General features: G+C 38.4%; 7 protein-coding genes, 2 long non-coding RNA genes and 3 other non-coding genes across 18 annotated transcripts; 6 read left to right on the top strand and 6 right to left on the bottom strand.

The window, feature by feature from the left end:
- The first annotated feature begins 17,940 nt into the window (after window positions 1–17,940).
- Window positions 17,941–26,469, top strand: LOC134802800 (uncharacterized). The gene is made up of 4 exons (XM_063775517.1): window positions 17,941–18,027; window positions 18,633–18,999; window positions 22,399–22,577; window positions 25,867–26,469. The coding sequence occupies exons 1-4, from the start codon at window positions 17,991–17,993 to the stop codon at window positions 26,028–26,030; spliced, it is 747 nt and encodes a 248-aa protein (XP_063631587.1). The 5' UTR covers window positions 17,941–17,990; the 3' UTR covers window positions 26,031–26,469.
- Window positions 26,470–32,231: 5,762 nt separating this feature from the next.
- On the top strand, window positions 32,232–61,718 carry LOC134802747 (uncharacterized). Its single transcript, XM_063775431.1, has 10 exons — window positions 32,232–32,378; window positions 40,524–40,731; window positions 48,712–48,875; window positions 49,960–50,111; window positions 51,803–51,968; window positions 56,623–56,762; window positions 57,458–57,587; window positions 57,839–58,060; window positions 59,467–59,637; window positions 61,127–61,718. The coding sequence occupies exons 1-10, from the start codon at window positions 32,265–32,267 to the stop codon at window positions 61,250–61,252; spliced, it is 1,593 nt and encodes a 530-aa protein (XP_063631501.1). The 5' UTR covers window positions 32,232–32,264; the 3' UTR covers window positions 61,253–61,718.
- A 22,283-nt stretch (window positions 61,719–84,001) lies between these two features.
- On the bottom strand, window positions 84,002–104,606 carry LOC134802749 (uncharacterized). The gene is made up of 9 exons (XM_063775432.1): window positions 104,446–104,606; window positions 99,146–99,353; window positions 98,317–98,626; window positions 95,888–96,053; window positions 94,395–94,534; window positions 92,903–93,035; window positions 87,148–87,369; window positions 85,077–85,247; window positions 84,002–84,189 (listed from the first exon to the last, which is right to left on the bottom strand). Exons 1-9 carry the CDS (start codon window positions 104,557–104,559, stop codon window positions 84,067–84,069), a joined length of 1,587 nt encoding a protein of 528 aa, XP_063631502.1. The 5' UTR covers window positions 104,560–104,606; the 3' UTR covers window positions 84,002–84,066.
- LOC134802884 (uncharacterized) lies at window positions 88,562–217,456 on the top strand. 2 transcript variants are annotated; one of them, XR_010145887.1, is made up of 3 exons: window positions 88,562–88,574; window positions 127,781–127,910; window positions 217,173–217,456. It is a non-coding gene; the product is annotated as an uncharacterized LOC134802884 (long non-coding RNA). The 2 variants fall into 2 exon arrangements; XR_010145888.1 differs by having other exon boundaries at window positions 127,781–127,919; window positions 217,181–217,456.
- On the top strand, window positions 108,702–124,680 carry LOC134802808 (uncharacterized). 5 transcript variants are annotated; one of them, XM_063775528.1, is made up of 5 exons: window positions 108,702–108,791; window positions 109,983–110,035; window positions 110,776–110,931; window positions 118,826–119,047; window positions 124,474–124,680. In XM_063775528.1, the coding sequence occupies exons 1-5, from the start codon at window positions 108,775–108,777 to the stop codon at window positions 124,626–124,628; spliced, it is 603 nt and encodes a 200-aa protein (XP_063631598.1). In that variant the 5' UTR covers window positions 108,702–108,774; the 3' UTR covers window positions 124,629–124,680. The 5 variants fall into 5 exon arrangements, with proteins under 5 accessions (XP_063631598.1, XP_063631599.1, XP_063631601.1 ...); XM_063775529.1 differs by lacking the exon at window positions 108,702–108,791 and adding an exon at window positions 108,832–108,967 and having other exon boundaries at window positions 109,945–110,035; XM_063775531.1 differs by lacking the exon at window positions 108,702–108,791 and adding an exon at window positions 108,836–108,967.
- LOC134802881 (uncharacterized) lies at window positions 131,471–209,377 on the bottom strand. The gene is made up of 3 exons (XR_010145885.1): window positions 209,358–209,377; window positions 150,388–150,498; window positions 131,471–131,515 (listed from the first exon to the last, which is right to left on the bottom strand). It is a non-coding gene; the product is annotated as an uncharacterized LOC134802881 (long non-coding RNA).
- LOC134802699 (LHFPL tetraspan subfamily member 2a protein) lies at window positions 134,147–143,758 on the bottom strand. Its single transcript, XM_063775343.1, has 5 exons — window positions 143,443–143,758; window positions 142,309–142,427; window positions 136,831–136,941; window positions 135,044–135,157; window positions 134,147–134,509 (listed from the first exon to the last, which is right to left on the bottom strand). The coding sequence occupies exons 1-5, from the start codon at window positions 143,616–143,618 to the stop codon at window positions 134,367–134,369; spliced, it is 663 nt and encodes a 220-aa protein (XP_063631413.1). The 5' UTR covers window positions 143,619–143,758; the 3' UTR covers window positions 134,147–134,366.
- Window positions 144,063–181,599, top strand: LOC134802725 (cullin-1). 2 transcript variants are annotated; one of them, XM_063775376.1, is made up of 21 exons: window positions 144,063–144,280; window positions 155,487–155,686; window positions 159,439–159,521; window positions 160,172–160,298; window positions 161,350–161,445; window positions 161,857–162,003; window positions 162,378–162,524; window positions 163,671–163,850; window positions 165,343–165,477; window positions 169,497–169,655; window positions 170,386–170,515; window positions 171,587–171,720; window positions 172,944–173,051; window positions 174,628–174,699; window positions 174,852–175,004; window positions 175,757–175,875; window positions 176,835–176,955; window positions 177,161–177,261; window positions 177,991–178,096; window positions 180,073–180,186; window positions 181,470–181,599. In XM_063775376.1, the coding sequence occupies exons 2-21, from the start codon at window positions 155,630–155,632 to the stop codon at window positions 181,548–181,550; spliced, it is 2,370 nt and encodes a 789-aa protein (XP_063631446.1). In that variant the 5' UTR covers window positions 144,063–144,280; window positions 155,487–155,629; the 3' UTR covers window positions 181,551–181,599. The 2 variants fall into 2 exon arrangements, with proteins under 2 accessions (XP_063631446.1, XP_063631445.1); XM_063775375.1 differs by lacking the exon at window positions 144,063–144,280 and adding an exon at window positions 144,353–144,531.
- Window positions 191,476–192,494, bottom strand: LOC134802589 (activity-regulated cytoskeleton associated protein 2-like). Its single transcript, XM_063775225.1, has one exon. The coding sequence runs from the start codon at window positions 192,349–192,351 to the stop codon at window positions 191,476–191,478; it is 876 nt and encodes a 291-aa protein (XP_063631295.1). The 5' UTR covers window positions 192,352–192,494.
- Window positions 217,457–238,518: 21,062 nt separating the features above from the next.
- Trnad-auc (transfer RNA aspartic acid (anticodon AUC)) lies at window positions 238,519–238,591 on the bottom strand. The gene has a single exon. It is a non-coding gene; the product is annotated as a tRNA-Asp (tRNA).
- A 227-nt stretch (window positions 238,592–238,818) lies between these two features.
- Window positions 238,819–238,891, bottom strand: Trnad-auc (transfer RNA aspartic acid (anticodon AUC)). The gene has a single exon. It is a non-coding gene; the product is annotated as a tRNA-Asp (tRNA).
- A 370-nt stretch (window positions 238,892–239,261) lies between these two features.
- Window positions 239,262–239,334, top strand: Trnad-auc (transfer RNA aspartic acid (anticodon AUC)). Its single transcript has one exon. It is a non-coding gene; the product is annotated as a tRNA-Asp (tRNA).
- Window positions 239,335–257,690: the final 18,356 nt, after the last annotated feature.

Below are 257,690 nucleotides of genomic sequence, written 5' to 3'. Positions count from 1 at the left end.
ATGGTAGTATAATAGGCTGCTTAGCGGTAAACATGTTCAGCGCTAAGCCGTATTATGCGCCACATGTGTTCGATTATACGTCTATTGGTTTCATAATAGTTCACTCGTTCTCCCTTATAATAAGTCAGCGAAACAAAAGCTGCTTTAGCGGTAAACATGTTCAGCGATAAGCTGTATTATGCGCCCCATGTGTTCCATTATACGTCTATTGGCTTCATAATAGTTCATTCGTGCTTCCTTAAAAAGTCAGAATAATAAAAGCTGCTTAGCGGTAAACATGTTCAGCTATAAGCTGTATTATGCCCATGCCCCATGTGTTCCATTTATACGTCTATTAGCTTCATATTAGTTCACTCGTGCTCCCTTAAAAGTCAGCGTAATAAAAGCTGCTTAGCGGTAAACATGTTCAGCGATAAGCTGTATTATGCGCCACGTGTGTTCCATTATACGTCTATTGGCTTCATAATAGTTCATTCGTGCTTCCTTAAAAAGTCAGCGCAATAAAAGCTGCTTAGCGGTAAACACGTTCAGCGATGAGCTGTATTATGCGCCACTTGTGTTCCATTATACGTCTATTGGCTTCATATTAGTTCACTCATGGTCCCTTAAAAGTCAGTGTAATAAAAGCTGCTTAGCGGTAATCATGTTAAGCGACAAGCTGTATTATGTGCCACATGTGTTCCATTATACGTCTATTAGCTTCATAATAGTTCACTTGTGCTCCCTTAATAAGTCAACGTAATAAAAGTCCACAATTACCTCCTTATACAGCACATGGCGTAATTTTATCCACTAAACAGACCTTATAACGGTTAAAGCATTTGATAACCCTTAAAGCTGTATAGGGTCGTAGCAAATATACCTTTATATCACTCTTTGCATATTAATGGTAGTTTTCAGAGCCGTAATGCAGCTTTTAATCAGCCCTAAGCTATATAAATATCACTGAGATCTATTATACAGCTGTAGGACCACGAGTGTGCTCTTATAAGTGTCTTAATACGCACAGAGCGTTAGATAGAACTAAAAGTGAGTAGTTATAGAGCTATCTGTGCTACTTGGGTGTGGTTTTATCGGTTTATTGGTTTTTTTCTGTCACTTTTTGTCTCATCTTTAGCGAGTCTGAGATTATATAATGCTTTTCTTTGTCAGATGGGAAGGTAATGGTTATCAATGTATGTATGTAACATTGCTTTGTCACAGTCAATAACTTCAACGTTTTGACAGATTCCTTCTAACATACTGAAATGTCTTGCAATTCGATTCGATTGTTGAAATTAAGACAATTGGGGTTTATCATGCCCGAAATTTTACTCATATTATGCACCTTTGTAGTATATGTATGTATAATATTTATATATTATAAATCTCTCTCTCTCTCTCTAGACTCGTAGACAACCACAAAACCTCCGTGCTTAAAATAAATTAGGTTAAATTTTCAGTTCTAAGTTAAAAAACCACTTGCAATGTACGTATATAATGTAGTTAAATTTATCCATATTTATTTTAATATAAACCTAGTGGGATTCACGAAGGTATTACTCACATCATATGAATATTTTAAATAGGCATACATCTAAAAGTATGAGTTAAAGTTTTGCGTCTTTTAGTTAACACCATAAAATAAACGGTTTTATCTACACACATATCATAAACTCTCTATGACGCCTTCAAAATCCGTAAATAATGGCCCACATTACGATAAACTGTTTTGTTACAGCAAATTTATTATCTGTGAAAATGTGGTAATAGCTTCATTACTAAGTATATCAAAATCGATTTGGTAATGCATTCAAATTTTGAACATCTCTGAAAAAAAAAGCAATTTGATTTGACCCCTATTCTAATATCAGTCGAGATGACGTTTTATTCGAAATCAAATGACAATTGCATACAATATTGACAAATCCTGCATGTAAGTTGGTATCGGACGATATGGTAATCGACCCCGACTCTAGTTTGTCTCTGAATTAAAAAAAAACTACGGATGCGTGACATGCGTGAAAAAAGTTTTCTTTTGCCGCCATTTGACGTACAGTTTATATTTTAATTAATTTGTAAGTAAAAAATAATTTGTTTTGTTGTTTTTAAAGTAACTATAACAAAAGTTTCGTGTAAAATGTGCGATAAAGATATTTCGGAGACGCCACCTCATATCCGCGAGTTCCGCCAGCGATGAAAGTGCCCCAATGTCGGCTGTAATATGAGGTTAGTGAATATATCATAGAAAGTTTATAATATGTGTGTAGATAAAGCAGTGTATGTAACTGTACATAATTAGGCATTAAAACACTCGTGTGATACTATTATGAAACTCATTTCATTCGTTTCATAAACCCACACTCGTATTTTAATGCCTTTCATTATGTAGCAGTCACATAAACTACTATTATAGTCAAATTTTCTTACTTGACCCTTGTAACCTTGTTCAAACCTTCCATTTCTAAAAGCCTGAATATTGAAAGCCTGCACACAAATCGTTAACTATTGAATTGTCCATAGGAAAGGCCGCCCATTTCCCTGAACGTTTTTAAAAGGCCCAAAAATTAATGAAATTTGATATTTTTTACTGTGTAATGTATTAAATATTAATAAATAAAAGCATAAAGTAGCGCGCCCCTGGCGACTGGCGAGAGCGATGGAAAGCTGTCTCCGGTTTTACTTTTTAATTTTTATATTTAGATCGATCGACAGTTGGCCACTTCTGGATTCGAGGATTAGAAATATTAGAATACACTTATAAGCAATGAAACCAGATTAAATTTTATCGAAGTTGTATACTAAGTGAGTTTTTTTAATTGTTTGGTAGGGTTGGTAGTATTTGGCCCTCGATAGAATTAAATAATAAACTATTTAGTATATTCGTTATAGTCGTTTTCAAAAGGTCTTATCTTATTAATTACAAAAAAAGTTACAGTTAGTAAAAATCTAAACAAACTATAGTAGACTCAAACCAAACAGACGACCGGGTTATTATCACTATCTCTCTCACTCTACCCACGACCACGCGAGTGTGAATTAGAAGTTTAACGACCCCGGTCGTCAGTTTGGTTTGCGTCTATTATAGTTAATGTGTCTTTATTAACTATACCTATCCTGTAATACGACCAAATTAAACTGTAGGCTGTACCTACTCCTCAAACTGACCAACATAATATCTTCATCTTCCTCGCGTTGTCCCGGCATTTTGCCACGGCTCATGGGAGCCTGGGGTCCGCTTGGCAACTAATCCCGAGAATAGGCGTAGTACTAGTTTTTACGAAAGCGACTGCCATCTGACCTTCCAACCCAGAGGGTAAACTAGGCCTTATTGGGATTAGGCCGGTTTCCTCACGATGTTTTCCTTCACCGAAAAGCGTCTAGTAAATATCAATTGATCTACACACGTTCCTACATAAGTTCCGAAAAACTCATTGGTACGAGCCGGGGTTCGAACCCGCAACCTCCGGATTGAAAGTCGCACGCGCTTACCGCTAGACAGGGGCGTTTTTACCCTAGGCACAGATTAAATAATAGTACTAGGTGCAGAAGACTCACTCTCTAACAAAACGCGTCTGTTACGATCAGGAAAGATATGGCCGCTAGGTGGCGACAGCGCGGCTTATGGCTAACCACCAAAATTGGTGTGGAACGGATGTACTTTTAGCTACCTGTAGCAAAGCGACGAAATCGCGGAGTGAGCCACGGCTGCCCTAGGGCCATCCGGGCCATGGCCCGGGGCGCCAATCAGCTATGCTACCAGCGCTTTGCTTGGCCACCAGCGCTTATCAACTCAAACTGGCCAATATATATAGTATCTAAAATAAGAAAGTAAAATAACCGGCCTAAAGACACGTGACCTTAGTCTACTTGTCTCAAACCGGACACCGCTTTCTCGATTATGAAACAACTTATGGGGAACACAACATAATAGTTACGATAAACGATTATTATGATATGATTTTGTAATAGGTACAAGGCAGTGGAACCTCGATAGTACGAACACAGAATAAATAATAGTACTACCGTACAGAAAGGAAACTTCCCACAAAACCGAAGTTTGACAGCGGTTCAGGGTCGAAAGCGTGCTGGCCCTTTCTAATATATGACACTATGCCTTTCGGCTATTTAGGGTTGTCAAAATTCAGGTCATTATCTTATCTGTGGTCGTGCACGCAAAGGGACGTCAAGTTGTGTCAACCCTAATAATTGCTCGGGGCAATGCTGAGCCGAACGGAGCCGAGTTTGCCCGAAGGGAGGAGTTTCGCACCCCTGGCACGAATCCGAAGGGAAACGCTAAAAACTTCGTGTTAACGAGGTTTCGTCTTATAGAGGGTGTCGATTTAGGGAGGTTCTCATAGATTTTTGTGATGTTTTGTGTCTCGTCTTAAAGAGGTTTCGAGCTACAGAGGTCAAACGTATGAAACATTCGTATTAGAGAAGTAATTATAAATTTACAGAGGTTTGTCAGTAAATAAATTCGAGATATATAATACGCCTATTTTGTTCAAGTTGTAGAGGTAACATTTCATTTTTCGAGTTAGGTATTGAGCTCAAAATTGTACTGGATAGTCGTGAAGAACAGATGGTTACTTCTTCTTAATGAGGTTAAATATTACGAGAGGATGACTCACGTTAGACCGGGCCGGGGCCGGGCCGGAGTTTCCGGCGCTTCGTTTTCTATGAAAAGCATCACGCGATCACCCGTCATGTGTCATAGAAGAGTAAGCGCCGGAAGCTCCGGTCCGGACCCGGCCCGGTCTAACGTGAGTCATCATTTATGGAGCTTTTGGGCTTTGAAGGGAAGGGAATGGCATTTTATTTTACGAGTATTTCGTGTTATGGACGTTTGAGTTATCGAGGTTCCACTGTGTAAGTTTAGTGGTCAATCCACATTCGGTGAGAGTAACAAAGTTGGGTATTTATGAAACAACTTATGAGCAATATAAGACCATACCAACCATAGAGAAATATAGTAAGCATAGAGTGCTCACTCCATACATCAGTTTTGGTACCAAAACGATTATTATAAGTATTCGTAGTCGACATCTAGCATCGAGTATCGGAATTATCAGTACCGCTACTTGATACTAGATGTCTCAAGTGGTGCGACTCACGAAAATTGTATTTAACAACAGTTTACAACTAATATTAGAAGCAGAAGGAGTTAAAAATAGAGTACCGGTTATCCGGTTATAATATTACCTGAAAATTGTTAAGCATTAGACTTTTCGGTCGTAGCGACATCTATTCTCAAGTAACAGTACTGATAATTCCGCTACTCGATGCTACATGTCGACTATGAAAATAGTAGTCGTTTTGGTACTAAAACCTATGTATGGAGTGAGCACTCTATGTATTTTTTTCTCTATGAAACATAAGGACGATAAATGATTATTATGATACGGTTTCGTAATATAAGTGGTCGGGGAGAATGCGGTGAGAGTAAGTTATTTTTAGTGCCCGAGTTTTAAGCTCGTCACAGACGGAGCGATAAAATATACAGGGTGGCCAAAATATAACTGCATTGTCCTTTCCAGGGAGGTTTTGGGATTATACTGAGCAACTTTTACTATGGGACCAACCCGAAATCGCGAAAAAAAACTTGGGATGTTTCATACATTTTGGCCGGTCCATTTTTCTATGGGATCGTAATTTTTTTTCACGATTTCGGGGTTGGTCCCATAGTAAAAGTTGCTCAGTATAATCCCAAAATATCCCTGGCAACGGGAATGCAGTTGTTTTTTGGCCACCCTGTATACTGTGTTATGCAAAGAGTTACATAACGTAGGGCAAGTTCAAGTTAACATTCGATATGATAATTGTTTATTTGTTAACATATTTACGATAAAACTTATAAAAAGGGTTTTTTTTAGTCTTGTCTGTTAGGTACTAGCGACCCCCCGGCTTCGTACGGGTTACAAAAAACCGCAACAAACTATACACCTAAACCTTCCTTAAATATCACTCTATTAATTGGTGAAAACCGCATGAAAATCCGTTCAGCAGTTTTTAGGGTTCCGTAGACAAATGGCAAAAAACGGAACCCTTATGGATTCGTCATGTCTGTCTGTCTGCCTGTCTGTCTGTCTGTCTGTCTGTCTGTCTGTCTGTTCGTCCGTATGTCACAGCCACTTTTTTCCGAAACTATAAGAACTATACTGTTGAAACTTGGTAAGTAGATGTATTCTGTGAACCGCGTTAAGATTTTCACACAAAAATAGAGAAAAAAAAACAACAAATTTTGGGGGTTCCCCATACTTAGAACTTAGAACTGAAACTCAAAATTTATTATATTGAGGTTTCTAATATAATTTTTATCTAAACTGAATAGTTTGCGCGAGAGACACTTCCAAAGTGGTAAAATGTGTCTCCCCCCCCCCTCGTAACTTCTAAAATAAGAGAATGATAAAACTAAAAAAAATATATGATGTACATTACCATGCAAACTTCCACCGAAAATTGGTTTGAACAAGATTTGGTAAGTAGTTTTTTTTAATACGTCATAAATCGTAAATCGCAATTTTATTATGTTACTTGCTGCTACGGAACCCTTCATGGGCGAGTCCGACTTGCACTTGGCCGCTTTTGAGTTTATCGCGAACATACATACACACACACCTGCAGACAGACGCGGCGGGGGCTTTGTTTTATAAGGTGTAGTGATAATAACAAGTGTAACGGCCCGATTCGAACAAATGCTTATAAGAAGTCACAGCGGTACGATTCCGATCAGTCAGTGTCAAAAGTGACATTTATTCACCCAAAAATCATTACATACACGCATAAATCGGTATCAAATTCAAATTCAAAAATATACTTTATTCATGTAGGCCTAGCAACAAGCTCTTATGAATCGTAATTAATCTTAATCTAATTATCAGAGCAATTTATTGATGTTAATATTATTCCAGCTATTATTTAAGCTAGTTATTAATTTCGTTTAGTAGTACCACTGTATATATATTGTATGTAAATAAATGTTTTTTAATATTCAGAGTTAAAAAAAAAAAAAAAAATTGGATTATTATACATATCAAATTTAACACTAAGAATTTCACAAAAGGATCGTCAAACATTGAAAAGATTGTATAAAAAAATACTAGTCTAGAATTTCTAGAATAAAATCTAAATGTCAAAAAAAAAGCATAAGTAACAAAAGAAGTAGATAGTATTACATCGGAATATCCATTTCCTCATCAATAATCAAATATACCTAATAAATAAATAATCATTTCGAATAACAATTAATCCCACGTTGTAATATCATTCATGTAGTCTTGTGTGGTATAATAAGCTTTAGAAATAAGTTTACGCTTTACATAATTCTTAAATTTATTAATAGATAATTCAGTAATATGGTTTGGAAGTTTATTATAAAATCTTACACAATTACCCATGAATATTTAGGATAGCGAATTTATAATGTATTATTGTATCCAATAAATAAACCCCATGAATGATTTTTTAATTTTATGGAGCCGAGTGAAGGGCACTGCGAGCTTATGTTTATTTCTAGTATTAATATTATGAATTTCACAATTTTTCCTAAAATTTACAATATTTTTATGTACATTCAGAATATTCTCATAAATGTATTGACAGTGCACTGTCATTATGTCAATTTCCTTAAATTTATCTCTAAGTGAATCTCTATGGTTCATTTTGTATATTGCTCGAATAGCCCTCTTCTGCAGAACAAAAATGGTATTTATCTCTACCGCCCCACAGTAAAATACCATATGCCATAATGCTATGGAAGTAACTAAAATATACTAATCGAGCTGTTTTCACATCAGTTAACTGACGGATTTTGCTCACTGCAAAAGCTGCAGAGCTCAGTCTATTCGAAAGAGTAGCAATATGGGGACCCCACTGGAGTTTAGAATCTAAAGTTATACCAAGAAAAACTGTACTATCAACTAATTCCAATTCCTCATCCTTCACAATGACACTTGTTTGCACATGCCTTACGTTACTACTAGTGACAAACTTAATACATTTAGTCTTTTTCACATTTAACAATAAATTATTAACATTGAACCAATTTACTACTTTTGAAATGGCATTGTTTACATCATTGTAAGCTTGTTGCTGGCGTTTGACTTTGAAAATAAGTGAGGTGTCGTCTGCAAACAATACTATATCATGGTGGGTCTTAACAAGGAATGGCAAGTCATTTATGTAGATAAGGAACAGGAAAGGCCCCAATATTGACCCCTGTGGTACACCCATAGACACCAATGACCCAGGTGATCGCTGTCCATTCACATCGACCCTTTGTATTCTACCATTTAAGTAGGACTTAAGTAAATTCAGTGCCGATCCTCTAACTCCGTAATAATGAAGTTTCCTGATTAATGTTTCATGACAAACACAGTCGAAGGCCTTAGATAAATCACAGAAGACACCTAAAGCATCTCGTGACTCCTCCCAGGCATCGAAAATATGCTTAATTAGCTCAACACCGGCATCGGTTGTTGAGCGACCCCGTGTAAAACCAAACTGCTTATTATGCATCAAATTATTAACGTTAAAATGTCGTACTAATTGAGAAAGAACTAATTTTTCAAAAATCTTGCTAAATGTTGGTAGCAAAGATATCGGTCTAAAGTTAGTGGGGTCAGATCTGCTACCAGATTTAAATAAAGGAATTACTTTACTATGTTTCATTAGATCAGGAAACTCGCCGCAATCAACACTGTTGTTAAATATAACTACCAAGTCAGGCGCTACAATTTCTACTAAGGATTTGACAGCATGGACAGAGACTCCCCAGAGGTCATTAGTTTTTTTGACATTAATTGATTTAAACGCCTTTATTACATCTGAGGTACAAACATGTTCAAAATGAAGGTCTCCACAACACTCTGGAGCGTTATGTTTTAATAATGTAACAGCAGATGAGGGTGATGAATTTAAATCCTTAGTTGTGGATACTGGTACCTCGGTGAATTTTTTTTCAAATTCTGTAGCTACTTCTAAATTGGAATCTATAATAATTTTGTTATCAATGTTTAGTTTAAGCTCTTTAATTGTGTGTTTCGAGCGACCAGTCTCCACATTTATAACTTTCCAGGTTGCTTTAACAATGTCGGAACTACTTTTAATTTTCTGGCTTAGATAATTTCGCTTAGCTATATGACAATCTACTTTAAACTTCTTCGAATACTCCTTCACATGTTCTTTAAATTCATCACTCTGATTAAACCGCCGTTCCTCATATAAGGCATACAGTTCACGTCTTCTTTGATGTAAGTCCGCAGTAGCCCACTCACTGAAAACTGATGCACCACTAACTACGACCGATTTTGAGGTGAATATCGCATTATAATGATCCATAAAATTGTGAAAGAATGAATTATACATACTATTAGGACTCATATCGGAAGACAAAAAGGGTAGCGCCTGAACTAAACTTAGCTTCATTCTTTCCACGCGGTCCGAAGTTACTGGTACAAAAGTTATTTGTTTTCTCATGGTATTTTTCCTTAATGCCTCAAATACCATTAATTGACCTAAGTGGTCTGATTCTAAATTGCTGATAACTTTTTTAGCAATAGGAAAAATATCTGTGAAAATATTATCTATACAGGTTGCACTAGTAGCAGTCACTCTAGTGGGCTCCATAAACATGTGGTTGAGATTACAAGATTTAAAAAGATTCAATAATCTACAAGACATTGTTGAATTTTCCATAATATTTACATTAAAGTCGCCGCATATAAGCAATTTCTTACTAGAAGATGATATTTTAAGTAGGGCAGATTCCATTATGTGTTCAAATAATTCAAAATTACTTAATGGCGGCCTATACACACAGACAACAATAAATTGCTCTAATTCTACTGCACTTAGTTCTATAGTCCGTTCAACAGACATGGATACAATGTCCTTACGTTCCTTAAATTTTAACTGACTATTTAATATAATTAATGACCCACCATGTATGGAACTAAGTCTGGTGAAGGAACTTCCCGCCTGGTGATTATTAAATTGGGGCATTAATTCATTATTATTTAACCAATGTTCAGTATAGGGAATGCAAATCGGTTATTTTTTGTATGGAAATAACCGCGGTTTCGGTTAATAACCGATAATTTCCATACAAAAAATAACCGAAAATAACCGATTTGCATTCCCTAGTTCAGTAAGACATAAAATATCAATATTAAAATCATTCAAAAAAAGTTATATCTGTAAATTTTTTCCTCTAATACATTGAATATTTTGATGCACCAGGTGGATATACTTTCCATGTTTGCAGTATTTTTCATTATATTTATTTAAAACTAAATTGCCAGAGACAGAATCTTTTGTCTTAACAGCTAGTTTAAATCTATTAAATCATTGGTTATGACTGGAACCAATTCCATGTTCATACTGGGCTGCTCAATAGGAGCAGAATTGTCTGCCAAATTCTTGGCAGAAATGTCAAGTAAATATGATAGCGATAAAGCTATTTGTCTTTTGTAATAATTTGAAAGGCAACACTTGCCTTTAGTCAAAAACACCATAGGCATATGGTATTTACTAGCAAAATTGTTAGTGCCAATTATGCTAAACTTACTACTATATGTACAAAGATTATATAGAGATATATTTAACTTATGTCTAGTGGTATTTTCTGCCTCTGTGACATTTGCTCACAATAGGGGAATGTGAAAAAAATAATTTCATGCACTGCAAGCGAGTTTAACTGTTCAAAGTATTTAATTAAATTATTTTTTACCCCTATTCCCCATAAGAATAAGCAGTGTTGTCTTAGAATTAATATTACTGTCATTTAAAATATACATATCGTACCGCTGTGACTTCTTATAAGCATATAGTTCGAATAGGGCAGTAAGTTTTTCGTATTTCATTAAGAACGCCTTTCGTATTTCGTACAAACGTTTTTCGCGGAGTCGATCTGTCGACAATAGTTATTTACGATACAAGTGCGAAAAAGAGGAAATTCGTTATTCGCACGTGTGTCGTACAACGTTTTACAGTACATATGGCCCTTTAAAATTTCACATTCGCACGAAAAGTGCTATTTTACGCACTAGTGCGGGAAAATAGGACCATATGTACTGTAAATGTAATTTGTAGTTCAAAGACGTACAGTCAGCAGCAATAGTTGCTAAGCGGGCGAGGTGTTCAAAATGATCTTGACGCGATTTTATTGTTAAGAGAATAAGAGCGTGTCAAGGTAATTTTGAACACCTCGCCCGCTTAGGAACTTCTGCTGCTAACTGTACACAGGGGGCCTGGGTGCGTAGCTAAGGCATAGACAAATTCTCTTTGACTATACTCTGTATCTTTAGGTATATATAAAAGTAAACAAGCAATTCGGGTAGTTATAAAATGTATTGGTTAACTAACCAAATACAAAACCACCTGGATCAGTCACTGAACGACCTGACCATGGTCTAATAAAACATGGTCTTCCATTCCCAGAGTGACACGGGCCTACGTCACAATAACATTGCCACTTTATTTCAACATAACATGTTACATGGGTACATTATACCTATGGTTAATAAGTTAAAATATTTCTTTATAATTTTATAATTTTCATTTATATGTATTTTAGCTTAAATTTTACAATAACACGTCATTTTTAATTACTCGTTAGCAATATCTTCCGATTCACGAAAGAAATTTCAGACTTTCGGGTAATTCTGTTTATACTACTGGCAACACAGGATAGCGCTGTGGACATTTGACAATTCGGATCTAGATAACTTCATGCCCTGACCGTCATCCTTGTCGAACGCGTGTTAATTGTTATTTCCTTCTCGCTCAGTGTCAGCAGTCGCAGTGTTTTCCAAACTTTTCACGTCGTAAGCTTGGTAATTAATGTGTAACTGTGAATTAGTTTTTTAAACGTTTGTCTTGTATAGATAAATAAAGTTTAATTTAATACATTAGATTAGGGTATGTTTTTACGGAGATTTGTTTTATTTTACTATGTTTCTACATGAATAACTTAAAATTAATGCCGTTAAAATAATTTTCACCGTTGGTTAAAATTCTCCCACATTTCAAAGTTTGAGAACCTGTAAACAGCATGATGACGTAGGCGCGTGTCAGTTAGGTCATACGCGAATCTCGGAATGGAGTACCAGGCGGAGTATATTATTATACCATGGACCTGACTTTACGAGTAACCTACATTATTTGATCATGTAATGTTTTCATCTACCCTCAAATGGCTTAAGGAGCCATTTGAGGGTAGATTTTGTTTACTTTTATTTAAATACCTAAAGATACAGACTATAAAGTGTCATTCTATGGAACTTGCTAACTATGTAAACAAACCGCCATATTGAAATTGTCTCTGAATGATGAATTTACTACTGACTTTTGTTTACATAGTTAGCAAGTTCCATAGAATGACATTTTAGAGGTAAGTACCGATTAAATAAATAAATAAATATTATAGGACATTTTTACGCAAATTGACTAAGCCCCACGGTAAGCTCAAGAAAGCTTGTATTGTGCTATGATATTTTATATGTAGATAAGCCATACACTAACATATCAAGCGAAAAAAATGATGCCAACCAATGCTGCCAACGACACGGCAGCATTAGTTACAATTTGTTTACAACTTCATACGCAAATGCGTAAAAGAGACGGCACAATTAAAAGAATACCTAACCAAAAAAGAGACGGCTAGTGTTTGTCACTTGCGCGTGAATTTGGTAAATCAGTGATACCAACATAACACGACGGCAAACAGTGAATAAGGCGCGAAGCGTAAAACTTATTAAGAAAAAAAAAATATCAAAGACTAAGATGTTTGACAGAAGGTGCAAATCATTTTAATGCAGTTGTATGTAGTAATGTACTCGCTACCGAAGTAAAAAGTTTTCATATTTAGTTATGTAAATAAAAGATAGTATATTATACTCTTTATTCATCATTTTTCTTATACTATAGAAACATTTTGACAAAAAGCAAACTCAATAACAACAAAATCCTTTATTTTACTAACAATTTTATGTTATTAATAATTGTTACTGTGTGAGAAAATGAAATGCCTGACAATAAATACTAATTTTGTAGTAATCTTTGTATAAACAGCAATATACCTATTTACTTAATTGACGCGACCCGGACAATAATATGGCAGTAAAAAACTTCAATATTAAAATTGAAATTTAAGTATATTTCTTTTATTTGTACGACAAGCACCAAACAACGAATGCAACTTACCATGACGCGTCTGCTATGATAATCTATGTACGCAGTTGGTGCGTCCTTGTCATTCTCGCTGATGAGAATATAAACTTATCTCGTTCTGTCAGCCGGCGAAAATGGCGGCTGGGTTTATTTAATTCAAGATTAAACCGAAGAAAAACGGGTTATTTCAGCTTTTACTTACCAATGATATGTGACGCCGTCAATTTTTTTGCGCTTCCGCGGATAATTTGAGCATTTCAACATAACGCAGGTCAGCATTTTGTTGCTTAATACACGTTATTTGTGGAAAAGTATTAACCGGTGTACACCTTTGCGCTTGCGTCAGGCAGACTGAGACAAACTCGTACACATGACACGAGGTGAGTGCTTCAATTTTGGAACGTGTATAACACATCTACATATAAAATATCATAGGTATTGTGGGTACTCGGACAACGATATATATAATATATAAATACTTAAATACATAGAAAACAACCATGTCTCAGGAACAAATATCTGTATCATCATACAAATAAATGCCCTTATCAGGATTCGAACCCGGGACCATTTTACCACAGGTAAGTACCGATTTTCTGTAAAACTATATTTTTCACTTACGTCCAATTTCATCGAAGAACTTCGACTTATGCCCGCTGAGTTCGTATTTCGTTTCGTCTATTTCACTTAAAGTCACTGGGGTTTCCACTTGATTGCCACTAACATTCACTTTATCATCAGTCTTAATTTCATCACTTGGAATGTTAATTTTATTAGCTGATTTGTATTTTAAGTTTCTCAACTGTCCATTTTCGTCCAAAATCGTAATGTCTTCATAGTGATTCACACTGTCACTATCTTTGCCCATATTTTTAATTATTTCCGAATTAAATCTACTTTCACTAATAAGTCTCGAAATAACATTATTCCCATTCGGATTTATGAAGTTTTTAGAGTCATACATATTTTCATTCACTATATCATCAGTATATTCACTGTTGACATTTGCTATTATTATAAAAATTATCACTTTATTCAAATTAATCATAGTTCGTTTTTTAAATCATCCGTAACGAACTAAACGCACTTTTTGATTTAACAAAAACGTTAGCAACAAATAATACACACATCTATTGGACTAATTAAAAAAACATTCGTATAGATTAAAGCATACATTACAGTTGATCATTCGTAATCACAAAACACTTATTGGTCTACTTAAAAAAGAAACAAACAGTCTATTAATCTACTTAAAAAACACTTGAATGGATTAAGGCACACTTTCAAACATAAACAAAACGCGACTATCATTTATTTAAAAACAAAACGCACAAGCGAGTTTGTGCGCGGAAAAACGCGCTATCATCGAACACTTGAAACGTTCTATTTTCGAAATGCGAGTTCGATTTTTAAAAAGCGAAAGTGCGGCCAGTTCGGCGTTCAAGTGACGAATATCGGTGTAAAGACACGAGATTCGGAGAAATGACCGTTTACATAATGACTTATTGTAAGTATGTGTTGGTACTTGCGTCCGGTACGGTTACCATCAGTTTGTCACTGACATAAACGCCGTCGAGAACGTAATTTACTTTCTATACATCCCGTTTGCACTAATATGCGAGTGCGAGCGAGATGTATAGAAAGTAAATTACGTTCTCGACGGCGTTTATGTCAGTGACAAACTGATGGTAACCGTACGGGTGGTGACTCAAGTCACTCGATAGGCTACCTATGTACAGATGTAGTGCATAATCGTTTTCCAGCGTATTTTCTCGGAAACGTTCGTATTTGTCATGCTACTTCAGTCAACCTCAGTACTTTTTGTACCGAGACTGACTGAAATAGCAAGACACGTTCGTACGTTTCCGTGAAAATACGGTGGAAAATAATTATGCACTACATCTGTAATCCTAATCAATGTATTTTTTTGATACGGCTATACATTCCTTGGGTATACCTAGTTATATATAGTGTACTTTTCAAATAGCATAGGTACGGTGACACATGCCATTTCCATACGATTTATAACCTTAAAACTCAAAATCTTGCGAAATTGTATTGAGATGACATTTGACACCGTACCCATGAGTATAGACTTTAAATGAAATAACTCACCTAATATTTAAGTTTTATAAAAAAACGACTTTTATTTTATTAGAAGTATTATAACAAATTAAGAATTCAGAAAATATTTTAATTTGTTTTTATTTCAAGTAGAAACATTAATATATAAATTATAAACTGAAATAAATGTCATATTCTAAGAAAAAGTGACCAAGGCCTCCAGTGCCCCAGGCTGGAATCGAACCAGCGTCCTATGCTATCGCGGCGGGTGCCTGTTATGTTGTTTTACATAATTCAGCACGCAATGTATCAGCGTAGGGGGCGCCACTAGCTCAAACTGTAAAAAATAATAGCCTGTATAAGTTACTCTATGGTTTACAGTTTGTGCTAGCTGGCGGCAGAACATTGCTGTATTACTCCGTAACTCCCTATATGTAGAGTGAAATTTTGTGAGAGACCCGTTTTTATTGTGTTTGAGTATCAAACATATTAAATATATGAAAAACGGGCCACTCACGTATTTTAAGTCGAAAAACCAGGGCTCGGAACCGGTTTTTTTTTTAAACCCGATATATTATTTATTATTATATGTGATTGCACAGGCAGCTTAAAGCTGATACGTGCACATCAATGTCCACTTGTGTTTTGTATATAGCCCAATATTTTTCCTTATTTTATACTCTTTACGTAGGACTGAATCATGTATTTAGGTAACAACGTCGTATTATTAGATTGTCCCATTAATAATGAAATAATAAACCAAAGTACGAAAAAGAACGTAATAATACCGGTATTTTTAGGGTTCCGTACCCAAAGGGTAAAACGGGATCCTATTACTAAGACTCCGCTGTCCGTCCGTCCGTCTGTCACCAGGCTGTATCTCACGAACCGTGATAGCTAGACAGTTGAAATTTTCACAGATGATGTATTCCTGTTGCCGCTATAACAACAAATACTAAAAACAGAATAAAATAAAGATTTAAGTGGGGCTCCCATACCGAAGTTAAGCAACGTCGGGCGGGGTCAGTGCTTGGATGGGTGACCGTTTTTATAGATAATGGTACGGAACTCGTCGTTTGTGAGTCCGTCTCGCACTTGGCCGGTTTTTTGTATGAACAGAAAACCGGTTCCGAGCCTTGAGAAAAACGCTCGATATGTTTCACTTCGTACCGAAGAATTCGGCGCGATTCGGGAAATGAATTAGAGATTCACTAGATATGAAATAGTAAAGATATGTGACGTTCCACGAAAAAGGTTCCTTATGGCGGCCGCAATAATATTGGACCGGCGTATGGTACGGAGTGAAACATGTCGAGCGTTTTTCGACTGAAAATACGTGAGTGACCCGTTTTTTTAATATTTAATGTCTGTGTCCCACGGAAGTTTTGAGTATCAAGTTGGTTATCTCAGTCAAAATTGCAATTCCTAAGTACAGTCAACATAACTTACCTATTCAAAAATATGTCTCATAGTTCTTAATTCGCTGACATAAAAGCTATGGGACATATTTTTGAGTATGATGTAAGCACCCATATTTTTAGACTTGACTGTACATTTTCAATTAGTTTCCTTGAAGTAATAAACTATAATAAAACATACTTTATAGGCTATATAAGTCTGATTATAATTGTGTATTATATAAGGTAATAAAATACAGGATGGCCAAATAACAGGTTCCTATACACTTTAATTTTTGTAATTTTATTCCTTGAAATATAAAAAATATTAAGTATTTCTTGTTAAATATAGTACCTATTTAGGGCCGGCAATAGGGGATATTACTGCAATGTTCTGCCGCCAGAGTGCAGCACTACCGACTCAGTAAATTCATAGACTAACTTATACATACTGTGCTTAAACTGTTTTATGACAAGTTTTCACAGACAATAAAATATGACATTGATGCATCAAGGCCGTTTGTTAACAAGGGCCGGTAAACACGAAAATAGAAATTTAGTTATCTGCCTCTTTATCGCTCGAATATGCAAGAGTGATAGAGAGATTAGATAACGAAATTTCGGTTTTCTTGTTTCGCGGTAGGCCATGTGATTGACGTGACGTGTGATGTGTCAATGTGGTTTGTTTACTGTATGTGCCACAAAGGTGCCACCTACGCGGAGCTTTGCCTAATATTCCCTATTAAATATGGAAAATAATGTCAGACAAATGTTCACCTCTAGCAGCATGGCAGATGTGAACCCTTTTCATCGCGTTTTTCATCACATTTTCACACATTTTCTTTTTTTTTTCCTCACATCACACACGCACATCACACATCACATTTCCTGCGTTATCTCATTGACTGTGTCTCGAATATTTTGTTTTAATTGCTGAAGGTTCATTTGACTGTTAGCATAGACACGTCCCTTTAGATAGCCCCACAGAAAAAAGTCAGGAGCTACTGTTACCCGCGAACATAAGTGATTTGTACCAAAAATTGGTCGCAATTTTCTTAGAGTTTCCGCAATACATAATTGGGTTGAGTAGAACATTTTATTAATTAAAACACACGTTGTTCAATCGTAAACCGCTCCATAACAAATTTGCCGTATCTACACAAAGTAATTTTCATACAACAACTGTCATAATTGCCGTTGCCGCCATAATTAAAAAAGTTGCATAAGTACCTCCCAAGTTGGCCACCCTGTATTATACCTAGGCTATATAATTCTGATCTGTAATTGGAAATTATATTGTTTGTGTTTAATGTTAATATTTCTATGAATATTGGACATTAAAATACATTATTAGTGGAAAAAGAAGCAGGAACCGCCATGATTTTTGTATCTGCTATTTCCTTGTTTTTACTTAGTAAGTAATATCACCAATTATAGGTATCTCTGTTTGGCCCTATAGTTGACGGTAGAGGATGCCATTCGGCATTAAGGCCACCGTTTGTACACTTTCATGCTATTTCAGTCAAAAATAATTATGCACTACCATCTGTACACACACACACACACGCACAAACACTCAAACACACGCACCCACACACACACACACACACACACACACACACACACATGCTCGCTCGCACGCACGCACGCACGCACGCACGCACGCACGCACGCACGCACGCTCGCACGCACGCACGCACACACACACACACACACACACACACACGCACATGCACACAGGCACACACGCATCACTCATTCTCTCATTAATTTAAGCTTAAAGTTAAATTATCTCTTACCACTTTTGTTATTAACTGAAATGTTAATATTATTTCTTTTAATTTTATTCATGTAATAATTTGTTGTTGTTCAGTTCACTTAGCAACTAAGGAAGAGCGGTGCCTGTTTACTAAAAAAGAGGCACCGACCCTGTACAGTGTAACCTAACACATACAATGAATAAAAAAAATATTATTTCATTTTATTACTTTATTTTTTATCTGTAATCTGTATTTTCAGTGTCCCCGTTCATCTCTGCCCTCGTAAACTATACTTTCAACAAAAACTTAATTCCTCACAATATGAAAGAATTCCAAGAGCAGACAAGGGATTTTAAGTTCACGAACCCCCTCACCGCGGGGGAATTAGAAATTATGATCGCCAATACAGAGAGCGTCATACCAAATTTTGAAATGGACTTAATCAACGATACTTCACGTCGTTTTGAAAACTTAAAAGCTATTTATGAGAAGAAAAATTATGAGAAAAGGAAGAAAGGAAAGCCCGTGAAAAATATATTAAGCAGCAGGAGCAGAGGGAATTTAAGTGACGACGCCGCCGTGAAGAGGGCCTTCGATTTGATGTCCCAGTTTGTTTACGGTGCAAGGTAGTTTTCTGTCATATATATATACAGGGTGATTCAGGAGACGTGGGCAGGACTAACACTGCGCATATGTTTAATTATAAGCAACTGTTTCGTATCAGTATTAGTGAGGTTAACGTAAATTTCCTAGTCGTGTTGAAAAAAAAAGTTATGAATTTTTTTACGACATGCATGGTCACCCTAAAATTAGAATACTAAACTACCGATATTCTGTGTCAAATTGAATGTCATTACTGTCATCACTGTCTGGTTACTTTTGAAAACTCGTATCTCACTCAAGTTTGACAGTTTATTTTCTTCGTAATCAAAATGCCATTAGGTTTTATGTTTATTAAGTAGGTCCTGTAGGGTGACCATGATTGTTGAGAATTAAATTTGCCCTCACCAAAAAGTTAAAAAATAGGAAACAGTGTTGTTGTTTCTCCTAAATACGACGGTGATCGATCAATTATCAGTTACTGAGTGTGCAGGATTAGTCCTGCTCACGTCTCATGAATCATCCTGTATATATATATAACACATATTTATATACACGATGATTTTTAATCGGTGATCAGGAACCAATTTTTCTAATTCAGTCAGCGATGGCGATCACATTTAACTATGAAACCAACCGCGAAATCGCGAAAAAAAATTAACTCTCTCATAGAACATATCAACATCGGACCAACCCAAATGTATGAAACAGGCAAAATTTTTTTTGTGATTTCAAGGTTGGTTCCATAGTTAAATGTGATCGCCATCGATGACTGAATTAGAAAAATCGGTTCCTGATCACCGATGACATTTCTTGGTGTATATATATATATACAGTGTGGGAAGATATGTCGGGCCCTGGAGGGAAACTATCTTAAATCCGTAAGTTGGCTCATTTTACTTAAAGGAGACATTCATTTATTTTTAAAAACAAACAAAGCTGCATTCAAAGATTTTTTTAAATTCGCTTGTCTCGACGGGGAATTGAACCGAGTAAAACTTCCAAAAAATAAACACTCACTATTTTTTTCTACTAGTCGATACATCTAATGTTAATGATAGCATTTCTCCAAGAAACATTAGGTCTTACACTCGTCTGTCGTACAAAATATCCATGAAATCGAATATTTAGTACTCAAGAATATTTTTAGACAAGCAAAATTGAAGAAAAAAAATATTTTTGAATGCAGTTTTATTTCTTTAAAAAAATAAAGGAATGTCTCCTTTAAGTAAAATGAACCAACTTAAGGATTTAAGGTAGTTTCCCTCCAGGGCCCGACTTATTTTTCCACCCTGTGTATATATAAATAACACGTACTTGCACAGTCTATGCTATCAAAATCGTTGCAGAGTTATCTTGGTCTAACTCTATTATTATATCTTGGTCTAATTTATTATCTACTAAAATACTTTTACAGACGCTGTGAAATCTTAAAAGCTTGTTTATAGTTATTCAAATGTTCATAGTTTGAAAATAAGGTTTTTACAGACATTTATGACAGGGGTGCGAAACTCCTCCCTTCGGGCAAACTCGGCTCCGCTCGGCTCAGCATTGCTCCGAGCATTAGGGTTGACACAACTTGACGTTTGCGTGCACACACGAACACTTTGCGTGCACGATCACAGATAAGATAATGGCTTGAATTTTGACAACCCTAAAATAGCCGAAAGGGTAGTGCCAGTACCGCGCGTCTTTACCATAAGGGCACACGTAATAGACAGTAACAGTATACATATTTAATTAATGGGCCCCTGGGCACATTCTTATTTGCCCAGGGGCCCCAGCATAGTTTAAGACGGCCCTGGATAGTGCCATATATTAGAAAGGGACAGCATGATTCGACCCTGAACCGCTGTCAAACTTCGGTTTTGTAGGAAGTTTCCTTTCTGTACGGTAGTACTATTATTTATTCTGTGCCTCCGGCTGAAAAGCGTAAACTAAGAAAAATAGTATACAAGAGCGCTTTCAAAAAAAAAAAACCGGACAAGTGCGAGTCGGACTCGCCCGCCGAGGATTCCGTACTTTTTAGTATTTGTTGTTATAGCGGTTCATGAGATAGAGCCTGGTGACAGACGTGGACAGTGGAGTCTTAGTAATAGGGTCCCGTTTTTACCCTTTGAGTACGGAACCCTAACTCGTGAAACTCTGATTCTTAAAAATATCGATATAGGTCGAGGATAAAATGGATCACTTTTATGCCCTGGCCTAGTTATATAATTTACTAGAGAGACCAAGAAAAGTCTGCAGTGATTTTGATAGCTCACGCAGTGCAAGTGTTATTTTAAACGTCAAATTCGATGAAATTATTTTAATAGCACACGCAGTGCAAGTGTTATTTTAAACGTCATACTTCTATGAAATTATGACGTATAAAATAACACTTGCACTGCGCAACCTAACTAAACCTAACCCTAACCTAACTAACCTAACTGGGCTATTAAAATCACTGCAGACTTTTCATTTCATTTATTTAATATTGTATTGTCATGTACCTACATTAGACGTTATATAAGGTCAAATTATGACACCCTGTAAGGGCACACAATAGTCCTATTATTCTATTCTATAAGGTAAAATAATAACATTTACGAGCGTTTCTTTTATTTTTTGCCATTTTTATATATCGTGGCGTTTTTTGCCACTTTTGTGTTATTCTAGTCAGGATCGAGAGCCCTTTTCATCCTTATAGGAGAAAAAAAGTGTCCTAAAATTTCCATGCATTTTTCAAACTTTCCTTTTTGCTACCGCCATACAAAGTAGGTATATAGGGAAATGGTAACACAATAGGAAAAAAACTCTGGGACATTTTTTTATCCCATTAGGATTGAAAGAGCTCGTGATTCTGAGTATAAATAACACAAAAGTGGCAAAAAAGGTCGGAATATATAAAAATGGCAAAATGTAAAATAAATGCTCTTACTTATTAGTACCGTAAAATGGGGTGAGTAGGTGCAAAACTGACATTCAAACTTCGATAACATTTTATTTTTACATATGCAAACTTAATGGTGTATATAATAAGTGTTCCGGACGTTTGTATTTCAGTTTTAATTTTATTTTGGGTTCATAACTTTGACGATAAACAGGAAATCCCACCTAACCCCGTAGTCCCTCGTATTTGGGGTGAGGTGGGTTTTGATACAAAGGTGATTTTGGAAGATTGTTGGATATATTTTTTTTTATTATGAGTATTACTATAGCTCCATTTTAAATTGAAATACATAATTTTTGTAGCAGTAGCTTTAAAATCCTATCTCACCCTCCTTTCATCCCTTCTCTCCCCGTTCATAACCCAACTCTCCCCGCGAACCCTACTCACCCCATTTTACGGTAATAATTTAAATTAAAATAAATGACGGCAAAGCTTAAATCTAAGTCTAGGAAGTCTAGGACTTTTCTTGGTCTAACTCTATTTTTTTATACAGGTATAAATTGGCATACGGACAAGCATTGAGAATGCAATACAGTTCAACCATTGAATATAAGATCGGTTACTGCTTCGCCCTTATGAGGGACATCAGGCAACAGCAGTTATCACTATATTCGACCATGTATTATGGTTACAAGCAACATGTTGAAACCTTATACAATAAAGAAAGTTCAAGTAAGTTAATTATAAACTGAAATAAATCACCTTATACAAAAAGAATAGTCAAAGTAAGTTAATTATAAACTGAAATAAATCACCTTATACAAAAAGAATAGTCAAAGTAAGTTAATTATAAACTGAAATAAATGTCATATACAGTTAAATCTCGATAATCCGGCACTTCGGTGGTCCGGTATACGGTGTAATCCGGCACTAAAATTGGGGTACAAATGATCATTCTATCGGCTCGATTCGGAAAATGAATTAGATTTCTACTAGACTTCAACAAGTTACGATACGGATAATTTAAAGATATTTGTAAGATAGATATGTCAAATTTGCCGTTTCCGCGATTCTGGAGGTCCTCTTGAACGATTTCGACAAGTTATGACTTAGATATCCAAGTCACATCTAGTCGATATCTAATGTAGATCTAGTTGATCTCAAAATGGCCTCAAGATCTTGTGAATATCTCGAAATCCGAATAGGCCTGTATGTCTTAATTTAGTATGTGCGCTTACATTATCAGTATCACACTTCAATCTCTTTATAAATGGCTAAGTTCCAGATAACAGTAGAATTTTATATTAATTTAGTAGGTATTTTAGTTCAATCAACACCTCTGGAGTTGCAGGCGTCCATAGGCTACGGTAACTGCATACCATCACGCGGGCCGTATGCTTGTTTGCCACCGACGTGGTATTAAAAAAAATCTATTTCTACGACATACTAAAAAACACATCAAAATAATATGCAGATTTGCTCTATCTTCCAGTTATCCGCATTTCCCAGTATTTTTTTATTTAGTTATTTATTATACTAGAAGTTACAACTTTTTTGTTACATACAATGCTCCACAAAACTACATTTTGTTTGACTGTGGAGTCTCAGTATACTATACTTAATTAAATTTAAAAATTAGAATAGGTTTACGTTTTTAGTTAAAATAGGTAGGTACTGTCGCCATCAGATATATCGGAGCGGCCAAGGTGTTCACAATATCTGAACACGCGCTCTAACGCCCTGACAATAGAGGCGTGTTCCGATATTTGTGAGCACCTTGGCCGCTCCGATATATCTGATGGCGACTGTATATCATGAATACACTATAGGGTAACACATAATGACCTTTTATTTATGTAGACGTGTGACGTTCATAGTTGACGAAACTAAAATTTGATCCAACGATTTTGACAACTTGACAGGTGGCGTCACCCATACGACTAACTAAATATAGGTTCCGGAACCTATATTTAATGGCTCACGATCGTGCGCCTGGTACCATATCTACTTACCTCAATTTACTTACATCTATGGTAACACATCCCCTATATATATACATAGAGTATTCCGGAGATACCTTTTTATAGACTGATTTTAAATCTATTTTTAATAAGTAATCCGGCTCTATTATGTCAGCATTATAGTTCGTTTTTTTTTAGCATTAGAAATAAGGTCAAACAATCTTGATGTGTCTTTTAATTGAATAATACATTTTAAAAATAACTTATGGCAAATATGTAACAAATATGAATCTAATACGATCATTTATATTGTTCTGTTTTCTGTAATAGTTACTGATATTTAAAAAGCGTTTTTCTATTAAAAGACATGTCAAGATCGCTTACCTTCTTTCTAATGCTAAAAAAACGAACTATAAGAAAAAGAGTGACCAAGGCCTCCAGTGCCCCAGGCTGGAATCAAACCAGCGTCCTCTGCTATCGCGGCAGGTGCCTGTGTCATTAGGCCACCGGGCCACAGCGGCAGGGCTCGGAACCGGTATTCAATACCTGTTAATACCGTTCCAACACAGTTAATTTATTTTATTAATTAATAAACACGTTAATTGACGGAACGCAAACTAAAAAATTACGTTCTCTCTCCTAACCGGTAAGAAGAGGGAACGGAACTTTATGGTTCGCAGGGAACGATATAATACCGGTTACACTTGGCTTTCGGAGACTCTCGGTTAAACTCGTTGTCATACGTGAAAGAGATAGCAATACTTACTCGTTCTATCTCGCTTTGATATTTTTAATTTAACCGGTTAATTTCGTTCCACAAAGACGGAAAGCGAACGCATAAATCAGTATCTTAATAGAACAGTTCTTTATCCGGTAACCGCAAATGGAAACGAAATCGTTTTAGTTCCCGGGTGAATGAACGAAACTGGTTTGAAAAATAAAACGGTTTCCTAGCCCTGCACTGCGGCATAGGTCGAATTTTTCCAAGTATATTATGCACCCATTCTTACTGAAGGCTTATGGCGCCCCCTTTTAGTTTATACCTAATTTATATAGTAGTGTTTCTACTCGTACTTGAAATAAAAACAACTTAAAATATTTTCTGAAAATTATTTAATTTGTTCTTATACTTCTAATAGTAAAGTAAGTTAGAGTCAGACCGGGAAAAGTCCGCATCGATTTTGATAGCCAACGCAGTGTGTTATTTTAAACGTCAAACTTGACGTATAAATAACACTTGCACTGCGTGGGCTATCAAAATCGCTGCAGACTCTTCTTGGCCTACATCTACGGGCGCATGCAGCAATGCAGCACAATCGCCCTGCCTTCGATACGCGCCAGTGTGACGGGCGAGTGACCGCGACCGCTCGGCCTCGGCTCAGGGCTATAACCGCGAAAATCGAAGTTCGCAAATTGCGGGGATTCTTCTCTGTCACTCTAATTACGCCTTCATTGGAGTAAAAGAGAAAGATCCCCGCAATTTGAGAATTTCTATTTTCGCGGTAGCCGCTCTGCATTCGGTCGGTGTATCGAGAGCGGATTGAATGCGGTGCCGCTACGGCAATGTGACGTAGTTCATAACGTTCTGTGCATTCCCAGTTGCTTGCAGGGGTCGGAAACCGGTATTTGCTCCATACAAAAATACCGGTATTATTACGTTCTTTTTCGTTCTTTGGTTTATTATTTCATTTTTAATGGGACAATCTAATAATACAAAGTTGTTACCTAAATATATGATTCAGTCCTATGTAAAGAGCATAAAATAATTCAATATTTTGGGCTATTACGGGGTTTTAAAAAAATACCGGTTCCGAGCCCTGGTTGTGCGCGCGCGCGCAATCCGCACGGTTGCGCTACCGCGTCAATGTGACGGAGCCTTAAAGGTATTTAAACTTGGTCAAGCAAATCTTGTCAGTAGAAAAAGGCGGCAAATTTAAAAATTGTAGGCGCGAATGGTTATCGTCCTATAGAAAATTTTAATTTCACGCCTTTTTCTACTGACAAGATTTGCTTGACCAAGTATATAAGATAATTTCTCAAACGTTTTCTTGTCACAACAGGGTCTCACGAGCCGGACTTGCCGCTCGAGTCATATTTTGCAATGTACCATAAGGTTATGAAACTAGAGTTGGACATGAAAGACGTCGTTAATTTGGCGCAAAAACTAATGGATATGAGATGGCAAAACCCGAATACTACTAGTAAGGAAGGAATTTTCAAATGAGCTGTTTAACTGTATATTTAACAGCGCCATCTATCTGACCTTTTTATACACTAATCGAACCGTAAAGTGCATATTCTTAACGATGAATATTGAATAGTGTGATAATGTCTTCGAGAAGTCATTTTTCTCTGGAATTACACAGTTATCATCACTTAAAATACTGCATACTTAAAGAAACTCACAAAGTATTGAATTCAACCAAATAACAATTGAAAAATATAATTTCTTATTAGAATGATATATAGAAATATCTTATTTTATCATAAGTCCTTACTTGTTTTATCATGTAAACAAACACTTCTCGAAGACACTATTCATCCTTATGAATATACACTTTAGGGTTCGATTAATGTATAAAAAGGTATCGCGCCGTCACTTTCACTTCGTATTGATAGACTGTATGTGTTATAAATTGAAAATGTGTGTGAAGTGAAATGTATACATCAAAATCATGTATACATTTCACTTCACACACATTTTCAATTTATAACACATACAGTGAAATGTATACATTAAAATCCGCTAGCCTAAATTTATTATTATTAATTACAGCGCCACCTATGGAACTGTATAGGAAACTATGTACCTTACTGGAGGCGTATCGATGATCAATACGCCTCCATTACGGTACATAGTTTCCTATACAGTTTCATAGGTGGCGCTGTAATAAATAATAATTAATTTAGGCTAGCGGATTTTGATGTATACAGTTCACTTTTCAAATATAATATACTTCATAGATAGCACACGCTTGTTTCTCTCAAACTCCCTCAAGATCCTCAGACCTCCGCTCACGTGCCATCATGGATATTTTTAGGGTAAAAACGGGACCCTATTACAAGACTTCGCTGTCCGCCTGTCCGTCTGTCTGTCACCAGACTGTAACTCATGAACCGTGATAGCTAGACAATTAAAATTTTCTGAGATGATGTATTTCTGTTGCCGCTATAACAACTAATACTAAATCCAGAATAAAATAAATATTTAAGTGGGGCTCCCATAAAACAAACGTGATTTTTAGGGTTCCGTACCTCAAAAGGAAAAAAGGGAACCCTTATAGGATCACTCGTGCGTCTGTCTGTCTGTCTGTCTGTCTGTCTGTCTGTCTGTCTGTCTGTCCGTCTGTCACAGCCGATTTTCTCCGGAACTACTGGACCAATCAAGTTGAAATTTGGTACACATATGTAAGTTTGTGACCCGAATACGGACATGTAACGTAAACAAATGAATTTTAAACATGGGGGCCACTTTTGGGGGGTAAATGAAAAAATGAAAAAAAAACATTTTTCAAACTATATCATGTTACATATCAAATGAAAGAGCTTATTGTAAGGATTTCAAATAAATTTTTTTTATAATTTTCGAATCAACAGTTTAGAAGTTATTCAAGAAAATAGGCAAAAAATGACCATCCCCCCCCCTTATCTCCGAAACTACTAGGTCTAAAATTTTGAAAAAAATACATAAAATAGGTCTATACCTATAGATGACAGGAAAACCTATTAGAAATGTACAGTCAAGCGTGAGTCGGACTTAATTACAGTTTTTAATCCGACCCCTACGGATTTTTTAAAGAGATTTCACTCACGTTTCACATAAAAAATACATTGTTAACAGTGCCGGATTACTTAGAGTAGTAGTTTTCTTAGAGTAATTGGTGATAATTTTCTGATAAGATAATCATTTTAAATATTTAACGGTCTTACCTACTTACGAGTAATTGTAAGGTCAAATTAAAAATAATGTTTTAAAAAAATGTTAAATTGAGAGCTAGCTTAAAGTTTTTTGTACTCGTCGACTTTAATGGTTGAATTAATAAAGACTTTGTAACCAATAAGCAAAACAAGCACGTGCTTACGGCACCACGTTCAGGGAGGGCACCAAAATGGCAGGTTGAAAAAGGTGAACAAATTTTAAAATTAGGGACAGACACATCGTTTTTACCACACGATTTTTTTAGCTGTCCAAAAGCTAATTTGCAAAAATAATGGCGCGTAATTCTTTGGGAAACAATCGGTAGCAGTAGAAGAGTCGTGATTACATGCATTGATTCGATTTCAACCCACTCTTTTGCGGTTCGGCGTTAGGTCTTATGCGAGGCCTTCTGCCTTACGGCAAAGTTGATCTTCTGCCTTAATTACACTTGGGCGTGGATCCAAATCCAAGCTTTCCTCTTTCGCAGCTGGGCCTACTGCCTTTCTCACACTTCGCCAATTCAATTCCAAGCTCTCTGCTTTCTTGCATATTTTATGCATGAAAACAACCTCGCTGAGACCCTTAAATATCGAGCCCTATGCGAAGCTAGGCTGATAGAAAACTGTCCCATCCCTTCTCTGTATGAAATCCTGGTTTTGCGCCTGGTTGGGACTAAAACTAAAATTGCGTTTTTATATCGAAAAATTTTCGCGCTCGCTTCGCTCGCGTTTTCAATTACTTTATAAGGTATGATAAAGGTGACATTCGGGTGGCGACTGCAGCAACATTACTCTGTTGCAACGTTACTGCTGCAGTACTGTCAACTTCCGTGATAAAATGATGTGACTGATTTCCATACTAAAAGTAAAAATGTACAACTGTCTATCATATTGCGTTTTTATATCGAAACATTTCCGCGCTCGCTTCGCTCGCGTTTCTATTACTTTCTACGCTATGATAAAGGTGACATTCGGGTGGCGACTGCAACAGCATTAGGTACTCTGTTGCAACATTACTGCTGCGGCACTGTCAATTTTCGTGATAAAATGATGTGACTGATTTCCATTCTCAGCTGTAATGCGGCAATGAACTTCTCTCAATTTACCAAAAAATCAATGTAATCTTGATGACCCGAGGGAGAGGGGGCACCTAGAAATCCTTAGGGCATCAACATATCTTAATCCGGCACTGATTGTTAAAAATTGTGTAATATACGGAACCCTTGGAACGCGAGTCCGACTCGCACTTGGCCGGTTTTTTTTGCTGTTTTTTGTGTAATGGTACGGAACCCTTCGTGCGCGAGTCCGACTCGCACTTGGCCATTAGATAGATACAATTGAAATAAAACATGTGTTTACTTATAATAACTATTGGCAATATAGTGTTAAGAATAGAATTAGATACAAAAATATAATGGGAGAAATTATTGGATACTCATAAAATAAAACAACTAAAACTAAACGTACCGTAAAATGGGGTGAGTTGGGTGAAATTTGACTTTCAAACCTCGATAAAATTTTATTTTTACATGTGAAAACTGAATGGTGTATATAATAAGTGGTTCGGACGTTTGTATTTTATTTTGGGTAGTTCCATTTCATAACTTGGACGATAAAGAGGAAAACCCACCTCACCCCGTAGTGCCTCGTATTTGGGGTGAGAGGGTTTTTCATACAAAGGTGATTTTGGAAGATTGTTGGATCGTTTTTTTTTTATTATGAATATTACTATAGCTCCATTTTAAATTGGAATACATTATTTTTGTAGCAGTAGCCTTAAAAACCCACCTCACCCCCCTCTCAATCCTTCTCTCCCCTTTCATAAACCATAGCTCCCCGGGAAACGTACTCACCCCGTTTTACGGTATAAACTAAAAAATTTAAATCCCCAAAACCTACCTTCTAAGCCTTGGCCCCTCGGCAAGGTGCCCATCATGCAGGCAGCATTCCCGCGCTATATATTGCCTCGCCCGTTGCCTCCCTCCTCCTTGCTCCTTGAGGGGCCTGCGTGCACCCCTGCCCCATGGCACAGAACAAGTAATAGTACTACAGTACCTACAGAAAGGACACTTCCTACAAAACCGAAGTTTGACAGCGATTCAGGGTCGAATATTGATATAACTTTCTAACTAATGGCACTATCCCTTTCGTCTATTTAGGGTTGTCAAAGTTCAAGTCATCATCTTAGTCTGTGGGCGAGCACTCAAAGGGACGTCAAGTTGTGTCAACCCTAATAATTGCTCGGAGCAATGCTGAGCCGAACGGACCCGAGTTTGCCCGAAGTTAGGAGTGTCTCCCCACCGCTCATGGACTGTGTGTCGACACCAAAAGCTACGAATTCGTAGAGCAGGCAAATCCGTGGTGGCCTAGGCAATCAACGATGGCCCCACAAGAGGCGCAACTGGCCCATAGAGAAAAAAATACATAGAGTGCTCACTCCATACATCAGTTTTACGTAGTGGACATCTAGCATCGAGTAGCGGAATTATCAGTTACTGCTACTTGACATTAGATGTTCCGACGACCGAATAGTCTAATGCTCAACAATTTTCAGCTAATATTATGTATAACCGGTTTAATCGGAACTCTATTTTCAACTCCTGCTTTTAATATTAGTTGTTAGTTAGTTGTAAATTGTTGTTCAATACAATTTTCGTGAGTCGCGACACTAGAGAATTCTAATATCAAGTAGCGGTACTGATAATTCCGCTACTCGATGCTAGATGTCGACTGGGAAATAGTCGTTTTGGTATCAAAACTGATGTATAGAGTGAGCACTCTATTCTCTATATTTCTCTAAGGCTGACCACACATACTGCCCCAGACCTACGGCTATTCGGAGGGTTCCTGGATCCATGAGTACCCGTGTTTGGTGACGGGTAAGCTCCCACCCAGTGTCCACAATCAAGTCGGGAGACAGCAAGGAGCCTTGCGCGGTCCTTACCCGAGAGTAACAACTACACCTACAAATGTGTAACAACTACAAATGTGTTAAATGTGTAAATATTAAAATGAATGTACCTACCTACCAATTCATCATCATCATCATAACTCAAGAGCTTTGCTCTTCTCAGTGGAGTAATCGCCACTCATTTCTTTCTTGTGCCAGTCTTTTAATTTCGTCATAGGAGGCATTATTTTTTATTTGTCTGATGATTCGGTTAAGTTGTGTTCTAATGTATGGGGAAGACAAACAAATTATAGCCAGCCTTTTATGAACGTAGTATGATACCTTTGGGTATGGTGCTTTACCCACGCTAGCGGACGCTTCCCTTCCCTCCCCCTGCCGCAACCCCCCCTTTTTGCATGAAATATGTCCCGGTTGACGGTTTTTATTAATTTTTGAGAAAAGTATTAGAATTAGGAATAAAGTGTCAAGGTAACAAAATAATCCTTAATAAATTCTAAACAAAAAAGGTTATATGCAACTTTTTGGTAAGACTCACCATATTCATGTATTAACTTGTTGAAGTTCAATATAACATAGTACGTGATAGTACTAAAAGAAATCTTATACGGAGAATAAGCTTGCAAGGTTATTCTCCGTGTAGGATTTCTTTCAGTACTATTACTCGTACGTACTATGTTATATTGAACTTCAACAAGTTTTTCAATGGTTAAATTTTGTCGAAGTTCATCTAGCCATAACATGAATTTGGTGTGTCATATCAAAAAAAATAATATAAGCTTTTTTGTTAAGAATTTAATAGGGATTATTTCTTTTATTGACACTTTTTTCCTATATTGTATACTTTCCCCAAAAAATGAAAATATCTGTGAACCGGGACATATTTCATGCAAAAAGGGGTGGTTGCCGCAGGGGGAGGGAAGGGGACGCTAGCGTGCGTAAAGCACCATACCCAAAGGTATCATACTACATTCATAAAAGGCTGGCTATAATTAGTTTTTTCAAAAAACACAATTTGACCGAATCATGAGATAAGTAATTCTAGGTCTCCCTCCTTCTCTTGTTTTTTCAATCGTACCAAGAAAATGTGTAATAATTAAATTGAATATGTACCTACCTAAATAATGATATGAAAACCATCACATACTTGGCGTAATAAAGAAAGTATTTGTATTTGTACAAATTGTACACCTTAAAACAAAGTCCCCCGCCGCGTCTGTCTATTTGTATGTATGTTTGTTCGCGATAAACTCAAAAACTACTGAACGGATTTTCATGCGGTTTTCACCAATAGAGTGATTTTTGAGGAAGGTTTAGGTAGGTATATAATTTGACAACCCGTGCGAAGCTGGGGCGGGTCGCTAGTAAAGAATAAATTGGCTAGATTGTAGCTTTGACCCAAACATACAAACATTGCAATGCAAGTAAAATAAAAATTTTGCACTTCGACTCTCTGTCTTTTTCCCGTAGTTAACAGTCCAAAGTCCACATTCATACAATATCTAATATTACATTACACTTAGATAATACAATGTTGTTTACACGCAATATCTCTGTTATATCATAATTATCAACCACAGTACTCTCCGCGGTCTCGCTAAGAACATACGTATTACACGAAATTGTGTTAAAATGATAAGACACCCTTTTTACCAATACGGCGCTTCGGATTTGGAGTTACCAGTGAATCTAAACTTTAGTGAGTTTATATTGGACAAGCTTGTCGAAAATAAAGAGAAAACTATTGTAAGTACCGAGTATTTTGAGTATTTTGCCTACGCATAATCTAAAGGAGTAAGGTGTAAAAGTGTAAACATTATCTTTGACGTCGAATTGTACAAAGCTGCTGTTATTCACATTAAAAGTGTAGGTACCATTTACTTTTTTTCGAAAATCCATCAACTTTTTTTGGTTATTTCTACTCAGAATCACGAGGACTATCGATTTAAAAAGAAAAAAATGTCAGTTTTGAGACCCATTTTCACATACATTTTGTATGGACCGTCACAAAACTGACACCTAAAATTTGTATGAAAAACTGGGGACACTTTTTTTCTTTGTCTCACTCAATAGTATTCGTGATTGTGAGTCGAAATAACCCAAAAGTTGATGGTTTTTCGAAAAAAAAGTAAATGGTAATTTTTTTCTAACCCCCCATTCTTTGAAATGTTAAAATACAAGTTATTTGTGCTTGACAGTCCAAAAAATCTCTGTCAATTTTTCTTTTAATAAAGTATGTACTTCTTTCAACTTGCTTGATGCTTTTTGCAATCTTGCTTTTTAAAAAATAGTACTGGGCAAAAACATATTTTTTATCAACTTTAAGAAGAAATGGACAATAAAGTACCGTTGTTTTCAGGAAATTTATTAAGTACGCGGTACGAGTACGCCTTTAAAAAAGTTATAGCAAAAGCTATGATGAGAATGAATGTACAATCTTGTATGTATGTATGTATAAACTCTTTATTGTACAAAACACAAATTTATGGCACAGGATAGGCAGTACAAAGGCGAACTTATCCATTTAAGGGATTTCTTCTAGTTAACCTTTGAGTAGATACGTAAGAATTGATGAAGAACGGTAGACAAATATCTAGCACTGAGTAGTTGAGTACTAGAGATGGGTAGTGAGTAAATACTCACGGGTAAATACCGAGTAAATACTCAGTATTTACTCAATATACCCGTATTTACTCGTTTATACCCAAATTGGTGGGTATAAACTATTTAGAGTGCTAAAAGGGGCATATAAATCTGAAATATTTTGTAAGCCGCTACTGGATTAAGTACTCAACATTGTAAGAAATGTATTTTTAAGAGGGGCACACTCCATACATGTAACTAATTGTCACAAAAAAAAATCAGAAACCACCAACGTGTTGCACATCATTAAATGAGTCTTTAAAAATAACTGGAATGTTTCTAAGAATATTTTTGGACAAAAAGAATATTTTAGGAAAAAAAACCGTTTTGAAAGGCCAAAATAATGTTTATCTCTCTATAACTTTAGAACCAAAGTTCAGAAAAAATATGAAAACATATCGGGAGATTAGCCGTATAATAGAGTAAAAAACAATATTTTGAACATCATCGGTTGAGCCATTTTTGAGTTTTCTTTAAAAAACCCTTAATAAAAGGTCGTAAGTGCCGCGTAAACACGCAATTTTGCGCGATATGCAGTTATCTAGAACATCGATAAAATTTAAGTGCCATATTTTAAAAGTAAATACCTTCTTATTTAAAACAAAATTGTTAACTATGCATTATCACAATTTGCCACTCACTAATAATTACCTTTTTTTTTCCTAAATAAAGCGTCCTTTATTCTTTTTATTTTATAGATATTGTGAATACACGTTAGCACTCTTCAATAAAAGACAATTTTGTTCTTAAATCTCACTTTTTGAATATTTTATAAGCAATCGTTTTTACCCACCTAAATGAGTAAATACGGGTATTTATCGGGTGCTTTGAGTAAATACCGAGTAAATACTTAGTATTAGTCACCGCTACCCATCTCTACTAAATACAAAAGACTAGAGCAGCGGTCGGCAACCTTTTAGCAACCAAGGGCCAAATAGTAGTTACCGAAGTTGACGCGGGCCGCACTTTGTTAATATTTATGACTTTATCAGACATTGTCGTTTGTCAATATTACATACAAAATAGACAGGGAGGCTCGCGGGCCGCAAGTGAGAGGTCGCTTGTTGCCGACCGCTGGACTAGAGGAAAGTCAATAAAATTATAAAAGAGGCCGAAAATAAATAATAAAAGATAAAAATTTGAAGTTACAATATAACAAATATATAGCTCTTATCTCTCAATCTTTAACAGTGTTATTATGAAATTGATAGCGGTATAATGTTGAAATGAATTAAGGGACATTAAGGTTTGACAAAAGTATAGCTAGGAACCCTAACTTCGCCGTCGGTGCCTAACTTCGCCGTCGGTGCCCAAATTCGGCTAAGTAAAACATTAACCTTTCAAGCGGCATACGTCATTTTTGATTCGTTGGAATTTCGATTTTATTTTAATTAATCTTTCAAATTTAAATTACTTAAGTCCGGGAGCCGATTCATTCAGCCACGTATGTTACGAGTACCTATCCATTGAAATCACCATTTAAAGATCTGCTTATACATAGTTTAAAAATAATGAAATTAATTTTCTAAAATATTTTTTTTTTTGCCACAAAGGATGCCACTTCGCTCATCTTAGCCTTATTTTATGGAAATTACTCTAAGTTTAGTGCAGTGGTGTGCAAAGTACGGCCCGCGGGCCAAGTGCGGCCCGCGAAAGGATTTATCTGGCCCGCCGCCGGTCATTAAAAAAAATGTATAATATGGCCAGCAATATAAAAATACATTTTTGCTGTAAATCTGGCTCTCCTCTGAAATTCCTTCAAGTTTAGGCCCCTCATGGAGAAAGTTTGCCCCCCACTGGTTTAGTGTATTAAAGGCGAATTTAGGGTAGGTACGTACCTACGCTACGTAACGTATTTACCTTTTTTTTTTTTAAGAGGGGAAATGCTTTACGCATACCACCCGGCGCGGGGACGGACCGGGATGGTTATGTGGGACTCCCTGTTGTGGGCTAATGAGACCCCAGGTTTACCCACTAAAACCCCTCTGTTGCCGCCTCGCTGCTATATGGTGAGGTCCCAGAAACGCCGAAGTACTCTTCCGCAACCTCGCCAGACGTAACGTATTTACCTACGCCAACCCATTTTTTCAATTAACTAAGTAAGTAAGTAAGTAAATACACTTTATTGCACCACAAAGAAAAATACAATAACAGATTTATTAGGGCGAGCGAAGCGAGCCCTATCACTAATCGACGAACTATGCATTCTTGTGGTACACTTTACGGAAAAACTACTGCACTGTTAGGTTTGAAATTTAACATAGTAATTTAAATTCATGTCTAGATGTGTTATCAAATATAAAAATATCATTTTATAAACCTAAAAAAATAAAATAAAGTAATAACACTTTGTATTACTACTAGCGCCATCTGTTGGCAAAATGATGAATTAACATTCGTGCTAATGTTAATTATTTCTTTCTTTAACGGATGGCGTTAGTAATAAATAAATAAATAAATATTGGACATTCTTATACAAATTGACTAAGTAAGAAGGCTTGTGTTGTGGGTATTCAGACAATACGATACCTATGTGGTGTTTTCAAGTTCAATAATGTCGATGGCGCTTACGCCATTAACAACGATGAATACCAAAGTGGGTACAATTTTGGATTCAACCCACCTCGCTTCACTTGGTTTGATTCCCATTTTAGCAATTAAGTTTTTGTGAATACCTACTAGAACAATCAATCTTGCTGTATACTTACTGCGGAGGTCAATTTACTCGTATGTTTTGTGACGCTGACGATGTGATGATCAGTCATGTTGTGTTAGCAAACTTAAATCGGGTATTTTCAGTTCGAGATACAGTTTTGGCGCCATTAATTTATTACGTAAGACGATTTTGGGGTGGAGGGGGGTCGAACATATCTTATTTTTTCTTACAAGGAGGTGGGAGGGGGTTTTCATAGTTCTTAAGTAAGATCACAAAGATGCGATTTTTTTTAATTTCTATGAAATTATGACCTTTAAAATAATACTTCCACACTCTATGCTATCAAACACGGTGTAGAGTTAGCTCAAACGAGCTCAAGTACCTTTGTACAGGTACAAATAAACAATCATAAAAATATTTTTTTTGATAATAAATTATATTGGTGGGACGGGGACGGGGTCAGCCTATTCTTATTATTTCTTACATAGGGGAGGGAGGGGGTCAAAAGCTGGCAAAAATTGTCTTACGTAATTAATGAATGGCGCCTTTAGTGTTACTATTGCTTGGAACTGCTAAAATTATAAATAAAGATAAGAATAATTAATACAAACTTCAGTGACTTAGGGCCGATACAGACGGACTACAACCCGACTGCAACTTGTATGATGGGAACTTCACGCCAATCGAAACGTCGGCGTGCAGTTCAGCAAAATGACCCAGTACCTAGTGGAACTCAGGTTTGGTGTAACAAAGGCACATTATGGTTTGGTCATCCGACTCATCTTGATGAGCACTTAGGAGAGTAGTACCCAAGATAGAGCCGATGCCGAACCCTGGCAGTACCTAGTGGAGCTCGTGTTTGATGCAACATAGGCACACGCTGTTTTGGTCATCTAACACGTCTTAATGAGAACTTGGAAGAGCAGTACCCAAGATAGAGCTGATGCTGGACCCTGGCTGTACCTAGTGGAACTGTGTGCGTTAGTTTATGTGCGGAGCAGCGTGATTACCGCCAGTAGGTGTCCAGACGGGATAGTTTTTCAATCAATTGTGTGGAGTGGACGCAAAAAATTATTCAAGAACATTGGCTCGCTAACCCAACATTATGTAGGAAAGCCAGTTGGGTTCCTTACAAAAAGTACTGGGCGGCCGTGTAGGATGTAATAAGCACTTATGAAATTGTATATTACGTGTGGATGATATTGGCAATTTGATTTTGTCGTCTGGACACGTTTTTAAAGGACAAAGTAAAAGCTGTAACAGACAGGCGTACCGGACAGCAACCGGTTCGGTACGTTAAGGTAGAAAACCTCCGCGAGCCCTTACAAAGCGCTGCTTTTTGCTAGTAGTGTAAATAATGATAGCAACAGGCGGTCTTAACTACTACATTGATAACGGGGTTTGCTTATCAGCAGGTGCAGCAGAGTGGTGTTAACGGAATTGGTATAGATAATTTCAACTGAAATGGTAAATTAAGGTTAATATTAACGTAATTAACGCTAATTAATCATTAGGGTTGAAATTATTTAATTAATTACTGCTTAACAGTGTAAGTGTGGTGTTAAGGGGCCCACTGATTAACAGTCCGCCGGACGGTAACGGCCTGTCAGTTGTTCGGAACTGTCAAAATTTCGTTCTAACTGATAGGCCGATACCGTCCGGCGGACTGCAGTTAATCAGTGGGCCCCTTTAGGTACTATGAGGCATTTTTTAATGAGGGATTATCAAAATTGTTATGCCTGATATAATTAATCAACAATACGTTTACGTCACTTATGACTTTTGACGTGAAACGTAGGTAAACGTCTTTAAAAACCCGTAGTAGAGGTGCCGGATCAAAAACCGATGTAACGAAAAAGTGTTATGGCGCGGCGGCTTATATCTCCGAAACTATAATACCTATAAACATAGTTTTAATATAGATATATAGAAGAAAGTAGCCATTACTCGGAACAGCACGTGCCGCTGACATAGATGGCGCTGATTCTGCGCTAGACACGACGTATTCGGAGCAAAAATGACCCCTATTTTCAGTGTTCATTTAGTAATGACTCATCAGCCCATTAACCGATTTCAGTAAAATTGATGTCATTTGATAGATCTTATTTTATTTTAATGAAACATGATTAAAATAAAGCACGCGGAATTATAATAAGCTGTTAAAAAATAAAAATGTGACATTTTTTACAGAATTTTTATCACTTGTTTGAGGCCACCGTGTGCGAAAAAAAGGGCACAAAACTGACGCAAAATACCTGAAATAGTAAGATAAAGCAAAAACGGTTCTTTACATACCACTTTTACCCTAGTAAAACATGCTAATCTCCTCAAATAATGCATTAGAATCTACGGCGGCGCGGCGGCGCGAGTTACTTTGATAAAACACATAGAACGTATGAAGCTGCTTGACAATCTCGAGTTCCTATTGCTAATTACTATCTTAGTTGGGTACTTTCTTATATACCTATGGGTAAAAAAACATATTTTAGAAAAGGTCACTTCTGTGGACAATACTATAAAAGGTAACGACTCTGGTACATAATATATATCCCGTTATTCTCATTTGAGTCTCAAGTATACTGAAAAAATTGATTCCGCCTGTAAAGGTGCTGCGTAAAAAATTGGCCTTCGGCTTTCGCATTAGCTGTCCACACCACGTTTCACGTCAACCATAGCGGCTGTGTCCCTGATACAGCCTACCTCCATGTTTTAGATGTAGGCAGAAATTAAAAGTGGAACTAAGAGGCACCCCACACTAGCGTCTCCCGAGCGTCGGTGGCGCTGTCTAGTCAACTCTACAGTATGTAAACTAACGAAAAACATTTACTCAAACCCGTTAATGTGTACGTCACACTGAGTAACTTTTACTATGGCACCGACCCCGAAATCGCGAAAAAAAATTGCTTGTTTCATACATTTTGCTGGTCTAGCATTGAAATTTTTCGGGGTCACACTGAGCAACTTTATCTTTGGCACCAGCCAAAATAAAAGTTGCTCAGTGTGACCCGTTCATTAACGGGCTGAGTAAATGTTTTTCGTTAATTTAAACACTGTATAGGGACCAGAGAACCAAAGTAATCGACATACCTCAAAGAATTAGCAAGCTGAAGTGGCAGTGGGCTGGCCATATCGCACGAAAAACCGACAACCGCTGGGGTAAACGCGTTCTTGAGTGGAGACCGCGACTCGGCAAACGTAGTGTAGGACGCCCTCCAACCAGGTGGGATGACGATCTGCGAAAGACTGCAGGCAGATGCTGGATGCGACAAGCTGAAGAGAGGGCGCTATGGCGCTCTTTAGGGGAGGGCTATGTCCAGCAGTGGACTACTATAGCCTGATGATGATGATGATGATAGGGTCCGTGCGCGTTGAAGGGTCTATCATCTTGTGGCCTGAATCGGAAACATATGTGCACATGTACATTGCCAAAGCAAGTGCTAACATCTACCGTTCCCGTCGGTACGTTTCCTTGTGCATAGTAGGTTCTGCCATCTAGTGGGCTACATCGGAAGCATAAACGACACCTCCTATGCTGCCCCCTATAGTTCATGTATGGGCCTATGGCTGCTACTCGACGCAACGTTGGTGTAACTGCGCAGCGACGCTATTTACGATAGCGCCGACTAGACGCCGACGCTTAAAAGACGCTAGTGTGGAGTGGCCCTTATTGCCTGAAAATAAATGTGACGTCCCACGGATAAAGGTACCTTATGGCGGTTGGCGCTTACGCTATTATTAACGCCGCTCCAATATTATTGTGGTGCCATGCGACGTAAGCGCCAGACGCCATAAGGTACCTTTTTCCGTGGAACGTCACAAATGTTTTTTTTTTCATATATGTGACGTTATCAAACTGCACAACGGGACTTAATCGCGTATTTAAGTTTTAAGATTTACCTCCGACGTTTCGAGGACGGCGTTGTCCCCGTGGTCTCGGAGAAGACTGGCTCAAGTTGACATCAACATCTTCTAGCCGCGCGAGTTTTTCGAACTACCCGCACTTGGTCTTGTTTATCAGTTTGAACGTTTTGCGCACTAGGGATGTCACTCTGTCGACACACAACACTAACGATATTCGATTTATCGACTGTCGATATTCGTTTCCGCTTACATTTACTAATGACTGGATTCCATGTGGATGAGATCTTAAAACCCTCGTCCCGATTAAAATTGCAATGTTTTTTGATTTCAATGGCTTCCCGCACTTTTCTACTGTAGAAATGGCGATCCGTGGAGAGGATTTTAGGGTTATGCAGCTCAATCCAGTGGTTTGGTCCTGACTCCAGCAAATGCTCAGCCACCGCGAGACCACGGGGACAACGCCGTCCTCGAAACGTCGGAGGTAAATCTTAAAACTTAAATACGCGATTAAGTCCCGTTGTGCAGTTTGATAATGTTTAATAATCGTGAAAGTTTAAATCAGTGTTATGTGACGTTATCTATGAAAAGGGACCTTATTGTCTATGGCGCTTACGCCATTATTAACGATGCTCCGATATAAATACAATGCCGCGCGACGCTGTGCGGCGTATGCGCCAAGACAATAAGGTCCCTTTTCATAGATAATGCCCCATATCTCTTATTATTTCCAGATCAATGGAACCACAGAAGAAACCATCACCTACGGCGAAATCGCCCAAAAGGCGATGAATCTCGCCATCTCTCTGTCTCGCCTAGGCGTCAGAAAGGGACAGGTAGTGGGAATATGCTCTGAGAACAGAACAGAGTTCTGGAGCGCCGTTGTGGGGTCTATATGTACCGGGGCCTCGTTTACCACCTTCAACATGATGTACACGAAACGTAAGTGTATTTCTTATAACACTCGCTTAATACGATTTTTATACTACCCGCTTAATACGATTATTAGTACCCGCTTAATATGGGGGCAAAGGAGTGCCCCCGCCAAGTCGAGTAAACCAAAGAGGTATGGCGGTTTGACGGTGCCCTACTTATCTTGAAGCCATTCAGACTATTTTCAACGTCCTAGCTTATACCTTTAAGTGAGCAATATGTACTTGTATTCAATTGTATATGGAACTCAATCGGCGGGGTCCCCGGTAGCCCTCGGAGTGCCTCAAGGTTCAATTCTTGGTCCCTTCCTGTTTTTGGTATACATTAATGACTTACCAAAAGTTGTGCAAGATAGACATGATATAGTGTTATTTGCAGATGACACTTCCCTTATATTTAAAGTGGACAGAAAGGAAAATAGCTTCGAGAGCATTAATGACGCGCTATCAACCATAGTAAACTGGTTTACGGCAAACAATTTGCTTTTGAACGCCAAGAAAACCAAATGCATCAAGTTTACGCTACCTAACGTCAAGCAGGTAAATAACAGCAAGATTAAAATAAAAGGTGATACGCTGGAATTTGAGGATCGAACTGTTTTCCTGGGAGTCACTCTAGACTCCAAACTGCAATGGCATGCACATATAGGCACTCTAGCCGGAAAACTTAGTTCAGCAGCCTATGCAGTGAGGAGAATCAAACAGCTAACAAACGTAGAGACGGCCAGGCTGGTATACTTTAGTTACTTCCATAGTGTTATGTCTTATGGAATTCTGTTGTGGGGAAAAGCGGCAGATATTCAGACAATATTTGTGCTGCAAAAACGAGCTGTACGTTCCATCTATGGACTGGGCGCTCGAGTATCCCTAAGAGAGAAATTCAAAGAAGTTAACATTCTTACCGTTGCATCTCAATACATACTAGAGAATATTATGTATGTTCGGAAAAACATCCACGAATTCAAGGTTAACAGTGATATCCATAACTATAACACTAGAAACAAACATAAGCTTGCTGTGCCCGCCCACCGCCTCCGTAAGGTTAGTACGTCTTTCGTCGGGAACTGTACACGTTTTTATAACAAAGTCCCCACTGATGTAGTGAATTTACCACTTCACAAATTTAAGTCGCACATTAAGCGCTCCTTGTTAAGTAAGGCGTACTACACTGTAAATGATTTTATAAACGATAGAGATGCCTTTAAGCAGGTAGCTTAATTTCATTAGTATAATAAGAGCTAAATAAATATTGTTTTTTTTTACATTGTGAATTAAATATGCTAGTGTCCAGTAGAATTGACACATGAGACAATGATGTTCTCGCTTGATTAAATTGTTTAATTTAATTTTAGTTTTGGACACTTGGAGACATTATACATCTCTAAGTATTTATTTATTTATTTTATTTTTATTTTTGATTGTACATACCTATATTTTTAATGTTTCTGACACTTAGAGACCTTTACATCTCTAAGTCAACTTAGGCTAGTAATTATGTGAAGCTATACTGTCTTTTTATGTAACATACGAGCACAAAATGCCGTGTCTTACTGTTACATGTTATTACTATTTTGTAGGGGAGTTTTCTCCGAGAGGTGGGGCGTGCGGGATGAAGCGAAGAGAAACACGGAGTGATGGCAGATAGCCGTATATTAATTTTCAACAGTCGGCGCTAATACTATACAGATATATATACAATTGACTAATCTAACGAATCTCCTACGGCCGAGCAGCGTCCAAGACGTACAGCTGTCGTGCGCAAGGGGAACCGGGAAAACTCCTAATTTCTGATAAGATAGTCCGTCAAGGTCCCAGGGGGTACACAGGCCGTACAAATCTATCGCCTAGCTAATTCTCGACATTTACAATATTCGGTGCATCGGGTCCTTATTCTAGGAAAAATCTTAACACCGCCATGTAGGGTTAGTATGCGCGCTGTACAGTGACATCTAGTGACAAATTGGGTAACAGTTAAATTGTACGAACATGCGCGTTGTTTTTATGCATGTTAAACTATTTAGATACATTCGATATATTTTTAGGAACATGTTACATGATGTTCTGTATTTTTACAGGTTTCAGAAACGAGTTATGATAGGCTTACTAACCATCTCTGTGCATATAAATGAACTATATATGTATGAGTGTTCAAGATTACGTTAATCTAAATCTATACATTTGCTATGTTTTACTAAAAATACAAGTGTTATGAAATGCTTGAAGTCATAATTTTAAGGTTCCAGGAACATTGGGTTTAAGAACAAAACATTGGGTACTAGTAGAGCCATCTTGTGAGGCGTAAGGAACTAAAAGTTGCCTAGGAACTGGAAGCTATCCAATTTACATTAATCTTAGTTTGCACATTCGTTATGTTTACATAAAAATCTAGGCAACACATAACACAAGTTACGCAAGGTTTTGGATTTTTAAAACTACGGGAAAGATAAAATATTGCTAATGTTTACGTCGAAATCGAGGACTACTAGCGCCATCTAGTAGGCTCCATGAGAACTAAACATAGTTTATTGATATATTTGGGAAAGTTCGCGTTACAGTCTCCCCCTCTGGAACTGCAGACGACCCGGCGCGGTGACAGGAAAGTCTTCGTTGCGTTGAGGCCGTTGGGTGGACGTCCACTCGTGACTGCTGGTTCAGGGGTAGTCTTTAGGGGAACCCTCCCCCTCTTCGGTAAGACTGCACGTATTTATAGTCTGTTACCGGGTGAAACTTTGGGAGGCACCCATGCTTTACAAAGTACGGCTGGGTTCCGGGAACAACTCCCGTGAGTGTGGGGATAACTCGATCTCCGTCGTGGTGAGAGCCTTTTGTGCGTCTTTGTACATATCGTCCACAAACCTCGGTGAGTAGCCGTCAAATAGGGGGGCCACTATGTCTAGAGTGTCTAGTGGTTTCGCTCTCTTGCGCGTATGAGATACCACCGGCAGGTCATCAATGGCCAATGGGATCAGCCTGTATGGGACTGCAGCAGACTCCGAAGGTAGTTCGGCGTCGAATGGTAGGGCTCGTTGTAGCGCTGATCTATATTTCGGCACAGACGCGCTCGTCGACACTGCTGATGCCGCTATGCCGTAACTCAGACCAGGTTGTGCCACGTACGTCAATGATTGTTCCCTGTCATCTTCTTCTCCCAACTCATATATTTTCGTGGGGTTGTCGATGAAGTGCCACGTCATCTGTGGCACATTCACGATGATGCCGGCATCTTGGAGGAAGGGTACTCCCAAGAGGGTTCTCGTGTTCCGTTTGCCAGGGAACACAATGAATTTGGTGGGGACTGCGCGGTCGCACACGTTTACCACGCATTTTAGGTTCAGGACTTCCTGCAATCTCTCATCGCCGCCAGCTAGCTTTACCCTCGCAGACTCCACGCTGATTCTGTAACCACGCCTCTTTAGGCAGGTGTACAACTCATACGATGCCACGTTACTCTTGGCACACGTGTCTACGTAAGCTGTCCCTGACATTGCGTCTATCCCGATTCCAATTATGGGTCTCCTCCGGATATCCATGGAGAAGTCTTCAGCGATCCCAGTGGCACAGAAATCGACACGTTCCACCTTAGTCGAACCTTTAGCTGCCGCACACTTCGGGCATTTGCTCCTGACTACGCCTGGCGTACCACACCCGTAGCACGCGAAGATGGGCTGTGACGGAGATGGTGCCTGCGTCGCCGTTGCTGCGGAGGTACTAGCTGTGGCTGGTGGCAGCGCTTCAACTTTCACCGCATCTCGGGCTGCAGCTTCTCTCGCTTTCTTTCGGCACACATCTTCAGTGTGACCCACCACTCGGCAGTAGTTACACCTGATACGCTCCTTCTTTGCTGGTAGCGGTGGCTGTAGAGGGGGTTCGTCATCCAACAGCATCTCGACCGATTGTGCTGCTTCTAGGAGGGCATCGAAGCTCAGGACAGATTCCCTAGGTACCTTCTCCTTTATCTTTCTGTGTAGGGTCCCGTACACCAAGTCGAGTTGCTGTGTCTCCAGGAGTTGCGGCTCCGGCATCTGAGCAAGTAAGTCTCTCTGCTTGGCGACAAAGGTCTCAGTAAGCTCCCGAGGACCCTGATCGTTTAGGACAATCTCCCTGTACAGCATATGCGCGGGTTTCTTTGGTGCAAACGCCCTACGCAATCTGCTGTCAAAGTCGTTCCAGGTCTTTACCGACTCACTTATGCCGTTCCACCAAATGGCTGCAGTGTCTTTTAGTATTAGAGGTAAACTCTGCAGTGCGTCGCTGTCGTTAATGTTCCCGACGCGTTTGAAACACGTAGCCGCCGTCAGGAAAGTTTGCACGCAGGCTGGATCCCGTTTGCCGTCGTAGGAGAAAGTGGCCTTCGCGAAGGAACTATGTTTCACCGGAGACGGAGCAGGTCGTGCAGCACTGGTGATCGCCCCTAACAGCTGCTGGAACTGGCTGTCTGTCATACTGACCGCCATGCTATCTCTTTCCTGCAATAATTTCGCTCTTCGACGTGTTTCGACAGGCATAAACTCGTTGCGACGTCACGGCACGGCCCTCACGTTGTGCGCCAGATGTAGGGGAGTTTTCTCCGAGAGGTGGGGCGTGCGGGATGAAGCGAAGAGAAACACGGAGTGATGGCAGATAGCCGTATATTAATTTTCAACAGTCGGCGCTAATACTATACAGATATATATACAATTGACTAATCTAACGAATCTCCTACGGCCGAGCAGCGTCCAAGACGTACAGCTGTCGTGCGCAAGGGGAACCGGGAAAACTCCTAATTTCTGAAAAGATAGTCCGTCAAGGTCCCAGGGGGTACACAGGCCGTACAAATCTATCGCCTAGCTAATTCTCGACATTTACAATATTCGGTGCATCGGGTCCTTATTCTAGGAAAAATCTTAACACCGCCATGTAGGGTTAGTATGCGCGCTGTACAGTGACATCTAGTGACAAATTGGGTAACAGTTAAATTGTACGAACATGCGCGTTGTTTTTATGCATGTTAAACTATTTAGATACATTCGATATATTTTTAGGAACATGTTACATGATGTTCTGTATTTTTACAGGTTTCAGAAACGAGTTATGATAGGCTTACTAACCATCTCTGTGCATATAGATGAACTATATATGTATGAGTGTTCAAGATTACGTTAATCTAAATCTATACATTTGCTATGTTTTACTAAAAATACAAGTGTTATGAAATGCTTGAAGTCATAATTTTAAGGTTCCAGGAACATTGGGTTTAAGAACAAAACATTGGGTACTAGTAGAGCCATCTTGTGAGGCGTAAGGAACTAAAAGTTGCCTAGGAACTGGAAGCTATCCAATTTACATTAATCTTAGTTTGCACATTCGTTATGTTTACATAAAAATCTAGGCAACACATAACACAAGTTACGCAAGGTTTTGGATTTTTAAAACTACGGGAAAGATAAAATATTGCTAATGTTTACGTCGAAATCGAGGACTACTAGCGCCATCTAGTAGGCTCCATGAGAACTAAACATAGTTTATTGATATATTTGGGAAAGTTCGCGTTACAATTTTAATTGACCGGAGCGTAGCGAAGGTCTACGTTTCGACTGGAGCATTTTGCTTTTGTATGTCCGGATGTTCTCCTCTACAGGTCGCAATTCTTAACCGAATCTCGTGAAATTTTGTGACTGGATTCTATGTCTAAATAATTTTTTTTTGTCCGTCCGGTTTTTTGAATTTTTTTAAAATGGCGGAGTCGTGATAGCTCGCGCCTAAACAAATAGTGGTATCGGTACCATACGAGTGTTTTCTTTTTGAGATATGTTTATAGATTAAATGGCCAAAAATTCAGAAAATTTATTTCGCTGGTTTCGGAGGTATTGAGATATTTAATTTTAACTAATTTTAATTTGAGAAGGAGTAGCTAAATTTCGTCAACCCATCTAAGAACTATTTGGCTCAGTTTGTAAACGTTCGCTTTTCTGTTTGCACAGAGGGTCTGGGTTCGATCCCCAGTAATTGTATGCTGGGATATTATAACCTTTTGTATTTTTTTACACATAAATTTCGTATTGTTTTTTTTTTATTTACTATATTTAAGCTCTTAGCACCATGTTATTTAAAGCTCTGTTCGCGAGGTCTACAGCTCACAGAGCCACTAGTATTATTATAGGCCGGAAGCTTGAACATGTCATGCTCGCTTAAAAGTCTTTACTTACGGTGGCGTCGTTGATCGGGTCGCCACTTTCCCGAATGAAGGTTGAGGGAGGCGATGGCTGAGATACGCGTCATACTCGTGAACGGGTGCTGTTTGTGGAGACTGGTCTGTTTAAGCTAACACAAGCTATTATACTTAGTAACTTTATTTTTATTAATTAATTACAGTGAGACACCTCATTCTGCTCTCGTATGTTTCTTTTCTCTTAATGAATGTATTAATTATACAGGATATTGACTCTTGGAGACCCTATACATCTCTAAGGATAACTTGATAAACTATATAATCTTATAGTTCTGACACCTAGAGACATTTACACCTCTAAATATTATAGATTTTTTTTTTGTGTTTTGTATCTGTATTTTTTATGTAATTCGACATTAAGAGACCATATACATCTCTTAGTAATTGTAATACGTTAGATTGAATTGTTAGTTTTATTTTATAAAATTGTTGATGTTATTATTTTTGCTTATATGTAAATTCAATGATGACGTGTAAAAGTGCCCTTGTGGCCTATTTGCTGAATAAATGTTGATGTTTGATGTTTGATGTTTGATGTATATTTATTTATTTATACTTACATATATATATTTCGGGGATCTCGGAAATGGCTCTAACGATTTCGATGAAATTTGCTATATGGCGGTTTTTGGGGGTGAAAAATGGATCTCTGGGAAAACGCGCATTATTGAGTTTTTATATGTTTTCCGAGCAAAGCTCGGTCTCCCTGATATTAATTTTGACATTCGCGGCAATAATGCAGTCGGCAGTATTTACTGCTATAAATCTAAAAATCTAAGTTGCTGCCCGGATCTTTGACATTTGTAGCAGCAATGCAGTCATCAGCACTGCAATACTGCTGCAGGAATGCAGTAGGCAGAAAGGGACAGGCCGGAAGTCCCGTGCCGTGATTGGTCCGTTCAAACGACGAACGAGTTCACGGACGTCACACAAAGACACTTTCGACTCGAACATGGAGTAAAATTACCGTATGCGTGGCAGAGGGGGTAGCGGTATGCTAAGTCTGGAGGATGTTTTGTCTGTGGGGACAGGTTATGGGAACCCATATGGCTATACAGATGTTGTGTATTACTTTCCATCGTATTTTCACGGAAACGTACGAACGTGTCTGGTTAAGTCAGTCTTCTTCCTCGCGTTGTCCCAGAATTTTGCCACGGCTCATAGCCTGGGTCCGCTTGACAACTAATCCCATGATTTGACGTAGGCACTAGTTTTTACGAAAACGACTGCCATCTGACCTTCCAACCCAGAGGGGAAACAGGCCTTATCGGGATTGGTCCGGTTTTCTCACGATGTTTTCCTTCACCGAAAAGCGACTGGTAAATATCAAATGATATTTCGTACACGTTCCGAAACTCATTGGTACGAGCTGGGGTTTGAACCCGCGACTCCCGGATTGAAAGTTGCATGCTCTTACTGCTAGGCCACCAGCACCAGCCGCTTTTTTCTGGCTAAGTCAGTCTCGGTACAAAAAGTACTGAGGTTGATTGAAGTGTGATAGTGTGATTGAAGTAGCATGACAAATACGAACGTTTCCTAGAAAATACGATGGAAGACAATGCACTACATAGCTGTACTATGATACGGGCAAGGGCAACATTTGTTCCATATAAGGGCCTCTGGGACTCAGGTGGCTAAAATAAAATACCCCAAATAAGGTGGTGGTACTGGTGCTCTTGAAACTTAAGTCATTGTCAATAGAGGTGACAGCAAGGTGTCATTTATTGGGCATTAGCATGTCGAGCACTAGTACGTTTACCTTACCATATTTCTCGTTTTTAGATGAGCTAACCCATGTTGCTGGGATATCGAAGCCGAAATGCGTCTTCTTATCGCCGCTGGCTTACAAAATGCACGAAAAGACCTTGAAATCATTGAAATATGTTGAGAAAATCATCGTTTTTGGTGACGAAAAACCCGCGGGAACTATTTCGTACAACGACTTGGTAAGTTAATGGCTTTCCAACTTTCCGTGCCTGATGTGGCGAAAATTTAAAGGGCCATATGTTCTGTAAAACGTTGCACGATACACGTGCGAATAGGTAATTCGCAAATCGTGTCGATATTTTAACACTCCCTTCGATCGTGTTTTAATTTATCACCACTCGTTGCGAATTTCCTACTTTCTGCACTTTATTGTGTCGTAAATAACTAGTACAACTCATAGTCTAATAAAACATGGTCTTCCATTCCCAGAGTGACACGGGGCTACGTCACAACAACATGGCCGCTATATATAGCGCTATCGCATATTATCATATAGCGCTGTCGCATGATGACGTAAGCCCGTGTCAGTTAGGTGACCTAGAAAAGACGGGAATGGAGTACCAGGCGGAGTATATTATTATACCATGGTACAACTGTAGTTTTGTGTAAAATATATTTTTTTTTACAAAACCTTATGTACTTACCTATTGCACCAGATACTATCGTGTGGTATTAGTTTTTTCACCTCAGCAGCTCGAACAAGGGTACTTTGCTTCTTAAAAACAGTGAGCAAAATCGCATTTTGCTCACTGAGTCATTTTGTCTCACTCAGTGAGCAAAATCGTATTTTTCTCACTGAGAGTGTCTCACTCAGTGAGCAAAATTCGATTTTGCTCACTGAGTGACACAAAATGACATTCAAGTGACCTTTATAGTCAAATGTCATTTCAACATGCGGGGTCTAATACAAGTTCGATATACTTGGGTTCTATTATCTCTGTCCCTCTAGGTATGTTCTCACTGCTTAGGGTGAAAAATTTTGTGTACTACACGATATCAAAGTTATTTACATCTCGTGCGCTTTTGAATCCCTTACTACGCTCAAGATTCTAAATTAGATTCACTCGCTACGCTCGTGAATCTATCATAGAATCTTTCGCTTGCACGGGACTCAAAATAAGCACTCGAAGAAATATCAAACTTTGATCACTTGTTGTACAAATAACTATTAGTTTTATTTTATAGATAAGTTAGTTTTTTATGTACCTACCTGAAACAGAAAATAAATCATTCTTGCTTCTTGATTAATTCCTTAATTTCTAGGTGTCAGCTCAAAACGTGAAATACGAGGAATTCAGAGCAGTTGACGTGGACACGCCGGATGATACGCTGTTTATACTGTACTCCTCAGGCACCACTGGTCTTCCAAAAGGAGTTGCTTTGACACATCGCAACGCGCTCACCTCTAGCAATTCGTAAGACCTTTTTCTTTTATACTTTCAGGGCTACCTAGCGTCTTTTGAGCGTCGGCGTCTAGTCAGCGCTGTGGAAAATGGCGTCGCTGCGCAGTTGCGCCAACGTTGCGTCGAGCAGCAGCCATCGAGTTGACTAGACGCCGACGCTTGGGAGGCGCTAGTGGAGGCCTCTCTTACTACTACTGCTTCTTTTCGTGTCGAGGTTCCTTTATACGATGGATGCCTAGTAGGCAGCGGTGTTGACAGCCCTGGCTATCGCGTCCCTCAGATCCACCTCCGAGCCATTGATGTGCCTTACGGGCACTAAAAATGGTTCTAGTTCAGCGGTGTCATTCACGAATTCGAGCCAATCGTGCAGTCTACCGCAACTAATTGCGACCAATCGCGCGCGTGATGCGAACTCAAGGGATTGTTTGAACTCAACAACTAATCGCGTTGTAGCGGTGTCACACCGCTGTACTGGCCCCATTCATGCCCCATTCTTATTGCCCGTAAGGCCAGTCCTGAGATATGCGTCAATGGCCCGCACGCGGGCATGCGGGGCACGCCAGTGCCATGTGACATGGTTTGCCAAAACCTTTATGCAGGGAATAGAGTTGGTTTTGATTGAAAATTGAACAAAACAAAACAAATGCGACTCTGTTCCAATTAAATATGTTTTAAATTTCATCGAACTGAATAAGTAGTTTAGGTAGGATCTTGGGCCTTAGATAGCATCGTTCGCAGACGTTTCTGCTTGATATAAAATTAATTTAGTACCGTAAAATGGGGTGAGAGGAATTGCGTGGAGAGTTGGGTTATGAATGGGGAGAGAAGGGATGCCAGGGGGGTGAGATGGTTTTTAAAGGCTACTGCTACCTAAATAATGTATTTGTATTACAAATGGAGCTATAGTGATAATCATAAGAAAAAAAATCGATACAACAATGTTCCAAAATCACCTTAGTATGAAATCCCATCTCACCCCAACTACGAGGTACTACGGGGTGAGGAGGGATTTTGTTTTTATCGATAAAGTTATGAAATGGAACTACCCAAATTCATAAAAAATCTATAATTCAAACGTCCGGAACATTTATTATACAGGGTGTCTCTAGCCATTGGACAAAGCCGAAATCACAGATTAGGGTACATATTTAGAACCAGTATACAAAGTATCATAACAATCGGTGTAGCGGTTACGAAGAAATTAACAAATTACGTTTTTTTTACTTTATTGGAGCAACCTGTATGTGTTAGTAGCTCGTGAGGTAATAAATAGTATGAAACCTTCTTCGACCGTTTTGATTATCTTTTTTATTTATGACATTCTGAGACATTCATAAGATTCTGACTTTTGACAAATGTCATCATTGCCGCACATTTTCAAACAAATTGTCAAAAGCACTGCCAATGATTAATACAGTATGTTTCTTTTTGTTGTCGATTATTGGAAATAACTTTTGTTTGATAATTTATCTATTTATCTTTTGTTCTAATTTAAAAAATATTACCGTTAGAGCATTTCTGATAAGTAACCCTACGTGGGATTTCAGGGTTTGTCCAATGGCTAAGGTCACCCTGTATAATAATATACCATTCAGTTTACATATGTAAAAATAAAATGTTATCGAGGTTTGCATGTCAGTTTTCTCCCTACTCACCCCATTTTACGCTATAGTTTTCATAAGACTGTCCAATTTGTGTTACAGAAAAAGCATAGAAACTCCTCAACCACCCATATACCTGATGATAACCCCCTGGTTCCACACCATGGGTCTGATGGGGTCGCTCCTGTACCTGGCCAGTGGGAGGAACATGGTGTATCTGCCAAAGTTCGAGATTGAAATGTACTTGAAATGCATTGAAAAGTATAAGGTTAGAAATAAATTTTGGATAATATAGTTATAGCTAATGAACTTACATAGTATACTTTATTAATGATCTTAATTAATTGGGTCAATTTCTGAACACGATTTTTTTCTGTCCGTGATGAAAATCGCGGGTTAGCATCAGATAATACTTACCATTTTTTTTTTACATAAAGAAGTCACACTTTCACACCGAGTTCCATATGAATTCACTGATTAATTGGTTTTTAGAGTACACTTAAAAATACCTAAAGGCTCAAATTACTACTCCCGTGCCCTGTCCGGAATCTACTTTTGAGCATAATGAAAAATCCTACGAAAAATTCTACATTAGTATCACTAATTTAGTGTCAAATACTTAAACTAGATGATATTTACTATCACTGAGCACATACACTATTAACTTCATTGTGGTAAATAACTCGTGATCGATGTTTAAATTTTGTCCGAGCGCGCGAGTACAATTTCGTCGGCAAAACTCAAAGGGCTCTGACAGCCGACGTCTGTATTTGAACCGCCTCGTGTCCCGCCTCACCTGTACTGGCAGTATTCGGCTGTCTCTTAAAGCAAGCGGATGTATGTCAAGCCGCGGCGTGTTCGAGCAAATCGCGTAAATATTTCGGAATCCGGGTGGGCGACAATTTTTTTCTAATTTCGATGCCCCTTATAAATTTTATTTCCCACATAGCTTTTCAATAACAATTGGCATATTTAGGAGCCCTTTATGTATCTTTATGTTAGCGATAACATAACAGTTTGGTCAAACACGATTTAAATTTTTGGCGAATTTTTTTATTACGAATTCTAATTTCCGTGCCCTAATTCCCATGGAATATTTACCTAAAACAGCTGATTAAGTGGCACGGGAATTAGAAAGTATTACATATATTGTTAACAAATCTTTTATTGGGGGCACTGTGAGTTAATTGGCAATGTTTACGTCATATTATTATTATATATATATATATATATATATATATATATATATATATATATATATATATATATATTGGCATTGAATATATATTATATGTAATAATAATATGACGTATATCTTTCTATTTTACATTTAAGGAAATCTTAAAGAATGCACAAAAATCTGTGAACGATTTTTTAGTATAAGTAGGTACTATAGTACTTACATACAGGGTGGACCCGAATAACCCGGGCAATTTTAATACGTAAGGTAAGGTGGGCTAAGACGACACCGGGGTAAGACTATCACTTGTATGGAATCCTCGTACTGTTAGTCTTGTCCCACCTTACCTTATTCATTGATCATATTATAACATTAAAATATTATATAAACATAAAACTATTTTTGGAATTATTACATATTATAATAACTGTACCTAAGGTTACATGAAACAAAATGAATCAAATTTGCAATGTTCTTTTTTGTAAATTTGACAGCTGACAGCGTATGCCGTATAAAGTTTAAATATCTGGGAGACCGAGCTTTGCTCGGAAAACATATACCTACCTAAAATATATTATATGTATGTATGTTAGTTTATAAGGTATGTATCTATGGGCCTTAGTTGCCTGATAATAAATGATATTTGATTTTGATTTGATTTGATTTAAAAACCCAAAAATGCGCGTTTTCCCAGAGATAACACCTGGCTAGATCGATTTATCACCCCAGAAAACCCTCATATATGATCAAATTTCATCGAAATCGTTAGAGCCGTTTCCGAGATCCCCGAAATATATACAAGAATTGCTCGTTTAATAGATTAGTTGTTATAAATTAGCTTTTCTAATACAAGAATAATTAAATATATCCTATTCTTAATATATTATAAATGCGAAAGTATCTCTGTCTGTCTGTCTGTCTGTTATCTCGTAACGCTTAAACCGCTGAACCAATATCATATTGATGATATTTGGCATGGAGATAGTTTACCCCACCTTACCTCATATGTGGTCAAACAATTTTTTGCGTTATGAATTTATGAAGGCATTTCTTCAGATTAACTAACACAATTACTTCTTCTCACTGTGCCACTATTTATTTCTTAGTATCATTTCCTATAAGGCCATATACTAGATTATACACCTTGTACCTATCTACATGCAGATACATAATGACACTTTTTAATGAAAAGTTTTGTATGTAAGGCGGACAAGTTTACGCAACTACTCAATGTATTGTTTTGAAATTATGTACATTTTACTAAGAAAGAGAGATTAGTTAAAATAAAGGAAACGATTAGTCAAATACGTAGTTTTTAGTGTATCATACTTTCGTAGATTTGTCGTCCGAAACTAAAATTAAAGAAGGTAATATATATGTTCGATGCCGCTTCAGTATGGTTGCAGTATATTATTGTAGATTAAAATATACATAAATAATAGTTTTAACTACCAAAATAAGTTAAGAAAACAATTCCTATGCCATGTTCTAATTTCCGTGCTAGTAAAATCTAATTTCCATAGACACACTAATTCCCGTGCCCTGACCAAAATTTTATATTGAAATAACTTTTATAGTTTTATGAATATTTTTACCCCACAAGAAAATTTATGTTTATTATATTTTTTATCAAATTATCAGAATATTTTGTTTTGTGTAATGTTGGTATTTCAAAATTCCATGGGAATTAGACAAAAATGCTCGTTTGGTGAAATTGACCCAATTATACATTAATTTCACTTAAGAACTAAGAAATAACTATGGAATGAATGTAATTAAGCGCTGGTGGCCTAGCGGTAAGAGCATGCGACTTTCAATCCGGAGGTCGCGGGTTCAAACCCCGGCTCGTACCAATGAGTTTTTCGGAACTTATGTACGAAATATCATTTGATATTTGCCAGTTGCTTTTCGGTGAAAGAAAACATCGCGAGGAAACCAGACTAATCCCAATAAGGCCTAGTTTCCCCTCTGGGTTGGAAGGTTAGATGGCATTCGCCGGATTCGGAAAGCAACTGGCAAATATCAAATGATATTTCGTACATAAGTTCCGAAAAACTCATTGGTACGAGCCGGGGTTCGAACCCGCAACCTCCGGATTGAAAGTCGCACGCTCTTACCGCTAGGCCACCAGCGCTTTTTCAGCGATTTTGAGGTGCGGAACCCTATATGTGACGTCCCACGGTCAAAGGTACCTTATGGCGGGTATGGAGTTATGCATACCCCAGTAATCTACAATAAATAAGCTATCGATAACACAAAAGATCAACCTTCTAGGTTGCGTAGTTACAGAGATATGATTTTTTGAAAATAATGTTGTGAAATTAGCAACTTTACGATAGAGAAGTTTTAAGTTTAGCCGCCTAAAAAACTATGTTCCTGAAGTAAGTTACATAGTTGACTACAAATAATAATACCTTATATATGTGAGATTAAAAAAATATTGCGACTTGTTCTGTAATGCAAATAGAAACTTTTGATATCGACTGATTTATGTGTATACTAGCCAATCTCTTGAAAATAAAGTTTTATTTCATTTTCACGATTGATTGCAATGAGCTCTCAAGATTTAAATTCTATCTATTAGAAAACGACACTGACAGACAGTTTAAGCAAAAAACAATACCGATTTAGAGGTGAAAATGTATTTTCTGACTTTTTCATATAAAATCACAAAATTGAATATTTTTACTTTTAATGTGACACACAATCAATTTTTCTGAGCACATATGAAAGAAATTCTGTCATTCAAATGAAATAAATCCTAAAACCCCAACTAAATACTATATTTAACCCCTTATGCCACTTTAAACTTACATAACAATAACAGTATTTGCTCCATACATTTACGAAAAGGTACCTTATGGAAATAAATCTAATAATACATCACTACAAAATATCAATCATATTACAGTTTATCTTTTATGAATAGAAAATATTAATTTACATTAAACTGCCCCAAATTTAATTAGTTCTTCGTCATAATAATCTTAAAAAAGACCAATAATTTGTATGTAATGAAAAGGTACCTTGTGATTAAGTTACATGATGAGGCATGATGATGATGGAACAGTTAGGATAAACTAATAATATTTTGGGGTTAAGATGGTATAAATCGTCTATTTCTTATCAATAATATATTTCGGTTGCTATTGAAGATAAGCGGCATTGAGGTTCAATGACCTCAGATATTCCATAAGGTAATGCGTCGGGTATTGGCATTTTTCAGCAAACCAATGGCTGATTTACTGCATGCGACCAAACCAAATGAAGATTATTCTAGTTAAGAAAGACTTGACGAGAGTAACTTTGGTATAATAGCAGTCTACTTGGATTTGTGATGTCGGTCTATGTACGGTTATAATATTTGCGAGGCGCCCCAACCAGAACTGAAATTATCAAATTAGTTTTGCAGAATGCTAATACAGTTCTCTACCAAACTTCTTTTCCCGTATTGACTAGTTTTTTTGGAAATTTTCAATCTTTTTTCCATAAGGTACCTTTTCTACTAAACTCTGAGACGACATTACTAGGCTTATAACTAACTTATAACAAAAATAAAAACAGGTAAACAAACGTTACGCATTAAGGTTTCAGATCACACAATAAAAAAAAATTGAGCATTTTTTCACCTCTTTACAAAACATTTCATATCTCCGAAACTAGAAACCCTCATAAGGTACCTTTTCCCGTGGAACGTCACATATAGGACATTATGTCTTACATATGACGTTACTTATTACAGGTGACTCGTCTCTACGTCGTGCCACCAGTACTGGTGGCAATAGTGAAATATCCGAACAAGTATGACTTAAGTACAATCGACCTGATATACAGTGGAGCAGCGCCGCTCACGAAAGAAACAGCTGATGCAGTTAAGGATAAGTATGTTCTGTCTCGTTCAAGTGTTGTCACAGAACAGAGGGTTTACCGCGAACAAAATTCGCAAATTGCGGGGATCTTTCTCTTTTACTCCAAAGGCGTATAATTATAGTGACAGAGAAAGAAGCCCGCAATTTACGAACATCGATTTTAGCGGTATAGCGTATAGCCCAGTGCGCGCGGCACAAGGTCCGGCAAATCATTTAGGGTGAACCAACTTTTTCTTGTCACTCGTTGCCATGGTTACGGTCGCCTGGGTCACTCTTAAAATACTAGTTATTTCGTATTTAAGTGAACCAAACTTGAAGTTATTGGTAGTTATAAGGCCTTTCCGTAAATCGACATCTACTAAGCACGTTTGTAGAACATAGTACACCAGAACCGCTACCACCAGTTTTGACATTGACAGATACGCTCGCGTCTAAGTAACTTACTTTCTATGCATCTCGCTCCTACTCGCATATTAGTGCAAGCGAGATGTATAGAAAGTAATTTACGTAGACGCGAGCGTATCTGTCAATGTCAAAACTGGTGGTAGCAGTACAGCTCTTCTAAGAAACTTACTCCTGGCTGATGGGACAGAATAACAACAAGAAATAGTTGATCGACCCTTGTATACAATACATGGAAGAGAAAAGGTCCCAAAATGGAACCCTGTGTGGAACCACAAATTAATGTTAGTATTTAATTCTCCACAGATTTCCAAACGTGAAATCGGTTCTCCAAGGCTACGGTATGACAGAGACGGCGTTAGCTGTCACTCGGTGCACTGATGCGGAGTCAAAGTCTGGGACAGTGGGGACGGTCGTGCCTGGAGCCATTATAAAAGTATACCTCATAGTATTCTTGGTTGATTTTGGAGTAAAATACTCTATACCTACCTTTAAAAATCCCAAATTCGGTGCAAACCCCGGCTCGTTCCAATGAGTTGGAGTTATAATCCACAATGTCAGGAATGTGTTCAGACATGGTCATGCTAAACAAATTATCCCATGGGACTAATGTTATATGTGTTGTAAAGGGGCATGCAGTTTTAAAATGGTTTACCTTATACTCAGTTTATTGCAACTTTCCAACAGGTCATTGACTTGAAAACTCGGGAGCCTGTCGGAGCCAACCAGACTGGAGAAATCTGCGTCAAAGGCGGCATTGTCATGAAAGGCTACATCGGCAAGGACCGCAGAGAGGACTTCGATGATGAAGGGTTCTTCAGAACTGGAGACGTGGGCTATTATGATGAGGATGGGGACTTCTTCATCGTGGATCGGCTGAAGGAGCTTATCAAGTATAAGGGCTATCAGGTTAGAAAGACATGGAATTTGGTCGGTTAGTTCCCGATTCGCCGGATTCTCGTATTTTCGGATGGTGACGTACTAAAGTAAATCCGGCGAAACAGGGATCCGGCGAAACAGGGATCCGGCGAAACAAGAATCCGGCGGATCAGGAACTAACGACTTAGTCAGGATTCGTAGCCAAGATGAGAAGGAGGAGGAAGGAGGAGGATGGTAAGGATCTTATGACGAAGGTGGAGGATCCGCGCGAAATCGCCGCTACTTGAAGCACTTGCACTTGTATAAGTTTCTACTTGTGTATATTCAGCATAAGGGCCCTTCTGTGATGGAAAGATACATATTAGGTTTCTCCGTGTTCGCTGTCCCTTGGATTGCACATAGTTATTATGCCATTGAGTAGACATAACGCCAAAAAGAATGTTCTCTTAGAATACGGTACTAATTACTGACGTTTATTAAGTACGGTTGGTACTTAAGCTGTGTGGTGGCCGGCTTTAGAATAGCGCCAACCCTCACATTGGATAAGGGTGTCGTACGAGGCGCCTCTCACAAACGAAGCAAGAAGCTATTTCGTCTCCGGAGAGATGGTCCTCTTAGCATTGGCTTGCAATCCATCTAGGAGAAGTACATTCCAAAATAAAACCAGGAATGGAGTTACCGTGAGGTAGCGAGTAGGGTCCAACCTGAAATAAGCGGCAGATTCCTGCAGCCGACCTGCCTCCACACGTATTGGCTCGCCTTTCCTGTGGGATAAGACAGTGAAGCCGAGGTGTTAGGCATCACTCCCATTTCCTTAACTCACGTTAGACCGGGCCGTGTCAGGGCCGGAGCTTCCGGCGCTTACTTTTCTATGACATGACAGGCGATCACGTGACACGGATACGGCCCGGTCTAACGAGAGTCATCCTTAATTCCGTCCCAGGCGGTTTAATGTCTACACCATAAATCGTCTGCAATGGACACAAAGGCCAGTGAGGTGTCTACTAAAGGGAGGATACCGAATTTGAAAAGCGCTCAAAAATCGACATTTATCTGTTAGTAGCTTGTGTTTATAACCTTTTTAGGGTTCCGTACTTCAGAAGGAAAAAACGGAACCCTTATAGGATCACTCGTGCGTCTGTCTGTCTGTCCGTCTGTCACAGCCTATTTTCTCGGAAACTACTGGACCAATTAAGTTGAATTTTTGATTACTCCAGGTGGCTCCAGCAGAGCTGGAAGCAGTTCTGCTCCAGCATCCAAATCGCCATTTATCTGTTAGTAGCTTGTGTTTATAACCTTTTTAGGGTTCCGTACCTCAGAAGGAAAAAACGGAACCCTTATAGGATCACTCGTGTGTCTGTCTGTCTCTCCGTCTGTCACAGCCTATTTTCTCGGAAACTACTGGACCAATTAAGTTGAATTTTTGATTACTCCAGGTGGCTCCAGCAGAGCTGGAAGCAGTTCTGCTCCAGCATCCAGCAGTTCGCGACGCAGGTGTAGTCGGTATACCCGACAGTAGCGCTGGAGAGGTGCCTCGCGCCTTTGTGACGCTTCAACCTGGTGCCACGGCGACTGTTGAAGAGTTACAGCAGTTTGTTGCTGAGAAGGTGAGAAAGAATAAGTTCTTTAACCCTTTTCCAGGCCGCAAGGCTTTCCCAAAAAATCCAAATATATTCCAATTAAGCCAGCTTAACACATTCACTGCCCCCGACACACATGTGCGTTCACCGTCATACAAGTTTGTTCCTATGCCACGCCCCCTGGCAGTGAATGCGTTACATGATGAATTTGAAGGCAAGTCACATTTCCCGAAAGTGCAATCTAATTTGAACCTTAAATCGGAATGCTAAAGTTGAAATTCGTTGAATTGAATTGAAGCCCGAAGTCGAAGGAGTTCGTAATTGGCACACACAAAAGAGAAAAAAAAAATCTGCCTAATTTCGTAGTTCGTACGTACATTGCAGCTCTAGGTCAAACTTTAGGATTTAGGGGCCGCATCGCCTACGTGCAGCCTTTTAGGAGCAAGTGTGATGAAAGTGCCTATTAAAGCACGCCTTTAATGGGTCATTCTCAAAAAATATGTCTGCTGTCTAATTGCCGTATCGTTCGTAAAGAGTCGTGGCAATTAGGCCGCTGACATATTTTAATAGACTCATCATAAGACCTCATGCTTCGGTCAAATTGTGTTTTTTGAAAAACTAATTATAGCCAGCCTTTTATGAATGTAGTATGATACCTTTGGGTATGGTGCTTTACGCACGCTAGCTAGCTAATATAACATAGTACCTCTGATAGTACGTAATAGTACTGAAAGAAATCTTGCAAGCTTATTCTCCGTGTAGGATTTCTTTTAGTACTATCACGTACTATGTTATATTGAACTTCAACAAGTTAATACATGAATATGGTGAGTCTTACCAAAAAGTTGCATATAACCTTTTTTGTTTATAATTTATTATGGATTATTTCTTACCTTGACACTTTATTCCTTATTATAATACTTTTCTCAAAAATTAATAAAAACCGTCAACCGGGACATATTTCATGCAAAAAGGGGGGGTTGCGGCAGGGGGAGGGAAGGGAAGCGTCCGCTAGCGTGGGTAAAGCACCATACCCAAAGGTATCATACTACGTTCATAAAAGGCTGGCTATAATTTGTTTGTCTTCCCCATACATTAGAACACAACCGAATTTGTCCCGGCATTTGCCACGGCTTATAGGAGCCTGGGGTCCGCTTGACAGCGAATCCCAAGAATTGGCGTAGGCACTAGTTATTACGCAAGCGACTGCCATCTGACCTTCCAACCCAGAGGGTAAACTAGGCTTTATTGAGATTAGTCCGGTTTCCTCACGATGTTTTCCTTCACTGAAAAGCGACTGGTAAATATCAAATGATATTTCATACATAAGTTCCGAAATCTCATTGGTACGAGCCGGGATTATTATGATTAAAAAGTCTGCAGCGATTTTCATAGCCCACGCAGTGCAAATGTTGTTTTGAACGTCAAACTTCTATGAAATTATGACTGCAGACTTTTCTAGGTCTAACTCTAGACATATTCTTAAAGACTGACCCTAACAAATGTTTGTTCTCAGCTCTCCAACCCGAAGCATCTACGTGGTGGTGTGCGGTTTGTTCCAGAAATACCAAAAAACCCCAGCGGGAAGATCCTGCGCAGAGAGCTACGAAAACTTGCGCTTACGCAACAGAGCAAACTATAAAACGAGTTACAAACACTGACGTATACAGCGTGGCTAAAAAATAAGAATAAGAATAAGAAATGCTTATTAGCACAAATAATAACACAAAATAAAATAACACAAAACTAAAATTCAATCACATAAATATTTGTGCAAAAAGGTCCTCACTCAGCTTCTTGTCACGTTGTGTATCCTAGGACACACAACGTGACGCTGATTTTCAGTGAGGCCTGGTAAAAGACTATAAGTAGCTAAAACTAGAACTAAAACTAAAACTATATGGTGGCAGAACCAAAACATAAGAATTCAACAGTGAATAAATAATAATTATAAGGCTTTTGATTTTATATAATAATATATGTATCTTCTATTGTCGCGCGCGTATGTGTATGTGTGTGTGTGCATAATAAGTGTATCCCCGTTGCCAGGAAGGTTTTGGGATTATACTGAGCAACTTTTACTATGGGACCAACCTCGAAATCGAATCGAATGTACTTATTTTTTAGCCACCCTATAAATATATATGAGAGTTGATTAGAATACCTGTTTCTTTGAGAAAGTTATTTTTCACCTCAGCAGGTCGAACAAGGGTACTTTGCTTCTTAAAAACAGTGAGCAAAATGCGATTTTGCTCACTGAGTGAGAGACACCCAGTGAGCAAAATGCGATTTTGCTCACTGAGTGAGACAAAATGACATTCAAATGACCTTTATAGTCAAATGTCATTTCAACATGCGGGGTCTAATACAATTTCGATATACTTGGGTTCTATTATCTCTGTCCCTCTAGGTATGTTCTCACTGCTTAGGGTGAAAAATGTTGTGTACTACACGAGATCAAAGTTATTTACATCTCGTGCGCTTTTGAATCCCTTACTACGCTCAAGATTCTAAATTAGATTCACTCGCTACGCTCGTGAATCTATTATACAGGGTGGAAAGGCACGACGATCCTTCCCGGAAGTATTAGGTCGTTTAAGTGATACAGAGACTATTGGTAATGGTAAGAATCGTTAATTGAGTAAAAAATAAAAATTGCAAAAATACTACTTTTTAACTGTGGTGATAACCCTATAGCATGTGCACATGACGGCTAGATTAAGGATCTCCGTCGGGAAAGCTCGGGACTTTACACTTTTTTCCGATCGTTGACAGTATCGCAATGATGTATGAATGACGCATAAATGTCAAATAAATCAAATGCATGCAAAAATATTACAAACAATTTTATTACTTTCTTAGATAATTACTTTTTTCCAATATTTAATACTATCTTCTTTTCACATACGGTGTTCAAATGTACCTCCGTGTATTACAACGCCGCCGCAGCCCGTACCCGAGTATGTCGATGCACATGCGATATAGTGTATGCTCTTCGTCATTTATCCTCCGCAGAAAAGACCAATTAGCCTTTGTCTCATTTCGTCCGCAGTTTCACATTCCGTTTGGTTTGGTACACCATATCTTTTACACAGCCCCACAAATTTAAATAGCCACGAGCATCTAACATTTTTATTTGAAGAATATGACATTCAATAAGTATAGTTCAATGAAAATTTAATTTCAAACATCAGACGTCTTGTCTATTTCCTACCACGCAAGAAGGTTTGTTAGTTTGGTATTGAAGAAGTATTTATTCTTGATTTATTCTTAGTATTTCATTTTTGCAAGTTCATTTGGTGCAACTAACACAACCTACATGTAATTTTTTATTATTTTAAATAGTTTCCAATTATTCGAAAATAATTTTGTGAAACGTGTTAAGAAACTAAAACCTTTTTATCAGTCAAGGAAACCAGAGATATTTATTATGAAAGAGGTTGTTGTTGTTGTTATTATCATAACTACTTTATTTACAACTGAATAAATTCACATTCTATGTTCAAAGTGGCCTCCGTGCATAATAATGCAGGCTGCAGCCCGTGCGCGAGTATGTCGGTGTACCTTTGCTAATATTCGCTCTCGAACGTTTCTACGGCGCAGGCTGGCGAAAGCAATGGTTAACCTTTGCCTCATTTCTTCGGCGTTGTCACACTACGTTTTGTACACTATATCCTTGATAGTCCCCCAAAGAAAAAAGTCTAGAGGCGTCAGATCCGGAGATCGTGGTGGCCAACGATGCGGTCCGAACCGGCCGATCCATCTATCTCCGAATTCGTCGTTCAGGGCTAGCCGCACTTCGTTAACAGAATGGGCCGGTGCACCATCTTGCTGGAACCATACTTCTCTACGCTCGGCCACTGGTAAATCGTCAAGGTAATTCTGCAACTCCGTATTCAACAGTTCCAAGTATCCAGCTCTGTTCAAAGTTGGAGGCAAAAAAACAGGTCCAATCAGTGTATCCCCGTGTATTGCAGCCCAGACGTTAACGGACCACCGATATTGGTGACCCGAATGTCGGTATTCGAACGGATTTTCTACTGCATACATATGTTCATTTCGCCTATTCCACATGCCGTTACGGGAAAACAAACTTTCATCGCTCCAAATAATGCGGCGGATGAACAGGCGATCTTCCTCCAGTTTATTTAAAAGCCAACGGCAGTATGCTGCTCGTACAGGGCAGTCCCTGGGCAGCAGAGCTTGAACTCGCTGAATGCTGTAAGGGTGAAGACGTGCACGTTTCAAGATTTTGAGTACTGCGGTATGAGTTAGGCGGAAATGTCGGGCTGCCTGCCTCGAACTAGCCCTTGGATTTTGCTCGAAATACCGCAGCACTCGCTCTTCAAGTCTTGGTGCAATGTGAACTACACCTCCTCCCCGTTGGTCGTTTTGGCCCGTTCGTGGTACTATGGGCTCATTATTTGCCACGCGATCAATGGCCCGTAAAATTGACATACGGCTAGTTGGGTGTGGTGGAGGATATCTTTGTCTGTAGCGTCGTAACGTCTCGGCGGCATTATAATTACACTCCCCGTATAACATAAGCAAATTTAGGTAATCGCGGGCTCCCAAGGGCATTTTGGAACTAGGTTTTATCGCGTAATTTGCAATTTGTGGCACATTTAATTTCAAACATCAGACGGTCTGTCTATTTCCTACCACGCAAGAAGGTTTGTTAGTTAGGTATTTAAGAAGTATTTATTCTTGATTTATTCTTAGTATTTAATTTTTGCAAGTTCATTTGGTGCAACTAACACAACCTACTTGTTATTTTTAATTATTTTAGATAGTTTCCAATTATTCGAAAATAATTTTGTGAAACGTGTTAAGAAACTAAAACCTTTTTATCAGTCAAGGAAACCAGAGATATTTATAAGACGATTGCGTACTTTTGAGTGGTTGTCAATGTCACCATTTGAACTGTCGTTGTAAACAATGTTGTGGCTAGTATTATTAATATTAAGGAATAACATAACTATTTCATTCAAGTATTGAACAAGTGGAACCACTAAGAAAGCGAAAATCCTGCAATGATTCTTACTGTGCTGTAAGCAGACCTAAAAATGGTTAGATGGCAACAAATTAGCATAATTTCCTGTCGAATACTGATTGTTTACAAGTAAGTTCATTGACCCTGTCACCTGTTAGGGTTAGAACAAAGTAGTTTTTTGCGTGGATGTTTAAAAGGTCATAATTTAGAAACGGTTGCCCATATTAACATAGTTTCTATGGAGAAAATATAGAGCTTAGGCTAAACTATCTCCCATTTCCGGAAAGGATCGTCGTGCCTTTCCACCCTGTAGAATCTTTCGCTTGCACGGGACTCAAAATAAGCACTCGAAGAAATATCAAACTTTGATCTCTTGTTGTACAAATAACTATTTCTCAAAAATGGACGGCAAAGTCGACTTTGCCGTTTAAAAAATAGGTCTGGGCCCAGTTTTATAAAGTTACAAGTTACAGGTTACAAGAGTACAGGCTACAGGCACCTGTAATGCACTGTGAACGGCTACAGGTGTTTTATAAATACACATAGATAATTACAGTTGTAAAGAACCACGGTCAATCTCGATTACATGTGAAATCTACAGGTGTGAAGGACATCACTATTTTAAAAAAAACGTCTGTCATAGATACTCTGTGCTCTACTCACGCTCTACTAAATGCTGTGTTATTGTTTGTTGTAAAATATTAATTATTGGAAAAATGCCCAGAAATGAAGGAAAAATCGAGTGGTTGAGAGCGGTGTTCGATGCCAAGGATATACTTTTCGGGCCGTTTTCAGATTCAGATTAAGTTAGATTTCATGAAATATTTACCTAATAAGTAAATAAATACTGTTTCACATTACATTATAAAATGTATCGTTTCGGTAGCGGCTCAAAGATAAGTACGCTGTGTATCGAAAATGATGAATAGTACACTTTACCATAATGTGAATTGTGAATGCACTATACTTAAATAAAGAGACGAATGCTAATAAATCAACGACAAATATCGGCACCAATCCCTTTCCGTTTCCTAGTAGATAAAATAAAACGATATCATCAATAAAATCAATATCAAACATATTGTCACTTTATTTCCTATTTACACATAGGTAATTACATTAACAAAAACTGATAAGGTCAGTGCATGGAAAAGTATGCATGCCCTGGCAAAATCGTTCGCGTTGGTGCCTAACAATAAAGAGTAAAGTTTAAAATCGCTCAGAAAACGAATAATTTTAATTAAAACTTAAGAATTACAGGACTCAAGACGTATGTCAGTTTTTGTTACAAGTGTATCAATCTACACTTGTAATTTACAATATTTTTATAAAACGCTTGTTCGATTATGAGTTTAAAACTATTAAACTCCCATATTTTCGTCTATGGTTGAGCTACAGGCACTTGTACCTGTAACCTGTAAAATTGTAACACAGTACTTTTATAAAACGCAAATTGTAAAAAACGGAGCAAGTGTTGCCAGTAAACGCCTGTACACTTGTAACTTGTAACTTTATAAAACTGGGCCCTGATTGTAAAAATCGAAGAGATTAGGTAGAGTATAATTTATAATTATCTTTGTATAAAAATAAACGAATACGCTTAGCCCACACTAAATCCCCATAATAAAAAAAAAACAATACGAAATTTTAGGTGTAAAAAAAATACAAAAAGTTATGTCCCAGCATGCAATGACTGGGGATCGAACCGGGAACCTTCCGTTTATAAGCAAAAAAGCGACTGTTTACAAAACACACCATGATAGTTCTTAGCTAAGCTGACGAACTTCGGGTACTTATTCTCGCTTCGGTCAATTAAGTACCGTTTAAGTGTCAGTGTCAACAAAATTGCACTAAACATGACGGCACTCCAAATGCGCGCCGTGGTCAGCCCGGCAACGTCGGAAATGGTATGGCAACGTCGCAAATGTATCTGTACACGACATTTGTGACACACACATACGTAAAATTGATGAAAAGTTAACTATGATTTTTTCACCTCAGCAGCTCGAACAGGGTACTTTGCTTCTTAAAAACAGTGAGCAAAATGACATTCAAGTGACCTTTATAGTCAAATGTCATTTCAACATGCGGGGTCTAATACAAGTTCGATATTATACTTGGGTTCTATTATCTCTGTCCCTCTAGGTATGTTCTCACTGCTTAGGGTGAAAAATTTTGTGTACTACACGAGATCAAAGTTATTTACATCTCGTGCGCTTTTGAATCCCTTACTACGCTCAAGATCTCTCTACGCTCAATCTATTATAGAAATTTTCGCTTGCACGGGACCCAAAATAAGCACTCGAAGAAATATCAAACTTTGATCTCTTGTTGTACAAATAACTATTGCATGATTTCTGTATGAAACATTGTTTTCCTATTAATTTCGCGCCAACAAATATTCGAAAGTAGATAAATGCGGAAATATTTATGTACTAATAGTGTGTAGTTACTTAATGAACACGGATTGAATTCTGTATGAAAATCGAACCACCTTAAGCGTGAACCGAATGGATAATTGTTAAAAAATATGAACTGAATGGTTTTGACATTTCTTTTTTTTAAACTAGAAATTGGTCCTATAAATAACCTAATATTATTTTTGAAGGAAAAAGTTGCGCCAAAAAATACCTTTTATTGATTTTTATCTTTTAAATGATACTCATTGCTGTAGCGAACCGTCACCAATGACAGATGATGATAACAATGAAACATTGTAGTAGTGGTGGTTCAGGTGCTACAGCTATTGCCTACTTTCCAGCTTGGTCTTTAGACCATCTATTGCCACATTTCCGAACAGTGGCGTGAAAATGTAAATGTAATGCACCCTTGAAATATAAAAAAACATACCTATACTTTTTTTGCTTTAATAAAACTAAATAGGTAGTGTTTCTTAAAATACTACTTTAGTAACATCAATTTCAAGGACATTGGGTGCTGACAGCCCCTAAAAGTGTGCCCAAAAACGTTCCCATCCCATCAAGAAAAACTACAATAAACCTGTATATGCATTTATTATTGAATATATATGAATCATAAATTATATTATATAATTTATATAAGAATAGTTACAGGCCGGATACCATTGTTGGTATTATATAATTTATAACATATTACATCAATAAATTATATACACCAACAATGGTATCCGGCCTGTAACTATTCTTATTAATCAATCAATCAATCAATCAATCAATCATTCGTCCTCTAAGTTAAGGCAGACGCACAGTTGCGCATTGTAGCAGTACCCGCTGGTTCGGTACATTTTTTTCCAACACTGGTCAACGCATAGATTCAGTACGCATGGATCGCCTGGGAAGTCCGATTCTGTTTCTGTGTAATTAAATAGTTCTTTCGAATCACCCGCTGGAAAGAGAAACGATAATATTTAAGCCGAGATTTTTTTAAATATACAGGATGTCCCATAAGTGACACGTCACAGTGACACTGGAGGTAGACCAGGCCAAGAGGACCCAAACCAACTTAACATGACCCCAGTAAAAGCGGCACGGTTTTCGAGTTATTGCCAAATTAAGGTTTTTCGTGAATTTTGACTGTATTTAACATTGTTAGTGCCAGTGTGCACTCGGAAAGGTCTCGATGTATTTTTTTTAATGTGCACGGCATCATGAATACTTAATTAAGATAACAGAATAGGTATTTTATCTATAAATAATGTAAAATGCAAAAAGTACTGGTTTAATATTGAATTAAATTCACAGCGAAACATTAATTTCGACTTTGACCACCTGTCGTGAAAAAAAAAAATACTAGAAAAGTAATGAGCAAATAACGTCAAGCTATTGAGCATGTTATGCAGATTCAAAAATGGTATGACACATGTACCTTTCTGCAATAAAATAGGAATTATTATCATCTTTCGAAACCCTCATAAAAAATAAGTTAAAACTAGGAAATCTGCAATCCGTTGCTACTTAGTAAAAAAAACGAACGACGAAAAAAAAATTTACTCCGAGACCTTTCCGAGTGCACACTGGCAATAACAATGTAAAAAACGGTCAAAATTCATGAAATACGTTAATTTGGCAATAACTCGAAAACCGTGCCACTTTTACTGGGGTCATGTTAAGTTGGTTTGGGTCCTCTTGGCCGCCTACCTCCAGTGTCTCTGTGTCACGGACGGAACGGGGGTAAGTAATATAATATATACCAATTATTAATATAAAATTCACAAGATATAATCACTTTGTACATATAATCTTGAATAATATAAAGTTTGCATTGTATAAAACCCGAATCGTATAATTTTAAAATGGCTAATTTGTTTTTAAATAACATTCAATGTAGATAATTTCATGTTGTATAAAACTTAAAATTCATAAAAATTATATAGTCGAACGATCAAACACAGTTATCAGTTACTAGATCTAAGAACGTAAATGAATAATAAAGTCCGTTATATTATTAAAAAATGGACCAATTTCGTTCTGGCGCTTCGCAGCCCGCTGCCGCGGCACGCTCGCTTCGCTCGCTCGGCTCGCGCGCTGTTTGTTCGCAGTTCAACCTAAAACTCCTCCTCGCTTCGCTCGTCGTCGTACCTAACGGAGACCTGCTTTAGTAAAGAACAACCGGCTGAAGATACTAATTACTTTGTTACATGTATGATCATATATTTTGGAAGGTATTTCTCTCATGTAATTATTATGTTATAATATAGGTATATAAGATATTTAAATATCTTTATTTGTAATAATTACTATAAGTTATGAATGTTATATAAAAAATAATTAGCCAATACAAACTTTATCGAACGAGCGAGCGAAGCGAAGCGAAGTTCTTACATTCGACTTGGATCACGCGGCTGGCTAGCGGCACGTCCCGGCATTTCGATGTTTTTAAGCTGAACTGTCAGAAGATAGTTTGATACAATTGATACTCAAGAACTTAAGTAAATTTGTTCTAATTTAAATGTAATTGGGTAAACGTGTAGTTGGGGGCATTATATTTTAGTCATTAAATTATGAGCAGGCTCGATCAAGGGATTAATGAGGTAGAAGAGCTTAGAAGGCCAAAAAGCTGTTTGTGAGAGGTCTTGCTATTCTGGTCATTTTATTTGCAAAAAACATGGTCGAATTTAGTATCAAATGAAAGTGCTCGGTTTGCACTTTTATAATATCGATTTTAAATTTACCATTTTGAAATAATTAGCAACATAAAAATAAAATAATATAAACATAATATATGACATTTGACAGGAAATATTTCGGCTTAGCACAGAGGATACAGTTTATTTTAATCTCTATGATTTCTATGATGACTTAAATCCAGGGGAGGGACAGTCGTATATAAAGCACTTTATTCGAAAAAATAGCGACACCTATATTACTTAACGCTAAACTTTTTTTTAATATGGCTTCACTTAATTTCGTCAGAACGTCTTAAAAGTCTTGTATCCAGGGCATGGATCAAACAAAAATATCTGTTGTACAGATTATTTATGGCCATCGTTGCCATGTAGGCGATTGTCACAAAAAAACAACGTTGTCAAATAAAACTCAAAATATTATAACACCACATTTATTGTCTGTACTACGACATAATTCAGATAAATAAAAATACTTTCAGTTTTACAATGTAAAAAGAAACAAAGTTTTCATACGCCATCACAGTTGCTGAGAACTTTATTACCAAAACATTTAGAAAAATATTTGGCGGGTAGATTCACAACCTGCTGCGTGTAATTGTGTTTCGTGGTCAATTGTGTGATATTCCAGCCGTGTATGATAGGTAATTTATTTACATCTACAGTCAAGTTAAAAGTACCTTATCTGTTTTCGTGTATTAGTAAATATCCTGAAGCCTTTCTTCAAAGTCAAAGTTTTTTACGTTCGCAACATACTTCACACGCTTTTTATGCCCCTCCCCCCCTGATATTGACGTTGATATTTCTGGTTAAGAATTACAGATGGCACTTCAAAATGGATGCAAAAAAGTTCCACGAGAGGGCTCTCTTTATCCTATATGTATATTATACATACTACTCTTTGCTTAAATCAGTCAAGGGCTCCACAGACCTTGCAATAAATCCAGGCGATTTTTGATCCATTCAATCCATTGCCGCCTATAGTGCGACATAATAAAATAGTAGTGTCCGACCGAAACATGTTTTTTTGCCGAAACCGAAACCGAAACCGAATGTTCGGCTTCGGGTCTAGTTTCGGCCGAAACCGAAACCGAAACTTTTGTAGACTTGTTAACATCGTTGAAAAATGTCATAATACCGCTTTTACACACATATTATGGGGCTGTCAACACCCAATGTCCTTGAAATAGATGTTACTTAAGCAGTTTTTTAAGAAAATTACTAGAGTTAGACCAAGATAATTCTGCAACGATTTTGATACCACACGCAGTGCAAGTATTATTTTAAACATCAAAACTTCTATGAAATTATTAAATAACATTTGCACTAGTTGCACTGCGTATGCTATCAAAATTATTGCAGAATTTTCTTAGTCTAACTCTATTCATTCACCAGTCAAGCCACGCCGTCCTGTTGATCATCCTAAATACCGTTGGGCAGATACAGTGGAGGCAGATCTCCGAAAGCTGGCGGCATTCCGCTCTGGACCGATCAAAGTGGCGTGCTCTTGTGTTGGAGGCCAAGACTCATTTTGGGTCATCGCGTCAACCAAGTAAGGGGTTGTGCACAAATCACGCGAGGTGTTTTCGGCTACTTTTTGACCCCCCCGTCCTCCTTGGTGATATTTGGTGAGGGTTTTGGCTACCCCCCTCCCCCACATAGCCTCACGTGTATTTATTTGAAATTTTTCTATTCGACTGGTCAAGGCCACGCGCTCCAAAATTTCGTAAAATAGACTCTCTGTTTTGAAGTGCGGAGTGAAGATTTATGTTTAACGAAACCGATAAAAAGTATCTACTCATGTGGTAGATATTTTTTCTTAGTTTCGTTCACTGTAGAAAAATACACGTGAGGTATTGAACCTCGCGTGATTTGTGCACAAGCCCTAAGTAAGTAAGAAAGTTAATAAATGATTATACCACCAATCGTCTCGTTTCCTTCTGGATAATCGTCGTTTGGGTCGTCCTCCCGTTTATTCTCCTGTGACTGTGGCATGGTAGCCGCAAATAAAAGCACAAAAATGACAAGTAATTTCATCGTGGCTGTATACTCTAATGAAATAAGATTTGATTATGTTTCTTGATGTATGTATGGAAAATTGATTTTATACCATTTGAGATTTTAATTGCAAATCGTTATCTCTTGTGTCGTTAAATTGTACCCTTGTTTTGCCGACAAACTTTTCATCGAATATTATTTCATCGACAACGATTCATCGAAACTATTATTTGGCGATTTCATTTATACTATTTATTTCAATTTTTCTTACTGCGTAGAAATACTATTCCACGAATATTATTGATCGCTAATTCACTTCTAATTATTTTAATTAGCACAACTACTAAACATTGCAATTAATTTGTTCGACGTATTACTTTAATACATTTTTATACGTACTACACATTTATACATTTTTCTGTTGTAAGAATTTTAGATTTAGGTTAGGTCAGAACTGCAACCCCACACAGAAACGAACGGCTATTAAAGTCGGTTTAGGTTAGGTTAGAACTGCGACCCCACACAGAAACGAACGGCTTTCAAAGTAGGTTTAGGTTAGGTTCGAACTGCGACCCCACACAGAAGTAAACGGCTTTTAAAGTAGGTTTAGGTTAGGTTAGATCTGCAACCCCACACAGAAACAAACGGCTTTCATAGACATAGACATAGACATAGAAAAACTTTATTTAACATCACAAACATCACATTAATGGTACATTTGAACATAGATCTAATGTATTTAGTCTAAGCATTTAAACATAAAACCTTAAAAACTTTTAAAACAAATTAAATTTATGTTTACATATAAACAAAACAGCGTGATGTTAAAAAGGGGCTCGACTCAGCATGATGTTACAGTAAAATTAACTGCAACGCTGGTTTTCAGTCGGACCCTAATAAAATAATAAAGAACCTAAAGTAGGTAAAAGAGGAAAATAAAATATGTGACGGAACGGAGCGCGGAGTGCAAGTTATAAAAAAAATATATGTGTACCTACTGTGTATGTGTGTTCGTTAGTTTGTGTAATACAGTATCATATTAAAATATATATATTAAAAAATGAACGTTTTGTGTATATAGATTGGGATATATATTGAGTGTGAAGTGCATACGTATTTGTTAAGAATATAGTCTAAGAATGTATTGTTTGGCTGGGCTATTATCAGAGATAAGAAGGTAGGTAAGAGGGTATTGCTCTACCGCCAAGAGGTAGTTCTTTTTGAATCTGAAGAAGGTGTCGCTTAAGTCGGGTTTTGAAACTATGAAGACCATTTAATATCTGTAGTGGTGGAGGTATATTATTCCAGCACTTAGTTGCTGTGTATTTAAAACTATCTCGAAAAGCGGTGGTGCAGTGATGTGAAGCTACTAATTTGCTGCTGACCGATCTAAGGCCATATTTCATTGAAGTGTTTGAGCGCCAGGTGAACTTTTCAAAGAGGTACTCCGGTTTTGCAAACTTTACTACGCCGAACAATAAGGAAGAAAGATGGAGTTCTCTTCTGTAAGCCATTTTGAGAATGCCTGATGAATTTAAATAAGGAGTCACATGAGCTCGCGGGGAAATTTTAAAACAATAACGCGCACATGCATTTTGGACTCTTTGTATGATGCGGTCTGTCCGTGCTAATAAGCGTGGACCATATACTACATCCGCGTAATCAAATCTTGAGAGTATAAGCGTATCACAAAGTTTGATTCGAAGGTCTTCGCTAAGAAAATCACGGATTCTATAGAGGATTTTTAGTCTATAAAACGAGTTTCTGGCAATATTTGCTATGTGACTTTCAAACCGAAGAGTCTCGTCCATTATAAGACCTAAATTACGCGACTCGAAAACACGATCTATTTGTTCGCCTGAAATGAAAATTATTGGTTTATGACTATCTATTTGTATTAATTGGTGTTTGGAACCGAAAAACATAACTTTTGATTTGCTGGGATTTAGAACTAAAGAATTTGAGGAGGACCAAGTTGTTATATTGTTCAAGTCTTCATTTATTTTGGCAACTGCTACAGCAACATTAGTAGGATCACATGGGATGTAGATTTGGATATCATCAGCGTATAAGTGGAAGTTACTATGTTTTATTACATCACCGACATCACCTCTGTATATAAAATAAATAATAGCGGGCCTAGGATCGATCCCTGTGGCACTCCTCTAGATAATATAGATGGTTTAGACTTCAAAATCATACCGCTACTATCTTGAAGTTTGACCATTTGTGTTCGATCAGTAAGATAACTCGAAAACCATTTAATTGTGTCCGGTTCAAAACCATAATATTTCATTTTGGATAACAATAAGTTTGTATTTATGGCATCAAAGGCACGAGAGAAATCAAGAAGTGCCATTATAGTTCCCCTGCCCATATCTTGTGCAGATAGTATATTGTCTACTACATCAAGAAGTGCAGTTGCCGTGCTATGCGATTTACGAAACCCAGATTGTAGAACAGGAAGAACCAAGGACCGGAAAACCCCTCTTTACGCTTAATCCTTTCAATTCGGTAACCCAATCGATTCGGTTACCGTATCATTCGGTAACCCTATCATGCTGTTACCTGATTGTAATGGTAACCTTATTGAAACGGTAACCCTAACCTTTAACCGAGTTAATCTCAAAACCCCATCGCGATAGGGTTTTTGTTAAGGGTTTTTAACAGGTTTTCATTCAGTTATGGTAACCTTTATTATCGGTTGCTTACTGGTTTGCTACATTAAAGTAGTTTTAGTGATGTGCCGTCAGAACTAAAAAAAATACTAAAAAAATTGTTTATTTTATTTACTTTATTTATATTTTGTTGATTTTATTGACTTTATTTTTTAATTTATTTATTGAATTTATTTAATTTATTGAATATATTTATTATTTTAAAATTTATTTACTTTATTTTATTTAATTAATTTATTTCATTTATTTCATTTATTTTATTTATTTTATTTATTTTATTTATTTTATTTATTTTATTTATTTTATTTATTTTATTTATTTTATTTATTTTATTTATTTTATTTATTTTATTTATTTTATTTATTTTATTTATTTTATTTATTTTATTTATTTTATTTATTTTATTTATTTTATTTATTTTATTTATTTTATTTATTTTATTTATTTTATTTATTTTATTTATTTTATTTATTTTATTTATTTTATTTATTTTATTTATTTTATTTATTTTATTTATTTTATTTATTTTATTTATTTTATTTATTTTATTTATTTTATTTATTTTATTTATTTTATTTATTTTATTTATTTTATTTATTTTATTTATTTTATTTATTTTATTTATTTTATTTATTTTATTTATTTTATTTATTTTATTTATTTTATTTATTTTATTTATTTTATTTATTTTATTTATTTTATTTATTTTATTTATTTTATTTATTTTATTTATTTTATTTATTTTATTTATTTTATTTATTTTATTTATTTTATTTATTTAATTTATTTAATTTATTTAATTTATTTAATTTATTTAATTTATTTAATTTATTTAATTTATTTAATTTATTTAATTTATTTAATTTATTTAATTTATTTAATTTATTTAATTTATTTAATTTATTTAATTTATTTAATTTATTTAATTTATTTAATTTATTTAATTTATTTAATTTATTTAATTTATTTAATTTATTTAATTTATTTAATTTATTTAATTTATTTAATTTATTTAATTTATTTAATTTATTTAATTTATTTAATTTATTTAATTTATTTAATTTATTTAATTTATTTAATTTATTTAATTTATTTAATTTATTTAATTTATTTAATTTATTTAATTTATTTAATTTATTTAATTTATTTAATTTATATTTAATTTATTTAATTTATTTATTTTAGTTATAATATAATAATATTTATAATAAGGCGTAGGGATGTGACGACCCCATCGCCCGCTGGTTTTACCAGTGCAATCAGTCAACGCAGGGCAGCTTGTGGCGAGCTGTTGGGGATTAGCGACCTCACGTACCCGAGTGTTAACAGCCACTGGGTAGAAAGCGGCGCACACCTCTCGACACCCCTGAGCCACTCACACCGGTGTTGCCCTTGAGCCATCCTAGATGTCGCTTTTTGTGGGGGCCCATCTTGTGAGGGCGAGTCACCGTCTGCCGGAAATAAAATTGCATACCGTTTTATTAGGCAGGCGTCCGGTTTTTTACCCCATAGCTCAGTTCTTAGTCCATCGCTTTCACCCAATAACCTAGTTCATTTTAGATTCCATCAACTCTCAATAGTCCTTACACCCTGGCGGGTGCTGCCTCTGCGTGCGTCCCATGACACGGGCAAGGGCAGCCTCCGCTCGGTGTACCCCTTACATTTCATTAAAGTGTCAAAAGGGCCTCTACGTGTTGGCTTCGGCTCCGCGCACGCCTCCCAAAGGTCCGGAACACCATTGTTCCGTGATGGGAAAGACATTTATAATAAGAACACACCACACAGGTAGGTATAAAGATAAACAAAGGAAAGGCAAAAAAACTTGTTTGTGCTGGAGGCTTCATAGACCGCCCATGCCAACCTCGGTTATTCAATAATAAGTTGAATTTAAGTGTGCGTAAAGATTACAATCGTTTGAACTGGTCCAAAACCTCATAATGAGGTAACTGAATAGACTGGGTTTTTATTTCGGTTACCGGTAACAGAGGTTAACTCGATCTGTTACGGTTACCGAATCAAAGTGTTACCTTATTAAGCGGTTACCGTTATGGTAGGGGTTTTTATAAACACCTCTAAAATAACCCTATGAAAAACCCCGGTTAAGGTAACCGGTTCCTGTCCCTGGGAAGAACTTGATTTTTTTCAAGAAAAGCAGATAACTGAGTATATACAAGTCGTTCGATTATTTTAGATATACAAGGAAGAATGCTTATTGGTTATGCTTATCTTTAAAACTACTGACGTTACTTTTTTTGCGAAGAGGCGTTACTAATGCTATTTTCCAGGCATCAGGAAAGACTGAGGATATTATAGATTTATTTATTATTGCAGTGATAGTACCTAGTGAATGAGGAAGAGTTAAAAGTAGCATATCTAATGAAATACCGTCATCGCCCAGAGCAGAGGATTTAAGTGATCTAATTATTTTTAGTACTGAGATTTCATCTACTGGCTCTAAGCTAAATGATAAGGCATGGTAGCGATTGGATTCAAAGTAAGATTGATATGGCTGTAGAGCTACAGGATTACCTGCAACTTCGAGAAAATGCGAGTTAAAAAGATCTGGGTCACGTAAATGAGTAGGAATATCATGGTTTTGAGATTTCTGAGTTACTTTCACGGTGCGTTTAAGATTGTTCCACAGAGATCGAGAATTACTAGCATTACGGTTAATATGTTGATTGAAATATGCCCGTGTTTCATTAAATATAGCTTTGTTAACGCAGCTTTTTAAATCAGTGTAGTATTTTTTATGCTCATCTAGTCCAGATGCCCTAAACCTATTATGAGCCTGATCACGCAGACGCATCATTTCCCTGATCGTATATGTTATCCAAGGATAGCTTCTTTCTCTGATAATAACCTGTTTTTGAGGTGCATATAAGTCAAACAATGATAAAACTATGCTATTAAAAGAATTTACCATATCATTTACAGTTGATAGTGAAATAATGTTGTCCCATGGAATTCATTCTTCAAGAGTTTGATTGAATATTAGTGAGTCAATATCTTTTAGTGGTCTTAAAATAATTTTCTGTGGTACATGTTTACTTTTCTTTATATTTAGTTCACAAGTCAAGAATGCATGATGACTAAGGGTAGGTATATATTCTACTTGAGTATTTAAAACGGCAATGTTGCTACTAATCAAATCTATTAATGTACTGCTATGACTTGTAAAGTGAGTGGGCTCATTTACATGTTGTGTAAGATTGAAATAGGTAAAAAATTGGATGAGTTTAATGCGATTCCTGTCGTTACTTAACAAATTTACATTCATCATTCAGGCCTTTAACATCTTGACAGATGATTTATGCAGCGTCTGTAAGCGAGGAACAACGTCTCTCGTGGCTGTATAAGCCAATGCGGGACCGGCATTTGCGACCGCATTTATGGCAGCTGAAGCAGGGAGCCATGTCGGCACCATCAGGTGGATTGTGCCTCTTTGCGCGTTTTCGGGCAAGGTCTTGGAACCATGCGTTGTCGTGAATTTCGCGACCTTTCGCGATGGTACCCCTCCATCCATCGCGATCTGACGCGAGCTCCTCCCAAGTGTCCCTATCGATATCAAAAGCGACCATGTCGCGTTTCGCGCAGTCCTTAAAACGCAGCAAGGGACGTCCAATGCGGCGCTTTTTAAATGCTATCTGGCTCAACATAATCTGCCTAGGCAAACGAGTGCTATCCATACGCTGCACATGCCCAAGCCACCGCAAGCGCCTCTGTTTCAGCAGGGCGGTGATGCTAGGAAGCTGTGCAATTTCCAGGACTCTCTCGTTAGTGACCCTGTCCTTCCAAGTGATGTTGAGGATACTCCGAAGACAGCGCATGTGAAAGGTGTTTAGTCGACGTTCCTGATTAGCGTACGACGTCCAGGTTTCGGCTCCGTACAAGAGCGTGCTCAGGACGCAAGTTTGATAAACAATCATCTTGGTCCTGATAGTAAGATGTTTGTTATTCCACACTCTTGTACGCAGCCTGCCGAACGTCGTGGCCGCCCTGCCGATGCGAAGGTCGACCTCACTGTCGATGGAGAGGTTGCTCGAAATTTACATTAAAATCTCCCATTAACATAATATAGTCGTAACTGGAGAACGAGGAAATAGTTTCAGTTAGTGAATCTATAAAAGTATCAATATCAAACCACGGTGGCCGGTAAGCTTAGTGAGTATTATATTCTTTGGGTAAGCTATTCCTATGAGTAAAACTACGCCTTTAATAGATAATTTAAGCCACATTTGTTCAACTGCGGAGCCGGAGGGATGGGCACAGCGCCGCGCAGTAATACCTTTTCTGATGTAGAAGCCGACGCCGCCGCCGCGCTCGCGCACCGATCGCGGCCGGGGGACGTGGCGCAGACTATAGTACGGCACGACCGGTGCCCGTCCCTCCTCCCCCTCCCTAAGCCAAGATTCATTTATAGCCATTATGTCTACATTACGCTCTTGAACTGCAACTATAAATTCGTTATGATTAGTCCCTAGAGAGCCTGCATTGAGAAGTCCTAATCTTAAATTTATTTTCTTAGCCATTTATGAATAATATAAAACCGCGATTGTTGGGAATTAAATAAATAAGAGGAGACAGAAGCAGACTCTGTAAGGCAATCATACTACCTTTTTTGGTTGAATAGCAAGGCAAGGGAACATAAATATGGCATTATAGTTACATGTAAAATATGACATAAGATATATTTGTATAATACTATAGAACTAAGTAGGTACTTCCCAGTTAAGTTGCAATAAGGCTATTGAGTAGTGTCAATAGGTACAAGTATTATACGGTGTAACATGGAGTGGTCGCAGTACATATTTTTAGTGTCATTATTATTATTACAAGGCACGCGTAAATTAGAATCAGGAATATGATATCTTAACAAATGAATAACAGTATGTATCTCTAAAAGTGCATGACCAAGCACAATCATTACGTTTGGGACAAAGTTAACACTGCTATTAAAGTTTTTTGTGACTAAAATTACGATCACAGACAATATTAGGTATATTAAGACGGATAAACAAATTAAAGTTTTGTATTGCACATTAATGTCAAACCGGCTCAAACAGAAGCAATGCCAAAAATCTTTGTTAGGTCTTCATCACTGCGAATCCTTTGAGCTTGAGTATTCGGTTGTTGCCTGGCGTAGATGCGACCGTCACGGGTCCAAATATACCGCCAGTTAGCGCGTGCCCCTTCGTGTCGTGCTTTATAAAACAACTGGCGGTTTGCACGCGTAAGCCGCTCATTCAAGTAGAACTTGCGAGGTGGTCCGGGTAGGTCGAAGCCCGCAGTGTCCGCGCCGCGCGCACGCCGCGCCGCGCGCAGGAGCTCGTCCCGCAGCGCACGCCGTGCCAGCCGCACCGCCAGCGTCCGCGGTCTGCCGTCACCGCCCCCGTCGCCGTCGCCCGCTACACGCCGCAACCCGACACGCTCTGCACTTACTTATATCTCACACCTCTATCTCTACATTCAACTTTTGTGCTACTAAAACCGCTAGGTGTATCGGATTCTCATTATTTTGTTCTGCGATGCCACTTATTTCTATATCAGTGGACAGCAATTCCTGGTCTCGTTCGTTAAGTTCACTGGAACTTTAGACGTCCCACAGTGTCCGTCAATTCTTTGAGATCGCTCGGCTCGCTTGTCAGTGGATCGGGGCGCTCCTCCAAAATCTGAACTCTCTGTTCTAGGGTGCCGATGCGATTTTCTAGCGTATTAACTGCGAGGGAGAGTTTTTCAAAATTTGAGTTAATATTAGTTAGCTCTAAGCGCAGCGCTGCAAATTCCGCCCTAAATAACTGCATCTCTTTAACGAGGCTGCTCTCGTCGTTATTTTTTGTAGGCGAAGGTGTGTTGGAATGAACATCGTTCGCGGGCTTGCTTGTCCTTGCACGTGTACTTACGCTACTGCTATCATGTTGTGCAGCCCGCAGGGCTTGCTCGCAGCATGTGCACTTCCAGCTGGTTCTTTGCTTCGGGTTCATAAGACTCCATCGTGCGTAGGTCACGCTTGCGCATTCAATGTCATACGTGAGTTTACAAGCGCAGCAGACTAAGATTTCCTTGCTGGTAGGTGCTTTGTCGCAACGAGCGCACTTCACTGGAGCCATAATGATCTATAATATCAATTAAGTATTCACAAAAGTCCCACTTTTACTCAAAATTTCGAGCGAGGTCACCCAAAATTCTCGGAAATGGCAGCGGCGAAGTTAACGACCAGAACGGCACAAGCGCCGCGCGATTCAGTAGATCTTTACTTGTTTTCTTCAAAACGATCGCTATATTCACGCGCACTTTTGCTGTTAAATGTTTTATATGATTTGTCCTTAATTTTGACACAAACTCTAACAAACTACAAGCACTATACGATCACTGATTAATTACGATTATTTTGATGTAAGTTCCATGGCAAATAACTAATTTTAAACCGGTTAAATTTATTTTTAAATGGGAGCGTTTCAAAAACACTGTTTGCGCACTGAGCCCCCCCCCCCTTCCGCCACTCAAAGTAGGTTTAGGTTAGGTTAGAACTGCGACCCCACACAGAAACGAACGGCTATCAAAGTAGGTTTAGGTTAGGGTGTACCCTTGTTTTGACGACAAACTTTTCATCGAATATTATTTCATCGACAACGATTCATCAAAACGTTAGTACTAGTAATATTGTTTGGCGTTATTTTGTTTCATATACTATTTATATCAATTTGTCTTACTGCATAGAAATACTATTCAACGAATATTACTTGATCGCTAATTCGTTTGAAATTATTTTAATTGGCACAACTACTAAACATTGCAATTAATTTGTTCGGCGTATTACTTTAATACATTTTTTTATGTCGTACTACAAATTTATACATTTTTCTGTTGTAAGAATTTTAGATTTAGGTTAGGTTAGAACTTAGAACTGCAACCCCATACAGAAACGAACGGCTATCAAAGTCGGTTTAGGTTAGGTGAGAACTGCGACCCCACACAGAAACAAACGGCTTTCAAAGTAGGTTTAGGTTAGGTTAGAACTGCGATCCCACACAGAAACGAACGGCTTTCAAAGTATGTTAAGGTTAGGTTAGAACTGCGACCCTACACAGAAATGAACGGCTTAGTAAGTAAAATTATTGTTACCAACCTATTTATAATTTGCCCAAAATGAAAATGGCAGCCTTGTAAAATTATATCTTCAAAATTAGAGCACATAGCTATAATCGCGCAGAGTGAGCCAACTGCACGCCAGTCGGCTCACTCTGCGTTTAGTTTCGATAACGAAATATTACAAATTGAAATACTTTTACGCGTAATAAATTTTATTAAATACAATCCAAAATGAAATAAGAAAACCCGTAAAGAAATACCACGATATAGACTATATACAAAATAACTCAAGTACCAATTAAAAGTCCCCGATTTAAATTTACTAGTATCGATTCTTCGACGCAATAACTTGTCGATGAAATGAAAATACTTGAAACGTTGTCTTCGAAATAACATTCGATGAAATGTCTGTCGGCAATTCAAGGGTAAACCATTGGGTGAAGTAAAGGGTAAATCGGCGCTCACTTTGATTGGTGTCTGAGTCGAGTGTATAGATTTTTTTCCCCAAAATCGTTAATTCCGCGTAGCAAATTTTCCATTCGCATTTTTTCGCACCCGAATTTCTACCCAAACACACTCTTTATCACAACATTTTTATTTCTTAGGTTAAAATTTTCTCATAATTAATACTTTCCAAGTCGTCTTATTCGCATTCTTTTTATTTATTAGGCGATAATATTATAATGGTCCCACCGCACTGTTTCTTTTAAAAAAAACATTTAGTTTATAACTTAGCTAGACGGAGCCCCGCTTCGCGGGGCTCCTATTTCTGGGCGGTTTGCCCTTCGGGCATCTGAAGCTACCTAACGAACCTAACCTACTTACACTTTTTTCCCCAAAGTGTAATGTTTTCATGGACGTCACACTAAATTAATAGGTTAGGTAAGCTAAGTTGTAACTAAATATTCATTGAAAGGAAACGGTGCGGTGGGACCACATGGTAATATTATCGCCTAAGAAATAAAAATAATGCAAAAAAAACGACTTGGAAAGTATTAATTATAAGAAAATGATAGCGTAAGAAATAAAAATGTTGGGATAATTTGAGAATAGAGAAACAAGCGAATGACAAAAAAACGGTATGGGTAGAAATTCGGGTGGGAAAAAATGCGAATGGAAAATTTGCTACGCGGAATTAACGATTTTGGGGAAAAGATCTATACACTCTCTGAGTCAAGGTCGCATCAAAACAAAAGATACAATATCAAATCGTAAAATGAGAATCGGAAACGAGATTCTCAGTAATTGAGAATTAATATGAAGCATGAACTTCATATTAATGCGTGTGATGTTCTTACACGCATTTATTTTGGTCTGCGTATATGATTTAATTTAATTTCATTTCATTTATTCATAATTATAAATTACAGTATAAATTATGCTATGTCACTCTACACGAATTTATCTTATGATCAGTACCTACCGACAGTACCTATATAATTACAATTTAAATGTCAAAAATAGAAATAATACAAACTAATAAATAAGTAGACAATGTACAATTATGTCAACTTAAAAATTAGGCATATATCTCATAATGACCGTCATCTTAAAAATTAAGAGCAATAAGTATATCAAATAATAATTCATACAAAATTGTACAATAAAGTCAAATTAAAATTAAAGTTAAACAAACGCTTGACAAGTCCATATACCTATTTGTTCACTGAATATACTTAGTATATTTATATAAATAGCTCTTAAAGTTTGCTCTTTTCCTGTGCTAGTTTGCGCAGCTCCCCGCGCAGGATCCGATATTGGACAATGTGAACGCGCTAAAGTTTGCTCTTTTCCTGTGGTAGTTAGCGCAGCTCCCCGCGCAGGATCCGATATTGGACAATGTGAACGCGCTAAAGTTTGCTCTTTTCCTGTGCTAGTTAGCGCAGCTCCCCGCGCAGGATCCGATATTGTATCGAACAGTGTGAACGCGCTCTTAAAGTTTGCTCTTTTCCTGTGCTAGTTTGCGTAGCTCGCCGCGCAGGATCCGATATAATATCGAACAATGTGAACGCGCTCTTAAAGCTTGCTCTTTTCCTGTGCTAGTTTGCGCAACTCGCCGCGCAGGATCCGATATTGGAACGGACAACATGAACGCGCTAAAGTTTGCTCTTTTCCTGTGCTAGTTTGCGCACCTCTCTGCGCAGGATCCGATATAGTATCGAACAATGTGAACGCGCTAAAGTTTGCTCTTTTCCTGTGCTAGTTTGCGCAGCTCTCGGCGCAGGATCCAATATTGGATCGGACAATGTGAACGCGCTCTTAAAGTTTGCTTTTTTCCTGTGCTAGTTTGCGTAGCTCGCTGCGCAGGATCCGATATTATATCGAACAATGTGAACGCGCTCTTAAAGTTTGCTCTTTTCCTGTGCTAGTTAGCGCAGCTCCCCGCGCAGGATCCGATATTGGATCGGACAATGTGAACGCGCTCTTAAAGTTTGCTCTTTTCCTGTGCTAGTTAGCGCAGCTCCCCGCGCAGGATCCGATATTGTATCGAACAATGTGAACGCGCTCTTAAAGTTTGCTCTTTTCCTGTGCTAGTTTGCGTAGCTCGCCGCGCAGGATCCGATATAATATCGAACAATGTGAACGCGCTCTTAAAGCTTGCTCTTTTCCTGTGCTAGTTTGCGCAGCTCTCTGCGCATGATCTTGCCGCTCGGGTTCTTGGGGATGTCTGGCACAAATCGTACCCCGCCTCGCAGGTGTTTCGGCTTCGACAGCTGGAAATAAATTAACAATATTAACAACTACCTTCTGCCCATGACTTTATCTATGTACGTTGAATTATAAGTTGCGACCACACCGCTGCTTAAAAAACGGTGACGGTACGGAATCGCAGTGACGCATCGTAAGCGTACCGTTTTTTGCGCGCCATTCACACCGCTGCTCAAAATACGCTGACGGTGCGAAATCGCAGTGACGTGCCGTAAATTTTTTACGATTTTACTAGGAGGGCATGTGATAAAATTGTGACATTTGCATGTTTTAAACAGCGGTGTGGTCACACCTCCACAGACCACCTAAACTACTAGACGAATAACATTAGACAATCGGCGTTACCACACATAAACGCTCCCTTACAAAATTAGTATGGGAGCGCGACTGCTTATTTCAGTTGTGCTTACAAGTATGACCAGTACAATACAATACAACACTTTACTCGCGTTTTGTACACATATTTAACTACACAAACGTCAGTCTTTCCGTGACCACAGCTGGTGCAACTCAGCTGAAACGTCGGAATTTATGGTAAAAACAATGAAATTATATCGCGGTAGACCCGTTTATGTAGTTAAATTAAATATGAATACAATACAATACAAACAGTCTTTATTGCACACGTCATTACAGAAAACAATACAAAGAATACAGAAAAGAGGAGGTTAAACACGGGCGGTCTCACAGGCGGTCTTATCTCTGAAAACAATTTTTTGCGCCAACGTTGCGCCGAGCAGCAGCAGCTATAGATTTGAGCAAACGCTCGGGAGACGCTAGTCTGGGGTGGCCCTTAGTAAAATTGCACCTATGTGTAACCTCGAGCTCGAGATTCATTCTGTATCTGTGTAGTTTGTGCCCATTCAGTTCACAAGGACGTAGTTATACTAACCCTCTCGGCGACGAAGGCCTGCAGCTCTTCAGTTGTAGCTTTACCCGTCGGCTGCAGCGCTACGAACGCCCGCGGAACCTCCCCCGCCTGAGCGTCAGGCACACCCACTACACCTGCATCTCGAACTGCTGGATGCTGCAGCAGAACTGCTTCGATTTCTGCTGGAGCCACCTGCAGTAATGAATAAAGTTGGATTACATACTACCAAAGAGAATAGAGTGCATAGAGACGGATTGTCAAAGTAAATTATGTAGCTACTGTAAATTTACTGCCGTCTTTCGACAGATGATAAAACTGTTAGAACGCTATTTGACTTTGATCCTTATTCTTTCACTGATATGTGTTAACTTATTAAATATTAATATTAACGCCATCTACTCGACTATAGGCCTAAGGTATGGTGCAATATTTTCGAGCGATGGCGCCATTGCCGCCATAATCTTCAGCCTACTCTCGAGTAGATGGCGTTAATATTAATATTTAACAAGTTAACACATATCAGTAAAAGCATTATTCTTTATATCAAAGTCAAATGGCGTTCTAACAGTTTTAATCGTCTATCGAAAGATGGCAGTAAATACATAATAAACTGTAGCTACATAATTTAACATGACTCTATTTCAAATTCTCTTTGACACTACATAATGACTCAAATCGAGCTCTACACCAACTAGCGATAGATTTTTGTGCCGATCCACTAGGAGTTATCATATGCTACGTCCCCAGTCCTGAAGAAGCCTTCATCATCAAAGTTTTCCTTGCGGTCTTTTCCGATGTAACCTTTCATAACCATGCCGCCTTTAAGAAGCCTTATAAGATACCCTCCATAATGACTCCATAAAATATTTCCCTATAACCTTATAGGGGACCTACTGTAATATTGGATATGGGTATAGACCATACTATTCCAAGACGAGAAGCAAATAATGTAAACAGTGTAACCATCGCTTTCGCTTTTCGCCGGATGGAAATCGTGGCTCCGGGCGTCATGTACACTGGATCGCCACAGATTTCCACGACCAATTGCCTCCCGGGCGATAACTCGTATATTGGTTAACGGCTATGTATGATGCTCATGGACGTCAGCTGGCGCTGAGGTTGGTGTGTTGAGGAATGGCAGCCACCAAAGCATGTAAAAAATAATAATTAATTTGTCATCGCCTCCCGTTTGATACTTTGTCAGAAGATAGTTTAGATGTTATTATAAATATAATCAACCGTCAGCCGGTTGTATAGCGGTGGAAAGACCGTCAGCTACTTGCATAAACATGTAAAAAATAAGCGCTGTACCTTTTTATTATAGTAATAACTAAATCATGAAACTTTGCATGTAGGATTTCATCAGGCATTTCAATAAACGCCTTATGGATTTGCGGACATGATCAACTGACGGTCTTTCCACCGCGATACAACCGGATGACTATTTTTTTTATTCATGATAGCCTCTAAACTATTATCTGACAAATTATCAAGCGGGAGGCGATGACTGACGATATTTGCTCCTGGCCCGCGGTCTACACTCTTGGCGACGGTCCGTCGAGAGTGAGCTACGAGCGGTCGGGCTGAACTGAGAGCCTACCGCGAACCACATTCGACGTGTTGACTCCCTGTCACACTTACGTACGAATTTACAAGTGCGACAGAGAGGCAACACGTCGAACGTGGTTCTCGGTAGGCCCTCTGGAGCGAGGCCAGAAGGGTCGCTGAAGATAGGAAGGCGTCGCGCGGGCTTGTGAAGGCTCTCTCTACCTAGGGTTGCCATATGGAAGAATTAAATGTCCCGATAAAAATCCTGACATCACCCTAAAAATACTGACATTTCTTGTAACAGAGATTTGGCTTAACTTGAACGACGCCCCGGCGGCGCGCTGTGCTCTGCGGTGTACTGTATCACGTAAACATTTTTTTTATGAGGTCATTCCTAAAAATCCTGACACTTGCCAAGTCCGGCCGCAATCCGGACAAAGGGTCAAAAATCCTGACATGTCCGGACAAATCCTGACGTATGGCAACCCTATCTCTATCCCATTGGTGTGTCATACATGACATGACATGTGTAATGTATACTGACCTGAAATCCTTTATATTTAATAAGTTCCTTGAGTCGGTCCACGATATAGAAATTCCCATCTTCATCATAATACGCCACGTCTCCAGTCCTGAAGAAACCTTCATCATCAAAATCTTCCTTCCGATCTTTGCCAACGTATCCTTTCATGACCATGCCGCCTTTTACGCAGACCTCCCCTGGCTTGTTAGGTCCTAGGGGCTCCTTGGTTTCTAGGTCTATGACCTGGAGATGTTATTAAAAGATTGTTTAAGATAAAGGTACAAAGTACCTAAAGGTAGTACTTTATTCGTAAACACAAGGAAAAAATAATAATAAAATCATAGAAAGGAGAAAGTGCCACGAAATGGTCTCATCCATGCTATCCATACTATATACTATAATAGCCCTTCAAGTGGCGCCACCGAAAACGCGAAAATTAGTCAAGTGGCGGGGCCCCGGTGGGTGGTCAGCGCAGATTAAGAAAATTTGACAAAATCGTCGATTTAAGCATTTCTATGTTTGAAAGTATATTAAATCACATATTGTTAGAATCAGCGTTATAATTATAGGCTATTTGAATATAGCAATTAAATTATTCTAATGTTTATACATTTGGCGAGACGTAATCAAACTCCGGAAGAATGACAGTTTTCCAGCTTCCTTGTTAAAAATGACTACCACCATAAAACTAATTAGGGCTTGCAATATCCGCCCATTTTTTGTATCCGGATATTTCGAATTTTTATTATTTTACTATCCGGATATCCGGATAAAACGGATAATTCGAATTCTTGCTTTTTATTTAACAAAACTCACATGATCTTTACAAAAAGTTTAATAGAATCAAATTTTACGTATAAAAGGTTGCGTAACAGCAAGTGTTAAGGTATTTTTAGGAGTTCTACCCTTTCGTCGAAATTTTACTGTCCGAATTTTACTGTCCGAATTTCACTTGGAAAAATATTTCACTGAAGCTTTACTGTGACAATCAACCTTCGGCAAATTTTATTTATGAGAACGGTATTATTTGCTTCAGTTTTGTAATCGGAATCGGCTGAGTCAAACTATATTTGTAACAATTTATAGTTTATGGAGATACTTCAACCCTCCGCTTAATATTGGCAGCCTGCATTTGATAAGTGACTTCAGATGATCACAAGAAATTTGGCGTTATTTCATGTAAAATTTATAACCATGAGTTATAATTCTAGTCAAACTTTTCTTCAGTTAAGAAATTGGCGTCTTATTGACATATGGTACTGACCGTGGTTTTGATGATATTTCGAGACTCGAATACGTCTTCTAACTGTTGAGACAGTCTCTTCTTGTTGAGATATTACATTTCATTTAAGGTCAACCAAGGTTTTAATTACAGATTTATTCAAATGCAGAATGCTAACTAACTTTCTTATCATATTTGCTAAACAGCTACTACATCTTGTTCGGCAGTTCAATATCAACCGAAGTCCTCCGTTGGACCTATTGTAGGTGTTTTGCACGTTATTAATCATTATTATGTATTCAGACGCTAACAATAATGCACTTCAGCTCTTTTGACAGGAACACGGTACAAGTACATTCAAAGTTACTTTGTACGTTTTATGGAGCTAGGTCGATCTGCATAAAAATGTTCCCAAATATTAAAAAAAATAAAGGAGTAGTCGGCAATCAAGGAGAAACACTTAAATAAACAGTTTTTATACCGTATAAATGTATCCAATTAAGCCTATAAATCAACCGACGTCGTTTACGTTATGATTTTCAACGTTTTTAAAATAGTTTTCTTAAAAATTGGAATGATATTTTTGTCATAAATGGTATTCGAATTATTCGTTTTATCCGGATATCAACCTCATCTAAATCCGGATAGTAAATTGGACGGATATCCAGATAAAACGGTTATCCGGATATCCGGATTGCAAGCCCTAAAACTAATTGATTATTGGAGGTAATTGCTATTTAATTATCAAAGGAAGACTTTTACCTTTAAAATTAAATCAATAAAAGGGACCTAAGATACAATTTCTTTTACAAAACAACCTCTTAAAAAACGAGACTGACCTCGGACTAGGCGGTCGCTCCCGAATCAATGGTCCTCACCAAGAAATTTTATACCAAGTGTTTTGTGTTTCTTATGGTATGCTATCCTTCTCTAACTCTTTTGGGCGCTAGAAGAGCGTAACTATACTTAAATACGTTCAATTTCACCTCTAAATACGTCAACACCTCATCAACCACTCACTGGTGGATGACAGTTTACTGGTTTTCGCATTGCCCATTCACGGGTTGACCGCCACTTGAAGGGCTATACTTACTGTACTATACTAAACTAGTACTTTATACTATACTACTATATACACCATATAATATACCTACTATATTATAAATGCGAAAGTGTGTCTGTCAGTCTGTTACCTCTTCACGCTTAAACCGCTAAACGGAATTAGTTTAAATTTGGCATAGATTAGAGATAGTTTGAGTCCCGGGTCCCGGGGAAGGACATCGGATAGTAATTATGTCGGAAGTCATCCCTAAAGAGGGTGAAAAGGGAGGTGGAAATGAGAAAATTAAGGAATAGGGAGTTAGGTATTACTGCAATGTTCTACCGCCAGAGTGCAGCACTAGCTCCTCTAGTAAACCATAGAGTAACTTATACATACTGTGCCTTAAACTGTTTTTTGACAAGTTTTCACAGACAATAAAATATGACCTTGATGCATCAAGGCGGTTTGTTAACAAGGGCCAACCGGGAAACGCGAAAATCGACATTTAGTTATCTGCCTCTTTATCGCTCGAATAAGCAAGAGTGATAGAGAGGTTAGATAACGAAATTTAGATTTTCTTGTTTCGCGGTAGACCCCCAGATTGTGACGGATAGTGGTAGTGGCGCCTCCTACGCGGAGTTTCGCGTAATATTCCCTGAGGGCCTACCGCGAACCACGTTCGACGTGTTGCCCCTCTGTCGCACTTGTAAATTTGTACGTAAGTGCGACAGGGAGGCAACACGTCGAACGTGGTTCGCAGTAGGCCCTCTGTCGTCTGGTAATTGGTGTTGCTTACATTACAAAGCACAAAAATATTGCCATTAGATGTTAACCAGGCGCTATTCTTACTCTAACTGCTGGATTTAATTCCACGTAGACGAAGTCGCGGGCAAAAGCTAGTTTCAGATAATGGCAACTTCCAGCGCTTCCAATGAGACCATCATGTAAAAAGATTACACAAAAAATATTGAAAGTCAACAAAATGACGAAATACGAAACAAAGGTAATTAAAACGATAAAGATATAACAATTAGCTGATAATAATGACGTTGACGTTATCATAATATACTATATATATATATAACTAGATATACATATAAGTATTACTGTATATAAGAGCCTCGATAGACCATTGTATAGTATAGTACCATTTTGTACCATTTGGAGTCGAAACTCTAGGTCCGTGGGGTCCCAGCGCGCGTAAGTTGTTCGCAGAAATCGCGAAGCGTCTGGTTGACGTAACTGGTGACCGAAGAGCTGGCGGCTACCTCGCACAACGTATCAGCATTGCGATACAGCGAGGAAATGCCGCCAGCATCCTTGGTACAATGCCTCAGGGGCCTATTTTAGATTTAAGCTAGTTATTAATTTCGTTTAGTAGTACCACTGTATATTATATCTATATTTACTTTTACTTATATGTTGTATGTAAATAAATGATTTAAAAAAAGTATTACTTGTTTTTATCAGTTTATGCTGTAATTCTTATCAGATAATCATTGCACAAACAAAGCACATAAATTGTCGCTTCACGTTTAAAATTTAGGTTCCAAAGGTTATCTCGAAGATATCGCTCTTTAACGATAATACCCGTTGTTTATCCCCTACTCAAAGGGTAGGTATTATATTATAATGAAATAAAACTATTGAAACGGATTATATCGCCTAAGTATACTGAATTCATACTACATCCCGACGTTTCGAACCCTTTACAGCGTTCGTGGTCAACGGGTGAGAAAAACTACACTGGTGCAAAAACTACCCACATACAATACGCACTTACACTGTAGTATGAATTCAATATACGCGATATAATCCTTTTCAATAATTTTATTTCATGAGTAACTATCGCGGTAACCGAAGACGGTAGGTGGGCCATTTTATTTAAAGATGTCCCCTCTACTTTTTTTTCAAAATTGGTATTTTTTATGTTATTTCTACTCAGAATCACGAGCTCTTTCTATCCTAATAGGAGAAAAAAAGTGTTCCAAGGTTTTTTTCCCATTCCGTTACCATTTTTTCATAGACTTTGTATGGCGGTTTCGGAATAGAAAGATCGAAAAATGTATGGAAATCTTGGGACACTTTTTTTCTCCTATTAGGATCAAAAGAGCTCACGATTCTGAGTAGAAATAACATAAAAAATCCCAATTTTGAAAAAAAAGTTTAGGGGACAACTTTAAATAAAATGGCCCAGGTAGGTAAGTATAAAAATTTATCTTCTCTATAATGCTGGCGCGGGTTTTATGTATTTTTGACAGTTTAATACAAATCTTGTGCCAGCTCTGCCTAAGATTCTCAAAACAGTCCTTGTCATGTTTGTCTATACACGCTTTAAGGTCTCGACGCCACTCAGGTCTCATCACAGCCTGACTCCCAACCCCACAATTGCTATTAGTAAACCTACCTTAATGACAGCAGTATAAAGTGTCATTCTATGGAACTTGCTAACTATGTAAACAAACGGCCATATTAAAATTGTCTCTGAATGATGAATTTACTAGTCACTTTTGTTTACATTTGGTTTACATAGTTAGCAAGTTCCATAGAATCACACTTTAAGTAGCTTCACGTTACTGGTGATGCCCAGGTTTCACCACATACCACAGCACTTAATGTTTGGTAAGTAGACCTACCTTAATGTTAATGACAGCAGTATAGGTAGCTTCACCCACACCCCGCGGCATTTCTGGTGATTGCCAGGGTTCACCACATACCTCAGCACTTAATGTTCTGTGAGTAGACCTACCTTGATAACAGCAGTATAGGTAGCTTCACCACCACACCCCGGCATGGCTTGGAAGATGTTCACGTTTCTGGTGATGGCCAATGTTCATAACATACCTCAGCACTTAATGTTCTGTAAGTAGACCTACCTTAATGACAGCAGTGTAGGTAGCTTCACCAACACACCCCAGCATGGCTTGGAAGATGTTCAAGTTTCTGGTGATGGCCAGGGTTCACAACATACCTCAGCACTTAATATTCTGTAAGTAGACCTACCTTGATAACAGCATAGGTAGCTTCACCCCGGCATGGCTTGGAAGATGTTCACGTTTCTGGTGATGGCCAGGGTTCGCCACACACCTCAACACTTCCATAATGATCTATTAGTAGATCTACCTTAATCACAGCAGTGTAGGTAGCTTCACCAACACACCCCGGCATGGCTTGGAAGATGTTCAAGTTTCTGGTGATGGCCAGGGTTCATAACATACCTCAGCACTTAATGTTCTGTAAGTAGACCTACCTTGATAACAGCAGTGTAGGTAGCTTCACCAACACACCCCGGCATGGCTTGGAAGATGTTCACGTTTCTGGTGATGGCCAGGGTTCACCACACACCTCAACACTTCCATAATGTTCTATTAGTAGACCTACCTTGATAACAGCAGTGTAGGTAGCTTCACCAACACACCCCGGCATGGCTTGGAAGATGTTCACGTTTCTGGTGATGGCCAGGGTTCACCACACACCTCAACACTTCCATAATGTTCTATTAGTAGACCTACCTTGATAACAGCAGTGTAGGTAGCTTCACCAACACACCCCGGCATGGCTTGAAAGATGTTCATGTTTCTGGTGATGGCCAAAGTGGCCTCCGTCATACCGTAGCCTTGGAGAACTGGCATTGCGTTTGGGAAACTGAAATTTGTGAAATTATTGTTTTGTTTATGATATTTTTTAGGTATTTATATTTTTTTCACAGTTAATACCTACGTACAACTCTATGTTTGTTATTAGTTATTTACGATACAAGTGCGGAGAATAGGATTCGCAACGACCGAAGGGAGTGTTTTAAAATTCGCCACTCGTTGCGAATTTCTTATTTTCGCACTTGTGTCGTACAACGTTTACAGTACATAATGGCCCTTAAAATTTTCGACGTAGTCACGTAATGTGCTTATTATAGCACCAGGTGTCGTAATGAGGCACCAGATGTGCTGTTCCTTTTCGCACTTGTATCGTACAACGTTTACAGTACATATGGCCCTTTTTTTCGACGTAGTTACGTAATGTGCTTATTATACCTGGTGTCGTAATGTAGCACCTGATGTACTGTAGCTTTTCGCACGTGTATTGCACGTTTTACAGTACATATGGCCCTTTAAATTTTCGATAAAGGCATTAGGCAGGCATTCTTCTTCTTCTTAGTCGTTATACTCTTTGCAGAGTGTCGTGGTCAACTGCTGACATCAGGCACATATGTTGCTTGCCGTACGATTTCTCGCCATTTTCCGCGGTTGGATGTCATTCTGGCAAATGCGTTCAGGGGTCTTTCCATGGCAGATTTAATTTGATCAGTCCATCGCATAGGTGGCCTTTTACGCGGTCTTGTTCCGTTGGCTCTACCCTGCACCACTAGACGCTCTATGGAGTCATTGTTTCGTCTCGAGACGTGACCGAAGAAACTGAGTATGCGGGTCTTTACGAGTGTCGAGAGGCGTTGTTTGATACGGAGTTCTTTAAGGATGGAGACATTAGTCCGAAAGTCGGTCCAGGATATCCCCAGCATTTTCCTCCAGCACCACATCTCTAGGGCATCTATCTTTTTCTCCTCAGGCAGGCATTAGGTATTGTGCTAATTACCGCTCTAGGGCAGTAAACTAGCACGATATGTAATGGAATTGGTTTGCAGACGGGCGAACCCTTCACGTCAATAAATATTGTGATAATTATCATGATATTTACTTATGTATCTTGGGCCGGATCACAGCACACCCTACACCATCAATACGGATCGCGTCAGTACGAAGAGTTCTTTGTACGAGGCAGACGTGATGGACTCTAGACAGAGACGCGATAAATATCAAACGCGACACTACACGCAAGATAAATCAAAAAGATCGGATCACAAGCATTTCCAGAAATCCAGCGAAATATTGTGATCCGTCAATACACTACCCTACACGTCAATAAATATCGTAATCCGACACTTTATATTGACGGATCCCAATTTGGATCTTGCGTGTAGGGTTCGCCATGTATAGAATAGAAACCTACATTTTCTGTATAGCGTTGCTAACTTCACTGCTCAATGGCGCTGCTCCGCAGAAAACCATCATGATTGAGCTGACGTCGTATTTTATATCAGTCTTCGTTAACGCCACTAATATAGGGGGCACCACTTGCGCTACTGTCACCTGGAATATACAAAGTTATAAAAAAAACAACGGGTTGCACTCCGGGAGTGCCGACAGAAGTGAAAACTCAATAACTAGTCCAAAATGTTTGCAGCACTATGTATAATTGACCCATCCTCCTTTCTATTGAAAAACTTTAGTTCCGAAATTGCTGGCCAGTGAACTTAAATTTGTAGCGTTAATTGTTTAAAATTCGAATAGAAATTGTAAAGTTACCTTGCAAACCTCGCATCTAAATATATTTGGTCATGATATTTTGAGTTTTATTTACCAGTACTAGAGTTCACTTTTATTAGCGATTTCATCAAGATGAGACTTTATTGAATTATTGAATTATATTGGAGTGATATAAAGTTAGAATGTAACTGTGAGATCCTCGTATTTCAGCCCGTACAAGATTAGAACATTGAGTGTTATTGCTTAATATTAAAGTCCAGTTTTAAATAATTGACCTGATTATGATACGTTATGACTAAAGTTCTTTGGTGAATAACATTGTCCGTCACACATGACATAAGTCACGCAAGCGCCCTGCGCCGCCTACATGAAACAGCCGGCTCAGGCATACATTTTCGCCGTGCGGTAGAAAGAGAGGAGAGACGCCTTCGCGTTACGCGTTACGCTGTCCCGAGTTTATCATTTTTTCCCCACCTCAAAAAGTGCTCAGCGCCGCTAAAGAAGTTTTCACTTCAAAAAATAAGTACTCTTATTTCAAATTTTACATTGACGCTCTCGGGTAAGTTTCGGTGGCTTATTTGTTAGAGAAGTGTGTTGTGGTACAACACTGACAGAAAAAATCCGCTTGACCTTCCGAATTCTTCCTTCAAAATGGCTTAACTACCAAAAAAATTCAACTTTCCCTCCGAATGCTACCGACCAAACCGGATGGTTATTAATTACCCCCCCAAATTTGGTAGGATCACGAAAATTTCCTTCCAAGTTAGAAGGAAATTTTAGAAGGTAACATTTTAGGAGGTAACTTTCAGAAGGAAATTGTTTTTACCGACCCAGGTAATGCCGGAAGGAAACTTAAAAAATTAGAAGGAATTTTCAGATACCGTCTAGCTAGAAGATAGAATTACAAGATAGTGTGGATGTGGACTGAACGAAGATGTAGTGAATTGAGAAAGGTATGTTGAGATTGTTTAGGATACGTGGAAAGAATGAGTGAAAGAAGGCTACCAAAGTGAGTGTATAAGGGAGAAGTAGAAGTGGGAGTTGGAAGGGGTAGACCTCGGCGGATTTTCTCTGATGAGATTGGGGAAATCCTGAAGAAAGGCCAGGTCAAGTGCACCCTAAACCGGCGAGCGTGTATTTTTAAATTTTTTTACAAAACATTTTTATTTTACTGACCTTATACTTCTCAATGGTTCTCAAATACAGGTCCATCTCGAACCTCGGCAGGAACACTGTGGTCCTGCCCTGTGAGAAGCCCAGGAGCCCAGCCATGAGGCCCATGGCGTGGAACCATGGGTTCACGGTTAGGACTATAGGTTCGAATGGCGATTCCACTCTGGGACTGAAAAGGTATTGATATATATAATTACCTGGGGTGAGTAGGGAGAAATTGACATTCAAACCTCGATAACATTTTATTTTTACATAATATATGTACCTAAACTGAATTGTATAATAAATGTTCCGGACGTTTGTAATTTAGTTTATTTATGATTTTGAGTAGTTCCATTTCATAACTTTACAGATAAACACAAAATCCCTCCTCACCCCGTAGTACCTCGTAGTTGGGGTGAGATGGGATTTTATACAAAGGTGCTTTTGCTAGATAGCTCCATTTGTAATACTCTCTCTCTCTTCTTCTTGTCAGTGATCAGTGCACCTACGATAAACTCTTTTAAAAACAAACTCGATGAACACTTTCGGAGACTACGAAACACAAGTGGACATTGATATGTGCACTTATCAGCTTTAAGCTGCCTGTGCATTCACATATGGGGCTATTCATAAATTACGTCATTTCAAATTAGGGGGGGGGGGGGGTCTGGACATCGGATGACGGTAGCATGAAGTAGGAGGAAATGGGGTCATTTGAAGCATGATTTTTGGATGATTATAGGGGGGGGGGTCAAAAATCGTCAAAAATCGATGACGTAATTTATGGACAGCCCCTATAATAATATACGATTACATTATTTAGGTAACAGTAGCCTTTAAAAACTATCTCACCCCCCTGGCATCCCTACTCACCCCATTTTATGTTACTTTATGGTTTAATACAGGGGTAAACAGTAAAGCTTAAGAAGAAATGAGAGATAGTAACATCGTCAAGCACATTTCATGGAAACATTGAGATATTATTACTATAGAAAAGCCATACGAAATAGGGAATATTAGGCAAAGCTCTGCGTAGGTGGCACCACTAGCACATACAGTAAACAAACCTCATTGACATCATCAATGACACATCATGCGTCACTAGGTCAATCACATGGCCTACCGTGAAACACGACAATCGAAAGTTCGGTTTCTGCCTCTCTATCACTCTTACTTATTCGATCGATAGAAAGGCAGATAAACAAATTTCGATTCTCGCGTTTCGCCGTAGGCCACCTCTGTAAACAAACTGCCTTGGTGCATCAATGTCATAGTGAAAACTTGTCAAAAAACTGTTTAAGGCCTAGTATGTATAAGTTACTCTATGGTTTACTAAACAAATTAGTGCTGCACTCTGGCGGCAGAACATTGCAGTAATACTCCCTATTGTCGTAATCGCAACCTGTACCACGCGAACCAAAACGTCGTAAGCGCCGTAAAATACATGGCGCTTACGCGTTAAGGTCGCGAGATTCACGCTCCGCTTCTATCGTTTGTTGTCAAAACAACATCAATTCATGGCGAAAAATGGTTCTGTGTGCCGGTTCTATACATTAGTAATAATAGTTCAATGCATGCAGTTTTAGGGTTCCGTACCCAAAGGGTAAAACGGGACCCTATTACTAAGACTCCGCCGTCCGTCCGTCCGTCCGTCCGTCCGTCCGTCCGTCCGTCCGTCCGTCCGTCCGTCTGTCACCAGGCTGTATCTCGTGATCTGTGATAGCTAGACTGCTGAAATTTTCACAGATGATGTATTGTTGGCGCTATAACAACAAATACTAAAAACGGAATAAATAAAGATTTAAGTGGGGCTCCCATACAATAAACGTGATTTTTGACCGAAGTTAAGCAACGTCCGGCGGGGTCAGTACTTGGATGGATGACCGTTTTTATAGATAATGGTACGGAACCCTTCGTGTGCGAGTCCGACTCTCACTTGCCCGGTTTTTAAATTTTTTGGGTAGGTATTGAGAGATTGCTATCTGGAAAATGAAAAGATGAAAATACACAATTAAAGGATGCCTCACGTTAGACCGGGCCGTATCTGGGCCGGAGCTTCCGGCGCTCACTTTTCTATGACATGACAGGCGATCACGTGATGCTTTCCATAGAAAACGATGGCCCGGACACGGCCCGGTCTAACGTGAGTCCATTGACGTATATATTTCCGGACTGGCATTACGGGCAATAAGAATGGGGCCAGTACAGCGGTGTGACACCGCTACAACGCGATTGGTTGATGAGTTCGCATCACGCACACGATTGGTAAATGAGTTCGCATCACGCGCGCGATTGATCGCAACTAGTTGCGTTAGACTGCACGATTGGCTCGAATTCGTGAGTCACACCGCTGAACTAGTACCATTTTTAGTGCCCGTAAGGCCAGTCCATAGATATAATACGTCAATGCGTGAGTCATACTTTATGCTACGACAATGATACCTACTTACTGGCAAAAAGTATTCAAGCAGTTCAAATGTGTCAACATAACTCCTTTAGGTAATCCAGTCGTGCCTGAGGAGTATAAAATAAACGCCAAATCTTCTTGTCCGTTCACATCAGTGGCCACAAAATCATCAAAAATCACATTGTTCTTGTAAATCAAGTCGTTATAAGATACCTCTTTAGGGTTGTCACCGTAGACTATGATTTTTTTAATGTGTCGAAGTGATTTGAATGTTTTTTCGTGAGTTTTGAAGGCGGCTTCGGAGCAGATGATGTATTTTGGCTTCGATATGCCTAATACGTGGGTTATTTCACCTGAAATTAAAGGAAAAGGCTAAGGTAAGAAATTGATTGCAAGGAAGACCGCCATAGGGCAAGAACTCTCGTATTTGGTATACCACGTCAGGCGTGGCTCACTCCGCGATCTCGTCTCGTCGCTATGAGTACATGCGGTCCACACCAATGTTGGTGTCTAGCAGTAGTAGTTGCCGCGCACTGCTACGGAACGGACGCCTGCTCATGCTTGCGCTTCTAATAGCCCTCTCGTAATGGACGCGTTTTGTTAAAGAGTGAACCTTCTGTACCTAACACTGTTAGGTATTTATTCTGTCTTCTCCTCCACCACTAGTCAGACCGAGCTAAGTCTGCACCGATTTGACTAAAGCTCTATCTCTGTCACACCTGCGGCGGGCGGCGTCCTGTCTCTTTTTTCTTGCTCCGCGTGCAGCTTTTAACTCAACTATAGCGACAGAGTGGAAGAGCGTCGAATTCCATGATATAGTGGCACGTCCACAATTTGCCGCTGCCGTTAAAATAGAGTAAATAGTAAATAACCTTTTGTATAATTCATATTGATAGTAGTCAAAACAGCTCCTGACAAAATAGTTCCTATAACAGAACTCCAAAACTCGACGCGATTCTCTGAGCACAGCCCTATCACGTCTCCTTTTCTAATCCCCATGTGTGTGAGGGAGACAGCTAGATTCATGGACTGCTGGGCTATCTGTCCTAGGGTTGTGAGTTCGTGGGTTTGGCCATTTATCTGAAAATATAATAACATTTTTATTGAAGTGAAAACTTCTTTAGCGGCGCTGTGCACTTTTTGTGATGGGGAAAAAATGTTAAACTCGCGTCAGGTAAGATTCGTAAGACGTAAGACGGACACGTGACCTGATCGAAAAGCTGTTACAATGTCATTGAGTTTTTCTTTAGTGATTTAAATGCCATCTAGTGAGTTTCCCTCTAACTGGTAACTGGTACTAACAGTGATGTGCTTAGGGGTTTCAAGTAATAATGCGACGAAATAACGCTAGATGGCGTTAACCTCGATTATACATAGTGCTGCAGACATTTTGCACTAGATCGCGCTGTTATTAATATTATACATAGTGCAGCAGACATTTTGCACTAGTCATTGAGTTTTCACTTCTGCCGGCAATCCCGGAGTGCAACCCGTTGTTTTTTTATCACAATTACAGTAATATTGTGACTGTTGTGAGGTCCGAGTAATATTTATAACATTATAACCTGATTTAATCTTTCACTATTTTACAAGCTTTTATCGTTGTCTGTCTGTAATCAAATCTTGCAAGTTAAATTTGATCCACTTCCCGGTTTCCGATTGAGCTGAAATTTTGCATGCATGTATAAATCGGATGACAATGCAATATTATGGTACTATCGAGCTGATCCGATGATGGAGACAGGAGGTGGCCATAGGAACTCTGTGATGAAACAACGCAACCTAATTGTGTTAGGGATTTTTAGAATTGTCTCCATGAGTATTACTTAGTTGTTTGTCGTAAGAAAAGTACAGTCAGCGATAAAAGCTTGTACCAAAAATGAAATTTTTGCCAAAAACTTTTACTTGTGTGTTCTCTCATGTGGGCAATAGTTAACAGCTCTCCGCACAGACTCTATGCCCCTCAGTGTTGGCCGAAAGTTAATCCAAATTGAAAATGTTGGCCATTAACCATTATAAATTGAACCTTAAACCCTAACGGACGCTTACAGTTTACGATTCAATTTATGATGGTTAATGGCCAACATTTTCAATTTGCATTAACTTTCGGCCAACACTGATGCCCCTACGTTTAATTATTTCCGATTTTTTTATTATTACAAGAGTTAGGGGCGTTTAAGTATGAAATCTGTATAATTTTTACCATAATCAAAAAATCGAAGTCAAACGTAGGGTAATATACATCAAATTATGTAAAAATATGATCCATAATGATAATATCCAGAGAGGAAAATGGGGACTACGTTTGTATGGAGAAACGACCGTCCCCTTTCCTTTTAAATAAAGTTATAAAGTATAATCCAGGCCCATAATTATTAATTATAATTTGTAATTTATTTTTTGTCAAATGTATGAATCTTGTATATTTACCTGTTATCAATAAAATATGAGTATGAGAGTGTGTGAGTAATACCAAAAAGAATAGATAGTATAGAGGGGTCCTATCATTGTAAATTTTGTAGTCACTGTAAATTTACTGCCATCTATCGACACATGACTAAAACTCAAAATGAAAATGTATAAAGTTATCAAAACATGTATATATATGGATAAATGATTTTATTATTTTTATATCATTTTGATCCATGTTCATTCACTGATATCTATGTGTTAAAATTGTTAAATATGAAACGGTGTCGTCGCGCCATCTAGCCGAGGATAGGCTAAAAGTGTGTGCGGCATCTATGCGAGAATGACTTTACTTGAATTCCGAGGCACGTTTTTTCCTTAGACTTTATTCGTCTTATACGAAGTTACATATGTCTTTGGTAATACCTATTCGTCTTCGCTATTTCCATCTTATCGCGATTATTTATGTAAACACTCTTAAGACTGATAAAACATATATTCCATAAACATGCGAATGTAGTCTTTGTTGCGTTGAATGAAGGAACATATTCCATTGTGATAATTTTAGAGTAGTCATCTTAGTACTAAGTTCTTTGCTCTCTGTTGATACACCTTTTGTAGGTCCCTACCTTGTACAGTCGCCATCAGATATATGGGAGCGGCCGAGGTGTTCACAAATATCGGAACACGCCTCTATTGTCAGGGCGTTAGAGCGCGTGTTCAGATATTGTGAACACCTTGGCCGCTCCGATATATCTGATGGCGACTGTACATATTCGAACGAATAAGTAAGTACAATCAGCGTCATATAGTAGGTAGCATCCAAAGTATTCAAATATGTAGTTCGGCACACCATATTATTTGTATGGCGTACCGAACTATTTGAATACTTTGGGTGCTACGACGATGACTATGATGTAGGTACCGTACCCTCCCTATATAGATACCAAAGAGAATAGAGTGTATAGAGGGTTAGAGGGGGAGGCAGAGCTGAGGTAGGGTTGGAGCCGTAGCTTTATTTGTGACGTTCATAAGAATCATAAGCGCATCGTAATATTCCTACTTGGATAATAAATAGAGATGCACCGGATATTCGGTTACTATCCGGTATCTGGCCTATCCGGCCATTAATGAACTATCCGGCCGGATACCGGATAGTGACCTACTATCCGGCCGGTTACCGGATAGTAACATTGCTTGATTTTGGAGTAAACAAATTGGATTTAAGAAACAAACACGGTCATAGTCGTACTTGTTTAATATTTTTAAACAATTTAAACATTCCACTGACTTGCACGCGCACTCATTTCGAACCTAGAAATGTGTCCGCGCGAACGTTCACTAGGAAACAGGTCAAACCTGCAGAATGCGCACCTGAAAAACCGAAATGTAGGTATAGTTCCGCTGGCCGAATATTCGGCGGCCGGATACCGGATATTCGGCCGATGGTCAGGCCGAATATCCGGTATCCGGTATCCGGCCAAACAACTATCCGTTGCATCTCTAATAATAAACTATCTTTATCTTTATAGTCACAGTAAATTGACTGCCATTTATCGACACAGAATTAAAACTAAAAATGAAAATGTATAAAAATACTTTAAAAAAATTATAAATGTTTTTTTAGAACGGCAAATGATTTTGACCCTGTTCTTACACTGATATGTGTTAAAATTGTTAAATATCAAACGGTGTCGTCTACACGAGTATAGGCCAAAGGTATGGCGCCATCGCTCGAACAGATGGCACCATACCTTTGGGCTATGCTCGTGTAGGCTACAAAAATTACTTTGACAATCCGCCTCTATACTAAATTCTCGTCTTAATACAGGATGATTCATGAGACGTGAGCAGTACGGTTACCATCAGTTTGTCACTGACATAAACGCCGTCGAGAACGTAATTTACTTTCTATACATCTCGCTCGCACTCGCATATTAGTGCAAACGGGATGTATAGAAAGTAAATTACGTTCTCGACGGCGTTTATGTCAGTGACAAACTGATGGTAACCGTACTGGACTAATCCTGCACACTCAGTAACTGATAATTGATCGATAACCGATCGATATTTAGGTGAAACAACCCTTTTTCTTATTTTTGTAACTTTTTGGTGACGGCAAATTTAATTATCTACTTGCAATCACCCTGTATAGTGAGCCAATCTTGATCAAACTTGTTCCAGAGATCGGCTCACTTTATATTTCGTCAACATTAATCTTTGGGCAGCTCCTCTAAAGCCTCCTCCACACTCGTGCGCGAATCGCGGCGCGAAGCCCCCAACGCGAGTGTGGAGTCGATTTTCGCAGACAGCGAACTCGACTCCACACTCGCGTTCGCGGCTTCGCCCGTGATTCACGCGCATAGTCTGGAGGTTCTAGGGTTCTACTTAGGGCATACTGAAAATTCCTGGACTGGCCACTTAGAAAAAGTATGTCGTCTCATATATCAAAATCCAGAAACTTTCAGTATGGCCCACGTATTTGTATTTTTAGTGTATTTTGCCCTATAAATGACATTCAGCGACATTCCGAGCCAGTTTTAAATAGGTAATAAACCTGAAAACAATCGTGGACCTTTGGCCGCATATCTTTGCATAAATATAGGAATTTACAATTCACGCATAATTTTATTTTAGCGACGAGCTATAAACAAAAACAATTTTTACTACATTAACGTTTTATTTTTATGCATGAGTTATCTATTATTTTCATAAATGGCAATAAATTAAACCAAATATATAATTTATGCGTATAATCATTAATTTTGAGGTTTTTTTAGGGTTCCGTACCCAAAAGGTAAAACGGGACCCTATTACTAAGACTTCTCTGTCCGTCCGTCCGTCCGTCTGTCTGTCACCAGGCTGTATCTCACGAACCGTGATAGCTAGACAGTTGAAATTTTCACAGATGATGTATTTCTGTTGCCGCTATAACAACAAATACTAAAAACAGAATAAAATAAAGATTTAAATGGGGCTCCCATACAACAAACGTGATTTTTGACCAAAGTTAAGCAACGTCGGGCGTGGTCAGTACTTGGATGGGTGACCGTTTTTTTTTTTGCATTTTTTCCGTTTTTTTTTTCATTATGGTACGGAACTCTTCGTGCGCGAGTCTGACTCGCACTTGCCCGGTTTTTTTAAGTTGTGTCACACTTAAATACCTAGTATCCCGTAATTAATTTATGTTTACCGAGCAGCAATGTACTGCAAACATCACAAAACATAATATGACATGACATTACGAGATACAAGCTTTTTATTTTCGTACTTCTTTCTAAAAAACGAAAAACTAATGTACCTATATAAAAATCACTGTAAACACATTTGAAGCTTCTTCTTCTTCCTCGCGTTATCCCGGCATTTTGCCACGGCTCATGGGAGCCTGGGGTCCGCTTGACAACTAATCCCATGATTTGACGTGGGCACTAGCTTTTACGAAAGCGCCTGCCATCTGACCTTCCAACCCAGAGGGGAAACTAGGCCTTATTGGGATTAGTCCGGTTTCCTCGCGATGTTTTCCTTCACCGAAAAGCGACTGGCAAATATCAAATGACATTTCGTACATAAGTTCCGAAAAACTCATTGGTACGAGCCGGGGTTCGAACCCGCGACCTCCGGATTGAAAGTCGCACGCTCTTACCGCTAGGCCACCAGCGCTTCTGTGTAAACACATTTGAAGCTGATTGTATGTATCATGTAACATCAGAATGATACACAAACATAATAACAGGAAAAACTAGTATTTAACATAAAAACTTACGATTTTTCCATCCTTGAATTCCATTAATCTATCCAACATATAGTGTCCTACATGTAAGTGTGAAGGCACTTCTATATCTGTCGGTCCGTATATGTAGTTTTTGTTTTTTAACATTTTGATTGATAAAATACTGATATATATGGTTATATTTAGCACGTGTTGTCTGTGTCGCGGTTGAGATAGTACTGATGACGGATGTTGTTTATGTAGGTATGTCGTTTTAGCCGGAGAGCTAGCTACGGAAATAGGTATGCAATTTATAGAGCAACAAATTTCATCATCATCATCATCATTATTCTTAAGAGCCTAGCTCTAGTCGGTGGAGTAATCGCCATTCCGTCTCTCTGCCACTGTTTTGAGCTCCTGATACGTCACTACGTTGATTTTCTCATTGGCCTGGTCAATATATGCACGTCTCAGTCTTCCTCTGCCTCTCTGTTTTTCTATTGTGCCTTCAATTATAGACTTTATGTAAGTATCGTGACGTATCAGGTGCCCCAACATGTTTCCCCTTCTGTCTTCAATTGTTCTTAGCAGAGATCTCTTCTCACCTACCAAATTTAATACTTCCGTATTTGTTTTCCTCTCTTTCCAGCTTATACATTTCAAAAGCGCTCAATCTGTCTCTATCACGCTGGGTTAATGTCCACGTCTCGCTTCCATATAATGCCATACTATCATTATTAATTAATCCGGGCGCCTGGCAGCTGTTCAGAGGTGGGTGTTACAGTGGTTGGACAACAAAGGGGTTGTAAAATCAATTGAAGGTGTGCAATTTATAGAGCTCTGTGTTTGGTGTGATATCATAGCTAATTATGTATTTAATTCAAATATAACAATGCCATACGTTTTAATTAGCTATTATATCACAACAAAATCAGAGCTCTATAAATTGCACCTTCAATTGATTTTACAACCCCTTTGTTGCCCATCCACGCTCACACCCACCGCTGAACAGCTGCCAGGGAGCCGGATTAATTAATAATGATAGTATGGCACACTAACTAGAGGGATTTCGTTGCTCTATTTATTTATTTAAAAATTTAAGTCCCACAAGGCCCATATTACAAATACTAACATACATATATGTTTTATAAACTTAAAAACTAAACACTATTTATGCGACAAAACGTCGTGGCTCCGTTGAATCGGCTGTTCTTGTGTCGGATTCGGCAGTTTGCCCCGGAACCTCCGAAACACGACACCCTTCGGCCAGAAGTCGGCGCACTCGATGGTCTCCTGCAGCGGTCGCGGCACGCGCACCACAAAAGAGTTGAAGTGCACGTAGTGGCGCGATCGAAGCTGGAACACCCTCAGCGAGTAACCGGTCTTCTGGTGTACGTACTCCACCACTTCAGCAGCCGTGGCGGTGTAATGCAGGCGCGACACATATAGCGCCTTACTCGGTGTAGCAACCCGCAAGCCAGAGTTAGCTCTATAAATTGCATACCTACCTATTTCCGTAGTTAGCTCGTAGACTATTTGTTGTATGGCTGGTTCGCGCAATAACACTAATTAATAACATTGCTACTGCTAAATTATACACCGTGAGCCCATTATAACTCGACCGATTGTAAAGGTGTATTCTTCGTTTGGAGACTAAAATGTCATAGAGTTAGACCAAGGAAAGTCTGCAGCGATCTTGATATTATACGCCATACGCAGTGCAAGTGTCACAGTTGAGATTGATGGTACTGAAGACGGATGTTATGTTTCTGTATATGTTGCTATGTTGGTTCGTGTAATAACCAGACATATAAAGGATGACTCACGTTAGACCGGGCCGTGTCCGGCCCGGAGCTTCCGGCGCATCGTTTTCTATGGAAAGCATCACGTGATCACCTGTCATGTCATAGAAAAGTAAGCGCTGGAAGCTCCGGCCCGGACACGGCCCGGTCTAACGTGAGTCATCCTTTAGTTTCTGTGGCAAAAACGATTGTTTGAGAAAACGAAACATCGATAATTCTCGGCCCCATTCGAACTTTAAGATAATAAGTAATAAGTAGATCTAGAAACGATATGGATTAGATATGTCAGTGTCAAATGTGACGTTTCTTCAAACAAAAACCTCACTTTTGACATTGAGACATCTAATCCATATCGTATCTAGATCTATTAATTGATGTATCTTAAAGTTCGAATCGGGCAGTCGTCATCGATAAGTCATAGGTAGATTAATATTTAAAATATGTAACTTTTACTTGCTGCAGTATGTAAGTTACCTAAAAATTTCAATAATGCAAAGCAATCACAAAGCGGTACATAATTTCTTTATTACATTACTTTCTTTAGTACTTAAAAATTAAAACGTAAACTGTAATATACATATACAGTGCCAAAAGAATAGAAAACTACCAATAAGTATATCAAGAGAGAAGAAAATATCGAACGTGTTGTGTATTTCGCGGTAGCTATCTTCTTATAAAATGTAATAAATATCAAAGTAAGAGCCAACGGCAGTGGTCATTTCTCCATACAAACGTACTCCTCGTTTTCCTCCGTGGTTTTTGAAGCTAGAGCAATGTTTTTTTCATTAATATTGTCAATATCTGTGTCGGACCGTTTTGCTTTTTTTGATATTTTTGTTTTTTAAGGCGCTAGAGCCCTTCAAAAATGGCCAAAATGGCCTAATTGACTATGCCGCAATGAGAGGCGTGGCATTCAAAACTGATATCAATTAGCCAAAAAAGCAAAACGGTCCGATACAGATAATTTCATAATCATTTAGATTTCCAAATTTGGTTACGATTGGTTAAGTTTTGGAGGAGGAAACAGAGGAGTACGAAACCTCGATTTTTGAGATTTTTACGCAGGATTTTTCGACTTGTCCTTATCGCACTACTTTTAGGTGCCGCTTCCGTTAGCGAGACGGGTATATTTACCTAAAATATTTAAAACTCAGCTCCTGTTTCGTCTTAAGGTAACATATAAGTATATAACAGACATGACGATATTTCATTTTGTCAATCACTTTATTTTGCCACAAAAACTTATATGTCTGGTTAAGTATAACATAGTGCTAAATTATACTGGCACCCGGCAGTCTAATAGCCTAGTCGGTAGTGACCGTGCCTACAAAACTAAAAGGTCCCGGGTTCGAATATACCCATAAGTTTTTATGTAGGTACATATATGTATTTGTGTATTTAATATACACGTATTAAATAAGACCGACAACATTTATTTCAGTACAGTCGCCATCAGATATATCGGAGCGGCCAAGGTGCTCACAAATATCGGAACACGCCTCTATTGTCAGGGCGTTAGAGCGCGTGTTCAGATATTGTGAACACCTTGGCCGCTCCGATATATCTGATGGCGACTGTACAACGTAAGGTTAATTGGTATATACTAATATATACAATCATACAAAATTAACTTAAATATATCTAAAATTAATAAAAAAAACTACAAAGCTAAATAAAATATTTTAATCTAAAAGATCTCCTTCCTTATTTGTATTTAACCCAAATTTTAACATCTCTCGGCGCTATTATCTACTTCAAATAATCGCAGCCCCAATGGGGCTATTCATAAATTACGTCATTTCAAATTAGGGGGAGGGGGGGTCTGGACATCGTATGACGGTAGCATGAAGTAGGAGGAAATGGGGTCATTTGAAGCATGATTTTTGGATGATTATAGGGGGGGGGGTCCAAAATCGTCAAAAATCGATGACGTAATTTATGGACAGCCCCAATGTACCTAATAGGTACTTAAATACCTACTTACTACTTATTTACTACTAGCTTTTGCCCGCGACTTCGTCTGCGTGGAATCAGTAACAGCAGCTAGTGTAAGCATAGCGCCTGAATAAAGTGTAATAGCAATCATTCAATTTGAGCATAAGTTTCAATCAGTGATCAGGCAATTAATTAACTCTCTCAATTCCACCCCCCTTTTCGCTCTCTTTAGGGATAATTCCCGACATCAAAACTATCCTATGTCCTTTCCCGTGACTCAAAATATCTCTATGCCAAATTTCAACTAAATCTGTTCAGCGGTTTAAGCGTGAAGAGGTAACAGACAGACAGACAGACAGACACACTTTCACATTTATAGAATTAATAATAAAATAAAATACAAAATAATAAAGTATGGATTTATGTCATATTTATGTACCTACTTACATTGTGATTCGCTTACTTCACATTACTTTAAAACAATTATTATTTATGGCCATATATGCAATAAACATAACACAATTATAGATATAGCCCTGTTTATGATTATTATAATAATAGATTGTTCATGTTATCTTAATTAACTATTTTAATTATAATATTAATTTATACGTACTGTGATATAATGAAACTGTGAAATTAGGAAATGGGCAATAAATTTAGGTACTTACCTAATAATAAATTTAAAATTACCTATTTAAATTTGTAAATTGGTAAGTTTACATTGTGATTGTGGGGCCAATTTTTTATTTACTGTCTATATTTTTTCCTTTTTTTGATACAATTTGGTGGATATATACAGGGTGGTCAGAACTACCACGTCAACACTGACACCGGAGGTAGGTCAACTCAAGCCTAACCAGCCTAACATGACCCCAGTAAAAGTTGCATGGTTTTCGAGTTATTAGAGAATTTTCCCCTTTGTTTTAACATTTTTAGTACAAAGGGGAAAGCTCAAAACTTTTTTTAGTAATAACTCGAAAACCCACCACTACCACCACTACCACCACTAGCTTTTCGACCCACCACTACCACCACTAGCATTTCGGTGAAGGAAAACATCGTGAGGAAACCTGCATATACATATCTGCGAATAAATTCAAAGTATGTGAAGTCCCCAATCCGCATTGGGCTAGCGTGGGGACTATAGCCCAAGTCCTCTCACGCATGAGAGGAGGCCTGTGCCCAGCAGTGGGACGTATATAGGCTGAATTATTATTATTAATTATTAATTGATACAATTTGGTGGATAAATACAGGTTGTCCCAGAACTACCACGTCACAGTGACACCGGAGGTAGGTCAACTCAAGCCTAACCAGCCTAACATGACCCCAGTAAAAGTTGCATGGTTTTCGAGTTATTAGAGAAATTTTTAACATTTTTAACAATCGTCGGATCGCTGCGAGCCGCTCGTGTAGCGTTCGTTGCAGGCTCGCGAACCACGTACACACTATGTTTTTGGTAACAGTAACAGTTACAGTTACGTGTAACGTTACGGGTTCAGAAATGAGTACGTTATCAACGTCGGCTCGCTGCGAGCCGCTCGCGTACCGCTCGCAGCAGGTTTGCGAACCACGTACACACTATGTTTTTTGGTTACAGTACCTACATTTGCATGTAGGTTACGGTTACAGCTCGCTAATGAGTACCCGGCTTAAGTCCTTGCGTACAATTTATTGTACATATTCCAAAATCTATTTTGAACTTTTATTGTGTAAATAAGGGTTCCAATTTCAAAAACAAAACAATTGCTTCTGGGTCTCAGGAGCTTAAATAAATTTAATTTAATTGGGCCCACAATCACTTTTTTTTTAGCCTATTTTGGTGTCCCAATAAATTATAAATTTGAATAGGGTAGAAAGAAACAATATGAAGAAGTTTTCATTGGGAATACTATTATTTTTACGTGAGTACCCTTTTTCTTGTCATGTCAACGTGTAATAAAATGTGTGTATTTAAATTTAATTTTATTAAATGTATGTATTTGGGGCATTATCTACGAAAAGGGACCTTATTGTCGATGGCGCTTACGCCGCGCATCGTCGCGCGGCATTGTATTTATAACGGAGCGTTAATAATGGCGTAAGCGCCATCGACAATAAGGTCCCTTTTCATAGATAACGTCACATTTATCTAGTTACTAGAATTTGTCAAAGGACTGTCTCATTTCAATCATAGACAGAGAGAATCATACTATCTTTGCTTTAGACTAGTACTAGCACCCAAAAGAAAAGGATGAGTAGAGTTTTCCTGGTTCTTACTGACTGACAAATTAGTTTGACCAACTATAATAGTATATAAGTACAGTAACAGAATTGCTTTACGCGATCCCGTTGTGCTTTTGCTTTAACGCGAATTTTAAATTTCGCGCTAAAATGCCTCACAAATATTAATTTAACCGCCACCGCCACCTTTGTTTTATTGTTTTTGACGTGATAACGTCTTATAAAATCGATGAACACCGGTAGCATGCACGAAAAAGTGTCACGTTGTGGACAGAACTCCATGGTAACATTGTGGACAGATCTCCATGGTAACGTTACGTAATGTAAATTGATAATGTTTTCTTATGACGTTATCACGCAAAATTATCGTCCGTAAACCGACTTTACAGACAACCATATTTTTTTAATCTGTGTTCTTCAGTGCTCTGGATAATCCAAGTGTCAGGCAGCAATAACCAAACATGGCAGGAAATATTGGAGATGGAAAAAACAATATCCAGAAGACAAGAAGATCCCACCTCGATGAGACAAAAGACGGCGGGCGCCATTTTAAAGATGACGGTTGAATTTTTAAAAGGTATATAAAGTATTTTTTCATCACACTTGCTCGAAATAGTTATTTGTTTTACAAGGGGGCAAAGTTGTTGTTTAACCGCTCGTGCTAATATTGATATTGATACCCGAGCAAGCGAAAGATTCAAAAATTGAGCCACGAGCGTAGCGAGTGGTTCGAAATATGGAATCTTGAGCGTTGCGAGGGTTTCAAAGCACGAGGGTTAAACAAAATTTGCCCCCGAGTGAAACACAAAATTTTTCACCATACCAACCCGAAGCAAATATTAAATGTAAAATATCAAACACAATCAAATCAAATGAATGTTATTAAATATTTATCATCCAAAATCATCATTTAAAAGTCAATTCTACCAGCAAACATAAGAAAACAACTCAAAATTTGCATTTGGTTACTTTGCCTCACATGTGAATAAAATGCAACTTTGCTATCAGTTTTTGAAGTGCAAAGTAAGCCTTTCCGAGCTGGTGTGGTGAAAAATATCTTATTTCATGCAGGTGTAATGAGGTAAAGGCCTATATTGTTCCAGCGGGAGTTATGGATTGTGAACAAAAGGAGTATATAGGGAGTTATAGCTTTCTTTTTTAATTGTGTCACTAATTCATACGAACCAACTGAACCAAGTAGGTTATAAGTAAAACACTTTGTTTAAACTCAAGGTATAGGGGTTGTGCACAAATCACGCGAGGTGTTTTCGGCTACTTTTTGACCCCCCCTCCCCCTTGGTGATATTTGGTGAGGTTTTTGGCTACCCCCAGAACAACCTCACGTGTATTTTTTTGAAATTTTTTCATTCGACGTAATTTTATAATATTTAGTATTGTATATAGAAAATCTTGTTTATTTTTCTATTTTCGTTAAATAGTCTCGCTATTTTGAAGTGCCGAGTGAAGATTTATGTTTAACGAAACATAATCTAAAGTCTTAAAAAGTATCTACTCATGTGGTAGGTTTTTTTTTCTTAGTTTCGGTCACTGTAGAAAAATACACGTGAGGTCACAGAATAAATAATACTACTACCGTACAGAAAGGAAACTTCCTACAAAACCGAAGTTTGACAGCGGTTCAGGGTCGAATCATGCTATCTCTTTCTAATATATGGCACTATCCCTTTCGGCTATTTAGGGTTGTCAAAATTCAAGTGATTATCCTATCTGTGGTCGTGCACGCAAAAGGAAGTCAAGTGGTGCCAACCCTAATAATTGCTCGGAGCAATGCTGAGCAGAGCGGGGCCGAGTTTGGCCGATCTCAGGAGTTTCGCACCCCTGGTGAGGTTTCCTTATACCCCTCCTCCCCCAACGTGATCTATCGTGATTTTTACGTGACCCCCCTCCCCCTATCGAACCTCGCGTGATTTGTGCACAAGCCCATAAGGGCCGAGTATAAGGGAGTGTTACTTTTAAAATACTGACGTTTTTAATTTAACATATTTGTTTATGTTTAAAAATATTTAAATTCATTAATTTAATTGTCTTTTAAAATAATTTTTACACAATTTTTAATTGTGGCTGTAGGTATGCCGAAGGTCTGCCGTCGATGCCTAACCTGTCAAGAAATGACAATATGGCGGACGAATGTTTGAAATGTCACCGTATTTATTAATTACTCCGCTTAAAAAATTGTTTTTTCTTAGCAAGTGTGATGAAAAACATTGTGTGTAACTCCGGGGGTAAGAATATTGCAAACTCGAGTCTTTAATTCCAACCGAATTATCGACCTCGTTTACAAAATCTCGCTTAAGTGGTATCCAGACGGGACTGATCAAATCGGTCGATTTGATCAGAAATGAAATTGGAGTCAATCTCCAATTTTAGATTTATGGTGATATTAGAGCCCTCTAAATTGAAAAAATGCCGCAGAACGAAAATACTGGCCTCACAAATTGGTATTCTTGCGTCCGCAACTCATTTTATCAGTAATATCGGTCATTATCGGCAGTTGAATTCGGCGAGCCAAATTGGTATTTGCGTCCGCACCTCCTGATTCGATCGGGCAATTGAATCAGATTGGCGAAACATTGACTAATCTGGATACGCGTTACCCGATAGTCGCTACGTTGATTTTTTAACATAGACCAGTAATGTACTTCCAAATTTTGCAAACTGAGAAGTACTTCGGCGTCAGTGGGGTGTTTGATTAGTTTCAACTTTTGTTTGCGTATGTTATCGCGTAGTTGTCGGATAGCGGCGCCGACCCGCCCACCCGACCCGACATAAAAATATATCTTAGCAAACGTTGTGCTTTGTTGGCGAACAGTTTTCATAATAATTGTGACTCAAAATGTTCGCATGTCATGCCGAATATTCGGTATTCGGCTGAGAGAGGGGCCGAATATTCGGTATTCGGTATTCGGCCAAATTCACTATTCGGGGCATCTCTAACCAGAACACGTCTTTTCCAGGTGTTTAATAAAATCTTCGGAGGTGGTCTCCTTTTTGAACAAACAGCCGTGTAGGTATTTCATAGTTTTGATAGGTTGAGGCTCCTTCTAAGGCAGTGTTCGTGGCTGATCCTTTTATTACTTCAGTTGTTTTGTGATTGTGCCGGCGACGTTGACGATTTTGAACTGTTTGCCATGGATGGATTGTTGGCAGAATGTGGGCATTGTCATCGACTTCATTATCATGATCGTTACTTGATTTGTTTAAGAGCCAACGGGAGTGGTCTTTTCTCCATACAAACGTACTCCTCGTTTTCCTCCGTGGTTTTTGAAGCTAGAGCAATGATTTTTTCAACACAGATTAATATTGTCAATATCTGTGTCGGACTGTTTTGCTTTTTTTGATATTTTTGTTTTTTAAGGCGCTAGAGCCCTTCAAAAATGGCCAAAATGGCCTAATTGACTATGCTGCAATGAGAGGCGTGGCATTCAAAACTGATATCAATTAGCCAAAAAAGCAAAACGGTCCGACACAGATAATTTCATAATCATTTAGATTTCCAAATTTGGTTACGATTGGTTAAGTTTTGGAGGAGGAAACAGAGGAGTACGAAACCTCGATTTTTGAGATTTTTACGCAGGATTTTTCGCCTTGTCCTTATCGCACTACTTTTAGGTGCCGCTTCCGTTAGCGAGACGGGTATATTTACCTAAAATATTTAAAACTCAGCTCCTGTTTCGTCTTAAGTCATTCGTCAGTTTGGGTGTGACGCTAACCGCGTCATTTATGGTTTCATTTATTGTGCATTCTGTTTCGTTTGTAACTTTAGAATTTTTTGTGGTAGCGGCGGCCGTTTTTTTTTAAGAGGTCATTATTTGATGGCTTGTTGGGTCGCTTTACTTTAGAATGTTTAGCCGTCTTCTCTTTCGCACGCATTGCAGTTACCCGCTTCGTGCGTGCTGGCTCATTCGAGGGAGTAGGATAGCATGATGGCGTTGACGTTGCATTGGATGCGCTCGAGATTAGCGTAGAGTGCGCGCTTTTGTTATCGCTTCTGTCACTACCCGGCATTGCTGAGCACTCATAGTTTTGCACAGATTTTATTTTGTGTAATTCCACTAATATCTCGTCAAGTTTTGCGGATAAAGCATTGACTTTCACTTCAATTGGCTTAATGATTGTTGTTAATAAGCTTTGAACACTTTCACGGTCCTTTTGTAACATTGTTTACGTATTTCACTCACAACGCGAGTATGAATTCTTAATAATTAATTAATAAAAATAAAGTTTAAGATTTGATAAAAACTGATAAAATACTATATTTTAGGTATTTAATTGTACAATTAAAATAATGAACTCAAAAAATCTAACCTATAACTAACTATCATGCAAAATTAATTATTTCACTTTTAAGACTTTCTACCATAGTTGATAAATAGGTAGTAGAGTGATTCTCAAAATAGTGGCATCTTAACCTGTCATCGAGTTTTTGAATTGAATGTATCTTTATTTGCTTTTTTTCATATGAAACAAAAATGTATCTAGATATACTAAAACAATGTTTATCGAGGCCAAGTCATTATTTTTATTTAAATTTAATACTTATATTTATAAAAAATAAAGAGTAGCACTTTTCACTGTAACCTGTCTTGTCCAAAAGCATCGCTCTTCCAGTTTTAGTTCTTTAGATTTTATAAGCATCAATTTATGTAAATAAAATATCATGCTATATAATAACATAAACAATACCTTTTAAAATGTACTTTGCACAGGCCTTATATATATTTTTTTACAACAATATTCACGCACGAAGTTTGTCCAAGGATATTTTCACTGTTAACCTGTACCAACCTGTACATGCGCGGTATTGCATCTGACTCATACACAGAAAAATTTATTTAGATCATAACTATGGCAAAATATTAGGTAAGTATCAAGCTAACCACCGTAGGGTACTATCATGACCCAAGTGTCGTAGTTTCGTAGAGACAAGTGGTTAAAGGCAGACATCTGGGGTTTTGTAACGGAATGTTAAGTTTAACTTGTCTCGATTATTTTAAGAATTTGGTATGGGGCCTAATGTAATAATATGATTTTAATATTGTATTGAAGGTTTATTCATCTATGCTAAAATTTGCATTCGTATTATTATCCGTTCAGAAAGGGAAAAAATAAAAATGAATGTATTTTTCACTGTAACCTGCTTAACTTTAACCTGTGTTCAATGTATAGGTTATTATAAGGTTTGAAAATAACTTCTTTATTTTCAGTTCCCTTTTGAAAATTTGGGGTACTTGAAGCAGTAAAACATATTTTTCATTCTATGTTGAACAAATAAATCTTTGAATCTTTGAATCTTTTAAAAGTAAAAAAATACAAAAAAAAAAAATCTATAACTTTAACCTGTCGATGCCACTTTCTTGAGAGTCACTCAGTGCGTATCCGCAATTCGGACCGTATCCAAAGTATTTTTTACAAAAAATAGTTGTCGATTGAAGTGTCCGTTGATGTTCGTTATTTCCATATTATTTTATTGAAAGGATCATGCCGAATTTGGCCTACGATTCGATAAGCATGCTATATATACGATAAATTTAATCATATTTCTTACAATCTCATACATATATTAGATTCCAACGGACACTTCTTAGTAAAGAAAATAAAATAAAGAGTAATAAAACCAAATCAACACATCCCACGCCAGTACATAGAATCAATGACATTTCATAAATGGACGTCCAGAGCCAAACAAAAAAGTATGGTAGCAAAATACTTTTCTACGATGTTCCTGTTGATGCTAATAACGCTCACTTCAAAGAAAAACATTCATACCACTAACGACATACTGTTTTAAGCACTAAGTATCAAAATTGCAAAAATAACTGCGATACAGTAAAAACTTTTTATTCCAATGACTTTAATTGTAACATACTCAAATGACTTACGTCAAAAGTGAATAACGAACGAATATGGAACGAATAGAGTCGCTATGGATTCATTATATTAATTCATTATAACAATCCTGTGATTGTTACTGTATTTCTTCTCTCTCTGGAATTGAAGTAAATATGTTTACTTAAGTGATTGGTTTTACATTTGATACTATAAAAATTTTTACTATAAAACAACTATACTTAGTTGTTATTAACAACTATTATAGCAGGGCTCGGAACCGGTATTTTTAAAAAACCCCGAAATAGACAAATATTTTGAATTACTTTATGCTCTTTACGTAGGACTGAATCATGTATTTAGGTAGCGACTTTTGTTTTATAAGATTGTCCAATTAAAAATGAAATAATAAACCAAAGAACAAAAAAGAACGTAATAATACCGGTATTTTTGTATGGAGCAAATACCGGTTTCCGACCCCTGGTTGTTATAGTCTATTCCGGTTCGCATGCTACGTCGTATTCATTTAAGGAAGTCGTATTAAATATATTATTTTATTAAAAATATATATATATTAACCTAATACCAACTCATTCGATTTTTGTTCCTTGACAGCCTTTAAACGCCCAATATCATCGATATGTTTACACTATTTATGGCACCTTATTTCCTTGTAATAAGGCATAATAATATTTAACATGGCCCGATACAAGGCAGAATTCCTAACCTCAAAATCGTAGAGAAATTCCGCTTTTATAATGTTCTGTGAAGTGTCCGTGAATTTCTAATAACTATCGGGACTTTAATTTCATGATTGGAGCCCAATATACCACCATATAACCATGTTTAGCGAGTGTTGGGCCAAACTTGTATGGGAGCGGAACATCATCCTTTAAAAAATCGGGCAAGTGCGAGTCGGACTCGCGCACGAAGGGTTCCGTACCATATAAAAAAAAAACAAAAAAAAAAGCAAAAAAAAATAAAAAACCGGGCAAGTGCGAGTCGGACTCGCGCACGAAGGGTTCCGTACCATAATGCAAAAAAAAAAAAGAAAAAAAAAGAAAAAAAAAAAACGGTCACCCATCCAAATACTGACCACTCCCGACGTTGCTTAACTTTGGTCAAAAATCACGTTTGCTGTTGAGCCCCATTTAAATCTTTATTTTATTCTGTTTTTAGTATTTGTTGTTATAGCGGCAACAGAAATACATCATCTGTGAAAATTTCAACTGTCTAGCTATCACGGTTTGTGAGATACAGCCTGGTGACAGACGGACGGACGGACGGACGGACAGCGAAGTCTTAGTAATAGGGTCCCGTTTTACCCTTTGGGTACGGAACCCTAAAAAGCGCCTAAATGAAGTTGCTAGTCAGGTATCGCGGTATTTCAGTGTGAACAGCTTAGTACTTAACTTAAAAAAGACCCATTTCCTGCATTTCAATCTTGCTGGAAGAGATCCTAGGGATCTAGTGGTACTCGTGGACCGTGTCAGAATAGACCGGGTCCAAAGCACCGCATTTCTGGGCACTGAACTTGATAGGGGCCTCCAGTGGGAAGCACACACTATTAAAGTTTGTAACAAACTGGCGGGTGCCTGCTTCGCACTGCGACGCCTGGCAAGGGTGGTGCCCAGGGATGTGGTGAGGTCTTGCTATTTTGCCACTGTGCACTCGATCCTCCAATACGGTGCGGAGCTGTGGGGCCGCGCTGCCGAATGGGAGCGTGTCTTCCGAATGCAGAAAAGAGCCGTCCGAGCGATTGTGCAGGTAGGACAAAGTACATCTGCAAAACCACACTTTAAGGACCTCCAGATACTCACGCTGCCCTCTGTAGTTATATACCAAGTGGCAGTCTATGTGCGATGCCACCTTAATGAATACGCGAGAGGAGCTGACGTACACGGTCGTAACTTGCGCAATGCCCACAGACTCTTAGGTGTTAAGCATAGGTTAGCCAAGTCAGCGAAACTAACCCACGTGATGGGGCCGACTGTGTACAACCAACTGCCGAGTCATGTCACGAATGCGCCGTCATTAACGAGCTTCAAAATGCAACTGAAACGATGGCTTATCGAGCACACTTTTTACAGCTTTAATGAGTTTATGGAGTACAAAATAAGTACCTAAACTTGGATTTTAATATAATTTTAATTGTATATCATATTATTATGTAAAATGTTACAAATCTTATTTTGTAAATAATTTCTTGTAAATAATATTTTTGACATGTAATACGAACTATTATGAATAAATATATGAATATGAATATTTATTAATTATTACGTTTTGTTGTTGTGTTCGATTGCGGTAATTAAACTTAATTGTTTGTATATCTTAAGAAAACATGAGTGCAGGTATTAAGTGATGAAGAAGGATTACATTTTGCAAGTTGTCTAATAGGTATGTTCTCACTGCTCAGGTGAAAATTTTTGTGTACTACACGAGATCAAAGTTATTTACATCTCGTGCGCTTTTGAGTCCCTTACTACGCTGAAGTTTCTAAATTAGATTCACGAGCGTAGCGATTATAGAATCTTTCGCTTGCACGGGACTCAAAATAAGCACTCGAAGAAATATCAAACTTTGATCTCTTGTTGTACAAATAACTATTATTATTATTTCAGATATGGATATGAAAATGATTGACGTATACAGGTTGGAACATAAATACATCGGAGTCAGGACATCCGATTTCGGCGCTGGCAAGCTGTATCAGGATATTGAAACGCGTTTCAAACACATGATTAAATTATACAAGACTACTTCCAGATTCAAATACATGATGGAAGAAAACATGAACCATGAGGCATTGAGAGAAAAAGGTGTCGGATCCCTTCAATCCATGTGTGAGTTCAATCAAACAAATTCAATTAAAAAAAAATTACAACCGGTCTGACCTAGTGGTAGGGAATGCAATAATCAGCCAAACTTTATAACCGGTTTTGGTTACGGTTATGCCCGAAAAATAACCGATAACCGGTTATCATCGGTTACGGTTATTCTCGACAGAGAATGATAACTTTACAATCAAGTTATTAAAAAAGATACGATAATAAAGGTACAATATTAGGAAATGTGAGTACCTATAAGTCTTCGTTTTTTAATAAAACACAAAATACAGTAAAGGTGATATGACCTACGACGTGATACAATATGACAAAATATTTTCATTTTATATTCAGACAAAAATTATAGTCACAGACGTCAAAGCCAAAAAAGGCAGGATTTTGTTGTCATTAGAAGATCAATTCATATATAATTTAAGTCATACATAAATATAACCGAAAATAACCGTAACCGGTTATTCGAGTTCCCAATAACCGGTTATGAAATTTTGACAAAATAATCGGTTATAACCGATTATTTAGATTACGGTTATAACCGATTTGCATTCCCTACCTAGTAGTGTAGGAAATAAAGTGTAAAAAAAAATTAGTGGACCCCATAGTAATTCCTCAGCCAGAAAAAACTTTACAGTATGATAAAGTATCAATAAATAAAAATAATTGTGTAAATTTCCAAAGAATAATAATAATAGGATTTAAGTAAATACCAAAAGTCTTAAATCGTTAATATCTTTTTACGGAAAAATGCTCCGTTCAAACTTTCTTCACCGGACATATTCATGTAACGTATTGCAACAATATATGAAATATCAAAAAAAATATCCCAGCGGAAATACCAAATATAAAATAAAAAATTTTGGCGTGTCTTGGACCGGAAAATTCCATTCAACTATAAAAACATCCAAAAAAATAACGAGCGTATTAAAAACTAAACATATCGGGAGCAGTGTGTAGGGAGCGGGGTGTACAAGCGTTTTATTCTTTTGGATATTTTGGATTTAAGTGTATACGTGACTACTTAGTATGTATATATTTAAAAAGAAATCAGCCTGAGAAATTTTCCACTCTCAGTTTTTAATAGTTCCAAAATACATTGGGTACTTATGCATTTTTTTTTGGATTTTCTTACCCACACGCCAAATTATGTTCTAAGATCTTATAAGAAGAAAAAAATGACTGATTATTATTATAATTCCTTTTTTTGACGCTCATTTTCATCGGAAAATTGGTCCGATGAAAATGAGCGTCAAAAAAAGGAATTATACTCAATAAAAAAAATATTCTCATGTTTGACAAAAGTTTTAGATTCTTTTTCTAGTATCACATACTGATACAAATAACTTATTTGGTAAAATAATTTTGGCCGGAGGAATTACTCGGTTCAATATATAAACAGATTTGTATTTTTACGTATAAATACCGAACTTAGGAGTGCTTTTTTTATATATTAATATGTTAGTTTCGGCTCATACTATACAATAACCAAGCAAAATTTCATCGACTGAGAAATTAATGCATGGGTTTGTATACAACAACTTACTTCATTAGGTATACATATATAGTATATAGAGGTATAGTTATCCTGCCTGTGAAGCCGATGGTCCTGGGTTCGAATCCCGGTAAGGGCATTTATTTGTGTGATGGGCACAGATATATTTATTCCTGAGTCATGGGTGTTTTCTATGTAGGTATTTTAAGTATGTATTTATCTATATAAGCATGTATATCGTCGCCTAGCACCCATAGTACAAGCTTTGCTTAGTTTAGGCCGTTTAGGGCTGGGTTGATCTGTGTAAGGTCTCCCCTAAGATTTATTTTATTGATTTAGTCAAGGAATTTAAGAGGAAAAGGGAAAGCCGTTTCTTCATACAAACCTAGTCCCCATTATCCTCGCTGAATATTGACATAATGGAAAATATTTTTACATAAATGGATGTATACTAACCATATATACAGGGTGACCTTAGGGGCTGTCCATAAATTACGTCATCGATTTTTGACGAAAAAATCATCTCCCCTAAAATCATCCAAAAATCATGCTTCGAATGAGCCCGTTTCCTCCTACGTCATGCTACCATCATCCGATGTCCAGACCCCCCCCCCCCCTAATTTGAAATGACGTAATTTATGAATAGCCCCTTAGCCATTGGACAAATCCTGAAATTCCACATAGAGTTACTTCTCAGAAATGCTCTAACGGTAATATTTTTTTAATTAAAACAAAAGCTAAAAAAATAAATTATCAAACAAAAGTTATTTCCAATAATCGACAACAAAGTGCTTTTGACAATTTGTTTGAAAATGTGCGGCAACGATGACATTTGTCAAAAGTCAGAATCTTATTAATGTCATAAATAAAAAAGATAATCAAAACGGTCGAAGAAGGTTTCATACTATTTATTACCTCAGGAGCGACTAACACATACTACACAGGTTGCTCCAAAGTAAAAAACCGGACAAGTGCGAGTCGGACTCGCCCACCGAGGGTTCCGTACTTTTTAGTATTTGTTGTTATAGCGGCAACAGAAATACGTACATCATCTGTGAGATCATCATGGTTCGTGAGATACAGCCTGCTGACAGACGGACGGACGGACGGACAGCGGAGTTTTAGTAATAGGGTCCCGACTCCCGTTTTACCCTTTGGGTACGGAACCCTAAAAAATCGTAATTTGGTAATTTCTTCGTAACCGCTACACCGATTGTTATGATACTTTGTACACTGGTTCTAAATGCCCTAATGCATATGTACATTTTGGCTTTGTCCAATGGCTAGGGACACCCTGTATATATAGCCCCTACGTTTGAAATATTTACATTTTGTTTATTTATATTATTGTAGAATTTAGGAGCGAAAAATAATTCTGCAAAATTTTAAATGCTCCTTACTCTTGTAATAATTAAAAATTCGAAAAAATCAAACGTAGGGGCATAGCTGTGGTTGATATGCAACAAATTGTGACAAATATTTTCAATAATATTAATGTGCCAACGCCGTGCCACAATAATCTAACAGATGGCGTTAGGGAGCTCGAACGCAATTAGTAAGAGACCTACATCGCGCTTACGGAGTTTTAAATGTCAGTTGCTATATATATATATATATATAACTTCCGACCAACTCTCAGTGGACTTCGGTCCCCAGGCATACACCCGCCTGGAGAGAGTACTCTCTATTGCCTCTCTACCTTCTACATTAATATCCAATGAGGAAAATGGACCTTCTACATTAATATCCAATGAGGAAAATAGGGACTATTATGTATGAAAAGGCGATTTCGCGCGGGTCCTCCACTTTCCTCTAAATTAATTCTCATCAATTCATCATTATAAAGTCTAAACGAATGGTTTATTCGCGAATAAATTATTCCCGAATAATGTCACCACGAATAATTGTTTATTCGAATAATTATTTAGATGAAAAATGATTCGAATAATGTCCAACTCTGATTGGAAGTCGCTAGGGGCCTATTGTCACTGTGACAAGGAACGAAATGGTAGTGAAATAAAATTATTTGACGGTACTAGAGTCAGGGCAAGATAAATCTGCAAAGATTTTTAAACAAACAAAAAAAAAACCGGGCAAGTGTGAGTCGGACTCGCACACGAAGGGTTCCGTACCATTATCTATAAAAACGGTCACCCATCCAAGTACTGACCCCGCCCGACGTTGCTTAACATCGGTCAAAAATCAGGTTTGTTGTATGGGAGCCCCACTTAAATCTTTATTTTATTCTGTTTTTAGTATTTGTTGTTATATGTATGATGCTATCACAGATCACGAGATACAGCCTGGTGACAGACGGACGGACGGACGGACGGACGAACGGACAGCGGAGTCTTAGTAATAGGGTCCCGTTTTACCCTTTGGGTACGGAACCCTAAAAACAATAATTTATTCGCAGAAACAATAATTTATAGCACACGCAGTGCAAGTGTTATATTAAACGTCAAACTTCTATGAAATTATGACGTATAAATAACACTTGCACTGCGTGTGCTGTTAAAATCGTTGCAGACTTACCAAGCGAAAGATTCCAAAATTGAACCAAGAGAGTAAGCGAGTTCGAAAGATGGAATCTTGTCGTTGCGAGGGTTTCAAGGTGGTGATCCAATTTTATACCACTCGACTCTCAAGCCCACGAGGGTTAAACAAATTTTGCTACAAAGTGAAACACAAAATTATTCACTATTAACTTAAGGAAAATAATAACTGTAAAATATCATGCAAAATCAAAGCAAATCGATTCAAAATGAATGTTATTAAATATTTATCATTCAAAATCGTCATTTAAAAGTCAATTCTGCCAGCAAGCATAAGAAAACAACTCAAAGTTTGCATTCAATATATATATACAGTGGTACTACTAAACGAAATTAATAACTAGCTTAAATCTAAAATAGGCCCTTGAGGCATTGTACCAAGGATGCTGGCGGCATTTCCTCGCTGTATCGCAATGCTGATACGTTGTGCGAGGTAGCCGCCAGCTCTTCGGTCACCAGTAAAGGTATTAGTTATGTAGATAAATAAATACTTAAACAAGAATTGCTCGTTTAAAGGTATTAGATGTGATGACGTGAGGCAAAGTAATCAAATGGGTCCCAGCGCGCATAAGTTGTTCGCAGAAATCGCGAAGCGTCTGGTTGACGTAACTGGTGACCGAAGAGCTGGCGGCTACCTCGCACAACGTATCAGCATTGCGATACAGCGAGGAAATGCCGCCAGCATCCTTGGTACAATGCCTCAAGGGCCTATTTTTAGATTTAAGCTAGTTGTTAATTTCGTTTAGTAGTACTAAATAAATAAATGAATGAACTAAATCTCGGAAACGGCTCTAACGATTTCGATGAAATTTGCTATATGGGGGTTTTTGGGGGCGATCAATCGATCTAGCTAGGTCTTATCTCTGGGAAACGCGCATTTTTGAGTTTTTATATGTTTTCCGAGCAAAGCTTGGTCTCCCAGATATTGTGAATAAATTTCTTATCAGTTTTTGAGCCTTTAATATAAGCCTAATCATTTTTACAGTACATATGGTCCTATTTTTCCGCACTATTGCGTAAAATAGCACTTTTCGTGCGTATGTCAAAAGTTTAAAGGGCCATATGTACTGTAAAACGCTGTACGATACACGTGCGAATAGGTAATTCGCAACTCGTGTCCCTCCCTTCGGTCGTGTTTTAATTTATCGCCACTCGTTTCGAATTTCCTCTTTTCCGCACTTGTATCGTAAATAACTATTATTTCTTCCCTTCAACAGTGAGCGACTACAACCAGTTATTAAGCACCATTGACCTATTTCTTCCCTTCAACAGTGAGCGACTACAACCAGTTATTAAGCATCATTGACCTATTTCTTCCCTTCAACAGTGAGCGACTACAACCAGTTATTAAGCATCATTGACCTATTTTTTCCCTTCAACAGTGAGCGACTACAACCAGTTATTAAGCATCATTGACCTCTACAGGTTCCGAAAGAAGCTCAGCAAAAAGTATAATAAGTATAGCGAGCTACGCGACTTAATTCAGAAGAACCTTATATCTCACAAGCGGTATCCTTACAATCACACGACTACTTAAAACTTAAAATGAAAACGTATAAAATTATCAAAAAAATGTACATAAATGGATAAATGATTTTATTATTTTTATATCATTTTGACCCATGTTCATTCACTGATATCTATGTGTTAAAATTGTTAAATATGAAACGGTGTCGTCACGCCATCTAGCCGAGCATAGCCCAAAGGTGTGTGCGCCATCTATCCGAGAATGACTTTTTCTTGATTTCCGAGGCACATTTTTTCCTTAGACTTTATTCATCTTATACGAAGTTACATACCTATGTCTTTGCCGCTATAATTAAGCCGCCTGAATAAATTAAGCCATAGCGAAAGATAAACGATAAAAAAATAGTTTATTCAAGTAGGCATATTACAATGCGCTTATGAACGTCAAATAAACCTTTACCGGCTCCAACCGTACACCTCTGCCCCGAGAAGATTTAAATCCCCCCTCAGTTGGAGGAGGGTATCCCAATATGGGACCGGCAACAAACTCGGCGGGACACATCTTTTCAAAACATTATTACATCTTATAATTAACATGCATTACGAGTAATTAAGAAAAATAGAATTTAAATTACTATAGAAAAATTTGAAATTACCTATTCGCGAGTGTATCGTACAATGTTATTACAATCTTCTACACGCTGGCCCATCTTAGTGGGCAAGTACGATGGCCCATCGTGTAGAGGAGCCATAAAACAAATAAATGGCCTCACCGGCAAATTGCCGGCACTAAGATGGGTCAGCGTGCAGTAGAAGATTGTAATAACTTTGTACAATACACGTGCGAATAGGTAATTTATTATGAGCCGTGCTCCCATTTGGCAAATGGGTGTTTTCCGTCTATTTATGTATTTAAAAGCTTAATTAATTCAAGTATTTTGGCTTCGCACCGACTTCAAACATAAAATTTATTAGTTGGTAACGCATATATGTATATATATATATATATGTATATATGTATATATGCGTTACCAACTAATAAATTTTATGTTTGTAGTCGGTGGTACTTAAATAGGATAATATTTTATCGAACGAGCGAGCGAAGCGAAGTGAAGTTCTTACATTCTACTTGGAACACACGGCTGGCTAGGGGCACGTCCCGGCATTTCGATGTTTTTAAGCTGAACTATCAGAGGATAGTTTGATACACAATAACTTACGTAAATTTGTTCTAATTTAAATTAAATTGGGTGAACGTATAGTTGAGGGCATTATATTTTAGTCATTAAATTTCGAGCAGGCTCGTGCAAGAGGTTATTGAGCTAGAAGAGCTTAAAATGCTAAAAAGCTATTTGTGAGGGGTCTTGCTAATCTGGTCATTTTAATTGCAAGAAAGTATGGCCGAGTTTGGTATCAAATGAAAATGGTCGGTTTACACATTTATAATATTGTTTTTTAATTTAAGGTTTTAAAATAATTAGCAAGATAAAAACGAAATAAAATAAACATAATATTAGTATTTGATATTTGACAAGAAAGATTACCACAGATCAATGACCTTTTATTTATGTAGACGTGTGACGTTCATAGTTGACAAAACTAAAAATTGATCCAACGATTTTGACAACTTGACAGGTTGGCGTCACCCATACGCCTAAGAACTAAATATAGGTTCTGGAACCTATATTTAATGGCTCACGATCGTGCGCCTGGTACCATATCTACCTCAATTTACTTACATCTATGCCACAGATACAGTTTATTTTAATCTCTATAGTGACTTAAATTTATCAATTAAGGGCTCCACAGATCTTGCAATGAATCGCACGCGGTTTTCGATCATTTGACGACTAAGTAGCACTGCATTCAATTGATCTTTTTGGTGAACCGCGAGTTCTCAGTTCGGGGCGAACTACTAGTTATATCTTTTATGAAGTCAGCTTTTGTTTTTTTGTAAAACGTTCTTAATTTAGGTACCTATTGGCTACTTGCACGACTGTCACGCAACCTAGCGTCCGCAAATCTAGGGGAGAACGTCAAGTCACTACATCTTAGAAAACTACTCCAAACTCCAAAACTACTTAACGGATTTTCACACGATTTTCATCTATCAATAGAGGGATTCGTGAGGAAGGTTTTGGTATATAAATTGTTAAGGTTTTGTTTAAATTGGTTGAAATATGACGATGTTGTCGGAAAAAATCACGCTGTCTAAGAGCTTTAATCGAAAACGCTGCTTAATCCGTTGGAGTTATAACAACACAATGTATGGTGGGATTGTCTTTCTTTTATCGATCTACAAAAAAGTCCCAGACGGTGTATGTCTATCTTTTAAGGATAACTTAGTATACCCGATTATCTTCTACAATAAGATTTCATAATATGTGGATTTTGCAAAGCTATTTACACCGATACAGTATTAATAATAATCAAATTAAATACGTTAGTTCTGGTTATATTAAGCATTTCATACAGATTACAACTGGCCCTTACACCATTTAAATGAATATCTCAGTAGTAATCGTAAATTAAAGTTCCATTTCGAGCCATATAACTTGTATGAAATGTTAAAGACGCTATCTTATGTTACTTCCAATTTTCACCACCTCATGCGACCTCTGCGATCGCTTTACTTACTCCCACCTAGAGTTGTGCCGTTCTTTAGAATGTTCTCTGCTTACTATGGGAAATATTCTTAAGCGAGAACATTCCCCATACAAAACGGAGAACTTTCTCGAGAACGGCACAACTCTCCCACCATATACTTCGCACATAGCCAATAATGAAAGTTAGGAGCTTCTAAAATTTGTAGATACAATTTGTTTTTTACTCCTTAATCTGATTTTTCTTGGAGAAATGAAAACTTCTACAGTTCTGTAGTCCACTTGGAACCCTTATAGTTTCGCCATGTCCGCCCGTCTATCCGACCTCGTTTTTGCTCCGTGGTCGTTAAGTGCTAGAACGTTCCAATTTGGCATGGATAGGTACATAAAGGATGACTCACGCTAGACCGGGCCGAGGTGTCCGACATGTAATTTTCTATGACGGCTGATTTTCCATAGAAAACGAAGCGCCGGAATATCCGGTCCGGTCTAAAAAAAAAGCGGCCAAGTGCGAGTCGGACTCGCCCATGAAGGGTTCCGTAGCAGCAAGTAACATAATAAAATTGCGGTTTACGATTTATGACGTATTAAAAAAAACTACTTCATTCTCTTATTTTAGAAGTTACAGGGTGGACACACATTTTACCACTTTGGAAGTGTCTCTCGCGCAAACTATTCAGTTTAGAATAAAATGATATTAGAAACCTCAATATCATTTTTGAAGACCTATAGATACCCCACACGTATGAGTAGTAGTAGTAGTAGTAGTAAACTCTTTATTGTACAAAAAGACATATCAAAAATAACATACAATTAGTAAGAAGTACAAAGGCGAACTTATCCCTTTGAGGGATCTCTTCCAGTTAACCTTTGAGTAGATGAGAGGAGAAAGTGAAAAGAGGGTGACAAATGCAGCAAAATGTACAACAAGGTACCAGAAAGATAAAGGATATAAATACATACAAAATTTATAGGATAAACATACATATATTACACAAAAAGGAATGGGGAAAATACACAAAAAATTGGAAAGAATTAGAACGATATAAAGCAACTATACAATAGAAATATAGACAAATTAATCAGTCAGATCAGATAACCATAGTTTCTTTAACCTCTCCTTGAACGACGCAACCGATTGTGATGAGTTTGATGAAAAAAAAATTTTGGTAATGTAATCGTCCTTCCGCCTAATGTAAGCGGCCTTTCCGACATCCGATGTCGGAAAGGCGCTTCCGATAAATTCTGCCATGTCGGAGCCCCCCGTCAGCTGTCGGACCGATAATATTTGTTTGTGTGCGTATGTGTAGGCATAATGTTTATTGTAGTGTGCGTGACCGCTAAAGACGGCGCCCGGGCGCGCCCACGCTCGGCCTGACTACGGGGATGTAGGATCCTACATCCAATATCGGATTGGATAATGTGAAAACGCTCTAATTCTCTACATACCGTTACTGAGTGCCGGCGAGTCGAACCAGTCTAAAATGTGCCATCGAGATGCGTAAAAAAAAGTAGAAGAAAACAATCTGCTCAGTCCACAAAAGTATATATTTTGTAAATTATATATAGACACAAAAGTACTTTGGATTACAAAATTCCATATAAAAATATATCCATAAATCTAGACGTATACCTAATACAATTGTTAAACACAACATTTATTACTTATAAAATTTATTTTGTGATGATTTTATTTTAAGTTTAGCCTATACTACTTATAATCTAGAATCTAGATCATAAATGCTGTTTCATACTACAGTCAGAAACCCTAGTGTAGGTACATTTCATTCTATAACGTGACGAGCGTTCGCTTTTGCGTTGTCTATTTTTGTATGGGATTTTGAACAGCGCGCCAAGCGGGACGTTTTGGAAACTCAAAATCCCATACCAAATGACACTTAACGCAAACGCGTACGGCACGGCACGCTGTCGAATGAAATGAATGAAAAAAAAAAGGGGAACAGGCTTATATAATTATGTATATGTAAAAATAGTATCCGGCGATAAATATTGCACATTGTAATTTCGGTTTTATAGAACGTTCTCGTTGTCTCCAATAACCGGGGTGAATAGAGATAGCTGGGGTGAAAAGGGATGGTTGGGGTGAATAGGGACAAAACTTAATGTGATTTACCTGACAGTTGCTTAACACATTCATTGCCGCCCAGCCAAACAAGACGTCCGCGCCAGGCCGCAACAATTTCGTCATATAAAGCAGCAGTCCCACGATCCCGACTATCGGGTCGTCCGGCCTGCGAACGAAATCATAAAATACCCGATAGTCGGGTCTTCGGCACTGAATGTGTTAAAAAATACACACACAAATTGTATCGTTCGATTAAAATAATGGTAGAGGTTTTGTATGATACAATTTGTGTTGGTATTTTTTTAAGAAATTGTCAGGTAAATCAAATTGTAAGTTTTGTCTCTATTCACCCCAGCCATAAGCGGTGGTGGCCGATTTTGATAGCCTCTTAATGATGATGATGATGATATGATGAATGTATCTATAGTTATTTAAACATACCAATATAAGTAACAATAATCAAAAATTTATTGAAACATACTTAAGCCCACTTGCACCATTCCACTGACCCGGGGTTAACCGGTTAAACCTGGAGTTACCGTGGTTACCAGTACAATTTGACACTGGGTTAACGGTTTAACCACATAACCCCGGGTTAGTGGGATCGAGCAAGTGGTTTAGAGATTCCTCGTTCTTAAAGTCGGTTAAGGACATAATTTTAAATACAGAAAAAAAAAATTCTGAAAAGGAACTAAAAATAATACTTTCTTAATTCAATAGCCGAATTTCCTATGGCACAACTATATCGAAACCATCATATCCTCCTAAGACCCAGCCGTAAGTGAAAAATCCAAAATTTGCCACTGAAATTTGAATCTATAGTGTAGGAAATAGAGTTGATTTTGCGTTGCTTGACAATGGAATGAAACAAAGCAAAAGCGACTCTTTTCCAATTGAATATGATTGAAATTTCATCGAACTGAAGTACTATAGGTAGGACCTTGGGCCTTAGGAGGATAGGCACACTTAAAAATAATTTTCAAAATTGATACAGCAATTTTAAGTATAAAATCTAATAAAATTCCTAATACAATTTTGAAAAATAAAAATATATTTTATTTATTACACACGGATATTGAAATCTTCAATTTAAAATATAATCTAAATATTAATAACACAATATTATGAGTATTAAGACACATCTTTGTTTCCTTAAATATAATATATTTTTCATTACTACAATCAAAGATACATTGATTGAGTTAGAGGCGTAAAATCTAAGACAATTTCGTGCTTCGAATTTGACAGACGAGATGGCGCTGTACAGCTACATTTTGCAGTAACTCTGATTGTCAAAACTTGACGTTGGACAATAAGGGAGTATTACTGCAATGTTCTGCCGCCAGAGTGCAGCACTAATTTGTTTAGTAAACCATAGAGTAACTTATACATACCAGGCCTTAAACAGTTTTTTTGACAAGTTTTTACTATGACATTGATGCATCAAGGCGGTTTGTTTACAAGTGGCCTACCTTGAAACGCGAAAATCGAAATTTCGTTATCTGCTTCTCTATCGATCGAATAAGCAAGAGTGATAGAGAGGCAGAAACCGAACTTTCGATTGTTGTGTTTCACTACCACAATCCATCACAAAATCTGGGGGTCTACCGCGAAACGGGAGAGTCTAAATTTTGTTATCTAACCTCTCTATCACTCATGCATATTCGAACGATAAAGAGGCGGATAGCTGAATTTCGATTTTCGCGTTTCCCGATAGGCCCTTGTTAACAAACCGCCTTGATGCATCGATGTCATATTTTATTGTCTGTGAAAACTTGTCAAAGTTTTTTGACAGTTACATACAGGTAGTTTTGTTACATACTGTTATGTTATGTATAAGTTAATCTATGGGTTATACTAGCTAGCTTAGTGCTGCACTCTGACGGCAGAACATTGGAGTAATACCCCCTATTCCTCCGGCCAAGTAAAGGAAGGTGTCAAAGACGTCTCGAAAACTGTGAAAACTTGTCAATAACAGTTTAACACATTCATTACCGCCCAGCCAAACAAGACGTCCGCGCCAGGCCACAACAATTTCGTCATATAAAGCAGTAGTACCACGATCCCGACTATCGGGTCGTCCGGCATGGGAACGAAATCATAAAATACCCGATAGTCGGGTTTTCGGCCCTGAATGTGTTAAGGCACAGTATGTATAAGTTACTCCATGGTTTACTAGACGCGCTAGTGCTGCACTCTGGCGGCAGAACATTGCATTAATACCCCCAATTCAGTGACCGCAAAACATATGGCGCAGTACAGCGCCATCTGTTTTGGATGTCAAACAAAGGGGCACGTTTTCTTCTTACTCTCTTATTCATAAAACATTACGAGCCTGATTTAGTTAATTTATGTTTTATCCCTTTCTTACAAATACATAAGTCAAAATGACAGATAAAGACATACGATTCATAGCTATACTCTGTATCTTTAGATATTTAAATAAAAGTAAACAAATAATTTGTACATTTTGGGGTAGTTATAACATTTATTGGTTAACCAACAAAATAGAAAACCGCCTGGATCTGTCACTGAACGACCTGACTTCAACCTACATTATTTGATCATGTAATGTTTTCATCTACCCTCAACTGGTTTAAGACGAAACAGGAGCTGAGTTTTAAATATTTTAGGTAAATATACCCGTCTCGCTAACGGAAGCGGCACCTAAAAGTAGTGCGATAAGGACAAGGCGAAAAATCCTGCGTAAAAATCTCAAAAATCGTGGTTACGTACTCCTCTGTTTCCTCCTCCAAAACTTAACCAATCGTAACCAAATTTGGAAATCAAATGATTATGAAATTATCTGTGTCGGACCGTTTTGCTTTTTTGGCTAATTGATATCAGTTTTGAATGCCACGCCTCTCATTGCGGCATAGTCAATTAGGCCATTTTGGCCATTTTTGAAGGGCTCTAGCGCCTTAAAAAACAAAAATATCAAAAAAAGCAAAACGGTCCGACACAGATATTGACAATATTAATCTGTGTTGAAAAAATCATTGCTCTAGCTTCAAAAACCACGGAGGAAAACGAGGAGTACGTTTGTATGGAGAAATGACCACTCCCGTTGGCTCTTAAGGTCCCATTTGAGGGTAGATTTTGTTTACTTTTATTTAAATACCTTAAGATACAGAGCATAGTCTAATAAAACATGGTCTTCCATTCCCAGAGTGACACGGGCCTACGTCACAACAACATGGCCGCTATATATAGCGCTATCGCATGTTATCATATAGCGCTGTCGCATTATGACGTAGGCCCGTGTCAGTTAGGTGACCTAGAAAAGACGGGAATGGAGTACCAGGCGGAGTATATTATTATACCATGATACAGAGTATAATTCAGGCCAGTAAGTTTGACTAACACCATTAGACTGCCTCTCTATTACAATCAATTATTTTGCTACAATTAAATGTATATATAATTTCACACATTCACAAACCACAAGTAAAAAATTGTGTATGAAATATAAATACAGTTTGGAAGTCAGTTTCAGTCTATAGTTTCACATGGGAAATATATTTTAACTATTTACAGATTTATGCATAATTGTTTTCCATCGTATTTTCTCGGAAACGTTCGTATTTGTCCTGGTACTTCAGTCAACCTCAGTACTTGTACCGAGACTGGCTGAAATAGCAAGACACGTTAAGTTTCCGTGAAAATACGGTGGAAAATAATTATGCACTACATCCGTAGAGTCGTACCAAGAAAAGTCTACAGCGGATTTGATAGCCCACGCAGTGCAAGTGTCATTTTTACGTCATAATTTCATAGAAGTTTGACGTTTAAAATAACACGTGCACTGCGTGGGCTATCAAATCCGCTGCAGACTTTTCATGGACTGACTCTACTATACTGTGTTTTATATAGATTGACTCAATCTGCAAAGCGATCTGTCATATTAATACAATACTGACATAACAGCATAATATTATGGAGTCATTATTTGAATAAAAACACAGCTTATTATTTATTATAAATTCACTATAATATTTTTCAAACTGGAAGGGTACGATGATAGATGTCAATTCAATACAATTTTGCGACATTTGACTTTTTTAGGTTATAAATTGTATGGAGATGAGGATGACATCTATCATCGTACCCTAAGGCCTCATATTAACGAGCGCTTTTTCAAGGCGCGTTAAAAAAGCGCTTGAATCCGTCAACACGCTAAATTCGATTTAACGACGCACGCTTAAAGTCTAAAATCCAACAACGCTTGATAAAAAGCGCCATCGCCATCGTGTGAATAAATACACATGTATCCATTTGTCATTCAACTGCGCCTTGTAAAAGCGCTCGTGCGAATGAGGCCTTACAGTTTGAAAAATACTATAACTTATCTTGCCATAAATTCCATAAGGTCGGATGTACACATAAACTATAGTCGTAAAAAATTTAAATACATATTCGATTTGGACGATTTGATAAAGGAAATAGTAGAATAGTAATAAAGATCATTGTAAAGCAATTAAAGATTCAGTTACCTAGTTATTGTCGCGACATTGGCGTTAATTCCCTGGTTTTTATTTACTTGTATTGGGAGCGGGCATAAACTGTAGGGGGCAGCACAGAAGCCGTCAGATTTTTGGCGCAAGGCGTAAATGTGAAGTTTATGCTTCCAATGTAGTCCACAAGATGGCAGAACCTACTATGCACAAGAAAACGATGGCAGCATTTGCTTGATTACATGTTTATGTTTCCGATTCAGGACACAAAATGGCAGATCCTTTAACGTGCACAGTCCCTATAGCTTTATAACGGCCTGGCCACATTGCGCGACTGACTTCGGCCAAGGCGAAAACCATAGGTGGGAACGAAAGGTCCGATCGCTGTCTCGCTGCAACCTATGGCTGCCGCCGCCGCTGCCGGTCGCGCAATGTCCTGGCCGAGCCGTAAGGTTTATGGTAAGGTTTAAAGCCGTTTATATGACTGATAGATAGATAGATATGTCTGGAGGATGTCTTGTCTGTGGTGAGAAGTGATCAGGGCAGGTCTTGTCTGTGGTGAGAAGTGATCAGGGCAGGTCTTGTCTGTGGTGAGAAGTGATCAGGGCAGGTCTTGTCTGTGGTGAGAAGTGATCAGGGCAGGTCTTGTCTGTGGTGAGAAGTGATCAGGGCAGGCAGATGAGTTGTTTCCCCTCGTCGATCTGGAACTGCACCTTCTCGGAGGCGGCGGCTCGGTCGGCGCCGCGGGACAGCGCGCTCGCCAGGAAAACCTGCGCCACGCCCAACGTCGCCACGTACAGCGACCAACCTGGACGAAAAAAAAAATACCTATATACCTATTGTTTACTAACTATATACCATAATGGTACCCAAGAGGCTGTGAAAGGAACCAGGGTGGCCAGTGGAAACGCTGGGAAGATGACCTCAAAAAAGTGGCCGGCCCAGGATGGATTAGACTTCCAAGAGTTAGGGAGAAATAGCAATCTTTAGAGGCCTTTGTCGAAAGACAAGCTATTGTTACAAAACCCAATCGTAGAAAAATAAATACTTAACTTGCTGTCACTGAAGAGAGCAGCAATAAAAGCTTACTTTATTTACCTCTCACTTAGCTAATAATCTATTATAGTGTAGATTAGGTTAAGTAAGTACATAAAAAATATTGTAAAATTTATTTATAATAAACAGTTTTTTTTTTATTGTTTACTCTATACAAAAAAAAAACCGGCCAAGTGCAAGTCGGACTCGCGCACGTAGGGTTCCGTACCATTACGCAAAAAACGGCAAAAAAATCACGCTTGTTATAAGGGGGTTGTTAAGCAGAAATATGATCTTTAATATTTACCAATAGAACAGTCTCCTGGTATGTACGGCTCCGAGTTTTCGCCGCAAAGCTGTCGGACGCGCTGGGTTCCCCAACCCCAAGGGTAGAGCAGGAGCCCTAGCACTCCAAATAACCCTGGAAATAAATACATAAAAGCTGTAACCTCCTAAGGCCATACAAATGAAAAATCCATAATTAGGAAATTTGAACCTATAGTGTAGGAAATGGAGTTGACTTTGCGTTGTTGGAAAATTTAACGAAACAAAGCAAAAGCGACTCTGTTCCAATTGAATAGGATATACATTTCATGGAACTGATGAGGTACTATAGGTAGGGCCTTGGGCCTTAGGATGGTAAGCATTTAAAATACTTCTAGCTTGTGATTGGTAAATATTTTGTACCAAAAGAGTTAGATATAGATATATTGAGGCAGTCAGGATGTTCACAAATATTTGAACAACGTCATTCAAGACGTTAAAATGCACGTCCAGATATTTTATAGACGTTCAGATATACAGGGTGGCCAAAAAATAAATGCATTACCGTTGCCAGGGAGGTTTTGGGACCAACCCCGTAATCGTGAAGAAACATTTGCCTGTTTCATATATTTTGGCTGGTCCATTTTCTATGGGAGGGTAAATCTTTTTTCGCGATTTCGTGGTTGGTCCCATAGTAAAAGTTGTTCAGTATACTCCCAAAACCTCTCTGGCAACAGGAAAGCACTTTTTATGGCCACCCCGTATAAAAAACCGCCAGGCTCAAATGGGACTGGGTCGGCCACATCTATCGTATGCATCCCGGATAGGTGGGCTAACATAGCCACCAAGTGAATGCCGGTAGAGAAGCGTGGGCATATTAAGAGGCCCACTGATTAACAGTCCGCCGGACGGTATCATCGGCCTGTCAGTTAGAACAATATTTTGACAGTTCCGAACAACTGACAGGCCGATACCGTGCGGCGGACTGTTAATCAGTGGGCCCCTTTAGGCCCAGGAGGAGATGGCGAGACGTCTTTGACACCTTCCTTTACTTGGCCGGAGGAATGTGGGGTATTAGTCCAATGTTCTGCCGCCAGAGTGCAGCACTAAGCTAGCTAGTAAACCATAGAGTAACTTATACATACTGTGCCGTAAACTGTTTTTTGACAAGTTTTCTCAGACAATAAAATATGACATTGATGCATCAAGGCGGTTTGTTAACAAGGGCCTACCCTACCGGGAAACGCGAAAATCTAAATTTAATTATCTGCCTCTTTATCGCTCGAATATGCAAGAGTGATAGAAAGGTTAGATAACGAAATTTCGATTTTCTGTTTTCGGGGTAGACCCCCAGGATTGTGATGGACAGTAGTGCCACGCCTACGCAGAGTTTTGCGTAATATTCCCTATTGGTGTTGTGCAATAGTAGTTTGTGTTACAAGGGATCAAAATTGTATATTTCCGTCAAGGGCGTACATTGAATCCTGAATGAAGCGATGGATTCTAAAGTAGAATCCTGAGCGTCATGAGGGATTCCAGTGTTAACGCCCAAGTAGAAATAATTTTGATACCGTGTGACACATACTGCTTTTCACATTAACTATGAGGAAAATAAAAAAATCTTAGTGTTGACACAATCTGATGCTTAAACAGATTATTTAAGCTAAAAAAATTATGTGCAAAAATATTAAAAATTTGTGTGCTAGAACAGAAAAGTGTTTCTTTGATCCCTCCTAGCAGGGAAGAAAAGTGCCACTTTGATCCCTCCTAGCAGGGAAGAAAAAGCTCTTTTCCGAATAGGTGGTGTGAAAAGAAATTTTGCATAAGTACCTCCCAAAGCTTGTGTAGCACCAGCCAATGATATCACGCTTTTCTTGAAGACGGACTGAACGCAGCACGCCATCACACCGGCCAGCACTGTCGAGAATTGTATTGCTGCACCTGTTATTGATAATAGGGACTATTACTGCAATGTTCTGCCGCCAGAGTGCAGCACTATACTGCAAAACGTAATTCAAGACCAAAAACCGGCCAAGTGCGAGTCGGACTCGCGTTCCAAGGGTTCCGTATATTACACAATTTTTAACAATCAGTGCCGGATTAAGATATTTTGATGCCCTAAGCATTTCTAGGTGCCCCCTCTCCCTAGGGTCATCAAGATTACATTGATTTTTTGGTAAATTGAGAGAAGTTCATTGCCGCATTACAGCTGAGAATGGAAATCAGTCACATCATTTTATCACGAAAATTGACAGTGCCGCAGCAGTAATGTTGCAACAGAGTACCTAATGCTGTTGCAGTCGCCACCCGAATGTCACCTTTATCATAGCGTAGAAAGTAATAGAAACGCGAGCGAAGCGAGCGCGGAAATTTTTCGATATAAAAACGCAATATGATAGACAGTTGTACATTTTTACTTTTAGTATGGAAATCAGTCACATCATTTTATCACGGAAGTTGACAGTACTGCAGCAGTAACGTTGCAACAGAGTAATGTTGCTGCAGTCGCCACCCGAATGTCACCTTTATCATATATCCTTATAAAGTAATTGAAAACGCGAGCGAAGCGAGCGCGAAATTTTTTCGATATAAAAACGCAATTTTAGTTTTAGTCCCAACCAGGCGCGAATCCAGGATTTCATACAGAGAAGGGATGGGACAGTTTTCTATCAGCCTAGCTTCACATAGGGCTCGATATTTAAGGGTCTCAGCGAGGTTGTTTTCATGCATAAAATATGCAAGAAAGCAGAGAGCTTGGAATTGAATTGGCGAAGTGTGAGAAAGGCAGTAGGCCCAGCTGCGAAAGAGGAAAGCTTGGATTTGGATCCACGCCCAAGTGTAATTAAGGCAGAAGATCAACTTTGCCGTAAGGCAGAAGGCCTCGCATAAGACCTAACGCCGAACCGCAAAAGAGTGGGTTGAAATCGAATCTATGCATGTAATCACGACTCTTCTACTGCTACCGATTGTTTCCCAAAGAATTACGCGCCATTATTTTTGCAAATTAGCTTTTGGACAGCTAAAAAAATCGTGTGGTAAAAACGATGTGTCTGTCCCTAATTTTAAAATTTGTTCACCTTTTTCAACCTGCCATTTTGGTGCCCTCCCTGAACGTGGTGCCGTAAGCACGTGCTTGTTTTGCTTATTGGTTACAAAGTCTTTATTAATTCAACCATTAAAGTCGACGAGTACAAAAAACTTTAAGCTAGCTCTCAATTTAACATCTTTTTTAAACATTATTTTTAATTTGACCTTACAATTACTCGTAAGTAGGTAAGACCGTTAAATATTTAAAATGATTATCTTATCAGAAAATTATCACCAATTACTCTAAGAAAACTACTACTCTAAGTAATCCGGCACTGTTAACAATGTATTTTTTATGTGAAACGTGAGTGAAATCTCTTTAAAAAATCCGTAGGGGTCGGATTAAAAACTGTAATTAAGTCCGACTCACGCTTGACTGTACATTTCTAATAGGTTTTCCTGTCATCTATAGGTATAGACCTATTTTATGTATTTTTTTCAAAATTTTAGACCTAGTAGTTTCGGAGATAAGGGGGGGGGAATGGTCATTTTTTGCCTATTTTCTTGAATAACTTCTAAACTGTTGATTCGAAAATTATAAAATAAAATTATTTGAAATCCTTACAATAAGCTCTTTCATTTGATATGTAACATGATATAATTTGAAAAAATTTTTTTTTCATTTTTTCATTTACCCCCCATAAGTGGCCCCCATGTTTAAAATTCATTTGTTTACGTTACATGTCCGTATTCGGGTCACAAACTTACATATGTGTACCAAATTTCAACTTGATTGGTCCAGTAGTTCCGGAGAAAATCGGCTGTGACAGACGGACAGACAGACAGACAGACAGACAGACAGACAGACAGACGCACGAGTGATCCTATAAGGGTTCCGTTTTTTCCTTTTGAGGTACGGAACCCTAAAAAAGTAAGAAAATGTTGCCACTGCAAAAATTTGTTTGTAAAATAGTAAATTCCTGTTGATAAAGATATTTTATTCATTAGCAATTTTACTCCTATAGGTATACGATTTAAAAAAGTACTTTTATTTACTTATTTTTACATAAATACAAGACGCGCTAGTAAAAAGTGGCAACATTTTCTTACTTTTTTTGGTCTTGAATTACGTTTTGCAGTTTAATTTGTTTAGTAAACCATAGAGTAACTTATACATACTAGGCCTAATCAGTTTTTCGCTAAGTTTTCACTATGACATTGATGCACCAAGACGGTTTGTTTACAGGTGGCCTACCGCGAAACCGCGAAATCGGAATTTCTTTATCTGCCTCTCTATCGATCGAATAAGCAAGAGTGATAGAGGCAGAAACCGAACTTTCGACTGTCGTGTTTCACGGTAGGCAATGTGATTGACCTAGTGACGCATGATGTGTCATCGATGATGTCAATGAGGTTTGTTTACTGTATGTGCTAAAGTGGTGCCACCTACGCAGAGCTTTGCCTAATATTCCCTAGATTAGAGTCAGACCAAAACAAGTCTGCAACGATTATGATAGCACACGCAGTGCAAGTGTTATTTTAAACGTCAAACTTCTATGACGTATAAATAACACTTGCTCTGCGTGAGCTGTCAAAATCGTTGCAGACTTTTCTTGATTTATTGCCGTACACGGCGGGAAGAAGTTAATAACTCGAGATATTTTATTGAAGAAATTTAAACATAAAATAAAATTACATTAAGTTCAAATTTCTTCAATTTTTTCTCGTGATTTATCAACTTCTTCCCGCCATGTACGGTATGTATCGTTGTGTTAAGATCAATTTCCATAACCTAGACTTTAAAAAAACCAGCCGAGTGCGAGTCGGACTCGCGTTCTTGACCACTCTTACTGTGCAAGTGTGAGTGAGACGGAAAAATTCGTAATAACGGCGATGACGCAACAACAATTGTTCGTTAAGAATCATCCCCCTATTGTTGTAGCCTACAGTGAAACTATTCTAACATCACATATTTGACAGTTACAAATTGACCCTTATATATATGACTTTAAGGCTATCAGTTCAACGGTAGATCTTAGCATCATATCTATAAGGGTGAATTCATAACTGTCAAATATGTGATGTTAGAATAATTTCACTGTAACAATAAGGAAATACAATGTACAGTCGCCATCAGATATATCGGAGCGGCCAAGGTGCTCACAAATATCGGAACACGCCTCTATTGTCAGGGCGTTAGAGCGCGTGTTCAGATATTGTGAACACCTTGGCCGCTCCGATATATCTGATGGCGACTGTACTTGGTGAGTATAAGACAATTTTTACAAGCATGATAACTGAATAATAAATATCTAAATAAACTAAACACGTCACGTCATACAAATAATGTTAACAGCGGCCGTAAACGTCGGAAATACTATTTATATAATATATTAGAACTAGTAACTAGGAGCGCTGGTGGCCTAGCGGTAAGAGCGTGCGACTTTCAATCTGGAGGTCGCGGGTTCGAACCCCGGCTCGTACCAATGAGTTTTTCGGAACTTATGTACGAAATATCATTTGATATTTACCAGTCGCTTTTCGGTGAAGGAAAACATCGTGAGGAAACCGGACTAATCCCGATAAGGCCTAGTTTACCCTCTGGGTTGGAAGGTCAGATGGCAGTCGCTTTCGTAAAAACTAGTGCCTACGCTAAGCTTGAGTCGGTCCTGAACTAAGAACTATATTAAGAATGAAATCCCATCAATGACCGAAAGGAACTAAATCTTTTTGCGCGCTCTTAATCGGTCTTTAGGTCCTTTAGTTCAGTGGGATTCGAGAGCGCTTGACTGAGTGAAACGTAAAATAGACGGAACGAAACGGTTGTCAATGTCGCTGGCACGAGTGTGAACGAGATGAAAGAACGACGTGACACTCCTAAGCCCGTAAAATATGAAGGAAAATCAAATATATTTCCACATATTTCACATTTTTAAATTATGTTAAGGTGTTTTAATGTTTAATACCGACACATCGTATCGTACAAGTTGAATTGTATTCAGTTACCAAAGATGGAAAGAAACCAATGAAAAATCGACTCCTATTCATTCCCGGCTCTCAACGACCGAACTGAACTAAAGGAACGAAATTCGTTTGACCGATTGACCGAGAGCGGAGCGCTCTCTGTAGTGACCGAGCAGGCACAAGCCTAGCCTACGCCAATTCTTGGGATCAGTTGCCAAGCGGACCCCAGGCTCCCATGAGCCGTGGCAAAATGCCGGGACAACACGAGGAAGATGATGATGATATTAGAACTAGTAACACTTGGGAAATGTTTGCCGGTAATTCATCTGTGTGTAGAATGATGATGATTGATAAAAACTATCCTATGTCACAGAATAAATAATAGTACTAGGACTACTAGGTACAGACTCACTCTCTAACAAAACGCGTCTGTTACGATCAGGACAGACATGGCCGCTAGGTGGCGACAGCGCCACTCGCGGCTTATGGCTAGCCACCAAAATTGGTGTGGAACGGATGTACTCGGAGCAAAGCGACGAAATAGCGGGGTGAGCCACGCCTGCCTATGTCCTTGTCTGGGTCTCAATCTATGTACCTATACTAAATTTCATCTAAATCGGTTTAAGCGTTAACCCTATGCATTTTGATACCCTTGAGTATCGAAATATACGTGTTTTTACGTCATAAACGACCGTATCGTTTTTTTACGTTAACTTAGAAGTTTGATTTTTTGACAGCCTCAAGGGACTATAGACCTGAGTATGTGGTCTTAATTTCAACTCAATATCTCCACGCTTTCCCGAGATAAAGGGTCTTGACAGACAGCCGGACGAACGGACAACAAAGTGATCTTATAAGCTCTAACCCGGGGGCTAACCGGTTAAACCTGGAGTTATACCATGGTTACCAGTACAATTTGACACTGGGTTAACGGCTTAACTGCTTAATTAACCCCGGGGTTAGTGGAATGGTACAAGTGGCCCTAAGGCACAGAATAAGTAATAGTACTAATACCGTACAGAAAGGACACTTCCTACAAAACTGAAGTTTGACAGCAATTCAGGGTCGAATCATGATATCCCTTTCTAACTTATGACACTATCCCTTTCGACTATTTAGGGTTGTCAAAATTCAAGTAATTATCTTATCTGTGGTCGTGCACGCAAAGGGACGTCTAGTTGTGTCAACCCTAATAATTGCTCGGAGCAATGCTGAGCTGAACGGAGCCAAGTTTGCCCGAAGTCAGGAGAGTCTCCTTACTGCCTAAGGGTTCCGTTTTTTTCCTCTTGAGTTACAGAACCCTAAAATAGTACTTACATAAAGATAAGAAGAATAATGCCGCTTTCCACGGGGTGGGGTAGCGGCTCGGATCAGTGGCGAACCCGTAGAAGGAGAAAGAACCACAGTCATCGTGGCTATCCTTTATACGCAGGCATCTGAAATATATGAATTAATCACTTTATATAAGGTAGTTTAATATATAAGGACTGAACAGAAACTCATAGGAAGGGAAATCCTTGAAAGGAAATGGCGTTGGATTGGACGCATGTTCCGTAGGCCGGACAACCATCTGGCCAAGCAGGGTCTCCGCTGGCATTCGGCTGGCAGTAGACGGTTGGGGAGGCCTCGTACTACATGGAGGCGATCAGTTGAGAAGGAGGCTGGCTCAACTGGAAAGAGCTGGAAGTAGCCGCTCATGATCGTGACAAATGGAGGATTCTTCTGCGAGCCCTATGCCCCTAATGAGGGATAACGGGAATGCATCATCATCATCATCAAGGTATTTTTGTGTAATTTGATGTTAATGGCTGAATCAACTTTTAGAACACTGATTTTGTGTCCCTAGCAAAGAAAAATCGATTTTTCATAAACCATGTTATTTTATTTTTTTTGTTTACACGGGCGTTATTAGGTCCATAAATATTTAATTAGTTAACATGTTAAAATTAACAACTTGATCAGATAAAAGTTACATTTAGTACTGTAACGCAGCACAAAAAAGTTTTCTCCCATACAAAAATCATGGACACACCATTTTGTATGGGAACAAACTTTTTTCTTTCTTCTTAAACTTTAATGCACTAGTACAATCTAATGTCAACTGGCACCCACTAGCCAAAGGCATTAAAGCATAAATGATTGAAAAATTGCTTAGGTACAAATAACATGAGTTGAATAGGTACCTAAGTGTACAGTTACGTTTAAGTATGATTTATTGTAATAGTTTGGTCTATTTATCATTTATTAGAAACTAGATACTTAAATTAAAAGCTTATGACAATTATGACAATTATTAACAGTTTCCTTGATTAAGACACACTTATTCAACTTTATTTCTCGTCTGTTTGCAAGCATTTTCCGTAAAACCTTTTTTTTTAAAGGGGTTTTGTCACGCCCATAAAAACTTACTGAGAAACAGAAACTAAGTTTAAAATAAGTGGAGACGCTCACCTATTGTATATCCCGACACTAGGCACGTAGAATCCAGTAATATTATCCCTATTTTGCACCATAGGCTGCCCTAACAACCACTTGGGAGTCATTATACCGGAAAGAATTAGCATAAACGCTACCAAACTCAGCAGGAGCCATGCTAAACTCCGCCCTGTGATGATCACGTAGCACATTTTGTGTGTAATGTGAGATAAAAACTGAAGTTTAAGTTATTGTGTGTGTGCTAATAAGGAAAATAAAGCGTAAAACTGGGCCAGCGCAAAGTTACGAAAACAAAAACTTGTGAGATGAAGCGAGATGGGTGACCGGATTGAGCGAAGATATGTACAAAAAAATTGACAGCTGTTCTAGTGTTGCTAGGATTAATAAGGTCATTCCTTTTTTAACCCAACAATATTTATTTTTACGCACGGTTAGTCTAATTTTCTTCTGTCAATTAAAATGAATGTATTATTTATTGTAAAAATAATAAATAAAATAGTGTTCTTGCGTGCGGTAACAGATTTGATTATCTATTTGACAGAATTTATAAAAGAAATCGTTTTTAATGACAATGAAAACGGTACGCCCTTTCACTTTCTTCAAACGGTATTGAACGCACCTGTAGGGCGTCATCTGGCGGAAAATAAACAAAACCCAAAAATCTGTCTGTTCGTGTTCTTTTTTCTCTACGTGCGTGAAATGATCAATCGAAAAACCAAACTTTATTTGCAATATTGAATGTTTGTATCAATTAGTGCTTAAATATATATAGTTAATAAACCTCGCATTTAATTGTGGTGTGTGCTAGATCTGAAGTGAAGTGAAATGTGGTCGATGACAGTGTAAAACTAATGTAAGTATTACCTGACTAAATTATCATACACGTCTGCCTATTGCGCACCTTGTTAATCAGACATCTGTTAAATTTAGTAGTATAATATAGCTTGTCATTGTAATGTTCACATCTCTGTAAAAAGGAATCGAATCGACGTATTTGTACAGTTATTTTAGTCTAAGTCATTGTTTTAGTCTAATATTAAGTGTATATCAATAGTGCCATGAGATATTCCGACATACAAAGAAGTGGTGTCGAGTCGAGAATAGGTAAGGAAGAAATAAAAAAACATGTTTCCATTCCCTTCTTTGGTTGCTAAATCTCAATCCTTTGTGAGACTGAGACGTACTTTTACTTTTTGTCATTAACTTTTGATTCTGTATTTCGCAAATAAATTGGAATTTGTATTTAAGTGGGTAGATTCGAAAGTGGAATTACGTATCATCTCACATCAAAACCTATTTTTTTAAGACTTGTTTAAATACAATATGATAAACAGCCAATGCATTATGTAGGCTGAATAAAAAATGCTACCTGACTAGATCTTTATCCTGTTTAACTGTTATGCTGTATACTGATTTACTTATAGATTTATATAACTGGTGTTTATTGGTGCACAAGTGGGAAAGTTCTTTTAAACCCCTTTTACTTGGTTATAGCCCAGTGGTTCAGTTAATCATGTCTATTTAACCAGTATATCATGACCAAAGACTAAGGTATTTATTTTTTAATTTGTGTATAATAGAACTGATGCAATATGAATGTTGCAATGTATTGTTATAAGATGTACACACAAATTGCTAAATAAAATGGAGTAACTGAGATGGCAATCATATTATACAACATGTCAAGCTTTGTAATGTTTATCAAAGTGATATAGTATGTAAAAGTTATTCAAATGTTATTCATTGTCGGCCACAAAGAGTGTAAGTTTATTGTTTACATTACAATGTCTAAGAGATTCAGTGGCAACTTCATTTTATCTTAGGGATACTAAAATTTTGGGCTCAAGCCCCAGTTGTGGCATATAAAGCAAAATAAAATCATTGTTTAAAAATGCATAAAGGTCCATGCATACATAGTATTTTCATAAATTCAAACTCTGTTTTAAATAATTTCAAACACTTTTATTATAGCGTTGTTAGGACATTATAATACTTTCTTTACAATCACTATTTGTTACTCAAACTAACGTTAACAATAATCTTCGGAAATATTTTCAAATCTCCCCAACATTTCAGCTTCATCCACCCGCCATAAATCAGTGTTGCCATCATGAAAATCACACAAGTTCATTCTTTTTAAATTACTTATTAAAACTATTTTACACAGATTAATTACACAGGGTATCAAAACTGACTTAAACGATACTACAAATCATCAAGCGACGTTTTATTAAGATTATTACTCTCCACAATAACTAATTCAGCCTCATTTAGTAAAGAATCATCACATTCGGCCATCCGTACAAGTGCAACTCCCGGTGCATTAGCTCAGCACTCGTGAAAAAATAAGTCTAATACTTAGAACGTAGTTAATGTGACCGCTACACAATGAAAGGCATTATAAGAGTGTGGGTTTATGAAATGAACGAATGAACGGCGTAAGAGTGCAAAATTGTTTGCAACCTACACTTAATTTCAAATAAAACGTCATCTCGACTTATATCAGAATTGCTTTGTTTCGAAATGAGCTGTTCGAAATTTTAATGTAATTAAAGTATCATTTATCGATAATTTAATATAAACATAAGATGCCACTACAGTTAACTACAGGTTTCTTGATAGACCATTAGCGTATCGTTTCTGAACATATTGTAGGAAAGTTAAGATATGGATGTATTTATGACATTCTGAAATACACTCAACTTGTCAGTAGAAAAAGGCGCGAAATTCAAACTATCTACAGGAAGTCAATTCTTTGCGCCTCCATTTCTTTTTTATTTGCTGCCCCTTTCAACCAACAAATTTCGCTGTGCCAGAGTACAAATGGTTAAATCTCTGCTACAATTTCAATTCACATTTCCCTATACATATAATATTAGAAATAAGAAACAAATAATATTTTACAATAATCATCACATTCGGTCTATAACTTTAATCCCTTTTGGACATTTGACGCTGTTGTTGTACTTTAGATAAAGAAATATTAATGACTCATCATAATCATTGTTTCTGTTTATCAATTAATAAAAACTTTGGGGCAATTTTACCCATAGATAAAAACATAAAATAACGATGGCACATTAAAATTAAAAATTATGACTTAAAAATACATGTTTTCAAATTTACATATAAATTAATTACAAACAAATCAGGATAAAATTACATGTCTTAAAATGAAATTCTTTTGATAAAGTAAACAGATAAAATCTCAAAAAAAAAAACACAATAATAAATTACAATTACATTAAATTAAATTGAAATTATATTACATTACATTTAAAAATACAATTACATTAAAATACATTATTATTTACGCTGTACGGCACATGTTGTAAGTAAGTAAGTATATTTATGTATAGCACTAACGCCATATCTAATTGATTTAATGTTTTTTGAACACTCATGATCACATAAAATCTTACTTAACTGGAAGAAAGCAAATAGTCAGAATAAACAAAATCTGTACTAAATCGAAAACTTGAATATAGTTGGTCAAACCAATTTGTCAGTCAGTAAGAACCAGGAAAACTATACTCATCCTTTTCTTTTGGGTGCTAGTACTAGTGTAAGAGTAAAGTAGTATGATTCTCTCTGTCTATGATTGAAATGAGACAGTCCTTTGACAAACTATATGTGTCTCGTCGAAACATAAAAACAATTAAACACGGAGTGCCTCAAGGCAGTGTATTTAGGCCCATTACTTTTTCTAATATATATATATATATATATTATATATAAATGATTTACCACAGCTTGCACAACGTTCTATGATACTTTTCGCTGACGATAGCACGATTATATTTAGTTACTGAAAATTGTCCGCTATCTTTAGAAGTTACCATAAATAAAATTGATTGGCTGAATAAGAATAATTTGCGTATAAACTTAAACAAAACCACAATTATGAGCTTCAAATAGAGAGTTTATAAATTACTTTATGAAAACATATGTTTACAAATAAATATATGATTTATGAAAAATCATCAGCGCCAATTGCTGATTTTAATGGCCAAACCGTCTGGAAGCTTACAGTCAAATAGAGCGGCCGATGCCGTTCTTTGAGTATTAGCATTAACAGTATTGTTAATGCCCCACTGTATCTTACCCACGTGTTTTATTCCGTGAAGGTCACAAAACTTTTAAAGTCCCACGATCAGAAATAATTTGAGAAAGTTGTCTAAAATATTCTTACAAGAACATTTAAAGTACTTGGTTTTAATGTCCTTTACAGATTTTACAATTACATAAAACAACAAACACAAATACATTAGTGAAGCCATGTACCTTGTACCACATGTTTTAATGAATGGCCCCAGGTGGTCAATGTTAACCGTATGGAACCTTCTGGATGGGATGTAAAATAGCCAGACTTTAGATTTTTAGTTTTATCCTTATAAGTACACGAATTGACAAATTTGTGCAATTTAGGGAACTAATACTGCATTTCAATTACCCCTCCAATCATAATTAACATGCATTACGAGTAAATAACCAAACAAAAAAACAATTTAAATTACCATAGAATTCAATTACATGCAGTAGGTACTTTTCTTTATAGAAATTAGATTTAAAAATATATCTATATGTGCATCAAATCATACAAATACGTAGCTTTTTCAGAAAATATATCAAATTCTTACAAAAGCAATAGAAAATAAAATTAATAAAAGAAATGAGAATATTTAAATCTGATTGTTTTACAATACTACATCAAATATTTGATGTGCTTGTTACCTGGGATGTGTCACTTATAACTTTACGCATAATAAAATGATTTTAATTGCTACTTGTTTTTATTACAGTTTCTGGTTTGGACCATGCATGTTTGTCTGTCAAATAGTCCTCGACACTGTAATAAGCCTTCAACATTCTTTCTAAGTAATTCTTAAGAGCTGGTAAGAGTAATCTTAAAGCATCGTCAGGTAAAAACTTGTTATAAAAATGAATGCATTGCCCAACGAATGACTTTTGTACTTTATGGACACGAAACTTTCTGATTCACTTCATATATAATAGACTAGAACATTCATTAACCATTCGCAGCCAAATTCCAATATTTTGTGCTTTACTATACGGATCAAACTCCGGTATTGTTATTGGCATGATTATAACTTCAGGGAGCTTACATGACATTTAAGGGTAAGATTTATTACTATGAATGATTATAATTAACTGATGTAATTTCACTTTTTTCACTATCTCGGACACGAGCTTCAGTAATCTCATCTACCGTGAAGCCGGTAACTGGCTTGTCGTATGCAGGCGCCAGCCGTGAAGTCGTCGATTCTGCCGGTGACGTTACCAGATCGGGCTGCGACGTAGCGTAGTCTGCTCAAGTCTGATGGCGCTGCGACTCAGTCGACGCTGCGCTGGGTTGAACTCATTCTATGCCCACGCTGTAGCAGGGACATCCTGGACAGTTTTGTGACAGCGTTTGGCATTGAAGAAAGGCGGCGGATCGACACGCCCCTTCCTTTTACGATTCCGTCCTTTTCGCCTCTTGGTAACCTCATCGTTCTCCATTGTCTCGGAAAAACAAAATAACGAATTAGTTATTTAAAATGACGAATAAAATTTGTCCAATTATCGATAACTATTCTCGTACTCAATACATTTAAGTTGTAGTGGGGATATACAGGGTGGAAAGGCACGACGATCCTTCCCGGAAGTATTAGGTCGTTTAAGTGATACAGAGACTATTGGTAATGGTAAGAATCGTTAATTGAGTAAAAAATAAAAATTGCAAAAATACTACTTTTTAACTGTGGTGATAACCCTATAGCATGTGCACATGACGGCTAGATTAAGGATCTCCGTCGGGAAAGCTCGGGACTTTACACTTTTTTCCGATCGTTGACAGTATCGCAATGATGTATGAATGACGCATAAATGTCAAATAAATCAAATGCATGCAAAAATATTACAAACAATTTTATTACTTTCTTAGATAATTACTTTTTTCCAATATTTAATACTATCTTCTTTTCACATACGGTGTTCAAATGTACCTCCGTGTATTACAACGCCGCCGCAGCCCGTACCCGAGTATGTCGATGCACATGCGATATAGTGTATGCTCTTCGTCATTTATCCTCCGCAGAAAGCACCAATTAGCCTTTGTCTCATTTCGTCCGCAGTTTCACATTCCGTTTGGTTTGGTACACCATATCTTTTACACAGCCCCACAAATTTAAATAGCCACGAGCATCTAACATTTTTATTTGAAGAATATGACATTCAATAAGTATAGTTCAATGAAAATTTAATTTCAAACATCAGACGTCTTGTCTATTTCCTACCACGCAAGAAGGTTTGTTAGTTTGGTATTGAAGAAGTATTTATTCTTGATTTATTCTTAGTATTTCATTTTTGCAAGTTCATTTGGTGCAACTAACACAACCTACATGTAAGTTTTAATTATTTTAGATAGTTTCCAATTATTCGAAAATAATTTTGTGAAACGTGTTAAGAAACTAAAACCTTTTTATCAGTCAAGGAAACCAGAGATATTTATAAGACGATTGCGTACTTTTGAGTGGTTGTCAATGTCACCATTTGAACTGTCGTTGCAAACAATGTTGTGGTTAGTATTATTAATATTAAGGAATAACATAACTATTTCATTCAAGTATTGAACAAGTGGAACCACTAAGAAAGCGAAAATCCTGCAATGATTCTTACCGTGCTGTAAGCAGACCTAAAAATGGTTAGATGGCAACAAATTAGCATAATTTCTTGTCGAATACTGATTGTTTACAAGTAAGTTCATTGACCCTGTCACCTGTTAGGGTTAGAACAAAGTAGTTTTTTGCGTGGATGTTTAAAAGGTCATAATTTAGAAACGGTTGCCCATATTAACATAGTTTCTATGGAGAAAATATAGAGCTTAGGCTAAACTATCTCCCATTTCCGGAAAGGATCGTCGTGCCTTTCCACCCTGTATATAGCTCGTTCCATCACGAGTCCTTTGTCACCAATTGGGTACTTGACACATGTTGAATATTATAGCAAAATTTAGCTAAATGGATAGAAAATGAGCCATCCAATATCAAAAAGTGGAATTTAAAAAGTCTCAAAAAATATATATATTTTTACTTTCAAAAAGAAAAAGGCACTATTCGATTCCTTACATTTTATTGAAAAATAAATTGTAGAACAACTATATACATAAACGCCATATTTCAGAGTACATTTAGGACAGACTACAGTAATGTGACGTCACATCACAATATGAGTTTAGTCAGAGGCGTTTCAATCGTCGAGTGCGAACAGCTGACTTTAAATCTCATTTCTGACCTTTGTGCCGTCGTAAAACCCACCATAGAAAATATTTAAATTTTTAATTTGAACCTTGTACTACAAGTAAATTTGAATGAATTACGTTTGTTTTAAAAATCAATTAAACAACAGAAATGCTACTTTAGTGGTTCATGTAAAGTTCAAATTAGATTGCAATAAATATGTACATTGTAATATACATTTAGACTCAGGAGGTTAATGCCATGCTTTAAAGACATTTGATCCTCAGGAAAATCAAGTCCAACTGACATTATTTACAAAAAACTGTCAAGTAGCCAACTACTTGGAGCAGAACGCGACGACGATGAGACACAAATGGTCTTTTAACAATTTTGGAACATACATAGCTCCACCAGACACACATGGCCTGATACAATCCTGTGACATACATATTCATATTCATTCAATCATGAATTTAAAAAGTTTATATTATGTCAAAAAGGTAATAATAAGGGCGACGACAGTTGAATTACAACTCATTAAAATAATAATAAATTTCAGTAAAATTATACAATAATACACATTATTAAATTATAGATCTGCTAAGGCACACATGGCCCAACACAATACTTATTAAGTTATTATGTTTAGCTCCGTTCAGACGCACATGGCCTGATAGTATTAGTGAACATACATGCATAGCTCAGTTCAGACACACCTGGCCTGACAATGTTATGGAACATACATAGCTCCACTCAGACACACCTGGCCTGACATTGTTATGGAACTTACATAGCTCCATTAAAGCACAAATGGCTTCCTAAACTTTGCTGTAAGTATATAATAATTTGAAGTCAACATAATAAACTTAGACTCGACTTAGATACACTTAAGAGTTTGTTAAAACGTTATTAAAGTCGACTTAGACCAATTAAGCGTCAACTTAGAAATGAGAAAGTCAGCGTGAATTAACTTAAGGTAACTTTAGTGCAACTTTAAGTTGACTTAGACTCATTTAAATGGACTTAAATTAATTTAGAAATCTAAGAATAATAAAGTCAACATATTACAACTTGAAGACAGTTTAAACCAACTTATAGTCAAATTATACTAGTTTAAAGTTGACAGAAATGATACAGTCGACATAACAGTGATATGGTCGGTTTAGGTCAGTAAAATGTCAACTTAGGCAAACGTGGAGTCAATTTAGACTACTTAGAACTGACTTAGAAATTATAAATGCAACTTAGATACCATAGAATCAGTTAAGAGTCAACTTATATTCATTTACAGTGGACTTAGAAATAATAATGTTGACTTAGAAAATATAGATTCAATTTAGACACCAGAAAATCAGTTAGGAACCGATTAATACTCATTTAGAGATGAATAAGAAATATTAGCGTTCACTTAGAAATTATAGAGTCAACTTAGAAGTGATAGAATCGACTTTCTCTAACTGAGTTGATTAAAACTAACGTAGAGTCAACTTAAAACTCAATTTATAATGAATAGAGTTGACTTTGAAGTGATAGACTCGCTTTTCTATAACATGGAGCTGTTCAAACTAACTTAGAGTCAACTTAGACTTCATTTCTAATTAATGGAGTCGACTTAGAACTGATAGAGTCGACTTACTCTTACTTAGAGTTGATTTAAACTACCTTGGAGTCAACTTAGACTCAATATGAAATTAATAGAGTCGACTTAGAAGTGATAGAGTAGACTTTCTCTAACAGTGAGCTGATTCAAACTAATCTAGAGTCTACTTAGACTCAATTTCTAATTAATAGAGTCGACTTAGAAGTGATAGAGTTGACTTACTCTTACTTAGAGTTTACTTAAACTAACTTAGAGTCAACTTAGACTCAATTCGAAATTAATAGAGTCGATTAAGAAGTGATAGAGTCAACTTACTCTAACTAAGAGTTTATTTAAACTAACTTAGACTCAATGTCTATTTAATAGAGTCGACTTAGAAGTGATATAGTCGACTTATACTAACTTACAATTATTTCATACTAACTTAGAGTCAACTTAGACTCAATTTCTAATTAATAGAGTAAACTCAGAAGTGATATAGGTAGTCGACTACACTAACTTAGAATTGAGTTAAACTAACTGAGAGTCAATTTATAAATAAAAGAATCGGCTTATAAATGATAGACTCGACTTACAATAACTTAGAATTGAATTAAATGAACTTAGAGTCAACTTAGACTCAGTTTATAAATAATAGAGTCGACTTAGAAATGATAGACTCGACTTACAATAAGACTCTTGTATCGACATACAAGAGTTAATTGAAGTTAACTTAGGGGCGACTTAGATTCATTTAGAATTGACTTATCAACAATAGAGCCGACTAAGACTTCATTCAAGTCAATTTAAAACAACCCCGTTTTCATTCATAATAATATACTAACACATAGAATTCAATTACAAATATAATTCAAGAACCAACTTCGAACAACTTATATTAGATTTGGGACAGATGGGACCCAACTTAAAAGAACATAGATCAATTCAGTGACATCAGTACGATTCGGATAAATATGTATAATATAATATGGTCTAATAACCAATTGCTCTCAATATAAGGTAAAATTCTATTATTGTTTTCCCTTTTTACTTTAATAAAATTAATAATGTAAGTTAAACAATTATTTTAAGGATAGCCTCAACTTGCAAATTCCAATTGAATGAAATATAAATACGAGTATAGTAAATACACACACTTCAATCATTCGCATTCAATAAGCTCTCAGAAGAAGCCAGCTTTAGTATGTGAAATGGTCCACACACTTATTACTAAATTGGTCCATACACAAAACCGAACGGTACTGTGATATTTTCTTGAAAACCCTTACAAAATCGAAGTAATCCAACTATTCATCAGCAAAAAAATGTGTAAATTTAAGTAAAAACAGGGAAAACAACGTAATATTGCACACTTCAGCTGAATATTTAAATCAAAATTCTTCATAAATAAACGTACAGAACGTACCTCTTTTGCGCGTAGATCATTCCCACTGCTGATTTTTCATAAATTCAAACTCTGTTTTAAATAATTTCAAACACTTTTATTATAGCGTTGTTAGGACATTATAATACTTTCTTTACAATCACTATTTGTTACTCAAACTAACGTTAACAATAATCTTCGGAAATATTTTCAAATCTCCCCAACATTTCAGCTTCATCCACCCGCCATAAATCAGTGTTGCCATCATGAAAATCACACAAGTTCATTCTTTTTAAATTACTTATTAAAACTATTTTACACAGATTAATTACACAGGGTATCAAAACTGACTTAAACGATACTACAAATCATCAAGCGACGTTTTATTAAGATTATTACTCTCCACAATAACTAATTCAGCCTCATTTAGTAAAGAATCATCACAGTATTGTCTTCCTAATCCAAAAAAAAAATGCCAGTTAAATTTAATATAATATGGTTAAAAATATATGGTTATTTTGAAATAGAATAGAATAGAAGAAATTTTATTCAAAAAACGCTTAAATTTAACTTAAGTATTACATAAGACATAGAGAACCAACTTATCATTAAGCGTCACTGAAAAGGTCTCCACTCAGCTTAATAACAAGATACCGTGGTCTTCCGTGGAAACCCTTCCAAAGACTGCAACATCACGCTAAAGTAGAAATTTTATACAAAAAGTAAATTTAATAAGCCTACCCTATACAATTAAAAATTACAATATCAATAAAACAAATTTCAAACAAAACAAAAGAAATACAACTCTGTTCCAATGGGGTTGGCAACTGTCAAAGGTTTGCATAGATGGCGCCATCATAGCTTGCCCCTTTTTCTATGAGATTTGGCTTAAAGAGCTGGCATCCAGGGTATTAAAAAAACAAAAATTTGACACAATTCTAGGGATTGACAGGGCAAGCTATGATGGCGCCATCTGCTAAAAACTTCGACCGGCCAACCCTATTGAAAATGGTTAAGTTGAAGTATTTAGTAGTCCTACTTATAAGACCATGGGCCAAGGGGCAAGCAGTGGAATGGTGGAAATATATTGAATCCTACGGCCTAATTGGTGGTACAAGCTTATGAAGGCCCTCTGCACCTCTGGGGTGCCTTAGGACAACAACACACATCTCTAATATATTATCACCTAGGGGCTATTCATAAATTACGTCATTTCAAATTAGGGGGGGGGGGTCTGGACATCGGATGACGGTAGCATGAAGTAGGAGGAAATGGGGTCATTTGATGCATGATTTTTTGATGATTATAGGGGGGGGGGGGTCCAAAATCGTCAAAAATCGATGACGTAATTTATGGACAGCCCCCTATCAAATTTTGCTACCTCAAGTATTATCTCTTCGTTTGGCAAACTCCTGCAGTGGAAATTAGAAATGTATGTAATGGGGTTGGCCGGTGGAAGTTTTTAGCAGATGGCGCCATCATAGCTTGCCCTGTCAATCCCTAGAATTGTGTCATTGAAATTGTTAGAGCCGTTTCTGAGATCACCGAAATAAACATATAAAAAATAAGTAAACAAGAATTAGGGGCTGTCCATAAATTACGTCATCGATTTTTGACGATTTTGGATCCCCCCCCCTATAATCATCCAAAAATCATGCATCAAATGACCCCATTTCCTCCTACTTCATGCTACCGTCATCCGATGTCCAGACCCCCCCCCTAATTTGAAATGACGTAATTTATGAATAGCCCCTTACTCGTTTAAAGGTATTAGATTAGATATACAATTTTTTTTCACAACTCCAATATTTTTCCTAAATTATCAAATTAACAAATATTCTTCTCTTTGTTACAGAAAACCCCAGCAATCAAATTATGTTATTGTAAATAACAATATAATCTGTGATCTCTGTGTATAGCCGCTAGTTTATATACACGTTAATCAGTGTTAATTAATTATTTAGTTAATTAATCATTTAGTTTGTTTATGAGTTCACAATGAGTGGTGTCAACTTGAAACCGCCGCCGCCGCTGAAGCAAATCGATTTGGATCAGGTAAGATTTATATTAATATCTTTACGTCACCCTAGGCCCGCAAGCGGGATTTTCTTCCCACGGGACGGGAAGAAAATCTCACTTCCTGGCCAAGGCAAGACGTAAAACTTTATACAAACCACGGGCGGTAAATGTAAAAGCCCCAGATCGCATATTTATGGCCCTCACCTTCGGTTCGGGCCACAAACACCTGCGATCTGGAGCATTTACGAATTTACCTCCCTAGGTAGGTATGTAATGTACTATAACACGTTCCCCATACAAAATGATATGACTAAGTCACACATAACACTTTAACTCTCGCGTTTTGTACACATTTAATTACACAAACAGGTCTACCGCAATATATTATACTTTCATTATTACAAATACAAATGCGTTTATTTCATTACTTTTTACATAAGTTCTTAGGTATAGTATAAGGGTTAGGTAGGTAATTAGTCCATCTTAAGTGTTTTTATCCCTTCGAGTGGCATTGTCCTCCTCGAGGTCTCTACGGTAAGTGGCGGTGGCCGCGAGACGGACAGACATAACAAGCCGGTTGAGTGGCGCCGCCATTTTGGAAAAATATACGTCAAGTGGCGGGGCCTCAACGGGTGATCATCGCGAATTTGGCGCGTGTTAGAAATATGACCGTTTCCCAAAAAAAAAATCTATGAATGATATATACAAACTATATATCACTGAATTCAGCATAAAATGGGTTATTTGATTGTATACCAATGAATTCTATTCTATTTATGTGAATTATGCTAGACTTGTTCTAATCTCATATTACCAATTGTTTTCTACTTTCATGTAAAAATACGTATAGTTACGAAATAAAACAATTGATTGTAGAAAAAGCAGTCTTTATGACAAAACAATACATTTAACACGATTCACACAGTTTATTTCACTTTTTATCAGTGCGTATTCCGTTTGAATGTTCGCGGCTCGACGACGGTCGGCGCGTAATGGGCGAGGTGGGGCAGGAACATCACGTCATTTCTAACAAACTTTGTTTTACGCGGGAATTCGACCGTTAGGGAATACCATCCTTGTTTATTGACGAATGCATCTTGCAAGAGCGAGCAAGCAAGGCATAGTTTTAACGATTTTATTTTAGGCGCGAAATGCAGCGTCGCACAGAGGCCGCGAGACGGTCTCTGCCAATTACGGGCTTGTTATGACCGAACCTTCTCGCGGCCTCTGCCACGCCGAGGCATATTTAAAAAAATGGCCGCGCCATTTGTCCTACCGTTCAACCGGAGGTGCTGCCACCCGAAGGGTTATTCTTACCTTAAATTCCGATGTTTCAGCTGGTCAGTCTGAGTGGTCTTAGAACCGTGTAGGGATTCTGTGTGTTGCGTGTTGTGCCGTGGACAATAAACATTAAACTTTAACGGGTAGCTGCAATTTCTTTGTCTACCCTGAACATTTTTATAAACTAATTTCGGGTAGTTCAGTATTGTTTTATTTATATTTCCGTTGACATTACCTGGGACGTCAGTCTTTCCGTGACCACAGCTCAACTCAGTTGAAACGTCGGAATTTAAGGTAAAAATAATGAAAGTATATTGTGGTAGACCCGTTTGTGTAATTAAATATAAGTCGCACATGCTTCGACTTTGAAGTTGTTAACCCGAGGACGGACTCCTGAAGCTTTATGCTGCTTTCAAGCTGTTATCCACGACAACGACTGGTGTCGCAACCTGCGTCGAAACGTTGGAAATAAAGGTAACAACATGGTAACAAAATGAATTCGCAATAGACCTGATACAAATAAATAAATAAACTTTGCGATGCACTGTCGGGTAAAAAGTCTATAGTCTGTATCTTTAGATAAGTAGTTAAATAAATGTAAACAATGTGTTTATGCATTTTTATCAGTATACCAACCAAATAGAAAACTGCCTTGATTTGTAATATATTATCGTAGTAAAACTTCTGTAAGTTTTAGCACAAGGAGTTAAATTAATTAACTTGAAGTATTTTCTTACCCAAAAAATACCTAATTGTGGTTTGTTTACATTCTTTAAAATACCTGAGGATACAGAGTATAATAAGCTGTTCACGATTTCCTAAAACCAACTAAAACTAATAGCAGACGTCACTGTTGACACACTTTCCACAGTTTCGTCATCACAACTGTTCTTTGCTAATTTAAATACGATCTGTGTAATTATTGATTATACGTCTGGATCGATATTGTAAAATCGGAACACGGCTTGTGTTTGACCTAGATCATCATCATCATCATCTTCCTTGCGTTGTTCCGGCATTTTGCCACGGCTCGTGGGAGCCTGGGGTCTGCTTGGCAACTAATCCCGAGCATTGGCGTAGGCAAGTTTTTACGAAAGCGACTGCCATCTGACCTTCCAACACTGAGGGTAAACTAGGCCTTATTGGGATTAGTCCGGTTTCCTCACGATGTTTTCCTTCACCGAAAAGCGAATGGTAAAATATCAAATGATATTTCGTACATAAGTTCCGAAAAACTCATTGGTACGAGCCGGGGTTTGAACCCGCAACCTCCGGATTGAAAGTCGCACGCTCTTACCGCTAGGCCACCAGCGCTTCAGTGGTTGACCTAGATCGGGTTTCGTAAATAAGTGGGTACAGTCAGCAGCAGAAGTTGCTAAGCGGGCGAAGTGTTCAAAATTATCTTGACACGCTCTAATGCTCTTAACAATAAAGTCGCGTCAAGATCATTTTGAACACCTGCTGTTGCAACTTCTGCTGATAATTTCAAAAGCGGGGTAATTTTGAAAATGGTTAATTCTAACAAAAATTGTCAAAAAGTGACATCCGCTTGTTTTACAAGTTACAAGCTTTTGAGAAACGGGCCCCAGGACATATTAAACACTTAAAACAGGTCACTAACGTATTTAAGTCGTAAATAGCTCGACATGTTTCACTCCGTACCGAGGAGCATGATCGGGAGCTCGCGTTGGCGGACCGTTGCAGACTGCGGGCTTTTAATATATTTATTTTAATATGTCTGTGTCTCACGGTGAAAGAATAAGGGTCAAAGTCAAATGGCGCTCTAAAAGTTTTAATCGTGTGCCGAAAGATGGCAGTAAATTGACTGAGACTACAACATTTACTTTGACAATATGCCTCTATTTAAATTCTCTTTGATAGTATTAAAGTTTTCAATGGCTTCAATGGGGAATATTACTGCAATGTTCTGCCGCCAGACTGCAGCACTAGTGCGCATACTAAACCATAGAGTAACTTATACATACTAGGCCTTAAACAGTTTTTTGACAAGTTTTCACTATGACATTGATGCTTCAAGGCGGTTTGATTACAGGTGGCCTACCGCGAATCGCGAAAATCGAAATTTCGTTATCTGCCTCTCTATCGATCGAATAGGCAAGAGTGATAGAGAGGCAGAAACCGAACTTTCGATTGTCGTGTTTCACGGTAGGCCATGTGATTGAGTTTGCGTAATATTCCCTATTTGGTTGGTTTTATTTTGACAAAATTTAATCGTGTCACGTTTTTGACGTGATGACGTCTTATAAATCGATGAACACCGGTAGCATGCACGAAAAAGTGTCACGTTGTGGACAGATCTCCATGGTAACGTTGTGGACAGATCTCCATGGTAACGTTACGGCCACGTTTTCGTTACCACGCAAAATTATCGTCCGTAAACTGACTTTACGGACAACCATATTTTTTTCCCTATGTTTGCTGCGGGGTCCTTTATTCGTTTCACCTTCTTGTGTGTGTTTTTGTGACCGTTTTTATGTGTTTTTCAGATATGGGGCGACCTGCGCGAGGGCATAGAGCATGTCTACAGGAAACAACACATGGAGAGAAAGAGATACATGGAGCTGTATACGTATCCTTTATTATTATTATTACAAGCTTTTATTTAACCCGTCGAACGTCCACCATACAACAAATTGATGCAAAGCAATTTGACCCATATTGGTCTGTGGTAATGGTAACACACGTCTGATACTGAGTCGCTACGACCCAAATTGAGTTAGTGTCACACGTGTGATACGGAGTCGCTACGACCCAAATTGAGTTAGTGTCACACGTGTGATACGGAGTCGCTACGACCCAAATTGAGTTAGTGTCACACGTGTGATACGGAGTCGCTACGACCCAAATTGAGTTAGTGTCACGCGTGTGATACTGAGTCGCTACGACCCAAATTGAGTTAGTGTCACGCGTGTGATACTGAGTCGCTACGACCCAATTGAGTTAGAGTCACACGTGTGATACTAAGGCGCTCCACGGGCTAATAGTCCGCAGCAAGCTCGGCCGAATTTCACCTTCCCATACAAACGGAGTTTCGTTCTCATTATAAAACGACGTGTTGGATTGTAATGAAACATTGCACATACAATGACATGAGGTCATGAGGTATAACCTCATGTAGGGAATGCAATATTTCTAGTTCTGTAATTAGTTTACGATAAAATCTTGTACCAAAAATGGAATTGTTGCCAAAAACTTATCGTTTCCTTAACAAAAACTCAGTCATGTATACAATTACTGCACCTCGGTGCATCAGAACACTTTCACCGGAAGCGGCTCGTCGCACAGCCGGCCGCAGGGCAGCTACGCCAGGCAGAACCAGGGCGCTGGCCTTGTCAATAAGAAACAGGTGGGAAAAACACAGAATTTCACTCTGACAACCTTTTAAAAACACAATGCTCAAGATTCTTCTCTAAAAATCGTCGCTACGCTCTAGATTCTCTAGAAAACTGTTACTTGCCGGCCTCAGGGTAGCTACGTGAGGCAGAACCAGGGCGCTGGCTTTGTCAATAAGAAACAGGTTGGTAAAACACAGAATTTCACTCTAACAACTTTTTAAAAACACAATGCTCAAGATTCTTCTCTAAAATCGTCGCTACGCTCTAGATTCTCTAGAAAACTGTTGCTTGCCGGCCTCAGGGCAGCTACGCCAGGCAGAACCAGGGCGCTGGCCTTGTCAATAAGAAACAGGTTTGTAAAACACAGAATTTCACTCTAACAACCTTTTAAAAACACTTACTAAGCTCAAGATTCTTCTCTAGAAATCGTCGGTACGCTCTAGATTCTCTAGAAAACTGTCGCTTTGATCTAGATTCTTCTTTAGAAACCGTCGCTACGCTCTAGAGTCTACTTTAGGAATCCTGACTGCGCTCAAGATTCTTCACTAGAAATTTTACGCTCAAGATTCTTCTACACTTAAATAGAACAAAAAAATCATCAAATATTCGTCTTATACTGGTGAAAAGATGAACAATTTTATGTACAGATGTACCAGATCAACTCTGGTCAACGTGGGACAAGACCACCACCACCAGACCAGACCAGACCGGAGTTGATCATAGTTGAATTTTTCATTGAGAATGACCTCTGTACATACAATTTATAGATTGTCATGTGGTATGTACGTCCCACAATAAAAAAAAAAAACAACGGGTTGCACTCCGGGAGTGCCGGCAGAAGTGAAAATTCAATGACATTGTAACAGTTTTTCGACCAGGTCACGTGTCCGTCTTACGAATTTTCAATCGGTCGAATCTGTCGGTCACGTGACCTGTCGCGAGTTTAACATTTTTTCCCCATCACAAAAAGTGCACAGCGCCGCTAAAGATGTTTTCACTTCAAAAAGGAAAGAATATTTAAGATTTAAAATAATTATTTTACTGTTTTGTTGAATGTTACAGAGTCCAGCGACGACCGGCGGCGCTCAGCTGGTAGGCCTGGAGCTCTATAAGCGCCTCAGGGAATTCCTCAGGAACTACCTCGTCAATCTCCTCAAGGTAAGGAGTGATTCCTATTTTGAAGAAAGGGCTAACACAAGTTGTTGTTTTTATGTACTTTACAAGTGAATCAAGGGCAATGATCATAAAAGCACACACGAAAACTACTAGAGTCAGACCAAGACAAGTCTGCAACGATTTTGATAGCACACGCAGTGCAAGTGTTATCTTAAACGTCAAACTTCTATGAAATTATGACGTATATATGCGTGTACTATCAATAATTATGGTTGCAGACTTGTCTAGGTCTGACTCTACACTATATTTGCAAGGGCAGACTCCAACCAAAACCAATTAAGTTAAAGTATTTCGATAGAAAAAAAAATACGAAATCTTGTCCAATTTTCGTTTATTTTATTCAAATATGCCGCCTTTTCTAGACTGAAGTCTAATTTGCCATTTTTTTCTCAGAACGGAGCCGATCTGATGGGTGAAGATGTTCTCGCGTTCTACACCAACCAGTGGGAAGAATACCAGTTCAGCTCGCGCGTGCTTAACGGAGTCTGCGCTTACCTCAACCGGCATTGGGTTAAGCGTGAGTGCGAGGAGGGCAGGAAGGTTAGTATTTGTACAAAAACCTGATTCGCAAACATTATATGAGTTCTTTGCATATTCGTAAACGTTTGAGAGGTTATTTCTATGAATAAGGAATAGTATCGGACCTAGTATACCACCCTGTGGAACACCAAATCTATTATAAGTTTTTTTTTTGTTCAATTAGTTATAATAGCAGAAAAAAATTTACTAACATTTTCTATTCATTATTTTCCGTCATTAAGATGTCATTTTAACTCATAACCATTATCCAAACGTTCATATAGTTCCTGTCTATGCTATCAAAAGCTTTAGACTAAATTTTTTGGGGGTATTAAGCACAGTCGGCAATGATTGTGTTATTTTGTAGTATAAACTTATTTCAATATCTTTTTCAGGGGATATACGAGATATATCAGCTGGCATTGGTCACGTGGCGCGACAACTTGTTCAAATGTTTGAACAAGCAGGTCACCAACGCTGTGCTGAAGCTGATCGAGCGGGAACGCAACGGGGAGACTATTAACACGAGACTCGTTTCTGGGGTGAGTGGAACTATTAACCCTTTTCCTGGCTTGCCTTAATAGAGCAGATTACCTAGGTAAACGCACTAATGCTCGACATGCTAATGCCCAATAGATGACACCTTGCTGTCACCTCTATTGACAATGACTTAAGTTTCAAGATGACATGTACTGGGGCCGCGTCGAGCACCGCGTACGTTTTACGACAAAAATACAAATTTTGAATAAAAGATTATGTAATTTGTGAGATACTTTGCCAAAAAAAGGGTACAACTAAGCTGTAATTTACTTCTTATATACCAGAAATTGTATATTTACTACCAAATCATCTTGGTTATGTACCAATTTTGTTCTAAAACGAGAGCAGTTGGGGAAAATTGGGATAATCAAACTGTTAGTATTTGGGATATGAAAGGCCACGTGCTTGTAATTGGAGTTACACGCGTCCATAGGCTGCGGTGGCTGCTTATCATTTGGGTCGCTAGTCTGCCAGTTAAGTTAGGCTTCCCAAAGCAAGACTCCCAAACCGGAGGCCTACTTTGGAACTATGTCGATCAGTATAGTCCGACAAGAAATTGTAGAAAATAAATGAGGGCGCCACTTCCTACGTAACTGTGACACTTTTGACGTAAAATTCTTAAACATGGCAACAATAGTATGGAATTTCTTTAGTACCATTTTATTTAATTTCTACTATTTTATGTCGCACTATAAGGTTGTACTGAAGTGGAAATGGGCAGGTCACTTAGGCCCACTTGCACCACCACCATTCCACTATCCCGGGGCAACCGGTTAAACCTAGAGTTGCCATGGTTACCAGTACAATTTGACACTAGGTTAACGGTTTACCCGCTTAACCCCGGGTTAGTGGGATGGTGCAAGTGGGCGTTAGCCAGATTAGAAGACCAAAGATGGACAAAGGCGGTCACAGAATGGCAAGGACCTCAAGGTACCAGACACTGGGAGACCACAGACGAGGTGGATAGACGATATTGTTTCAATATCTGGGCTTAATTGGACTCAAGATGCAAAAAATAGGATATACTGTAAAGGATTGGAGGAGGCCTATACCCAAATTTAATTGGAAATAAAATAAAAATTAAATGTAGCATTATATATTTAAAAAAAGGTACGTTATTTATTTATTTTACTTTGTTACAATTCCAGGTGATCAACTGCTACGTGGCCCTGGGGCTGAACGAGGAGGACCCCAGCGCCCGCGGCCAGAACCTGGCCATCTACAAGGACACCTTCGAGGCAGTGTTCCTCGAGGACACGGAGAGGTTCTACACCCGGGAGAGCACCGAGTTCCTGAGGAATAACCCGGTCACTGAGTACATGATCAAGGTGAGGCATAACAGTAAATACCCTAGCTACACTCTAGATTCTTTCTGAAAATTTTGGCTACCCTCGAGATTCCTTCTCTAAATCCCTCGCTATGCTCAAGATTCTTCTCAAAAAATCCTGGCTACGCTCAAGATTCTTCTAGAAAAACCCTTGCCATGCTCAATATTCTTCTCAAGAAACTCGCTACGCTCGAGATTCTTTCTGAAAAGTTTCGCTACGCTCGAGATTCTTCTCAATAAACCCTCGCTATGCTCGAGATTCTTTGTGACAAGTTTCGCTACGTTCGAAATTCTTCCTCAAATTTCCTATGTTCAAGATTTAAAAAAAAATCTCACTACGCTCGAGATTCTTCCTATAAACCCTCACTACGCTCAAGATTCTACTTTAAAAACTCTTACAATCCTTGATATCGCGTATATTATGGTCGGTCACCCTTAGAAACCTCTTTGCTCAGATTTTACTATAGAAAGACTTTTACGCTCTAGGGGTTTATAAATAAAGATTATTCTTTAAAAAGCCTCACGAAGCTCAAGATTCTATTTTAAAACCCTTTATTACGCTTAAAATTCTGCTTTAGACGCTCGAGATTCTATTTTGCCATACAACCATCGCTGCGTTCTAGATATTCTGAAAAGTTGCTCAATATCATAGTCTAATAAAACATGGTCTTCCATTCCCAGAGTGACACGGGCCTACGTCACAACAACATGGCCGCTATATATAGCGCTATCGCATATTATCATATAGCGCTGTCGCATGATGACGTAGGCCCGTGTCAGTTAGGTGACCTAGAAAAGACGGGAATGGAGTACCAGGCGGAGTATATTATTATACCATGCTCAATATGATCTTTATGTAATTATACATAATATGTAATATCTGTACAGATGTAGTGTATAATTATTTTCCATCGTATTTTCTCGGAAACGTTCGTATTGGTTATGGTGCAGTCAATGTGTCAATTATGCACTACATCTTTATAATGTATATACTAGTGATGCAACGGATAGCGGATACCGGATACCGGATATTCGGACTGACCATCGGCCGAATATTCGGTATCCGGCCGCAGAATATTCGGCTAGTGGAACTATACCTACATTTCGGTTTTTTAGATGCGCATTGTGCAGGTTTGACCTGTTTCCTAGTGAACGTTCGCGCAGACACATTTCTAGGTTCGAAATGAGTGTGCGTGCAAGTCAGTGGAATGTTTAAATTGTTTTCAAATAATAAACAAGTACGATTATGCACGATCATGAACTGTTTCTTAAATCCAATTTGTATACTCCAAAATCAAGCAATGTTACTATCCGGTATCCGGCCGGATAGTAAGTCACTATCCGGTATCCAGCCGGATATTAAAATAATGGCCGGATAGGCCCCATACCGGATAGTAACCGAATATCCGGTGCATCTCTAGTATATACCGGCGCACCTGCGATCCCGCATCCAATGTGACGTCCGCCTAACCCGTCCATATATTTGTTCCCAGGCCGAGCAGCGTTTGCAAGAGGAGCAGCGACGTGTGCAAGTATATTTGCACGAGACGACCATGGAGCGGCTCGCCAAGACCTGCGACCGAGTGCTCATCGAGAAACATCTCGAGATATTCCACGCTGAGTTCCAGGTAAAACACTAGCCATGATCTAGATTCCACTTTAGAAACCCTCGCTACGCTCAAAATTCATCTTTAGAAACCTTCGGTACGCTCAAGATTCTTCTAGAGAAACCCTGGCTACGCTCATTCATCTGTAGAAACCTTCGTTACGCTCAAGATTCTTGTAGAGAAACCCTGGCTACGATCAAAATTCATCTTTTGAAACCTTCGTTACGCTCAAGATTCTTCTACAAAAATCCTTAGCTACACTCGGGTTTATATCTTAGAAACACGCGCTACGCTCAAGATTCTCGTTTGGAAGTCGTCCCTGCTCTCAAAAGCCCTCGCTATGCTGAAAGTCATTTTTCGTAAATCGTCTTTACGCTCTTACTACACTCCTATTCTACTTTAGAAATCTCAACTACGCTCGAGATTGTAATTTAAAAGTGTACCACGGCCGCCATCATGAGATATTAAAGGTTGGTGACAATCAAGTCACCTGGCTCTAAATTGGACTGTAACGCCATAGCAATAAGGGCTAGTGTCGAGTAGCAGCGACGTGTGCAAGTATATTTGTGCCGAGTGCTTATCGAGAAACATCTCGAGATATTCCACGCTGAGTTCCAGGCACAGAACACCGCCTCTAGAAACCTAATATTGGCCATTTTGTTCCCGACGCAAATCACCAAACTGTGAGGTGCGGGAGGGGTGCTCACGGCGTTGCGATTGGTCGTTTCAAACATGGCGCGCTGACACGTGTAAGTGTAGGGATGGGACATATTCATTACCAGTTCTGCTACCAGTGATATCGAAATTTATTGTGGTAAAATTGTTACCAATTTAGTATACTTAGAGTAAACTTACTTAATAAATATATCGATTAATTTAATATTTCATTAAGTAATTTAACAATGTACCTGAAATTTTTACTTAACATATTAGGTCATTTCTGTTTAAAGTACTCAGAACTTGAATTTTAAAATTTAGAATTTTTATATTATTTCCACTCAGAATCGCAATCTCTTTCGATACGAGAAAAAAGTGTCGCCAAAATCTCATACAATTATTTTCTTTTGTCCGTTTTATTAAGGTCATAGAAGGTTGTATTGAAAACATATTCAAATGGACCAATAACATATGCCTATTACAAATCAACTCCGAGTTCTCTCGCACTTCTTTGAGGTCCATCTCGTGACATGAGACCTAACTGCTCACCTAGAGGATTCTAAAAAACCCATACAACATATGTCTATCACAAACCAACACCGAGTTCCCTGGAACTTCTTTGAAGTTCATCATCAGGTCCATCTCGTGACATGAGACCTAACTGCTAACCCAGAGGATTCTAAAAAACCCATACAACAAATGTCTATCACAAGCCAACACCGAGTTCCCTCGCACTTCTTTGAAGTTCATCATCAGGTCCATCTCGTGACATGAGACCTAACTGCTAACCCAGAGGATTCTAAAAAACCCATACAACATATGTCTATCACAAACCAACACAGAGTTCCCTCGCACTTCTTTGGAGTTCATCATCAGGTCCATCTCGTGACATGCGGCCTAACTGCTCCGCTGGCCTAGAGGATTCTAAAAAAACTTACACAACATGTTACCTATATAATATCATGTCTAAAATGGTACAATACGGTATGACGAAGCACGAAGTTTTCGCAACTGAAAAACCATCATCGTCTCATCACTAGTCGAAAGGGAAAGGGATAGCGCATTGCATTTTCAAGTTGACGAAAAGGGACGAACATACTTCGCCTCTGCTTACCGACCAGTATAAAATGAACCCCGCGGACAAGAAACATTATTCAATGAAATAATGAATTTCGCTTTCCTGTGGGATGTTATTCCATCTGTTTTGTAAGTAGAAGTCTTAGATGACTTGCCACACCATTTTACGCTGCAATATCCCATGATTTCCCAATGAATTCAATAGTTTACGATTTATTTTCTTAGACTCGTGCTAACAGGTCGTAACCTTGGGCGCAACTGATCGGAGCGGCGCGCGAACAATCTTATATTTGACCTATACACCATACGGGCGGTGACCGCGAGTCGTCCTATAAGCTCGGTCTATAGGGGTTGGTCTGTGGTTCCAGGTATACTACAGTTGCCTCCAGAATCTCGCGAACTAAATTGACAGGTCAATGTGCACAAATGATACCACAGTTTGGCCAGTGCTGTTCATATCGATATTTTCAAAAAAGTTTGAATTAGAGAATAGCGCGAGAATTCACCGCTAGGGGCGCTACTGTTGCGCGGTCAGTTAAAATGTATCTTTAAGTTATTTTACTAATTTTACTTGGTATTTCGAAAATTGTGCAATTTTATAGTAATGGAGACAAGGATATTTGATATACATTATAATTAAATAAATATTTTATTTAATTATAATGTATATCAAATATATTAATTGTTAGGAAATCTTACAGCTAGAGTAACAAGTTAGGTGATAGCATAGAAACAGTAATTCTGGCTCAAAATACAAATAAGGTCAGCCCAGACGGGGAAATATTTCGTACAATGTGATTAAATTCTCATTTAATTTGTGCACGGTGATCCCTATTGCTTCGATTGTAAAGACCAGTCCCTAAACTGGACATTCAAGTTGACAGTTAGGTCAGAATTTAAATAATTATGGATCAAACTCATCTACCGGCCGCATGTACAAAATTAAGAGGCCGGTATCGATTTTAGTCGCAAAAATGTAAAATTGATAGATTTAGTCAATGAAATTGTACACCTTTTGTTATGTAATAGAAATAACAAGTACTGGTTTCTATTAGCACGTCTTCTTATTTTGCACTTATACAGATCATTTTTTTTGAAAACAGACTCACTAAATAAGTAATGATTTTTTTTTCTGATGGATGTTTAGGTAAACGCTGCACGCTCGCGACCTCATTATTATCGATGGTCAAGCAAATCTTGTCAGTAGAAAAAGGCGCGAAATTCAAATTTTCTATGGGACGATATCCTTTCGCGCCTACATTTTTCAAATTTGCCGCCTTTTTCTACTGACAAGATCTGCTTGACCCAGTATAAAAGCCAAAATGAGAAGACGTGCTAATAGAAACCAATACTTGTTATTTAGATATTACGTAACCAAAGGTGTACAATTTCAACGACTAAATCTATCAATTTCACATTTCTGCTCTAAAATCGTTACCGGCCTCTTAAATCACCAATTTTAGATTTATGTCGACAACCGAGCTCTTGAAATAAACAACTTGCCTCCAAACCTGCATACTAACATTGAAATTTGTCAATTTCGCATCCGCACCTCCTGATTTGATCGGTAACGTCACATTCTTACAATGGATCAACCACTTTTCTCGTCACATTCATATAAATCGAAATCGTTTGTGACCCCATTATAATTATGACATGAGTAGTAAGTGCAATATCTTACTTATATCACAGGGTAGTGCAATCTTATATTTTACTTATCGATATTATTTTATCGACATATACCCGTGACTATTTTTTCTTTGCTATTCCTGGTATCATTTTATTTGTCAAACTCATGTCAATTTAGTTCGCGAGATTCTGCAGGCGGCCTTAGCAATGATCTAGATTCTAGAAACCTTTACAATTAAAATTCTTTGGAACCCCTAACTACGCTCATGATTCTTTAGAGGCACGCGCTACGCTCAAGATTCTTGTTAGGAAGTCGCACAAAATTCAATTTTAGGAGCCGTCGATTCGCTCAAAATTCTATTTTAGAAGCTCGTACTACGCTCAATATTCTTTAGAAAAACTTGCTACGCTTAACAAATTCAGTGCCGAAAACCCGACTATCGGGTATTTTCGCCATTGTTAGTAGCTCGGTACTAATTACAGGGTTAGCGTGTCTTATTTGAAATGTGCAGTTATTTGGGCAGTTGTGTAAAAGTCTGTGACAACCCTACTGTGTTCTTGTGCGGTGTCGGCATTTACGCAAACATCAAAGGCGTCGGTCCACTGTTACTTTTTACACTGTGACACAGACATCGACATATGCAATCTGTCCACTGAAGTTTTGTCTTTATTTTCAGAAACTCCTTGACGGCGATAAGAACACCGACTTGGGACGGATGTACAGCCTTCTCGCTCGCATCCCGGACGGGCTCACCGAGCTACGTCGCCTGCTCGAGCAACACATCCACGCGCAAGGGCTACACGCCATCGACAAGTGCGGGGAACCCGCGCATACGGTTAGTGCAAGTCAGCTGCCGCTCCGTTGGCTGATGAGAAATATGACTATTAGCCACTCAAACACGCAGAAAACAGTTGAATTTCTTCCCGACTGAGTTAACATACCAAAGGTATAGCCTTCTCGCTCTGACGGGCTCACCGAGCTACGTGCTTGAGCAACACATCGACGCGTAAGGTCTTCACGCCATCGACAAGTGCGGGGAACCGGCGCATACGGTTAGTGCAAGTCAGCTGCCGCTCCGTTGGCTGATAAGAAATACGACTAATAGCCGCTCAAACATGTAGAAAACAGTTTAATTTCCCCATTGAGTTACACAGCAAGATTGACATACCAAAGGTATAGCTTTCTCGCTCTGACGGGCTCACCTAGCTGTGTCGTCTGCTTGAACAACAGATTTATGACCCGCGAATAAGGTTAGTCACCGCTAAAATGTAGTATAGGTCAGCTGCTACTCCGTCGGCGGATTAAAAAGCTGTAGCTACCCAAGAAAACGAGATATGTTGGAACTCGTTTAATACCATTTCCCACGAAATATACCATTTTACAATTGTATGAAATATATGAAACTATATCCCGGTTAATACGCTGTTTCCCCGCAGAATCTTCTTAAGCGGGTTTCAGTGTACTTCCATTTCTTCCCACGTAATTTAAAGTAAAAAAAAAAAAATAACACTAAATCTCGTTATCTTGAAATAAAATTCGTATTCTAAATTGCACCTTATTTCCAGGACCCTAAGGTGTACGTTTCAACGATACTCGAAGTGCACAAGAAATACAACGCGCTCGTGTTGGTGGCATTCAACAACGATTCCGGCTTCGTGGCCGCCCTGGACAAGGCTTGCGGACGATTCATTAACAGTAAGTGCTATTTTGAACCCTATATACAGTATTTATAGCTCAATTTTAAGTGGCAGCACCCTACCCCGTCGGGCTACATTAATAGAATAAGCTGAACATTGAAATGTGGACCGTAATCCCTGCTCATCAGGTTCAAATTGGTTGGTCACATTCAAAAACGATTCCGGTGTCGTAGCAGACTTCATTAACAGTAAGTGCTAATTTGAACCTTGTATACAGTATTTATAGCTCATTTTTAAGTGGCAGCACCCTACCCCGTCGGGCTACATTAATAGAATAATCAGAACATTGAAATATGGACCGTAACCCCTGCACAGAAGGTTCAAATTTGTTGGTTGCACTCAACATCGATTCCGGTTTCGTAGCAGACTTCATTGACAGTAAGTGCTATTTTGAACCCTGTATACAGTATTTACAGCTCATTTTTAAGTGGCAGCGCCTTACCCCGTCGGGCTACATTGATAGAAAAGCTGAACATTGAAATATGGACCGTAACCCGTGCACAGAAGGTTCAAATTTGTTGGTTGCATTGGACAACGATTCCGGCTCCGTGGCCGCCTTGGACAAGGCTTGAGGAACAGTAAGTGCTAATCTGAACCTTACATTTGATAGTTAGAGTCTATATTTAAATGGCAAGGCATTAGCTCCTCTAGGCGAGTCTTATTAGAGTCGAAGGAGTTTGAACCTTCTGTAGAATAGTTACAGTCCATATTTAAATGTCGGCGTCTTATCGCGCCGTGCTTTCCCAGCCGCTCGCCCCATCTAAAGTCAAAGTAATTTTGAATCTTCTGTAAAGCAGTTACGTTCTATATTTCAATGGCAGCGCTTTTAGTTGCTATCAGATGCCGGGTGCGTGGTTAGGATGTTGCATTGAAATTTGGAACGTATATATAGTACAGAAGGTTCAAATTTATTTAATTGGTAAAATGGAACAATTAGTATTTGTAGAGTCAGAGCATTATGAACTTTATGTATATTAGTTACAGTCTATATTTAAATAGCAGTGCTATACAATAATATCGCCTGCAGACAACAAAGTATAAAATTAATAACAACATATGTTTTCATCAGGCAACGCAGTCACTCGCGCCGCAAACTCCTCGTCCAAGAGTCCAGAGTTGCTGGCCAAGTACTGCGACCTGCTGCTGAAGAAATCCAGCAAAAACCCAGAGGAGGCAGAGCTGGAAGACACGCTCAACCAAGTGGTGAGTATTAAAAAAATGCCAAAAAAAGTCCGGTTTCCCCGACGAATAAAGGGGCCCACTGATTAACAGTCCGCCGGACGGTCTCGGCCTGTCAGTTGTTCGGAACTGTCAAAATTTTGTTCTAACTGACAGGCCGATACCGTCCGGCGGACTATTAATCAGTGGGCCCCTTTACTTTGCCACCCCAAACCTGATGGGCTGACTTAACTACCAGACAGCCCCAGGCGAGTTCCTCGTTCTTTCTTTCCCATATCCACCTACGGAGTGGCAGCTGATGTTCACCATGTTGCATGATACCCTCATTACCGGTTCGTGGTCTAACAATGACCAAATTAGTGGTAAGTCATATAGAAATGTTAGGCCGGTTAACTGCGGCTTGCCCAACAGATAAATTTGACCCCACTGTTCCTCAATTAACCAACGGAGCGGCAGCTGACCTTCACGAAGCTTCTACACACATTACTGGTTTGTGGTCCAGACACGCTCAACCAAGTGGTAAGTATTACTGGATACATAAGTAACACCTCCGCTAGCTAGAATCCTAAGCTGCACCGACTTTGCATAGACAAAGTGAAATTCCTTTATAGTGAAGTGACAAACGTTATATTATATGTGACGTTCTCAATAAATAGGTACCACTGTCGCTTACCATAAAGACGAAATTTGCATAGTATCTTTATACGAATAACCTGCCACAGCGTCCTTACGGCAAGCGACAATGTGGTACCGTTTGATTGAGAACGTCACATATTGGCACAACAATTTAGCGATAATCGTGATGGATCCATTTGGTAACATTGCCAAGTCGATGTAGCTTTAGCTTAGACTGACTACTGTTCTACAATCAACCAACGGAGCGGCAGCTGACGTTCACAAAAATATTCATAGCTTTTTCCGAGTTGACAAAACAGTGTGGCTACCACTAGTTTGGCACTGACATAAACACTACCGAGTGCGTAACTTACTTTCTATGCATCTCGCTCGTACTTGCATATTAGTGCGAGTGAGATATATAGAAAGTAAATTACGTAGACGTTTGCGTGTATGTCAGTTTGACACTGTCAGTGACTCATGGTACAGTCAACTGTAAAAATATGGTTGCACAAATCATCTCAAAAAGATGTCCCATAGGTCTTATGTCAGCGAATTAAGAACTATGGGACATATTTTTGAATAAGTCATACTCAGAACTTTTTAATACATTTTATCCTATTTGTTCACAGATGGTTGTGTTTAAATACATAGAAGACAAGGACGTTTTCCAAAAGTTCTACAGTAAGATGCTCGCCAAACGGCTCGTGCAACACATGTCGGCGAGCGATGACGCTGAAGTAAGTGCTCCTTACTAGAGTCAGAGGAACTTGATCCATAGAGTTGTGTATAAGAATACAAGGAAGAAGACATACAAACATACAAGTACAACAATAATTACAATTCGGTACTTGACACATTTTGAATATTATAACAATATAGATACATAGATAGCTGTTGGATCTCCAAAATATAAATATAAAAAAAATGAGCTATGTAAATGGATAGAAAATGAGCCACCATAATAAAAAAAGTGTAATAAAAAAAGATATATTGAGATTATAAAAAAATACAAGGTTCCAAAGTCTCTAAAACTTTTTTTTAACTTTCGAAAAGAAAAAAGAAAATGGTACCATTCGATTCTTTACATTTTATTGAAAAATAAATCGTGTAACTACTATGAATATTAGAAATGCACCGGATATTCGGTTACTATCCGGTATCCGGCCTGACCGGCCGTTATTTTAATAACCGGCCGGATACCGGATAGTGACTTACTATTCAGCCGGATACCGGATAGTAACTTTGCTTGTTTTCGGAGTAAACAAATTGCATTAAGAAACAGTCACAGTCATAATCGTACTCGTTTATTAAATTTTGAAACAATTTAAATATTCCACTCACTTGCACGCGCACTCATTTCGAACCTAGAACTCAAAACAACAGATCAAACCCTGCACAATACGCACCTGAAAAACCGAAATGTAGGTATAGTTCCACCGGCCGAATATTCGGCGGCCAGATACCGAATATTCGGCCGATGGTCAGGCCGAACGTCCGGTATCCGGTTTCCAGCTAAACAACTATCCTTTGCATCTGTATGTATATGTTACATAAACGCAATATTTCAGGTTCAAAATAGCAATTTTCTTGATCTTCTATACATTTACGAGTTGGACAGACTGTAGTACAGGGACGTCACATTACAACATAATTTAGAGGCGTTTCAATGGTCGAGGGCGAGCGTCAGATTTTAACTCTTATTTTCTGACCTTTGTGTTGGTTGAATGCCATGAATCCTCTTTCTGTAGACATTTGATCCTCAGGAAAATCAAGACCGATTGACATTATTTACAAAAAAACTGTCAAGTAGCCAATAGGGAGTATTACTGCAATGTTCTGCCGCCAGAGTGCAGCACTAATTTGTTTAGTAAACCATAGAGTAACTTATACATACTAGGCCTTAAACAGTTTTTTGACAAGTTTTCACTATGACACCAATGCGGTTTGTTTACAGGTGGCCTACCGCGAAACGCGAAAATCGAAATTTCTTTATGTGCCTCTCTATAGATTAATAAGCAAGAGAGGCAGAAACCGAACTTTCGATTGTCGTGTTTCACGGTAGTCCATGTGATTGATCTTGTGACGCATGATGTGTCATTGATGATGTCTGTTTGAATGAGGTTTGTTTACTGTATGTGCTAATCGTGCCACCTACGCAGAGCTTTGCCTAATATTCCCTATTGGCATAATTTCGTAAGCTACGAAAAACGATCTATAGTTTACAAAAACTAATAGCTTGTTTACGTCAAGTCAGACAACACTTCAATGTATAAGTTTACATGTCGGAGATTTAATTAATATGTTTATTTTCAGGCATCAATGATCTCAAAACTGAAGCAGGCTTGCGGTTTCGAATACACGAGTAAGCTGCAGAGGATGTTCCAGGTGTGTAGACATTTATGATAAATTAAACAAAGGCTTTAAGACGCCAAGAGTAGCGCAAAATTTGTATTGGTCTTCCGTTTAAGACTTTACTTTTCCTTTACTATATAAATCTATTTTTGTTTATAATATATGCTCTCTCTTTCTTTTATCAGGACATCGGCGTATCTAAAGACTTGAACGAGAACTTCCGAAAGCACATGTCGAACAGCTCCGAGCCGTCCCTGCACATCGACTTCAGCATCCAGGTGCTCTCGTCCGGCTCCTGGCCCTTCCAGCAATCATCTTCCTTCCAACTGCCCACAGAAGTAAGTGAAAATCGATAAAATCACTTATTTATAGGGGATTGCCTGCCTCGCGTTACTTAACGGCCTCGCGACCTCGTCCCTCAAGTCATACTCGGCCGACAAATTTCTATATGAGGGATGCGTTTAGGTAAAATACTTCATTGTATCGCTGTATGCTGTAGTTAGAAAGGGACAGATACATTTAGAGGCGTCCCTGCACATCGACTTCAGCATCCAGGTGCTCTCGTCCGGCTCCTGGCCTTTCCAGCAATCATCTTCCTTCCAACTGCCCACAGAAGTAAGTGGAAATCGTTAAAATCACTTATGTATAGGGGATTGCCTGCCTCGTGTTACTAAACGACCTTGCCTCCTCGTCCTTCAAGTCATACTCGGCCGATAAATTTCTATATGAGGGATGCGTTTAGATAAAATACTTCATTATATCGGTGTATACTGTAGTTAGAAAGGGATAGATACATTTAGAGGCGTCCCTGCACATCGACTTCAGCATCCAGGTGCTCTCGTCGGGCTCCTGGCCCTTCCAGTAATCATCTTCCTTAAAACTGCCCACAGAAGTAAGTGGAAATTCTTGTTTTTAAAGAAGAACACTTATTTATTAGGGGATTACCTGCCTCGTGTTACAAAACGGCCTCGCGACCTGGCCTCTTTATATCACAGTCGATTCTATAAATAGGCAAGGTGCACACGTAACATCTTCGTGAATGTTATTGCTTATAATTTTGAGTAATTCAATTTTTTTTATTGTTTTTCAGCTCGAGCGTTCCGTGAGCCGATTCACGACATTCTACTCGTCTCAACACTCGGGCCGCAAGCTCAACTGGCTGTACAACATGAGTAAGGGCGAGCTCGTCACCAACTGCTTCAAGAACAGGTCAGTCTCAACACGTCTCAACATGTCTCAACACGTCTCAACATGTCTCAACACTCGGGCCGCAAGCTCAACTGGCTGTACAACATGAGCAAGGGCGAGCTCGTCACCAACTGCTTCAAGAACAGGTCAGTCTCAACACGTCTCAACATGTCTCAACACTCGGGCCGCAAGCTCAACTGGCTGTACAACATGAGCAAGGGCGAGCTCGTCACCAACTGCTTCAAGAACAGGTCAGTCTCAACACGTCTCAACATGTCTCAACACGTCTCAACATGTCTCAACACGTCTCAACATGTCTCAACACTCGGGCCGCAAGCTCAACTGGCTGTACAACATGAGCAAGGGTGAGCTCGTCACCAACTGCTTCAAGAACAGGTCAGTCTCAACACGTCTTAACATGTCTCAACACCCGGGCCGCAAGCTCAACTGGCTGTACAACATGAGCAAGGGCGAGCTCGTCACCAACTGCTTCAAGAACAGGTCAGTCTCAACACGTCTCAACATGTCTCAACACTCGGGCCGCAAGCTCAACTGGCTGTACAACATGAGCAAGGGCGAGCTCGTCACCAACTGCTTCAAGAACAGGTCAGTCTCAACACGTCTCAACATGTCTCAACACTCGGGCCGCAAGCTCAACTGGCTGTACAACATGAGTAAGGGCGAGCTCGTCACCAACTGCTTCAAGAACAGGTCAGTCTCAACACGTCTCAACATGTCTCAACACTCGGGCCGCAAGCTCAACTGGCTGTACAACATGAGCAAGGGCGAGCTCGTCACCAACTGCTTCAAAAACAGTCTCAACGAGCATTGTTTAAAAAAGAACATTTATCTCTACCAGAATTGGGATTGCCAGCCTGGTGTTACAAAACGGCCTGGCTTCCTCGCCCTTTAAGCTAGACTCGACGGTCAAAATTCTTTATTTTATTAAGGATTCAAATAAATATTTCCATCTTTTTCAGATACACGCTTCAAGCCAGCACGTTCCAAATGGCGGTATTGTTACAATACAACGAGAACACAGCGTGGAGCGTGCGCCAGCTAGAGCAACATACAGGGATTAAGGGAGATTTTCTAGTTCAGGTAACATTCTAGCAAGCTAAATTTCTTAATATATACATAAAACAATACTAAATAAATTTCATATACCTACAAAAGTTACCAAGGTCTTTAACAATTAATGCCTAAAATATGGATTGCCGGCCTCGTGTTATTGTACGGCCTCGCATCCTCGTCCTTCAAGTCATACTCAACTGAGATTTTCTAATTTATTCCGTGCTCTGTTCAGGTGCTGCAAATCCTGCTGAAGGCCAAGCTGCTGGTGTGTCAAGAAGACGAGAGTGAGCTGACCGAGTCATCCATAGTGGAACTCTACGTAGGATATAAGAAGTAAGTGATAGCAGACGTGGCTCACTCCGCGATTTCGCCATTTTGCAACAGGTAGCTACAAGTACATCCGTTCCACACCAATTTTGGTGGCTAGCCATAAGCCGACATGATTTACCGCGCTCGCCCGGCGGTGGACTCTATTGCCTAGGTAATAAGGGTGACGACATTTAGACTAATATACCAAATTCTCAGTTCTGCAATGGAATTCCGCCTAGTGCCCATAGAACGAAATGAAGTGCAGAAAAATACCTATCTAATGACCTAACTCTCAACTCTGTTGGTTTTGGGGCCATTTTGACGAAGAGTCCTTTGACCCACTGCCCGGTTTCCGATGAAGCTGAAATTGTATATCACCATCATCTTCCTCGCGTTGTCCCGGCATTTAGCCACGGCTCATGGGAGCCTGGGGTCCGCTTGGCAACTAATCCCGAGAATTGACGTAGGCACTAGTTTTCACGAAAGCGACTGCCATCTGACCTTCCAACCCAGAGGGGAAACTAGGCCTTATTGGGATAAGTCCGGTTTCCTCACGATGTTTTCCTTCACCGAAAAACGACTGGTAAATATCAAATGATATTTCGTACATAAGTTCCGAAAAACGCATTGGTACGAGCCGGGGTTTGAACCCGCGACCTCCGGATTGAAAGTTGCACGCTCTTACCGCTAGGCCACCAGCGCTCCCTTTTCATAGATAACGTCACAATTTACATGGTATTATATGAATTGCAGCAAGAAATTAAGGGTGAACATCAACATACCGCTGAAGACCGAGCTGAAGGTGGAACAGGAGGCCACACACAAGCACATCGAGGAGGACCGGAAGATGCTTATACAGGTACGCCACTAGAGCATCTAGGTCAGCGGTCTTCAAACTAAGGGTGAACACCAACATACCGCTGAAGACCGAGCTGAAGGTGGAACAGGAGGCCACACACAAGCACATCGAGGAGGACCGGAAGATGCTTATACAGGTACGCCACTAGAGCATCTAGGTCAGCGGTCTTCAAACTAAGGGTGAACACCAACATACCGCTGAAGACCGAGCTGAAGGTGGAACAGGAGGCCACACACAAGCACATCGAGGAGGACCGGAAGATGCTTATACAGGTACGCCACCAGAGCAGCTAGGTCAGCGGTCTTCAAACTAAGGGTGAACACCAACATACCGCTGAAGACCGAGCTGAAGGTGGAACAGGAGGCCACACACAAGCACATCGAGGAGGACCGGAAGATGCTTATACAGGTACGCCACTAGAGCATCTAGGTCAGCGGTCTTCAAACTAAGGGTGAACACCAACATACCGCTGAAGACCGAGCTGAAGGTGGAACAGGAGGCCACACACAAGCACATCGAGGAGGACCGGAAGATGCTTATACAGGTACGCCACCAGAGCAGCTAGGTCAGCGGTCTTCAAACTAAGGGTGAACACCAACATACCGCTGAAGACCGAGCTGAAGGTGGAACAGGAGGCCACACACAAGCACATCGAGGAGGACCGGAAGATGCTTATACAGGTACGCCACTAGAGCATCTAGGTCAGCGGTCTTCAAACTAAGGGTGAACACCAACATACCGCTGAAGACCGAGCTGAAGGTGGAACAGGAGGCCACACACAAGCACATCGAGGAGGACCGGAAGATGCTTATACAGGTACGCCACCAGAGCAGCTAGGTCAGCGGTCTTCAAACTAAGGGTGAACACCAACATACCGCTGAAGACCGAGCTGAAGGTGGAACAGGAGGCCACACACAAGCACATCGAGGAGGACTGGAAGATGCTTATACAGGTACGCCACCAGAGCAGCTAGGTCAGCGGTCTTCAAACTAAGGGTGAACACCAACATACCGCTGAAGACCGAGCTGAAGGTGGAACAGGAGGCCACACACAAGCACATCGAGGAGGACCGGAAGATGCTTATACAGGTACGCCACTAGAGCATCTAGGTCAGCGGTCTTCAAACTAAGGGTGAACACCAACATACCGCTGAAGACCGAGCTGAAGGTGGAACAGGAGGCCACACACAAGCACATCGAGGAGGACCGGAAGATGCTTATACAGGTACGTCACCAGAGTCCCTGCCGCCTTAGAGCATTTAATAACTGGAGTCGCCTTTAAGAGCTTACCCTTCTGCCGAAAAACTTGCACAATTGTGCAAACTTTTGTATGGACTGACATGGCTTTTTGTACGTTACGTACAAATCATGTAGAAATAGAAATACATTTGACGTCCCCTCCCCCGCAAAAATTGGCAGACTGTCTCGTAAAGAAAATGACAGTGATGACATCTCCAGTTACTAAATGCTCTAAGCCTACCGCGAACCACCTTCGATGTGTTGCCTCCCTGTCGCACTTACGTACGAATTTAAAAGTGCGACAGTGATGCAACACGTCGAACGCGGTTCTCGGTAGGCCCTCTGGCTTATTTCAGATCAGCGTTCAAACTACTATTGAAGTGACATATCCTTCGAGCAAGACCGGCTTCCGACACGTCGGAAGGGAGGAGCCCAAGCGACATCTTACCCACAGAATAAATAATAGTACTACCGTACAGAAAGGAAACTTCCTACAAAACCGAAGTTTGACAACGATTCAGGGTCGAATCATGATATCCCTTTCTATATGGCACTATCCCTTTCGGCTATTTAGGGTTGTCAAAATTCAAGCCATTATCTTATCTGTGGTCGTGCACGCAAAGGGACGTCGAGTTGTGTAAACCCTAATAAGTTGCTTAGCATAATGCCAAAACCTCCCTGGCAACGGGAATGCACTTATTTTTTGGCCACCCTGTATATTATGAATTTTGTTCTCAGGCGGCGATCGTACGGATAATGAAGACCAGAAAGACGCTTAAGCACCAACATCTCGTGGTGGAGGTGCTGAACCAGCTCTCGTCGCGGTTCAAGCCGCGCGTTCCCGTCATTAAGGTAATATATATGTCATAATACGGTTCCTATGCAACATGTATACACACACCATCCTGTATACACACACCATCCTGTATACATACACCATCCTGTATACACACACCATCCTGTATACACACACCACCTGTATACACACACTATCCTGCATACACACAACACTCTGTATAAACACCAGCCTGTATACAGGGTAGAATAAAAATCAGAAAGACGCTGAAACACCAACATCTGGTGGTGGAGGTGCTCAACCAGCTCTCGTCACGGTTCAAGCCGCGCGTTCCCGTCATTAAGGTAATATATATGTCATATTACGGTTCCTATGCAACATGTATACACACACCATCCTGTATACACACACCATCCTGTATACATACACCATCCTGTATACACACACCATCCTGTATACACACACCACCCTGTATACACACATCGCCCTGTATAAACACCAGCCGGTATTTATATACAGGGTGGTGTTGTGTATAAGCCACCCTGTATATACAGGTTAGAATAAAAATCAGAAATACGTCGAAACACCAACATCTGGTAGTGGAGGTGCTGAACCAGCTCTCGTCGCGGTTCAAGCCGCGCGTTCCCGTCATCAAGGTAATATATCGTCATATTACGGTACCTATCCACCCTGTATACACACACCATCCTGTATACACACACCACCTGTATACACACACTATCCTGTATACACACAGCAGCCTGTATACACACAGCAGCCTGTATACACACAGCAGCCTGTATACACACAGCAGCCTGTATACACACAACACCCTGTATACACACAACATCCTGTATATACATCTTACAAAGTCGCATAAGGTCAATGTGGCTAATTCCGTCATAGGGGGCTGTCCATAAATTACGTCATCGATTTTTGACGATTTTGGACCCCCCCCCCCCCTATAATCATCCAAAAATCATGCTTCAAATGACCCCATTTCCTCCTACTTCATGCTACCGTCATCCGATGTCCAGACCCCCCCCCCCCCCCCTAATTTGAAATGACGTAATTTATGAATAGCCCCTAGGGACTATTCCGTCCACTAACGTTTTTCTTGAACAACGAACAACATTGATTATTTCATCGACAAAGCAACGATGGCTTTTAGTTTCAGCAATCAAAACCAAATGTTTTTTTTTCCTACCATTGATAATCAAAGAAATATACGCTCGTGGACGAAATAGTCCCTATGATGGAATTAGCCACATTGTCCTTAAGGTAAAATTAACTGAATATTTCATTGAATTAACGGAATATTTTATCCTTTTTTTTTCAGAAATGCATCGACATCCTGATAGAGAAGGAATATCTGGAGCGCACCGAGGGGGAGAAGGACACATATAGCTACCTGGCGTGATTGCACCAGACAATGTATATGAATTAATGAATATAACAATATTAATGTACGCTGTTATTTATTTCATATACCCTTTCATCACTATCACAGAATAAATAATAGTACTACCGTAAAGAAAGGAAACTTCCTACAAAACCGAAGTTTGACAGCGGTTCAGGGTCGAATCATGCTGTCCCTTTCTAATGTATGGCTCTATCCCTTTCGGCTATTTAGGATTGTCAATCTTAACTGTGGTCGTGCACGCAAAAGGACGTCAAGTGGTGCCAACCCTAATAATGGCTCGGAACAATGCTGATCCGAACGGAGCCGAGTCTGCCCGAAGTCAGGAGTGTCTCCCCACTGTCACTAGCCTATTTACGGCCTATCCAATATCTTGGTCCAATGTCCATTGCGTCTCTCTCTCTCTCACTAAGCAAAATGTGAGATGCAAATACACATTGGACAGGTAGGTGACGGATGAAAATAGATTGCATGTAGCGGAAATGAGAATGTTGACACATTCATTGCCACTAAGTTAGTGATCCAAAAGACTCGAGCCTTTGGAGCTCTTTTTTAGGGCTCGCCTCATCTCTTGAAGCCTAAAAGGCTAAAAGCCTATTTAGCTCTTTAGCCCCCGAGCCTAGTTGTATTTATGAGCCTAGACTCTTGGGGCTAATAACCTTATTAAGCCCCTAAAAAAAGCCTATTTAGCTCTTTAGCCCCCGAGCCTAGTTCTATTTAAGATCCTAAACTCTTGGGGCTAATATAACCTTATTAAGCCCCAAGAGTCAAGGCTCTTAAATAGAATTAGGCTCGGGGGCTAAAGAGCTAAATAGCCTTTTAGGCGTCAAGAGATGAGGCGAGCCCTAAAAAAAGAGCTATAAGGCTCGAGTCCTTTGGATCACTAATCTAAGTGCTACGGGTTACGCTCGTAGCGCGTAGCCACGTCTTTGCCGTATGGAGCGCGTAGTCACTACGAACAGTGTACCCGACAGTCGGGATTTTGGCCCTGAATGTGTTAAGAATGGATGTGTGGCGTGACGAGAATGGATAGGATAAGGAATGAGTATATAAGAGGAAGCCTGAAAGTTGCACCCATAGTAGAAAAAGTAGTAGTAGTAACACAATAAATAAGAGTACACATTAGACATATTTTTTTTATTAGCCTATAGGAGTGTCCCACTGCTGGGCAAAGGCCTCCCCTCTTTCCCGCCATTTATTGGACATATAATAGTAATAATAAATAATAGTACTAGGTACAAAAGATTCACACTCTAACAAAACGCGTTACGATTAGGACAGATATGACCGCTAGGTGGCGCAAGCGCCACGCGCGGCCTATGGCTAGCCACCAAAATTGGTGTGGAACGGATGTAGGTACTTGTTGCGACGCGACGAAATCGCGGAGTGAGCCACGCCTGGTAGTAATCACTTTATTGTACACAACACAGGTTTACAAAAATAAATTACAGTAATGGAAGTACAAAGGCGAACTTATCCCTATAAGGGATTTCTTCCAGCTAAAAGTATATGAGCAAATCGCCTAGCGTGGTACGGGCATGTGATGCGGAGGGATGCTTTCATTTGACGAAAAAGGTATTAAAGTTACTTAGACCAAGAAAAGTCTGCAGCGATTTTGATAGCCCACGCAGTGCAAGTGTCATTTTAAACGTCAAACGTCTATGAAATTATGACGTATAAATAACACTTGCACTGCGCGCTGCGTGGGCTATCAAAATCGCTGCAGACGTTTCTTGGTATAACTATACGAATGAATGTGGATATACTCATACATCCCATGAGGAAAGGAAAACCGAGGAAAAGGTGGATGGACTGCGTGAGAGATGATATGAAACGAACGCAAGTGAATGATGAGATGACGGGTGAGAGAGGGTATGGAAGAGAAAGACATGCTGCGCCGACCCCAAGTGAATGGGACAAGGGAATGATGGTGTTTCATTGACATAGATATCTAGGAACTGGCTTTACGGGCAATAATAATGAGGCATGACAGGGGCCAGTAATAGAGTTGTGTGAAATTGTTACAACGCGATTGGTTGATGAGTTCGCATCACGCGCGCGATTGGTTGATAAGTTCGCATTACGCGCGCTATTGGTCGCAACTAGTTGCGTTAGACTGTACGATTGGCTGGAATTCGTGAGTAACACCGCTGAACTAGTACCATTTTTAGTGCCCGTAAGGTCCGTCCTTAGATATTATACGTCAATATGGTGTTTACTATCGGCTTTTGCCGATTCCGTGTCGATATTGTCGCCGATGTTCGTTTCGCAGACGATTCGAAGACGAAAGAGAATTGGCAGAAAAAGATCTCAACTAGTACAAAAAAAACCGGGCATGTGCGAGTGGACTCGCGCACGAAGGATTCCATACCATTAGGCACGCAAAAAACGGCAAAAAAAAATCGTTCGTTGTATTGGAGCCCCACTTAAATAATTATTATATTCTGTTCACTTCTTACTAATTGTATGTTATTTTTAATATACTGTCTTTTTGTACAATAAAGAGTTTACTACTACTACTACTACTGTTTTTAGTATTTTTTCTTGTTATAGCGGCATCAGAAATAGTCATCTGTGAAAATTTCAACTATCACGGTTCTTGAGATACTCTGGTGACAGACAGACAGACGGACGGACAGCGGAGTCTTAGTAAATTGTAGTAATAGGGTCTCGTTTTAATTTTTTACCCTTTCGGTACGGAACCCTAAAAAAAGAAACATCGATAAAGGTGTCGGCCGATGCGCTCTTATTGCGCAAACCTAAAGGTGTTTTCTAACGGCTTTTGCCGATTCCGCGTCGATATATTAGGGGGAGATCCTAGAATTAAGCCGATATTCGTTTCACAGACGATTCGATGACTGTTCCTTTGGCAGAATAAGGGCTCATATTGGTACAAAAATTAAAATGCCTTGAAAGTACCTAGTTAACATTCTCTACCTACTTAAAATTCTGCGTTTTACTTTAATTACCCCAAAACGTGCAATCGAGTATTCACAGTAAATCACTTACCAACTTAACAAGCGTCTGTCACAGTATATTAATAATTTACAGTAGGTAAATTAACTCGATGCGTTTTCTATTTTTAGACATATGAAAGTGCGTTTAGACTTTACACCAAATAATGATGGTATTCATCATGGTCTAATCCAGCGATCGGCAACCTTTTAGCAGCCAAGGGCCCGTAGTAGTGAACGAAGTTGACGCGGGCCGCACTTTGGTAATATTTATGACTTTTTAGTAGTCATTGTCGTTTGTCAATAATACATACAAAATAGCCAGGGAGGCTCGCGGGCCGCAAGCGAGAGGTTCGCGGGCCGCCTGTTGCCGACCGCTGGTCTAATCTAACGAGTTGTTTAATATACAGGGTACCCCAGTAATCATCAACCCATCGCGGTGTGGCATTCCACCAAGGCACACCAACCGAGAATGTTTGGTCGGAATTATATGAAAGGGACTATCTTTACTTTTCAGACTACATACTAAATATATTTTATTTCGGAGTTAGGTTTAGGTATTACGGTACCTAATAATATTGTTACCAGAAATGTGACAAATACTTTATAAAAAGTATTTAAATACAAAATACAAATACTCCCTTGATATACTATTTCAAATGCAAAATACAAAATAGTTTTTGAATTTGTATTTAAAATACAAAATACGAAATAGGTATTTTCAAAATACAAATACTTTGCGATAAAAGGTAGGTACTCTGAATAGTGAATACCTAGTCTAAATTAAAAACTATTACTCGGAATTTCCGAGTTGAAAAGACTCTTTATTCTTTGAAAACAGTGTGTCAATCAGTCCTCTATCTAAAGTGCAAATTTCTAGTTGTTTGCTCATATTAACCGGTAGGATGGATGGATGATGGTTTTTAACGGCCAATTTTTAAAGTATTAATTTAGATTTGTAATGTTTTACAGCTAGTATAATGCCTCTCGCTAGTGTGATGAAAACATCTCGTTTGTGTTTCACCAGGGCAGAAAAGTTTGTTCTCCACTCGTGCCTTGAAACCCTCGCAACACTCAAGATTCCACTTTTTAACCACTCGCTACGCTTGTGGTCATGTGCGAAATTACTAAACAGATTTAACAGTTCCATGTTAAAAGAATGAGAGAGTTGCCAGGATTGTAACATCAGAAGAGATTGTAACTCCTACCTACATCATTACCTACTAATATAAAGTATTTTGAAAATAGAAAATAGGTCCCAAAAACTATTTCAAATAAAATATAAAATAGTTTTCTTCAAAAGGTATTTAAATACAAAATAGGTATTTTGCATTTTGTATTTGCATTTTGTAGCGCCAGCTAGCTCGGGGTTCGGATGACTAGGCTATTTAAAAGTGAAAACGACACCGATAACTGAATAAAAGTGTATTATATTGAAAGTAATTGCACTGGTAACGTACATATGGGAAACTTATTAGAAATTAAGCACTAAATACTGTAGTGATTTACAAATTATCATTAGACACATATTAATCGTATCGCGTCGGTTGCCGGACTGCGCGGGAGCGGCGAGAACGTATCTGTATACGGTCGGTCACGCGCAGTGCGTCATGATTCGGAGCCGTGATTGGCTCATGCGGTGCAGTAGGTAAGTCGTCCAATCCGCGAGTTTCGTTCGGCCGGGCCGACGTTTGAGGTTGGCGCGTTATACACTCCCCCTCCAAGTTCCCAGAACGACACGTTGGGGACTTGGTAACACTAACATCTCGCGCTAAGTTACGAGGGCGACCACGTAGTCGCCGTGGTTGGACAGGCACCGAAGGAATACCTTGATGTAGCCGCCTTGCAGGTCAGGATCTCGACGACTCAAATAAAAAGCTTCGATTTGAAGTAAACTATTATAATTTCAATAGGTACTGGTTTTACAAGGGTTCCTTGACTAAAACGGTTAAATGTAAAAGTGGTGTGGTAATCGTATGGAGGCTGATGAAAGAGTGATTTGCATAATTTGAATGTCCGAAAATAGTGGTTAAGATTTGGGTGCCTCTAATTGGCCGCGATACATAATATGTGGAGCGCTCCTATTGGTGCTTTAGAAAAAGCTTCCAAATACTAGCCGAGCTCGACGGCTGCGTTTAGTTACTGTATTATACAAATAAAGGTTGCGTTCGCAACACTTGACCTGGTGTGAATGGTGTCAAATCAGAACTATGGTATTTACCCAGGTCGGTATTGGTTTGTACGTCAGCTATAACATAAGAAGTTGGACTAATTATTTTACTAATGCGATAGGGACCATCCCGTTTTGGCATGAATTTCTTTGTTAAACCTTTAGAAGCGTTACTAAGCAAATGAGTGTCTACCAGAACTAGGTCATTAACGCAAAACAAAGGTGACTGCCGTCGGTGCTGGTCAGCGTCGCTTTTCTTCTGGTCCTGCTGGCGTACAGCTTTCTCCTTTATAACATCCCAGTTTTCGAGAAACTTCTTCAAGTAAGGAGTTATTTGCGGCAGAAAGTTTTCTTTTGACAGAATAGCCTTTAAATCGCGTTGAGCATCAAAAGGAGTCCTCATCTCTCGAGCGAACATCATGTGAGCTGGACTGCATCCAGTGGTGGCACAAAGAGCACTATTCATCGAGAACCTGATCGCTGGCAGGAACTTGGGCCACGCACGATGATTGTTCTTCACTAAAATAGAGAGTTGAATCTTGAGGTCTCTATTCTTGCGTTCTGCAGGGTTGGCCTCAGGATGATAGAGTGGTATTAAATTCTGCTTGATTCCCAGCAAGAACATGGTCTCCTGCATCACAGCTGAGACAAACTGAACTCCATTGTCAGAAATGACTCTTCTTGGGAATTCATACCGTAGGAAATACTGCTCGATAAGGGCTGGAGCGCAGACTTCTGCTGTGGCGTCCTTGAGGGCTATCAGCTCCACCCAGCGTGTAGCCGTGTCCTCGATGAGCAGCACCCATTTCTCTCCATTATCTCCTTCAGGTAAAGGGCCAAAGAGGTCTATAGCAAGCACCTCTCCTCTTTGATTAAGCACTGGGGTCTGTAGTAGTCCCATAGGCTTCTGGTTACTTATCTTGTAACGTTGGCATTCTTAACATAGTTTTAAATATTCCGTGATGTATTTGCGCATTCCTGTAAAGTAGTACTTTTGACAGATGCGTGCGAGAGTCCTTTCTACGCCCTGATGACCAGCTGTTGGGACGTCGTGGTACTCTTTTAAGACGGCCTCCTTCATAGAGTTAGGTACTACCAGCTGAGCTTCCTCTGACTCGGAGTTGGGATTGTAATAGTAGAGTATCCCTTGGGCCATGACATATCCTCTCTCTAGCCATCTGGTCGAGTTAATAGGTTCAGAGTCTTCCAGGTCTTGAATAATCTTGGAGACTTCTGGATCTTCGAGCTGTGCAGTACGTAGTTCCGTCCAGTTAACTTGTGGAATATCAATAATAATAGAGCAGACTCCACATTCTTCTTTGGTGTTTTCATCGCAGACAGGTCGACTCAATGTGTCTGCTATGACATTGGCCTTTCCAGGTGTGTATTCATATTTGATGTCAAAACCTTGCAGTTTAAGTGCCCACCGGATAAGGCGACCACTTGGTGACTTGTGTGTCAACAGCCATTTCAACGGCTGATGATCCGTCTTCACTAAAACTGTATGACCATCAATATAGGGCCGGTACTTCTCAACCGCCCAGATCACAGCCAAACACTCCCTCTCAGTTGTGCTGTAACGGCGTTCTGCTGGAGTGAGCAGCCTGCTGGCATACTCAATGGGACGCTCATCATGTCCTTCGCCTTGCATAAGACAAGCTCCAAGAGCATAGTTGCTCGAGTCAGTCCGCAGAATAAATTGTTTGCTGTAATCCGCTTGCACCAGGATTGGAGCAGAAGTTAATCTGGTTTTGAGGTCCGTAAAAGCCTGTTGTTGCTCGTCTTGCCATTTCCATGGTTCATTTTTCTTTGTAAGCTTGGTAAGCGGCTGAGCTACCACTGAGAAATTTGAAACAAACTTTCTGAACCAAGCGCAGGTTTGGAGAAATGTCCGGAGATGCTTGAGATTAGTTGGCTCCTTCATGGCTAATATAGCTTCAACTTTCCCATTATCTGGCTTTATACCGTCAGGGGTGATGAGGTGTCCAAGGTACTTGACCTCTTTGCAGGCAAAAACACATTTCTCTCGGTTTGCTCTTAAGCCAAACTGACGTAGTCGGTCGAACACAAGTTGCAGGTCTTGCAGGTGTTTCTCGAAACTGTCAGATATAACCAGGAGATCGTCCAGGTAAGCTAGAACTGTAGTATTTTGCAAGCTGGCACCGGATTTAAACTTATCCATCAACCGCTGGAAGGTTGCAGGTGCATTCTTTAAACCGAATGGCATTCGTACGAAACGGTAGGTACCGAATGGTGTGATCACTGAAGTCTTATCCCGATCAGCTGGATTCACACTTACTTGCCAGTATCCGGATCTCAGATCTATGGTACTTATGTAGCAATGTCTTCCGGTCGACTGCAGCAGCTCATCAATTAAGGGTAAGGGATAGTTATCTGTCTTTGTGACGCTATTCAGCTTTCTATAATCAGCACAGAATCTGACAGTATTATTCTTCTTAGGGACAAGAACTGCCGGCGAGGTCCATGCAGATTCACATTCCTCTATTATCCCTTCCCGGAGCATCTTCTCAATCTCCGCTTTCATTATTTCTTTCTTTGCAGGTGTGAGCCGGTATGGAGGTACAGATATAGGTGCATGGTCTCCTGTGTCGATATGATGTTCAACAATTGGAGTGGGCGCTCCCCCTAGACTGAAGACTGCACTATTCCTCCCTAACACTTCGGCTAATTTCATCTTTTCACCTTCGCTGAGCATTGATCCTTCTTCAGCATGAAGTATATTGCTTGCAGCAATTGACAATTGCGTTGGCATGTCAGATTCATACTGTATGGGATATCTCTCACCACCTGGGAAACACCAAGTATGGTTATCAAAGTCCAGGTCGAGCCTAGATGCTTTTAGAAAATCGATTCCCAGTAAAGTTTCATTTTCTTCAGCTTCAGGTAAGATCAGGAACTCTTGAGGTATTACTCTATCCTTCACTTTGACATCTAAGGTAATTTTGAGCACATTTCTAATTTGAGTTATACCATCGGCTAATGTCACTCTCATTAGCTTCTCGCAGAACTGTTGCTGTCTCTCAAGTAACAGTGAGTAGAGCTTCCGACTTGCCAAGCTTCTCTTTGCGCCTGTATCCACTAAGGCAATACCTTGCATGTCTAAGATTCCAATCCCTAAAATTGGCCGCTGACGCCTTTTTGTGTATTCCTCATATGTGTCAAATAAATCCAACACGGGGTCCTCAGAGTCATTCTGGTCCATTAGGGCTCCAGGTGTAGGCTCCTTGGAGTCCTCATCCTTCTGGTTTGTCCCTGAAACGTCCACAGCTGAAAATAAAATTCCCTCACAAGGCGTGGTTGAGTTACTGGAATTATCTATACTGTGACCCGAAGATGACATACTGTAGTTAGTTATATTGTGACCATTCTTGTTATCAGCTAGGGTTGCCAGATCGAAAGGCGCTATTATCGGGAAAAAATATCAATTTTTCGGGATTTTGGGACCTAAGTCGGGAAAAAAAAAACATTAATTTTTTTTTATACCACTTCGGTGGCAAACAAGCATACGGCCCGCCTGATGGTAAGCAGTCACCGTAGCCTATGGACGCCTGCAACTCCAGAGGTGTAACATGCGCGTTGCCGACCTTTTAAAAACCTGTACACTCCTTTTTTGAAGAACCCCATATACGTATTGTAGACCCTCGGGAAAACCTCGGAAGGGAGCTCATTCCACAGCCGGAGCGTCCGCGGGAGGAAATTCCTCTTAAATCGCACAGTACGCGACCATTTAGGTTCTAGGGTGTGAGGATGAACACCCTGCCGACGACGAGCGGTGCGGTGATAGAAAGCGGCCGTTGGCATCATGTCAAATAGTTCCTCAGAGCACAGCCCATTAAGGTAATTGTATTAAAAACAACGATATTTTACATTATTGGCACTACGTCAGCTGCTCTGCACGCGCTCCCGCCCCTCACCCCTCACCGCACAGTGTCTCGCCACGCGGGTCGCTCGCTTGCTCGACGACAGTTCTGAACTTGAAATTATTGTTTTATTACGTGAAGCTGTTTTTCGGGACAATTTTCACTTTGTCGGGAATCGGGAACACATGCTAAAAATCGGGAGAATCCCGCCAAATCCCGACCATCTGGCAACCCTATTATCAGCTGATCCTAAATCAGCTGTAGTCAACCTAGATTTGGCGTCAATGACCTGATCTGGCAGCACAGGAATGTTACTAATATTATTTGACACGGTGCAAAATGACATTTCCTCACTATGGGAACTATTTACTTGCTTATCACTGTTATCAATAAAGGACTTTGCAAAAAGTGTGCACGATTGTTGAACGACTATGGGGTCGTCCTGGGAGCTGTCGGCGGCGCGGGGCATCACCGGCTTTGCTACTAAACCGTCACCAAAGAAATTTGCAGGAAGTGCATGTCGAAAATCAGTGGGAGACAAAAAGATCTCGTCAAGCTTATCATTTTGAACTTTAGGTATAGAGTTAAGAGTACTACTCACCGGGGAGAGCTTCTTAGTCTGCTTACCAGTGTCCTTTAACCCTGGATTGGACGAATCCATGCTGCAGTTGACAGTACAGAAAGTAGCATTACATTTTTCGCAATTTGCACGTATAACACCTACTTGACCACAACCATAACAACGTAAGACATTAACATCTGATGTGTTATTATTATTATCGTTAGACGTACCACTAGAGTCTTTATTTAGTTTTCTACATTCTTCTTTTACGTGGCCGTAACGTTTACAATACCCGCACTTCTTACTATACGACTTAGATTTCGCGGCGGACGCGGACGCTGTATTGTTATCACTGTTATCATCTATCTAAACGACGCGGCAGAGGCGCGCGGGGCTCGCGGGACGGCGGCGCGGCGCTCGCGCTCGCGGCAGCGCGCGGCGGCTTTGACACGGCGACGGGACGACTCGGCGAGGCGTAGCTCACGTTCTTGGAAGCGGCGGCGGCCTTTGTATCGTTCGTACTCTCGTTCAACGATTCTTCGACAGCGCGCGCCTTTTGTAACAATATCTTAAACGTTGCGCACTCTTCCCTCTTAACACGTTTACGTATACGTTTGTTTAACAGTCCGTACACCATATCCAATTGTACCTTCTCAGCCAACTCGCTACGCGGCAATTTTGCCAACAGCGCTCTGCACTTTGCGACGAAAATATGAGTATTTTCGTCGCCTTGAGGTGTAGCAAATAAGTCGCGGTAAATGCGTGGCGGAGCTCGATTGTCGCCGTAGGTATGGCGCAAGCTGTCCAATACTTCGGCCCATGAAGTTGTCTCCGGTTTTATGCCCTGCCACCAATCTGCGGCTGAATGCGTTAATAGCATAGATAACCCTCGAATGGCGTTATCGTCCGAGATGTTTGCACAATCTTTGTAGGCTTCAATGGCGTCAATAAAACCTTCGATGGACTCTTCTGCATTTCCAGCGAATCGAGCTTTGCAGCGAGAGAAATTTCCTCCTTCTACAGGAAACGGTGTCGATGTAGTAGACGACGACGGGTGCCTAGAGGTTGTGATGACGCTTTCCAGCAGTTCCCTGAAGGCGTTGGTTTGCGACCGTTGCAACGAATCCACAAGCGTCGCGACGTCATCTCTCGTGAAAGAACCTTCTCGAGCGGGCTCGAGGTCATCTCGCGTCGGCGTCGACACACGTCGATTTCTCCTTGATTTAGGCGGCATTTTAGTACACTATATTGTTTATTTTAATGAATCACGGCACAAAAGTCCACTTTTTCACTATAGCCTCACACTTGGGCAGCCATTTTGTAGCGCCAGCTAGCTCGGGGTTCGGATGACTAGGCTATTTAAAAGTGAAAACGACACCGATAACTGAATAAAAGTGTATTATATTGAAAGTAATTGCACTGGTAACGTACATATGGGAAACTGATTAGAAATTAAGCACTAAATACTGTAGTGATTTACAAATTATCATTAGACACATATTAATCGTATCGCGTCGGTTGCCGGACTGCGCGGGAGCGGCGAGAACGTATCTGTATACGGTCGGTCACGCGCAGTGCGTCATGATTCGGAGCCGTGATTGGCTCATGCGGTGCAGTAGGTAAGTCGTCCAATCCGCGAGTTTCGTTCGGCCGGGCCGACGTTTGAGGTTGGCGCGTTATAATTTTAAATACAAGTATTTCAAATAAGTCACATCTCTGGTTGTTACTATATAGGTAAACCTATACCTTTCAAGTTTTACACAACCGAAAAGTTTTACCATAGTTATAAAAACTGAAATAAATGTCATATACTAAGAAAAAGTGACCAAGGCTGGAATACCAAACCACCAACACCAATAATACCAATACCAATAATTTTACCATAGTTATTTGAATTTACGATACTGATTAGATCTTTAGACTGTGGTCTAGGCATCCTATCTCCAGCACAAAGACGTGACGCCGCCAAGGTCCCCGTTCTAACGCTCTTGACCTATTGCAGCTGATACGCCTTTGGACCTTGGAGCACTCCATAGACATGGCCAGAAATACTTACTCGAAAATTATTTTTACAGTACATATATAATATGGTCCTATTTTCCCGCACTATTGCGTAAAATAGCACTTTTCGTGCGATGACAAAAGTTTAAAGGGTCATAATATGTACTGTATAACGTTGTACGATACACGTGCGAATAGGTAATTCGCAACTCGTGTCGATTTAAAACACTCCCTTCGGTCGTGTTTTAATTTATTGCCACTCTTTTCGAATTTCCTCTTTTCCGCACTTGTATCGTAAATAACTATTTTAAACTTAATTGCACGATAGAAATGGCGGACGAAATGCCTTAAGGCATTCTCTTCCAGTCAACCATTGGGTCAAACAGAAAACTTGTACTTAGTGCAGGATTGTAGACAACGAGAACAAATATGAAACACAAATCAAGTTATTCTAATTATACACTTATAAAAATAATAGCAATACTCGTATACCTATGTACATATAATTATACACAAAATTAAGGTTTGTGTGGTAAACCTTTATAGATTTAGATTTTCTTTATTTGCAAGAAACCTAGGTCACAGTATTCAGTTTAAATTTAAACATTTTCCGCTTTTTTCTACTGAAGAAAATGGCTTGACAGAATTTAGGTAGAGAAGTGCATCTGAATTTAATCATGAACCAATATTCAGACAGAGCCACATTTGTGCAGTATTTTTATCTCTAATAGGGACCTATTCCTAGTGTAGAGTGAGAAAACAAGTGCGAGTCGGACTCGCCCACCGAGGGTTCCGTACGTCATGTTATAACGGCAACAAAAATACATGTTCATGAGATACCTACAGCCTGGTGACAGACAGACGGACAGTGGAGTCTTAGTAATAGGGTCCTGTTTTTACCCTTTGGGTACGGAACCCTAAAAACAGCAATAGGTACCTACATTCAGTAGGTATAGTCAGACCAAGTTAACTCTGCAGCCATTTTGATAGCACAGACTATGTGTTAGTTTAAACGTCATAATTTCATAGCAGTTTTGACGTTTGAAATAACACTTGCACAGTCTGTGATATTTTTTCTATGCTCTGACTGCTCGAGTCCTAGTAGAGTTAAACCAAGAAAAGTCTGCAACGACTTTGATAGCATACGCAGTGCAAGTGTTATTTATACGTCATAATTTCATAGAAGTTATAACTTATAGTGTTATAGTTTAGTTGACGTTTAAAATAACACTTGCACTGCGTGTGCTGTCAAAATCTCTGCAGACTTTTCTTGGTCTGACTCACTCTAGCTCGAATCCTAATACCTTTCCCCGTAATACCGATTGCTTCATTAATAAATTAACATACAACGTAACAGAAATGCTCCGTTAAATGACGAAACAAAATTAAAACCATTAAAACCCTGTCATTGCCTTGTTAAATTTAAAAAGTAATGTCCGTATTACCGCCGCCATTTTCCAGCCAAGATGGCGGCCGCTTGTCAATTAATTATTAAAACCCTACGATGTTCTCAACCTATTATAGACTGTCCTATTTTACAATAATTATGCACGATTCTTACTGTATAATTTCCTTAAGGAAAGATATGTAGGTATTTTGTTGTTATGTAGGTATCAGGGACGTATGTTACGAGTAAGTACTTATGTATAGCTTCTAATTATACTCTGCATCTCTAGGTATTTAAATAAAAGTAAACAAAATCTACCCTCAAATGGCTCCTCAACCCAGTTGAGGTTAGATGAAAACATTACATGATGTAGGTTAAAGTTAAAGTCAGGTCGTTCAGTGACAGATCCAGAGGTGGTTTTGTATTTGGTTGGTTAACCCCTATAGGGTTAACCAATAAATGTTAGAACTAAGTACCCGAAAATGTACAAATTGTTTGTTTATTTTTATTTAAGTACCTAAATATTTCATGTCAAAATTTCATGTTATTTCAAAATGGCGTTTAAAATTATAGCATAACTCCGATTGTATGGCGGCGGGGGAGAATATTATTCGTGTAATTTAACTCAGATGTAAAACTCTATCGAGAATAAAGGAAGAAAGCAAACAAAATATCATACCGAAGATGCCACTGTAACTGTAGTAAATACTAACTGTAGTAACTGTAGTATACTTATGTACAGATAAATTGGGACTGTAGGTGTATTCGGTACCTCCCCTTATATATCAACTGTCAGTTCGAAAAAGGAACAAATATAAGTTTCAAATATGGAGCCGCCGAATCGTGACCGGCCGGCGGCGGGCTGCGATTGGTCGCCGGCTCTGTTCTTATTGCTCAAGCGCAATGGGGCTAGCCAAGACAGGCGTACATCGACAAACGCAACACGAAAAGTACATATATACACACCTAAGTTTTTTTGTCAAAATTATATTTTTGATACAAGCTTTTATCGCTAACTAGTCAGCAGCAGAAGTTGCTAAGCGGGCGAGTGTTCAAAATTAGGGTCTATTGTTTCCCAAATAGTTTTAAGTCATGATGTATTTTCGTTAGTCATAATAGGTTTTTCTCAAAAACGCGAAATTTTCAGGATTGCCATAAAACAAACCTAACCTAACCTAACCTATCTATAGAATAACCTTACGAAAATCCTGAAAAGTTAACGGTTCCAGTTTTATGACTAACTATAATATGAAAAACAATACATTATGACTTAAAACTTTATGGAAAACAAAATTCTATTAACAAAAAAGTCGCGTCAAGATCATTTAGAACTTAGCAACTACTGCTGCTGAGTGTAGGTATTTTTCTTTCAACACGCAACTAATAGTTATCAATACAATTCTACCAAACCCAAACACAATTTGGTTGCGTTGTTTTATCACAGATTTCCTATGGTCACCTCCTGTGTCCATTATCAGATCAGCTCGATGATTCAATAATACTCCACACGTATGTGGTTTCAGGTCAATTGGATAATGGGAACTTCCTACAAGGTAGGTATTAGGTAGGACATCTTTTTCGTCGTTCCCTCATGACTGAGGGTCGTTACCAACAACTAATGTCCCTCCATCTATCGCGAACAAGGGCTATGTGGGCTGCCCTCTGTATGCTTGTCTAATGGAATCCGACCATCTTGCAGGGGCTCTTCCTCTAGCGCGCTTGCCTTCAACTTGCCCCGGTATAATGTCACGTTCGCGGCTAATGTAGGTATGGAGGTAGGACATACATACCTACATTATACCTACATTGTAAGTTTTTTTTTTAATAAGTTAAAGCAATGGAGCGCAGTATACTCGGAGTCCGTAGAGTCGATCGGGTAAGGAACACAGAGCTGCGCTCCAAAACTGGAATCGCAGATGTGGGTGTGAAGGCCGCCAAGCTCAAGTGGGATTGGGCGGGACATATCTGTCGGATGCACCCGGACAGATGGGCCAAAATAGCGACCGAATGGGCACCACATATCACCCGAGGCAGAGGCAGACCAAAAATGAGATGGCGAAACGACCTGGACTCATTCTGTGGCGACTGGCGGGAGCATGCACAAAGCCGTGACGAGTGGCGAAAGACGGGAGGCCTTTGCCCAGCAGTGGGACACAATATAGGCTATTTGAAAAAAAAAACAAGTTATATCAAAGCTTGTAAAATCGGAATGATGCAGATGCAACGAAAAGGCAAGTGACTATTTCCATACATTAGGACTTACCTTAGGACTCTATAATTCTCGATTGTTAATTATAACGTGAGTATATAACCAACTTATGCACCACATTAGGCAGAATAAATGATTTACTTACTTACTTGAAGGCAATTGACGAAAAACTATTAAAACAAATGCCGAACATGTAAAACAAGATTTTATTGATGCTTTGATATAGGTAAACAAAAGAATAAATAGGGCTAAAACTATGCTTATTTTGTGGTTATTTTTGCCACCCGCTTCGCTTAACTTTTCACGTTTTTATTTCCATAATATGCTTTTAATCTGCCCCAATAATCCTTTCATCCCGAATTAAAAGCATCGTAAATCTAACACTATGTCAAAATCATCGAAAATATGTTAAACGCAACAATTTAACACATTAAAAACAAAAAACATTTACAATATCCGAATAAAAATTCTCCGAATTCATCGAAAATCCCTCATCTTTAAGACTTGGTCTTAAAGTTCAAATTCGTTTGGCAAAAGTGAGTGAATGTATAGAAGTATAAATCAATCAAAGAGCGCAGACCCATGATTACGAGTCAGATGGTGCGGGTTCGATGCCAGACGGGCATCAATCAAAACTTCTCTATTTTACTTTGTGATTTACAAATCGTACTTGTTATGTGGTTGTTATTAATGTTGGGGATGGTATAATAAATTGTGTGCTTATGTAAGCTTTAGCATATGGAAAGTACAGGTTTAGGTTAGGTTAATGTGGCTAATTCCTTCACAAGGGCTATTCAGATGGCAGGCGCTTTCGTAAAAACTAGTGCCGACGCCAATTCCTGGGATTAGTTGCAAGGCGGACCCCAGGCTCCCATGAGCCGTGGCAAAATGCCGGGAACAACGCGAGGAAGATGATGCTATAGGTAATTTCATGTTTTTGCGTTTTTAACTTTCTGTAGTCATTTTATTCTATTTACTCTAAATCGAATGAAAAATTAAAAATTGAAAAAATGAAAATGAAAAATTAGTTCTTTCTCAATTAGTACGACATTTTAACGTTAATAATTTGATGCATAATAAGCAGTTTGGTTTTACACGGGGTCGCTCAACAACCGATGCTGGTGTTGAGCTAATTAAGCATATTTTCGATGCCTGGGAGGAGTCACGAGATGCTTTAGGTGTCTTCTGTGATTTATCTAAGGCCTTCGACTGTGTTTGTCATGAAACATTAATCAGGAAACTTCATTATTACGGAGTTAGAGAATCGGCACTGAATTTACTTAAGTCCTACTTAAATGGTAGAATACAAAGGGTCGATGTGAATGGACAGCGATCATCTTGGGTCATTGGTCTCTATGGGTGTACCACAGGGGTCAATATTGGGGCCTTTCCTGTTCCTTATCTACATAAATGACTTGCCATTCCTTGTTAAGACCCACCATGATATAGTATTGTTTGCAGACGACACCTCACTTATTTTCAAAGTCAAACGTCAGCAACAAGCTTACAATGATGTAAACAATGCTATTTCAAAAGTAGTAAATTGGTTCAATGTTAATAATTTACTGTTAAATGAGAAAAAGACTAAATGTATTAAGTTTGTCACTAGTAGTAACGTAAGGCATGTACAAACAAGTGTCATTGTGAAGGATGAGGAATTGGAATTAGTTGATAGTACAGTTTTTCTTGGTATAACTTTAGATTCTAAACTCCAGTGGGGTCCCCATATTGCTACTCTTTCGAATAGACTGAGCTCTGCAGCTTTTGCAGTGAGCAAAATCCGTCAGTTAACTGATGTGAAAACAGCTCGATTAGTATATTTTAGTTACTTCCATAGCATTATGGCATATGGTATTTTACTGTGGGGCGGTGCTTCAGAGATAAATACCATTTTTGTTCTGCAGAAGAGGGCTATTCGAGCAATATACAAAATGAACCATAGAGACTCACTTAGAGATAAATTTAAGGAAATTGACATAATGACAGTGCACTGTCAATACATTTATGAGAATATTCTGTATGTACATAAAAATATGGTAAATTTTAGGAAAAATTGTGAAATTCATAATATTAATACTAGAAATAAACATAAGCTCGCAGTGCCCTTCACTCGGCTCCATAAAATTAAAAAATCATTCATGGGTAATTGTGTAAGATTTTATAATAAACTTCCAAACCATATTACTGAATTATCTATTAATAAATTTAAGAATTATGTAAAGCGTAAACTTATTTCTAAAGCTTATTATACCACACAAGACTACATGAATGATATTACAACGTGGGATTAATTGTTATTCGAAATGATTATTTATTTATTAGGTATATTTGATTATTGATGAGGAAATGGATATTCCGATGTAATACTATCTACTTCTTTTGTTACTTATGCTTTTTTTTGACATTTAGATTTTATTCTAGAAATTCTAGACTAGTATTTTTTTATACAATCTTTTTAATGTTTGACGATCCTTTTGTGAAATTTTTAGTGTTAAATTTGATATGTATAATAATCAAATTTTATTATGGAATAATACTAACATCAATAAATTGCTCTGATAATTAGATTAAGATTAATTACGATTCATAAGAGCTTGTTGCTAGGCCTACATGAATAAAGTAAATTTTGTTTGAAAAATCGTTTTCATAAGTTAACAGATTAGAAAATGAAAGAAAATTCAATGACAATATTTTCATAACATAATGACAATAATTATTGATGACATGGTCATCGCCGATCGTTATTGGACGTCATACGATCAAATCGAGGTGTCAAAGACAGATGCACCGCTCAATTAAATTAAATGGCGGTGGTGACCATTACTTATTACCAAGTTTCGCGGACAGTAAATATGGACAAACCCTCTAAGTTTCAATTTTAAAACATCTATATAGTACATCCACTGAAAATAAGCGTTGCGAAGTGTGTCTTGCGGCTCACACCGTGTCACCAAGCTGAGTGAGGACCATTTAACGCAACTCTTAATTTTGTTATTATTCTTAGTTAGTTTTAGTGGTTTTAAGGTTATGTTATAGTTCTTTTGAAATGCTTTTTCTTTCTTTCTTTATATAACTAGTGGCTCTTGTGAGCTGAAGACCTCGCGATTTGGTTAAAAAAATTAAAATGGAAAATACTTTCGTTGCGTCATTATCATAGCGAACTTACAATAATCTTAAATGCCATAGACCCGGCGCTTTAGTCATTTATGTCAACTTCCGCTATTTTGAACATTTTCACAACACGGAACTGCTAGAAACACACACACAAAACAAATTTTTTTGCTAATAAAATGTCTCTAGAATCAATTGAGAAATGCGACCGATGTAAGTATTTGATATTTGGGCATTTCTTTTTAAAGTTGTACCCCCAACTTGCATTTTAGATTCTAGAATTTTTATATTATTTCCACTCAGAATCACGAGCCCTTTCGATCCTAATACACGAAAAAAAGTGTCCCCAAAATTTCACACAAATTTTTGTGATCCGTTTTGTTACGGTCATAGAAGGTTGTATTGAAAACCGTAACCAAATGGACCAAACATTTTGAGGACACGTTTTTTCTCAGTAAAAGTGGAAAAACCTCGTGATTCTGAGTAGAATTAAAATAAAAGTTCCCAATTCTAACACAAAACATTATGGTAGGTACAACTTTAAATAGAAATGCCCATTTACCACTAGCGTTTCGGCGAAGGAAATCGCGAGGAAACATACATCCGCGAAGAAATTCAAAGGTGTATGTGATACGCATTGGGCTAGCGTAGAGACTATAGTTCAAACCGTCTCGCACATGAGGGGAGGCCTGTGCCCAGCAGTGGGGCGTAGATAGGCTGAATAATTGTTATATAATTTGTCACCACTACCTCATGGTCACCCTACCGCGATGACACTAATTGATCGTCCACCTGATCAAATTTGCATCTTAATTGTCCGCGTAATGTCCGATTTTATCGCTGGCCGCATACGATAATGCCATTTGTCAAACATGGTCATTTATCCAGGCTCCAGGTTTTCAATTAATAAATTTAAATTATAATAGATAGGGAATATCAATACCAGTAGCCGTAAGTCTAGCGTACTACCAGAGATATATATAACTATAACACTTATATACTCTCTGGTACTACTTCGGCTTTTGGCTTTGGCAATGAAATTATATCGCGGTAGACCCGTTTGTGTAATTAATTAAATATGTGTACAAAACGCGAGAGTTTAAAGTGTTATACTTTGGCTAGCTTTTTAACCAAAGTCGCGGGCAAAAACTATAGGTATTTTAACTATATTTAAGCTTTGGTTACCGCGATAGTTACTCATGAAATAAAACTATAGAATCGGATTATATCGCGTTTAATGAATTGATAAATGTATGTATACGAGTATTTTTGTGTAATGTATGTGTTTTGTAATAATAAATTAATTATACGCGATATAATTTGACGACCGGTCTAGCCTAGTGGGTAGTGACCCTGCCTATGAAGCCGATGGTCCTGGGTTCGAATCCCGGTAAGGGCATTTATTTGTATGATGAACACAGATATTTGTTCCTAGGTCATGGATGTTTTCTATGTATTTAAGTATTTGTTTTGTATATTATATATACAGTATATATATCGTTGCCTGAGTACCCACAACACAAGCTTTCTTGAGCTTACCGTAGGACTTAGTTAATTTGTGTAAGAATGTCCCTATAATATTAATTAATTTATTTTATTTATAATCCCATTCCATAGTTTTATTTCATAGCTAACTTTAAGCTATTGCTAACCATAAAATGCTATACCGTAAAGTGGGGTGCGTAGGTGCAAAACTGACATTCAAACCCCTATAACATTATATTTTTACATATGCAAACTGAATGGTGTATATAATAAGTGTTCCGGACGTTTGTATCTTAGTTTTTATTTTATTTTGGGTAGTTCCATTTCATAACTTTGACGATAAAGAGGAAATCCCACCTCACCCCGAAGTCCCTATTTGGAGTGAGTTGGGTTTTCATACAAAGGTGATTTTGGAAGATTGTTGGATCGATTTTTTTTATTATGAGTATTACTATAGCTCCATTTTAAATTGGAATACATTATTTTTGTAGCAGTAGCCTTTAATAACCATCTCACCCCCCTGGCAACCCTTCTCTCCCCATTCATAACCCAACTCTCCCCGCGAACTCTACTCACCCCATTTTACGGTATATACCTGATATAATGTCTATAGTTTATAAAATTCTCAAGGGTGCATTCCATTGGGGATTCTACCCTTTTAAAATTCTAGTATTCAATAGACAAAATTATTAGCAAAACGTGTTTTACTTCCGGTAAAAATGGCTGTTCGCAAAAACAATACGAATACAACATGGCGCCAACATGAATGACAGATGCTTTGCTATTGAAATATACAGGGTGGTACAATAGGGTATTCGACTGTATTTAAAATAAATACGGTTTTCACCTGAAAACCGCATGAAAATCCGTTCAGTACATAGATGTAAGTAAATTGAGGTAGATATGGTACCAGGCGCACGATTGTGAGCCATTAAATATAGGTTCCGGAACCTATATTTAGTTAGGCGTATGGGTGACGCCAACCTGTCAAGCTGTCAAAATCGTTGGATCAATTTTTAATTTTGTCAACTATGAACGTCACACGTCTACATAAATAAAAGGTCATTGGTTCAGTAGTTTAACAAATAATACACCTAAACCTTCATCAAGAATCCCTGTATAGATACCAGTACGGCTACCACCAGTTTTGACATTGACGTAACGCTTACGTAACTTACTTTCTATGCATCTCGCTCGTACTGGCATATTAGTGCAAGCGAGATGTACAGAAAGTAAATTACGTAGACGTGAGCGTTATGTCAACGTCAAAACTGGTGGTAGCCGTACAGGTGTATAGTTTGTTAAGGTTTTGTGTAACTCGTGTGAAACCGGGACGGGTCGCTAGTATGTAGATATGAAATGGAAATATGTATTTATATATTTTATATACTTACATAGAAAACACCCATATATGACTCAGGAACAAATATATAAAACACGTGTCGAGTGGTGGTGGTTATATTTGTATGCGTATTTATTTTTCGGTGGGAGGGTGGGAACATTAATTGCCTGTGAAAATAAGAAAGTAAGTATAACGGGTTAGCACTGATTGACTAGCAATATTTTGGTTTTAATCAAATATATGTGTTCATCACACAAATAAATGCCCTTACCGGGATTCGAACCCGGGACCATCGGCTTCATAGGCAAGGTAGGCCAGACTATAACGATTCTTTGCTGTAGTTTGGAGACTCTGGGTTACACAAAGCGGAAAGCCTATCACATTCAAAGCACTAAACAGCTACAGAGGGAATATTCAGAGCATCCTGTATAGCGGCAGGAGGGCCGCGGTGTGTAATTATAGTCCTAATTACTCCGAACCACAGGCCGCGAAAAAAGTACAGTTGGCGTTAAAATATACCGCAAAGAAATAAAGTTCAAATAGCCTCAACTGTACATAGACTTCGCAATGCATTTGTAGCTATTTTTATTAAGTCAATGGAAAACAAGCATGTAGTCTAAAATTATAATTATGACTTCCAAAAATTTACAAGATACAAGATATTTATTCATAAACAATGTCAATTGTGTTTTGTTGTTTTTAAAACGGTTACTGAAGACTCTTAAGGATGACTTACACTAGACCGGGCCGCGGCCGGGCCGGAGCTTCCGGTGCTTCGTTTTCTATGGAAACCACGTGATCAACGATCAGCCGTCATAGAAAATGAGGTGTCGGTCTAGCGTGAGTCATCCTTAAAAACGTATTTAAGGTTGATGAAATATAAACTGAGCCGATCTCTGAAACAAGTTTGTACAAACTGAAATAAATGTCATATACTAAGAAAAAATTACCAAGGCCTCCAGTGCCTCAGGTTGGAATCGAACCAGCGTCCTCTGCTATCGCGGCAGGTGCCTGTGCCAATCGGCCACCGGGCCACAGCGGCATAGGTCGAATTTTTCCAAGTATAGCACTTCTTACTGAATAGTGTATAGGAAAATTAAACAAAAGTCCTCTCCTTCACGATTTTCGTCGACATCTCTTCTAAATACCTAAAACTGGTATGGATGTGTTCCTCGTGGTCTCTAGAATACGAATTGACCGGTTTTAGTTTATGGAAGGGGGAACAGGTCGAATAAAAGGGGGGGTGGGGGGGGGAAAGTGGGCGGCCGACCAGCATTGATATTTGTTCACATCCGAGTCCTATGGGGCCGATCGGTTCATGTGAGGTGTCGTTTGAAAGAGTATTAAAAGTGCTATTATTGTTTCATAATAACCGTAGTCATAACTGTAGTCGTTTACAAAATATTTTAAAATATATGATTTTTTACCGTGCATGGATGGCATAAGTACTGACAAAACATGCGTCTAACTCAATAAATTATAACTTTACCGCAATTAACGTTCTTACAAAATATACGAGAAATTTCATTAGCTTTCCAGAAACATAAGTTTTATTGGTGTATGATATTATATAACCAAGTAATGACGAATTTTGTTCAGCATGGGTCACTACGCACCATCACGTAAATGGCGGGCGACCGACCTCAACTGTTCATTATTTCTCGGGTTCTATTTTACTGATCAATTGGTGATCAATACCATTAGAAAGAATATTAAACGTACTATAATTTGTTTCTAACTCAATAGATTATAACATTACCGCAATAAATGTTTTCAAAATATACGGAAAATTTTATGAGGTATCTAAAAATATAAGTTTTATTGCTGTATAATGTTGTATAACTAAGTAATCATGAATTTTGTTCAGCATGGGTACTGTGCACCGTCACGTAAATGGAGCCCGGCCATCGTTGAGTTTTCATTATATTCCCGGTTCTATTTTTCTGATACTTGGTGGATATCATTTGCAAGCATATTAAATTTTCTGTGAATACTCGATTGTTTGAAATCTGAGGCCCAAAATTAACCATTTTAAAAATATTAAAGAAAATGTTTAATTTTGTTTTACCTAAGAGGTTTGCTTAGTCACTGAAATAATTTGAGAAGGAGATAATGTAGTAAATATAGCGTGAAATTTTTAGAATAAAATCAACAAACTATTTATTAACTTTCCAAAAATATTGTTTAGTTACCGTACAATTATAAATATATATGTAAGCCAAGACCAATTTCGCCAAGCAAGCAAACAAACACACGGCGCGGCGAGCGCCTGGTAGACCAGCAGCATTCTATTATTGTTTGACAGTACATAATAATACAGTATAATGTAAGTATCCAAAATGTGAGGTTCTGTTATAAAATATCGATATAAATGATGGTTTATTTGCTTTGTCTTTTATCACAGGAAACTTAAGTATGTTTTGACAAAAGCCCAGTTCTAGGTTCATAACATTGTTAAGTTCGTAGCTTTCATGATTGCAAGACCACTGCATATAAAGTACTTAATATCTGTGTTGTTATTTGACTCACATCTACACGTAAAACGTTTTCAACCCCACTCCGTAATTAATAATTTAAAATCACCTTGAGATCTGAGGCTTGTGGCGCTTTAAAGGGATATTTGTCGCCGGCACGCTCCAGGATGCAAAATAAGTGACTACTATTTGAGTAGCAGCGTAGGTCCACATAGGTGATAGTTTCAGCTTTAGATGGTAAATTAGCATTTATGGTCAATATTTGTAATAGGCACTCAAGAAGGTAATTGCACGTTGTTTTTATTTGCCACTATCTACTTTCGTTGCATTTTTGTAAGCTTACAATCTGATAACTTGAAGTAAAATCTAATGGCGAGTAAATAAAAACAAGTAATTATTTTAGTGCACTGATGCCGGCGTTATCTGCGGATTTATTTTGGCGAAATTAATATACTGTAAATAAATATACTGTCAAGAACTAGGTACATATATGTATTATTAAAACAAAATTTTAAAGGGCCTCTGATTCTTTGCAAATTTATCTTAATGCAATATATTTTTATTTGTGGTCTACCACATTTAATTTTGGAAACAGTGAACAATAACTATCCGTGAATTCCGGTTTTAAGTATAGTAATAGTAACATTAGGTCAATATTGAGTAAAATATTTATATTTATTTACTATTTTATTGCTAGTCCGTCCGCACGGACTAGCAAGCGCAGCGTAGGACGTCCACCCACAAGATGGACAGACGATCTTGTTAAGGTCGCCGGAAGACGCTGGATACGGGTCGCTTCCAACCGGCACGTATGGAGGCCCAAGGGGAGGCCTATGTTCAGCAGTGGACGTCTTATGGCTGAGATGATGATGACTATTTTATTTTGCTGTCTAATTTATAGTTTTTGCTTACCTATTGATTCATTGGCGTTTGGCATTGTAGTTTTAGCTTATAGGTATGACTCTATTGACAGTTATGAGATTAGAGAGTACTACGGTATTTAAATAACGCTCGTCTGTAACTACATGATCTTAAATCTATAATAGCGACCCATAACTTCTCGTTTCGACTGTAAGTCATACAAGAGAGTTAAGTAGCGATTGCGATATAAGAGGCTATAAGTAGAAGACTTTATCACGCGTTTAGAAACTTAAGTGCAAATTGCAGATTATTACGCATATAGATGTTAAGGTTGTTAAATTCACTTTGAGCTATAAGCTATAACACTAGCAGCTTAACATGCATTATAGCGCCCAAAACAGCTACTGTAGATCTTAAATCTTTAGATAAACCTTTTAAACACTTTTATGTCACCAGAGCCTGTAAAACTAAGACTAAATATGTAGCTATTCTAGAGCCAGGCTATGTCTTTAGGTAAGAAAATAGGTGCTAATTGTCGCCTAATTGTTTGTTGGGATTTATATGACGGTTCGCAGTGACCCATGCTGAACAAAATTCATTATTACTTGGTTATATAATATCAAACACTAATAAAACTTATGTTTTTGGAAAGCTTATGAAATGTCTCGTATATTTTGTAATTACATTAATAGCGGTAAAGTTATAACTTATTGAGTTAGAAGCATGTTTTAGCAGTACTCATGTGCATGCACGGTAAAAAATCATATGTTTTCAATTATTTTGAAAATGACTAAAGTTATGACTACAGTTATTGAAAACCAAATATACAGTGAAACCTGGATAAGTGAGACTTCAAGGGACGAGCAGATTTATCTCACTTAAAGAGGTATTCCACTTACCCAGGCTCTCAGTTAGCCAGGTACAAATAAATTTCTGTCTCATTTACAGAGGGCCCCATTAATAGAGGTGAGAATAGAGGATGGATTTCAGTTATAGAGGTGGTTAATAAGGTATTAGGTAATTATCTTTAAAAATAAATAAGGTAAAATAATCCTTGTCCCTAAATATTTTTTAAGTCTGTTAATTATTTCTTTAAATTTATTTTGAATGATTTTATCTTCAAATGATAGTTTTTTTTTTCAATTAGATTTGATACGGACTTCATTGCCTCTTAGAAAATTATTAACTGAAAATGTGTTTATTCGTGTTACTTATCAAGATTTCAGCTTTCGTTTTGATAGTTTTAACTACATAAAGTACCTAACTAAATGAAACTTGAAGTCTTTTAGACACAATTAAGCAAATGCGGAATTTATGGATAGACTAAGAGTTACTTAGTAAGAATACGGAAACTGATCAATAGAGTCCAAGTTAGAGAGGTCATAGACTGACTTTATCTCAGATACACAGGCCAATTCTTATACTATTCTAAAAAAACAACTAGGAAAATGTAATCTTATAAATATAGTCTCAGTAAAAGAGGTAAAATATACTCTCTGTCTCAATTATAGAGGTAAATCTGAATATAAATCACAACGACTAATCTCAGTTATAGAGGTTCATTTTATCTCACTAACAGAGGTAATTCAGTGCTAAAGTGCCGGGACCGCACCATGAGTCCCAGCTATAGAGGTTTCTCACTTATCCAGGTCCCACTTAACCAGGTTTCACTGTAGTACGTTTAATATTCTTTCAAATGGTATCTATCACCAACTGATCAATAAAATAGAACCCGAGAAATAATGAAAAGTTGACGCCGGTCGCCCGCCATTTACGTGACAGCGCTTAGTGACCCATGCTGAACAAAATTCGTAATTACTTGGTTATATAATATCATACACCAATAAAACTATATTTTTTCACCACACCAGCACGGAAAGGCTTACTTTGCACTTTAAAAACTGATAGCAAAGTTGCATTTTATTCACATGTGAGACAAAGTAATCAAATGAAAATTTTGAGTTGGTTTCTTATGTTTGCTGGTAGAAATGACTTTTAAATGATGATTATGGATGATAAATTTTTAATTACATTCATTTGGATTTGATTTTGTTTGATATTTTACATTTAATATTTGCTTCAGGTTGGTGTGGTGAAAAATTTTGTGTTTCACTCGGGGGCAAATTTTGTTTAACCCTCGTGCTTTGAAACCCTCGCAACGCTCAAGATTCCATTTTGCGAACCACTCGCTATGCTCGTGGTTCAATTTTGGAATCTTTCGCTTGCTCGGGTATCAATATTAGCACGAGCAGTTAAACAACAACTTTGCCCCCTTGTAAAACAAATAACTATTGGAAAGCTAATTAAATTATACGTACATTTTGTAAGAATTATTAGAATTATTATTGTATTATTAGAGTAAAGTTATAATTTATTGAGTTAGATGCATATTTTATCAGTACGTATGCCATCCATGCACGGTAAAAAAATCATATATTTTAAAATATTTTGTAAATTACTAAAGTTATGACTACAGTTATTAAAACCAATTATAGTACGTTTAATAACCTTTCAAATAGTACCTATCACCAATTGATCAAAAAAATAAGAACCCGAGAAATAATGAAAACTTGACGGCGGTCGCCCGCCATTTACGTGACTGTGCGTAGTGACCCATGCTGAACAAAATTCGTTATTACTTGGTTATATAATATCATACACCAATAAAACTTATGTTTTTGGTAAGCTAATGAAATATCTCGTATATTTTGTAATAAAATAATTGCGGTATAATTGTAATTTATTAAGTTAGAAGCATATTTAATCAGTACTTATGCTATCCATGCACGGTAAAAAATCAAATATTCTAAAATATTTTGTAAACGACTACAGTTATGACTACGGTTATTATAAAACAATAATAGCACGTTTAATACTCTTTCAAACGACACCTCACACGAACCGATCGGTCCCATAGGACTCAAGATGTGAACAAATATCAATGATGGTCGGCCGCCATCTTTGCCCCCCTTTTTTTCGACCCGTCCCCCCCTCCATAAACTAAAACCGGTCAATTCGTATTCTAGAGATCACGAGGAACACATCCATACCAGTTTTAGGTATTTAGAAGAGATGTCGACGACTTTTTTCAAAACAGGCCGGTTTCCTCCAGTCTAGAAGGCTTATTTTGACAAGATATCCCATTTTCTACTATTACAAAAACTAGAGTCCGTTGGAGTGCATGGAAATCTCTTGCGCTGGGTTACATCTTATCTTCGCGATCGTAGTCAGGCAGTGGCAGTCAAAGGCTTTTGTTCCAGTTTTATCCCTGTATCTTCTGGCGTCCCCCAAGGTTCGCATTTGGGACCCTTGTTCTTCAATATTTTTATAAACGACGTTACTTCAGTTTTTAAATCGTCTACCTGCTTACTTTATGCAGATGATAAAAAAATATTCAAAGTAGTTAAAAATAAAGATGACTGTCTTGCATTACAGGCTGATTTAACACGATTGTATAATTATTGTCAAAAAAATTACCTACATTTAAACACATAAAAATGTAATATTATAACTTTTACAAGAAAACGACAGGTTATAGAATTCAATTACCATTTAAATAATGAAATAATACGTAGAGTCTCTAATGTTAAGGATTTAGGCATACATTTAGACAGCAAATTATTATTCAGCAACCATATAGAGAACATAACAAATCGGGCATACAGGCTACTCGGCTTTGTTTTAAGAACCACTAAAGAGTTCAAAGAGGCTGATACTTTACGGATGTTGTTTAACTCTTTAGTCAGGCCAGTTCTCGAATACGGATCCACCGTTTGGAATCCTAGCTATAAATGTTACATCAACTGCATTGAGGCAATCCAGAAAAAACTAAGTAAACATTTAAAATATAAAGCCTACAAATCTAATCAACCGCCAAACGTCGGAAATTTGGTTTCGCTCGAAGGTCGGCGCACATTAAAGGATCAAACTTTTGACATTGGAAATGTCTTTTCGTTCGCTCCAGTATACGGTCCGATTTCACGAAAAAGTGCGATCCCCTTATATCTCGGAAAGTTGTGAAGATATGATATTAAAAAATAGGCTCAAAAGACGCATAATCACGAGAGCTGTAAGGTGCAATAATAATTATTCGAGAAAGTCAAAAACAAAAAAAGTTATGGTCGAAATAGTGAAAATAAAATTCAATTTTTTCCGAATTTTTGATTTTGGTGCTCGATAATTTGGAAACGAAGAATGATATCAAAAATTTGAGAAAAACGGCTCTGGACAATTTAGTCAGCTACAATTTGAGCCTAAAACAAAGACGATCGGGTTAAGGGTTTGCCCTGTAGCCTAACCTTAAAATAGTCAAAAAGTCAGAACGACATTTTTCATAGGACATTTATGACTTCATGTTTCGCAGAGTTCGTTATCGGTGTTTGTTGTGAATTATCGGGATTATGACGGCAGAATAACACTTGCACTGCGTGGGCTTTCAAAATCGCTGCAGATTTTTCTTGGTCTAACTCTATCTATCCTGTTTGAGACGGGCGTAGATAACGCACTATTCGACAATCTATGCATTCTTGTGGTGGTGGAAATAGAAATAGAGGCAGAGGTAGAGGGAGTGGGAGAGGGAGAGGGAGAGGGAGAGGGAGAGGGAGAGGGAGAGGGAGAGGGAGAGGGAGAGGGAGAGGGAGAGGGAGAGGGAGAGGGAGAGGGAGAGGGAGAGGGAGAGGGAGAGGGAGAGGGAGAGGGAGAGGGAGAGGGAGAGGGAGAGGGAGAGGGAGAGGGAGAGGGAGAGGGAGAGGGAGAGGGAGAGGGAGAGGGAGAGGGAGAGGGAGAGGGAGAGGGAGAGGGAGAGGGAGAGGGAGAGGGAGAGGGAGAGGGAGAGGGAGAGGGAGAGGGAGAGGGAGAGGGAGAGGGAGGGGGAGGGGGAGGGGGAGGGGGAGAGGGAGAGGGAGAGGGAGAGGGAGAGGGAGAGGGAGAGGGAGAGGGAGAGGGAGAGGGAGAGGGAGAGGGAGAGGGAGAGGGAGAGGGAGAGGGAGAGGGAGAGGGAGAGGGAGAGGGAGAGGGAGAGGGAGAGGGAGAGGGAGAGGGAGAGGGAGAGGGAGAGGGAGAGGGAGAGGGAGAGGGAGAGGGAGAGGGAGAGGGAGAGGGAGAGGGAGAGGGAGAGGGAGAGGGAGAGGGAGAGGGAGAGGGAGAGGGAGAGGGAGAGGGAGAGGGAGAGGGAGAGGGAGAGGGAGAGGGAGAGGGAGAGGGAGAGGGAGAGGGAGAGGGAGAGGGAGAGGGAGAGGGAGAGGGAGAGGGAGAGGGAGAGGGAGAGGGAGAGGGAGAGGGAGAGGGAGAGGGAGAGGGAGAGGGAGAGGGAGAGGGAGAGGGAGAGGGAGAGGGAGAGGGAGAGGGAGAGGGAGAGGGAGAGGGAGAGGGAGAGGGAGAGGGAGAGGGAGAGGGAGAGGGAGAGGGAGAGGGAGAGGGAGAGGGAGAGGGAGAGGGAGAGGGAGAGGGAGAGGGAGAGGGAGAGGGAGAGGGAGAGGGAGAGGGAGAGGGAGAGGGAGAGGGAGAGGGAGAGGGAGAGGGAGAGGGAGAGGGAGAGGGAGAGGGAGAGGGAGAGGGAGAGGGAGAAAATAAAAACTTATACAGAGAAACATAAAAAAGAAAAAGTGCCACGAAATGGTCTCACCTCAGCATGTTGCTGGCGGCTGCTAGCAGATAGCTGATGCTGAACCCTGGCAGTACCTAGTGGAGCTCGGGTTTAATACAACATAAACACACGCTGTTTTGGTCATCGGACTCGTCTCGATGAGCACTTAGGAGAGTAGTACCCAAGATAGAGCTGATGCTGAACCCTGGTTGTACCTAGCGGAACTCAGGTTTGGTGCAACATAGGCACACGCTGTTTTGGACACCCGATTCGTCATGATGAGCACATGGTAGAGCATTACCCAAGATAGCTGATGCTGAACCCTGGTAGTACCTATTGGAACTCAGGTTTGGTGCAACATAGACAAACGCTGTTATGGTCATCTCTCGTCGCGTCAAACTGCTGTCAAGAAAATTTCATATCTTGCAGCAAATGGGCCGCTGCCGATCTTCGGCTTCGACTTCTCGAGTTGACTACGGATTTGCCGTGTAATAATTTTCTTGTACTTTGAACATTAATATATCCTGCTTATTAATCGAAAAATGAAATATGTACCTATACTTATGCGCCACGGCGACAATTATTCAAACTTGGATACGCGTGTGGAAATTTTGCAATTTGTTTGTTCACATGCGTTATGTCCAGGATACTTGTGTTAGTCTAAGAATAAAATAATTATCATTCAACGTTGCAGTTTTATTTTGTAACTTTTTCCTTATCCAGACTTTCTCGTCGCTCAGCTACAATATTTTTTCGAATTCCGTAGATTCATTTCCAATGTGCTCGATAGTCGTGTGAGGCACGAAATCTGTGAATTTTTTATATAAAATTTTGACAAATCATATTGACTCCCCTTATTTAATAAATAAAATTAATTTTAGAACTCCTCGTTTGAACACACGACATCACAAACTCTTTCACATCCCCTTTACGCGAAAAAAATACAAAGCGAATTCCTTCATTGATAAAGCGTGCAAGTGTAATAATAATCTTTTCTCACACATTGATATGTTTAACATTCCGTTAGTTAAGTTTAAGCATGAGGTTCTTAGTACTTTGAATACTTAATGTTTAGAATATTTTAACTTTTAACTGATTTTTTTTTTCTCATTATTCTCCTTTATTTTTAAATTCATTAACAATGCCGACAAATGTTTGTTTGCTCTGTGGATATTCTAGTTGTTATTCCGTTGTTTATTTTTTGTATACGTGTTAGTAGTTAGTGGCAACTTCACTGGTTCATGTATTGAATAATATTAATATCTGTAAGTATTATTGTACCGTTTGTGCCCAAATAAACATTAAAACATTAAAACATTATGGCGCCCCCTGGCCATCCTTAAGGTAGAACAGACAGGTGGAGGTAAGGTAAGGTAGAATAATTTAATTTGTTCTAATACTTCTAATAGTAAGTTTGTACAAGATCGGCTCATTATATTTCGTCAACTTTACCCCCGGGACAGAGAAAAGGAAGAATGACATAAAGTCTCCCTTCATCACCAAAACACGACTTCCCGTACATTTGACAGCGTACAAATATTCATAAGCGCGGTTTCGGCTACCATCTCACAAGATATAATTATAAAGTAGTATGCCCCGTAGCTAAACTGCAATTAAAAATGCTGTGGGTGTGTCAACTAACTGTTCAGCTATGCTACGTAGCTACACTACGTATCATTAAGTTTTATGTCGTTTTTAGAAGTCACTGAAGCTTTGGATGGTCTCTTACTTTCCCAACTTTCTCAAAAAAATGTAAAGACACGTGTAGGGTCCGTTGAACTTGATATACCTATGACAATTCTGTACCTCTAGAGTAAATTTCATTCTATAGTGTGACGTGACATACACGTTTGCGTACAGTGTCATTTTGTATAGAATTCTGAGTTTCCAAAACGTTCAAAATCCCATAAAAAATGAAACTTAATGCAAACTCGTACGTCATGACACGCTATCGAATCAAAATTATATCCCATCCTATAGACATCGCGACTTCTATAGACTTTTTATAGTAGGTAAACGGGACTAGAGTTAGACCAAGAAAAGTCTGCATCGATTTTGATAGCTAGCCCACGCAGTGCAAGTGGTATTTATACGTCATAATTTCATAGAACGTTTAAAGTAACACTTGCACTGCGTGAGCTATCAAAATCACTGCAGACTTTTCTTGGTCTAACTCTAATTAAGTTAAATTACCTCAGACGTTTCGAGTCGAGGACACTACATTACTTGATACATGATGCAACAATTTTGAGGCAAATATCTCTTTACTGGGTAATAATTGCCACGACTCTTTTCATTGTATGGGTCGCGGCCATTAGACCATAGACTTATATTTTTAGAATTGAATATTTAGAAACCCGATTTGTCCTTTTAACTGAGCGTTTCTTTTATTTTTTGCCATTTTATATATTGTGACTTTTTTGCCACTTTTGTGTTATTTCTAGTCAGGATCGCGAGCCCTTTTCGTTCTTATAGGAGAAAAAAAGTGTCCTAAAATTTCCAAACTTTCATTTTTGTTACGGCCATACAAAGTGTATGGGTAAATGGAAAATAGGAAAAAAAACTCTGGGACATTTTTTTATCTCATTATGATCGAAAGAGCTCGTGATTCTGAGTAGAAATAACACAAAAGTGGCAAAAAACGTGACAATAAATAAAAATGGCAAAAAATAAAAGAAACGCTCATGAAACATGACATAACTTTTATTACTAACAAAAGGCTATATTCGACAAAGTCATATGGAAAACTGGATACACTGCATTGAATATCCGTTTTTAAATACGCCCTGCGAATCGAACTCTACAACCGACCGTTCAATTATACCTCTACATAACTACATATATAACTAATACCGTAATTACGTATGGTGGAATTTCTTTTCGCGATTCCCACGTTTCGCTCGGAATAAATAAAATACGAAGGATTTTGGTTTTTACTTTCCAAAGATAAATGTGGGGTGCGTTAGATGATAATGGTTAAAATTATATTAATATCGGTTTATTTATAACTTAATTTAACCAATTTATTTATTAAAGAACTGTCATACTTCATCTTAACCCTCTCACACATTTTATTGTATGATTAATTTGTTCGCGTCTATTCTTTAGAGATCGCAAAGTTAAGATCAAGAAAAGCTAATTTTTGAACAACAATATTTTGTTGTTCTGTAATGTGTAGGTGCTTTCGATCTTAATAGGAGAAAATGGGATTTTTATTATTATGGGATTGTACGTTTTTGTGTATATTATTAGTACATTACGATACAAGTGCGAAAATAAGGAAATTCTCAACGAGTGGCGATAGATTGAAACACGACCGAAGGGAGTGTTTTCAATCGACACGAGTTGCGAATTACGTTTTCACACGTGTACAACGTTTTACAGTACATATGGCCCTTTAAATTTTTCACATATAGGCAGTGTCCTTAATCCCGCCCTAGGGTGGTAAAGTTATAAAGTAGCACCGTACATATAATGCTCTTTTAAATTTTTTACATAGGCACGTATTGTCCTTAATCCCGCTCTAGGGCCGTAAAGCAGCACCATATGTACTGTAATAATTGTTACTTATTACATATAATATCAATTTCAAACTCTTGTTAGTTGCTTGACTTACATGACATATATCCACAATATAACACATTTGCTAGAACAAATTCAAACCAATTTCTCATTCACAAAATCCCTTTAATAAAATTCCAACATGGCTACCTATTTATTACCCAGGAAATCAAAATGGCGGAAAGAAATAACCGCTTATTAGCATGGAAATGATCATTAAGCATTGAGTAGAAAATTATTGGCGTTCCAGTTCACTTGATGTGTAGTTTTCTTGTGTCGTATGGAGAAAGGAATTAAACCTGTAATGCGAATGTCCCAGTGTTGGACACTGTACCAATTGTTGCCTTCAAATAGAGGTAACAAAAGGGCTGTTAACTATAATACTTGGACCTTACTTACCTCTCGTTGTAAGCGACTAAATTTCAAAGACAGTTCTCAATATGGCAGGTTTTTTTTGTATGTTATCTGATTTCTCATCTATTTATTGTTCTGATATATGTTTTTAAGCATTTATCTATATTTTATCTATAATATATAACCGTCGTCTACTATTCACAATACAAGCCTTACTGAGATTACTGTGAAACTAAATTATTATCTTATCCTATCTAGGTTGATTTGTGTAAGATTGTCCGGTAATATTTATTTTTAAAGACCCGTTTAAGAAAATTGTTTTCTTTTCTTTTAGCTGCTACATGCATTGTCACAATTAACAGTTTAACACTACATAATAACGTACCTATATCTTATTATATTGTCGAACAAATCATTTTGTCAGTTGTAACAAAATATTTTGTTAAAAACTTACCCCCCCTCTTGACCCTTGTACAAAATTATTAAAATTTACCTCCCTGAGTTAGTATCCCTACTATTGATAAATCGCAAAAAAATCTCACTCACTCACTTCACCCACGGAACTCTAGATCACAATAAATCACGCATGAGTTACGGCCCGGGATAGCGGGTTCAAGTCCCGACGTAACCACAGCCCGTGGGCCAGAATTAGCCACAATTAAATACGGATCCAAAATCTACGGCCAAATTGGGCCAGTTCTCGTTTTATTGAGTTTGATGATAGTGGAGAATGATTATGATAATAATATGTGGAAATAATAAAAGTATAAAAATCTTATTGTCTAAGTAGTTGATATTTTAGCTTTCTTCTCCTTCTACAAGTGCCATCTCCGTCCGGAGGTCGGCGACTATATGTCTATATGTCTCTCTATGTTCAGTCATGCGAATTAGTCCATCTATGCTCTTCACTTTTAACCAGTCTCTTATATTTTCAGTCCATGATGTGCGCCTTCTACCACGGCCACGCTTTCCTTAAATTTTTCCTTCAATTATTAATTTCAGTAGGTTGTATTTATTGTTTCTATATATATGTCCAAAATATGCTGCTTTCCTCTTCTTTATTGTTGACATTACTTCTAAGCCTTTTTTCATGATTTCCAAAACTGTGACATTTTAGCTTTGGTCGTATAAAAAAGTCAAGATATTTTTTTTTCTTAAATTAAATAAGTAAACACTTTATTGTACCTAGGTACGAATAAGAAATATTTTACATTACATATGGTGCTACTTTATCGCCCCAGGGCATATGTTTTGTAAAACGAAGAATTGCTCGTTAAAAGGTACATATAAGATTCGCTAAACAACATTAAGCTTCCAACTTATTTATTAATATTTTTAAAACATAATAAAAACACTTAAATTAAAAACTTATAAATAAAAAATTTACCTAAGTCGTAGTCGCTCGGTAGGGTGCCCAGAAGGCTGGCCGCATTGCCCCGCTGGATGGCAATGCTGATACGCTGGGCAAAATATTGGCCAGCCCTCTGGTTACCAGAAGTCTCTATGAGGCGCTTTGACAGCTCCTCATAGAGTCCCTGTCCCCACGGCCCTAAAACATTGAAAACGAATACTTTTACTTACAACTTTACATGGAAATTTAAAACAAACCCGTTTTTAGAAATTTAGGGCCTTTAAAAAAAGCGGCCAAGTGCGAGTCGGACTCGCCCATGAAGGGTTCCGTAGCAGCAAGTAAGATAATAAAATTGCGGATTACGATTTATGACGTATTAAAAAAAAACTACTTACTAGATCTCGTTCAAACCAATTTTCGGTGGAAGTTTGCATGGTAATGTACATCATATATGTTTTTTAGTTTTATCATTCTCTTATTTTAGATGTTACAGGGGGGGGGGCACATTTTACCACTTTGTAAGTGTCTCTCGCGCAAACTATTCAGTTTAGAAAAAAATGATATTAGAAACCTCAATATCATTTTTGAAGACCTATCCACCCCACACGTATGGTTTTGAGTTTCAGTTCTATTAGTATGGGGAACCCCCAAAAGTTATTGTTTTTTTTTCTATTTTTGTGTGAAAATCTTAATGCGGTTCACATAATACATCTACTTACCAAGTTTCAACAATATAGTTCTTATACTTTCGGAAAAAAGTGGCTGTGACATACGGACGGACAGACAGACAGACAGACGTGACGAATCCATAAGGATTCCGTTTTTTGCCATTTGGCTACGGAACCCTAAAATCCTAATAAAAGTATCTTATACAATTATGATTTCAACAATGTCCCATTGGTCTGTTTTTCTATTACTATCATGTCTATAATTACGAGAGGACATTTTTCATGTATTTAAAGTAACACTCGTGCATCTTAGGTATACGTTCGAGTCAGGTGACCGCAGCTAACAACTGATTGTACACTTTGAGGCACGACTTGGGTCAACAAGTTTTTAAGGTGCCGTAGGTTCAGAGAGCGGTTTTAAGGGCCACTGATTAACATTCCGGCGGACGGTATCGGCCTGTCAGTTGTTGGGAACTATCAAATTTTTGTTCTAACTGACAGGCCGATACCGTCCGTCGGACTGTTAATCAGTGGGTCCCTTTACCGCTTTTTAAATCTCTATACGGTTGCCAGGAATTAGCATTCTTGAGGATGTTTCCTAGTGACTTCATTCTCCATTCTTCTCTTCTTTTCTCCATAGTAAAAAATCACGAACATAGGTCTAAAACGCACTTTAAATATTTGTAACAATTTACATACAAAAGCTAAAAATACGTTAAAGGATGACTCACGTTAGACCGGGCCGTATTTAGAAGTTTAATTTTTTCACAGCTTCATGGGTCTATAGATCTGGTATTAATTTCAACTCGATACCTTGAGAGACTTTTGACAGACAGAGGGACGGACGGATGGACAGACAAATGGACAACAAAGTGACCCGTTTTTTCCCTTTATAAGCAAATATTTGGTGACCATCTTACACAGGTCGACCTAGCCCCAAACTAAGCAAAGCTTGTACTATGGGTACCTACTATAAGGCGACAATATACATACGTATATAGATAAATGCATAAGCACCCATGACTCAGGAACAAATATCTGTGTTCATCACACAATTAAGTCCGCCATTTGTACATTTTATTTGTATTTTGTGCAATAAAGCTTAAATAAATAAATAAATAAATAAATAAATGCCCTTACCGAGATTCGAACCCGGGACCATCGACTTCATCAGGGTCACTACCCACTATGCCAGACCGGTCGTAAAGGTACGAAATCCTAAAAACAAATTGAAAAAATGAAGACAGATGATACTTATTAGTAATTTCATTAAATGTATAGTGTTTTATTGGCATTTCGCAAAAACCAAGTCATTGATACCTAATTCGTAGTTGAAATGGTTACCTACGTGCAAGTGACAGGCTACGCCTAGTGTAGGAACCGGTACAACCATGATTGTAATTGCTTTAAATGTACATAATTGTCTTTATTTTTAATAACAGTCAATTTATGTTTCTTCCTAATCCTTGTGGACTTTACTTTATGTTAGATGCACGACTTGCACGTATATGCACTGTAGTTTCTTAGCTAGCATTGCGTGCTCGCGTTGCGTGCCTTCTGCAATTACGTGCACGCTAGCGCCGTCGGCCATTTCTGTTTGCCTTCCTTTTATTCTGCTGTGTGAATGCGTTTGAGGTCCGTATGTAAATGTAAACACTTTATTATGGTCAGTATATAACATGGGACAGCAAATAAACATATAAGGTACCTGCACTAAATAAGGCCCATACCTTACTAGAGTCAGACCAAGAATAGTCTGCAGCAGATTTGATAGCCCTCGCAGTGCAAGTGTTATTTTAAACGACAAACTTCTATGAAATTATGACGTATAAATGACACTTGCACTGCGTGGACTATCAAATCCGCTGCAGACTTTTTATGGACCGACTCTACATGGATGTCAATTATTAACAATTTAGATCCAGTAACGACCCAGAAACGATATCTCTGGAGAAGGAGGATTAGGAGAGCCGACCCCAATCAGAAATGGGACAAGGTCGGAAGAAGAAGAAGAAGAAGTACTAAATAAGGCCCATCGTTATTTTCATATTTTATTGTTTAATATATAGGTAAGTAAATACTTTTGGCCTTATTCAGAAACGCGATATTGGTTTGAATTATAGTCTGTATCTTTCGGTATTTAAATAAAATTAAACAAAATCTACCCTCAAATGGCTCCTTTAGCCAGTTGAGGGTAGATGATAACATTACATGATCAAATAATGTAGGTTAAAGTCAGGGTCCTATTTCACCAACGTGACAGGTCCGACAATTGTCGACATCACTGTTACTGACGTCACAGGCCTCCATAGGCTACGGTAACCGCTTACCATCAGACGGGCGGTGTGGTTGTTTGCCACCAACATGTTAATTAAAAAAAAACTCCACTCTATCGCCAGTTAATAAGTATTTATTTTGCGAAGCTAATGACAATTGTCACAAGAAATACGACAATTGTCACGAAATTCCGACACAGAACTCATTTGCTGTCAAGAATTACTGAAAGTTCTTTGAAATCTTGTGACAATTGTCATCATTGTCATCATAAACATCGCAAGAGAAATACCTGTTTTTTGCCAATATAATAAAGTTTTTTTAAATAATCTCGCTCTATTCGAGCGATAAAGAGGCAGATAACTAAATTTCGATTTTCGCGTTTCTCGGTAGGCCCTTGTTAACAAAATAACAAACTGCCTTGATGCATCAATTTCATATTTTATTGTCTGTGAAAACTTGTCAAAAAACAGTTTAAGGCACAGTATGTATAAGTTACTCTATGGTTAACGATGGGCGCTAGTGCTGCACTCTGGCGGCAGAACATTGCAGTAATACTCCCTATTCATAAAATGTATAAACTTTTTATAGCTAGGTAATGTATTTAAAACCTGACATATTTAATATCCATTTAGAAATCTATACTGTTATTAAGGTGTATTCGGGTAATTCCGAATGTCGAAAACTGTCGGATAATTCCGAAAAGAGACTTTTATTATGATGGAATTTTGGGTGATTTTCATCTGAATTTCGGAGCTATCCGAATTTCGGAATTACCCGAGTAAACCTTACATTATTATGTAAAGTTCAAGGCTTCATACAGTCATACAATAACTCACGACTGACTAGTACATAAAGTGCCCTAGGCGGGGTTCGAACCCACACCTCCGTGCGAGGTAGCCGATATTTTAACTTGTACAGAAAATTGACAAACTGAAATCAACTTCAAACAGTCATCCTTTAAGTTGAAAATAAAAAAAAACAATTTTGGGACTTATGTCGCTTTGCATATTCGGTTTCACATTCGATACAAATGATAAGACGGTCATGAAATTTATTTGAAGTAAATTTCATTCAAATTTGGACTGTATTTCTATGACGGTTTAAGTTGATTTCAGCTTGACAGAATTTGGAATTATTGACTTATTTTTCAAAGAGATAATTCACTACTGCGTTTGACCGCAAGACACATCAGAATGGTGAAAAGACACAACTCAAAAAATTCCGTTTTCTACAAAATGAACTTTATTGTGAGGACTGAAGGTTGAAAATTGATTATAGTTATTTTGATTCATTGTGACATCGATATTCTCCATATTTTAAAACATTATGAATATGTATGATCATAAGTTTGTGGCTTATTAAGTTTTTAAGTGACTCTATTGAATTTAATATGAGTAATATGACTTATTTAAAAATAATTGAAGCTAATGAAACATCGTTGTTAACATTGATGAAATATTATTGGAATTCAAACCGTATGACATAAATAGGGAATATTACGCAAAACTGTGCGTAGGGGGCGCCTCTACCACTATCCATCACAATCTGGGGGTCTACCTCGAACACTTCGTTATCTAACCTCTCTATCACTCTTGCGATAAACGATAAGCGATAAAGAGGCAGATTAACTAAATTTCGCTTTTCGCGTTTCCCGGTAGGCCCTTGTTAACAAACCGCCTTGATGCATCAATGTCTGATTTTATTGTCTGTGAAAACTTGTCAAAAAACAGTTTACTAGTAAGTAGTTAGCTTAGTGCTGCACTCTGGCGGCACTGCAGTAATACCCCTTACCCCTTATTGTCTTTGCGAGTTTGGCTTGGTTTGACAAAGTTATTTTTTCCCTCTATCCAACAAAACCAGCTATTAAAGTAGCAGAACTAGTAATTTTAACACTTTTATGATATTGATATAGTGCTATAAGAATAAAATAAAATTTCCTAAGTAATGATATTATTGTCTGTCTTGTAGGTACCTAATATATACATATAAGACACAATATCTGGCAGACCGAGCTTTGTTCGGAAAACATTTAAAAATCAAAAATGCGCGTTTTCCCAAAGATAAGACCTACCTAGATCGATTTTCGCCGAATACTATGTATGTCCGGCACTATATGCCGTCCGTGGTTACGGGACTTCCCCCTACAAGACTAAAAAATCCTTGCTCGAGATACTTTACTATCTACTTCAAACTATCTTGAGAACCTGGACGCCTAGGGAACCTTTTGACATGGAACCATTACGGACCCCAAAGCCCGGACCTCCACAAAAAGCTTCGGAAGCCGATGCGCCGGCACAGCGATAGATTAATTTGATAAATGCACGTTGTAACCCGCAATTATGAACTTATCCGCAGGAAAATATCTCTTATGGGTTATTTTTGGGGTTCGGCGAGTCGAAACTCAGTCTATAGTGTTAATACCTAGGTACATATACAGTCTGACTGATGTATTCTAAATGAAGAAAGGTTTTCCACATGCAGGGGAAAATATGGAGCTTTGTGGATTGAGATTCACTTTAAATCTTTCTAATTTCCTGGCTTTACGCCCATTCTTGAGACACGCTTGTTTCTCCAGACTTTATGACTATCACAGTTTTGAATGATTCACGGTTAGTTTCCGAGGTTAGTTTCAATAGACTTATATCGACCGGGATATGAACCGTGATTACCTTTTGTGTTGTTTTTGAGCTCCCGATATTTCGACGCAGTTACATGCATCTTGTTCACGGGTGACTGATGATAGCGGGTGGGTGTCAAAGTTGTGTAGACCGCGCGCACGAATGAGGGAGGGTAAATTGAGCGCGATCTACACAACTTTGACACCCAAAGGGGGTTGGGGGGTCCTGCCAGAACAACTCCACTGCATACCAGCATCACATGAGAGGCTGCCTCTTCTTTCTCCATGCACCCTCGGGGTCTCTATTGTTTCTCATAAAGTTTTAAGCCCATAATGTATTGTTTGTCCGTATTTTCGTTAGTCACTCATAATTTGTTTGGATAACCTTATGAAAATCCTGAAAAGTTAACGGATTCAGTTTTAGAGCTAATGATAATATGACAAACAATACATTATGAATTAAAACTTTATGTGAAACAAAGGGAACCCGCACACCTCGGCATAGGTGACTGTAGGTAGCACCTGATATAGAAAGATGTTTGATAAATAGTCCATGATCTGTTATGATACTGATGGTTACTTTGTGAGTTTTTCGTTGATGCCACGCATGGCCTGTTTGGCCTGTCTACATCCAGTTAGCAGGTATAAGCAGAGATTTGTAGTAGTACATAACATTATAGTTTTTATTTCATAGCTTATCTTCGCTGGTTCGGTCAGAGGATGGGATCGGTTGAGACTCTCAACTTGAGTTGAGAGAGGATCACAGGATGGGATAGGTTGAGAGAGGATCAGAGGATGGGATCGGTTGAGAGAGGATCAATGGATGGGATCGGTTGAGAGAGAATCGGGCTGCCAAGAGGGCGTACCTGGGAAGAGCGACTGGTGGGGAGCGGAGGTGGTACCGCTGGGGAGAGAGTGTGGAAGCGGATCTGCGTCAGCTTCAAGCCGATAATTGGCAGGAAACTGCGCAGGATCGGGAAAAGTGCGTGCTCTCATTTCGGAGGTCAAGAGCCTGTGGGTCGCTGAGCGATATTAGTTACCTAAAGTGTCATTCTATGGAACTTGCTAACTCTGTAAACAAAAGTCAATATGGCGGTGTGTTTACACAAGCAAGTTCCATAGAATGACACTTTAGTTAGTTTCATAGCGAAAAATTAAAACAGCTACATATTAGACTACGTAACTTAAGTACCTAATAAAAGTACACGAACGCCACTATGCCACTGTCTACAAAACAGATTCCAAGTATCCAAACATCCTACCCTATCCGAATTATAATGTTCAAATGCTAACTTAGCTAAAATTACCGGAAGGCAAAAGCGGCTGCCTTAATGTGAAGGCTCGATTTCAAGAAACACAATAATAAAACAGCCTAAACGCCATTTAAATGCAATATACATAAGACTTTTAGACTAAGAAAGAAGGGTTTCGTGGAAAAAATAGTGAAAACAAAAAGTATGGACTAAACAGACCGACCGACAAGTTTTTTTTATTAAAAAAATCACGTTCACAAAATCGCCGGCGGCTGGTGTCGGTTTGGGAGTACGGACAGCAAAATGTAGGTAATATTAAATTAAATACCTATTACTTTGGGTGAATTGGCTTTTAGTTTCACTCGTTGCCATGGCAACGTTCTCCTGGACTTGAAAACCCTGATTTTATGGTATTTAAATTTATCAAGCATGCGTTTTTTGGTACAGCATCTACTACCATAGTCATAATATGGTATTGCCAACGTAAAAAAAACCCTAAATAGCTTATGAAAGTCTATTAGAGTTACTTGCACTGTGTGTGCTCATCGTTGCAGACTTTTCTTGGTCTAACTCTAATAGATTTTCATTGCAAAGCTGTTTAGGGTTTTCTTTACATAGGATTTCATACATAAGTATTAAACACTATATTTGCTACAAAAGTTAAATGGCGCAGAGGTTAAAAATAAAAACAACGGTAAAATAGAAACAAAAAAAAAAACATAAATTCGCGCCTCGCGAATATTTATCCTAGTAACAGGGCTAAATATTCCTAATTATGGGAGGTAGAGGGGACCATTGGGCAGTCGGGACGCTCGGACAGCCTCTTGTAAATCAGGACGATTCCCCCTACCTCCCCTACACCTTTTAAAAAGAGAGACCTGTAAAATCTTGAAATCTAAAAATGAAAAGGTACAACTAATTAATTTTCTATCGGTACAATTTAGTACATGGTGTCGGTACCAAGTCTTGGCCAGCTCACGATTATAATAATTTCCAAAATTTGTAATTACACCCTTAGCTACTGTTTTCACATAAATAATAAACTTTAAAGTTTAAAAAAATATAAGCAGCTGACGGTTACGTTAAAAAGTATCTGTTGAAAATCTTGATGTCCCCTTTTTTATAGGTCATATGAAAGTGACAAAAAAGATCGTCCTAGTGTTTGACCGTCTACTGCCAATAGTTGACAGCCCATTCGACAAATCTATGGCTTGAAATTTGATACCAAAACGACTATTATTTTCGCAGTCAAAATCTAGCATCGAGTAGCGGGATTATCAGTAACGATACCTACTGATAATTCCGCTACTCGATGCTAGATTTTGACTGCGAAAATAATAGTCGTTTTGGTATCAAATTTCAAGCCATAGATTTGTCGAATGGGCTTTCAACTACTTGGTACTAGAATCCTCTAGTATCGCGATTCACGAAAGTTGTATTGAACAACAATTTATAACTAACAATATTAAAAGCAGAAGGAATTGAAAATAGAGTTCCGGTTATAATATTAGCTGAAAATTGTTGAGCATTAGACTTTTCGGCCGTTGCACCATCTATTGTTGATAATGATATCATCGATGCTAGATGTCGACTACGAAAATAATAGTCGTTTTGGTACTAAAACTGATGTATGGAGTGAGCACTCTATGTATTTTTTTCTCTATGCCAGCACTAATTTTTACGTTATAAAAAACATTCAATCAGAAGTAAAAATATGTTTGATTTAATAAGAAAACAAAATGATAATATAATGTTACAACAATCTACGATCAAGAATCATTAAGGATTTTTTTTACCTTGGTGGCAAACAAGCAGACGAATCGCTTGATGGTAAGATTACCGTAGCCCATAGACACCCTCATCACCAGAGGGGTTGTAAGTACGTTGTCGGAATTTAAGATGGATTCCTTGAAAGTTCGAATGTCGTATCAGACTGAAAATACCGCAGGTGACATTCCACAGGTGTAGTACATTTCTTTAAGGTAATGCTATGACATAAAAATAATCATTAAAACAAACTATTGAAGCTAACCAAAACAAAAAAATCATTTTAAATAATTTAGTAACAGACTAAACCTAAGATTTTAAATAGCTAAACAATTTTTCAATAAAATCTTACTAATCTTACTATAACTTCTAGAATGGAAATAAATTGATGTTTTTTTTTTAAAACACTCCTCGATCATGTATGAAAATCCAAGTTTCATAATATATTACAAAAAACGAACAAGTAATTATCGAACGTGTTTTTTTCTTAATTGTCGATCAAATTTGAAATCGATAAATAAATCAAACCTTCGAATGAAAAACAGTTCTAAGAACATCCCACACATGGATCAGTCAAAGTTGATTTAAAAAATAACAACAAAAAATAACATTTTATCAATGTATCTGATCTGGACCTAAAAGTAAAAGTACTAAGTGATCCCATTTCGGTATCACTTTCAAAAAATGTCGTATCTCACACTGCTACTCAATGTTGAAAGGCAGTAACTCTGTATGCGTCCAATACATAGATACCACATTTTCCTTTTGATTGACAGAAGAAGATACGAGTTTTTTCCAAAGCAATGCTGATTTTACGTCACTTACGACGTTTTGCTGCTTGTCGCTGGGGGCAGTAAATCAATGCCTTCAATCCTTATACGAATTCCTGAATTTTTATTCGAAAAACGTTGTATCTGACGAAAAATAAGACTGCAACGCATCAATTAAAATTGTGTTAAGGAAAAGAGTGGAGTAGTTTGGAAAATAATTTATTTTAATAGCGTTTCTTTTATTTTTTGCTATTTTTTATATTGTGACCCTTTTTTTCCACTTTTGTGTTATTTCTAGTCAGGATCGCGAGCCCTATTCATCCTTATAGGAGAAAAAAAGTGTCCTAAAATTTCCATACATTTTTCAAACTTTCCTTTTTGTTACCGCCATAAAGAATATGGGGAAATGGTAACACAATAGGAAAAAAACTTTGGGACATTTTTTTAGCCCATTAGGATTCAAAGAGCTCGTGATTCTGAGTAGAAATAGCACAAAAGTGGCAAAAAAGGTCACAATAATTATATAAAAATGGCAAAAAATAAAAGAAACGGTCTTAAAGCTGGCTGTATTTATATTGTTTTAAGAGTTAGACCAAGAAAAGACTGCAACGATTTTGATAGCACATGCCGTGCAAGTGTTAATTTAAACGTCAAAAGTCTATGAAATTATGACGTATAAATAACACTTGCACTGCGTGTGCTATCAAAATCGTTGCAGATTTTTTTTTCTTGATCTAACTCTACCTATAGTCTGGCAAGCCAATTTTACCAGTAAGACGAGACACCAAATTTGAAAAACGTGCATATACCTAGTCACAAAATCTCTAATAAAAATTTTGATTTTCACCTAAATTTCTAAATTAGTATATATTGTGATATTGGTTTGCCATACTATACTCATATTTACCCGGGCTTCAAGTACTTGGGTCATACACATTTTTTTGCAATCTCGTTCGGGTCTTTCCTGTAGACATCACAAATTAAAGGGAACCTAAAACTAATTTTTATTCGACACCTTTACAGGCGGGTTAAATTTTTTCAGTAGGTACTTGAGACTCAAATAAGAAAAACGGGAAACTATGTAACGGAGTCGTTAAATTTGATTGTAGGAGTATTGTCCACAGAAGTGACCTTTTTCTAAAATGTGTTTGATCCGGGGTCCCTTTGTTTCACATAAATTATTAAGTCATAATATATTGTATGTCATATTATCATTAGTTCTAAAACTGAAACCAACTTTTCAGGATTTTCGTAAGGTTATCCTATAGATAGGTTAGATTAGGTTTGTTTTATGGCAATCCTGAAAAGATACGCGTTTCTAAACCAAACATACTAACGAAAATCCGGACAAACAATACATTAATGACTTAAATCTTTTTGGGAAACTATAGAGACCTTTGATCCAACTACCTAGTTTTTATCAACCCAGAGCGACTCCACGCCTTCCACTCATCACGAATTCATCACTGATCAATCAAAATCCGATAGCAATAAATTAGGAGCTCCCACCGTATTATTACACGTAATAACTGCTGCCCACCAATTATCTATTGATCTAGCGATAGATGTTTCGTGTTATGCACTTTTTGATGTACTTTTAGGTACCTACATCAAAGGTTGTAAGGTGGTGGTACTAGAGCTCGACATGCTAATGCCCAGTGTATGACACCCTGCTTTCACCTCTATTGACAATGACTTAAGTTTCAAGATGACATGTACTGGGACCGCGTCGAGCACCAGTACCTACCACCACCATATTATACAATGTCACATAATAAGCAGTAGAGCCTTTATTAAGGACTAGCGACCCACCCCTTCTTCGCACGGGTTAACAAATATACACTTATATCTTCCTCAAGAATAACTCTATTGATAGGTGAAAACGGCATGAAAATCCGTTCAGTAGTTTTTGAGTTTATCGCGAACATACAAACACACAAACAGACAGACGCGCCTCAGTACCACCACCTTAGGTATAACATTAATAGGTTAGATTCCATTCCACGACTCAGCATATAAACGTACTTATTTTAAGTATGTACAGTCGCCATCAGATATATCGGAGCGGCCAAGGTGTTCACAATATCTGAACACGCGCTCTAACGCCCTGACAATAGAGGCGTGTTCCGATATTTGTGAGCACCTTGGCCGCTCCGATATATCTGATGGCGACTGTACCGTATCTACCTACAAGTTTGACATTTCACGATTTAGGTGTTTCAGCACTTTAGGTGTGGCATGCCTTATGTAGAACTTAGAATCGGACTAAGCTCTAACGGCTCGATTCGGGAAATGTATTAGAGATTCACTAGACATGAAATAGTAAAGATATGTGACGTTCCACGGCAAAAGGTACCTTATGACAGCTGGCGCCGCGATTCGGGAAATTAATTAGAGATTCACAAGATATGAAATAGTAAAGTTATGTGACGTTCCACGGCAAAAGGAACCTTATGGCGGCTGGCGCTTACGTCGCATAGTGCCGCAATAATATTGGAGCGATGTTAATAATAGCGTAAGCGCCAACCGCCATAAGGTACCTACCCGTAGTGTTGTGTTCTACTCCTTTTTAGAAAGCGAGGCTTTAAAATAAACCGACTTGTGAGTTTCCGCCTAAAAGTCGCTCCTATACAATTCAAATTAGGCTCTCATTTTAAAAATATATATTATGCTTAAATACATGAAAATTTGACAAGAACTTTTACGTAATATACCTAATATATCTATGTCTGGTGGTCTGGTGGTCGTTGTTATAAATTGATATAGCAAACCTTGGCTATTCGGTGATACGTAGTTATCCGGTGATAGTCAGTTTTAATGTCTTTTAGCCGCGTTACCTGGTAATTATATTACTTGAAACCATATTACACCACATTAGTCACATCCATGGTATCTCTTAAACATTGTGTTAAGCAATAAAATTACCGGGCAACTCAGCTAAAAGACAATAAAACTGACTATCACCGAATAAGTACGTATCACCGAATAGCCAAGGTTTGCCCTACAACAAAATATAAGTTTTATATGTAAATTTATATAAATCTTTGTTAATGGAAGAAACCTATATATTTAATTTTGAAATTCGACGCTCGTAAGCTATAATAGAGTGCTACCAAATATTGATCATACCTACTTATAAATTATAGTCAAGCCACCAAGCTCACTCACGCAAAATACCTCCTCTTTGAAAACCCACTATTGACAAATAAATGAGTTTTTATAGTTTTTCCATGGTCTAATAAAACATGGTCTTCTATTCCCAGAGTGACACAGGCCTACGTCACAATAACATGGCCGCTATATATAGCGCTATCGCATATTATCATATAGCGCTGTCGCATGATGACGTAGGCTTGTGTCAGTTAGGTGACCTAGAAAAGACGGGAATGGAGTACCAGGCGGAGTATATTATTATACCATGAGTTTTTCAGTAGTTTTTATATACCTTGTTCTATTTTAGATATATTTGGGGTTGTTAGTTAAAAAAAAATTACTCATAGATGTATTTAGTTCATTAGTTATTTAATTTTCTTTTTACTGTCTTTTTAAATGAAATATTTTTTTATAAATGATCAATCCATCAATCAATAGAAAAAATCGCCCGTGTTACAATACAATAGTCAAGTTCGTTGAAGAGTCAGTCGCCTTAAAAGTGGCTTAATTAAGTTATAAAGATATTTGTTTTGGAGTGTGTCTAATTGATGTTATTAATAACTTAATAGTTTTCGTTTGTCTGATAGCTGCTGATAATTATAAATAAAACTCATAATTAATCTGGCTACGGATTTTTTTTATCCTGTAGGTCGACCTAAGCATCGGTGAGCGGATAGACAGTACCGTCTTTACCATAACGGCACACGGGGCCCGTGCCCAGTGACCTCATCCTCAGGGGGCCCCGAAGGACAGACAGTATAACAGTATATTTGATTACCCATTATAAATAGAAGATCATAGTAGAAAAATGTTAGTTTCATTCGCTTTCTTTACTTGCCAAAAGGGCCCCAAATTCTTATGTGCCCAAGGGCCCCAGCATAGTTTAAGATGGCCCTGCGGATAGAGTAGAGGTGGATTTAGGGTCACCCCACACTAGCGTCTATTGGCGTCCAGTCAGCGCTGTAGAAAATGGCGTCGCTGCGCAGTTGCGCCAACGGTGCGTCGAGCAGCAGCCGTAGAGTTGACTAGACGGCGACGCTCGGGAGATGCTCTCTCTTACGGCTCGGCCACGACATTGCGCGACTTGCGACGGCGGCAGCGATAACCATAGGTTGGAGCGAGACACAGCGATCGGACCTTTCGTTCCCACCTATGGTTGTTGTCGCCATCGCCAGTCGCGTAATGCCGTGGCCGAGCTGTTATAGGGCCACCCCACACTAGCTTCTTCCGAGCGTCGGCGTCTAGTGTATGTGCAGTGTGTGTGTATTCATTAACGCATTCACTGCCACCCTCTTTTCCTGGACATTCACCAGGTGCCGCACTTTGCTGTCACTATACATTATGAACGCGTCTGTGCGTGAAAGGCACAGGGTGAAAGTCACGGTGACGCATATGTGCGTCGGTGGCAGTGAATGCGTTAATAGTATTTCTCGATAAAAATTCTTAAAACAGCGACACTCAAAAGAAGAGTTCTGTCGCAATGTGCTCGAGCTCGGTGTATCATTAAATTATAGTTAACGTTTCCCGAAACCAATGCGCGTGCGTGAGGAGGCTTAGGTTGTGTGTGGCCACTGTTGCCGACACATTATAGAGACGGACTAAGCTAGTTACCTTAGAGGCATGGCATTTGCAAAAACTGTTAGTTTAGTGGCACGGCATTTGCAAAGACAGTTTAGTGGCATGGCATTAGCAAAGACAGTTAGCTTAGTGGCATGGCATTTGCAGACAGTTAGCTTAGTGGTATTGGCATTTGCAGACAGTTAGCTTAGTGGCACAGCATTAGCAAAGACAGAGCTTAGTGGCATGGCATTTGCAGACAGTTAGCTTAGTGGCACGGCATTAGCAAAGACAGTTAGCTTAGTGGCATGGCATTTGCAAAGACAGTTAGCTTAGTGGCATGGCATTTGCAAAGACAGTTAGCTTAGTGGCACGGCATTTGCAAAGACAGTTAGCTTAGTGGCACGGCATTTGCAAAGACAAAGTGTGGAAATGCCTTCATTAATGTTTAATTATAGTTAGCGTTTCCCGAAACCAGTGCGCATGCGTGAGGAGGCTTAGGTTGAATGGCCACTGTTGTCGACACATCATATTAAAGGAGACCGTCAATTTTGGGCCAAGGGGAAAACCATCGTATATCTTAAAGACTATTACGTAAAATATTATGGAAAAAGACGTACCTAATATAGTCTGTCAAGCTGGATATGTCAGTAGCAATGTAAAGCAAACTAAAGTACCTATGGTATCCCTAGGATATGAACAAAAAGCAGCAATGCACATCGAACAACGATGAAATGTAAACAAAACAGTTCCACAGATAAGATATAAATAACACGCGATTTTCGAACAATTCAAAGGTAGTGTTGCTAACCCGCGATTTTTCAAGTTTGCCGCCTTTTTCTACTGACAAGATTTGCTTGACCAAGTATAGTATCGAATGTATATACATACATGAAATAAATGATTTTAAATTAAATAAACTTGCACGGCATTACTGAGAGTCCAATATAACAATATTTTGAGGATGCTGTTGCGGCTGCCGAAGCACTGTAGTGCGTCCAGCATGTTTGCAGAAGTGCGAACGGACGACTTTTTCGCAATCAGACGCAAGCGTGTGGGATCACTACTCAGGCGAGTGCGTGGCAGCAGCAACGGCCTCCTCAAAGTATTGTCGGAGAGCCTTGACTGCCCTATAACTAAATACTGGGTCGAAGTGGCCATCAGCAGGGCCAAATAGGATGAGGCCGCGACCAATCGCGGGCCAATTTGTCGTGTTGTATATTTTTTGTATATTTTCTGTACCGACTAACTTAGTTATTAAGTCAAAATTGTTACTAACATCTTATGGATCATTGATCTGCAATAAATGATTTTTATTTATTACAATATTTGACAATGTCAACATGCGCGCTGTACAGTTGAGTCGCTCGCGGAAAAATTCCCGTGGCGTATTTTTGAGCTCTAGTCAGACTTCTATAGCCATTCTATTTCGTTGGATCTTTGAGGTAGACTTTCGAGCAAAGCGGCTTCGGCGTCACTAATGCAGCGATAGCGATACTGACGCGGCGACAGAGCTATTAGTATTATGTTGTATGAAAATGTATGAACTTGCTTCCGAGCGCAGCGCCACTGTCGCGCCGCGTCATCAGTATGCTCGGTGATAGCGGCCGATGCGATGTTTCCACAAGCACGACACTCGCTATTATCGCAAGTAGTTTCAATGGTTTCAAGCATTTGTGTCGACACAAGTGGAGAGCCGCTAGCCCGCGGCGTCCATAATTAGGGTCTGTTTCGGGAAACGGCCGCCATTAACCGGCTACCGGTAGATATTCGTGTGTTAGCTCAGATATCGCTGAGAGCATGAATAAATAGGTACCAACACGATATCATATGATTCATCTAAGAATATTATTATCTCAGTGATTTTAAACTTCTAAAGTAAAAATGGATTTGATGATCCCTGGGCGTAGCCAACGTGCCAATCGTTGACGCTCCGTAGCGTATCGTAGTAATCCCTCTCTATCACTCTTCCATACTAGTGCGACAGTGACAGTTGAATTTCATTCGCTATGGATCTTTAACGATTGCACGTTGACTACGAACCTTGAAGGCATTAAACAAATTACAATGAAATATGAAAATGGCTTTATCTGCCTGATAAAATAACTGTCACTTTTTAACACCACGGGATAGAAAGTGACGGACATTGTTTTACCACGCTGTCACGTAGACATTGTGCGACCTTCATATCCTCACTGGCCCCTAGACAACATGCCAATCGCTAACGCTCCGTAGCAATCGAAACGCAACTGTCACTGTCGCACTAATACGGAAGAGTGATAGAGAGACACAAAGCGTTTCGTTGTCGTAGCGATACCGATACCGATTGTCACTTTGGCTAAGCCGGTTGTGGTATATATTTTGGCTACAAGACTAAAAATAAAAATATACGTTACAATGATGCGTTTTTGGATCATGTGACTACACGTGGTATTGAACACTAACATATCAGTATCATATCGGAAACAGATCTAAAAACTAAAACTCGAATTGGGATATTATTCCCTATAAGAAGTATACTTAAAGCTGATTCACCCAAGTACGTACACAAATTAAATACGACCATCATATTAGTACGGAATACCACTCCGAATGTTTACATCGTGTACAATAGGAGGGGATGTGTCAATACTGTCAACTGTCATGGCGTCGCACCTAGTGGGCGGGTATGCAAATACGGACGTATGTTATGTTTAATTTATATCACGAATTCTGTACCTACCCATGAACATACCTACTACCTACTATTGTGATTCGTTGACGTATTGTTACTATAGTTTGATATTCGGTAGGTAAGTCTCGGTTTTTGCCGTCCTTTTTTACGTAGTTGTTTATTTAATACATTAAAAAGTCATAAAAGCAGTAAGTAGTAGATTTAATACGTAGTTATACGCTAAAATGTAAAAATAGGAAAAATATTAATTTATTACTAAAATAAGTGACACAGCATTACAGTAAAAACCAAGGCACTGTGAAACTACAAAATAAGAATACAAGAAAACAACAAAAAAAACTACAAATGAAACAAAAGACAAATTAAACATTAGATTTGGGTGACGACATAACAGAGTGGCACCGTTTCCGTTGCGTCGTCTGACTTGCGGTCCGATTCGAACTTTAAGATACGTCGAATATTACGTCTAGATACGATATGGATTAGATATGTCAGTGTCAAAACTGACGTTTCTTCAAACAAAAACGCCACTTTTGACACTGACATATCTAATCCATATTGTATCCAGACGTAATATTTGACGTATCTTAAAGTTCGAATCGGGCCGTCGGTGTAGGATTCGGCAGGTTGCCCGGGAACCCCACAGTCCCCACACCCTTCGGCCAGAAGTCCGCGCTTGCGATGGTGTCCTGCAGCGGCAATATGCATGTATGGAAGTTATTTATCTTCAATAATTACTATCTGACTGCTACCGTAGACCGGGGTGACTTTGGAAAATTTGGGGTTACTTTGATAGATTTAAAACGGTCATAGAATTACCATTATTCATTATTTACTAAAAATGTTCCTGTAACTAGTTAGATTACTATATATTCATATTCACCTACTGTAAAAAATCTCGCATAAATATATATTATGGCTTAAAAACAAGAATTTTAAAGTCGCCCCTGCATTTGAAAGTCACCCCGTTCTACCGTACCTACTAAGATACAGTCGAAAGTTTTAATTTATGACCCATTTTGTACCTTGTCCCAGTGACAATAGTATGAGGTCTCTAGCGACATTCATATTGATTGTCAATGTGACAAGGCACGAAATGGGTCATAATTTAATACTTTCGACCATACCTATAGCCTGTATCTTTAGGTATTTAAATAAAAGTAAACAATCAATTTGTACATTTTCGGGTAGTTATAACATTTATTGGTTAACCAACCAAATACAAAAGCGCCTGGATCAGTCACTGAACGACCTGACTTTAACCTACATTATTTGATTATGTAATGTTTTCATCTACCCTCAACTGGCTTAAGGAGCCATTCGAGGGTAGATTTTGTTTACTTTTATTTAAATACGTAAAGATACAGAGTAGTATATGTCCTATGCCTGTTATGACCTAATATCACTTATCCTTCACCATAGTCTAATAAAACATGGTCTTCTATTCCCAGAGTGACACAGGCCTACGTCACAATAACATGGCCGCTATATATAGCGCTATCGCGTATTATCATATAGCGCTGTCGCATGATGACGTAGGCTTGTGTCAGTTAGGTGACCTAGAAAAGACGGGAGTGGAGTACCAGGCGGAGTATATTATTATACCATGATCCTTCACATACTACAAGCTTAGGTATAAACCTAAATATATACCAAAACATTAACAGAATATGAATGTTGAAAGTTATAATTTGATAAAAGATAACAGCTAAGTAAATAAATTATTTAATATCATTTCGGTTCCATTAGCTAAGTGCCTCATACAAAAGTCATGCATTACTATATTAAAGTATAAATGAATGTGTCTTTCTAGAGGTGTTTGAACTTCAACCGACTGGTGAAGAAGGGTGGGTTTATGTTTTTATGTAAGGTAAGGTATAAATATGTAGGTAGGTACCACTACACTTAATTTATAAATTTTATAATATAAAGGAAGAGCGGTGCCTCTTATAGTTGAATCATCGAGAGCGTGGAATTGCATATGTAGTAGTAGTATTGTGTGTTTACAGGCATTCTATATTTGAATTTTCTATTTTCTTGTACTATCAGCATACAACCACTACAAATGCAATTCCATCTTCTCGATAATTCAACTATAATACAAGTATGACACTTAACCCGTGGAGCGCCCTAAACAGACACGTGTGCTGGTAACTAGTATAGGAGTTCCATACTACGGTAATTCTGGGGCGCTCCAGGGGTTAAAAATAATAATGCGTACTTTAAAAGTTATGAGGGAACAGATGAACATACCTACATACCCACATACATACCGGTCAAAATTAAAACCCTCCGTTTGCGTTGCCGTAGTCGGGTAAAAAGAGGTACCAACTTTGTACAATGTAAACGAATGCTTAAACTGAATAAACAATTTTTTTTTTTACATTAGGTACAACTTAATACAGGTAGGTTTTAATATTTACACTTCTCATTTTAAAATAACTGTTATACATATCATCATATATCATTAAAGTTAAAAACTATAAAAAACTTCAAAGAAATATAAAAAATACCTACAAATTATCATCTCGTGTCGAACCCGCCTGTCATGCGATCATTATCATTTTCTCAGAACATGTCATGCACGCGGTTATTTCCGCAGACACCCGGATGTCAAGTGGCTATATGTATAATTCTATGTATTAAATAACACGTCAAATATACGACTTTTATTTGAGACATCACTATAGTCTGTATCTTTAGGTATTTAAATAAAAGTAAACAAACAATTTGTACTTTTTCGGGTAGCATTTATTGGTTAACCAACCAAATACAAGACCGCCTGGATCTGTCACTGAACGATGTGACGTTTAGCGTCACATGTAGGTAGAGATAGATAGGTTAGAAATGAAAGTTTAATTTAGAAAAGGTATTTAATATTAATTAAAATTAATAACAAGTTAGTTAGGGTCGTGAGTCCGTAAAACTGAGCTGACACAGAGATAGAAATATAGAAACAAGTCCTTAAAAGGAGGCACTTTCCTGAGGCTCTACATCGCGGGCGTCGCAGTTGTAGATGGCGCCGCTGTACAGCGCAGGAGTCCCAGTTGGTCCAGAGTAGACTAGGATGGCTTCCCGCTGTGGTTCAGGATCCTCAGCTCGGAACGGAAACCTTCCGGGATACAGAGCTTGCGCATAGCGCAACCCGGGGTAGTGCAGGATAGAGGGTTTTCAGGCAGGGTGCAGGCAATTTCAACCCCAAACTTGATCCCTAGTATTATTGGTCATATTAGAATATGTACACAACAGTGACTGCTACATCCGGCCCACAAGGAAAGAAATATCAGGAAAGTTAACCTTTCAGCATTATTTTAGTGTTCACGGATGAAGCAGTCAGAAAAGAACAGATTAGTTAACAGCATGGACCTAGAATACTACGGACGTAGTTTTGCTAAGACAAAAACTGTGATTCCATCATCCACCAATTTCCTAGTATTTACGCGTGACACACACACATTGACAGTTATCTCAATGCCCTCATCCACCAATTTGCCGTCAGACGGATCGAAACGTCAGTGAAGTAAATTTGTCCAAGAAAAATGTAAAATATGCCGGCATGCGTAGTTAAATCCTGCAAGAATTGTACCGATCGAAAGAAAAAAATTGACGGAATAACTTTTCATAGCTAATTTTATCAATTCTCACGGTATAGTACATAAAATCTCCATATTTCATTGTTAATAAATGCGAAACAAGAGTGTGACCAGTAAGTTGAATAGGGTAATTTCCCGAAAGTAGGGTAATTGATGCCCTTCTTATTAAATCATTATGTATATAAGAGATCATTTAGGATATTTAGGTAAATAGCTAAATTATTGATTTTGCATTTCAAACTAGGTCGGTATGGTAATTTCCCGATAATAAGGAGATTAAAGACATTTACATGAATAATGTTTGATAGTTAACGTTTATTTGTTATGTAAGGTAAACATACTCATGGTGCTCGACGCGGTCCCAGTCCAGTACATGTCATCTTGAAACTGAAGTCATTGTCAATAGAGGTGACAGCAAGGTGTCATCTATTGGGCATTAACATGTCGAGCACTAGTACATTTACCTTATATTTATTTTTTGTTTTAACCAGATATGTTACAAGTTAAATATCATTAGGTATTGAAAATAATATTTGCACAAAGTAATTGTGCAACAATGCGCATTTTCAAGACCTATAAAATCAGTTAGGTACACACTTTTTTATTGTCTAACGTAAAACTGTCCTATTTTAATATTTGAAAAAAAAGGACGATATTGAAAATAATTGTTTCACCATTAGGGGAGAATTTGTGTAACATGGTATCACTCGTCTACACGCACACTTTCAAACCGTCCGCCATTGCAGTGTCACAGTTTGTCTTAAGTGGCATTCCCTCTGTCAAATATATAACTCTATGGTTAACAGCATAAAAGAATACAACGTAAAATTATTCCCATTGGAAACTTAAATTAAATATTCGCAACACTTACCCGATCCGGGGAAATGTACACAGCGTAATACTAATAGGGCACGATCTAAATAATATCAAGTTAGATAAATTATATTAATCTAGAGATTTTTAGTATCTTCTTTGCATAAAATTGTCGACGATGTCATTAATTTTCTTCAAGTGACAGAATTCTGAAAACTATTTGAAAATGTTTTCTAAATGTTTACAATCCGCCAGCACAAAACGCTTAGCGCAAACGAGGTTTAATCGCAAACCATTACAACGACCTGGCCCCAATTTCACATCGGTGACAGGTGCAGCGAATTGTAAAATCACTGTTGCTGACGTCACAGGCATCCATGGGCTACGATTACCACTTACCATCGGGCGGGCCGTACTTCTGTTTGCAACCATCATTGTATTATTTAAAAAAACTTTATTATATCGGATAAAAACAGATATTTCTCCTGCGAAGTTTCTGACAATTAAGATTAGAATAAATTTAAAAGTGGAAAAATTACTGTCTTGGGTGAGACTTGAACTCACGGCCTCTGGATTGATACTCCAGCGCTCTGCCATCTGAGCCACCAAGACCTCATCCATAGCCAGCAAACCTTTCCACCATATTATAGGTCAAGGGGACCATAGCGACATCTACCGCAAGAGTGTTACACTTCTTAAACGGCTACCGGAGTTCCAAGTCATATTGGAAATTCACCAGTTACGATGTGCTACCCATACTAATTTTAATTTTTAACAAGCAGAAACGTCTGCGAACGATGCTATTAAGATTAGAATAAATTTAAAAGTGGAAAAATTACTGTCTTGGGTGAGACTTGAACTCACGGCCTCTGGATTGATACTCCAGCGCTCTGCCATCTGAGCCACCAAGACCTCATCCATAGCCAGCAAACCTTTCCACCATATTATAGGTCAAGGGGACCATAGCGACATCTACCGCAAGAGTGTTACACTTCTTAAACGGCTACCGGAGTTCCAAGTCATATTGGAAATTCACCAGTTACGATGTGCTACCCATACTAATTTTAATTTTTAACAAGCAGAAACGTCTGCGAACGATGCTATTAAGATTAGAATAAATTTAAAAGTGGAAAAATTACTGTCTTGGGTGAGACTTGAACTCACGGCCTCTGGATTGATACTCCAGCGCTCTGCCATCTGCAGTGTAACACTCTTGCGGTAGATGTCGCTATGGTCCCCTTGACCTATAATATGGTGGAAAGGTTTGCTGGCTATGGATGAGGTCTTGGTGGCTCAGATGGCAGAGCGCTGGAGTATCAATCCAGAGGCCGTGAGTTCAAGTCTCACCCAAGACAGTAATTTTTCCACTTTTAAATTTATTCTAATCTTAATAGCATCGTTCGCAGACGTTTCTGCTTGTTAAAAATTAAAATTTCTGACAATTGTCAAAGATTTAGAAGAATTGTAGGTAATTCTTGACAGGTAATGAGTTATATGTCGGAATTTCGTGACAATTGTAGTGTTTCTTGTGACAATTGTCATAAACTTAGCAAGAGAAATATCTGTTTTTTTCCGATATCATAAAGTTTTTTTTAATAATACAATGATGGTGGCAAACAGGAATATGGCCCGCCCGATGGTAAGCGGTAACCGTAGCCCATGGATGCCTGTGACGTCAGCAACAGTGATTTTACAATTCGTCGCACCTGTCACGTTGGTGAAACAGGGGCCTGACTTTAACCTACATTATTTGATCATGTAATGGTTTCATCTACCCTCAACTGACTTAAGAAGCCATTTGAGGGTAGATTTTGTTTACTTTTATTTAAATACCTAAAGATACAGAGTATAAGATTAATCAAGTTAAAACGATTAAATTTAATAATTTGGTCAACACATTTTTAGTATGAGTACCTACCTACTATACTAGATTTTATTTGTATCGATCGATGTATTGTTTAAAAAACTCCACACACCAGAAACCATACATTAAAAAAAATACCACTGTCCTAAATACAAACTAAAACTCTAAAAATGGCCCCTGGGGGAAGGTTCTGTATATAGTATATAATGTATAAATCTATTTAATTAAACACATATTTTTCACTGGCTCTTTATTATATAAGAAAACGTGCTATTAGTACAATTTTCAAGTCTTAACTTAATAAGAAACGAAGAATGACTTAGTAAGAAAACATAATAAAATAAACGGACTTAAAAGCCAAATTTTCATACTAGATAGATTTATAACTATGTAGTTAGGACTTTTCTTAATTAAATACTAAAGTAACCTAGTATACTAAGGGCTTTTATAGAAAAGTATAAAACAATAAACACAAACCCAAATCATAAAGACCTTAAACATCCCAACAACTTAAAAAATATCCCGCAAAAACTGCTTACTCAAAAAAAAACTTCCGCTACTCCTCAGCAGATGGCGCTGCCAACACCGGACCGATTTGTGAGTGATTCCAATTACATGCGGCATTTAAAATTAAATCAACAAATGCTTGTTAAGTCGTTTTTATGACGCTAAGAATGCCATTAAGAGAAATTAAGACGTCAAAATGCAATTATGAGTTAAATGGTTTAGGTACAATGCGTTTGATGTTATTAGATCGAATCTAGGTTTATATAGTGGCCAATTCCAACGTACACTGACACCAGAAGCACTACCACCAGTTTTAACATTGACATATTCACTCACGTTTAAGTAACTTACTTTCTATGCATCTCGCTCGTACTCGCATATTAGTGCAAGCGAGATGTATAGAAAGTAATTTACGTAAACGCGAGTTAATCTGTCAATGTCAAAACTGGTGGTAGCCGTACAGAATGATATTTGAATCATGTCACGCCCGTAATACATGTACGGGTAAGTACGAGCAAAATAAAATAAATAAATAAATATTAGGACAATTTTACACAGATCGACCTAGTCCCACAGTAAGCTCAATAAGGCTTATGTTGTGGGTACTAGACGACGATATATATAATATACACATATATATAAATACTTGTACTTATACATAGAAAACATCAATAACTCAGAAACAAATATTTCTGATAAACACACAAATAAAAACCCTTACCAGGATTCGAACCCGGGACCGCCTGCTTCGTAGGCATACTACCAACTAGGCTAGGAGGCCGTCGAGAAAACTAGGTTATAAAACCAGCGAAGTTTTATTTTAAAATACGCCTTCCATTCCATATGACGTCAAATCTAAATTTTTTTGCTATAACAAATATAATACAAGCAAATTAGTTGTGAAGAACCTCGTTACGGCGAGGCGAAGGGATGTAACTGAGAAAATGATATTTTTGAGTGAAGCACTTCGTTAGGGATCTAAAGAGGGTTGGGTGTCGGCGACAGCGATATTAAGGAAGAAAATGTTTTAACTATACAACTCCCGTGAGACTCTCATTATCTTCCTCGCGTTGTCCCGGCATTTTGCTACGGCTCATGGGAGCCTGGGATCCGCTTGGCAACTAATCCCAAGCATTGGCGTAGGCACTAGTTTTTACGAAAGCGACTGCCATCTGACCTTCCAACCCAGAGGGTAGGTCTTAATGGGATTAGGCCGGTTTCCTCAAGAAGTCACGATGTTTTCCTTCTAGGCCGGTTTCCTCACGTTGTTTTCCTTCACCGAAACAACACTCTACCATACACAACATCAACAACAACACTAACATATAACAACACTCTAACATATTAAAATTATTTTAAACGGGTCACTCACGTATTAATAAGTCGAATAGCTCGACATGTTTCGATCCAATTTGCGAGGATCTTCTTCACGGAGCAACGACTCGCCTTCACTGGCTTCAAGAAAATGTTTTTACTTTATTTTAACGACTTACAAAATATGTATTAAAATTAACTTATTTTAAAATATTTAGGTATAGTCTGTTTTTACATGGCTGTTCTTAGTGTTCTTCTTACAAACTGCAAGAAAAGAAGATTAGTTTTAAATCAAACTCCTCTAGCTAGAGCATTGACAATGTATGGAAACATTATATGTAAGCGCATAAGGATGACTCACGCTATACCGGGCCGAGGTCATAGAAAATGACATGACGGGCGCCTCGGCCCGGGCACGGCCCGGTCTAGCGTGAGTCATCCTATAGACGGATTTGTTTATTTTGAGATAGACCAAAGGCGCATAATTATATAATAAAAATATCAGCCCACTGCTGGGCACAGGGCACAGGCCTACTCTCATGCGTGACTTGCTTGAGAGGGCTTGGTCTATTAGTCCCCACGCTGGCCCAATGCAGGCTGGGGACTACACATACACGTTTGAATTTCAGAACAGGTGTATGCGGGTTACCTTAGGATGTTTTCAGGATGCAGGATGTAATCGCAAAACGCTGAAACGACCGTACACGCGCTTAAAAACGCTAGTCTGCAACCGCCCTTAAGATGAAGAGAAAAGACGCAGGTTTTCTCGAACGTTTTTGATCTGAACGGAAAACTCCATACACCAAAATTCAGTCACAAAAAGAAGGAAGGAACAACTTTAAAAAAACTCGTTTAGAAAACTCTATAAGTACATACAAATTTTCACAAAATTCCGTCTTACCTCCGACTTGCTTTGCCTCCGTGACGTCAGTCGCTCTTTCCCCTTTGACCGGTGGCTACAAATCATGGTAGGTTGTTGTTGTTGAATATGTAATATAAAAAAAAAGCTTACAAGTTCAAAAACCGGACAAGTGTCGCTCACCGAGGTTTTTACCACCATACTTTTTAGGGTTCCGTACCCAAAGGGTAAAACGGGACCCTATTACTAAGACTTCGCTGTCCGTCCGTCCGTCCGTCTGTCCGTCCGTCCGTCCGTCCGTCCGTCTGTCCGTCCGTCCGTCCGTCCGTCCGTCTGTCCGTCCGTCCGTCTGTCTGTCACCAGGCTGTATCTCACGAACCGTGATAGCTAGACAGTTGACATTTTCACAGATGATGTATTTCTGTTGCCGCTATAACAACAAATACTAAAAACAGAATAAAATAAAGATTTAAATGGGGCTCCCATACAACAAACGTGATTTTTGACCAAAGTTAAGCAACGTCGGGAGTGGTCAGTACTTGGATGGGTGACCGTTTTTTTTTTCCTTTTTTTTCGTTTTGTTTTGCATTATGGTACGGAACCCTTCGTGCGCGAGTCCGACTCGCACTTGCCCGGTTTTTTATTATTTGTTATTATCAGAGATCGGACAAATTTGCGTCATTGCTCGCAATAATGTAGACATGACTCCAAAATTGATTAAATAATTAATCATTCAATTAATTTCTTACCTGAGGTTTAATTTTGATTCCTAATCAATAAATAACACAAAGATTTCTTATAATGTAATTTTATTAAAGAAAATAATCAGCATGTTTTTAAAATTTTCTGTAGGTACTCATTTTTTATATCAAAAATATATTTAAATTATTTAAGTGCTATTTATTGACTATAGGGAACAAAATTAAATCTCAGGTAAAAAAAAAATTAAATGATTAATTATTTAATCAAATTTGGAGCCATGTCCACATTCTTGCGAGCAATGACGCCAATCTGTCCGATCTCTGGTTATTATAGCGGCAACAGAATTACATGATCTGTGAAAATTTCAACTGTCACTTTATCACGGTTTATGACATACAGCCTGGTGACAGACATACAGACGGACAATGAAGTCTTAGTAATACGAGTAGGGTCCTGGTTTTACCCTTTGGATGCGGTACCTTAAAAATGGATTTAAAATACTCCATACAAATTTTCCCAAAATTCCGTCTTACGTGCCTTCGCCCCCGTGACGTCACACGCTTGACTTCGCCCTTTGACCGGTGATTACAGACCCATAGAATGTTGTTGTTATTCTGTGTATATGTTTTGTGGTATAAAAATACGCTCACAAGCTCAAAAAAGGATTTAGAAAACTCCGTACAAATTTTCCCAAAATTCCGTCTTACGTGCCTACGTCCGTGACGTCACACGCTTGACTTCCCTTTTTGACCGGTGATTACAGACCATTGTACGGACCAATCAAGGAAGAGTTGGGGGTTGGGGGAGAATTTATAATGTTTGTCATGCGTAGGGTATGTCAAAGTTATGTACCTACTTGTTTTAGAGATAAAACTTCCATTCTAAATAAAATGAAATATATGAAAATTTTACACAGATCAACCTAGTCCCACAGTGAGCTCAATAAGGCTTGTGTTGTGGGTACTAGACGACGATATATATAATATACACATATATACAAATACTAATATACATAGAAAACATCCATAACCCAATAACAAATATTTGTGATGAACACACAAATAAATGCCCTTACCAGGATTCGAACCCGGGACCTCCTGCTTCGTAGGCAGGGTCACTACCGACTAGGCTAGGAGGCCGCACAACAACAACATACATCTTATAAATATCAGTTTATGGGGGTTTTCAGTAAAAATGGTACCATTTACTTTTTTCGAAAAACCAACAACTTTTGGATTATTTAGACTCTCAATCACGAGTACTATTGAATGAGACAAAGAAAAAAAGTGTCGCCAGTTATTCATACAACTTTGAGTGTCAGTTTTGTGACGGTCCATACAAAATGTATGTGAAAATGCGTCACTAAACTCTCGATTTTTTGGGACATTTTTTAGGGTTCCGTACCCAAAGGGTAAAACGGGACCCTATTACTAAGACTCCGCTGGCCGTCCGTCCGTCCGTCTGTCACCAGGCTGTATCTCACGAACCGTGATAGCTAGACAGTTCAAATTTTCACAGATGATGTATTTCTGTTGCCGCTATAACAACAAATACTAAACACAGAATAAAATAAACATTTAAGTGGGGCTCCCATACAACAAACGTGGTTTTTTGACCGAAGTTAAGCAACGTCGGGCGGGGTCAGTACTTGGATGGGTAACCGTTTTTATAGATAATGGTACGGAACCCTTCATGTGCGAGTCCGACTCGCACTTGGCCGGTTTTTTTCTTTTTAAGTCGACAGTCCTCGTGAGTCTGAATAAAAATAACCCAAAAGTTGATGGATATTCGGAAAAAAGTTAATGGTAGACTTTTAAGTGAAAATGCCCTTAGGTATATGACTATGTGATGCCTAATTGCGTAACTTCGTCCTCGCGTTATCCCGACCTTTTGCCACGGCTCATGGGAGCCTGGGCTCCGCTTGACAACGAATCCCAAGAATTGACGTGGGCGCTAGTTTTTACGAAAGCGACTGCCATCTGACCTTCCAACCCGGAGGGGAAACTAGGCCTTATTGGGATTAGTGATAGGTAAAACCTAATTATGTAACTACCTACAGTTACATACACTGCTTTATCTACACACATCTATACACGGACCACGCTAAGTTTTCATGCCCACTATCTACTACATACTATCAAAAAGAATAGATAGTATAGAGGGGTCCTGTCATTGTAAATTTTGTAGTCACAGTAAATTTAAACTAAAACTCAAAATGAAAACGTATAAAGTTATCAAAAAAATTATATATATGGATAAATGATTTTATTATTTTTATATCATTTTGATCCATGTTCATTCACTGATATCTATGTGTTAAAATTGTTAAATATGAAACGGTGTCGTCACGCCATCTAGCCGAGGATAGGCTAAAGGTGTGTGCGGCATCTATTTGAGAATGACTTTTACTTGAATTCCGAGGCACGTTTTTTCCTTAGACTTTATTCGTCTTATACGAAGTTACATATGTCTTTGATACTATGAAGTCCCTAGCGGCTTTCATACTGATTGTCACTGTGACAAGTAACGAAATGGTACTGAGATTAAATTCGTTTGATTGTACCACAGAATTTGTAATAGAGTTAGACCAAGAGAAGTCTGCAGCGATTTTGATAGCCCACGCAATGCAAGTGTAATTTATACGTCTTAATTTCATAGAAGTTTGACGTTTGAAATAACACTTGCACTGCGTGTGCTATCAAAATCGTTGCAGTCTTGTCTTGATCTGACTCTAGTACTACCGTACAGAAAAGAAACTTCCTACAAAACCGAAGTTTGACTGCGATTCAGGGACGAATCATGCTGTTCCTTTCTAATGTATGGTACTATCCCTTTCGGCTATTTAGGGCTGTCAAAATTTAAGTCATTATCTTATCTGTTACCTATCTGGGATGTCAAGTTGGGTTAACCCTAATAATTGCGCGGAGCAATGAGCCGAACGGAGCCGAGAATGCCCGAAAGGAACATTTTCGCCCCCCTGACTGTACCTATAGGCCCCGTGTATAAACTAATAGGGGGCAACATACGAGCCGTCAGATTTTTGGCGCGAGGCGTAAATGTGTCGTTTATGTTTCCGATGTAGCCCACAAGATGGCAGAACCTATGCACAAGGAAACGTACCGACGAGAACGGTAGATGGTAGCACTTGCTTTGGCAATGTTTATGTGCACATATGTTTCCGATTCAGGCCACAAGATGGCAGACCCTCCAACGCGCACGGTCCCTATAGGAACAAAGTCATTAAAACGCCATGTTATATTTTTAATAAGATAAAGCTGTCTGTAACAAGCATTGATTGATAAAAGTCAGCTATGTATGCGAAAAACTCCAGACACGACATTTCACAAAAACTAACATTTAATACCTAAACGGTCCAACCACTACACTATTCCATTCAAAAATCAACTCTAACACACTATCAATAAGGTTGAAATTCCAATAAGCCTTCAATGTGACATAAAATGGTTTTAAAGTGGTGTTGTAAAAAGGCTCGCGCGGTGCGTTTGGTGCGAGAGAGAGGGATGTAAGAGCGGGAGAGGGGATAAAAAGTTGCGCGAGCCGAGGTGCGCGCATAGTTGGTGCGTGGCAAAGATGCCTGATGTAGACTAGACAGTCCACTCATAGATTTAATACAGGTTATAATATTTAAAACTTCCGCGTTTTGAACACATATTAACTAACATTTATAGACGGGTCTAACGCGAAATTTATTCAATTACTTACTACGACCAGTGAAACCTGTGTCGAAACGTCGGTAAATAAAGGTAATTGAATAAATTTCGCGTTAGACCCGTCTATAAATGTGAGTTAATACAGGTTGGCTAAAAAATAATTGCATTCCTGTTGCCAGGGCGGTTTTGGGATTATACTGAGCAACTTTTACTATGGGACCATTTCAGTTGGAATTATCTATACCAATTCTGTTAACACCACTCCGCTGCACCGAAATGCTATAAAATTTACGATGTCTGATTATGACTTAAAACGGTATGGGAAACAATAGAGACCCATTTTAGGTAAGTAGTTTACCTAACCTATACGGATACCTATTTAAATTATTTGTACAAAAAAAATATTCAAGAAGGTAAAAACACCCAACAAACTACAACTGTCATATCTAAATTTATTAATCTTTGTGATCAAAGTGCCGCCGCTCAGGGTTTATTTTTAAAGGCGCGCAAAAACCTTAGGCCCTAGAATGTAGGCAACCTAGATTTAATTAAAGCCTATTTTTTAAAGCCGATATCCTGTTGTGTGGGATTTCCGGCTCAGAGACACACACGCCTATTCGGATTTCGAGATAATCACAAGATCTTGAGACGATTTAGAGATCAACTAGATCTACATTAGATATCGACTAGATGTGACTTGGATATCTAAGTCATAACTTGTCGAAATCGTTCAAGAGGACCTCCAGAATCGCGGATACGTCAAATTAGATATATCTATCTTACAAATATCTTTAAATTATCCGTATCGTAACTTGTTGAAGTCTAGTAGAAATCTAATTCATTTTCCGAATCGAGCCGACAGAGGTAGCAATGTGCAAGTTGTAGAAAATGTAGAACATTCTATTCAGGAACTTTCTCGTAAGTTTCTGGAAACTTACACGAGAATTCAATACAAGTTTCCATTCAGAAAGATTCTAGTGGTTAATAATAAGTATCATTAGGGTAACATTCCATTTCGGACCGCAGCTGCACTACTAGTACGAACGCGTCGGTGTTATTGTCATTTTCCATAGTAAAATGAATGGTAGTGGTGCTGTCATTGGAAATGGACTGTCACCTTTATAAATGAATTATCACTACACCTTATAAAACAAAGCCCCCCGCCGCGTCTGTCTGTTTGTATGTATGTATGTTCGCGATAAAGTCAAAAACTATTGCACGGATCTTCATGCGGTTTTCACCTATCAATAGTGATTCTTGAGGAAGGTATAGGTGTATAACTTGTTAAAGATTTGTGTAACCCGTGCGAAGCCGGGGCGAGTCGCTACTAAATTAATTAGACAGAAGGAATAACTAATAAAGCCTGTAATTGGCTTAAGTATAGCACTTAATTAATAATAGTAAGTAACTAGAGATGGGTCGAATATTATTTTTTTGTTAGTAAGTATTCGGCCGAATAGTTCGGTTCGAACTGCCGAATATTTATCGAATAAACAAATTCTTTTTTAAGGGCGCCCGCTAGCTGGCGTGGGTGCACTTCAGGTCAGGCATGAGACGGACGGTTCCATGTCTTTTCATAAACATTCCCGGCCGGTCCAGAGGAGAAAGGTCAAAAACACGCGCGGAGTGCAGATCGCGGACCTGTATGAACTTGTTTTCAGCGAACCGAATATTAGGTTCGGTATGATCTGTACCGAATATTCAGCCGAATATTCGTATTCGGCAAAGTCCATATTCAGCCCATCTCTATAAGTAACCATGCTAAAATTATGATAAGAGCGTCTTAAAAACAGGAAATTAGAAGGAAATAAAATATATGGTCGCCATATAAAAATCGATTCTTAAGGAGTGAACTCCAAAAATTTCAAATTCCTACAGCACTAATTATTATCATAATAAAGTGTAACACATTAATCTCTATTCAATTCAACCCGAAACCAAAACATCCCTTTTAAATTAATCATTCATACGCTTACATCATTGTGCAAAATAGGGTAGGGTAGAGCAAATAGGATGAAATAGGGTAATAAGGGTCGCGTGGACAATCCACGCCAATGGATGGGAACCCTATTGTCCATCTTTCCTGTTCACTGGCTTGAGTTGCATCAAAATTGGTTTAGTATTAACACCCTTTGTGAGTGGGATAATTATTTTGACGGGAGTTAAATGTTACAATATATGGGAAGATGATTTGTCAAAGTGAAGTAGGTATACCTCGCTGAAGTGTCAAATGAATGTCTGAACGACATACATTTTTTGGAAATTTAAATACCGTCAAAAGGGGTAAATATGGACAATTTTGTCCTTTGAGTGAGATTTTAAAGGAATTTTCACAGTAGACCGAAGGCCCTCTGATTTGTGACCATTTCACCAACAAACAACTACAATAACTAGTAGATTTGTGTCACAAGGGAGCAAAATGAGATATTTACGGCGAGGGCGTACATTGAATCCCGAACGAAGCGAAGGATTCTAAAATAAAATCCTGTAGTGAGGGATTCAAGTGTCAATGCCCAAGGTGGAAAATAATTCTGCTACCTTGTGACACATGCTGCTTTTCGTATCCCCTATGTGGAAATTATTGTTTGAAAATATAATTAAACCCAAAAAATAGTATGCAAATAAATAAAAATTATGCCCAAAAACATACATATATGTAGCCGCCGTGCAGCTGACTTGCAGCAGCAGCGGCTGAACCGCCATGCAGCTGATCTAGAGTTCTAGACGACTCAAATAAAAAGCTTCGATTTGAAGTCTTCCAAATCTTCGTATCTTCCAAAGTTCCAAAGTAAACCAATTATAATATTATAATTATTATAATGATCTATTTAAGTGGTTTCTTAACTAAACGGTTAAATGCAGAAGTGGTGGTTATTGTATGGAGGAGAGAGTGATTTGCAATATTTGATCAGTAGAAAAGGTGGTTTAAATTTAGGTACATACCTACCTCTAATTGGCCGCGACACAGAGTATGTGGAGCGCTCCTATTAGTGCTTTAGAAAAAGGTTCCGAATACTAGCCGAGCCCGACGTCTGCGTTTAGCTACTGCATTAGGAATGTATTGAGATTTTATACAAATAAAAGGTTGCCTTCGCAACATATATTATTATACTCTTTGCCTAGAACAGACAAAGTACACGCCAGTTTATTCACTCCTAGCTCAGAAGAAAAAGCCTTTTTCTGAATAGGTGATGTGAAAAAACGTTTGTTTTCACTATAGTTCATTATAGACTCATCCGTGATGTCATCACAATGGACTCGCCCGTCCCACGAGAGCCACTGATTTGTGTAAGCCTATTAACTTATACTAATAGGGCTTAATAGGGCTCGGATGAGCGAAGGAGGTGGATGCGGCAATTGGGTACTTCCCTCTACTTAAAAAATATCCACATCGAGCACGAAATAAAGCACTAGACACGAGTAAATATTAGAAAAACATAGAAGCAGTTATTTTTAAACACAATTTCTATTTAATTAATCGGATAGAAATAACGTTACGTCACTATAAGGATGACTCGTTAGACCGGGCCGGTCTAACGTGAGTCATCCTAATATATACTCGTTTTCATATAAATTCCATATTGGCAAATCGTTTTGACAGTTCTAAAAAGAAGCTGATTTTACTATTAGGAAAATTACCTACCCAATTCTGTGCTCAATTCTTTTCCTCGTTTCCTCATGGCTGAAGTTTGCTGCAATATGAGGTCGGTTTTTGTGAGGTGGTAAGTTTTGAAGAAGCCTAAAAAATACAAATGACAGACTTCACTCATCAATGAATTCTCTACAGGCCCAAAAACACATCGATAACAAAAAAGAATATTTTTCTTACTCAACCTAACCTACATCTTTTACAAAATGTCAGTAAAATTAAAATTACTTTCAATTATTTAACCTGAACAAAATAATAAGTATTATTACAATAACACAAACAATTTACGCCGAAATAACTTCTTGGAGTTTACTTAGGTATTTATACCTACATAGTTCAATTATTTTATCAAAAATATCATAACTGCATGATCATACCCTTTATTAACATTCTTTTAAATAACATGCTTACCTACATATTTTCAAGTTTGGTCACTCATATCTACTTCTACCTTATGTATCTTTGCATGAACTATAGTTATTTGTACAACAAGAGATCAAAGTTTGATATTTCTTCGAGTGCTTATTTTGAGTCCCGTGCAAGCGAAAGATTCTATAATAGATTCACGAGCGTAGCGAGTGAATCTAATTTAGAATCTTGAGCGTAGTAAGGGATTCAAAAGCGCACGAGATGTAAATAACTTTGATCTCGTGTAGTACACAAAATTTTTCACCCTAAGCAGTGAGAACATACCTAGAGGGACAGAGATAATAGAACCCAAGTATATCGAACTTGTATTAGACCCCGCATGTTGAAATGACTATAAAGGTCACTTGAATGTCATTTTGTCTCACTCAGTGAGCAAAATCGCGTTTTGCTCACTGAGTGAGACACAATCAGTGAGCAAAATGCGATTTTGCTCACTAAGTGAGACAAAATGACTCAGTGAGCAAAATCGCATTTTGCTCACTGTTTTTAAGAAGCAAAGTACCCTTGTTCGAGCTGCTGAGGTGAAAAAACTTTTTCAATTACCACATCCATTTGGCACATTCGTGTTATAAGGCGGATTACACACCCTCGCGTTTAGCCAGCCCCCCGCGGCGCGTGCGAACACGCCTTTATTCCGACACCCAAAATAAAGATTATTCAATCACACATTAGTGATAGTTGACTTAGATTCCTTTATTGAAATTAGTGATTATTGTTACATCTTGAGGAAACCGGACTAATCCCAATAAGGCGTAGTTTCCCCTCTGAGTTGGAAGGTCAGAATGGCAATCGCTTTCGTAAAAACTAGTGCATACGTCAAATCATGGGATTAGTTGTCAAGCGGACCCCAGGCTCCCATGAGCCGTGGTAAAATACCAGGATAACGTAAAGAAGAAGAATAGTGGTATTATTGTTAGAAAAATTGCATTTGTTATTTCAATCCACAGACCACACAGACACCGCATTATGAAGCGTTTACAAAGAGCACGAGGTATTACTTGTAAAATGCTAAGATTTGAGCAACTGAACTAAGACTAAATGAGAACGAGTACAGTCGGCAATAAAAGTGTGTGTCCCAAAAAAAAATCATTTGTATTTGATATTTAGCACTAGCATTTCGGTGAAGGAATACATCGTGAAGAAACCTGCATACATCTGATCTGCGAAGAAATTCGAAGACTAACAGGCCTATTCGGATTTCGAGATAATCACAAGATCTTGAGACGGTTTAGAGATCAACTAGATCTACATTAGATATCGACTAGATGTGACTTGGATATCTAAGTCGAAATCGTTCAAGAGGACCTCCAGAATCGCGGAAACGTCAAATTAGACATATCTATCTTACAAATATCTTTAAATTATCCGTATCGTAACTTGTTGAAGTCTAGTAGAAATCTAATTCATTTTCCGAATTGAGCCGTTAATGTGTAGTGAGTGTAGTCCCCTTCTATGGTCCAGCGTGGGGACTATGGCCCAAGCACTTTCGGGCATGAGAGGAGGCTTTGTGCCCAGCAGTGGGACGTATATAGGCTGATTTGTTATTTATTATATTATACGTCGGCGTTGTGACTACGACTCTTTTTATGTAGGCAAATACTTCATGATACGGCGTCTGTTAAGTGGTCTGTGCTACCCACTTAACTTCAAAGTACTTGCTTATTCACTGCACGCACTTCCTCACACTTTAAGGACAAATTGAGCTATAAAAATACAATGTAATGTTATTAGTTACCGTAGTTTGCTCCCAAGTGAGGAAAATGGGCATTTCTATAGGCATTTATAGGTGCCTCGTAAGACCCAGGGCAATTTTGGCGCCTGTGAATTTAGAATTTTATTTCTATATGACTTTAAAACTCGAATTTAATTTGTACATTTACAAGTACACGGGGACTTACGAGGTTATTTCAATAACAACTTCCGTAAGACAAATATGAAATATGTACATATTGATATTAAATAAAGCGGATCACTCACGTATTTTCACGTATTAAATATATACGTATTAAAACGGGTAAGTAGCGTATTTTTGTTCTGTAACTTATAATTTTGTTATTTTCTCATTTTTGCACTTATTGGAAGCTTTTTTAATTCTAATATATGTACCTACGACAATATCATCATCATCATCATCTCAGCCATAAGACGTCCATTGCTGAACATAGGCCTCCCCCTTGGACCTCCTTCCGGTTGGAAGCGACTCGCATCCAGCGTCTTCCGGCGACCTGAACAAGATCGTCTGTCCATCTTGTGGGTGGACGTCCTACGCTGCGCTTGCTAGTCCGTGGTCTCCACTCGAGCACTTTTCGACCCCGACATACGACAATATAGTGTCTGTAAATTTTCAAAAATATGACGGTATGACGGCAGACCCGTTTGTGTAATTAAATATAGCTACTCGTGTACCACTTTTAGTTAATACATAATTATTGTGTATAACATTAACGGTTAGTTAATAAGTTAATAACTAAATAATTAACTAGATAATTGCTCTACTTAAAGAGAATAGTGCTGGTAGAGTAAGGCAATAAAGTATTAAAAGGTAATTTATCAATGTATTAGTTTTAATTACTAAGTAACTATTTAATTGATCGTATGGATGATTATTATAATTTTTTGACAATTTAATAAACTGACAGCAGTTTGAATACATATTGACCCAGCGTTGGCGAAGGTCTCCATTTCAGCTTGTGTAAAAATTCTTTCATATGTCCGGATGTTCCCAAAAGGATTTTAACATTTGCGGCAGCAATGCAGTTGGCAGTAATATTGTGCTGCAATACTGCTGCAGTCTTGCTGCCGAAGTGCCGACTACACTACTGTAGGAAATATCAAATCCATATCCATACTAATAATATAATAATATAAAAGGAAGTCTGTCTGTCTGTCGGTTACCTTTTCACGCTTAAACCGCTGAACCGATTTAGATGAAATTTGGTATTGAGTCCCGGGGAAGGACATAGGATAGTTTTTATCCCAGAAATCATCCCTTAAAGGGGTGGAATTTTGTATGGGGACTTAACAACAACTGCACAACAAACTTTGTCAATAGGAACTGTCCCGCCCGCGCGGTGTAGCACCGGCGCTGGTGCACGATTTAGTAAATTTTGTAGTCACAGTCAATTTACTGCCATCTATCGACACACGACTAAAACTCAAAATGAAAACGTATAAAATTATCAAAAAAATGTTTATATATGGATAAATGATTTTATTATTTTAATATCATTTTGACCCATGTTCATTCACTGATATTTATGTGTTAAAATTGTTAAATATGAAACGGTGTCGTCACGCCATCTAGCAGAGCATAGGCCAAAGGTGTGTGCGCCATCTATCCGAGAATGACTTTTTCTTGATTTCCGAGGCACGTTTTTTCCTTAGACTTTATTCATCTTATACGGAGTTATATATATCTTTGGTTTAAGTCAGGTACCCACTGAAAATCAGCGTCATGGCTTGCCGTGGCATTATGCTGAGTGGGGATCCTGTTTAGCATCTAAGTATTAGTTTGTGTAATTTGTTTTGTGTGTTAAGTCTTACCCAGATGTTAAATAAATGTATTCCTTCTTCTTCTAAATTTGGTATAGAGATAGTTTGAGTCCCGGGGAAGGACAAAGGGTAGTTTTCATTCAAGAAATCACCCTTTAAGGGTGTGAAAAGGGGGGTTGAAATTTGTATGGGGAATCAACAAAACGCAGATTGAATAAAATAATAGCTACCTACCTAAATTATTAATTCCACGCTGACGAAGTCGCGGGCAAAAGCTAGTTAGTATATTATAAAATTCTTGATAAAATAGGAGTAATAGGAGTAGAAGTAGGTATAGGAGTGAATTTAAAAAAAAATAGTACATAGTTAAGCACCTGTAATTAGTCTATAGTTAATTGATTCCATTGTGTTACCACAGTTAAGCCATTTCTAGTTAAGTTAGATGCATGAAAGTGTGTTAGCGTATGCTAATTATGCTATATGTTACGTATATATGTATACGAATTAATTACAATAAATAAAATACAATACAAGTTACATAGTTAATTTTCGTAACACAATTGAATCAATCAAGTTAAGACTAATCACAACTTCTTAACTGCGCTTAATTATCTTCTTAACATACAAATTTTTGCAATTTACTCCTATAATATTAAAAATTTTCGCGTTTTGAACACATATTAGGTAACTCACATTTATAGACGGGTCTATCGCGAATTTATTTTATTAACTTTATTTACCGACGTTTCGACACAGGTTTCACTGGTCGTGGTTGTCCGTAACGTCGGTAAATAAAGGTAATAAAATAAATTCGCGATAGACCAGTCTATAAATGTGAGTTAAAAATGATCTACTTTTGATTACACAAACGGGTCTACCGCGATATAAGTTCATTGTTTTTACCTTTAATTCCGACGTTTCAGCTGAATTGCACCAGCTGTGGTCACGGAAAGACCACAAACAATTAAAACTAAATTAAATCAAAAACAATTAAATTAAAGGTAAAAACAATTAAATTATATCGCGGTAGACCCGTTTGTGTAATTAAATATGTTAACAAAACGCGAGAGTTTAAAGTGTTATATCTACTTTTGAATAGTATTGGTTTGCAGAAAGACTTGGTTATCATGTTATTCAGTAAAAAAACTCGCATCGAACCACATTCGTCCTGTTATGCATGTAGGTCATTGTAGTAGAAACGCCGGTTTTGTCACAAAAAGGTTGCCATGTCCGACCACTTGCAATATTCAAATAGGGCGCCATTATCCGGAACTGTGCCCATTGGCATAGCTTACGGATTTTGACGGATGGATGACGGATAGCTGGCTATAGGGTAGGGTCATAGAATATAAATAATAGTTCTATTACCTTACAGAAAGGACACTTCCTACAAAACCGAAGTTTGACAGCGATTCAGGGCGGCTTTCACGACTTCGAGCCATCGCTTTTTAGGGTTCCGTACTCAAATGGTATACCCCGGTATACGGGACCCTATTACTAAGACTCCGCTGTCCGTCTACTGTCCCTCTGTCCTTCCGTCTGTCTGTCACCAGGCTTGTAACTCATGAACCGTGATAGCTAGACAGTTGAAATTTTCACAGATGATGTATTTCTGTTGCCGCTATAACAACAAATACTAAAAACAAAATAAAATAAATATTTAAGTGCCTCCCATACAACAAATGTGTTTTTTTTGCCGTTTTTTGCGCAATGGTACGGAATCCTTCGTGCGCGAGTCCGACTCACCCGGTTTTTTAAACGGCCGTGGGGTCGGGAGCCGTCGAGGGCTAGGTTAAGGCATGTTTCCTATGTTGTCAGCCGGCCAGTATAAAATAAATAATGACGTGTTTGTGCAATGGAAACAAATCGTCCCATTACAGTGAATCGGCGGCTCGTTTGCCGATTCCTCATAAACGTTGCACTTACTCACTCGCGATTATAAAATAGTCGATTGTTACATTTTTATACGATTATTAACCGATTGCGCACTTACAAGGAGGTTATGATGTACAAATCGTAGCTTATTCTAAAATACTAGTTCCATCCCGCGACTTCGCCTGCGTAGATTTGTCTTTTTTCTACCCAAACTTAAACCAAAGACCGGTACTCTGTCCATATTCTCTACAATAGCTTCCAATGCCTGCTGAAACCGGTTCACGGGTATCTACGTATTGTACCCGTCAATGGGCTCCAGCAGGCGTTCTACATAACAACAAATCTCTTAACTAATTATACACCTAAACCTTCCTCAAGAATCACTCTATTGATAAGTATAAACCGCATGAAAATCCGTTCAGTAGTTTTTGACTTTATCGCGAACATACAAACAATTAACAAACAGATAGATGCGGCGGGGGCTTTGTTTTATAAGGTGTAGTGATTATCTATGATAATCAAACTAACCCCTAGTTGGCGCCAAAGCCTACAAAAACCATCGACAGTTTCCAATTTTTTTCGGAAACAAAAATGACACGACCGATGCGTCCGAAATTTCAAAAATTATACGCCGACGGACTATAATTTTGAACTATAATTCGTCGGTCGGTCTGAGTTTTTGTTTGTTTGTGCGTAATTACGGATCTTTCCGGTTTTTTATGTTGGTATGTTGTTTTTTATGTTGGTATGTTGGAGGTGACATCATTGGGGATGCATTTTTATTGCAAGGTGATTGGATCCATCGTTGACTTTTTCGGTTTTCCATTCATGTTTAAACCTTTTGTAATATAATTTTTGGTCGGATAAATTAAGGTGGGTGATTAATTAAAAAAAATCTTGTACTTTATCCTAATCAAAACATAAATAAATAAATAATAAATAATAAATTATTATATATTGTGACCTTTTTTGCCACTTTGTGTTATTTCTACTCAGAATCACGAGCTTTTTCGATCCTAATTGGATAAAAAATGTCCCAGAGTTTTTTCCTATTGTGTTACCATTTCCCAGTATACTTTGTATGGCGGTAACAAAAAGGAAAGTTTGAAAAATGTATGGAAATTTTAGGACACTTTTTTTCTCCTATAAGGATGAAAAGGGTTCGTGATTCTGAGTAGAAATAACACAAAAGTGGCAAAAAAGATCACAATATATAAAAATGGCAAAAATAAAAGAAACGCTCTTAAACGGTGCCCTCAATTAAATAAATAAATATTATAGGACATTTTTACTCAAATTAACTTTTTTTGTTATATGTACTTTGTATACCGAGATTTAGAAAAACGGAG

The sequence above is a fragment of the Cydia splendana genome, chromosome 25 (genome assembly GCF_910591565.1).
Source record: "Cydia splendana chromosome 25, ilCydSple1.2, whole genome shotgun sequence".
Lineage (NCBI taxonomy): Eukaryota > Metazoa > Arthropoda > Insecta > Lepidoptera > Tortricidae > Cydia > Cydia splendana.
The sequence above is the reverse complement of the archived record's forward strand: the minus strand, read 5'-3'. Positions and strand labels throughout refer to the sequence as shown.

Excerpts from the sequence above, each read along its gene's own strand:
- LOC134802747 (XM_063775431.1), top strand. The coding sequence starts at position 32,265 with ATGATAAGACACCCTTTTTACCAATACGGCGCTTCGGATTTGGAGTTA. Across the intron at positions 56,763-57,457 it reads GCTGATGCAGTTAAGGATAA|ATTTCCAAACGTGAAATCGG; the intron begins GTATGTTCTGTC and ends AATTCTCCACAG. Across the intron at positions 57,588-57,838 it reads TGCCTGGAGCCATTATAAAA|GTCATTGACTTGAAAACTCG; the intron begins GTATACCTCATA and ends ACTTTCCAACAG.
- LOC134802699 (XM_063775343.1), bottom strand. The coding sequence starts at position 143,618 with ATGTGCTACGTGATCATCACAGGGCGGAGTTTAGCATGGCTCCTGCTG. Across the intron at positions 142,428-143,442 it reads AGTGTCGGGATATACAATAG|ATGCCTGCGTATAAAGGATA; the intron begins GTGAGCGTCTCC and ends CATATATTTCAG. Across the intron at positions 136,942-142,308 it reads ATTATTCTTCTTATCTTTAT|GTGCAGCAATACAATTCTCG; the intron begins GTAAGTACTATT and ends TATCAATAACAG.
- LOC134802749 (XM_063775432.1), bottom strand. The coding sequence starts at position 104,559 with ATGTTAAAAAACAAAAACTACATATACGGACCGACAGATATAGAAGTG. Across the intron at positions 94,535-95,887 it reads GAACCATTGAGAAGTATAAG|GTGACAGTAGCGCAAGTGGT; the intron begins GTCAGTAAAATA and ends TGTATATTCCAG. Across the intron at positions 87,370-92,902 it reads CCTACACTGCTGTTATCAAG|GTCATAGACCTAGAAACCAA; the intron begins GTAGGTCTACTA and ends TAACATCTCCAG.
- LOC134802800 (XM_063775517.1), top strand. The coding sequence starts at position 17,991 with ATGATTTTTGTATCTGCTATTTCCTTGTTTTTACTTA. Across the intron at positions 18,028-18,632 it reads TATTTCCTTGTTTTTACTTA|TGTCCCCGTTCATCTCTGCC; the intron begins GTAAGTAATATC and ends CTGTATTTTCAG. Across the intron at positions 19,000-22,398 it reads CAGTTTGTTTACGGTGCAAG|GTATAAATTGGCATACGGAC; the intron begins GTAGTTTTCTGT and ends TTTTTTATACAG.
- LOC134802589 (XM_063775225.1), bottom strand. The coding sequence starts at position 192,351 with ATGCCGCCTAAATCAAGGAGAAATCGACGTGTGTCGACGCCGACGCGA.
- LOC134802725 (XM_063775376.1), top strand. The coding sequence starts at position 155,630 with ATGAGTGGTGTCAACTTGAAACCGCCGCCGCCGCTGAAGCAAATCGAT. Across the intron at positions 173,052-174,627 it reads CGGCGAGCGATGACGCTGAA|GCATCAATGATCTCAAAACT; the intron begins GTAAGTGCTCCT and ends GTTTATTTTCAG. Across the intron at positions 180,187-181,469 it reads CGCGCGTTCCCGTCATTAAG|AAATGCATCGACATCCTGAT; the intron begins GTAATATATATG and ends TTTTTTTTTCAG.
- LOC134802808 (XM_063775528.1), top strand. Across the intron at positions 110,932-118,825 it reads GACGGTTGAATTTTTAAAAG|ATATGGATATGAAAATGATT; the intron begins GTATATAAAGTA and ends TTATTATTTCAG. Across the intron at positions 119,048-124,473 it reads CGGATCCCTTCAATCCATGT|TGAGCGACTACAACCAGTTA; the intron begins GTGAGTTCAATC and ends TCCCTTCAACAG.